Raw genomic sequence first — 243,793 nt, 5'->3', positions numbered from 1 at the left:
CATGACTGTCAGTGGTGGTATATGTTCTGCGATGTGTTTAATCAAGCGTGTTAAGAAAAAGATCGCCTCCTGTCATTCTTCCCCATGTCGCCTGCCATAATTGTTATGTTTAATGTGAAAGAGTCACTGAAGCTTAAGCCAACAAAAGACGCGGTCAAATGAACACCTAGGTCCACTCGCATTTCACTGCCTTTTATCTCTCACTGTGCAAAAATGGCGTCATTGTAATCTGTTTGAGGCAATGCATGAGTGGGTCATTCCGTGCATGCGTTAAGTGCGTCAAATATTTAACGTGATTAATTTAAAAAATTAATTACCGCCCGTTAACGCAATAAATTTGACAGCACTTAAAGAAATATATTCCAAGGTCATTGAAGATTTATCCTTCATGTACCAAAATACATATGTTAGGTTCATTGAAGATTCTCAATAGCCATCAGTATTTACTAAAACAATTCTATTTGGTCAATTGAAATCTCTCAGCTGTCTTCAGTTTGCAAATACCTTACATTTCGTTTGGGTTGTTTGAGGATGCTCACTTGTATGTTAGGTTCACTGGAGATTCCCTCTGAAGTTACAAAAACAACTATGTTAGGTTAGTCTCACAATTGTCTTCATTGTATAAAAATATGAACCATATGTATGTTAATGTCATTGAAGAGTCAAGTGCCATCGATGTGTTAGAAAGTATGAGATTAATTGAAGCCTCTTAACTGTCTTCTTTTACAAAAATACCACTTGACTCTTGAATGTGCTCAACAGCTGTCAGTATTCATTAAAAGAAGTACGTTAGGTTCAAAGAAGTCTCTCACTTATCTTTATTTTCCAAAAAACAAGGTTAATTGGATATACTCAAGTGTAATCAGTGTTTACGAAACAACTTGGTTATTTTCAGTGAAGTCTCAACAGTCTTCAATTTACCCCAAAAAAATGTTTAGTTGATTCGAGACTTTTAATTGTGTCCAATTTTCATAAACAATTATATTAGGATCATTCAAGGGCCTTGAATGGTTACACAAAACCAAGTCATGTTTTTTTTAGATAAGGCCCTCATTGTGACAACATATTGATATTTGCTACGACTTCCCTTTATGTGGCACACGTAGTAATGATGTGTTATCACACCCCTGGTGAGAAGTACTACTATTTGTCATTGGGTGAGTGGATTAGAAATCAACGCGTACTTTACGCCCTCATTTATGGCAACAAATCTGTTGTCCGTTGTGATGTAGTGGACAAGCCAGAAGGTCCAGGTTCAGATTGATGCTATGGGGTTATACTCCCCCCTGTAGGCAACAGTTAGCATATTCCTTGGTACTAATTCATTGCAAAACTGTTTCTGACTGCATGGAATTGGTGGCAGAGTGGTTAGTTCGTCCGCCTCATACTTCAGAGCCCTGGCCTTCCTGTGTGAAATTCTCATGTTTCTCCACGCCTGTGTGGGTTTTCTCCGAGTATTCCCACATCCTAAAAACATGCATGGCAGGCTGATTTGAACACTCCAAATTGTGCTCTGGTGTCAGTATGTGCGTGAAGAGTAGTTTGTGTCCATGTGCCCTCTGCAGGGCCGGCACTAGGTATTTTGGTGCCCTAGGCATAAATGCTTTGTGGTGCCTCCCCCCCCCCCCCCCCCCCCCCCCATCCACCAATACAAGACAAAACATTCAGGGATTATACGGTAAAATATTGTTTTGAACCATGGTACAAACATTTTCTAAATTAATTATAGTATGATGCAGGCCCATATTTAAAACACAGATACATGAAAACTTTAATATTATATCTTTATAGACATGGACTGATAGGGCACTATATAAACATTCTGGACATAATGTGGAAACAATGAATATGAAAGGGGAAATCTACATAGCTTTAAGATTGTTTTTTTCCTTCTATTTAGTTTCACCAGTAGATGTCGCTCTTGGCCTCTGAACCTCTCGAAAATGACTACGGCTTCTTACTAATGAAAAAATTTCGGTATCAACATAGTCGTTGCATAAAACCACTTCCGGTATGTCTCGTAACATTCCATTTAATTTTCATTGTGCAATGAATTTGCAAGTCACATCATTTCCACCAAAGCGTTTTGGAGTGTTTTTTTTTTTTTGGTTGTGCACACTAATAAAACGATCATAACCCGATTTCTGGAGTTACCAGATTATTCAAGTGGTCATGTAAAGAGCATGATCCGCTATCCTTTATCTGATAAACACCGCTATTTTACATCTCTGAGCATGTGTACAAATGGAAAAATGGATGTCGCTAGAGAGGCCTTAGGGACACCAAACTGATTCGCTTTCAGCCTATGCCTACTCTACAGTTAGCGAGCTTGTGTAACGCAATCGCCACACTCGCATTTGAAGAGGTTTAGTGGGACAACTTCAAGCAAGCATGGGTTTTTGGTAGACATGGAGGAAGGCCTATGCTGAGACCAAGAGTTTTACGTCATGTACTTGGAAAGAAATCGAACTATTGACTTAACGTGTGAACCAGGTTTTTCCTGATTATCACATCACTGAAGTGCACGTAAATGCGTCAAATCTCATTATTGTCATTACCTGGTTATTCCCAATTATCAGATTATTGTAGTCATGTAAACGTAGCTGATAATAAATAAACAATTGTTTAAAAAAAACAACAACATTCTTACCTGCAAATGACGCGCGGGCATCATCTCGCTGCTTTTTCCTCTTCCTTTTTTCCGCCCCCGACTCTTGTTGTCTTTTCGATGACATTTCCTTTCAAGAATAAACTTCTGCCAAATTTGCTACTGAAGCATAATGGAGCAAACCACTAGGGAATTGGGGGGGGGGGGGGGGGCACCAAAGGTAGACTGACGAGAGGGCCGCACAGGAGATTCTTTTTTTTGTGTGTAAATAATGAGCCTATGTTACTTATATTTGTATTAATTGCATTTATCAGGCTTTACAAAGTTTTATTTTAAATATTATATATTGTTGTTATTATTACAATTACTATTTTTTAGGATTTTTTACAAACTTGATTTTTTTTTTTGGTGCCCCCTTCAGGCAGAGTTGGTGCCCTACGCGCAGTGCGTGTTATGCGTATGGGGAGCGCCGTGTCTGGCCCTCTGATTGCCTGGAGGTCAATTCAGTGGTGTGGTCAGGGGTGGCCACGGCCACCCCTATAAATTTGTTGGCCACCCCGCTTGCCAGTATATCGTTAGATTGTTGTAGCATCAGTTATGCATTTCATCCCAAATGCAAATCTGCCAGCACCTGCTTTTCCCCAGTAATTATTTTGTTTTGTTAAATGTACACCTTATGCCTAATATATACATAACACAATAAAACAGAATTGTTGTGGAACTCAAACTGTTGACTGGACAGTTATGGACTATGCACATTAAATCATTAGCAACATCAAATGTTACACAATACACCAAAGTATATCAGTAGCCGTGTCCTTAAGTCTTTCTGATAGTTTTCCCCTCACCTTTTTACTGCAATAATATAATGAAAACCTGAAATTATGGCTTTTAGTTTTGGTATGCCACCCCAAGATTTTAAGTGGCCCCATCTGGCCACCCCTATGAAAAATTTCTGGAGGCGCCACTGGGTCAATTTGGAGAGTATCCTGCCTTCTTCCCATAGTTAGCTAGGATAGGCTCTTAGCGGCACACACTGCGGGTTGAGGAAAAAAGGCTGATTTTCTCTTTTTGCTGGTTCTTTTTATTCTCTTAAGTGAACAGGAGATTACGGCACACAATTGAGGAACCAAAAAAAAAAGTAATAATCATTTCCTTCCCACGCATACCCATTTTGTTATTTCGAAAAGAAAATAGGCATGCTGATACTAGCTGATATGTGGCTAACAAGAAAGTGTAAAGTTACTAGGCAGGTCCAGTATGTTGTTATCTGCTTACAATTACCTTGGAAAAAATCTTGCACTTCTTCCAGACACTTAGAGAATGACACAAACAATATGGAAATGAATAGACCAAATGAAATGAAATGTGGGAATAAATATATCTTCAATGGCATTGCAGAAACAACATTAATCTGGATAATCCTCACACTTATTTACACGCTCATGCAAAGACCAATGGAGGGGTAGGTGCTCATAGATCAAAAGGGGCATATGAACAAAAATTTAATACACTTTACAACAGTTCTAGTTCAGCCAGTTTTACAGTATAATTGGCTGTGACAGACTTAAATTGGGAGGGGGGGGTGAATAGAAATCAACACTGTCATCAACACTTTCTGGCTGTGACTTAGTCAGTCTTCGCCTCTTTTGTTCTTTCACTGTCATCAACACTTTCTGGCTGCAACTTAGTCTTCGCCTCTTTTCTTCCTTCAACCTCTATATCAAAACTATAATTAACTATAAATATGGTGTAGAGGCACAATACTGTATGTGACCGTCCCTAAATGGTCTTCAATGATTAGGTACATTTGATGTACATTTGCAGTCTTCAGTGGACCAACTGTCGTGCAAGACTTAAAAATAATACTTGATGCTGAAATCACTTAACAATTGAAGATGTCAATTTCGGAATCAATTTATCATAATCTATTCTCTACATGACTTATCCTCAAATAATAAGACTAATAATAAGTAAATTACACAGGTTTTATATGACCCTAACAGATGACCCTAACAGATATCAAAGACCACAAATTGTCTTTAAATGAAAACATTAAAATGCTTTAAATAAGGGGTCCCCAACATTTTTTGCTCCACGGACCGGTGTGATTTGGGTCTTTTTTTCACGGACCGGTGTGCTATCAAATTTTGCAGTTTTAAAATTTTGCTCCCAAAGCTTTTGTGGCGGTGAAAAAAGCCCTCTTTTATATACAGTTGGACTCTCAATGTTGTCCAACGGTCCAAACTATTGACAACATAAACGTACATGTTCAACACAAAAATGGTGTATATTAATGCTTAACGACACGGCGAAGTGGTTAAGTGAGAGAGCTGCGTGCAGTTGTTATGTGCAGCTAACATAGCAAACGTAAGTTAATATTCCTTTCTTTAAAGAAAGTTTGTAGCGTATAATTTGTAATCGCTGCATTCGTGGCCATTTTTAACGTTACGCGCATGACAAATTTGTCAGAACATCGGCAAAGTGCGGCAGAAAAATACAGCAAATATAAAATAACGTTTGTTTTTAGCCCTGTCGTGTTAAGTGCAGGGAAAATACAACTCACCCTCTGAATCAGTGGGAGGCCTGAGCTTGTTTCGTTGAGACGAGATGGTCCCGAGATGGGAGAGTGAGAGAAGCCTGCTTCACAAAGATACGATGTTGGAAATTGTAGCACAGTTTTCAGTGCTCTCCTAGCGATGTCACGATATTCCAAAATGACTTTAATACAGAACCTCGATAGAGTTGTTGTCTCAAATGTACGTTTAAGGTCGCCCTGATTTGCAATCTCTACAAGCTGATATTCCTGTTGCACAGACATGCTCGAATCACTCGGTTTATTCACATACGGGTGACGAATCCACTCCTTCGCAGTTCGTGGGTCTTTAGTGATTGGGAAGTAGCATAGATTTTTTTTTCTTCGAGGTTGTAGGCTCATCTTCTGGCTCATCAGGTGCCCTTTTCCCCGTAAAAAATCTGTCCAAAGACGTCTGTTTTTCAGTCATTCTAGCGTGGAGGATAATTATTTCCGGGAACAAATGCGATGTGCCCGCCCTACGTCATACATCATTATCGAGGACAAGTGCACATAGATATACGAAACAAGATGTACTGCTAGCAGTCCAATCAATGGATTTCTATGACGACATTCTGTCCTGTAGTATTATATCTAGAGTAGACAGGGATATTGATGTGTTAAGGGGCACACGCCAAAGTTAATTTGGCCAGAAAGCAGTCGTTAATAACTTGTTATTTCTGTGCGGCCCGGTAGCAAATGTGCCACGGACCGGCGGTTGGCGATCCCTGCTTTAAATGGTCTTCATTCTTACCAAATATGTATGTGGCTTTCTGATCAAAGACCCTAAATTGAATACTGCCCATCGCACTAAATCAACTGGGATTTGCTTTAGTTTAACTGTGATGCTAGTTAGATTTTAATAAGAAAATTAATGAATGGATAGATGCTGACTTTTTCAGAAGTGAAGACAACCCTCATGCTTGTCTCCTTGTCCTTGCTCCATCACCATATTATCATTATATATCTGTCCTGTTATTTGAGTTGAAGGTTGTGCGAGATTCTTGCTTGTGGTGAATCCAAAAATGCGGTGATGACAGATGGAGTGATTCATAAGCGCCAGGAACTTGTCAAGGCAAGGTGTGAAGAATAACTCAGCAGGGACACCGAGGAAATGTATTTAAAGCCAACCCGGTGCTGGTTTCGCCGGCTGCCGTGCTTTACTAAGTGGGACTCCAGATGTTGTTACAATTCTGTAGGTATGGCGGAAGGGGCATACAGTATGAGAGTTTAAACTATCAACCACTTTGAGCAGAATATTGGCAAAATAGAGCGTGTGACATGAAGACATCAGATTAGTCAGAGAACAGACAGACGGGCTTATGGTGAAAAACTGGAAATAACCATAAAGTGGGAAAAGCAAGGTGGCTGCGAGGGGGTTGGTGAGAACAGACGGCAAGCATCAGAAACTAAAAATGGGAATCAGAATATGGGCGTCTAGTTGTGCTGGTAGTAGGGTTGTCAGTCATTTTACGAAGTGCTTACCCTCACAAGGGTGCTTGAGCTTATTCCAGCTATCAACGAGCTGAAGGCGGGGTACACCCTGAACTGGTTGCCAGCCAGTCGCAGGGCACATAGAGACTAACAACCATTCACGTGCACATTCACACCTACGGACAATCTAGAGAACTCAATCAGCCTACCATGCATGATTTTTTTTCTGGGCTGGATGTGGGTGGAAACCGAAATACCTGGAGAAAACCCTTGCAGGCACAGGGACAACATGCAAACTCCAAACAGGGAGGCTGGAGCCTGGATTGAACCAAAAATCTCAGAATTCCAAGGCGGACGTGCTAACCACTCTGCCACCGTGCCACCAGTAGAGTTGTCAAAAGTATCGAAGTATCAAAACTGAAATATCCAGATAAGATACAGTATTTGATTGCAAACGACCCGATATTCAGCACATCTTAAAAGGAACTCTTGTGTTATTTTTTTGTAAATCCAGCTAATATTTCAGTTTGTTACACAGTATTAGCCCTACATCTTGTTGTAATTGGTGACATTTGCTTCATTCCTTTATTTGTTTTTGCACTAACACAGATCACCAGAAATTAGTAGTTGTCTGGGTAAATAGGATTTAGTACTACTCTTGATCGTAATAGTAATCGGGGATATTTCTGACATTTTAATTTTTCATAAAAACATCACATTTAATTGGTGTTTTTTATATATGCAGTAACAAAAATGATATTGAGTATTAAGTAGTTTTTGAGTATCGATATCGAGTTGAAGATTTTATTTTTGTTACAATACAAATTGGCAGCTGTATAGAACAGGCACAGACATTGAAGTACGTAGGTGCTTCAAACACGGTTGTTGTAGTTTCACACCGTTATATAAAATAAACACGAAAGAGAATTTCAAAAGTAGGCATACCAAAACATTCATATGTGACAACAATATGAATCTGATGGATGCCATTAATTCATTAGCTGTCATTGACCGTGGTCCAAACATTTGATCTAGGATGGCCTGACTGCAATTTATCATTTACCCACTTCAAATGGATTGGATGTCTATTGTTGTTGATTCTAGCGAATAGGTAAACTGGCTCATAATTTGGTTATTTAACACTACCTCATGGATGGCGGCCAATATGCCGTTCTTAATAATCAGTGGGGGATGTTTGAAGATTTTGTAAGTCTGATGGGCCCACGGGCTGCTAGTGAAAAAGCTTTGCTGTATATGCTATACGTAATTCACTGATGTAACCTTGCCACAAAGAGGCACTGCGATATTTGCTCCCCTTATCAGATGTCCCTGTGTCACTCCGCACAAGAAATATGTCATTGTTTTCCTCTCCTTTTGTTTATAACACAATCTAATCACAGCTCTTCCAGCTTCGCCTGCATTGTCCAGGTGGCCTCTCACTACTATGTAATGTCCTTAAGCGAGCTGATGTGATGTAGCCCAGATCTCACCGTGTGTGGCCTGTGCTCACGCACACACCTGCTTGCAGGCAAACCACATCCATTTTATTCTTTATAAAAAGGAAAACAAAATGATCAGTAATCCAAAGAGGTTTTGCTTCCTTGACAGGCTCTGTACTTTTAAGATTAGGGATCCAGTACAGCCTCCAAATTGGATCACAAACACAGACCATGGACTTTACTAACAAGCTTACATTTCTACAAAAACAAATCAGTCTCAGTTCAACTAGCTAATTGGTAAAATCATTATCCAAGAATGACATTAATTTGCAACCAACAAACCCTAAATCGGAGGGGAAAAAACACTGTAGTTTCTTCAGGGTTGTCAAACTGGTGTATTATTATTTTGTGGTCTCTCAGTTCCAGGTTGGCTGGTTGGTTAGTTACAGGAGGGAAATAAATAGATGACAGCATGTAGTGTGACAAATTATTGTCAGACATCTTGACAATTGCTTTCAACAAAACAGAGTGGGAGAAATGAGCATCAATCTTCACACTTCTTTCCCACAATTTACGTATTTTTATTACAAAGAAACGGTATCACTTCTGTTAAATGGTATCACTTCTGTTATGGTTCATTAACTACTTCCAAAGGCAGCCATGTTGTAAACATTTTTTTTTTTTACGTTTAAACGAACAAGTGAACTTTTACAGGCTATGTAAAGGCAGTTTACACAGTTTTAGGGGATTATCATTGTAATATTGAATGACCATGTCAGTGTAGTTTCAATGTGTCTTGTGAACAGCATCACATCAGTGAAATGTATTCTTTGAGCAGAAAACTGAGAAACTCCGGTTTTATAGATGGGGATGAAACACAGTCTGACAGGATTCATTTGAGATTACTCAGTGTAATCCCCTTATCTGCGTAACTACCTGTCCTAGAAAGTGATCCAAGCGTACCCCTACTAGCCTCATTGGCTAGCTGTTCTGACAGGAGCAAATCCTCCGTCTAATGTTGCAGCTTTAGACTGACACACCAATTCTTATCTGTTGAGCACCTGCTTCATCCCGCTAAAGCGCCGCAACAGGTGAAAAGGCCTGTAATATCAACACGCTAGCGTTACAGTTCGTGGCCTGACACCAACACAATATGTGCAAAGTGCATATGGTTGCAAAATGTGAGATCTTTTTAAAAATGAGCTAGCCACATACTGCCCAATTTGTCTTTGAATTTGTCCTCTAGAAGGATTCTACATGAATTTTTGGAAAATATTGTAGAAAATAGACATTTTAATTGACAGAATGCTCTAGGCTGTGAAGCGTTTGCTGGCTAAACAACAGTATATTTTACTTATCTATTTGTGAAAATTTGGTATTGATTTTAAATGAGGGGGAGGGGTCACATTTTCTCCCTTAACAAAAGGCTTTTCTGTTTTTAAATATACTAGTATATCTTAAATGTATATCCCAAAACCTAACCTACGTAGAAATGATAATTAAATTTTTAACTAATAATAATTTTAAAAAGACATTAAAATGTAAACGGATGTAGTTTTAAACACGTGACCTCAATTTCCGGGCTTACCTGTTACGCAACTAGCTTCAATTACAAGATGGGTTGGTTTTTCCTCTTCTTCAAAAACTACTATTTTAAATTAATAGTAAAGTACCGAATTATGCATATAAAATGTATAATCTTAAACTTGCATAATGGTATTTTTTTTACCGCATGGAATACTTCCAAGACGTTTTGGGACGATTTAACAAGAAGAGGCCCCCAACGGTAAGAAAAAAAAAAGTAGGATTTTCGGCACGTTAACATGCTAAACATATGCAGTTTGATAATTCGCCGAATTTTCTTGGTTGAAAGACTAGTATTTAAGAGAGTGTATTTTATATTTTGAGTTATTTGCTAGAAAAAAAGTTGCTTTATACAAAGTAACTCGAAAGTCATTTTCTGAGAGGGAAAAGGTTTGGACTTAGTACAGTCAACAGTGACCTCAAGTGTTAGCTCTTGAGCATAACGTCATGTGGTAAAAATATAATAGTCTAATAATAAATAAACGTAATTATTCTGTGTTTGAAGACATGTAGTCGCGAGTGCGCCGAAATTAATGCATTGTTACATGAAATCCATATTTTGCCCATTTTTAAAAATAATTATGTTGAAAGCACGATGACTTAAAGTGAACCAGTGTTACATATACAGCACTAGGAATTAACTGTGTTAAAGACGAAACTTTAAAACTGGAGTCGTAGGTAATCATTCAAATTGCATTTTGAAAGTCATAACAAAATGTTGATTTATTGTTTTAAACTCGCATATAAACGTCGACAGTCGTCGCCGTCCTCTTCTGAACACGGGATTTATGACGTAGACAATTCCTTGCGCATGCGCAAACTCTCCGGACACGGAAGTGAATGCACAATTTTTTTTTTTAACTCATAAGTAATGTAGACAGCAACGAGAGACTTAGGAATTTCAAGTGTAATCCATTTCCCTAAAAGTGAATTAAGTGTTGATATATGAAAATCTAGAGTAGACAGTAACAGAAATTTATTGGCGAGTGACGGCAAAGTTGATACAGGGAATGATAACTCCCAGAATGCATTGGGACGCATTTAGTTTTTAAAAACATTTTTTTAATAAGACGTAGAAACGTTTTAAATTATGTCTGTGCCAGTATCCTATGAGCTAAATAGCCGTGCTATCAATGATTCGTGTGAGTGTTCATCAATATTTGTTCAACAACCGCAACGATGGGACGTTGGACGGGTAATGACCCTACTGTCGTTCCCTTAATTTTATCAGCTTTGCGCAGTGGCAGTATCGTAGCCTATGAGGTTTATCCGAGGCGCGATTATTGCTAGTTGAAAACTTTACCCAATACCCCGCCTTGACGACTTGAAATATAGTCGGCTATGGCAATTTTTGACGGTCTCTACGGAGACTATTACGCTGTTAAAATAAATGTCAATAAATCCATTAATAGGAAATATGTGAGCGGTAACTATCAATCGTCGTAGCGTTATAACTGTGTTACTATAGTGTTATAGTTGTGCTATTACGAGAAAGTTTCGATGTACTTCTTTATCCACATGCTGTACTTAACGTAACCACATGCTTCAATTGTCTGAACAATCTGATAATCCCAGAATGCATTGCGGTGCGGGAAGTCTCAGAAATGCAATTCAGTCACGTGTTCCTAAATTTGCTGAACATGTATTATCAGACACTAATCAATCAAATTATGCCTAATGTAAATAACCCGAAAGCACCATTTGCCATGGAACACCGGCTCTACGTTTGGACTGTCTTCGTCATGACCGTCACTGTACCACGTATACTCAATGATTATAAGATTCTCCATAGCGTGGACTGAATCAGCTTTGCGCAGTGGCAGTATCGTAGCCCATGAGGTTTATCCGAGGCGCGATTATTGCTAGTTGAAAACTTTACCCAATACCCCGCCTTGACGACTTGAAATACAGTCGGCTATGGCAATTTTTGACGGTCTCTACGGAGACTATATGTTTGTTAAAGTAAAAAATAATATGATGTAAGGCTGAATGAAAATGGGATAGTTTGACACTGACTCATGGTGGGGGGATTGCAGTTATATAGCGACATACATTGAAATAGTAGTAGAATAATGTGAATTGACTCGTTTGGAACTTTGGTTGACTCACCATGATCACGTTGTATGTAGGGCTGTCCCAAACGACTAATTTTCTCCCGATTAGTCAGCCGACTATTTTTACGATTAGTCGACTAATCTAATAATTAATTAATTATTTTTTTATTTTATTTTTTTTAAAACTAATTTAGCAATGAAATTTTTGTTGACGCTTATCAATTAAAAAAAAAAAACAACATATTGGAACACTCAAATCATTTATTAAAGTAGAAATAAATACGTAAATAACAATAATAAATCACAAATAAACAATGAGTTCAAATGCTGATAGAATTAACTAGTGTAGCATCCCGATTGAAAAGATGGTCTCTTAAACTGATGGTTTACAACTTTAATTCCATCCTTGATGTAAACACACCGTAAGAGCTACGGCGCACACAAATAAAGCAACACAATTAGAAATTAACAAAAACTTTTCACCTTTTTCCTTTTAAACCTTATTTATATATCAATGAATTGCCTATATGAATTGCCTTTACCTTATTACCTTATCATTGACAATCTCCCCCTTGAGTGCAATCACTGTATATACTGTATATATTTATGACCTTTTAACCTTATATAATTTTCTATACCATAAAATAAACCATAACATGAAATAAACCTTTCAATTAGCATTAAGAACAATACTAATAGCACTTATAGGCCCATTGTCAATGAAACATTATTATTTAGTAAGGCGACAGCACCCTCTGGTGTACAAAAAATGAAAGGAGAAAAAAAAAAAAAAAAACCTTACAAACTGCGTGAAGGCGCTTGAGGGTTTTTTTCACGGCCGACGTGCAGCCAAGCTTGGCACTGAAGAGACAGGACAGAAGAGTGTACTCTCCTTTGTTTCTTTGAAATAAGTCAATGTTTTGGACACTCTGGTGCGCTTTTTTTGGCTTTGTGCCGCTTTCCCTGCTTGCAAACAGAGCATCCGACATTCTAACTTTCCACGCATATATTTTTTTAACCCTTCATTAACCGTCGACGGCATGTTGTGCTCGTCGACGGATTTACGTCATCGATGACGTCGACTACGTCGACTAGTTGGGACAGCTCTAGTTGTATGTATATAATACTGTTATTGCAACTAAGGGGGTTCATTTGTGAGTTATGAAGACTGCTGTATATTAAAGGCAGAGGTGGGTAGTAATGGGTTACATTTACTTGAGTAACGTTTTAAGAAAAATATAATTCTAAGAGTAGTGTTACTAAGCGATACTTTATTTACGTAGATTCGTGAAGAAACGCTACTCTTATTTCGCTGCTTTGGGCTGAACTAGAGTTGTTACATTTTTCCTCCTTGTTCTACATATTGATTTTATTTTTGCCAGAGATGCCAACAATAGGTTGTAACAGTCACCTCCTTAAATGGTGTTCCTCCCGACATCCACCACGAGGTGGCGCTGCTTTATTTATATTGAATATGTTCTCCATGTGTTGCGGCTTACTTTTATGTTGGAGTTCATCTGGGAACGCGTGTGCTAACCTCTGAGCTCCCGCGTGACGAGTGGATTTATTTATTTTTTTTAGTAAATGTGCATAAGTGGTAGCCTGTCCCCTTTTTGTTACTTTTATGCACACATCTCACCTACCATGCATTACAACTGGCGCCCGAACAGGGACGCCGGAGAGGTTTCCACTTATGCACAATAATAAATCCACCTTGACCTCTCGGTACTGTGGAGTTCATCTGCGAATGTGTGTGCGCGAACCGCTGATCTCCCGAGTGATGAGTGGTCAAGGTGGATTTATTATTATTATTTTTTTTAAATAAATGTGTCTAAGTGGAAACTTCTCCCCTTTTTGTTACTTTTATGCACACATCCCACCTACCACGCTTTACAAGCGCCACGAGTTTCACCAATGAGATATCGCAACAATAATCACATGACTCCATTATACCAATCACTCACGCGTGCCGTTCCTATGTCAAGCCAGCCTGTTCAACCACAGGTCGTCTTAAAGCACTCTTTAAAAAATAATAAATATTTGCTGTATGTGCTGAGAAAAAATATATACCATATTAAAAATAAAAAATCAAACATCAGAAGCAGTAGGGGTGTGACAAAATATCGAAATGGTGATAAATTGTGATACTTTGTATCCCAAAAGGTTATCGATATGCTCCTGCCAAGAATCGAGATACCGTTTAAAGGGCAACTGAAGAGCTTTTCAGATTTCGCTCTTAAGTGTTTACTCAGTTGAATTGTATTAAATGCGTCATTCGCTCTCTCAAAAAGTCACATAAAAAAAAATAATAATAATTGGCCGCGTAGTTTTTGAGTTATGGCCATAGCAACACCATAGCAACGAGGGACGCGCCGTCCTGCCGACCCCTACCTCATGACGTAACTTCCAGGAAGCTTCGCCACCACTCTGAACGCGGAAATATAGCACCACGCTATCCTCGCCATATATTGCAAACATTTTCTGGGTTTTATTCGCGGGATTCGTCATGCCATCTCGATGTGTAGCGATGAATTACTCACAGGAAGATTCGAGACTCTAGGAGTGGTCCCAAAACAACTTCTCCTGCAAAGGTTTGGACCGTTTTTGTTAGCATGGATACAGGTCCCCAATCGGCTCATTGTTTTCATCATTTCAGCCACGACAGCTTTGAAAACCTACAACAATGCAACCTTGGTTTTAAAAAGACGTAAGTAGAACATTAATGGCTTTTTTTGATGAACGAGGACGACTCCTACTGCCTGTTTGTTGAAGTGCGACATTTTTTTTTTTTTTGCTGTTGGCCTGTCATAAGTAGATAGGTTGGCTGACATGTCGTCTACTCATGTTATTTTATTACTATATCAATAGTTGTTATGTAAATTCAAATGTCCCCAGCACCAAATAGGTCCTTGGCTCGTTGTTTTTTATATCAAATAGATGCTGCTATGACTGGGGCATTATTATTTGACCACCAAGAAATTATTAAATTGAAATTAGGATTCATCCAATATTTTCATGCTGCTGTAATTTTTTTTTCTCCAGGAAGCAAAACATAAAAAATTAAGTGGCGGAAACCCTCAACACGATGAAAAAAGCGTTGCAAGTCAGTTGCCACCCAGTTTCCCAAAATCAAGAGAGAGTGGGTCGAGTCATATGATGACCCAAGTGATGCGGTGTCCAGCGATGACGACTGAAGAGATCCTATGAGGCCTGCCAGATGCTGAATTCTTCCGTCTGCGACATCAGATGACGATGATTTAGGAGAAATAAATGTAGCAAATTTTGATGACATGAAATCATAAACTAGTCATATGTACAGTACACATTTTTTAAAAGAAAAATCTAGTTACCTTCATATTTTAATAATGCATTATCTTTGTATAGAGAACACTTCATGCTACAGAAATATCATTTTTCAATGTTGCGCTAGTCCATTGCTATCCTAACTTTGTGTTGCTTACTAAAATTATGCTCTTTGATGTGTGCCATTGTGTGCTTGGTATAACATATGATGTGTCACAATCTGACAACGAAAGCTAATGCTGATTCAACATAAATCTGGTATCATTTCTTATTGTGGCCTATTGAATATTTTTTCAGAATGTAATATAATTACAATATATTATATACCAATAGAATACATTAAACAGTCAACAAAATGTGTCAATGTTGTTAACAATTTATGGTTTTATAATTCATGCCCCTGTCAGTGCTTCAGCCTCCTCAAGTTTGGGTCTCACGTCTGGGATCTCCTGATGACACAGGCATACTCTTGGAAGGGTAATTACTTGACGGTTTACAGCAACACCTGGAAAATAAAATGGTTGTCATTTATTTTGAAATATCAATAACATATCATTCATTTAGCCACATTTGGGCTAGCTTTATCATATTTAGATCGGTAGGAGCTGTCCCATTACCTAATATCCAGTTTTAGCTATGTGTAGAGCATTCATTTAGCCACATTTGGGCCAACTTTATCATATTTAGATCGGTAGGAGCTGTCCTATTACCTAATATCCAGTTTTAGCTATGTGTAGAGCATTCATTTAGCCACATTTGGGCTAGCTTTATCATATTTAGATCGGTAGGAGCTGTCCCATTACCTAATATTCAGTTTTAGCTATGTGTAGAGCATTCATTTAGCCACATTTGGGCTAGCTTTATCATATTTAGATCGGTAGGAGCTGTCCCATTACCTAATATCCAGTTTTAGCTATGTGTAGAGCATTCATTTAGCCACATTTGGGCTAGCTTTATCATATTTAGATCGGTAGGAGCTGTCCTATTACCTAATATCCAGTTTTAGCTATGTGTAGAGCATTCATTTAGCCACATTTGGGCTAGCTTTATCATATTTAGATCGGTAGGAGCTGTCCCATTACCTAATATTCAGTTTTAGCTATGTGTAGAGCATTCATTTAGCCACATTTGGGCTAGCTTTATCATATTTAGATCGGTAGGAGCTGTCCCATTACCTAATATCCAGTTTTAGCTATGTGTAGAGCATGGAAAAATATACAACCATGTAATCGCATTCTAATAAAAAAAATCACGATGCTGGACTTACCACTCACCCGTTCGTGAAGTGTCGAGCTGTCAATTGGCGTCATGACGCCATCTGCTGTGTCAAGTAAATCGCCGTCATCTGACGCCTCAGGTTCAAACATGTAGGGATTAATTGTAGTTCATCTTTCCTGGGAGCCTTTGCCATCGGTAGCATCACGAAAGAGCGATCCTGAATGGTTACCTTTGGTGGAAATATCACTGACATCGTTGTTGCTGCTATACTAGCTGTGGGTAGTCTTCTGTTGCCTACGTCACACTTCCGGGTTTGCGAAGGGACCATTAACGGTGTGCAAAAAAACTAAAAAAAAACGCAAATTATCCTTACAATTACGTGTTGATAATGTCATGGTTGTTTTGACGAACTCGTCCAAAGTTTATATTCATAAAATTACACCAAAATCCGGAAAGGTCTTCAGTTGCCCTTTAAGAAGGTGTCGATGTTTAAAAATAAATAAATAAATAAATAAATAAATAAATAAAAAGAAATAAAATAAATTAAAATAAAAAAATAAAAGGAACCAACAAGTTGCTATCAAAATCTTCCACCATAATAGTGTCTCAGGTAACTCTAAGGCTGCCATTGACGGTGCTCGACGCCCAATCCATTTTTAGACTTGAAGCGTTCGTTCATTCGAAATAGAGCTTTAGCTATCGATTATTTTAGTAATAGATTAATCGATGAACTATTTAGTTCGAATAATCTAGTAATCAGATAAGGAACATGAAAAATTAAAATACCTGAGCTGAGCCTCACACGGTATATAGAGAAAAAAAAGATGATCTATGTAAAACAAAAGAACAATTGTCTAACTTACATGGCAATAGTCCGCTAGCTTAAATGCTAAATAATGCTAGCGTTTTTTTTTTTTTTTTTTTACAATGCTCTTAACAAAGGGCTCAGACACATATTCCCACAAAAAACGGCTAAACATTCCTTTAAACTAAATCAGGAATGCATTAAAAAAAAAATCATTAGCTCAAACAAATGCTTATGTTGGTCTTAACGGGGAGCAGATGGATTCAGCCATGTGAAATGAGGTAGACTAAAGGCTGTGTATCCACCCATATCAATAAATGCAAACACTTTTGAAACCATTACAATGCCACTATGATTAAACAAATCCTCGAAGCAGCAATATTTAAGTTGAATCTTTTTTTCTAATCGAATACTTGAGTTAATCGATGAATCGTTGCAGCACTAATACGAAACCGGGGCATTCTCAGTCATTCTGTCCGATTTTCGGGGCATTTACAGGTCACTTGCTGTTCATTTACAGGTCATTTCCTGTTGAGTTTGAGTCGCTGCGTATTCATTTGGGTGATTCCCGGGTCACTTCCTGTTCTGTAACTCAAAATAAACAGTAAGTGACCCATAAAATACCCCAAAATCAACAGAAAGTAACTGAAAATCAACAGATAAATGGACTTAAATGGCCCAAAATTACCTCATTGCCTGGCATTGGCTGCCAATGACTGCCATAGACGTTCAATCTGTTTGAAGTGGGAGGGATGGCAGCGAATGAACCCTCCCAGTTCAAATAGATTGGATGTCTACTAGTGATAAACTCATTCTAATTCACAGCAGAAGCTTGCTTTTCTGTTTGTTAGTTGTTTGTGGAACATCCTAGAATGATTTCCTGACCAATGTATCGATATTCGTTGTATCGCCATATCGTCAGATCATCGTTATAGTGAGCTCTGTATCGCAAATCGTATCGTATTGTGAGGTAACACGAGGTTCCCACTCCTAAAAAGCAATAACTCACAATGTTACTAATTACTTGAGTATTCTTTTCACCAAATATATTTTTACTTGTACTTGAGCATCATTTTTGGATAACTACTTTTACTTCAGTAATATTATTTTATTTTTTAAATAACACTACTGTTAAGTACAATTTTTGGCTACTCTACCCACTTTTGATAAAAGGGATCCAGGAGCCAGTGTCTCTGCACACTTTTTTATGGAGAAAAAAAAAAAAATTAAGGTAGAAAAAAAAAAAAAATTACCACCTTTATTTTTATTTATCGTGCGATAAATGGAATTATTGCATATTGCGACAGGCTTAATTGTATCTATAAGTCTTTGCTTTGTAAAAACATGTTCTATTTACATCAGGGGTGCCCAGTCCCGGTCCTCGAGAACCCCTGTCCAGCTTGCTTTCGGTGTCTCCCTCCTTTAACACACCTGAATTAAATGATCAGCTCATCAGCAAGCTCTGCAGCAGCCTGATAACGATCCTGATTAGTTGATTCAGGTGTGTTAGCGGAGGGAGGCATGGAAAACAAGCTGGATAGGGGCTCTCAAGGACCGGGATTGGGCACCCCTGATTTACATGTTCTATCTATAGATAATTGTTGTGCAAAGTGTGTTTGTTATTGTGTTACTTACATTGAAAAGTCAGATGCTGCCACACCCTACAACTAAATCATTGAAGTAAGTAGCAAAAATGCTTCAAAGAAAAAAGGTAAGCTGAGCCTAGCAAAGGGTGTATAGTGCTAGTTTGACCGCTAGGGAGCTGTCTTGTTCAAGTTTTCCTAACAGCCAACTTCAATGATAGATTCCTTTGAAGTGCATCATGTACAGTCTCATATTGCTTTTAATTTAGTCAGTAAACAAGTGTTATCTACTTTCGTAAAATGTAATCATGCCATATTGACTTAGATTATAGTGCGGTTGTAAATTAAAACGTAGGATGTGGCTTTCTAGGCTTGCAGACAGTTTTGCCAAAAATGAGATTTTTCACTATAGCGCCGGATTTGTTCCTAGGTAACCATGTGTCCGTGCAGATGATCGCTATGGAAACCAGCACATCCACTCTCTTTCAGTCTCAGTCTCTTTCACTGTCTCCAAGTTCTTTGAGAAAAATGTGATACATCATTTCTTATGAATTGGTTTCGGTATCTAGGTCTGACAGGTCATTTTCAATCAATAACGAGGCAGAGAATGTTAAGGGTTGACGCTCATGGTGTATTTAAAATGTCTCGCCATGAAAAGGTGTTTTATTTAATGTCAAATACACACCCCCAGAAAAGCTAAGAATTTTGCAACCAAAGAGTTTGAATAAATAGCATCTCCCCTACTTTTGCACTTCCAATGTTGTGAGGATGGGTTGGAGTTTTGAGCGCTGCTTGCAAAGTAGATTTCACATGCAGCTAAGGGCCAATCATAAGCCATCATATGATGATGTAATTTACATAGAAAATACAGTAGCAGCCTCCAACGATGCGTGAACAAGCTTTGATGTGTAAAGTTAGTGGAGAACCCCACTCTGGTTGTTTTAATGACAAAGGTACTGTGTTTCATTTTCTACTGTTTGCTAGGATAGCAACAGGGCTCAGCTGTGAAAGTCTAATAACTTACTTTATTTTTAGGTGGGCCATGCCATCTCCACCCCAATGTTCTACATGACTCCATTGTGTCATGACCCCTAGATCTCATCTTTTTAATGTCACTTTTTATCAAGTTTGACTGATTTTAAACACTATATGTTCTGTGAGATACTACAACAAAAATACTGAACATTTTTAACCTAGTTGCCTGCTAAACCAGAGTTACAACAATGTGTAGTTTAAAAACAATGGAAAGCAAGGTTTTGAGTAAAGCCATCGCGTTATAGTATATACATACAGTATACTTGCGCATTATTCAGCATTAGGGCAACTAACAATTTATTTTTATAATTGATTAATTAAATGATTAATCGAATAATCGGCTAAATGCCACTTTTTTCAATTTTCATAATTTAACTTGAAGTTATTTTAAGCATGTTATAAGTCACAATGAAGACAAAATGGATGACTGTTTCATTAAAAAATAATATTTTATTACAGGTTCCTGACTTAACTGTAGTCTACGACTATTGTTGTAAGTACATAAAACGTTTTTAATAACTCTTTGGAGTATAAAACATTAAAAAGAATTTCTCAGTACACAAATCAAATAAAAGTCATTTCCATTCAAATAAAAAAATATATTGTGTGCAGAGGGCTGATGTAAATTGTGTCAATGACTCATTTATTTTCTTTACACAAACTAAACAACAAAATTGAAGAGGGAGTAAATAATCATTTTTCTTTATCAAACAGTTGTTCATACAAACAATCCTAATCAGATTTCAGACAACACTCTTGGATGAAAATTTACAGTTTGAGTTTGTGTTGAAAGGAGAATAAGCTGTTACATGAATCTGTTTGTGTGTGTGGTTTCTTCATAAAACAAAATGAGACAAACTTACTATCTAACAATAATCCAAGTGCTAATATGCTTCTCCAGAACACAAGACAAACAGACACTTAAGACACAAATGAGCATAATCACTAACTAGTTTAGCGCTCCGTGCTAAATTGTAACGTCTCATCAATAAAGAATACAAATAATACAATTGGCTTCATATACTCAACACCGGACGGCAGGACACTGGAACGAGCAAAACAAAAGACAATCTAACTTTTGACACTTAGTAATATTATTGTTTCAGCAACCCAACAGCAGCAGTTGCAGCAGTGAACTTTCTCTCTCTTGCACTAATCACTGGCACAGCCTCACATTACACACAAACAAAGACCCAAACAGTACTGCTCATAGCTGCCGGCAAAAATTAATTGTCAAATTAGTTGGCAACTAATCTATTAATAGATACTCATACTGTATGTAAATCACAAAATTCCAAACTCTGAAGAGGCCCTTTAAATTTCAATATTTTAACAAAAAAATACTTTGGCATTTATTAGGGCTGTCAAAATTATCACGTTAACGGGCGGTAATTAATTTTTTAAATTAATGACGTTAAAATATTTGACGCAATTAACGCACATGCCCCGCTCAAACAGATTAAAATGACAGCAGAGTGTAATGTCTGATTGTTACTTGTTTTTTGGTGTTTGGCGCCCTCTGCTGGTGCTTGGGTGCAACTGATTTTATGGCTTTCAGCACCATGAGTGAGCATGGTGTAATTATTGACATCAACAATGGCGAGCTATTAGTTTATTTTTTAATGGAAAATTTTACACATTTTAATAAAACGATAACATTAAGAGGGGTTTTAATAGAAAATTTCTATAACTTGTACTGACATTTATCTTTTGAGAACTACAATGGATCCATGGATCGCTTTAAGAGAATGTTAATAATGTTAATGCCATCTTGTTGATTTATTGTTATAATAAACTAATACAGTACTTATGTACTGTATGTTTTAATGTGTACATCAGTCTTGTATCTTATCTTTCTATTCCAACAATAATTTACAGAAAAATATGGCATATTTTATAAATGGTTTGAATTGCGATTAATTACGATTAATTAATTTTTAAGCTGTAATTAACTCGATTAAAAATTTTAATCGTTTGACAGCCCTAGTATTTATATGTAATAAGAAAACTGAACATTTAGGCACAAAAGGCACCACTTCCATTCGAATTAATGTTTGTCACTGAAAATGTCATAAAAAACTTTTATAGGGTATGCATCTCTCAAGGTACATGGCTGCTAATATGGCCGTTGGTGTACCATATCATATTGTCAGTGTGTTTTTTTGGCTGATAAATCACTTGCTGACCAAAACTGACCCACCAGCTTCTGTTGCGTTATCATAATTTTCTGTCTTATAAAGTGTCCAGACATCAGGAAGATAAATGTGATAATGATAACGCTGGTGGTGAAAGATGGTGGAAATGCCTACAGTAAAGGACTTTGTCCCTTGTGGTGGCTACCACTACCACCACAATTTAGTCTTTCAAGATTTAGTTAATTATTTATGTGATATTTTTTTGGACATGTATTTTCTAATGGGTGCACACTTTAGTTAATATTTGTCTGACTTCCTATTAGATTTTATTTGCCAATTTGAGTTAATGACCACAGCTGTGGAAGATCTGGCACCTACCATTCTGAAGGAGTTATTTAAGTTGATTTAATTATGATTGTTTGGAGTAAAGTTTTCACTGTTTGTTTAAATGCACATTAGTTAATTACTGTTTGAATATATGTATATTTTCCATCTGTTGTATGTTTGGTTAATTTGTCATACCTCCTTCAGGTGGTCGTTAGTAGAGTCCGCCCTGATTTAAACAGCCACAGAGATGTGTCTGGAGGTCAGGTCAGTTTGGTTGCAGCCTTTTGTTATGTTGGCCTCTTTTATGTTGGGCCCAAGGTTTGTGTTAAACTGTTTATTTTGTGACTTTATTAAATGGAATTTTTACCTACGTTGAAACACCAGTGTCCGCGTGTATGTCGGTCCACTACATCCCTTTACAAATGTTCCTTCCTGCATCGCAATAAACTAATTGAGCCTTCTAAAGGTCATGATACAATTTTCCCAACTGCTTTATTTCTCGGTGGAATTGGTGCTGGGTACTGAAAATTGCTCAAATCGTTTGCGTTTTTAAGTTGAATTATGAGGCAGGTCAATAACATTTTATTTACGTCTGCTACACAAAGGAAGTTGATCTTTGAAGTTGCTTAGAAATGTCAATGGAAGACTCAGTGGGTAACTACAAGCTTATCGAGTATCTGTCCCAAACGTCAAACTGTGGAGGTGATTTAATCTTTGATGTATGGTTGTAGTCACAAGTCAAGCAGTCAGTGTTGTTAAAGAGCAGGAGCTTGAAATGTAGTCGACTTGTTTTGGGCAGGTGGTTTGACTGTTTTATGATTATATTTTTGGGGTCGTATTTTCAGCACAGCTATGATTTTGACATTTTTGCTTTATCAAGACAACGGATTTGTGAACTTCTTTGTATGGCTCTATCAGTAGTGGTTTTGACAAAAAAATTATTCTCCGTAGGGACCAACAAAAACAGCCATAGCTGAATGTTTTTTCATGTTTTCAATTGGCAATAATCAGATCTCAGACATACCGCAGAGGCTATGAAGCTGTCACTACAGTGTATCACTTACCCCACGCATTTCTGCATATCTTTTCATGGGACAACACTGACAAAATGACACTTTCACACAATGAAAAGTAGTCTGTGTGCAGCTTATATAATAGAGTTAATTTGTTTTCCCCTCAGAGTAATTCAAAATATAGCCATAAATATCAAAGTCTTGGCAACAAAAGTTAGTACACCCCTTTGAAAAAACGTACATCCTTAAATGTCCAAATTGAGTACTGCTTGTCATTTTCCCTCCAAAATGTCATGTGACTCATCACAGGAGTGTTGTCAGCATTGCTGCAGAGATTGAAGTGGTGGGGCGTCAACCTGTTAGGGTTAGGGCACTCTATATCAAATCGGTGTGCAAGGCTGTCACCCCAGGAGGAAGCTCTTCAGAAGAGGGTACACATGGCTATATTTTGAGTTATTTAAAATAAAATAAAATAAATTAACTCTATTATATATGCTGCACACAGACGACTTCTCTTTGTGTCAGTGTCATTTTGTCAGTGTTGTCCCATGAAAATGTATACTTAAATATCTGCAGAAATGCGAGGGGTGTACTCACTTTTGTGATACACTGTACATAGTAATGGAGGAAGTTAAGGACTAACAATGTGATTACCACACAGCATACATTTCACAGTGACACCCTCCTACATCTAGCTAATAAGTATTAGCATGTTTCAAGTCGAATTCCACATTTTACAAATATCTTCACAAATGTAAAATTGTTCTTTATGGTAAATAAGCTTCAACACGTTTAACGCTTTGGTAAAATTAATTCCGGAAACAATTGCTATACATTATGTGGTAGTGAAACACATTAACTATTGTCGTTTTTTTTTTTTTTAATGCGAAAATCTTTAACTAATACCTCGCCGATTTCCAAACATTTGCTGATAACCAATGACAAATACAATTTTGCCAAGTGGTAAATGCAGATAAATTCAGGTTGGTCCGGCTGTGGCCCGTAGTACTCGTCCATCCTACCACGCCCTTTTTGGGTGCGCTGCGCTCAGCTTTGTTGCAGAACACCTGCGATGCCCAATGCCGACTGCATACGTCTCTCATGCAGTCCGTACATGCGCGGACTCTAGACGCGCATGCGCAAAACGGAGAAGACCACGTGATCAGATCAACACAAAAGTTTATTATTGTGACAGTATTTTCAGAAAAAAAACACTTATATGGGCCAAACATGCACAAAGGCCAATAGTACAGTTTGGCTGCAATTACATTCCGTTCAACATGCAGAAAAGCACACAAAAACTTACGGACGCAACCCCTCTACAAATCCACGCACGTGCGCAAATATTGGCAGCGGAAATTAGCTTCAGTAAATATGCATAGAAGTCTAACTCACTTTTTATTGCTCATTTTTCTCCACACTCATTCATGTTGTCAGTAACCCACTAACGGGAGCGTTGCGTTGCCGCATCAAACGCACCAATAGGAAGGTCGCACTGACGCATCATTGCAGCGCTGACAGTGACTAGTGACGCTACAATAGTTTTAAGGAGAATGTCATTTCCTTTAGTTATTTTAAAATAATATTTTATTGTTTGGTGATACAGAAGCACTGTACATCCCATGCAAATGACTTGTATACATTTTGTTTGTGAATAAAATAAAGTAAAAATTGGATGCATGATACAGTACTTTTATAAACATTATTGAATTTGAAAGACCGGATATTGCTGCTGTTCTATTTCCTGTTCGGTGTGTGCTAAACAGTAGGGCTTAATCCGGCCGAAGGGTGACGGACCAGAAAATAGACCTGGTCCGTAGTTTAGTTTTGACGGACGGAGAAGTCGGACAGAGCTGAGCGGATCATGAGGACCACCTTGTATTGATTACAATACATAAGTATTTGTTGCATCGTTTGGAACGCAATGCGTGAAAGAAAGTGGAATTCTGGGGTTAGGGTTTTTTGTTAGGGTCGTTGAAAGAAGGAGGCGCAGTTGGCGGATTACGAACGCTTGATCTGATTGGTCGTTTAAAGCAGGGGGTGTGGTTGACGGAAGATGACGCTTGATCTGATTACTCGTTGAAAGCAGGGGCAGGGTACGCAGTTGGTGAGTACTGCGGGCCACAGCTGGACCCTTCTCGATAAATGAGGCGTGTAAAGGGTTACAAAATCCTCTGTCCAGGTCTCTTGATTTTGTGCTCATAATTTTTGGTTTGGTAGGTGCTGACTTAAAAAAAAATCCCATTATGTCTTATGTAGTCAGGTTAAAAGCTGGTGTAAGAAGATCTTTATTAGCTCTAAAATGTCGTCAGTGACTTTCCTCATGCCATCGATCCCAAGATTGACAGTCTTTCAGAACACAAACATTGTTTTTGTTCAGTGGCTTGATCTCTGTGGTCACTGGTATAGCTCACAAGTATCTGGAAGCTCAGTTTGCTGATTCCCCTCCTGTTTGCTTTGGCGCTCATCCACAAAGCCATCTGAGCCACAGGCTCGTTGACTTAAGACATGGCTGACTGTCATTGCTTGTTGCCTTGGGCGTTTGGCTTCTTGTTTTGTCATGCAACGCTCTGGCCAACTCTAAAGGAGAGCTGAATAGTGTGCATTGAGGCTTTTTCTCATCCTTCATCAGTTCTTTTATTTCAATGATTTTATTTACTCAAAAGATGGACCTAAAATTTAATATAATGCTACACTATATCCTTTTGAATGAAGGACAATCTCTGCGTCAAGATTTTATAAATCACGCATCACGTGGATGGAAAAACTGCTGTTGTACTAACAGAAAATGTTGCGATAGCAGTTGCTAAGGAACTGCTGAGGTGCTGGTACTGGACAGTGATAATTATACTACTAGAAGGGGATTCCGTGTGAAGAATTTAACTAGCATGTGATGGAGGGACAAGAGTGTGCTGAATGTTCCAGAGTAAACCAAGTCATGCTTGAATAGGCCTACTGAACATTAACCTTGCCAGACAGTGTGATACAATCGCTGTGACTAGAGGAAATGACACTCTACATCAGACTTCATCAGGAGATGCAGTAGACAGATAAACAGGGAATCTCAGACTACTAAATGGCAGCACGAATCTTATAGTCTGAAATGGCAGTTACGTAGGGCTGCAAAATGAATTGAGTCTTTGAATGAAATTTCCTTTTAAAATCAAGCCTAAAGACATTTTCCCAAAATGCCTTTTAGGCATTCCAAGGGCTGCCATTGAGTCTAAAGTCCCATGAAGGTGAAACAACAGATTGCACACTTTGAGCCACTTCACCGCTCCAACACCTGTCATGCGGCCATCATTGGCTGTACGGTTGGGAGAAGCATGTGAAGGCCACCTTAAGGGAGCCATAGCATCTACGAGTGGGAAAACACAGCCACCTTTGGCCCAATCTTAAATCTCTAATCTATTAAAAAAAACAACGCAGTGCAAAAAGTACAACAGAGTTTGAGACAGAACGCGTGACTGATCAGGTTCATGGGATTCCTCATAGCAGCCAGCTTGGGCTCGAGGAGCTTTTCTGAAGTTATGTTGGAATTTACACCTCTGGAAAAAATTGACATCCCTAAAGCAAATGAAGGTGAAATCACTAGTATGTGTTTAATATTGTTTGGTAATTGCTTCTTTGCATGCAACATCTCCTTGAATGTCCTTATTCGGCACAGATGCTAATTCTTCAACACAACTGAACAGTGCTTGCGTCTAGATTCTTGTTCTAAGTTGATAAAACTGCCCTCCACATCTCTCCTCTCAGGTAACAAGAACTTGACATTTACATTTAAATTGATGGCTCACATTATCAGAGCGTTTCCTGACAAGGCCGTTTACTTACTCACTCAAAATCCTGTCAAAGATAGTCAACTCACTCACTTATAGGAGTCTGAGTGGATTTATTAGTTCGCCATTGAAGGTTGTCTGCTGCTTAGTTTTTGGACAACATTAATCTGGGCAAACACAAGGTCACAAATCAAGTGGCTGATTTATGGCACAATCTTAAGCTTGTGATCGTTTGATTTTCAGCAAAGTCAATTGAAAAGTAATTTCCCATTTTCAAAATAGCTTTATTTCAAGAACATCCACATGACATAATACAATAGCCAAATGTAAGGCTTATGATTGGTGATAGATATTGTAAGGAGCTAGAATAACGTTAACTTCCCTCCTCCTAAACACTGTTCTTTCTAGCACAATTAGTGGTCTCCCTTGGATACCATAACAAGCAAACATTTAGAATTTTTGACACATTATTGGAGATGGGAGAAAATGGATGGATGAATGGTTATACAATTAGCAAGTCCTCATTCACTTTAAACTTTAAATAGTCACGAAATATTTTTGTGAAACTGTCGCACTTCACACTTGTTTAAATTGTGAATGTCAACAAATGTGAGGAATTCATAGGGTAATTCAGAAAAACATATCTACGTCCCTGGGTGGGCTTGAACCACCAACCTTTCGGTTAACAGCCGAACGCGCTAACCGATTGCGCCACAGAGACATGACGACGTGTGTGATACAGTGCTCTGTCGTGGCGTGTAATTGTCCTGGTCATGAGCAGTATTGCGCAATGTTTCAAGTGTAAACTTAATGTTGAAGTCTAGGGAAAAAAAGACTCCGTCCCTGGGTGGGCTCGAACCACCAACCTTTCGGTTAACAGCCGAACGCGCTAACCGATTGCGCCACAGAGACGTGGGGGATGGTGGAGCGTGTCACTGCTCTTATACTGAACAGACAGACCAGCTCTTAAAGCACACTCAGCTTTTTTTCTAGTGTCGTTTAGCCTGCTGGTTTTACACATTTGGTCTCATTTATATGTGTTATGTGTATATATGTTTCATGTACTTATCACTCTACTGGCCTGTGCTGTTAAACATTGGAGCATTATCCCACATTACTGAGTGAGCTCTCACACAGAGAATATTTGTTGATGAGAAAAGAGTATGTGGACTATATTAAATATTTAACAACATTGTGATTTTGATTTTATTCATTTTGAATTACCGTACACTGAATTCTCTATACTACCAGTCTCTGAAGCTCTCAATTGCAAAGCGGCATGTGCAGTCTACAGTACAAATGGTCTTTGGTACATTGCTAGATGATATACACACCTGTGCCCATATCCCTAACTCTTGGGCTCAGGTTGAAAATGTGCACTATGCTGCACCATACTTGTCTCAAGGCAAGGCATCTGGGGCCACGTCCTGCCTTTACTTCTCCCCATTGGGTCCCCCCCATCCACTAGATTCAGAAAAACAGATCACAATATGGTAATGGTAAATGGTGTTATACTTATATAGCGCTTTTCCACCTTTCAAGGCACTCAAAGCGCTTTACACTATCCCGCCATCCACCTTAGTAGTTTTCTAACTTGATACTCCAATTGGAAAACCTTCACCTAACCTAACTAATAACCCAGACCTGAACCTTAATGCATTGACCAAATCCCAATCCTAGTTTTGTACTTGCTCACCCTGCTTGAGGCAAAAAGAACTTCCAGTGAAGGTTGAACAGTTTCCCTTGAGTCATCATCTCTTGAACCAATTAAGCATCAAAGCATAGTCATAGTATTTTATACATTATTGGAATAACAAATTTCACTTCACTGGTTTTCACAGGAGAGTAATTTAATAATTTTGATAAAAAGAAAAGTACTTGAATTTTACATAGATGAAGTTTGTCGTCACAGACGGTTGAGCCATGCCTCTTTCAAATGCGTAAAAATGAGCATATTAATGATGTGGGGGACATTTAAATATGCCTCGTGGATAACTTAATTCTCTCACCAGTTAAAGGTCAGCCACACAGCAACTTGTCTGCCAAAATGAGACAGAATACCAAATGGGGAGTGCAATATGAGCACTTAAAAACCCTATGAAGTATTTAAAGTAGGGATGTCCCGATGGCATATTTTTTGCACCCGACTCCGCGTCACCTGATTTTGAGTATCTGTAGATACCGAGTCCCAATCCAATACCGAAAAAAGTGTTGTTGAAAAAAAAAAGTTTCAAACATGTTACCCACTGTGCAGCACTCAAAATGTTAATTGTTTTTAAACAAGACTGATGTAGAAAAATGTTTGTCTTTATTACATGCTTCATTGAGTGAGTCCAGTTAAATCCACTAACGCTTTGATGCTCACGCTGCCGAGAACAGCCTCTCACTTACATAATGAGTTGCCACAGCACACTACCGCTAGTGTTTAACAAGCTAAACGTTGATTGACACATATGCACCTTTGATGGTAGAGCTACCAAGCTTCTCTGGCAAAATCAAAGTTACACTCTTGTCAATCATCGTTAACTTTAAATACCAAACTCCAGGGCACTGCCGACCAAGAAAAGCAACAGCAAGTAGAGTGAGAGGCTGTAAGAGCACGAAGCAGAAAAACAATTATATTTTTTTAAATTAAAAACCTGATCCTTTTTACCCGATTCCGATGCTTTGAAAAACGGCGTGTTCAGCGTGATCGAATCACGTGATCGGATCAAGACGTCCCTAATTTAAAGTCAAGATATTGATGATTTACCATAATAATTAAACCATACTGTTTAATAATGGCATTAGTTTCTATTACACAACCACATGATTGCATGCCTGAGCTGCATCGACTGGCATGAACGGTATTTCAACGTGTGCATCCAGAATATCCAAAGCATGGAATACGTTACTGAAGCTAATTCACAGTGGCTGATTAGGTGCTAAAAAGGGAGTAATTCAACAGATAATGATTACTGCTTGATAAAAATGTTCTGCAAATGTTACTGATGAGGTACGATCCTTCATTAACTGACACTTTTTTTCTTTGTCTTCATTCAAGTATTACCTGCTAATATTCAGTATGATGTATGTGCTCGATGCTAGGATGGGGTATGTTGACATCGTGGTCATTTTTCTGATTCATGCCACCCAATGTAAATCAAAAGTGGCCATGTACTCCAAGCTGGATATCTTTCCGATTTCAGGTCACAGCTGTGGTCTAAACGTAGATCACACAGCTCAAGAATTTACTCAGGAAAGAAATTGTCTTAAATTTCATGGGAACTTAAGTCTGAGGTCTGAAGTTTTAAACTGTCACGAAAAACATGCTTCCCCTTTGGTGAGCTAGAAACACCAAACTTCCAGTTAGCTGCTGAAAAAAGCAGCGGTGAAATAACAAATAGATTATGAATGTCAACACTTGAGGAAATGTGTCATATTTGTTAGCTAAGAGATGAGGAACACATCGTGCAATTCAGAAAAACATGCAGACGTCCCTGGGTGGGCTTGAACCACCAACCTTTCGGTTAACAGCCGAACGCGCTAACCGATTGCGCCACAGAGACATGTAAAGCCACAATGCTGTGTCTTTGAGGGTGATAGATCCAGTCAGGAGGGCAATTACACAATGTTTCTGAGTGTCAACTAACATAACATATCCTAACAATGCTAACTAGTTCCGGGGAGGCAAAAGAGCCAATCGGAGGAGCAACTGAGTCATACGCTGCCTTCATTCGCTCTGTGAGTTTTACGCCCTACTACAAGACGATGCATTAAAATTTAACCGCTAAATTTGACTAAAATTTATCGCAAACTTTTGGTTGGAAAATAAGAATTTTATGACGGTACCTGATGTTATCATGCGTCAAAAAAATGGGAAAATTGACGATAAATCATAAAAATCGTATGCAGTACTCACTTAGCATTCACAACTTGTCCGCTCTATTCCATTGTAAAATGTAAAACGTTACCTAATCTGGGGTATGAAAATATATAAATATAAACGGTAGTGGCATAATGTGTTTGATTAAAAAAAAAAAAAAAAAAAAAAAAAAAAAATTAAGGCACAAAAATAAATGTGATTGCAATTTGCAGGTCCCCACTGATCTTGCTCGCGCGATTCTAGTTAGTGTAGCAAAGCACCCTTGTCTACCTTTCATCTTTTCTGCTGTTTGCGTAGACATTCACATTCTTTTATGCCTTCTTCTTTCCCCTTTTTCCTTTCACTCCTTCCTCCACGTATAAGTAGACTGGTTGTTTTGCCTCTTTTATCAACTTGCAAAGTGGTAGGAATTGACGGCACAGGGTAATTCAGAAAAGAATGCCAACTTTCCTGGGTGTGCTTGAATCACCAACCTTTCAGTTAACAGCCAAGTGGGCTAATAAAAGACATGTAAGTTAATCATATTGCGATGTCAGGGAGTAAAATGTACACCTGATGAAGAGTGAAATTGTGTTTTTGTCTGTTAACAGCCGAATGCGCTAACCAATTGTGCCACTGAGATGTGCAAGACTTTTTACCTCATTGCTGTCGTAGAGCTGGCTGGCCTGGGAATGCCTTGGGATCCTCACGGAAGAGCTGTATTAAGTGGCTTGGGAGAAGGAAGTCTGGTCTTCCTGCTGAAGCTGCTGCCCGCACGACCAGACCTCGGATAAGTGTCTTGGTCTTGGTGGAGAACACGCCTGGTGAGAAGTGAAATTATGTAAAGATTCTGAATGTCAACAAATGAAGAACACATTTTAAATTTGAACCTATGACTAATTCAGAAAAACGTGCGAACCACCCTTTTGGTTAACAGCCGAACGCGCTAACCAATTGTGCGCGCCACAGAGACTACCACCTTACACTAAATGCTGTCCAGCAGTCAATCAGTCAATTTTTCCCTGAATAAATTTAAAAAAATGAAGTGCAGTAGAACAATGAAAGCAAGAAATAAGTGTGCCATTTTGAATGACTTCTCAGGGAATGCTTTAACCTGGCCCATCTGTCGGACACAGAAAACGTCTATATTTTATGGCGGACTTGAACCCTGGCGCTCAGAGACAGCAGTTAAAATGGATGTTTCTGGGAGGGCTTGAACCAACAATGTTTTTGTGTTCGCCAAATGCATTTACCATTTGTGCCACCAAATGTGCTTACCATTTCAGCCACAAAGTGCTGTCCTGAATTCAAAAGGCTTTAAACCACTCGCAAACATGAAAGTAAATCATAGTAGCTGTCATGGTGGCGCTCTGATGGGTGAAAGGTGGCGAGCAAATGGAGGGCAGAGAACACAATGGATGACAACGCCAATTGCCAGTTTTTCTTAAGAGTACATGCACACATTACAATCATTGCACCAAAACTACATGTCAACAAGTATCTGGGGGGTTAAATTCTTTAGTCTTCAGTGATGAGTTTGGCAGTCAGCACCCTTGAGTGGGTTCAAACCACCAGCCTTTCAGTTAAATGCACTAATTTATTGCGGCACAGAAACACATTCCCCTAGAAAATTAGATGTACTTCTACCCTTGATATGCCCACTTACCATAATTGGTACCCTCCATTAGGTTATTCTTGTGCCTGTCTTTAAGGGAAAACTTAAGTTTCATTTCAGTTATATGCATTCACAATAACTAAAAGTGAGGAAATAGCCAAATACAAATGTTTAAAGCAACTCAAAGTCACTCTCTCCAATTTTAAGGCCCACTGGAACTACCAAAGTAGAGGTTACACTGGCAAAATACACAAGCAAACTACAAAATGGATATATTTGAGGAACAAGTCATTTGACGTTTTCCAGCAGGCTTCAATCGCGGACATAGTGTATTCGTTTGACGTGATGATGAATGATTGTCATGTGTGATCATGTCAGACTAGAGAAGAGGAGAAAGGGAAAACCTTTTTCAAGTCAAGGGAACAACAAGGGAACTCCTTTCCATTCACTGGTTGTCATAGTAACCTGTTCGTCCACGGGAGGGTTAGCCTGCTTGGACGTCTTTTGTTTTTATATGTACATCATGCAACATATGGGGTAGGCTTGCATTTGACGCATAAGCAAATATACCAACCGTATTTAATACATTGAGAACTATATATAGTTAATGAAAAAAAAACTAAACAGCGTAAAATATTTACATGTGTTCGCAATGGTGTCGTACATACATTATATATTTTTTATAGACCATGTTGTAAATACAAGCTGTTTCTCCATTAGCAAAGATGTCATTGTGACTGGAGCACAGCAGGATAATATTGCACCAGCTGCCAAAAGGCGACATTGTGTTTATGTAGCAAGGCATGTATGGGCACCATAAAGATATGAGTGGTGAATGATATTGGTGAATGGGCCTCATTAATGAGAAACAATAATTTATTTGAATTTTATGTGTAAGCCTCATACAAACCAAAATAAACATGTCTTTTTAACATTTTAAAATCCCTGATTGTGGTTTTCCCCAACCTGGTAATGAATGACATTTGGCCGCTCGTTTCCGCCAGTGCAAACGTGTACTGAAGTCCTTCTCAACTCTGCACACCATGTTATCTCCGTTTGGACAGCTGGTTTAAGAGCTGTTTGGTCGCCATAGAAACGCGCTCGAATTCTGACAGCGAGAAGAAACTAGAAGCTGAGCCGTTGTTATCATCTGAATGCTCGCTGATTCCAAGAACACAATGGAAGGTATTTTCTTCTCTCTTCCTTGATTGCAATACTAACAACTGCCACTTGTGTTTTGAAGGTACAGAACTGCAGGCACATCTTTATGACCAGGACTGTCTCACAGCTGTAAACTGAGCATGACCCCTAAGAGGCAGATACTTTCAGCAGAGGTACAGTATAGTAAATTTCGAGGAGGCGCTGAAACCACTTAAAAAATTTTTTTTTATATTTAAATACCCAGTAGTAGGACATTACTTCTCGATTGTGATGAAAATGGATTCCCTTATCCCTTATTCCTAAATTTCTCTGGGGCGCTTAACACAATCAGGATTTTTTTTGTGTGTGTCACTGATCACAAGATGGAGCAATATCTTTTTAAATCACCTTTTATTTACTGTATATACTCCCGAAGCGGGAATATGTGACGGTTCAATGTGCTAATAGTAATATCCTCTGTGTAGAAAGACTAATATGAGTGCCATGCTAATACGATCAGGAAAGAGTTGAGACATTACTATGAATCCTTCCTCTAGTCAGGAAATTCCATGGTGCAGTATGATTGTCTGCTGTAAAGAGACAAGGACTCCCTAAAGTGAGATTCATAACATCCCCCCTGCCTTAAATGAACAGCATATCCGTAAGGGAATGATGACATTTCACTTATTGCGATTTATCCTGAAAGATTATTTGAGATTCGAGTGTTTTGACGTATTGAGCATGGTCGTGGAGCTAACTTGTACTTCAAGACACTGTGGAATTGTGTTTTTCTGGTGGAATCGGGAGGCTTTTATTTCCTTTTTTTTTTTCTACATCTTTTTTATCATATATTTTTTCATGAATCTTAACAACTCAACCGTTTTTATGTTGTAAATTTTAAAACCCAGTTTTACTGTAATTGATTAGAATATCCCGGTAACTACTTTATATATACACCATAGCCTTCATAATATATTATGAAGTCTATGTAAAAACCTTCTCCCTATTTGCAGTTTGAGTAAAATGTAGTTAGTGGGGAGAAAAACACGCCTACAGTAAAGTCAGTTATGTTTTTGAGTTACAAGTCTGTTCCTGCGATTTAAACAACATGTTCGTGACATTTATCTCACATCCTCAATTACCAGAAGACTGGCGCAGGTGTGTGGCTCTGCCCTGATTCATCCTGCTAACAATCCCCCCCCAAGTTAGAGATTTGCTATTTCTGGATGTCTCAAGTTGATGTCTGCAGAGCAAACTCATCCACTTCCAGGAATAGGTTGGACTTACACTTCTAGTCATCTCAGAGGCAATCCAGAGTGGCAGTTGTCCGCTACACTCTTCTGTCAAAGCATCATATATTTGAATAACTTGTCAGTCCTGTTGTCTGCACATGTGTGTGATAGAAGATAGTGTTTCAATGAGTAAAGGTGGACTAACGAATGACCCTATATGCCCATGGCTGCTTGCATCAGGAACAGCTGCGAGTGCTTCACCCCACTTTTTAAATTTCTAGATATTATTCCAGATTGAGCTGCCCCATTAATGGCCTTGTAGAGCTAAGTACTAAGCTAAGCTAACTATGGTTATATATAGGGTTGCAGCTATCGATTATTTTAGTAGTCGATTAATCGATGAACTAGTTAGTTCGAACGATCGCGTAATCAGATAAGGCACATAAAAAATTAAAATACACTGCAAATGGTTTAAAATAAATAAATCAATGAGGTTGTAAGTACAACAAAAGAACAATTGGCTAACTTCCATAGCAAAACTCCGCTAGCCTAAATGCTATAAAATGCTAATGTTTTTTTTTTTTATTATTATTATTTTTTAACAATGCTCTTAATAAATGGTTCAAACACATATTCCCACAAAAAAAATGTTGGTCTTAACAGGGAGCAGCTGGATTCAGCTGTGTGAAATGCTACCAGAGGGCAGTGTATCCACCCAAATCAATAAAACTAAATGCAAACACTTTCAAAACAAACCATTACAACGCCACTTTATTTAAACGAAACTCGAAGCAGCAAAATGTAATTCGAATCTTTTTTCCAATTGAATTAATCGAGTTAATCGTTGCAGCACTAGTTATATCTGTGTGCAGGGTCATGTCTTTGTGCCACAGCAAGCGTACTCCAATGCTTTGGTGGGTCAACAAATGTTCTTTCTATCAGGGGTGGCGTGACTCAGTGGTAGAGTAGTTTTCCCCCAACCCAGAGGTTGTGGGTTCGATTCTTCGCCCTGATGAACTCGTCTAAGTATCCTTGAGCAAGATACTGAACCCCACGTTGCTCCTGGTGCTGCGTCACCAGTAGGTGAATGGCGAGATAGTGTAAAGCGCCTTGAGCGCCTTGAAAGGTGGAAAAGTGCTATATAAGTATAACACCATTTATCATAACACCATATAAAAGTAACTCACCATAGTCCAGAAATATCCCTAAAACCATCATAATCACATGGTTCTTGTATAAATGCTGGATATACAGTACATGCATTGGCGAACTCAAAAGAATCTGACGGACAGCCAAAAATTAATTTAGCAGAACGTGTCCTTTTTACATGCTCTTCACATTTTACTTCCGCCTGGCTACTTGTGACCTGCAAGGCTTAAGGCAGATGCCAAACCATTCGACCTGCACGCCTCAAACACTCGTCTGTCATTACGAATTACCTGTCTTTCATATCTCCTGTCAAGTCACATAATCATCAAGTCATATTATACTTTCGTCATGCAGGTGCATACCAATATACAAGTGCAAAGACACACATTACTTCTATATGAGTATACCAATGATCCTGGTTGTTGACATTAAAACCCCAAGTAATATGTGAGCCACTGGATTGTTATTACAGGAGAATTTTGTTGGGTCACGTTGCCTGACATTGGTGAAAATAGTGGTCTGTACTGTAGTTTTTAATAAATTACTAACAAGAAGTTTAAAAAAAAAAGTTAAATGATTTATTGTAATAATACATTTGATTAAATGTTATGCCAATCTTCAAGCTTGGAAGTTTTTTTTTTGTTCAGCTTGAATGTGGCCTTTGCTCTGCATCCTTGAGCATGTCTGCAGGCTGTCACGTAACATTTGAGCGCTTTGATCACTAGCTAATCAAACAGCTGAACCTGAACATGCTGGCTAAGACCCAATATAGGCCTATAACGTGCTACAGGAACTGACAGATAATCAACTGCTCAACATTACTGATCAAATACCACAGATGAAAGACAAGTCAAGATAAAGTATATGTGATCAAACCAAAACCCCAAGATTTGAAGTTCCATTGAGCTAATTGTATTTTACCGGTCTACTTTGTTGGTTTTTCATTTGTAACTTGTTTTCTGGTTGATGCTTAGTTTTTTTGCTGGTCCTTTTGCTGGTCCTAAGTTCCCATTCTAATGGCTTTAGCCTTACTTCGTATGTCCTAACTTATGCCCAGTACCTGTTCCGTCCATACTCCTTTTCTTTGGGCTGCTGTCTGACCAATGATTTGCCACTTTCCAGTTGGCACTGTTTATAATATTTTTGGCACATTTCAGAGTTGAACTCTTAAGGCCAAATCTTGTTAGCCTCTGAAAGTGCTTCTAGCACTACACTATTTGTTCATGCTTGTGAGTCATGATTAGTTATTTGAAGGGAGCTACCACATTTTATATCGTACTTCATTGTTGTCAACTGGCTGGCTGGCTGGCATCATATTACTGAACAACATTGTTTTGCGGATGTAATTAAAATCCTCTTTGACGATCAGGTTCCTCATGTTTCTTTGAATGTCATTAATGAAAATACTATCACGGTGCCAGGAGGACAGATAGAATGACTGGGATCTCATTTTTTAAGATTACGCAGGCTTGTCCTGTGACATTTGTTGGGAACTTATGTGGCAATGATCCCTCACATAGATGGCTTCCTTTATTGGATTTTTGAAGGACACTGGATCCTTTCCCCTTATGTAGAATGATTTCCTAAAAAAGAATAAAGTGCTTCGTAGCTTTATGTGCACAGCAGCATTGTATTTATTGCCCTGCTAGATTTCTCAGTAACTCAGCGCTCTCCGTTCTTTTGCCTGAGCTATTAAAATTTATATTCTGGTACTTCAGCATGATCATGGAGGTGATGATTCAGTCTTGGATGATTTCACTTGTTTGTCTTGTGCAGCCAAACACAGGAAAGATCAGCTAAAGTTGATATAGTGAGAAGTCTCCTTCTTTTTACTACTGTGAATTGCTTGGAGACCAGCTAGAGGACATCATTTTAAGAGAAGGTGTTGTGTGAGCGTTATGGTTGGTGTTCATTTAGTTTTGATACGTTGCGTTTATTATTGTAAATTGCACTGCATCAAAAATAAACGATGAGAGTTAATTAATATTTTGATACTGTTAATAAAATCAACCTCTGATACATGCTCCCATTATTTTGCATTGTTGTATATAATGAGTTAAATTAAGTCTAATATTTGTTCTCATTTGTATTCAACATGAGAAACAATAGCAGTCACAACCTTTTATTGATTTATGATAATGTAATTTAGGTATAATTACAATCCACAAATGCTTAACTAAGCTGATCTTCACCCCATTATTATGGTGATTGGCTTGCTTTAAAAGCAGACGTGTAAGCAGAAAATAATTTTAAACCTTTCATGTCATTTTTGTCTTAATGTTGAAAATTACAGATGACTAAATTTTGGTTGGCAATGGAAATTTAATATTTTTGACTTCTTATCATATACTAAATTGAGAAATTTGCAAAAAAGTGAAGTTAAAAAAAGTGTTGGAACATATTATTCCCCACCACTCACATGATTAAGAAAACACACTTTTAATTCACCATGCTACATTAAAGCTACACGGCTGTAATGTTTTTAACACATACTAATCCGCTAAGAAAGACCACTTGGATTATAATTATATGGTCCTGTATTCCACTCATCCAAGGTCTGGTTACATGACCTCACCTGAGCCACTCTGCAAATTGTGTTTGACCCCAATCAGGCAGTTGATGACAGTCCTACCTGAGCTGACCTGACATTGACACACTCGCACTAGGAATATTAATACACTTGAGTCCCTCATCTCCTGCTCATATATCAGCAGCTATTAGACATATACTACTGTATCCACATGTTTATAGCTTCTAAACGCACATAACCTTGAAATGTGTCAGCAAGACAGACTACCTCAATCAATAGTTATGAATTATGGACGTTTTCCATCGCATTCTAAATGATTTTTCAACCTTTGCGTCATGTCCTGGATAGCACGTATATCTCATGTATTCATCTTACCTTAATAACTGATTTCATTTTATACTTTTGACATTGAACGATGATGATTGTAGGATTTTTTTTTTTCAAAGAACGGTCACATAAAGTTCATCCTTTAAATGTCTCATTGAAGAGTTGAATATAGTTAAGATCGTATGCAGGATGGGTACAGCGGAAAAGTGTTTTACAAGTTCCTGTGAAGAATAAATCTGCTGGTGCTGTGGTGGCAGAGTTGCAGTTACAGAAGACGTTTGAAAGATTTGGTCCCCACGGCAACGATGCATTGTGAGACTTTGCCCCTGAGCTATTACACGCGACGCCTTTGGATAAGCTTGCCCTTAAGAGCTTCTCACACATAATATAAATGTTTCTTTGCATGGGCCAGGACGTCGTGACAAGTCCTCCCTGCTAGAAAGCTTCCTGGATTGCTTCATAGAGGTTAATGTTTGTGTCATTAAACTGAATTCCATTGCTGCTGCTGCTCCATTTAACTTTAGCCGACTGGAGTGTTCACTTTGACATTCATTTTAATCAAAACAGCTGCCTCCTATGTTACATATAAATATTGTCTGTGACTTTCAGCTGTAAAGATATGGTCTCATTTTCAATGGAAGTCAAAGACAATCCATTCAAAGCTACAGTTTGACTTCGGAATTTAAATTTCATTCGTAATCATTAAGGGTGTAACTATTCACATGAAAGTATTGAATAGTTTCGGTTTAGCACGTTCTATTTGATTCGCTTGCATATTGTTTCGGTTATGTCTTATGCATGTTTTCGTCAGAAAGTGTATTACTAGTAGATAGAGCTGGGAATCTTTGGGCACCTAACGATTCGATTACGATTACGATTCAGAGGCTCCGATTCGATTATAAAACGATTATTGATGCACCCCCCTCCTTTTTTTTGTTTTGTTTTTGTTTTTAATGTTTTGTACATTAGTTCCAAAATTGTTCAAAAATACTTTCAGGCTAAACCAAACTACTATTTCAGTATCAAGTTAACATATAGCAGTAAACAAATATACAAAAATAACAGTAAATAAAAAAACTCCAGTCCCCATTCTGTATCAGCAGCTTTAAACTACATTCAATTAATTTAATGTTGTGAATCAACCGTTAAAGTTGTTAAAATTGCTCCCGTTATTTCATAATTTCCCTTTTGTCTACTTTCGACATGTGAAAGTTTTAAAACTATTTTAAAGATAGATTCAAGTCAATATTTTACCGATTTAGGAGTATTTTAGATAAAAAGTTAATTAGGTTTGCTTGGAAGGTTCGCTACAACAGCCTTGCAGGGACGTGTACTGCTTTAAGATGGCGGCCATTTACTAACGTCCACATCTAGCTTTTTGTAGGTGTGCTGCTAATGCTACCGAATCTATAATGCATCTAGTCTTATATAAATGATATCTACCATAACATTATGCTACTTTGTAGCAGCTTTTCGGCAGCAGTCAGGTATGTTGTTGTGTTTTTTTATCTCGTGGCATGAGTTGAGCTAGAACCGTGATTTGAGCATTGGCATTACCCGAGGGGCCGGGTAATGAGAAGCATGATGTTTAGCTACTCTCGCTCCGTTCCTCATTGACCGCGCGGCGCACTGAGTGTGTTGTACTTCCGCTTTACTTGGCATATTTCAATAATCGGAATTTGGATGTTTGTGAATCGTTCTCGAATCTTCCACGGCCGAATCGTGAATAATGTAAGAATCGGAAATTTTGCACACCTCTACTAGTAGAGGTGGGAATCTTGGGGCACCTAACGATTCGATTACGATCCAGAGGCTCCGATTAGATTATAAATTGATTATTGATGCCCCCCCTCCGCTTTAATATTTTTTACATTAGTTCCAAAATCGTTCAAAAATCCTTTCTGGCTAAACCAAGCTAATATTTCATTATCAAGTTAACAGTTAAAAACAGTAAATAAAATACTCAAGTCCCAGTTTCTGTATCGGCAGCTTTAAACTACATTTAATTAATTTAATGTTGTGAATCAACCGTTAAAATTGCTCCCCTTATTCCATGATTTCCCATCCGTCTACTTTTGACATGTCAGAGTCTTAAAACTGTTTCATTATTTAACCCTTTAACACCGAACGTGTCGGCAGCGACGCGTTTATGCATGTCGTCTTTGAAGCTTCGTCACGCTGTAATTACGTCACCCACGTGCCGCTGGTTGGTCTCATTTGAAAGTGCGGAAGTTGATGTCCACGATAGTTTTTATCTGAAGTCAATCAACCATGAAAAACGGGAGATAATGTCATTTGAGTTTTATAGTTTTATTGCACTCATAAATATGCATTAAAACGCTGCATGTACCATGTATCTATCTCCATATTTCCATCATTTCTTGTCCTTTTTCAAAACCGAACGCAGCACAAAAGACTACATATCCCAAGATCCGTTGTGATGTCAAGAAGGACGAACCGAATTTTTAATAAATTGCCGAGCTAGGCGCCAACTAAGGAAAAGGAGGCATGAACACCGGTTGGATTGCGCAAGCGACTTTGAAACGTGCGGAATGAATCGAAAACTAAATTTAGCACAAGCTAATGCATTTTTTCATCAACTCAAGGAATAGGATGAGCTGCATTTGTCGTTGTTTTCCTCGGATTAGTCGGCGTCTCGGCGAGTAGAAGTGACAGCAGCGCTCAAACGGCAGAAGAGTAGGCTGTGTGACGTTGTATGTGACGCAGCTCAGTGACCTGTTCAAAAACAAACTTTATTGAGTGCGCAAAAAAAACAAAAACTATCGGGTCGCATGCCTGAAAAAATTGAATTGAACTGAACTACTTGTCAATATTTTTGAAAATACTTTTTTTCAATGTTATATATATATTTTTCTTCACTATGAATCTTTTCAATTTTTGTATAGATGTGTGTTCGAGAAGCTTGATTGCATGTACGTATACTTTAGATAAGGTGATGGGTATATATCCTCCAAACCTTTTTTGTGTTAGATGGTATATATATAATTTTTTTTCTCACTATTTTGCACTGTATATAACCTGTTTTGACCATAGTATGTGTAAAGGCCAAAAACGCCTATGACCATACCTGCTGTTTGTGTTGAATAGTCAAATATAAAACTATTCAATCTTATTTTTTTCTATTGAATGTTCATCCTAACAAGTTGAATAAATATTATCAAGCTTCAAAACGGTTGGTCGAGCATGTTTGGTTGTCAATGGGACACCAACATTACAAATTTTGAAAAAATATTTTGGGATTTTTTTGTCTTTTTGGGTCCAAAATGTGGATTATAATTGATCAGTGAAGAAAACAACAGTTTGGACATGAAGTTCAAGGTGTCCTGAAAAAAGGGACCCAACTTGGCCATTGTGAACATTTTTTTCTTTGAAATATAAAGGCAACATCAAATGCATGCAAATTCGGCCAAAATAGGCTTAGGTGTTAAAGGGTTAAAGAAAATAGCAAAATTTTGCCAATTTAGGAGTCTTTTAGATAAAAAGTTAATTAGGTCTCTACAACAGTGCCTTCTAGAGAAGTCTACTGCTTTAAGATGGCAGCTGTTGTTGATGTACTAACGCCGGCAAGTCTGTCATTTCGCATGTAGTTCTCTATACATGTTCTAACACCTCCATCGTCTGTCATTTGGCATCTAGTTCTACATATATGTGATATCTACCGTAGCCGTATGTGTGTAGCAACTAGCAACTTGGCGTTGTTGTAGCAGCTGTCGGCCGCAGTCAGGTATGATTGTTTTTTTTTTGTTTAGTTTTTTTTTTTTTTTATCTAGCTGCATGAGTTGAACATGATATTTACTCTCGGTCCGTTCCTCATTGCGTCCCGAAAACCGCGCCGACTGTGTTTTAGTTCCGCTTTACCTGGTATAATTCAATAATCGGAATTTGGATGTTTGTGAATTGTTCTCGAATCTTCCACTGCCGAATCACGAATACTCTAAGAATCGAAAATTTCGCACGCTTCTAATTACTATTGTGATCTAAGCTTTCTGTACGGAGCCTAAGTTCTGGGGGAGTTTGCCCAAATATGCGTCTAAGTATACTGGACTGTCTCAGAAAATTAGAATACACAATATTCTAATTTTCTGAGACAGTCCTGTATATTGTTCTATGTAAAGGACGTCAGCCAAGGTCGGCCCCCCACATTTTTACCACGCCAAATCTGGTCCCCTTTGCAAAAAGTTCGGACACCCCTGCTTTAAATGGTGGATTAATGTACAGGACTGTCTCAGAAAATTAGAATATTGTGTATTCTAATTTTCTGAGACAGTCCAGTAGAACACTATTTGACCAAGAGGATGGCTCACAAGTATCTTTAGCAGTGGTGATTGTTCTAAACTGCAAGGGAAGCTCCACTTCCCCCAAATTGTCAAAAAATAAGTGATCAAATGAATACTGTTTTGTGTAATTAATCGAGTTTCATTTAGTCATGGACTAAATATGCGCTGCAACGCGCTCAACTTTTGTTCAAAATTAGCTTCTCATCATTGGTTAAAATGCGGCTTGCTTTTCATTGATTCGCGCAGCTTCACAGTTTTGTAAACTGTGTGGACAAAGTGAGTCTCCTGAATTGAGAGAGCATTGTTCAACTACAGCGAAACGAGACAAGTCATTGGCTAAAGGCTGAGTTTATCCCGCCCAGCGAACGCTGTAGCGTCACTAGGGGCCTATGTGTGACATATTTATGTGCACTTCTTGTTGGTGTGTTATTACAGTATGAAAGGAATCTCTGTGATGTGTCGGTGACACATATGGTGAGAAGCACACTGAATAAAGAAGTGTTGTTCCATTCAAGTCTCCGCCTTACATGTACTTAGATCAAGGAAGTACATAACACTATGGACAGTGGGCGGGGGGGCGGCTTCCCTGGATTTTCTGCGTGATAATTGGATTGATCTGTCTGTGGCTGAGTCCCTATTTGATTGATAGTGAAATGAGCCAATCGGTGATCTTGTATTCACATCCCTGAGAGGCACTTTTCAATTAGAATTCTGTTGTTTTGATTTGAACTGGAGACTTTCATGATCATCCTATCGACACTTGCTTTGTTAAAAAAACGACTAGCGGAAAATTGAGCTTCTATTTCTGGTGTTTTTTTTTTTCCTCAATTGTAGCTGCTTGTTTTGTTTGACTTCTGGCACTGTAGTTTCTTTCCCTGCCGAGCAGCGGGTGCCGCTAAACACCTCCAATGTCACAAAGCACTCACAGGTGGAAACACTTTGAGCTTCTCCTCCCTCATTGAAAGACCAGCATCCGCCACTGATCTGCAGGCATGACAAATGGCATCATGTCAAGACCCTTTGACCTCACTATGGTTTTCTGTTCAGGACCACACTGTATTCCCAGTAAGGTGGATAACTCCAAAGATGTGTATTGACATCTCTCTACGGAAATTGTGTATGATGTGAGAAATATGTTTAATATGTTAATGTACTTAAAACGGCACCATCTGACCATGGATGTTGCTGCTACATGAAAGAAAATTTGCTTAATCTTACTGCAACCTTATCTGTGCTTTCTGCAGAAAGTGTTAATAAATTCATCCTTATAGCCAAAACCTCTAAACTCAGATACCTCATATTTACATATGTCTTGTTCAGGCTGTTACTACCAAGGGTTCACAGTGTGCAGTTTAGATATAATGTTATCAAGATTTTGTAATTGTTATAATTTGATCATTTGTTTTGTTCATTTTTGTTGGATATTGCTTTCTTCAATCCAATCAGTGGCCGTGTATGTACCAATCGGATTAGCTAAATAGTGTCCTCTCTGCACATGCTCTGTCTTGAAGTAAATTTGTAATGTCTAATGTCATCTAGTACAGCACACCTTAAAATATGGTGGCCTACACCCTGAGCTAGTGTGCGACGGGAGGTCTTGGTTTTTTATCAAGTAGTTACTTTGAAAAAGTGCCAAATTAACCGCAACCACTGTCCTAAAATAGATTGCTTACATCCATCTTGGTAAATATGTAATGTTTACATCAGTATGCACTTGTCATACATCTGTAAAAGGGATGTTCTGATTATACATAGTAGCATATATACACCAATTTGGAATAAATAATGTCACGACCAGAGATCTTCAATTGGAATGATTTAAATCGGAATGACAGTCTGCATATAAACCCATCTACTGTGTCTTGACCCAAAGCTAATTAGTTTGCACTGCAGTGGGGAAACGGTAAACCGACCCTAAAAATATCTCTTCATTTGATTTGTTTTTCATCAGAATTTAACCGGATTCTTCTTTCCTTTTTTGGGAAATGTCTGTAGTGTGACAAGTCAGACTTTAAATTTGACTGAAACTGCTGTTGATGGCTGACGCTATAAAGGTGCATCAATGCTAAATCTTATTTACATGAATTGTACATGATTCCACCCATTTGTAACTGCCAGTTGAGTGTCAGCTAAAATCCATGTGAGTCTAAAAAAAATATTTGCATCAGTGTGAAACAAATTTACAGTCTTACATCAATCAAGGCCAAACATACCATGTCCTTTATAATCAGTACTTTTACTTCTTTAGCATGTTTTCACAAGGGAATGTGTTAATACCACATTTAGGAGCTCTTCAGATATTCATGGTAAAATCATCCTCTGCCCAAGACCTCATACAAAATTTACAAAGGCCTTCACCTTTTCAAATGTGCCTGACTGACAGACGGTGCCTCTATGCAGCCTTCAGAATGAAAAGAACCATGACAGGTGACTGTGTTGTTCAGCCTTTGTTGTTTACTTAGCAGCGACGATGAAAAGAGCGGAAATACTAATGACAACTTTTAAATATTTGATGTGGCCGTCCGGCATTATTTAGCATGTATCTACTTTTAGGCATAATAATATTGTAGATTTTAACAAACACTGTTCAACATGTACGCCTCAATGTTCTCAGACTCGGGTTTCGGTAATGATGGTCAATAGTTTCAATTACGCATAAACAACTAATCAAGCAATGCGTCACAATCTCAAATGATATTAATGCAGTACACAGTTCTTTTTCACATTGTTCAAGATGACCAATTTGGTAGCATGATAGGGTTTATCATAGGGTTTGGATGGACGAACACTGAGAGCGACAAGCAATTTTGGTGTTATGCCAGAACCAATTTGTCATTCACACACAGGAAGCAATAACACTGTCATTCAAACACAAGGCTTGCAGAATTACATTTGCTGAACAAAGATTTAATCTAACGGTACAACTTTCAGTCACATTCTACAACACTGAAGCTCAATTAGCTTGTCTGCCTCTCATTTTTATACCAATCCTGCCGCTTAGAAGCTTTTCCTTGTAGGGAATTTTGATAATCATCCAGCTATTTCTCAACTAGCTGAGCGCTTACTGATTGAGTCTTGTAATTGCTGATGGTAAGTGACACCCCACGTGCTTTTCAACAAGCAACATTAACTTTTGAGGCAATTACAATCTCACCGCCCAAGTGCCTGGGGAAAGCCACACATGAGACAGCTGACTAACCGAGAGCTGATGTCGTCTTTAAGGTGGGGGTGGTGGATGACTTCCGAATAAGCTTCAAAGGAGTTAAGGTCGAGCGCTGGAGAGCAAAAGATTAACATATTTTTGTTCAGCTCATGAAGGAAATAGTTATTTTGTGCAACTGTGCTAAACAAAAAAATACTGCCAAAACTAACGTCCTTGGAGGAGGCACACCTGAATATCCAAATGAAAAATGCCGCCCAGAAGGACCCTCATGCCCATTAGCAGCATCCTTCCACCCAAAAAAAAAAAGAGAAGGACATGCAATTACTCGGCAGGGATTTGCACGCTCCGCTGGGTCTCCTTTGACCTCCATCTTGAGCGCTTAAAGCTGGGGCCCGTGAGAAACGTTACGACGACAACAGTCGCTCGCTCGATTGTCAGCTGCGCTGTCATCGCATTAAAAGCATCACTTCACAGTCCTCACAAAAGACGTTAAAGAACGGATCCAGAGGCTTTTTATAGCATTGGATTCATTGGAGGAAACTAAATAATAACACATTTCCCAGAACTGTTTCCATTTAATACCAAACTAAGTCTAAAGTGCTTTTTTATTTTGAAGATTGAAAGTCACATCTGTATCAAATACCCTGCAGGTTCAATGTGCGCATAAGCCGATCCACGGTATTTATGGAGGCTCTCTCAAACGATAATGAAGAAATCTCCTGGAGCTTTGCAAAATTCAGCAAAAAAGCACAACAAACAGAATTTAAAAATAATGTTTGAATGTCTCAGAAGGGTTGATCTCTTTTAAATCTTCTTTACACGCACAGGTAGTGTACGTATATAATAAGAGTTGATGAACATCTCTATGCTCACAGCCCTTTGTATAATTAATGAGAGCAGCTGCATGGAAAACAATTCGAGCATAGACGTGGTCATGAATACGAGCCTTATTCTTATACAACCTCAAGCACTGACTCGCTGACAGTTGCCCCCAAAACACTGCACCATTTGCATTGTCACAGGCATATGTGTGTATTTGTGTTGTGTCTTAAATGAGCAATCCACACAGCTTCCCTGCGTGCAATCATCTATCATGACCTCATTTTCCAAGTACATTTCACATTCCACTCAATATTTCATAAGAAATGTAAGGAAGTGCCTGTCTTCGTTTTTACCATGTTACTGTGGTAGAAGGATTGACACAATTTTCTCTGGCGACCAATCCGATTGATCGTTATGTGTGATCACTTTTTTCAGATGGAGCACGCATACGACTTGATTTAAATAACAGATGTGTGCTCGCTAAGTGTCTGTCTTACACTGACTGTTGATTAGATACAGAGCAGCACAAAGGATGTCATGTGGAGGAATGCACTTGCTGGAAAATGTCTAATGTTCCAGAAAGAAATTGCTGGAAAAGTGCACTGACTGTAAAAGGAGAGACAGACAACACCAGCAGCTACTGTAAAAGACTTTATGGCTGCCTTTTGGCTTCATTTACAAATGCAGACAGCCCGATTAGGCAGCACGCTTTCTCAGAAACTGTCCAAGTGACATGTCACTTGTGTTCACACTTAACTCATTTGCTCCCAGAAACGTATAAATACGTTCTATTTTTAAATGCTTCACTGTTCCAAAAACGTATTTATACGTCTTTTGCGTTTTTATTTATTTATTTATTTTTATAAGAAGCATATATAGCTTCCACTCTATCTGAGAAACAAGGAACAATGCTCCAAACCCATTTTAAAGCAATAAAACTGGCCACTGGAGGGTAGTAGCGCATTTTGTAAGACAAGGCAACCCGATTCAACCAAGTGAATGGCCGGGCAGCATGGTCGGAGTGCTGGCGGCATGATGCCAGGCGGCGCTCCAACCGAACAAAACAACCGAGAGGACGCCGAGGAGGCCAGGCGCTGGACGATCGAGCAAAACGAGTGAGACCCCCAGTGCAGCGGCTCGCCGAGCAGACCCCGCAGAAACGCAAAAATAATCCATCTTTGTGAGACAGACAACGATGAGGGAAAAGTTTACACGGCTGACGTGGCGAAAATAGCGTCATCTCGGCGACAAACCGTCATCTCTCAGTAGTCATGTGTGAATAAATTGCTACTTTGCTATCAAAAGCTCTATTTGTCTGGTTGTTCATGGTATTTTGTAAAAGGAAAACATTATTTAGATGTTTGGGATGTAACTAATGCAAAAAATAGCTTGGTTAAAGTCAAAGATATGTTTGAAATATATGCAAACGCATATATTTGAAAGCTCATTTTCTCAGTTTTTTTTCATCAGAAATTGGAAAATTGCTCAAACTAAGCTATATTCTAATGCTGATTTCTAAAGAATGGAAAAAGATATGAACTTCCTTTTTATCTGCTGAAAGAACAGAGTCTAATCTTTCTTTTGGTGGGTTCCATGTTTATATAGCAATAGAACAGAATTTTCTGTGGGCCTTGCAAAATCAGTCAAAATACAGAAAAACAGCCGGGAGCGAAGGGCCTTGCTCTGGTGAAAATGGCTGGGAGTTAATGAGTTAAGTTTATACCTTTTACATTGACTGGCCTGGACAAGCGGTGGATAAGAGGCTATTGGCACCCGGAAACCACTAATTAGCTCTAGGAAGAAGACCATTTTGTTAGCAGTGTGAAAAGGGCTTTTTGATGACTTTTGGACTCATTGGGTTTTGGCGGCAGCCTGTTTAGGAGGCAAACTATTTTTGAAGCAGCATTAAGAAGTATCATGTGTCATACCTTTCACACAGAACAATGACAAAGGGAAAAATAGCCTGAAAGAGCCAGTTATATTGCAAACTGAATGAGAAACTAAGGCTACGTTCATACTACAGGTCTTAATGCACGAATCCGATTTTTTGTCATATCCGTTTTTTTGGCGTGCCCGTTCAGACTGCCTTTATCCATTGAGACCGTTCAAGTATTACGCATGCGCATTAATTCGCAGTCCGACACGCGCTAAGCAAGAAGACCCGCATGCGCAGAAGCATCAAAACAAATGACAGACGTCATCCGTCATTCCAGGGATATCATATTTTGCTTTTCAAAAGGTGGACACAAATAACAGACATAAATAATCCCCGTTTAGGCTTATATTCAAAGTTTATATGGATCGATAGCATGCACGCACTGTCCGTGCACGTCACACACACATACGGGCAGTTTGTCCCGACTCTCGGCCATGGAGGCAATGTTGAAATATTGCTCACTTGGAACAGAGAGAAAACTGAGCATTCTCAGGCTTATCCTCAACCCATTTTTATTTTTTATGACTGTTGTCAAGCTCAGCTCTTCCTCCAAAGCCGTGTTCACTGCAAGCTAGGCGCTAATAACGCACAGGTGCATCGCTACGGTAACGACTCTCTCGCTATTTGATGACTTAATTGCTGCATTAAATCCGATTTGCGGGACTGGACAGTACAGACCGCCGCGACAGTCTGGGAAAATGTGGCCCAGATCGGATTTAGACCACATACGAAAGTGACCCAGATCGGATTTGAAATGGTCCCGTTCTATGCGACTTGTCACGTTCAGACCGTCAAGTTAATGCCTCACTCGAGTCGGAAAAACACGAAAAAATCGGATTCGTGCATTAAGACCTGTAGTATGAACGTAGCCTAAGATTCTGCCAGAAAGTGGATGGTCTGCATTTTCAACAGGTTGTCAAACTCATCGTTTTTGCAGGCCACGTCGTAGTAATGCTTTCCTTCAGAGGGCCATTCTGTCTGTTGGCTCTCATTGACAGCACTAGACAACCGATGCGTTTTAACAGTTAAAATGGATCAGTCTTTTATCACCGTCAATGGCAGTGAGACTAAGCTTCCAGGATTAATTGAATAATTGATTACAAAAGGAATCGATAACCATTTTGATAGTAGATGAATTATTTACAGGCAATGACCAATCTGACACTCAGATTTCCATTCTCCGTGTCAAGCAGCTGAACAGGACAGGGTTAAAGTAAATAAATAAAATATTTAGTGGCAATGTTAACCTCCATATTTTACAATCCTCTAATAGCAAATATTTTCTAATTTCATTACATTTTTTAATTTTTATTTATTTTCATCTTTCAAGAACCAAAAGTAGAAAAAGGTAAATATTCTCCTGTTTTAGTAATTTTTAAAATTTTGGTTTTTCCAATTTAAAAAGGAAAACACTTTTTCTTTTCATAGATGTCTTCTTTTTCATCTTTATTTTATTTTATAGCTATTTACATGTTTGGAAGGAAAACAAGGGCATTAACAGTTAACATTCACTTTTTATACATTTAATTTTTTGTTTTGAATTTCTAAAACGAAATGTTCACATCTCTAAATGTATTTATTTTAAATTCATTTCAAATGTTAAAGGAAAATAACACAAAAAATTCTCAGATTTTATGATTTCATGTCAACTTTATTTAAGTGTAAGGGTGTAACAGTACATGTAATAGTATTGAACCGTTTCGGTACGTGGTAGTCGGTTAGGAACGGACGCGTACCGAACGAGTTTCTGACTTAATATAACCCTCACTTTTCGAGGCTGTGAGTCGATCAGGTTACAGTTTCTATGTGTAGATTATATTTACTCCGTCTTCTCTACTATAATGAGGACCAACACGGTAGGACAGTCCAGAAATGTCGACGGCGCGACAACGTGGCCGCTGCGAGAACGCAGTGAAACACGGGCGTTAGAATCAGCCAAAGCACACAAGTCACAGTGCGGTCGCGTGTTATATGCGTCCCGAAAACGGCTCAATGCGACACGTGAAAAGAACGGCAGAGTTTATTATTTGACGCGAGACGCGGCCCTCCTGCGTCAACACTCCTACTGGTAGCTAGGATCGGGCTGGAAGTCACTCGTGTAAAAATACAGTGGATCCGGTCGATTTTCAAACTAATATGCAATCGTAACCTACTTTTGGAGTCCATCAGATCTCTTGAGTGGTAGATCGGGGCACAGTTGACTTGTCTTTGTTGATTTACTGCTGTCTTCTCTGCTATAATAATAACCAACACGGCCCCGTGTTCAATACAAAACCTTCCTACCACAACAAAATAAGTAGGAACTAATATTCACATAGGAACTAAAGTTAAACAACATAAAATAAACATTCATTCATTCATTCATTCATTTTCCATGCTGCTTTTCCTCACGAGGGTCGCAATATAAATGAATACTACATCACATTTGTAAAATATAATCACATAATAAAATAAATATCCCATTTAAATAAAATAAATTGAAATGAGCTAAAACACCTGTAATTAAATAATAAGAATAATACACACATCCTGCTTACACAATTAAATGTATTAATTTCTGTGTGGTGCTTTAACATGAGAAAATCCACCAATAAAGCTTTTGAAAACCGTTCATAAGAAAAAAAAAAGATTCATTGAGGCATTTCATTTGTAAAATACATGTTAAAATCTTTGTCATTGGGATTGCTTTTCTCTTTAGCATAGGACTTCTTTTTTCTTTCTTGAAAGAAAGCTGACCAATACGCGTGGTCTGAAAGGCAAATTGTTGTTGGATTATCTTTAAATACCCGCTGCTTATTGAGCAGAATTCTAGCTTTATAAAGGCTAATGTTCCTATTGTTGAAAGCACAATAGTGTGTAATAAACAACTAGCACATTTATATTTTGCAAATTTTTTTTTTTTTACTGTACCGAAAATGAACCGAACCGTGGCCTTAAAACCAAGGTACGTACCGAACCAAGATGTTTGTATACCGTTACACCCCTGTTTAAGTGTAAAACATGAAGTCGATCAACATGATTCCGGGCTGTGAGTTTGACGCCTGTGGTCTGGAACAACACAGACAGAAAGAATGATCAGCAACGCATCAAACCCACATATTTAGCATGTACACAGTCATGAAATCATGTTACCTAAACGGCTAAATTAAGAAGTTAAATTATTCAACACAAACAAAGCGCCATTTCATGAGACTCATCAATTCCCAAGGCCTCCCTTTTTAATCTCAATCAAAGGTGGTGTGCCTCTGTGCCTTGCGATATGCCATATGTTGTTTTTCCTTATCACCTGCCTTTCTGGAGAGACTCTTATCCCTGTACATGCAATGTGCCTGAGAGCTCCTGTCACTTTGCTCTTGCTCGTGATAGTGTATCCACTTACATACAGAGAGCTGTCCTTATGACCTTTAGCTGATGTGCGGGATCTTGATTGATCCAGCACTTCTTGTGCATTTTGACCCGAGCTGGCTTAGTACTCTGGGGAGACACTTAAGGTTGGACGGATGCCTTGTCACGTCACGATTCGGCAGAGTAGAGAGGTGCGTTATCGCATTGACACTGTGACGCTTACATGCAAAACAGTGATGTGTCGGTGCACTGATTAAAAATTTCATTAAAAGCTCCCAGTTTACAAACTTCACACTTAATCAATGGGATGAAAGGTGCAAAAACATTCCATTGATAGAACCGAGCAGCAATAGTTCACTTGTAATTGATTATCTTTTTTTTTTTTTTTTTTTTTGTAATGAAACAAATAGACTATGGCTAATAGCCTGCCTATTTTTTCTATGCAAAAGATGAATTCATTTGAATGAAACATTATGAACTAGCACAAAACCTTTTTTTTTGTTTATTTTGACACTATAGTGTGATACTGTGGCACAAACACACCATACAAGTCCGTAAACAGTGAGGGGCAGAGGTATTTGCACCCCTTGTGATTTTGCAAGTTCACCAACTTAGAAAATAGATAGAGTTCTGAAATTTCAAACATGGATGCATTTCCACTCATAGAGACATAATCTGAAAAAAAGTTCCAGAAATCACATTGTATGATTTTTTTTTTTAAATAACGTATTTGAAATTTGTAGTTCATAAGTATTTGTACCCCTGAGAAGATCAGTGCTCATATTTAGTGCAGAAGACTTTGTTTGCAATTACAGAGGTCAGACGCTTTCTGTAGTTTTTCACCAGGTTTTCTCATATGGAAACAGGGATTTTGGCCCATTCCTCCACACAAATCTTCTCTAGGTCTGTGAGGTTTCGGGGCTGTTATTGAGAAACATGAAGTTTCAGCTCAATCCCAAAGATTTTCTTTTGGATTGAGGTCTGTGGACTGGCTAGGCCACTCCAGAACCTTGATATGCTTTTTACGCAGCCGCTCCTTGGTCAGATTGGCTGTGTACTTCGGATCATTGTCATGTTGGAAGATCCAGGCACGACTCATCTTCAAGTCTCTGACTGAGGGGAGGAGGTTGTGGCTCAAAATCTGACGATACATTTCACCATTCATCCTCTGCTTTATACAGTACAGTCGTCCTGTCTCCTTTGCCGAAAACCAGCCCCAAAGTATGAGGTTTTCACCCCCGTACTTCACAGATGGTGTTCTTAGGATTGTACTCATCCTTCTTTTTCCTCCACACACGACAAGTTAAGTATGCACCAAAAAGTTACTACTACTACTACTACTACTACTACTACTATTACTACTACTTTGGTCTTATCTGACCACATGACTAGCTCCCATGATCGTTCTGCATCATTGAGATGGTCCCTGGCAAACTTTAGACGGGCCTTCACATGTACTGGCTTCAACAGAGGAACCTTCTAAGCAATGCATGATTTTAAACCATTACATCGTAGTGCTCTACTGGCAGTAGCCTTTGAAACTGTGCATCCAGCTCTCTTCAGGTCATTGACCAGCTCCTGCAGTGCAGTTCTAGGCTGAGTCCTCACTTTGCTCAATATGAGTGATGCCCCAAGAGAAGAGATTTTAAACGGAGCCCCAGTCCGAGGTAGATTATCAGTTATGTTTAGCCTTTACCATTTTCTAACAATTGCTGCAACTGTTTATTTATTCTCACCAGGTTGCTTTCCAATTGTCACATAGCCTTATCCAGCTTTGTGGAGTTCAACAATTTTTTTCTCTGGTGTCTTTCGAAAGCTCTCTAGTCTTGCCCAATGAATTGAAATAAAAATAAAATGGACAGCAAGTGACTTGTAAATGCCTTGAAAGTCGGACAGAATGACTGTGAATGCTCTGGTTTCGAATGAACAAACGTTCCCAGTCTAAATGGATTGGGCGTCGAGCACTGTCAATGCAGCGTTTGAGTTAACTGGGACACCATTATGGTGGAAGATTTTGGTAGCAACTTCTTCGTTCATTTTTTTTTTTTTTTTTAAGACATTGACACCTTTTTAAAACGATATCTCGTTTCTTGGCAGGAGCATATCGATAACCTTTTGGGATACAAATTATCACGATATATTGCCATTTCGATATTTTGTCACACCCCTAATGATCTTTATTGCTTTTATGTCAGTCTGGAAGCTAGCCATCTGCTTGCTGGCACGATAATGTCTTCTATTTTCGACCGATTAGTCGATTAATGCGAAAAATAATTAGAAATTAATCGACTGCCAAAATAATAGTTTTTGGCAACCCCCAAGTTACTCATAACATTAATAATTTGATGTCATATCTAAACATGCATCATGGTACAATGTACTTTGGTTGGACAAGAGACTTAATACGATCATCCTACGTTTGAAACCTTTTTTTAAAACAGAAAGACAGTGTGTGAAATAAATTTCCCTCAGAATGTAAGTTAAGCATCGTTCTTACAGGAAGTCTGTGGCCCCAGGAGGGATGGCAATTGCTCGTGCGTCTTCTTAGAGGAAGGAGAGGAGACATACAGTGATATAAACAAGTGCTCACGCACTATGGAGGATCTCCCTACAGTGTGCGACTATACCAGCGCTCTCTCTCTTTCTTCTCCCCTCCCTCTCTTGCTCTCTCTCCTGTGCGTTGTTTCATCTCACTCTTCTTTTCGCTCGCTCTTAACTCGCCCGCCGCTGTGCACTGACAGATTAGGGAGACACCATCGAAGAGGAAACTCGGGGGCGTTAAGAGTGCGTTCTGTTCCTCATCTGGCCGCCTTTCGTCAAGTTGCCCGGAACACTGCTGAGGAGGAGGATGAGGAAGATCTGCGCGTGAGGGAAGAGGAGCAACAGGGTGGCAACAGGCTGGGAAGTGATCCCTGGTTCTTCATGCTGAAGCAAGGTCAGCTGTACATCTGTGAACACTTCATATTTATTATTATTTCCGGCTCAAAGTGATTGTTCACACACAGAATTGGTCAGTTTTAATTGAGAAGTGAAGTTCCCCTTTGGCTTTAGACTTTTTGCTGTTCAAAAGTACATGAAGGCACTCAGGTGGAGTCTTTTTGAGGCGGCATCACTTGGAGACTAATAAGCAGGATTGACAGGAACGCAGGCAGGCGACGCCGCCGGTGACTTAGAAACAGGCGTGTGGGAGACGCTTGGTTGGATTTAGGGAAGAGAAAACGGGGGGTGTAGGAGGAAGGAAGGAGATTCCCTTTGTTCAGCTGCACAAAAGAGAAGCCTTCTGCATAGTAAAATATTCTGCCCAGGGGCTGCCACTGTCAGATTTTATGATTTGGCGTGACTGGGAACATTGTTTAAGACTGCAATATTACTGGCATGTGCATGAGGCTGTAATGTGCATTCATCCAAACACATACAGTAGATAAGACACACTCCCTGGATGATGATGATCTCATAATATTCACCATTAAGCCAGAAATAAGATGATGTTGTCTGGCAGAATTGTTGCGGAATGTCTTCATATAAGGTGTCTGCTAAACTGCAGAGAGTACCAGGTGTTAGTTAGGGTTTTATTTTTACAATTTGCCGATGAAGTCGCTCGGAATTTTCGCATCCCCAAAAAAACTCACTTTCCAAACCAACATCATGTTTGTAGTGCATTTTACATTGCATCGTCAAAGAGTGCAAGACATTTTTAACTATTTTCATTGGTTAACAATTTGTAAACAACCAAAATAACCAAAAACACTGTGTAAATTTGTGCAAAAAATATGACATTAACAAAATTTGGAGTGGGATGTTTCTGCTCCAGAAAAATGAATTCAGTTTTAATTATATAAAATGATATTTTAAAGTATTTTTTTTTTAAAAACACATATCAATTATCATCATTTAACCCTTGTATTCAAATAAAATATGGACTCAATACGGAGTCAAAATCATGATTCTTCTGATTTACACAAATATCTTTTAAAAAAAAAATTAAATGTTTAGTAGCAAATTGATAACTATATGTTGTTTAAAGAAAAATCGGGAGATACAAGCGTTTATGAATTATTTAAAATAGTTTCTATTTCTCTCTCTTCATCATTTTTTTTGTTTGGGACCTGAATGTATTAAGTCCAGGACAGCACAGAAGCTGAGCGGTTAGCACATCTTCCTCAAACTTGAGTTTCAATTTCTCTCTCATTTGGAGGGCTCAGCATCTCTTATACGAAAGGCCATTATTTTTGCATTCATGGCATTCATGACATATTCTACACATGCAAACCATTTCCATATATTGTCACTTTTTGCAAGCATGAGGTTGTACTTTTAACAAACAAATAGTTTTGTGTTTTCACAAAATGAGATCAATTATCAGACACTGCCGGTGTTTGGAAACAAAAGAAGAGATATTGCATAAGCCATGTACAATATAGTTTATTACGAGTGAAGTGTAGGACTGCATTCAGCATGTTGTGTTTATAAAGGAACGTCTAAAGTGAAGGGCATGCTCTTAAAAACGACGTTCTCCCATCTGTAAACATGCTCGCATGTTATCAACTTCGCGTCACTGTCACCTCCGTAGGAGTGACGGAACACGCACAAGGTCACGTAGGTCGTGTTTGGCCATCAGTCATCAGCGAAGGCTTGTGTGTGTGTTTGTTATGTCACCTTGTCTTGCACATACATGAGTGCGTGTGACATGACAGCTAAGACCACTGAACCAATGCATTTGCAATCACTGACTGACTTATAACACACACACACACACGCACACACAGAACCTTCCAGAACATTCTTTACAATATAATGTGCATTATATTGCAGTACCGGTACATGGTTTTGTCAAACCCTTGGCCAGAGAGTGGGTTTGTCCATGGTTTTGTATGATGTGCTTGATGCCACTTTTACAAATTATCAAATGTATATTGTAGGTATATACTTTTTACAGAGGCTATACAAAGTTCTTTTATGTGGTTAAAATACAGTCATAAACATAGGAATTGGAGGAAGGAACAAACGGTGTTTCCAAATTTCAACTGAAAATGTCAACAAACTTAGTGTTTAAATAGGAGCGTTTTATGCCCTGTGGGGCCCCTTATAAAACTAGAAACTGCAATTTCGGGAGAAATTACACCTGGTCTTTCCTCTGTGGAGATACAAATCTTAGCCCCACGCAGGTCTATCACTAGAATGGACAAACATGCCTAACAATGGCATGAAACAAAGTAAACGCCATTAGAAATGAATGGGAAATTTGGACGTCCATGGCCGTCAATGGCAGCACCCTCCATAAGCGTCAATGCACATGGGGACATTTGGGGTACACGTCCTATTGATATCTGGTCATTTCCTGTTGATTTGGGCAATTTTTTTTTTTGCCATTGAAAATGAATGGGAAAATATTTGGACGTCCATGGACGTCAATGGTATCAACTTACATAAGCGTCAATGGAATACAAGTACATTGGCATCAATAGAATGAACAAACATGAAGAAATGCCATTGAAAATGAATGGGAATTTTCGACGTCCATGGACGTCAGTGGCATCACCCTCCATAAAAGGCAATGCAATCGGGGACATTTGGGGTACACGTCCTATTGATATCTAGTCATTTTCTGTTGATTTGGGGAAAAAAAAATTTCCCATTGAAAATGAATGGGAAAATTTTTGGACGTCCATGGACGTCAATGGTATCAATTTACATAAGCGTCAATGGAATACAAGTACATTGGCATCAATCGAATGAACAAACATGAAGAAAATCCATTGGAAATGAATGGGAAAAAATTTGGACGTCCATGGACGCCAATGGCATCACCCTCCATAAGCGGCAATGCAATCGGGGACATTTGGGGGACACGTCCTATTGATATCTAGTCATTTTCTGTTGATTTGGGGGGAAAAAAAAAATTCCCATTGAAAATGAATGGGAAAATTTTTGGACGTCCATGGACGTCAATGGTATCAATTTACATAAGCGTCAATGGAATCCAAGTACATTGGCATCAATAGAATGAACAAACATAAAGAAATGCCATTGGAAATTAATGGGAAGTTTGGACGTCCATGGACGTCAATGGCATCACCCTCCATAAGCGGCAATGCAATCGGGGACATTTGGGGGACACGTCCTATTGATATCTGGTCATTTTCTGTTGATTTGGGGAAATTTAGTTTTTTCCTCATTGAAAATGAATGGGAAACATTTTGGACGTCCATGGCCGTCAATGGCATCGACATCCATAAAGTCAGTTGAATCCAAGTACATTGGCATCAATAGATTCGACATGCATGGCCGTCAGTGGCATCAATGCAATGTAAAAAATTCAATTGGAAATCCCATTGTAAGTGAATGGGAAATGTTCTCATTAGAAATGAATGGGACAGTTTTTGGCAAATTTCCGGGGGACCGTAATTTTTTATCAAAATTCTGTATACAACTTTTATGCTCCTCACCGTCACGGAATTTTTGATGCCCAAATTATGTGATTTGGTCAAAAATTTAAGGACTAGATACATTTTGAAACTTTTCTTTGTTTCCCATTAAAAATGAATGGGCCAGTTTTTGGCAAATTGCCGGGAAACCTTACATTTTATCAAAAAATTTACCGCTGTCATTTTTATGCCCCTCGCCATCCCGGAATTTTTGACGCCCATCTTGTGTGTTTTCGTCAAAAATTGACGGACTAGTAACAGTTTGAAACTTGTTCAAAAAAAAAACCAGAATAACATATAGGGGGAGGCCGTAGAATCTCACTACCTGATCTTTCCAAAGGAAAGACCAGGTAATAACATAGCCATCAAGGTGGGGTCTCGGTGGCTGGTTCATGTGGAATGATGGTCCTCAGATCTTACATAGTGGGGGATGGACAATTCATGCCAGAAATTGTGAAATTTGCAGAACTTGAAAAGGTGAACATTTTTAACTCATTCACTCCCAGCCATTTTCACCGGAGCAAGGCCCTTCGCTCCGGTGAAACGAATATACAGAACGAATTAACTTCAGATGTAAAGGTACCACTATAGATTCTGTAGACCTTTATTTATTTTTGGAGCATTTTTTTTATTTTTACAGACGAATTTTTTTTTTTAGTAAACATCCATTGAAACTAGACGAAATTAAAGTTTTCGTCAACAAGAACTATAAGAAGACAAACACATTTTGAGATGACTAAAATATTACCAAGACTAATAAGTATTATCGTCCAAAAGACTAGGACGAATACTATTAGGGCTGCCAAAAACAAGACTGTCCCTTTACAAGGTCTTTAAAAATGACACCCAGCTTCAGATAGATGATCAGATAATAATCACAATATCAGAGATTTTACAGCCGTAGGTGGTTGGAAATCAGGCGGGGGCGGCCAACTGCCAAAATTTGGAAAGCAAGCAAATGTTTGTAGTGTAGCCAGTGAACAGTATTGTACTCATTCCAATATTTTTCTTTCAAAACTAGTTATTCATTCATAGATTTGCTGCTCAAAGGAATACTAATCAAATGCAGAGCTAAGACTATTCTCCAGTTCGTCATAATGTGATAAATACCGTTGAAGCCATCTTGTGTGGCAGCCATAATGCTAATATGTCCCCTGAATAAAAATGAGTTTGACAGCCTTGCAGTAGTCTGCACATGCACACAGACTTACACTTTCATAGGAAGGCAGAGCGAGGCGAGACGTCGTGACCAGTGTCTTAGCAGAAGCTATCAAGGTGAACAGAACATTTGGAGTGAAGAGCACTTCACATTCTGAAGAGATCACCATGGCGCTGATGAAAGACAATCATCTTGCAGAGAAAGACTTCATCATGCCTTAATGTCAAAACCGCCGCACGTGTGTTGAACGCCATCTCATGGATCATCACGCTCCAACAACTTCAATTTTGTGGATGGTAATCATGTTTCAATTACTATGAGACGAAAATGAACCCTTTGTTTTTTCACAATGAAATCATAATTCCAGGAAGGAATCCTACTTCCAAGTATTTTCTGAGCAATAAAACAGTAACTGCCTTGATTTCACACAAAAGGAAAAAAAGCAGAAGGCGTAACACAGAGGCTAAAGTGCCTGAAGCTATGATCTAAACCACTTCACAATGAGATGCATAAGCCAACTGTAAGAAATCAAAGTAACTCTGGCCTACTGATTCTTCTGGAAAAATGAGATGTCATCATCCGTCTTCCATCAATCCTGCAAATATGAAATATGCTCAGAACGTACCATAGTTGCTACAAAGCAGGCCGTCTACCAGCCTGGGGAACGTCACCCTACAATATATACACAGTAAAATACAACTGTATGATTTCATTATTTATACATTAGATGGCTGAACATTTTGTTCTGAATAATCTTACTTAATCTTTTCGTACCTCAGTAAAATAAACTAGCTGAATAAACGAAACACCGGCATCCTATTAAAACTGTCTTCGCTCTTCCGCCCTACTACTCATTATCGTCATCTCTTATATAAACATTTCCCTATTGCCTCCCACATAGCTAAATGTCAAACTGCTAGAAAAATGCACACAAAACGTCACTGTGCATGAGCGAAGAGTGCACCCAGGTCGGTGTAATTGCAGGGAAATATCAGATTGAATCCAAAGCCTGAGCTGAATATAGTACAATAAATGATACATCTGTAAGGTCATTGTTTCGGGACAATGATAGGTTATTGAACCAGAAAAGGCAGGAATAATTTGTGTGTTAGTTCATGAGTTCAAACACAAGACTAGACAAACTCAGGAATTTTGAATCGCTCACTTTTACAATTGGTTTAGCTTGTTTAAAGTATAATAAGGTACCAATTTGACTTTTTAGTACCTCATTACTTAATCTGGATAGTTTCCATTTAGCACGTTTCTGCATTTTCAGTCTAATGCATTCATACAAACGGTTGGGAGCAGTGTTGTTAATAACGGCGTTACAATATAACGGCGTTACTAACGGCGTTATTTTTTTCAGTAGTGGGTAATCTAATTAATTACTTTTCTCATCTTGGCAACGCCGTTACCGTTACTGAGGACAGAAATGCATGCGTTACTATATTGGTCGAAAACTCTGAAGGAGACTGACTCACCGAGACGACAGAGCAGAGCAGGAGCGGGGAGGAGGAAAGAAAGTTGTGACGCCAAGCAAACGCGATGCTAGGTAGCTCCAATAATACATGTTGTAGCCGATAGCCGACAAACTACGCCCGCTTGTTATGGTAGATATGGTAGACATGGTAGATATCACATGTACTGTATATAGATATAACTAGATGCAAAATGACAGACATGGCACTAAATGCGTTAGTAGACAGCCGCCATCTTAAAGCAGTAGGCTTTTTAGGACGACTCTGTTGTAGAGAACCTTCCTAGCGAACCTAAGTAACTTTTTATCTAAAATACTTCTAAATCGGCAAAATCTTGACTTGAATCTATCTTTAAATGATGAAACAGTTTTAAAACTTTCATATGTCGAAAGTAGAGAGAAGGGAACTAATGCAATAATGGGAGCAATTTTAACAACTTTTAACAGTTGATTCAGGGTAAAGGGTAAATTAGGGTAAAGAATTGGGCTCGGGCCAATTGTACCAAAAACCTCCACAAAAAACTTGTGTGGCCAATGTATTTTTTTTTTTTTTTTTTTTGAGGGAAAAAAAAAAAAAAGTAATTATCACCAGTTACTTTGCCAAGTAACTAATTACTCTTACATTCAGGTAATTGAGTTACTAACGCAATTACTTTTTGGGAGAAGTAATTTGTAACTATAATTAATTACTTTTTTTCAGTAAGATTAACAACACTGGTTGGGAGTAAGGGGCAAGACACATGGAAAGCGATGTCACTTACGTTCAATACATTTTCCATAGCATGAGCGTGACGAGGCTAAAATGCCAACCCTCTTGCAGTGCAGCGACACGTGACGTTCGTGCGCGTGAAATGTCGCGCTTGTGCACGTATGCGTGTACATGTGGACCAGCAATATAAGAAAATAGGAAATGATTCTATTTTTGTAGCTGTCTCCTGGCAATACAACCAATCAGCAACAGATTTATTGATTGACAAATCACCTTTGAGGACACTGGCCAACCCGGAAATTGACATCCGCATGCTACACTTTGTCAACATGGATATTTAAATTTTTTTATCGTATCTGCTGTCCTTTACAATATTCAATGATTGTATAACATTGCTTGTTATTAAAAACAAAAAAAAGAAATAAAACTTTGCCAACATGGAAGAGAGTATGATTTTAGCAGTGTGCAACCAGCACATACTTTATGATACCTCTTGCCATGATTTCCGGGAAATGATTAAGAAAGCAGCAGTTTAATTTTTTTTTTTTTTTTTAAATAAAGGAAGGTTAAAATCAATGTCTCAGGTAATACTAACAACTCTTCTACTGCCGTACGGTAAAAATTGGAAAAGACCAGAAATTTTAAAATTCCCTCCAAATTCATAGCCGATCAGAAATGAGCGATGACGACACGCAGAGGGCAGTGCGTGTCGCTTGCCGCTGCAGTCGCATCGCGCCCCGTGTGTTGGCTTTCAGCTCAACAGCGATGACTTTCGCATTTCGCCATAGCTCATTGCCTCCCGTGTCGAGCCCCTAATAAGAGAGCTGTTGTATTTTTGTAACTAACATTTTTTAGTTTAATTATATTTTTTTCGAAAGTTATTAATTGCTTAAAAGGTTTCAGTTAAACTGTGGTTCTACAGACCACATGCTGAAATAGAATAATTATTGGGCTAATAATTACCCAATAAAAGTGTATGATAAACCACCCTAGTAGGCCTTGTTAAAGAAAATGGGTGGATGGATGCCAGTTTGTTGGCTATTGTGACCTTTGTGTGCCCCCCAAAGAAATGATCATTTTAATATTTAGTGAAGTAAATACTCACATGTAAAAGCTTCTTACTGTTGCTATATACGGTACTTTAATTGATAACTACATACAGAGAGGAGCAGAAGTATTTGCACCCCTTGTGATTTTGCAAGTTTACCCATTTAGAAAATAGTTAGAGGTCTGAAATTTCACATATAGATGCATTTCCACCTATAGAGACGTAATCTAAAAAAATAAAAGAATAAATCCGTAACTCAATTTGTACCCCTGAGAAGATCCATATCAGATCAGTAATATTTAGTGCAGAAGCCTTTATTTGCAATTACAGAGGTCAGGTTTTCACATATGGAAACAGGGATTTTGGCCCATTCCTCCACACAAATCTTCTCTAGATCTGTCAGGTTTCAGGGGTGTCGTTGAGAAACAAGAGGTTTCTGCTCCATCCTAAAATTTTCTATTGGATTGAGGTCTGAAGACTGGCTAGACTGCTTTATACAGCACAGTCGTCCTGTCCCCTTTGCCGAAAACCAGCTCCAAAGCATGAGGTTTCCACACCCATACTTGAAAGAAGAGATGGTGTTCTTCTTGGTGTTCTTGTACTCATCCTTCTTTTTCCTCCACACATGACAAGTAAAGTTTGAACCAAAAAGTTCTACTTTGGACTTATCTGACCACATGACTTCCTCCCATGACCCCTCTGCATCATCTGGATAGTCCCCGGCAAACTTCAGACGGGCCTTCACATGTACTGGCTTCAACATGCGAACCTTCTGAGCAATGCATGATTTTAAACCATTACCGACAGTAGCCTTTGAAACTGTGCATTCAGCTAGCTTCAGTTCATTGACCAGCTCCTGCTGTGTAGTTCTAGGCTGAGCCCTCACTTTTCTCATCATGAGTGATGCCCCACGAGGAGAGATTTTACATGGAGCCCCAGTCCGAGGTAGATTATCAGTTATGTCTAGCCTTTTCCATTTTCTAACAATTGCTGCAACTGTTGATTTATTCTCACCAGGCTGCTTTCCAATTGTCCCATAGCCTTTTCCAGCTTTGTGGAGCTCAACAATTTTTTCTTTGGTGTCTTTCGAAAGCTCTCTGGTCTTGCCCATGGTAACAGTTGGATTATGACTGACTGTGGGGTGCCTAGGTGACAATAATAGGCTCAATTGGGTGGTGGGTGGGTGGTTACTTATGGGGCAAAGGTGGACTTTTTTTTTTAAAGGTTGACAGACTACTCTTTGAGTGTCATAATTATTGCTGATTCTCAGGGGTACAAATACTTATGAACCCCAGTGAATTACAAATAAATTATTTTTAAAAATCATACAATGTGATTTCTGGATTTTTTTTAAGATTATGTCTCTATGAGTGGAAATACAGCTATAATTAAAAATTCTCTAACCAAATTCTTAGTGGGTGAACTTGCAAAATCATAAGGGGTGTAAATACTTCTGCTCCTTACTGTAATTGCTCTAGTTAATAGGAGAACAACATCTACGAAATTACTTGACCTATTGTAAATGGTCAAACTAAAAACAAACAAACAAACAAAAATGGAATACGCTTTCAACAGAGTACACACCACATACATAGTAGGTAAGTATGAGTTTTATTGGAAGTCTTTGTGTTGATGTATTTTTTAGATATACTGTATTATGCCGCCTTAGCGTCTAATTGTCTGAACTCGCAGTACCAAAGTGGCCTCATCATGTGTCATGGTCGTTTTCGGGCTGATTGATGATACCAGCGGAAGCCAAACAATTATCTTCCACCAAGCAAAAATAAACAGCAGCTGTTGTCATCCACTATTCACACTCTTCACACTCTACAGTAGCGTCTGCTTTTCCATACAGCCGTGCAGAAAACAACACTCATTTCGTTTGTCTGCTCTGTCATCGTGACATTTCTTTGGGTTCATGCCAGAGTTCAACGGTGCATCCGTGTGTCTGTGTTGCGTGTGTGTGCTTGTGTTAATACGAATTGATGACCACTTGCCACTGCTGTATGAGAAAATGTGTGCTTGTTAGACAGCTCGAGAGGCTGACTGATGACACCTTTGATGCAACTTCTCTTCCACATCAAATGCCGCCCATTAAATATAATCTAGCTAAGGGAATCTCACACAGACTCACATACGCTAACTCACATGCACACGATATTATAAGTATTCTTGCACATAAAAAGCCAATTAGTCACGAGTAGCAAACTCGCGCAGTGACTCAGTTCTAGAGGTTTACACTCAATAAAATCAGTTTATTTCTGAAGGATATATTTTATTGTGCTGTAGTGCTAAATGTTCAATGGATTTATAATTTAATTTTATCATACGGTACTTTATGATTACATTGTTATATTTTTTGTTATGAGTTTCATCATGACTGGAATGTCTTAAACTCTTCTGTTAAGGTACTGTATACATTTTTTTTTTCAAAGACTGAGGCGTTCTTAGTTCATTGGCTCGCAACAGGTGATTTTGGCAGCCCTTTTAATTTTCGTCTCTGTCTTTTGGATTAAGTGGATTGGAATACTTATCAGTCTTAGTTAGAGATGTCCTGATCCGATATTTGGATCGGATCGGACGCCGGTTTATGGGCAAAAAAATGTGCATCGGTATCGGATCGGCCAACACGGAAAAATTCCGATCAAGACGTCCGATCCAGTTTTTTTGAAGTCCAGTCCGCACCGATTTTCCAGCGCACCGATTTACAAAATCCGTTCCAGTTTTTGCTTCGGTTTCCCTAAAATCCGGTCCGCATTTTATGGCACACCTTCAACACACTACATTTACATTACCGTCTCCCAATTTACCGAGAGACTATCGGTAAAAATGTCAGCTGGGTGGGATCATTTCACCTTAAAGGACAACAAAGATGAAGATGCAGAGTGCAACATATGCCACAATAAAGTCAAGCGTGGTGGTAAAGCTTTAAGAAGTTTTAATACAACCAACCTAATCAAGCATTTAGCGAAATACCACCACAAACAATATAAGAAGTATGTTAAGAAAACCAAAGACAAAAAGAAAGGTCATACGCAACTAACACCGGCAGAAACTTTTGCTATGTGTGACAAACTGGCACTCAACAGTCCCAAAGCCGAGGGAATAACAAGAGCCATTGCCGAAGAATTAATTCTGGATGATGAGCCATTATCTCTCGTGAGTAAATACGCACCATCCAACACTTAGAACCACGGTACAACATGCCCAGCCGTCATCATCCTTGAGCGATTCAGCCGTGGAAGATTCGAGAACGATTCACAAACATCCAAATTCCAACTATTGAAATATGTCAAGTAAAGCGGAACTAATACACCGCGCAGTCTTCGGGATGCAATGAGAAACGGATCGCATTGCGTCCCAAGAGTAAACATCATGCTTGTCATAGACCCGGGTAATGCCAATGCTCAACTCACAGCTTTAGCTCAACTCATGCCCCTGGATAAAAAACACAAGAATACCTGACTGCTGCTGACAGCGGCTACAAACTACGTCAACATTGTTTTACTGTAGATAATAGATATCATATGTATATAGAACTAGATGCAAAATGACAGACTAGTTGCATTGGTAAACAGCCGCCATCTTAAAGCAGGAGACTTCCCTAGTAGGCTGTTGTGAACCTTCCAAGCGAACCTAATTAACTTTTTATCTAAAATACTCCTAAATCGGCAAAATCATGACTTGAATCTATCTTCAAAACAGTTTTAAAACTTTCACATGTCAAAAGTAGACAGAAGGGACATTATGTAATAATGGGAGCAATTTTAACAACTTTAACAGTTGATTCGCAAAATTAAATGAATTGTAGTTTAAAGATGCTGATACAGAATGGGGACATGAGTATTTTATTTACTGTTTTAAAATGCTAACTTGATACTGAAATAGTCGTTTATTTAAACCTGAGAGGCTTTTTATACAATTTTTTAAACTAATGCACGAAACATTAAAAGCATCTAATAGCTTGGGGGGTTTGTGGGATTTTCCACTGAGGTTGTTTGTATGTTTTGCTTTTTTAAGACAGTTTACAATATTATTTGCACGTTTTACTGACTGACTATGCCATTTCTGTTTGTCATTTATAATGTTTTGTGTTTGTCACTGGATAAACAGGTCAGTTTCTTGTTACCAACCGTTGTGTGTTATTCAAACTCACCTAATTCAGCTGGCTAGTTGTTATCAAGAGTACTAAAACCTTTTTCAACATGTGTCTGACAACTTAGTAAGGAGGCTAAATAACTTTAAACTTTAACACATGCTCAGATAGGCCGGTATCGGTATCGGCCAGTATCGGTATTGGATCGGAAGTCCAAAACAATATTGGTATCGGATCGGAAGTGCAAAAACCTGGATTGGGACATCCCTAGTCTTAGTCCTATTTTAGTAATTTTATAATGTGTTCATCTTCGTCTAGTTTTGGTCGATGATTACTCACAATGTTTTTGTCTGTAAATTCAAAAGTTTTGGTCCAAAAATAAATAAAAGAATAAATAAAGGTTTCGAATGAATTTCGAATGAACATTGGCAGATGAGCACATATTGTAGCCAACGCCAACTTGGTGATGATAATACACACTCAGCAGGAAAACAGTACATTATGTACCTGGATTCCAAGAACTGTATGTAAATAAAAGTTGACGCTTGCCACGCTAAATGGTAATGCTAACGCGAATTCTATGCTACCGCTACAAGTTACATTTAGTGGGTGATGATCACTCAGCACAGATCTTATAAAAAAACAAATCTTACCGTGTGTTTCAAACAAGGAAGTCTGCAGCCTGGAGAAGACACCGGTGTGTGTTGGAGGGGCCAGCATGTCACATGGCTGACACAACCAAACACTGCTACGAGGCAAGCTAAATACGCATATAATAAGAAAATCTCACACATTGTGAATAAATGATGGAAACTATGGCGCATTTTCGTCATATTCTTGTCTCGTCAGGTGAAATTTGCCGTCTTGTTATGTTTTAGTCTCCAAAGACACTTTTTTAGCTCGTTACCGTCTATTCATCATCGTGAAAAAGTGTTTTTCGACGAAATATTTTTGTTATGGGCATCGTTAACGAAGCAACACTGGTCCTCAACTGTTTTCATCCTGGAACCTACATTTTCTTATTGTCACAAAGTTGTGAATCACTTATACAGTAGTGAAGACCAATGGTGAAGAAGAACAATAAAATGTTCTGAAATATAGCCTTTAAAATGAATAAATACATCATTTTATATAATATATGATTTATAAATTATATAATAATATATAATTTTATTTATTGATATATATTTATATATAATATATATATATATATATATTGAAAACCTAACTACATATGCATATACATACACCTTGTTAAGAAGCTGGGTAGGATCATGACAACTTCATGTATAAAAACAATTACGTTGATATTGATCTCTTCTTAGGAAAGCGGAACATCGAGTTGGCCTTTATTTTTTAAATAAATGAAAGTACCGTCCTAAACCGAGGACTCCGTGGATTTTATAGTTACCTGGTTACGAGCAAAACAAAATACGTGATCTACACTTGGGTCTCAATTAGGGATGTGCACGATTAGTCATTTAATTGTTTAACCGCCTACACATAATTAAACGTTTTGTATTTTACTAGTCGGTTAAATGCACTATCATGAGCCCCTTTCAGACATACGCTGAACAATTTCCTGGGTCGACTAACAGGGAGATGACACGGACATTAACTGGTTCGCGTCCAAGTATGATGTCTGGGACTTCACCGGGACGCGGCATACAAGAAAGCAGCCGATAAATTCCCCATTCACAGCGCGAAGGCTGATGACGTAAATATCATGGCGGGCCGATCGTTTCCTCTTTCTTCGCAGAAAGACAAAAAGCGGTAAACAAAAATGACAATTATCAACATGGCAAACTGAAAACATAGCAAAATTGAATTAGAAACATAACGAAATTAATATGCTACTGAAGAAAAGACAGCCTATCGTCCAGCTTTGGGAATATGTGGTTTATTTTGTTGCCGATGCCAACCGAAAATGACGTGATGTCCTGGTTATAAAATCCAAAGTACGTATTACGAATGTATTCAATTGTTTTTCTTTAGTCATTTTTTTTACATCAATAGGATTTAAATAAACAACTTGTCCTGAATGTTTGGGCTAAAATAGCTCGTAAATACACAAAATGTTCGTATTTTAAGCTTTTTATTTAACGTGTCTTAAATTGTGAGTTTTCTTGCTTATAGACAAGTCGAAATGTCGCAAATAAAATCTGAGACTAGTCGACAGGGAAATTAGTCGAAATTCCCATCCCTGGTCTCAACTCACCAATTGCGAATCACTGTCTTGGTACAAAGGGTTAAAGACGTAAGAGGTACCATTAAGTTTGTTACAAAATGAGCAATGACCATGACTTGTCTTCACACAACTACACCTCCTGACTTCTAAACAGTTTAGTGCTGTCATTTGAAAAATAATTAAACAAGTTAATTACAAAGGTGATTGAAAAGTCAACAAGTCAGCAATTGTTTCCTTTTTCAATGTGTGTTTTGTAGAAAGCTGCAAGCGTTGCTTGCGTGTTTTCAAAAGGAGATAAGACGCCACTTTGCCTGATATGCGCCCAGAATAATTAAAATAATCAACAAGCTGTTCGACCCGTCGGCGATGTTTGAATAGCAACGCCTTGTGCGTGTGAATGTGTTTGCCAAACAGGAAAATAATGACATTGATTCAGACTCTTTTGTCGTATTGACCCAGCACAAAGAGTGAAATCACGCATGAAGGAGCGTTCGAGGCTGGTGAAATGAATACTCAGGGAAATCAGAGGTTGAGCAAATATTTATAAGGAGGACTGTTTTTTTTTTTTTTTTTTTTTTTCCCCCAACCTCGTATCTACGCTTGATGTTCATTACATAAATTATAAGCTATTGCTGGGGAAGTGTGTCATTTTCCACCTAATTGAGAAACTGAGTGGTGTTTCCCCAAGGCCATTGTTCACACCACATCAATGTATCGGTGTGTAAATGTTGCGTGGCGCGGCCTTGTTCTTCTGTCAGCTGACCTGCGAGCACAACCTGTGTTTAACCTCCTATCGACTAACCCCACAGGGACCCCTCATATATCATTGTTACGTCTGAGAGCTGCAAAGAGACACCTTTACCTTTCACCTTTTTTCTCTTTTTCCGTCTTTCAATCAGGACTATCAATATCGTATTTACTTAAATGGGCCCTAGATATTCTGCAATTTCATTTGTGACGTGCCTATCTGGTCTGTAAATGGCATAAACTTTCTGTTGCTCCTCCATAAACGGTATTTTGGCTTATGGTATAACTTTCTGTGATGCTGCTCTTCAGTGGACAAAAAGGCCCTAAAGAGGGTGATAAACATCATATTAAAAATCATTGGCTGCCCCTTTCCATCTCTGGAGCAGATTGCCACCACACGCTACTTCATCAAGGCACTAGCATCATCAGAGACTGTACCCACTAGCCCACCCCCATGCCTTCTGGAAAACAGTGCCGATCTCACAAATCAAAGACCGATCCAAAGAACAGCTTCTTCCCCAAAGCAATACTTGCCCTAAATGGACAATAAAACACTCACCTTTTACAACCCTTCCTAACTCAAAGGCAATGTGCAAACTAGTTGAAGTCTTCTCCTAAATGTTTTTCATTTGAACTTGAGTGCTTTATTTGTTGATATGTTCTTAGGGACCTTGACATAAGAGCTACTAATCAATGTAGTTGTCTAAAATGAGATGGATTACACTTCAGCTGTGTTATACAACTTTATCATAAACGTTGATTTATTACTATTAGTGCCTCATTAAACTTATTACGCAGAATTATTATTTGGAGGATTCTGGTAATTAAGCTTGACTTTGATTACAAATGTCAAATTCAAGGCCCGAGGGGCAAGATCTGGCACAGCACATGATTTTGTGTGGCCCGCGCAAGTAAATCAATCATGTGAATAAACCATGTTTTTCTCTAAAATATATTTCATGTAGTCTTCAACGAAAGCTCAATAGCTCAAGAAATCTTCAATTGTTTTTGTTTTCTTTATTTTAATGTAAAATGTTATTTTCTTTTTTAAAATTTAAAATACATAAATGACTTAAAATACAATAAAAACGTAAAAAAAGATTTATAAAAATAATAAAAACAAAATATTTACCGTTTTCTCCAACAATGAAAAAATATAATATAATTAATATATTATTAAATATTTTTCAAAATATATACAATAGAGACGATTTACTGTTTTCATCCCTCTGTTCTTTTTATCATTTTTTTAAAATAAAAAATTAAAAAAAGAAACATAAAAAAAAATGAACAAGGGATTTTTTTACAGTTGATTTACCTTTTGATATTAAAACCAATTAAAAAAAAAAAAAAAAAAAGCTCTTAATTTTTGTTATACAGTGGTACCTCTACCTACGAAGTTATTTCGTTCCAGGCCCTTGTTTGTAAGTCGAAATGGTCGTATGTCGAGCAGGATTTTCCCATAAGAATACGTTATAATTCCATTAATTCGTTCCACAGCCCGAAAACCGATACTAAATCCTTAATAAAATACTGCTGCTACTATTGCAAATAGCAATTACACAGAGCAAAACAGATAAATTATGAATAAAAATCAGAATAATAATAATATAATAATAGTACTAATAATAATACGTGCAATAATGTAACGAATCGGGTTCTAGTGTGGCAGACTTTTTTTGCTGTTCCTGAGCGCACCGCGGGACTGACGTGATGGTGAGCAAGAGAGTGCGGTTCTATTTTACTTTCTGTTTTGATGCTGGCGTCAACACCAGAGGACACTAGGCATGTTGTGTTGCACAAGTTGATGGAATAAATTATTAGAAACCTGACAAAGCTGGCGATTTCTTTGGCGATGTTACCACAATAAGAATTGTCACCTTAACATATAAAGACTGGTGAATGGAGGAGGACCGCCAGGCATTCTAAGGCCCTATTGTCGACCCACTTCATAGATGCACACACCATGCTTATATTTTGCTATCATTAACATCTTCATTTCAAAGGTAAGCGTCAACTTTTGTTTTTTTTTCTCCACCTGCCATCTTCCGGCAAAACGAAACTGCGGCGCTGTCAAAAATCGTCGTATTTCGAGCATGTCGCCAGATGTAGAAACAAATGGCGAGTCAAATTTTATGTCGTATTTTGAAAAGATCGTGTGTCGAAGTGATTGTACTGTATGTCGCGGTACCACTTTATATATATCGTATTGGCCCGAATATAAGACGACCCTGATTATAAGACGACCCCCTCTTTTTCAAGACTCAAGTTTGTAAAAAGACTTTTTGAACACCAAATTAATTTTTATACAGAAAATAATTACAGTACATCTGAAAAATGATTATAACAATATATTTGAGAGAAAAAGCATGTTATTTTGTCTCATTCAAATCTTAATATCTGAACATTTAAATATGTAAACTAAAGTGCAATCACATTCGTAAATGAATGGCTTCAGGTTTTTGAAATGTAAATAAACCAATCTATTGTGATAAAACAACAAAATTGCAATAACTGCATTATGGTAAATGGTGTTTACTTGTATAGCGCTTTTCCACCTTTCAAGGCGCTCAAAGCGCTTAACACTACATCGCCATCTACCTACCGGTGACGCAGCACCAGGAGCAATGTGGGGTTCAGTATCTTGCTCAAGGATACTTAGGCGAGTTCATCAGGGCAGAGAATCAAACCCACAACCTCTGGGTTGGGGGACAACTACTCTACCACTGAGCCACGCCATCCCCATTAACCATCAGAGTAAAGTCTAACTGTAACTGTAGTCTTGAAAGAAATCTGAATAAGGAAAAACATTGCAATAAAATAATGCAAACTGGTTAAACTTGAGAGTAGTTGAAATCTGTCATGACTGAACATCGCTTCAATGATATCTGGCCCCATCTAGCGACGTGAATGGGTATAATGTCTAGACCGCAAATATAAGACGACCCCCACTTTTTCTTTGTCTTATTTAAATGCAAAAAACATCGATACGGGCCGATACGGTATATTGTTAATGTAAAATAAATAAATGAAAATGAAAAATAATTGAGAGAATATTTGCTATTAACTCTTCGGCTGACATTGACAGCGAATGAACATTTGTGCATAACACTTTGTGTAATGACAATAAAGGCGTTCTATTCTTCACTGCTAGCTCTCCCAGTTCAAATGGGTTGGACGTTTTCTAGTAAGAAAGAAGATGAGTTTGAAGAAAGGGAAACTATTCAAATGAGGTTGCTCGTTAGCATGCCTGTACTTCACAAGAGTGAATCAACAGTCACCTAACCTCGATTCAGCCAAGTAGTGCACTCCCTCTTACCTCAATTGTTTCAAGACCCGATTAATCATCATTTAATTCAGCTTAGTTAGTGATGTGAGATTTGAAGATTCCCTATACAGCATTGCAATTTACAACCACTACAACAAACATGGTTAATGAAAAACCTGCCTTTAATAAACATCATCTTTGTGAATGCAAATTTTCTTGCGCCTGTAGTCTGTTATTATTCACAGTTGCAATTCGATACAAGCGAGTGCAAAAATTGGGCTAAAACATCCTCTCTACTAGTATGCAAAGTCATTGATTTAAGGACCTTCCTGGCAGAGGTGCTGAGGAAAGCAGCACTGCCGGGGGGGTGCCATACGAAGGGTTAAGTGTCCGTGTCAGACACTGGCTGCTGATTAAAGAACCAGACGTGTCACTTTTGGTTCAGCCTTTAGTCACCTTAAGTTGCCTTCTTTTCGCAAAGAAGTAGATCATGTCAGGGTAAAATAGCTTTGTAGACTCAAGGAACAGCCTTGGCCTTCTGTTCAGAGTGCTCCAATTTTCCCCTTGCTGCTTTACAAGGCGATAGAATTCACAGTGGTGCTGCTTCCGATAAGAAGACACAGTCAAATAACAAACAGTTCTTGTTTGCGACAGATGGTGCTTTTGTCTTTTTGTCTCTCTAAAGTCTTCGCCCACTGTGCTGCTACATGCTGCGCTAAGTACAGCATGTATCAGGAATTCCCCTTTACGAAGGCTGTAAACTGGCCCGAGATGTGCAGCACATGAGGACAGTGTAGGGATTCCCAAATCGAAATTAAAACTGTTAAGCCATTCCGCCATGATATTTACACTAGGGCTGCAGCTATCGAATATTTAAGTAATCGACTTAAAATTCTATCGATTAATCAAGTAATAGACATATATATTTTAGGTGAAGAGCAATTATAAATATACATGAGAAAACAAGACATTTCATCTAATATCGAACCATTTTCAGTCAATCACTGTCTTTATTTTCCAAGTACAGTGGTACCTCTACATACGAAGTTAATCCGTTCCAGGAGCTTGTTTGTAAGTCGAAATGGTCGTATGTCGAGCAGGATTTTCCCATAGGAATACATTATAATTCCATTAATTCGTTCCACAGCCCAAAAACCTGCACTAAATCCTTAAAAAATACTCCTGGTACTATTACAAATGGCAATTACATATAGCAAAACAAATAAATAATAAATAAAAATCGGATTAATAATATAATAATAATAATAATTCCTGTAATAGTGTAACGAAACGGGTTCTAATAAGGCGGACGTTTTTTTCTGTACCTGAAGGCACCGCGGCGCTGACGTGACAAAGGGGGAGGGGAGCGGGTGAAAGTTTACTTTCGCTTTCAATGCTTTCTTGAGAACATCGTCAATTGCGGCAGACAGCAGGCGTTTTGTGTTGAATAAGTTGTGAAAGAAATGATGAAAACGTGGCGAAGCTGGCGATTTCTCTGGAGATGTTACCACAATAAGAATTGTCAGCTTAACTTATAAAGACTGGCGAACGATGGTCGTCGGAGGACCGTGGAGATGTATTGTTGAGCCATTTCACGGATGCCCACCCTACGCTCATATTTTTCTGTCATTTGCATCTTCATTTAGAAGGTAAGCGTCAACTTTTTCCTTGTTTCACCACCTGTACCAACCTTTTCTGAAACCTGTGTTGATTTGTCACACAAGAAAATCCGCCGTGCGTTCGTCTGCGGTGCTGCCATTGTCGTCGTATTTCGAGCATGTCGGATGTAGAAACAAATGGCGAGTCAAATTTTACGTCGGATGTCGAAAAGTTCGTGTGTCGAAGCGATCGTATGTAGAGGTACCACTGTATATTGTTGAAAACAGCCAACAATTGCATCCCAGATGTAACTAGAATTTAAAAAAAAAGACTAATTCACTGCTTTCACTCCAAAAACTTTTAGATCTTATTAAAAAAATATATATACTGTATTTTTCGGACTATTAGTCGCAGTTTTTTTTCATAGTTTGGCTGGGGGCGCGACTTTTACTCAGGAGCGACTTATGTGTGAAATTATTAACACATTATGATATAATTTCACATGTTATTTTGGTGTTTTGGAGTGACACTTGAGGGTTTGGTAAACTTGTTAGCATGTTCTTTATGCCATAGTTATCTGAATAACTCTTAATAGCTATGGCCACGTTCACGTTCTGCCTTTGGCAATGTGTGTTCAATTGTATTGTTGACTTTTTTATATTGAAATGGATGCTTTTAGTTTGTAGCGCTTTCACGCCCACGTGGGGGCGCACTCGCACTTTACGCAAAGAAGAGTGCTCACACGCCAGAAGAAGACGGACAGCTACGCAGCTCTGAGTGAGTGGGTGAGTTAGCAAGAGCGAAACACGGCTTCGAACCTATGTTCATTGTTTATGCTTGTAAAATACCTCTACAGAGGCAAAACGCCTGTGTTTATCGTATTTTCTGTTGTTGTTGTGTGTTTTCCACCCGCGATCGTACACTTATAGCCAGTTGCGTGGTTGTTTGAACAATGTGCTAATGCTAGCGAACGCATGCTAACCGTTTGTGTCATTGCTGTAAAAGCACCTAATTATCATTTATTTACGTTTATGCAAACCTGTTTGGTATCGAGGACGAAATAGATTCAGCAAATTATACGGACGTCCAGCATCATCATTTAGGAGTTTAGCTCGCTGTATAGCCAGGACCGAGCTGTAGCGTCCTGGTGAGGACATTATATTCGCATTTAGTTGTTCATGCACTGTACACTTATTCAGGATGTTGTTCTCTATTGTATTTTTATATTAAATTGCCTTTCAAGATGACATACTGTATCTGTTCTATGTGTTGGAGTTTATCAAGTAAATTTCCCCCCAAAAATGTGACTTATACGCCGGTGTGACTTATATATGTTTTTTTTTCTCTTCGTTGGGCATTTTATGGCTGGTGCGACTTTTAGTCAGGTGCGACTCGTAGTCCGAAAAATACAGTATATATTTGTTACCTAAAAATGCCATTACACTTGATAACACACATCACTTAGAAGTTAGGTGTTTTTCCAAGTGATTCAATTGAATTTCTATTTGTTTCAAGCTATTTTTTAAGTTCTAATTAAGTTTTAATTTAGTCTAAACTGTAAGTTCCGGTAGGATTTTGAGTTTTTGCAGTGTTCAAAATAAATGTATGATACCTGTTGTATTGGAGCACATTAGGGACCAGTGCGACTTGGTGTTTTATCCAGCAATGACCACTGAGCTAAAGCTGACATTTAGCATTATTAAGTTTTTATTTTACACCCTCATCACTCTACAGCACGATGTTTTCACAGATTAAATAAAGCCTGTATGTAACACATGTTAGCCACGCATCGACAGTGGTCATAATTAATAGAAACCTAGCCCTCCGCAGGGCTAACGCTACGTGAGCGAGCGACAGTAACGTTAATCTTATTTATCAGCGCTTAGAAGTCTACTGCTTTAAGATGGCGGCTGTTTACTAACGCCGCTGATTCTGTCATTTCGCATCTAGTTCAACATACATGTGATCTCTATGAGACGCATCAGACGCTACCTGCTACCACCGTAGCATCATTCGGGCTAGTTTTTAGCAACGTCGGCGTCGTTTGTAGCGGCTGCCGGCTGCAGTATGTGCTTTTTTAAAAAACAATTTATTGCTTCTTCCACTACGCACGTGACATCAGACACATTAAAAGTAGTCCGGGCTGTCAAAATTAAACGATTACTCGAGGTGTATAAAATTACTCGGATCAGTTTTTAAACTCGAGTTGCTCAAGTATTTGTTTCAGCTCTAATTTACACAATTACTGTGTCCTGTATAATAGGAAAAAGCTCTGCCATTTTGGTTTCATATCCCCAAAAACAGCCATTTTCAGGACATTTCTGGCCACATTCAAAGTCAAAATTTTCTTACAATTTTTTCTTAATATCTACCAAGTAGGGGTGTGACAAAATATCGAAATGGTGATATATCGTGATACTTTGTATCCCCAAAGGTTATCGATATGCTTCTGCCAAGAATCGAGATATCGTTTTAAAAAGGTGTCAATGTCTAATAAGGAACCAACAAGTTGCTACCAAAATCTTCCACCATAATACTGTTTCAGTTAACTCTAAGGCCGCATTGACGGTGCTCGACGCCCAATCCATTTAGACTAGAAACGATTGTTCATTCGAAACCAGAGCATTCACAGTCATTCTGTCCGATTTTCAGGGCATTTACAGGTCATTTCCTGTTGAGTTTGAGTCACTGCCTATTTATTTGGGTGATTCCCAGGTCACCTCCTGTTAGGTAACTCAAATTAAACAGGAAGTGACCCATAAAATACCCCAAATTCAACAGGAAGTAACTGAAAATCAACAGGTAAATGACCTTCAATGGCCCAAAATTACCTCGTTGCCTGGCATTGGCTGCCACTGACGGCAATAGACGTTCAATCCAATCTAAGTGGGAAGGATGGCAGAACGAATGTTCATTCGCTGCCACCCTCCCAGTTCAAATGGATTGGACGTCTACTAGTGATAACCTCTTTCCAATTCACAGCAGGAGCTTGTTTTTCTGTTTATTAGACATTTTTAAAATATCATAGAATGATTTCCTGACCAATGTATCGATAATCGTTGTATCGCCAAATCGTCAGAGCATCATTATTGTTATCGTAACCTTTGTATCGCAAATTGTATTGTATCGTGAGGTAGCAAGAGGTTCCCACTCCTACTACCAAGTATTTTTAACGCTTTAATTTATTTTTTGAAAGGCAGATGGGCTACAGTCAGATGAAAGTTGCCCACCCTTGCTCAACAGTATTGTCAGTCCTATAAATAATGTGCAGTATGTTCACAGAGATAATGCCATATATAAAAGACTCAGTCATTCTTGAGTCATTATGACCTGAAATGACGGTAATTTCCAATTCACCATGCCGGCGCCAACTATAATCCGTCACTGCCGTAATGACTAATAATAAACCTTTTTGCATATTATTAGTCAAACTGCAGGTTGCTGCTGTTGTTAATTGGCATTATAAAACTCAATTCACAGTCTGAGAAACAAGCTTGAAGGGTTTTCTTTTTATGAGAGTACTGGTAGAGGTATAGAAGCACAGGAAGTTATATTCATAACAGTACCAAAAGCCAGCCAGAGAGAGTTCACTCCGTGACGGGTCAAAACAAGGACAGCCTGGTTAATGATGAATGCAATGGCAGGTGGACCAACACTTCCCGAAATAATCGTCATAATACCACTAACTATTGGAAGCGCTTAAAAGTGCTCGCATGTATTTGCTCGTTAACAGGCCATATAAACAGGCAGCCAAAACGGCAATATGAATGTTATTAGTTCATCTGGTCGGAGAATAGCGGGGGGTCCTTACGTCAATCCAGTAAGGTTGCATGTCCTCGGAAATGATGTGAAGGAAAACCAAGTCATATTCCAAGTGTGTAGGTTTTTGGTTTTACTGGTCGTTGGATAGATTATGTAAAGGTAAAAGAAAATACTTAAAGGGATCAACGGCTAGAAAGGCTTCTTGTTCGTAAAACATAAACGTTATTACGAGTTAAAATAATTTGATATGAAAACCCCTCTTGATGTTTTCGTTTTTATACAATTTGTAAAATTAGTTTAACTAGTAGGTCGCCATTGCTGTTGACCTCGCAGTGCCTTGACGTCACATGGTTCCAGAGTGTCAGGGAAAACGCAGGCAGGTGGTGTGGACCCAATTGCAGGGAAACAAACGGCAGCCAGGGAGGTGGTGGTGAGCTCAAAAACATTTTAATAATAACTAACAAAACACAAAGTACAACCAAAAGTACCGGGGATCAAAAAGGCAAGGTTCAAACAAAACTTACTTTACCGGAGGGTTTAGAACACGAGGGCTTGGACAGGATCTTGACTTTGACACAGACATAGACATAGACAATGACGCAACAAGGAGTGAAAAGAAACTGGGAGCTTATATACACACACACAGACAAGGGGTAACGACAAAACGAGGAACAGGTGAGCATAGGAGGATACAGATTGGAGGATACACTAGGAGGCACAGCAGGTAAAATCAATGGGCAATCACAGGGACAAGTCACACTAGGAGAAAACCAACACAAAACCTAACACAGAGTAACACTCAAGCGACACAAACATGTCATCTGTTCAACCCTTTCAATTTGAACCCAAGAGTAGCATTAATGAGCAGGACAACATTGTAGATATTTAACAAAACGAGCAGCAAAAGCACAATCAACAGGAAAGACTGAATGAGACGAGACGAGAGTAGGAAAAAAGAAAAAACGGTGTTTTGCCAAAATGTGCCACATAGGCGAAACGTCGTACAAGAGGCGAATTTGACACCCAAAGTACTACTGTGCGCTTTCAGCTTGTTTTGTTTAGATGCATACAGACAGAACATACTAAAGATGCCTTTCGAAAAATAAACGTAGTAATATCAAATAAGGGTGTTTAAATATGCTACGTGACTAATGTAGTCAACAGATCAACAATCTGCTTTAAAGCTACCACAAGAAAACACAATGCTTAAAATTATGAGAGGGAAACACATGCAAGAAGTATTGTGAGGGAATGAAAAGGTAATAAAAGACTCAATAAAAACACAAATAGTAAGCACTCTCTCCACTTTTACCCGATGTGCGCATGTGTTGGACGTCTCGCCGCGTAGAAGGAATTTGAGCAACCCGGTAGTGTTCGTCTAGTGACAGTGACAATCTACATCATCACCCCGAGGCCCCACTGCGTGCATAAAACATAGCGCCCTCCATAGGTCATGTATAAATATAGATTTTCAGATCAATGGCAATATTTTATGTGTTTCTAATAACATATTTTAGTAAAAGAGAAAAATTGTGGCATATTAGAGCCTGTAAGTCTTTAAGTCCAAGATTCCCTTTAAAACTTTATGAATCCCCTGAATACGAAATTCAGTAGTCCGGCAGTCATACATTCGCGCAAATACACATTCAGTCAAAGTTATGAGAAATCTGTTAACAGAACTGTAGTAATATAAGATAATAAATATAAAATGCACATGTTCCGACTGAGCTGTTGTACTGTATTTTAAGAGCAGGAAAGAACGATTTCCGGAATCGTTCCATCCTGCACTGCCGTGAGAGAAACCTGTCACTGCAATTGACCTCTGAGCAAACGGTACAGAATACTTGAGTTGTTCAGGATGCCCTTCACTCAAGGTGTGTTCCCAGAGTCCACACTCCTCTCCATCACAGAAACACACGTCCTGATCAGTTTGTCTAGCCTTTTAAGCCCCTTTCACAAACATATCCCGGAAAATTCCCGCCCAAGGTGACGCGGGATTTACTCATGTCATTTCTTTCATGCATGTAGAGATATCCCGGGAATGACGTGGGTTAAACACTTTCACAAATTTGTCCCGTGTTGTCCACTGGCCCTCTCTATGCGGGGAGGGCAGTTGGAGCGATTTTATCACCCAAACATTATGGCATTTTTGATCGGCATCGGCTGTCACAATGTCACACGTCATCCCGACGTCGTCACTGCAACCAATTCAAGCTCATCAAGACTGTATTTAAGCCCAGGCGATCCAAGAGAAGGGTGCCAAGATATTAACTTGCTGGGCGCCACCTTGTACTCTTGAATTTCATGCATTTACTAGCTAATTCGTCTGCCACCCCTGTTTTGAAATCCCCTGTGTTGTGCTGGTATTTGATTTTGTTGTCTTATTACCTCTCTCCCTACCACTTAGGTTAGTATTATTGATCCCTGTCAACCTACTGTCACGGACACATCGTGTTATTCCCCATTTTCAGCGATCGCATGTACTGTATTTTTGTTTGTTTTTAATAAACCTTTGAACGCATCTCTCCGTTGTTTTCCGCTTTGAGGTACAACCTTTTTTCCGCAGTTGCGTACCCTAACATCGACAACAAAATAAAACACACATTTCCAAGGATGGACGAAGGGCTCTCTTCCGCGGCTCTACGATCCAGTAGCAATTTAATTTTGTTATGTTTTCAGTTTAATTTATTTCCAACTTGCTATGTCGATAATTGAGATGTTAGTTTACCGCTTTTTGTCTTACTGGGAAGAAAGAGGAAGTGACGATCAGCCCCTCATGATATTTATGTCATCAGCCATCGTGCTGTGACCCGTGAATTTAACACTTGCTTTAACGTACACCGCTTGCCGGCAAAGTCCCGGACATTATACTAAAATGCCACTCGTTAAATGTCAGCGTAATCTCCGTGTCAGTCGACCCGGGAAATTGCTTTCACATGCCTGTTTAAATCCTGGGTTTTAAACGGTGTTTAGGCATATGTGAAAGGGGCTTTCATGTCACTGTTGGCCATACTGCCCCCTCAAGAGACAGCCCCAAAAAGACAGCACAAGCTTCTACAGACTGAAGAAAGATGTACATGTCCTTTCTTACATCAAAAGCCCTGAGCCTCCTCAGGAGCCTGCTCTAACCATTCTTACACATGTATACGGTCTCAGTCTGTATAGACAAATCCAGCTTGTCGTTGAGATGGACCCCAAGGTACTTATGTGAGTGCCCTGTTTTTGACTGGTTTTACAGAAACATAAAAATCTTGTAATCCCAATAAAAGAGTGCAACAATGCCAACAAAAGGATAGAGATGTAAAAAGTATAATTATTAGTGTAAATGTTACTGTTAAGTTCAAAGTTAGAATACAGATATTTGTAAAACCTAACAGAAACTATCAACATTTAAATACAGTAAATCAAGTTAGAATATACCTAAAGATCATACCAAAGATTTATAAATACCGTATTTTTCGGACTATAAGTCGCACCTGAGTATAAGTCGCACCAGCCATAAAATGCCTGACAAAGCGGAAAAAAACATATATAAGTCGCACTGGACTATAAGTCGCATTTTTGGGGGAACTTTACTTGATAAAATCCAACACATAGAACAGATATGTCATCTTGAAAGGCAATTTAAAATAAAAATACTATAGAGAACAACATGCTGAATAAGTGTACAGTATGATAATGTTTCATGATGAATGAACAACGAACGTTTCCGGTATGTTAACGTAACATAGCTATTAAGAGTTAGTCAGATAACTATAGCATAAAGAATATGCTAACAAGTTTACCAAACCATCAGTGTCACTCCAAAACACCAAAATAACATGTGAAATGATATAATAATGTGTTAATAATTTCACACATAAGTTGCTCCAGAGTATAAGTCGCTCCTCCAGCCAAACTATGAAAAAAAAACCCTGCGACTTATAGTCCGAAAAATACGGTACATGCTAAGGGTGTAACGCTACATGTAATAGTATTGAACCGTTTCGGTACGTGGTAGTCGGTTCGGAACGGCCGCGTACCGAACGAGTTTCTGACGTAATATAACCCTTACTTTTAGAGGCTGTGAGTCGATTGGGTTACAGTTTCTTTGTGTAGATTATATTTACAGAGTTTATTATTTGACGCGAGACGTGGCCCTCCTGCGTCAGTACTACTAGCTAAGATCGGGCCGGTAGTCACTCGTGTAATAATACGGTGGATCCGGTCGGTTTTTCAAACTAATATGAAATCGTAACCTAATTTTTGAGTCCATCAGATCTCTTGAGTGGTAGATCGGGGCACAGTTGACTTGTTTTCGTTGATTTACTGCTGTCTTCTCTGCTATAATAATAACCAACACGGCCCCGTGTTCAATACAAAACCTTCCTACCACAGCAAAACAAGTAGGAACTAATATTCACATAGGTACTAAAGTTATACAACATAAAATATACAATATAAATGAATACTACATCACATTTGTAAAATATAAACACATAATGAAATAAAAAATAGCCCATTAAAATAAAATAATAATTATAATTAATAATTTCTGTTTTGCGCTTTAACTTGAGAAAATCCACCAATAAAGCTTTTGAAAACCGTTCATTAAAAAAAAAAAAAAAAAAAAGATTCATTGAGGCATTTCATTTGTAAAATACATGTTAAAATCTTTGTCATTGGGATTGCTTTTCTCTTTAGCACAGGACATCTTTTTTCTTCTTTCTTTCAGAAAGAAAGCTGACCAATATGCGTGGTCTGAAAGGTAAATTGTTGTTTAGGGTTGTTCCAATCATGTGTTTTTGCTCCTGATCCGATCCCGATCGTTTTAATTTGAGTATCTGCCGATCCCGATATTTCCCGATCCGATTGCTTTTTTTTTTTTTTTGCTCCCGATTCAATTCCAATCATTCCCGATAATTTTTCCCTATCATCAGGGGCGGACTGGGACTAAAAAGCAGCCCTGGACTTTGACTCAGCCCAGCCCACAAGAATCGCTTTACGAAGGGAAACAGACCCCCTAGGGGTGTCCGGGGGCATACCGCCCAACCCCCCAACCCCGGGGAGAATTTTTTTTTTTTTTTTTACATTTTATTGTAAAATGCATCAATTTCTTGCACTTTAAGAGAAAATGAAGAAAATATGTCTAGACTCTCACTGTCTGGGTGGCACGGTGGCTTAGTGGTTAGCACATCTGCCTCACAGTTCTGAGATCAAGGGTTCAATCCCGGGCTTCGGCCTTCCTGTGTGGAGTTTGCATGTTCTCCCCGTGCCTGCGTGGGTTTCCTCCGGGAACTCCGGTTTCCTCCCACATCCCAAAAACATGCATGGTAGGCTGATTGAACACTCTAAATTGTCCGTAGGTATGAGTGTGTGCGTGAATGGTTGTATGTCTCCTTGTGCCCTGTGATTGGCTGGCAACCAGTTCAGGGTGTCCCCTGCCTACTGCCCGAAGTTGGCTGGGATAGGCTCCAGCACCTCCGTGACCCTCGTGAGGAAAAGCGGCATGGAAAATGAATGTCACTGTCTGACTTGGGGCGCTCAAAGTACTGCAAGGCTGAACTGGAGTTGGGTTCATTTTCTGTACTAGCTCTATGATAGACCTAAATAAACAAATGAAAGAATGTATTTTTCAAAGCAAGTTTTAAGTATTCGGGCAAATTCCACATTCTGAAACTGTCAATGATTATGATGATGATGACAATGACAATAAATTCATTCATTCATGTATCCGATTGATTATAATATATCTCTATATATCTCTGTCTATAAAACAATTTCATTGTTTATGCCATAATTCAGTGGTCTCCAAACTATTCCACATAGGGCCGCAGCGGGCACAGGATTTCATTCCAACAAAACAAGACAACACCTATGCACCAATCTGGTGTCTTACAAGTGTAATCAGTTGATTGCAGTCAGGTGCTGCTTGTTTTAGCAGAAACTTCATTGGTTAAACTGTCGGTACTCGATCGGTTGAAAGAAAAACCAGGCCCCACAGTGGCCCTTGAGGACCGGTTTGGAGACCCCTGCCATAATTAATCTTGCCATACAAATAATAAATTTCAATGAAAATACAATAAACATTTCAAGACAAATCCTGTATACATAACCTTCATTGGAAAGTATTAACCAGAAAACAAAACGATATATAAATGATTAAAAATATATATCAATTTAACTACCTAAACTGTAAAGTAAAACCATTCATTTTATTAATATTTTGTTATATTTCTTCTGAATTAATATTGCTGCTGCGTGTGCATACGTTGTTTTACAGCTAAAATATTTTTTCTTAGGAGAGTGATAGTAGGACTAGCATATTGTAACTTGACACGATTGCCAACGGGTACATCGACTAGCTGGCACTAACCCTTTAATTGTCATTTATTTCATTTAAAATGTACCTACCTGGTGGATAACAATTGCCAGTATACCGAACAAGTGACCCTCTTCATCCATTTTTACTTGCTCTGCGCTTGTCTGGGGAACTTCCCTCTCGAACTTCCACCAGTTTATCATTACCCCCTCCCTCTTTTTTTCTCTCTCCCTGAACCGGCTGCGCGTCAGAGCGGCTGCCGCTCCCCCTCTCACGCCGGGAGTGGGCTGCTGTTACCCGACGTGGCCGCTGCAGCCAGACTGCTGCTTGCGAAAATATTTGTCAACTTATGACATTTTGATGCTTCGCTCTCCAGTTTCTTTAATTTTTTTCTTCCTAACCTTCTTCGCGCCACCCTTCTCTTTTCTTTTTTTGCCACCACCATCCATATTGTGCATTAACGCTCGTCGCCATTTTGCTTCCACAAGGAACCAATGAAGGCAACTTTGTGCTTCTTTCGTTCTTCTATCAGACTGGCGATGAACAGCCAGGCACATTGCTGCCACCTGTTGGATTGGATGCGAACTGTAGATAATCAGAGGCAAGGGGGGACAATAACAGTGATGTATAATGAATGGCGGCCGCCGGCCGTCCAGGGCACCGGCCGTTCTGTGATCCTCCAGAACCCACAGATTACCAGTCCGCCCCTGCCTATCATATACATTTTGGCAATGCATTAAGAAAAAAAATGAATAAAACTCAATTCAATTGCTCCAAGTATCTTTTTTTTTTATTGTCCAACATGACGTTGTTCCACTGCTTTGGATCAAAACAAAGCTTATCAGCACTGTGCCATAAAACATGTAAACAATAAACATGTTAAATAAACAGTTTTTTTTTTTTGGTGCCACACTTTGTGAGTGCAACAGTAAATGGCAGGGAAGGATGCTTGTTGTTATTATGAACCAATCTTTAAACCAAAACTAAAGACTCTGGATGAGTGGAAGACATTTTGTCTGTAACGTTAAATACAATTAGAAAACGATTTAATTAAAAAATATACTGTATATATATATATATATATATATATTAAAAAAAGACATCTGATATTTTTTTGCCGATTCCGATACTTTGAAAATGACGTGATCGGACCCGATCGATCAGGATGATCGATCGATCGATCGGGACATCTCTATTGCTGTTGGATTATCTTTAAATACCTGCTACTTTTTGAGCAGAATTCTAGCTTTGTATAGGCTAATGTTCCTATTGTTGAAAGCACAAAAGTGTGTAATAAACAACTAGCAAATTTATATTTTGCATTTTTTTTTTTTTTTTTTTTTTACTGTACCGAAAATGAACCGAACCGTGGCCTCAAAACCGAGGTACGTACCAAATCGAGATTTTTGTGTACTGTTACACCCCTAGTACATGCAAAATTACTTGTTTTAATCATCCATTTTTTGTTTATCTGTTTCGCTTTTCCTCACAAGGATCACAGGTGCTGGAGACTATTACTGACTATTATTAGGAGGCTGAGTACACTCTGAGCTGGTTGGCAACCAATTGCAGGCTACAAACAGTAAAACAAGCCTTCTCACTCACACCTACCCCAACTGAGCGTTTGGACAATTTTAAGTTAAACAATGTTTCTAAATGATTTAATTCATTATCAAAATAGTTTAATTTGACATTTGTTTAATTGCAGATTAAACGATTCATTGTTTCTCATCTAATTTTAATTAAACACCAGCAATCTCCAATGCAATTAATGTTGTAGGAGCATTTTGTAAAGCCTTCGAGAACAGGATTAGGAAAGATTGTTAAGGGGTGATAGATGTTCGTGTTCTTTGCTGTTAGTTGAAACAAATGTTTGATCACAAGAGCATTTATATTCTGAACATTAAGTGTTGCCTTTTCACTGCGGTGTGTGTGTTGTGTAACCACTTTACTGTGGTCGCTACAGGGGACAAAAACAAAGATGATCAAGCTGCTCTGTTGTTCTCGCCACAGCCTTGTATCTCTGTCCTCATGTCATAAGAATTTCTTCTTCATTTTTTAAAATTCCCACCAGGCTGTTCTTTCGTGCTATTTTAAATCCAGGGTCAGGCGGATGACAATCGGGAACATTTCCAAGAGATATACCAAGCGAGCCCCGACTGGGGTGTTAAAGTGAATCCGAGCAAACAATGGCAGCTTGTGTTTGTGAGATACTCTGCTGTCTGCATGCATCATAGATGACAATAGTCTGCAGGAGGATAAAATAAATCCAAGCCAGGGACAGCTGCTGGTGTAAATATAGTGTTACTTCAAAGTTCCACTGCAATTTATTCAATTTCCCTTTGAGATTTGGAACGTCTTCTATAACCCATTAAGAAAACTACTTTTTTAGGGTCATGAATGAGCTGGAGATGATTACAGTTGACACACTCAGTTGGTCACAGGGTAGGTACATACACAGTCCCTGAAAAAAGTCTAGTCGCGTAAGGACATAGTGACTTAAAATGGCACATAACTTTAGTTCTAGTCATTTCATTCTTACAATAATCGATCAATTTTGATGTCAAGGGCCTTCACGTTAATAAAATAAACGTGAAATGAAAAATGAAACTCAAAAAGTAGTTTGATGTTCAGAACTTGGGAATGCCCAAAACATGTTTTTGCAAGGACAAAAGTCTTATAATAAAAAAAATAAAGGACAGGGATACATCGACATATGATCACTTCGACGCGCGATTCTTTCGACATCTGACGTAAAATTTGACTTGCGACATGCTCAAAATACGATGACAAGACAGCGCCGCAGACAGACGCACGGCAGATTTTCGTGTGAGAGAAATCAACACAGGTTTCAACAAGGTTGGTACAGGTGGCGAAACAAGGAAAAAGGTGAGGCTTACCATTGAAATGAAGATGGAAATGATAGAAAAATATGAGCGTCTGGCTCGACAATACGGCCGTAGAAAGTCTCCGACCTCGACGGTCCTCCTCCGACCTCCGTTCGCTAGTCTAATAAGTTAGGGTGACAATTATTATTGTGGTAACATCGCCAAAAAAAAAGGCCAGCTTCGTCAAGTTTTTAATCATTTCTTTCTGAACTTATGCCACACAACATGCCTACTTTCTATTGCAGGTGAACAAAGTGAAACTAAAATGTCCTCTCTCACTTTGTCAGGTCAGCCACGCAAAACACATCCGCCACATAAGAACCCGATTCATTACATTATTACAGGTATTATTATTACTATTATTATACTGTATTATTATTCCGATGTTTATTAATAATTTATTTGTTTTGTTCTGCGTAATTGCTATTTCCAATAGTACCATTTAGTGGAGGGTTTTCGGGCTGTCGAACGAATTAATGGAATTATAATGTATTCTTATGGGAAAATCTTGCTCGACATACGACCATTTCGACTTACAAGGGCTGCAGCTTTTTTAGTAATCCAGTATTCAACTGAAAATTCCATCGAGTAATCGGATAAAACTTTTTTTTTTTTTTTTTTTTTTTTTTTAGGTAAAGCGCAATTATAAACATCAATGAGAAAACGAGACAAATATTAAACCATTTTTAGACAATCAATGTCTTTTTTTTTTTTTTTTTTTTTTTTTTTTTTTTTTTTTTAGATGAACATTGTACAAAAAAGCCAACAATCGCTCCAGATGTGAAGACGAAAAAAAAAAAAAACAAATTCACTGCTTTCACTCAAAAAGCCTAAGATCTTAAAAGAAAAAAAAATCTTCTTTCTTACCTAAAAGTGTCATTATGCTTGAAAATACACATCACTGAAAAGTTTGGTGTTTTTCCCATTTTTCAATTCAATTTCTATTTGTGTCGAGCTATTTTTAAGTTCTAGTTAAGTTATAAGTTCGTTTAAATTGTAAGTCCTGATAGGATTTTGAGTTTTTGCATTGTTCAAAATAAATGTCTGATACCTGCTTTAGTGGAGCACACTAGGCACCAGTGCTACTTGGTGTTTTATCCATCAATGACTACCGAGGTAAAATTGACAGTTAGCTTTACTATGGTTTTATTTTACACCCTCACCACTCTACAGTGCTAAATTTACAGATTAAATAAAGCCTGTATGAAAGACACGTTAGCTACGCATCGACAGTAGTCATAATTATGAGAAACCCAGCCCTCCGCAGGGCTAATGTTACGTTAGCAAGGTACAGTAACGTTAATCTTATTTATTAGCGCTAGCTTGACTTAATTTTACCTTTTCCCAGGTATCACTCCTCCGCTCTCGGAGTAAACTGGGTGCCTTCGGTGAAGCTGCTGCATTGAGTATAGCATAGCGCTGTCTTACAGTGAATACATGAAAAAGTGTTCACCTTGGTCTCTAGCTCGAAATACTTCCACACTTTTGACATTTTCTGCTTTTTCTTGGTGCTTTCTCTTGGCTTTCGTCGGCTTCTTCATCGTTACCTCTATATTCATGCATGGTTGAAATCAAATATATCCACCGCCTCTGTCTACTTCCTGTACATACGTGAACTCAGCGCGTTGTGCCGCATTAAAAATAGTCCGAGCAAAACGTTATGTTGAGAGCTGGCAAAATTAAACAATTTCTCGAGGCGGAGAAAATTCCTGGATCAATTTTTTAAATCAAGTTAATTGTTTCAGTTCTAATCGTGTGTGACTCCCATGAGCTTGGAGAACTGCATCCATGTGTCTTGGCAATGACTCAAATAACCTATTAATGAAGTCGTTTGGAAAGGCAAAGACAGCAGTCTTGGAGGACTCCCAGAGTTCATCAAGATTCTTTGGTTTCATCTTCAAAACCTCCTCCTTCATCTTACCCCAGACGTGCTCAATAATGTTCATGTCTGGTGACTTGGTTTTAGCCAGTCCTGGAGCACCGTAACGTTCTTCGCCTTCAGGAACTTTGATGTAGAGGCCTAAGTATGAGAGGAAGCGCCATCGTGCTGATGAATTTGTCCTCTCTTGTAGTTTGGAATGTCCCCCACCCTTTGCCAAGGCCCACCGCTTTCAGAAGTGATGGACAGTGGAAAAGTGGCAGAAGTTAATTTTTCTGATATATCAACCATTGAACTGCATCCCAACCACCGCAAATACTGCAGAAGACCTGCTGGAATCAGCATGGACCCAAGATTCACCCAGAAACAGTCAAGTTTCTTGGAGGAAAAAATCATGGTTGTGGTTACATCCAATATGGAGGTGTGCAAGAGATCTGCAGAGTTGATGATCCGAATCAAAGTGTTGATGTAAACATACCCATTGACGTCCAATCCATTTGAACTGTGAGGGGTTGGGAGTCCAAATGAATTGTAAGTCTATCAAAGGAAACCAATGAGTTAAAAATTGGCTTGGCAAATGCCTACGCTTTACAATCTGCCATTGAAAGAGCTGCTTTGCATGGGAGACATGTAGTACTACATAATGAATTCCACAACTCATCGAGTGAATTGTTTCAGTGTGAAATGTCAGCCTTGACCACTTTGATAGTTGGCTGCTGTTCACAAGCAGAATTATTGAGGCTTTCTCCTTTGTGTCCAAGAAATCATGCCTCTATTGCAATAAATCACTGTATGACCCCGAGTGGGTGGGAACCACATGTTGGATCTCTAGGCTATTTGTATCTATGACAGCTACAAAACTGCGTTTGCTCGTTTTGACAAGTGAAAATTTAAGGCTGTCTACTATTATGAAAAGCTAAATCCAGATACGTTGTGCATGTTTAAGCTTGATAAACGATTTAGACAAGGAGATGGAGAGCTACGCACACAACACATCCCCTGCATCAGCTGCTGTAATTACAGTTTCACTCTGTTTCATGGGATTGAATCGTCAGAAATGCATGATCTACCCCCGTTCCCCCCTCACCTGCCTTGCATTTTAAATGCTGATTTGAATTGAAATGAGGCACTGCAGGCAAAACCATTTCATTGCAGGTAGTTTCCGACATGAAATAGAAAAACAACTGTATTCGCTTATACTGGGCTAGATTGTCTAGAACAGCTGGATATCACGCTTCACTTTTTATTCAAGGTGCAGTTCCCAAGATTGGTTTTGAAATCCCAATGTTAGTGAAAATAATGGAAATAGGAGTTATCTCTTCTCTTCTTACATAGCATGTCATCCTCATTGACCTCCTCCCACATTCCAAAAAGGTCAGGTTAGTTGAAGATTCAAAATTGTCCATATGTGTGAATGGAAATCGATGTTTGTTCATATGTGTGAGGAAAAAACTAGAGTTGTTCCAGTCTGATCACATAATCAGAACGTTTGGCATAGCATGTAGCTTTAAAATGAGCCGTATTAAAAACAGATCTGACATTTTTATTTTCTGAAATAGTAAAATCACAGAGCAACAAAGATCATCATGCAATGAAAAGATATTTTCTAATGGAGCAATAATGACTTAACTTTTCATGATATGCCGTTATGATTTTGAAAAAAATTTGCTCTGAGCCTCCAAGCGGCCTTGGATATACCCGCCAGACAAAAAAACAAGGCGGCAAGGACGCCGAATGGCTTCTATCACGGTGACATCTCTCAGCAGGTAGGAACACAGTGAGCAGATGCGAGTTTTATTAGCATCCGTAAAGCTAACAAACCATTAGCAGTGTGAAAAAGAAACAGGCCACCCGTGCAGTTAGGTGTCTGTAGTGCACAATAACTGAGCCCATTTATACAGCCTTGTTGGCGCTATGGAAACCGCAGTTTGTTATCTCCCTTCTCTGTTTTTCCCCCTTTTACACCGCTCGTTTTACTACACTGCTAATTAATTGATGTTACACTCAGTCCTCGTATCTGGCGTGACGTAAATGTCTCCCAGGCAACATCAAGCCACCAGACCAAAACAATCCGCCGCCTCTGGTCTTTATTTAGAATATTTGATGTGGAAAATGTATTCAGCCGACTGATTATATAAATGTCAATGTTTGGCCCTGCTTGCATGTGCATGCATGGAGCTAATCATGAATGAAAAGTTAGCATGTGCATTCAGTAACTTGAGTTGCGTTGTTCGGCTGTATGTATCGTAGCCTGTATTGTTCAGTTTAAATAGGGTTGCCCAATTCCTGAAAAAACAAATAGGGACAGGTAGAGCCGGACGGCTCTATAACCGTTACCCTTTGATTGTATATTTTTTTTATTTGAAAAGTGTTTTTTTTTTTTAATTTTTTAAAAAAAATCAATAATTATAATATTATAGTCATTTTACTCGAACCTGAATTAATTAGGTACATATTTGAGTGATATAAGCTCATGAAAAAAAACGATAATTATCAGCAATGTATTTTAATACAAAAAATACAAGAATAAAATTAACCACTGTCCTGCCAAATTTAAAACGTATAATTTAACCTTTAAGGTCCTGAGCCTTCGTGTGAGTGTGTTTTTGAATACTTTTTTAAAAAGAGCAAACATAAACTCTGAGGTTTAGCTTTTTTTTAACAACCTTAGGTGCATTTAAAGTAGGCATGTGCAGGTATGATATTCTGATGGTATGATAACCTTAAGCCAAAACATCACGGTTTCACGTTATTGCAATTATAGCTCTAAGATGTGTTACTATGAGATATCTGGGTTTGGAAAAAAAAAAAATTCAATTGAACAGAATTTTCATTTTTCAAAACATTAGCAAATTGGAACATATGTATAATGTTAAGTTAAAATACATAAAAGAAAACCAAAATATTCTAAATAGAATTTAAAAAAAAAAAAAAAAAAGAGCCTAAACCCAAAGCCACAGCTCAACACTATAACCATCACAACAAAAATAATTGAATTATTTTTCATAAAAAGCACATGTGTATGACTCATATCATGTTTACCTTTCTCAACACAGACAGTTGCCAGAGAAAAAAAACCCATGTTTTACCACCACTAGACACACTAAACACGCTGGAGTTAAGTCTCGTGGGAAACGTTCATGACAGTGTTTACTAACTTTAATTTATTATAAATGTGAAATCATATTGGAGGTATTGCCTCCTCGGCAGCCACCCTACGCAAACATGTTTAGTATGTCGATTGGCCCTGCTCCTGTAAGTCTGTAACTTTTCTGTAGCTGAAGTATTCCGATACCAGTGATTTTGTTTTCTTCGACTGGCGAAATAGTTCAGGAGTTTCACATCGTCCAGCCTTCGTGTAGCCCAGCTGACTCACTGATACTGAGCAACAACCGGTTGGGGAGGGTTGAGCCTTTCAGCTGCAAGCGTGGGATTTCTCCATGCATTTTTGTGACATAAAAAAATAGTTAATACCGTAGGGACTGTATGACGGAAAAATTTTGCTGTTCTGAAACCTTGACGTTTTCATACCGCGGTATATCTTGAAACCGGTATTGGTACACGTCTAATTCAAAGTGCCCGTCAGCAATAACATTTTCGCAAATGATCACGCCAAAAACAATGTGGAAATACAAATTAAATTGACAGAACACAAAAATTTGTGAAAATAAAGTACATAGAGAAGAGCAAGAGGCAAATTATTATTTCAAACCTGCTTTTTACTCATGCTTAACTCAAACCTCTTATCTCCCACACTCTTATGTTGTCTTTCCTTATCATCTTGGCAAGCGACAGTACCTCAACCAATGAGATGAGTGGGATTTCCTAACATTGTTCCATCAGCTCATTGATCAAAAAGCAGGATAGGAGGGCGAATGTGTTTCCTTGCATATTCTCGTAAAGCACCATATCAATATTTTTTTGTTCTACAAATAAGACTATTTTCAAATTTTATTATAATACGGGACAAAGTGCGTCCCTTGAAAGCTCAATACGGGACACATACTTTTATTTCTGAATACAGGATGATTCCATTTTTCAATGGGCGGTTGGCAACCCTACTCATGATATTACTCGGGACAAAAATCTTCAAAATGAGGCTTCAAACTGTTTATTGCCACTCCCCAGGCCCGGAGTGACTAATCGGGAGCTTCTGGACGATTCCAGAAGGGCCGGCTGGCCAGATGGGCCGGTCCGGGTTTTATTAAAAAAAAAAAAAAAAATTACACTGTTATCATTTTTTGTTTGGTATTTATTTATGACAGTGCCACTGAGTATAACTTACATTCTGTTACCGCTGTCCCTGTGGGCCGTCTTAAAAAAAAAAAAAAAAACTATTATTTTTTTTCCCAGACTCATCCTCACGTGTGCAGACGAAAAATACAGCATGCAGCTCCGCCCCCTAATTGTAGTCTGTATTGAGCCAAATTAGCTGCTATCTCGGTGCTCGGATGGATAAAAAGAGCAAGGGTGGCGCTGAAAATTAAGAATTAAAAAGAGAAAATCACTCGTGAAAGAATCGGCAAAATGCGCGAAAATAGCTAATTTTTTTCATGCAACGACCTTGCGGCCTCAAACTACAGAGGATTACAACGAAAGTGGTAAGGCCGGATGGCGAATAAAATGCAACTTGCACGGTGCAAGTTGCACCGTGTGATACGACAATATGTAATTGTGGAAACTTTGGCTTCTTGTAGCACCTCACAAGGGATATGTAGCAGCAAGCATTAGCCATAATGAACACACCACAGGTGCAGAGCTGGAAGGTAGGATTGCCATGTCGTTCAGCGAGTGAACATTAGAATGAATATATTCAATTACGTGGCGTTTTTAAAGTGGAAATGGAAAATGGATAATAGTATCATTAGAAGTTGTTACAATGTGCAATACGTATTCTTTATTTTTCATATTGTTATGTTGCTATGTTTGTTTTATCTGTAAGCACTCATTTTGTTAATATTTGATGTTGCAGAAAAGGTCTTATTTATTCATTTATTTTAGGGCTGTCAAAATTAACGCGTTAACGGGCGGTAATTAATTTTTTAAATGAATCACGTTAAAATATTTGACGCAATTAACGCACATGCCCTGCTCAGACAGATTTAAATGACAGTACAATGACATGCCCACTTGTTAATTGTGTTTTATGGAGTTTTGCCGCCCTCCGCTGGCGCTTGGGTGCGACTGATTTTATAGGCTTCAGCACCCATGAGCATTGTGTAAGTAATTATTGACATCAACAATGGCGGGCTACTAGTTTATTTTTTGATTGAAAATTTTACAAATTTTATTAAAACGAAAACATTAAGAGGGGTTTTAATATAAAATTTCTATAACTTGTACTAACATTTATCTTTTAAGAACTACAAGTCTTTCTATCCATGGATTGCTTTAACAGAATGTTAATACTGTTAATGCCATCTTGTTGATTTATTGTTATAATAAACAAATACAGTCCTTATGTACCTTATGTTGAATGTATATATCCATCTTGTGTCTTATCTTTCCATACCAACAATAATTTACAGAAAACTATGGCATATTTTATAGATGGTTTGAATTGCGATTAATTACGATTAATTTTCAAGCTGTAATTAACTCGATCAAAAATTTTAATCGTTTGACAGGCCTAATTTATTTTCCAAATGTATCATTTAATATAGTTTTTTTTTAAATCCATTTTTAAATTTGTTCAAAATATGTTGTGTTGCACTTGTTAAAATAAAGCCACCTTGTTAAACAACCATTACCTGCACTGAATTGGAATACACAGAATTATAGTACACGGCTTTAGAGAACACTGAACTTAACACGTCTATGCATAATGACATAATTTTAAATGAGTGGGCCGGTCTGAGGCATGAAATTCCAGGGCCGAAAATGAGTCCCACTCCGGCCCTGCCACTCCCTGTTGATATTTATTGCCAAACTAAATAAACAACTAATAAAATACACACTGAGTAGTTAAAACAGGCCCCTAGCTTTGGCGAAGTGTGTCTAGCTTAGTGCTAACAAACAAGTCCTGGACGGTTTATAAATAGCATGCGCATTTTGGCCGAGCCGCTAACATATCCACAACCCTGAACAGAATAAGCAATATATAAAATTGATGGTGGCTATCAATAATTGCTTTGTCACTGTGTCATTGTTAAAATATCGTGACAACACAGTGAGTGCTTTCCACTCTACTGCACACTTTCTCCACTTAGATCCTTAGGATCATTACTATCATGAGATCATGCCTGCCAATGTCTCTTTGGTGAGCTCATACCCTGATGTAGCACTAGTAAGACATTTAAGTGACGCTGTAATGCCCTCCAAGTGAACGATACTCATTTTATTCTAATGACAGCTAAAGGGAGCCTCAATTAGTCACATTGCAGTCCCTCCAGTGGAATACTGATTAGAGTTTGGATGTGAACCTAATCCCTATGAAGATTTACATTTACAATTTGATTTACACACAAAAACATACATTTCAATTGTAACAAAAAAAATAAATTTTCAAAAACTAAAACTTTTACCAAAAAAATCATACTATAGACTCAATGTGAGCAGTATTTTTTATCACATCATCAGTCTTCTATAACAGTGGTCCTCAAAGGCCCGCTGTGGGTCATGGTTTTTGTTATATAGTTGAACCAATTAGTTTTCTGCTAAAGCAAGCAGGACCTGACTGCAATCAAATGATTGCACTAGTACAACACCAGATTGGTGAAAAAGTGTTGTCATCTGTCTGGTTGGAATGAAATCCTGCACCCACAGCGGGCCTCCGAGGACCGGGTTAGAGACCACTGTTCTATAATCAGGGGTGCACATAAGTGGTCCGCATGTGCGCATGCGTACTGGACGTAGACAGACGCGCTGGCCCTCAACGGCTTCCATACGCTTTTGCGTACCGATGGCTGACCACTGTATTTGCGGCGGACACGAGAAAATAACTTCTCAAAATGTCGAAGAGGCAGGCCACACTGAGTAATTATGTCACGTATGGCAGTTGAAGGCGGGCGGAGAACAGACTTTTAACTCTGTTTGCGGTCGTTGGTGCGTGCGTGTGTATGTGCGTGCGCGCGTGCTGTCATAGGGAGAGACGGACACAAATGAACTGAATAGGGTCAGCTATGGAGGGGCGTTTCCTTCCAGGTGTGGCAGCATGAGCAATCGGCAGCCATATAAAGGAGGAGAAGAACGGCGACTGGTTGGTCTTCCTGCTGCTGAGAAACACGAGCTGACGCGAAGGACTGGGCGCTTTGCTAAATGGACACGGCTCGAGTTGCTGCGCTCTCAATTCCCCCGCCACAAAGCCTCTGAGACGTCCGCCTTCCCCGCGACAGTCTGGATTGACAGAGCGCTGCCGACGCTTCCGCGTGCCACGCCCCCTTCACCGCGTCTCAACAGAAAAAGGAATCACGACAAGGGCTCTGGGCGGAGCCACCAGGACTAAAGGCCGCTCGTTCGTATTTGTTTTAGGGTTTTATATCTTTTTCCCCATTTTATACTTTTGAAATACTTTTTTAGAACAGCTGTCCATGCTAATTTAATTGTCTCACTGGGATGTTTATATGCAGTTAAATCCTTACGGGCAATACGTATAGTAGGGGTGTACTGATGCATGGATTGCAGTGTTTGCCTAGTGTGTTAGGTTTGCGGTGCGTTTGTCGACTTGCAGTGACCTGTATTGATGGGAGTGTAGTGCCGTTTGTATTTTTTTTTTGTATATCGTATGCCTCCGTGTTCCCAGGGCTTTTAATTGCTGTGTTGCCTGCCTCCTATCACAGTAAATATACTGTGGACTGACGCTGGCTGTGGTCTATTGGGGTTAAAAGTACCTGTCTGTGTGGTGACAATTACTTCCGTGTTTCCCCACCCCCATCAAAAGACAGACAGACGACAGAGACGTCACCAGAGCTACCGAAAAAAAGGACTTTTGCTGAAAAGTGGCTACAGGAGGTTCCGTGGCTAGAAGCAAATGATGCTCGCAAGGAAACGCGGTACAAAATGTGCCGTGAGAATCCCAATGTCGTTGATAAGAGCAGCGCATTTTATGTAGGGTCAAAGAATTTCAGCCATCCAAACTTTGAAAATCACGAAAAAAACAGAGCATGTGGCAATTAAGCAAACTATCGATGTCATACAGGACCCCACTCGCCCTATGGACAAGTGGCGGAATAAAGGTAATGAACAGCGACATGCACTGACAAACGTGTTTTTGCTCGCATTTGACAAAGCTAAACATGCACGTTCAATGAGGTCTTATGAGGAGGACATCCCACTTTAAAAAGGCTTGGAGTCAATGTGGGAGCCGCATAATGCCCTTTATTTTGAATTGGTGCTTTTTATTTATATTTCACTTCAAAGTAATGGCAATTTTGTTGTGCCAGTTTATGTTAATCAAGCATTAATTGTTAATATAATTAAGTAAAGTTAATTGGCTCTAACTAAAGCTTGTCATAAATTTATCGCATCAGGCGGGTCGGCTCTCAAGCTCAATGAGGACCAAGTCACATCTCCAGGTCCTCTGAGAACCTGGGCAAAAAAATTATGTGCACCCCTGTCTATAATACTTACTCACTGTACAGAATCCTACTGTATTGTCAGTTTATTTCTAGCTAGACATGTGCCGATTACCGGTTTCAAGGTATACCCTGGTATTAAAACGCCACGGTGTCAAAACAGCAAAAAATTTCTGTCACACCGTCCCTACGGTATTAGCTATTTTTTATGTCCCAAAAATGCAGGGAGAAATGCCTTGTTGTTGACAGTTATAAGATAGCATTGTGATCAGATTAACCCGAAGAAAACCGAAGAAAAGATAAGTGCTGACGGGAGAAGCCTGGGCTTATTAAATTCCGTCCCCATTAGACCAAGGACGCACATTATTACATGATAGAGTAGGCATTTCACATTGTGGTACATGTACAGTTTTTTTTTTTTTTTTTTTTTCACATGAATTTTCTTCCCAAAAGTCATTGATTCGATGTAAGACTTGGGTAAAGCTATCAGTCGTTTGTTTGCTCATTAGTTAGGGTGAGTTTGTCTGATTTGTTAATCCAGACGTGAAAGTGTTGGCCGGACATGGGCATTGGCTCGATGTAGGTCACATTGACGAGAAAATCCTGTCCAGTGTACTTAGTGACCAGTTTAGCAGCTCCATTGTACACAATTGTTGCTGATTTAATTAAAGCTCGCATTCGCATATGTCAGCAGTTGGAGTGTACTGTGTTTGCGAAAGAGCCGATTATTAGGGCATGTTAGGACTACCTTATCTTTAGCCTCTGAAATTCCTCCACTTTTTGTTATGGGAACACTATGTGGTGTCTGTGTGTCTGGCAGATCGCCTTTATTTGACTCTCGTGCGGTTGTTTTTTTCAATCCCGGAGGTCATTCACGGGATCAACTGAGAATACTGTCCTAATATTTTCTTTTAAACGCTGCTAGGGACTCCATGTTGGTCACTGCAGGATCCAGAGCATTCCAGAGGCAGGCGCCGATGTTGGTAATTGAAAATGATTTTAAGATAGTTCTAACATGACCATAGGTAAACACATTGTTCCCTCTCAAATCATAATTCGATTCCCTCGCTTGGAAGCAAATTTGTAAGTTGTATGGAAAACAATTTGAATGGTCCTTGTACACCATCTGTACAGTTGTGTATCAAATCATAAAATTTTAAAAACTTAGATTTGATGGAGAGCTCATTTGTGTGTGCTCTATTTGGCGCTTTGTGGATGATCGTAATCGCTTTCTTTTGAAGGATCAGTAGAGGATGAAGGTGGACTTTGTATGTGTGCCCCCAAATTTCTGCACTATAGTTGAGATACGGCAAAATCAATGCACTTGCTTGCAGCTGCAAGGCTCAACCCTTCCCCACCGGTTGTTGCTCAGTGTCAGTGAGTCAGCTGTGCTACACGATTGCTGAAGCAGGTGAAACTCCTGAACTTTTTCCCCCATGGAAGAAAACGAAATCACTAGTGTGGGAATACTTTGGCTACAGAAAAGTTACAGACAGCCAGGGCTTAAAGGAAGAGGGCCAACCGACATGTCAGACATGTTTTTAAAGGGTGGTTGCTGATGAGGCAATACCGCTAATATAATTGCGTATTTACTAGGGGTGCAACGGTTCAGTTAGCCCACGGTTCAGATTGAACCTCGGTTTTGAGATCACGGTTTCGGTTCGGTTTCGGTTTGCATTTTTTGTTTTGTTTTTGTTTTTAAACTGCCGTTATTTTTCTTATTAAAAAAAAAAAAATGAAATAAGCACTTAAAATGTAAACATTTTCGACTGTTAAAATGCCTCTTAGCTCTTTGGCTAGTGTAGTGACTGACTACTGAAATACACACACAGTAGTAAAAAAGTTACTTGGCAAAGTAACTGGTGATACCTTTCATGTTTTTTTTCCATTAAAACAAACAAACAAACAAACAAACAAACAAACAAACAAACAAACCCAAAAACATAGTAACCTTTGCTATGTTTGGAGGTCATTTGATGTGAATCAACCGTTAAAATTGATAAAATTGCTCCCGTTTTTGCATTAGTTCCCTTCTGTCTACTTGCGACATGTGAAAAATTTCAAACTGTTTCATCCTTTAAAGATAGACTCAAGTTAAGATTTTGCCGATTTAGGAGTATTTTAGATAAAAAAGTTGCTTAGGTTCGCTCGGAAGGTTTACTACAACAGAGCCTTTCTGAGAAGTTTACTGCTCTAAAATGGCGGCTGTTTACTAACGCTACCGAGTCTGTCATTTTGCATGTAGTTCTATATGCATGAGATATCTAGGCGTAGATTGTATGCTGTCGGTTACGGTTAGGAAATATTGGAGCCACCTAGCCTAGCATCGCGTTTGCTACAGCGTCTCAACAAACACTCTTCCCTCTCTGTGTCTGACTTTTCTCGCGTCACCAACGTATTAACGAACATTGTCTCGTTGCAGAAACGGTGACCAAATCCGAATGGGACAGGAATGTCTCCACAGTCGCGCTTCACGTCACACACAGTGGCGCTTCACGTCACACACAGGCACGCAGAGCTCGATCAATTCATTCCACAAGCGTTCGGAATACATTAATTGCAAAACCGAAAAGGCGCGGTTCATAAAGGCGTATTGAACGGTACAGGGCGAACCGTACGGTTCGGCTTTGAACCGCGAACAGTTGCACCGCTAGTATTTACACATAATTAGAGGTTAGTAAACACTGTCATTAACGTTTCCCACGAGAGTTAACTCCAGCGAGTTTAGTGTGTCTAGCGGTGGTAAAACATGTTTTTCTCCAGCAACTGTCTGTATTAAGAAAGAGAATGTGTTTATAATGTAAACATGATACGAGTCATACACACATGCTTTTTATGAAAAATAATTATTTTTGTTCTGATGGTAATAATGTTGAGCTGTGGTTTTAGGCTCAGCTAAAGGACTGTGTTTATTTTAATTTTATTTAGAATATTTAAGTTATTTTTATTTTAACTTTATAATTTTAATGTTTAACATGATCCCTTTCTTGCCAAATGTATCACATTTGATACACTTAGAATTTCATGATTTTGAGACTAATTCAGAATTTTGAATTTTTTTTTCCTCAAAAAAAAAAAAAAAAAATAATGGATGCAAGTCAACTCATGCATCTGCAGGTTTCATGAGAAAAAAAAAACAGGATTTAGCAAGGGTTATAGCTATTAGAGCGCTTATTACACATATTTTTTTTTCTTTTTTACAAATTTGAAAAAAATGTTTCATTAAGACCTTATTTTTCAAGTTTTGTGATTCTCTGACAATTGCTTCATATTGCAGGCATTAAAGGGTTAAACTTAAGTTTAACTTTTGCTTACTTATGTTTAGTGTATACATATACTTATACTTGTTCCTGTTCAATGGAAAGTTTCTTTATTTTTTATTTTAACCCAGATATTTCAAAGTAACCCATTTTAGAGCTGTAATTGCAATATCGTGATAGTGAAATGGTGATATTTTGGCTTAAGGTTATCATACTGTCAGAATCTCATACTGGCACATGCCTATTTCTAACCTACTCATCCATCAGTCCAAATGTTGATTACATGATTTATATAGTCAGGGCAGAGGTGTCCAAAATCCAGCCCAAGGCCATTTTGCAGCTTCCTGCATATATTATATCTCCCTGCACAGAATTTTAATAAGAAATTTAAAAAATTGAGTCTAGTTACTGTGAAAACTACTTCATGATATACCTTGTTTGAATATGAATAATGGTACTATTTGTACACCCACAGTCATAGGTTTTGATACATTTCACAATTCAGTTGAATGAAAAAGTGTCTCAAAACATTTGTTCCGTCTCCTATGCCTGTTCTTAATAAATTCAATTTCACACATTTTCAAAGTGCTTTTCCTGTCTCCTGTTGACTAAATGTTTACAAAAATATTCCCCATAACATACAGTTGTGTTCAAAAGTTTACATACACTCGTGAAGAACATAATGTCATGGCTCTCTTGAGTTTCCAGTTATTTCTACAACTCTGATTTTTCTCCGATAGAGTGATTGGAACAGATACTTCTTTGTCACAAAAACATTCATGAAGTTTGATTCTTTTATGACTTTATTATGGGTTAACAAAAAGTGATCAAATCTGCTAGGTCAAAAATATACATACATGGATCTGAAAAAGCGAATCATTGACTTGAACAAGTCAGGAAAGTCACTTGGAGCCATTTCAAAGCAGCTGCAGGTCCCAAGAGCAACAGTGCAAACAATTGTTTTTAAGTATAAAGTGCATGGCACTGTTTTGTCACTGCCACGATCAGGAAGAAGACGCAAGCTATCACCTGCTGCTGAGAGAAAATTGGTCAGGAGGGTGAAGATTCAACCGAGAATCACCAAAAAGCAGATCTGCCAAGAATTAGAAGCTGCTGGAACACAGGTGTCAATGTCCACAGTCAAGCGTGTTTTGCATCTCCATGGACTGAGAGGCTGCCGTGCAAGAAGGAAGCCCTTGCTCCAAAAGCGGCACCTTAAGGCTCGACTGAAGTTTGCTGCTGATCACATGGACAAAGATAAGACCTTCTGGAGGAAAGTTCTGTGGTCAGACGAAACAAAAATCGAGCTGTTCGGCCACAATGCCCAGCAATATGTTTGGCAATATGTAAAGGTGAGGCCTTTAACCCCAAGTACACCATGCCTACCGTCAAGCACGGTGGTGGTAGTATTATGCTGTGGGGCTGTTGTGCTGCCAATGGAACTGGTGCTTTACAGAGAGTAAATGGGATAATGAAGGAGGATTACCTTCAAATTCTTCAAGATAACCTAACGTCATCAGCCCGAAGATTGGGTCTTGGGCGCAGTTGGGTGTTCCAACAGGACAATGACTCCAAACACACATCAAAAGTGGTAATGGAATGGCTAAATCAGGCTAGAATTAAGGTTTTCGAATGGCCTTCCCAAAGTCCTGACTAAAACCCCATTGAGAACTTGTGGACAATGCTGAAGAAACAAGTCCATGTCAGAAAGCCATCAAATTTAACTGAACTGCATCAATTCTGTCAAGAGGAGTGGTCAAAGATTCAACCAGAAGCTTGCCAGAGGCTTGTGGATGGCTACCAAAAGCGCCTAATTGAAGTGAAAATGGCCAAGGGACATGTTACCAAATATTAGCACTGCTGTATGTATATTTTTGACCCAGCAGATTTGATCACTTTTTTCTGTTCACCCATAATAAAGTCATAAAAGAACCAAACTTCATGAATGTTTTTTGTGACAAAGAAGTATCTGTTCCAATCACTCTATCAGAGAAAAATCAGAGTTGGAGAAATAACTGGAAACTCGAGAGCCATGACATTATGTTCTTCACAAGTGTATGTAAACTTTTGACCACAACTGTATACTGTCCGTTGACTTCCAGTTAACTGGATCAGTTTGAGTATGTTTCACAAATATAAGAAGTGGCCCACCCTTTCCTTCCAGTCTCCTGTATGTGGCCCTCAACGGAAAAACTTTGGACATCCGTGATTTAGGGCATTCATAGCTTCGGTGTGGTCAGTGATGAAAACCATTACTACCGAGTCACATTATTGTCCCTTTGCTCCCTGTGCTCTACATGGTATAAATCGGTCAAGGTTCACCTCTTCTCCATCTGAGGCTTGTTTGCAAAGAAGAGAGTGCAGAGGGCTGTGTGTAATGATGGCTGTACATACACGGGTTGTGTTCTCAGCACGTGTTCTGAGAATAGCACGGTGAGAAGGCATCAAACACAGATGCCGCACTGTGCAGTTTGTGCCTGTGACGCTAGTGAACTATACATATAAGGTAGGAGCGCAAAACGTTTCTCAGTCTAAACAAACGGGGTGGATATTAACAAGCTCCCGGTGTGTAAAGCAAAAGCTCAGCCCATTTATTTGTCTGTATTACTTGCTTGTGCTGGCGCAGTGAAATATTAAGTGACCAATTACCGCAGGTGGCGTTGTGGCTCTTAAAAGCACGCGATTTGCGATACGGCAGGGGGGACCCCAATCTGCCAGAGGTTTGATTAAAGAAAGATTTGGAGATGACAAAAAGCCTTGTGTTGTACATTCTTGTGCAAGTTGTACGTGTTGAAATATTAAGGTCAAAGTCTGACATGAGAATACTTTGCTTTCTACAAATTATTATTAATTCATCGCAGAGGCCTTTTAGTTTTGTCACTCTGGGCTTTAAATATATTATTTATCAAATATGCAGAAGAAGAATGCATTTCATTTTGGCAAAAACTGAAATGTTATACATATCAAAATTTCGTTATGAAATTTTGCCACTGAGATTGAGATTCAAATGAAAAATACAAAAGACTTAAAGGCGTAAAGAAGTTAAGAATTTTTTAAATAATGGCTTCATTTCCGAGGTAGCGCATTTTCAATTACCGTAATTTTCAGACTATAAGCCGCACCGGACTATAAGCCGCAGCTGTCCTCACTGTATTATGGAATTTTTACACCAAAAGATATTAACCGGTAACACTTTATTAGACAGCAGCATTATAAGACAGTCATAAGATGAAATGAACCACCATGAAGCTTTGAACCAATTTGCTGCAAAGCTTCATTGCTTCAAGAAGCTTTATTTGGCTATCACTGCTCCCTTAGGGGAGACAGTCAACCTCTGGTGCCACCTGCTGTCAACACTGTTGTCATCCAACTAGTGCTGCAATGATTATTTGATTAATTCAAGTATTCGATTAGAAAAAAATATTCAAATTAAATTTTGTTGCTTCGAGTGTTCGTTTAATTAAACTGGCGTTGTAATGGTTTATTTTGAAAGTGTTTACATTTAGTTTATTGATTAGGGTCGATACATTGCCCTCTGGTCTGCCTCATTTCACATGGCTGAATCCAACTGCTCCCTGTTAAGACCAAAGTAAGCTAAGTTTTTGTTTGGGCTAATGTTTCTTAATGCATTCGTAATTTAATTTATATTTAGCCGTTTTTGTGGGAATATGAGTCTGAACCATTTGTTAAGAGCATTGGAGAAAAAAAAAGTTAGTATTTTATAGCATTTATGCTAGCGGACTTTTGCTATGCAAGTTAGCCAATTGTTCTTTTGTTGTACATAGATCCTAATTTATTTATTTTTTTATACCGTTTGAGCTTGGCTATTTTAATTTTTCATGTTCCTTATCCGATTACTCGATTTTTCGAACTAACTACTTCATCGATTAATCGACTACTAAAATAATTGATAGCTTCAGCCCTACATCCAACATGCCTCCGATCATGCATTGCACCGCTACAGATGTAAATAACCATCAAAATTCATGTTCTGTGCCAATTATTTCTTCAGTTACTGTTCCAGTTGTTTCATGAATTGCTAATTATGGGATTTGGTAACACTTTATTTGACAGTGGTGCCATAAGACTGTCATAAGACCATAATAATTACACTGCCATAAGCATTAGTGAATGTTTATGACAGATGTCATTTTGAGTCATCTGGCAAATTATCTCACTTTTGAGTAAATGTAAATATCTGCGCTGGACATAAATGGAGTAAGTGACATAATGTCATTAATGCCCATCCGCTGTCAAAGAAAGTGTTGCCTATTAAACCAAATAAAGCAACAAATAAGCCGCATTGGACTATAAGACGCAGGATTCAAAATGAGGGAAAAAAGTAGCGGCTTATAATCTCGAAATTACGGTAGTCGGGGGAGTAGGATTCAACAAATTCCGTGCAGTTTGTCAGTTGCGGGACTCGGGGGCTCTGGCTAAGCTAGCAAGAGACAATGGTGCTTACTAGCTTGCCAATAAAAAAAAAAAAATAAATAAATAAAAACGATATTAACAGATCTGACAGTGAAATAAATTTAAAATGCAGATCATTGTTCGAAATACTAATCCGGCCAAAACAATGTCACACCAAACTGCTGTAATCAGCGGTGAAAAACCGATGTGATATCATTCCGCCCTGCTTGACTAGACAGCCTTTACCTGCATAGCTGCTGGATTACAAATGTTGCTGTTCATACTAGAATTAATGACATGCAATGGTAACTTTAAATAAATTTATCCTGAAAACGTAGCCAACGCTAATGATTGCATGCGTGCATATGTTGTTTATTGGCATGCTAGGAACTACCACTGACTCGTGCTAGCTTAGCTACTCCTGAGCCTTGCAACTAACAAACAGCACGGAATTTGTTGAATCCAAGTCCACCGACTAATTAGACCCCCCCAACTCGAAAAGTAAGCCTATTGTAAAAAATTCTGAACTTACCCTTTAAAAGTTTTTAGATGAAAAATGGAAAGAGAACTTTTTGATTGCTTGTAGATTTCATTTTTTAAAATAATGTGAAGAAGGATATGTGTAAGGTGACCACATTTCTAAAAAAATATAAAAATAGAAAAGTTGTAGTTACTACTTCTGTGGGAGGAAAACATGAATTTCATTACCAGATTTAATAAGATTTCATCCAAATGGTTGACTTTTTTTTTTCTCAATTCATGAATTTAATGAATGTAATATGATTGAACTGATATAAAAACAGTGCGACAATGTTTTTGAATGAACATACGTTGCAGATGCTAAATTTGTGGAATTTATACAAAACAGCTATAAGTTGTGAAAAAAAAAAAAAGAAAATGTTCACTAAATGGTGGCGATTCCTCAATGTCATGCCACGTGAAAATACACTGGGGGGAGAAAAAAACAGAAAGAGTTACAAAAAAATATCCAAAATGCCACTGTAACAAGTCTCACGGGACGTCAGCTGCCTAGCTTTTAGAGAAGGGAACAGCTTGTCTAATCTGGCGTGCTTTTTAAATGTAAGAGAGACAGGCTGATGTGCACGAGGATTTTTATATGCGTGTGTAGGCTATCAACACATTTTTTTGTAAACGTATAAGGCAATATGTATGAGCCGAAAGAAGTCGAACTTTAATTTCCTTCAACATTGATCAATTAATAAGGTACATTTTTCATTTGGTTTCCCAGTCCTATTCATTTAGACGTACTCCACATCTAATGTGCTGCTGCTATAAGTCATTTTTTTAACACATGAAATTGATTTTTGTGATCAAACACAATGGAAAGGGTTTTCTTCTTCATAGTACATCTTGGAAATAAAAATGCAGTAGTGCCTTAAGATATGAGTCAAAACACATACCATTGGAACCAACAACCTTTAGAACTTTGACACAGACCACCTTGTTGCCAGTTTTTGTTTCAATATTTTTACTCATGCACAGAGGTGGATAGAGTACCCAAACAATTACTCAAGTACAAGTTCAATTCAATTTTTCAATTCCAGTTTTATTTGTATAGCCCTATATCACAACAAGGTTGTCTCAGAGGGCTTTACAGAGTCAATTTGATACACAGTCAGATACAGTGGATGAATGAGATGAGTTCATGTCCTGGGCATCCCCCATCCTGAGACCGTCCATGGCGGCAAGGAAAAACTCCAAAAACTCAGTGGGAAAAGAGAAACCTTGGGAAGAACCACAGTCAGGAAAGATCCACTCCCAGGACGGACAGGCTACAGAGACACCAGGACTGATGATGGATATTAGCAGAAGGAGTTCCAGTTTGTAGAGATATAATAGGGTGAGGGAACATCCAGGGGTCAGGATAGTCAGGTAGCTGCATCTGAAAAAGTAGCCCCTCCCCCAGAGGGGAGGGCGGAAAGGGGACACCGGGTGACTAGTGATGAAGAGACTAGTCAACTAGATATTAGAATTAGAAAAGAGAAATAAAGTAAAGACAAGTGGTAGGTAAAGTGCAAAACAGGAGATAGGACTCAGTGGCTGTACTTCCCCCAGCATTATAGCTCCAAGGGCAGCTTAGACTGAACTGTACAAGTAAAAGATACTCGGTGAAAACAATACACAAGTACTGAGTAACTGCTTATATCTGATTTTATTTTGTTCTTTGTGTAAATGTAGTCAAGCAGGCAAAAAAAGTGCAAATTCTGGAATTCTTAAAGTGATCCTCTACCTTAAATACATGTAGGCTCTAGTAAACCACAATTGTTCTCTTGGACTAAACTATTTTGTTAGAAACACATACAATGTTGAATCAATGGCAATATTTTATCATATTTAGTACATATTTTGACCGATAGTTGGCGCCATGTTTTGCGGGCTCGCAGTGATGACGTAAATGGGATGTTTCCAAATGTGTAGCGTGTACAACAATTGCGTATTGCTGCCTAAACTCGCTTAGTAAAATGCCACGATGTGCTGCTTTTGGATGCAATTTCCAGTCAAATGGTAACAAGTGGAGTGACATGAGTGGTCAAGGTGGAATTATTATTTTTTGTGAATACATGTGCATAAGTGTTTTGTTGTGGCAGGAGGGTTTTGTATTGAACACGGGGCCATGTTGGTTATTATTATAGCAGAGAAGACAGCAGTAAATCAACAAAGACAAGTCAACTGTGCCCTGATCTACCACTCAAGAGATTTGATGGACTCAAAAAGTGGGTTACGATTGCATATTAGTTTGAAAATTGACCGGATCCACCTTATTTTTACACGAGTGACTTCCGCTTCTGGGACGCACCTAACACGCGGCCGCACTGCGGCTGGTGTGCATTGGCTGATTGACTCTAACGCCGTGTTTCACTGCGTTCTCGTGGCGGCCACGTTGTCGCGCCGTTGACGTTTCTGCGTTATACTGTCCTACCGTGTTGGTCCTCATTGTAGTAGAGAAGACGGAGTAAATATAATCCACACAATTAAACTGTAACTTGATCGACTCACAGCCTCGAAAAGTAAGGGTTATATTACATCAGAAACTCGTTCGGTACGCGTCCGTTCCGAACTGAGCACCACGTACCGAAACGGTTCAATACTAATACATGTACCGTTACACCCTTAGTAAATATAGTACATCTGCCTAAACACAGCAAAAAAAAAAAAAACAAAAAAAAGAGTTTCGGTAAAACTTAGCGCGACATGTTTCCTCAGGTTCGACATTGAGTTTTCTAATGCTGAAATTTCAGTTTGTTTTGGCTGACACAGAAGACACCGCATTATGTAGCTGTTGTTTCTCAAGGTGTGTAAGCTTAACATCGTTTGAATATGAGGTCAAGGGTGGTCATGATCATCGGAGACAGATGCTGCCAGCGCTTCAGCCATTTTGCAAATGCTCTGTACCAGGGGCGTCACTAGGTTTTAGGAACAGGGGGGCTTAGCCTCCAGGAGTTACACAGGATATAAGTGAACTTAGCGTAATTAATGTATATCTAATCATAAAGCTAATGCCATGACTTTCTCTCACAACACAGTAATTGTTTGTTCCCAAATATTTGAAAGTCGCACAGATTACATTTTGGACACATATGTAACAAAAATGGCTGTAAATTCAAATCCTGTAAAATGCTACTAATTACTTGAATTTAAGTAACATCTGGGTCAGGATAATTTTCCTTACACACACACACACATGCACACAAACACACATCCAAACGTTATACATACATACATACTGTACAGGCCAAAAGTTTGGACACACCTCATTCAATGCAACACAAATGAAGGTCCCAACCCTATAGAAAAAACAATAAATTCCACAATTAAACCTGAAAAAGCATACATGTGAAGTCAAAAACCATTTTATGTGACTCGGCAAGGGTGTGCAAAAAAGTAATCAGAGCAAATGGTAGCTACTTTGAAGATACTAGAATATGATATGTTTTTAGTTATTTCACCGTGTTTTTTTTCCCGCTACGTACATAATTCCAAACATGTTCATTCATAGTTATATTACATTCAGTGAGAATTTACAATGTAAATAGTCATGAAAATTAAGAAAACGCACAGATGAGAAGGTGTATCTTTTGGCCTGTACTGTATATATAAGTGTGTGTGTGTATGTATGCTAAATATAATCATCTTCTTGGCTTTCTCCACTTTCTAATCATTACTCTCCTACTCACCTTTCCAGTCGAGGTCTCTACCCTGTCATCCTCTTTGCTCCTCTGCTTTGACTCCGAGAGGTCAATAAAGTTGGTGGAGTGATTATTATTAGCGTGTTATTATGACTATCCACTGATGATAACCCTCGTGAATGAGCTCAGCTGAAAAACACAGCTGATGCTCCAGAAGGAAGTCATCCCATAGATAGTGGTAAACAGAGTGCACACTTAACTCTACTAGGACCTTCACAATGCATTTCAGACTAACTAGCTAGCAGCAGCTAAGTAGCAGCGTTATTTTATAGCCGAAATTTAACTTTTGCCCGCAAAATAACAAAGCTAAAACGTGCGCCGAGATTATCTGTAGTGTGTAAACCCGGTTTGTCAAACACGGAGCATTTGGTTTATTAATTACATGAGATTTTCTGCTGTTAGCTGGGGGGTGGAGCTAACTAACCGTTACTACCAGCAGTGATAAATACTCACTTTTTTAAAAAACCATCTTACGTCCTTCTTTCATCCATCTATTCACGCTCTGCTCTGGTGTTTGTGCGGCAAATGTACACACAAACACACAATGCTGGTATAAACAGCGAACTGGTCAAAGGGAAAACGCGGACTGGAATTTCAGTGATTTGGGCGTTTTCTATATGAACAAGTGGAATGAATTGGATAATGACGCACTGATGGGGCTCGCTACCTTACTCTATGAAGTAAGGGGAAACTGACTGATTTCTGATCATATTTTGGTTAATAATGACAGGTTATATGATTATTGATTTAAACTAATATTCTGGTGACTTCATAGTAAATATGTCAGCAATTTTTTTTTATTTTATAAAACAACACCAAATTATTTAGGGGGGCTTAAAAATATTGACGCCACTGCTCGGTAATTTTCTCTGTTCCCGCGACTGCAATCTTAGTGTGGTCATGTGACTAGGCATGTGCCGGTATGAGATTTTGACGGTACTATAACCGTGAGCAAAAATACTGCGGTTCACGGTATCATGGTATTGCAATTATAGCTCCAAAATGTGTTATTTTGAAAGGTATGGGTTAAAAAAAAAAAAAAAAATCCGGGATTTTTTTTATATTTTAGAAAATATTTGCAAATTGGAATTTTAGTGGTTATGAAACCGTGACGTTTTCATACCACGGTAAACCTTGAAACCGGTAACCGGCACATGCCTACATGTGACTGCATTGTTACTTCTGACTGGTATGATGGAGTCACGTGATTTTTGTTACGACGTCTCATTGGTGAAACTGGCAGTGTGACTTTGCAGGCAAAAAAACTCCACTGGCAAAAAAAGTAAAGAGGAAAAAAGTAACGACTGTAGCGTAGACCAAAGTAGTGGAGTAAGAGCAGCGTTTCTTCTTCACAGATCTACTCGAGTAAAAGTAAAAAGTATGCTGTGGCAAAACTACTCTTCGGACTACATTTTACTCAAAAAGTATACTTTGTCATATACTTGAGTATATGGAACTGAGTAAATGTAATGCGTTACTACCCACCTCTGCCCATGCAGTCGTGAACATTATCTGGTCATTACTGTCAAGCCGCCAAGACAGTTAAACAAACCGAAAAAATAGAACATGACCCTGTTGACCTCCTATATTTCCTTAGAGAAGCCTTTTAACTTCCTGTCTTTACTGTAATATTCTTAACCTCACCCCCTCCTCCGTTTAATGGCGTGCTCCAAAACAAACGTCCACGGCGTGTTTTCCAGTCTGCCTCCACATTGAGCTTTTCTCAGGGCGTGCAAACACAGTGACGAAACGACAGCGAGAGCTGATGCAACGTCGAAGTTTCAGGACAAAAATAAAAGTGTTCCCTCTTTCATATGTGCTTTCAATAATTCATAACGTGAGTTTACAATAACTACGGTGAACATGAGTGGAGGAAGCACTTATCTCCGCATGACATTCCTTAGATGGTACAGTACATGTATTGAAGGATCACGTGGAAAGAAATAGTTGATATTCTGAAAAAAAAGCAATAATTTTTCAAATTTTAACTGTTATACGCGCATCCGATAGTATTAAACACAAGATTTTGGAATAAATCTGAGGTCTTTACTGCCGCACAGCACGCAGTTTTCTGGAGAAGGCCCAAATCAAATATCCTAATCTTGTTTTTGTGTGCATGTCTTTTTCCCATCAGGGTTCCTGACTTCCAGCAGTAGCATCATCGTCATCATCATCAACCATGTGAGAGGAGCTCTCAGCATGCGCAGGCTGACCACGTCCAGCTCAAGCTGAACCAGCCTCCTGCAGCCTCTCCCTCCTTTCCCACATGACCGCGAGAAGATGACTATCACCAGTCGGCAGTCCTTGAATGTCCTGACGGTCATTTTCCTCTTGCTGTCCACTGCAGGTCAACACTCTTTTTTTTTTTAATGAGGAATGAGCATGCATCTGAAGCAAAGGCTATGCATAAAATGAATGTTCTGAAGGAGTTCCCATTCTGAAAAATTCTTATATTGAAAAATATATCAACCATTCCTAGTTCATATAAACAAAGGTTATTATTGTTGTACAATATTAACATTGGGTATTGTACAATAGTGGCATGCATGTCTCAAAATAGGATATCCACATGGGTATTGTACAATTGTGGCATACATGTCTCAAAATAGGATATCCACATACGGTATGTGTAAACCAGTTCTCAATTATAATCTATATCTATACAGTGGTACCTCGACATTAGGGCTGTCCCAAACGACTAATTTTCTCCCGATTAGTCAGCCGACTCTTTTTACGATTAGTCGACTAATCTAATAATTTAAAAAAAAAAAAAAAAAAAAGTTTCAATAATTTAGCAATGAAATTTTTTTTGACGCTTATCAATTCACAAAAACATTTTGGAACACTTAAATTATTTATTATAGTACAAATAAACATAAATAACAATAATAAATCACAACTAAACAATGAGTTCGAAAGCTGATAGAATTAACTAGTGCAAAAGAATGGAATGTAAACAGATTCAGAACACTGACTTCGCCTTTCCAACATGATTCAAAACAATTCTTAAAAAAACAGCTAGCATTAATATTATAGTATAGTACTATATATAATAGTATTATATTAATTATAATAATTATTCATTGCCAATTAGATTTTTCATAAAGGGTGTCATTTAAAAGGTATTCTTAGTGTAGAATCTGAATTCTGAAGTACTGTATGTGGGATTAACTCCAGAAATCGTTATGTATATGACGAACATGACATGCTTTTGTTTTGAAATGTTCACCGGAAGTACGTTCGCTAAACAGCTAACGTCAGGTTTACACTCTGCAAAAAAGCACTTTTTGTCATTGCATATAGTGTCAGTGATAGATTTTTTCCCCCCATTTTTTTCGTTTGCAAATGCTGTTAACCAGCGATTTTTCATGTTTGAAGTGTCACCTTTTAACCGCAAGTTTCCTTTCACGGGACGACTGCCAATGTTTTATAGCAGGCGAAAGTAGGTTGCCTTTATCCCCTATTCACCTCAGTGTAGCAGTGCTAACGTTACAGTGTTTGATATAGATGTTTGCTTATTTTGTATGTCTGAACTTTAATTCTACAGCGTGTTGATAAAAGACAGGAACTGGAGTCTCATATGCCATCAGCACGCACGCACCAATATATGCACGTACGCATGCGCGCAGAGATACAACGCAGTGTGAAAATTACCGCCCTTATTTTTATTTGCCGTGCGATAAATGGACTCATTGCATATGGCTACAGGCTTAGCAACTTCAATAAAACATGTCGTTAGTTAGTTAGATGGACTTACAAACTGGGTGACGGCGCTTTAGGTGTTTATTCACGACCGACGTGCAGCCAAGCTTGGCATTGAAGAGACAGGACACAAGAATGTACCCTCCTTTGTTTCTTTGAAATAAGTCAATGTTTTGGACACTCTGGTGCACTTTTTTGGCTTTGTGCCGCTTTCCCCGCTTGCATACAGAGCGTCCGACATTCTGAACTTTGTACGCATATATTTTTTTAACCCTTCATTAACCGTCGACAGGATGTTGTGCTCGTCGACGGATTTACGTCATCGATGACGTCGACAATGTCGACTAGTCGGGACAGCTCTAGTCGACATACGATCCTTTCGACACTTTCCGACGCAAAATTTGAATGATTACGATTTAGGGTGCTACGATTCGATCATTGAACGATGATCACAGTATTGACGATGAAATTAATTGATAAAGTAGCCAAACATATTTATGTCCATTATTTATTTAAAATATCCTAATGATTCAACAGGAATGATGGAAACATGCACATACAACAAAAAGCTGCCCTTAAGCTGTTTTTTGTTTTTTTACAAGAATGCAAAATTTTCAAAGGCAGTACTTATTTCTCGACATGCCTATACAACACAAACCTGACCTTAAGCTGCTCTTTTCACAAGAAGGTGCAAAAACGAGTCATGTGACTCGTTACAGGAGTGCTGTCAGCATTGCTGCAGAGATTGAAGAGGTGGGGGGTCAGCCTGTTAGTGCTCAGACCATGCGCCGCACTCTACATCAAATTAGTGTGCATGGCTGTCACCCCAGGAGGAAGCCTCTTCTTTAGACAGTACAAAAGAAAGCCCACAAACAGTTTGCTGAAGACGTGTCAACAAAGCACATGGATTACTGGAATCATGTCCTATGGTCTGATGAGACGGGCGGGCTTTCTTGTGTACCGTCTTCAGAGAGGGTTCCTCCTGGGGTGACAGCCATGCACACCAATTTGATGTTGAGTGCGGCATATGGTCTGAGCACTAACAGGCTGACCCCCCCACCTCTTCAATCTCTGCAGCAATGCTGACAGCACTCCTGTAACGAGTCACATGACATTTTGTAGGGAAAATGGCAAGCAGTACTCAATTTGGGCATTTAGGGATGTACGTAGTTTCTATGGGGTGTACTCACTTTTGTTGCCAGGGGTTTAGATATTAATGGCTGTATTTTGAGTTATTTTGAGGGGAAAATAAATTAACTCTATTATATAAACTGCACACAGACTACTTTTCGTTGCGTCAAAGTGTCATTTTGTCAGTGTTGTCCCATGAAAAGATATACAGTGTACTTAAATATGTGCAGATATGCGAGGGGTGTACTCACTTTTGTGATACACTGTATCTACTAACTATCTACCTCATACATATAGTTGTGGTCAAAAGTTTACATACACTTGTGAAGAACATAATGTCATGGCTCTCTTGAGTTTCTAGTTATTTCTACAACTCTGATTTTTCTCCGATAGAGTGATTGGAACAGATACTTCTTTGTCACAAAAAACATTCATAAAGTTTGGTTGTTTTATGACTTTATTATGGGTTAACAGAAAAAGTGATCAAATCTGCTGGGTCAAAAATATACATACATGGATCTGAAAAAGCGAATCATTGACTTGAACAAGTCAGGAAAGTCACTTCGAGCCATTTCAAAGCAGCTGCAGGTCCCAAGAGCAAGAGTGCAAACAATTGTTTGTAAGTATAAAGTGCATAGCACTTTTTTATCACTGCCACAATCAGGAAGAAAACACAAGCTATCACCTGCTGCTGAGAGAAAATTGGTCAGGAGGGTGAAGATTCAACCGAGAATCACCAAAAAGCAGATCTGCCAAGAATTAGAAGCTGCTGGAACATAGGTGTCAGTGTCCACAGTCAAGCGTGTTTTGCATCTCCATGGACTGAGAGGCTGCCGTGCAAGAAGAAAGCCCTTGCTCCAAAAGCAGCACCTTAAGGCTCGACTGAAGTTTGCTGCTGATCACATGGACAAAGATAAGACCTTCTGGAGGAAAGTTCTGTGGTCAGACGAAACAAAATCGAGCTGTTTGGCCACAATGCCCAGCAATATGTTTGGAGGAGAAAAGGTGAGGCCTTTAACCCCAAGTACACCATGCCTACCGTCAAGCACGGTGGTGGTAGTATCATGCTGTGGGGCTGTTGTGCTGCCAATGGAACTGGTGCTTTACAGAGAGTAAATGGGATAATGAAGAAGAAGGATTACCTTCAAATTCATCAAGATAACCTAACGTCATCAGCCCGAAGATTGGACCTTGGGCGCAGTTGGGTGTTCCAACAGGACAATGACCCCAAACACACATCAAAAGTGGTAATGGAATGGCTAAATCAGGCTAGAATTAAGGTTTTTGAATGGCCTTCCCAAAGTCCTGACTTAAACCCCATTGAGAACTTGTGGACAATGCTGAAGAAACAAGTCCATGTCAGAAAGCCATCAAATTTAACTGAACTGCACCAATTCTGTCAAGAGGAGTGGTCAAAGATTCAACCAGAAGCTTGCCAGAAGCTTGTGGATGGCTACCAAAAGCGCCTAATTGAAGTGAAAATGGCCAAGGGACATGTTACCAAATATTAGCGCTGCTGTATGTATATTTTTGACCCAGCAGATTTGATCACTTTTTTCTGTTCACCCATAATAAAGTCATAAAAGAACCAAACTTCATGAATGTTTTTTGTGACAAACAAGTATCTGTTCCAATCACTCTATCAGAGAAAAATCAGAGTTGTAGAAATAACTGGAAACTCAAGAGAGCCATGACATTATGTTCTTCACAAGTGTATGTAAATTTTTGACCACAACTGTATTTTATATTTATTTAGACTTTATACTTTTATACCTGCAAGCCACTTTCGAGATTTTTTACTTGTCCTGCACTGTAAAGGGAGATAGATGCGCCACAATTTCATTGTACAACCGTATAATGACAATAAAGGGGGTTTCTATTCTATTCTATTCTATTCTATTCTATTCTATTCTATTCTATTCTATTCTATTCTATTCCAAAGCTATTCTATTCTATCTCGCTTCCCCTCTCGCTCTAAAATATAACTTATGCACGGAAGAGGACCCAAAGCGCGACCACCAGGTCCCTGCCTGTCTTATACACAAATTTATTTTGAGTCTTTTGAACAGGAGTAAATCTCTCGCTTAGTAATTTCCGCTGCAGCCATCCTAACCTTGTGCGTCCCTTAAGGTGTCTGGGCGGCGGACATGTCATGAATTTCGTTCCGCTAGCAGCGGCTGTCATTAAGTTAGGTAAATATCATCATTTTTGAACATTTATGAATCGTAATCGAATCGTCACGAGTCGAATCTTGATGAATCTAATAATGGATGTATTGGCACACCACTATTTATTCCATCAACTTGTGCAACACAACACGCCTACTGTCCGCCACAGTTGAACATGAAAAGTGAAAGTAAAAAGTCCTATCTCACTCTGTCAAGTCATCCACGCCATGCATTCAGGTACACCACGCAAAACACATTCGCCACATTAGAACCTGATTCGTTACATTATTATAGGTATTATTATTATTATTACTATCATTATATTATTATTCCTATTTTCATTCATAATTTATTATGAATTTATTATAAGGATTTAGTGTAGGTTTTCGGGATGTGGAACGAATTAATGGAATTATAATGTGTTCTTATGGGAAAATCCTGCTTGACATATGACAATTTCGACTTACAAACAAGGTCCTGGAATGAAATAACTTCGTATGTAGAGGTACCACCGTACTGCACTTATTTATTTATTTGTTATTTGGAAAAAAAATATCCGCGATGGACTGAAGCTCAAAGAAGCGAAGGATCACTGTATAATACGTTTTATTAATAGATCAAATTATAATCAATAGTAATTATAAAAACAAAATTGATATCAATACAAACAGAAATACACTATGGTTATGGCCCTCGATAACACTAAAGTTGATGAATAATAAATAAAAGAGTAAATACCAATACCATTTTAAAGTTCCCTTTTTGTTTTTAATTTAAAAAAAATGAATAAACATTCTGAATAAATAAAGATAATAGTTGTCGTTTTACCTCTTTTATTTAAGCATTTTGTTAAGAAATTATTTTTTATTCGAAAAAAATAAAACAAAGCTTTTTTAAAAAAAAAAAATTTTTTATTTTATTTTTTTTTAAATAAATAATTAAGAGAATGTTTACTACTATCTCATTGCAACTATTGAAATCCAAATCATTTAAACAGGGAGAACTGGTTGGGATTGCTCACTTTTCAATGCTGTTAACAGCACTTGATGTCCAATCCATTTTGACTAGGAGTGTGGCAGCGATCATTTGCTGCCAGCCTCTCCTTGTCAAAATGGATTAGACATCAAGCTCCTTCAGTGGCAGCCCACGAGTTCAATGAGTGCACTATAAAAAGCAAAAAACAAAATGTTTTATTAAGTTGGGTAAACGGACCAAAATTCTACCGTGTGGTTGTTATGAACGGCAAGCCGTTAATGTGGATCCAAAACACAGACCAGGAGATCAGTAGAGTAAATGTTTGTATTTAATAAGTACAACAAAGGGAGCACGCTAACAAACGCGAGTTTAACAAGAACAACTAAGAGAGCACGCTAACAAACGCGAGTTTAACAAGAACAACTAAGAGAGCACGCTAACAAACGCGAGTTTAACAAGAACAACTAAGAGAGCACGCTAACAAACGCGAGTTTAACAAGAACAACTAAGAGAGCACGCTAACAAACGCGAGTTTAACAAGTGCAACCAAGAGAGCACGCTAGAATGCATGAATATAACAGAGTACAAGAATCTAACTACAAAGCCCAAAAAGAGCACTAACGTAAAGATGACCAAACCAAAATACAACCGTAGAACGTCGGGAAACTCGAAGGCTGACGATGAACACACAGGCGGTAAGCAAGGCAAGTAGCAAGCAATAATCCGACACTTGCAGATGGTGACAGGCTTCCTTAAATATTGAGCCTTCCTAATGCAGCACAGGTGTGTCACGTTACCCCGCCCAGCTGGCTCAATCAGGTGCTGAATACAGGAAAATGAACTGAGAATACAAACAATCATGACAGTGGTAAAAGGAATTAAGCAGGTAGATTACAAGACAGCTTGCGTCCACTGAAGGTACCAATATGACAGCACTTTTAACAGCCCTCATCATTAATACACTTTATCGTCCACTTTTGCCAGCTCAGCCCTTTTTTATGTGCCAGAATTTATGAGTCGCAAAGCTGCAAATGAGTCCTGTTACACCATCCCCAACATGTGTAGTGAGCATAAAGGTCGAACAAAACCCCTTATGTTGCTGCACGTGTCTACCCTTTTGCCTTCAGTCAACCCACCCGCCCTGCTCTGTTCGTGTTTCTTTCATGGTGACATTGTCCTCGTCTGAGATGAAGGTGGTTGTTCTGCAGCAAGCGGAATATAACCTGAAAGAGATCGCCTCTTTTCAAATGCTGATTTAGTGAAAAATGTCTATCGTCTGCAGTATAAGTGGACCTTTATCTCATTCTTTGGCTGCTTTTTGAACCACAGTGATAAAAGCAAACAGACGCACATGAATTAAATTGAACTTAAGAGACATTAAATCTCTTTCTTGGACAATATAAAACATAATTTACAATTTAAATGGCAATTCTAGATTTTCTGCATATTGGCAATATATGAGGTATATACATGACATTCCATTTGTGTTTTCTTCTCGCCACTGCCACAGCACTCTCAGCTCACTACCGGGTGTGCGAGCCTTACTCCGACCACAAGGGGCGCTACCACTTTGGCTTCCACTGCCCACGGCTGTCGGACAACAAGACGTACATGTTCTGCTGCCACCACAATAACACGGCCTTCAAGTACTGCTGCAACGACACAGAGTTCCAGATCCTTATGCAGATTAACCTCACCACGACCGCTGATGGATATTCACACAAGTGAGTAATGCAGGTAGTCCCCGGGTTACGATCGAGTTCCGTTCCTACGCTGGCGACATAACCCAAATTTGCACATAAATCGGAACCCTTTAAGTTAAGTTCCCAAAATAACATCCAAAAATCCAAAAGTATTGTGTTTAATGATGGAGGATACACTGCCCTCTGGTGGCAGCACTGGGTCTGCTGGACTATCTCCTTGTATGACAGAAGCAGACTCAGACGTCTGACATGACAAAGCTGCGCTCTGGTTTGGCCTATATAAGGCTGTAAGTTGTTTCAGCTAATATATGTTTGTGTATGCAATTGTAATTACATTTACAGCTACAGTTCGTAAAGTTACGTGTAAGCGATTTGCAATGAGAATTGTAAATACATTAGAATTCGTAGCATTTAACTAGCGGACTTTTGTTAGGTAAATTAGGCTAATTTAATCTACTAAATTTACACATTGATCAGACTAGATGGAGGTTTGAACACCAACTGTTTTGTGTGATGGGTTTTATTGTTAAAATGTGTGTCGTTATAAACATAAGTGTACATATTTGTGTTCCAGCTTTACAAATTGACAAAATTGAAGAAGCTTTAAAGGTACAATTGCCTTGTTTGCTGTCTGTAAAGCTGAACAACTTCACTTTTAGTGAGGACAGAACACGTCATATTACTAAAGTAAAGTAAAAAAAAAAAAAAGTTTGAGTTAAATTAAGGTGTTGTTTATGCAATTAAAAAAAAAAAAAAAACACCAAAACACAAAAAAAACAACTGGAGACAAAATGGCGGACGAGACTCCGGCATCGTGAAGTCAAAATGTAATTCACCATTACATGTCTCCAAACTAAGGAGCAGTTTACATGGTGACGCTCTGAGAAAAGACACATTTCAAATTTGCATTTATATTGTTTCGTGTCCATTCGAACAATGTCGCAATTCCGCATTAGAAGGTTTGCGTTTTCACCTTCCGTTTTTCGCCGACACCAAATAAAAGGCGAGGCCATTCCGCAACACAGTCGTTGCGTCTTGCTGTCGCAGAGTCACCATGTAAACTGCCCTTAAGATGCTTGGGATTTGTTATGTGAGCAGACCATTCATGGTGCAAAAGTTAAATGAAAAATAAATAATTGAAAAATAATGTACCGTAATTTTCGGACTAAAAGCCACTACTTTTTCCCTTCATTTTGAATCCTGCGGCTTATAGTCCAGTGCGGTTTATTTGTTGATTTATTTGGGTTAATAGGTAACACTTTATTTGACAGTGGCATCATAAGACTGCCATGAAACCGTCATAATTATGACATTATCATGGGCATTAATGAATGCTTATGACAGATGTCATTAAGTGTCATCCGGCAAATGATGTCACTAACTCCATCTCCATGTCCAGCTAGAATCTTTTACATTCATTCAAAAGTGAGATAATTTGCCAGATGACACAAAATGATGCCTGTCATAAGCATTCATTAATGCTCATGGCAGTGTCATGTCATTATTATGATGGTCTTATGGCGCCACTGTCAAATAAAGTGTTACCAATTCCATTTCTAGCAGTTGATGAAACAACTAGAACAGTAACTGAAGAAATAATTAGCACAGAACATGAATTTTGATTGTGATTTACATCTGTAGCACTGCAATGCATGCTAGTAGGCATGTTGGACGACAACAGTGTTGACAGCAGAGGTTGATTGTCTCCCCCAAGAGAAGTGATTGCCAAATGAAGCTTCTTGCAGCAATAAAGCTTTGCAGCCAATTGATTCAAAGCTTCATGGTAGTTGATTTAGTCTTGTGACAGACACTTATAATACAGTGAGGATAGCTACGGCTTATAATCCAGAGCGGTTTATCTATGACCAAATGCAGTTTTCGTATCAAATTTGGTGGGTGGCGGCTTATAGTCAGGTGCGCCTTATAGTGCGAAAATTATGGTATATGCTAAATCCTCGACCGGTTATATATATATATATATATATATATATATATATATATATATATATATATATATATATATATATATATATATATATATATATATATATTGGTGGAAACGTGATGATGTTTGTATCGGGAAAATTTCTAAAGAAAATTTCTGAAAATGATCCCTTAATAGGGCAAGTGACTGTTTTTGGAAGAAAAAAAAAAACAAAAACTTGACCCCAAAAAAATACGTGCGTATCACATTTTGGGTCATGTGGTTACACTACTAATATTTGGTCTTGATCAAAACTATACATTTTTTTATGTTATTAATAATTATTTGTATTTTTATATATAGATGAATAAAATTATTAAATGAATAAAATGTTAATAAAAAAACAAAACAAAAGTAATAACATCAAAATGAATTAAATAGGGCTGCAGCTATTGAATATTTTAGTGGTCGATTAATCGATGGACTAGTTAGTTTGAATAATTGAGTAATCGGATAAGTAACATGAAAAATTAAAATACCCGAGCTGAGCCTGAAACGGTATTAAAAAAAATAAATTAATTAAATGAGGATCTATGTACACCAAAAGAACAATTGGCTATATTACACAGAAAAAGTTTGCTAGCTTAAATGCTTTAAAATGCAAAAGTTTTTTTTTATTTTTATTTTTTTTTTTTACAATCCTCTTAACAAATGGTTCAGACACATATTCCCACAAAAAACGGCTAAATATACCTATAAACTAAATCATGAATGCATTAAAAAAACATTAGCTCATACAAAAACTTAGCTTACGTTGGTCTTAACAGGGAGCAGTTTGATTCAGCCATGTGAAAAGAGGCAGGCCAGAGGACAGTGTATCTACCCTAATCAATAAAACTAAATGCAGACACTTTCAAAATAAACCATTACAACGCCACTTTAATTAAACGAATACTCAAAGCAAGAACATTTTATTCGAATATTTTTTTTCTAATCGAATACTCGATTTAGTCGATTAATCGTTGCAGCACTAGAATTAAAACAATTACTGTACATTCTGGCCCCTTAATAACACTTGAATATTTTGATGCAAATGATATAAATGGTGCCTTATTTGTGTGTTTTTCAATGTAAAAATCACATGAATCATCATGGAAACAAGATTTTATTTTAGTATCCCTTGCTATTTTTTTACAATAAAAATGTATTGTTGAGAACAGAGCTTTAGAGAAATAAACACCACTCAATCCCAAGGTTTGGACTTGGCTCTACACATGGGATACTACACTAAATTGATTTTCCTGTCTAAGGTGCTTCTGATTATTTCACCAAACTCATTTCATATTCAGTACACACTGTGTGTATGAATAGTCCTTGGAGGTTATGTTGTTTCCTGTCTTGTCTCGGAGCCAGCAGGATTCCCCTAAAACGTAAGGCCTGAATTTAAACCAGGACAAGAGCTGGAAACGTGATAGATCTGTTTAACACGCCAAGAATAAAAGCAATTTATTTTATCGCAATGGCCTCGGCGCATGTTTGCACTCCATCAGAAACACATTATTTTCACGAATATGACAACACTGCAGAGTGCACCTTTGTGGTTTTACATGCTGAGCAGGAATGCATTTCATTCTTTTTCAATTCATTCATTTAAAAAATATATTCCTAGTTAATTATTGTTATTTTTAACATAAGGCAGGCACATACTCCAATTCACCCTAATTATTGACATGTGTGTACGCCATTTAAAATCGCCGTGTCAAATGTTGATTAGTACATGATAAAGTTGCCAATAATATAAAGCACATGCAATTGATATGAATGCACGCATCCAAAATACACTGGCTTAACCAGATTCTAACTGAGGAAAAAGCAGTGTGTGTGCCTGTAGACATTCTCAGTGGGAGGATTAGGTGACAAAAACACAGCTTGCACCACCACTAATGCCCTCCCAGCATGCCACCGTGCCCTGCAGCATCGCATTCGATTACATTTCTTCTTCTCTCCTGCTGCTCTCGAGAAAAGCGAGCTTGATTTTTAACAAAAGTCGCAACAAATCTGAACTTATTCTCAAATATACTCGCTTGATAACGACATGGACGGTCTTGTGATGGGAGTCCAAACAATGGTTCGTGACATTTTCCCTTATTATGCAGTTGAATATGGACTAACATTTGCTTTGTTTCGCAAGGTCACGAATCACAATCGATCTGTTCAGTCGATGTGTTTGTGTTTTTCTTTGCTCGCCTTCACCTTGACTTAAACACAACCCTAGAGCACCTCACTTGGAATCTAAACACAGTAATAGACATTGTAGGAATGAAAGTGGCCCTTCAAGCTTTGAGTGTAGTCTTCCTTCCTCGCAACAAAAGGTTATTGTAAAGTCGTCAATTGCTTTATCCGACAAAATAAATTAGCTATAGGTAAATTCATACACGAATTGCTTTGGCCATAACCAGTGTTGTTAATCTGACTTTAAAAAGTAATTAGCTACAGTTACAAATTACTTCTACCAAAAAGTTATTGCGTAACTCAGTTACTTCATTGTAACTGAGTAATTAGTTACTGAGCAAAGTAACTGACGTTACATTTCATTTTCTACACGTTATTACATTCTACATTTTATAACATCTTTCACATCAAATATGCTTATATTAACGGATTGAATTGAACTGATTTAAAAAAACAAAACAAAAAAAAAACGTTGGTCACACTTTTTTGAGCCCGCCCGTCTCATCAGACAATAGGACATGGTTCCAGTAATCTATTTGCTTTGTTGACATGTCTTCAGCAAACTGTTTGCGGGCTTTTATGTGCACCGTCTTCATAAGAGGCTTCCTCCTGGGGTGACAGCCATGCACACCAATTTGATGTAGAGTGCGGCGTATGGTATTTCAACTTGTGTCAAGCTATAAGTTCTAGTTAAGTTTTAAGTTAGTCTAAACTGTAAATCCTGATAGGATTTTGAGTTTTTGCAGTGTTCAACATAAATGCTGTGCTGTATTGGAGCACAATAGGCACCAGTGCTACTTGGGGTTTTATCCAGCAATGACTACTGAGCTAAAATTGATAGTTAGCATTATTATGTTTTTATTTTACACCCTAATCACTCTACAGCGCTGTTTTCACAGATTAAATAAAGCCTGTATGTAAGAGTTAGCCACGCATCGACAGTGGTCATAATGAATAGAAACCTAGCCCTCCGCAGGGATAACGTTACGTGAGCGAGTGAAAGTAACGTTAATCTTATTTATGAGTGCCGAGAAGTGTACTGCTTTAAGATGGCGACTGTTTTATTAACGCCGCCGAGTGGGTCATTTCGGATCTAGTTCTACGTACATGTGATATCTATGACACGCATCAGACGCTACCTGCTAGGCTGCTACCACCGTAGCAACATGCGGGCGTAGTTTTTAGCAACGTCAGTGCAGTTTGTAACGGCTGTAGGCTGCAGAAAGGTATTTTTTTATTCCGTCTTCCTTTACGCACACGTCAGCGCGTTGTCCCGCGTTAAAAGTCCGGGCAAAACGTGATGCTTAGAGCTGGCAAAATTAAACGATTCCTCGAGGTGAATAAAATTACTCGGATCAGTTTTTAAACTCGAGTTACTCGAGTTGCTCGAGTATTCGTTTCAGCTCTAGTTTATATATTAATTGCTATATTTTGAGTTATTTTGAGGGGCAAATAAATTAACTCTATTATATAAGCTGCACACAGACTACTTTTCATTGTGTCAAAGTGTCATTTTGTCAGTGCTGTCCCTTGAAAAGATATACTTATATATCTGCAAAAATGCGAGGGGTGTACTCACTGTTGTGATACACTGTATGTATCGTTACACCCCTAATATATATGGCGGAAAACACAGACAAGACTGAAAAAGCAGTTTCTGCTCTTGCACCCTTCTTTAAAATAAACTGCTGTATTTTAAGCCAAAAGAACTATTGTGTTTGATAGAGCAATATGTCTATGTGCTGCCATAGCAGATTAATGGCACATGAATCCCCCGAACTATTTTTAATTTGTCCATATTACCCTGGAAACCCCCGTTTACAGACGTCGCGCAACCGCTTTTGTTTCAACCCAGCCATAAAACGAAGGTAATTATTTTTATTATTCAAAATGTCTGTTATTTTTAGCTTAAAATCATTAATTGATGTCTAATGTTTCATTTAAAAAAAAAAAACGACTTTAAAAAATTATTCAGTCGCATATTTTAAACTTTTAAACAAATTACGTCACAATGAAAAAAATGGCGTCTGTAAAAAAGTCACGGATATCTACCTCATAACTATCGCTTAATTGTATTTTTTTTGTGACTGTCGGATTTTCTCCGATATGTTAGATGATAAATAATCGATCCGAACAAAGTAAAACTGGGAGAGAAAAAAACCCCAAAACGTTTAAAAGGGTAAAAATATGAAAAAGAACTCTATGATGTCTGCGATTTCTGCATCACGACCCTTGTTATATTACCATATTTCACCCATAAAATCTCCCCAAAATTCGGCTGTGGCCATTCACATCTGTTTCTTGACACTCCATGATACATGCATCTCAATACTTTGTTATGTACCCTTTGTTGGCAATAACGGAGGCCAAACGTTTTCTGTAACTCTTCACAAGCTTTTCACACACTGTTGCTGGTATGTTGGCCCATTCCTCCATGCAGATCTCCTCTAGAGCAGTGATGTTTTGGGGCTGTCGTTGGGCAACACGGACTTTCAGCTCCCTCCTCACCCTGTGACGTCAACATGATAACAAGAACGGGGAGCAAAAATCCCAGAACCACATGGGGAGACCTAGTGAATGACCTACAGAGAGCCGGGACCACAGTAACAAAAGCTACTATCAGTAATACAATGCGCTGCCAGGGACTCAAATCCTGCACTGCCAGACGTGTCCCCCTGCTGAAGAAAGTACACGTCCAGGCCCGTCTGCGGTTCGCTAGAGAGCATTTGGATGATCCAGAAGAGGACTGGGAGAATGTGTTATGGTCAGATGAAACCAAATTAGATCTTTTTGGTAGAAACACAGGTTCTCTTGTTTGGAGGAAAAAGAATACTGAATTGCACCATACCCACTGTGAAGCATGGGGGTGGAAACATCATGCTTTGGGGCTGTTTTTCTGCAAAGGGACCAGGACGACTGATCTGTGTAAAGGAAAGAATGAATTGGGCCATGTATCGAGAGATTTTGAGTGAAAATCTCCTTCCATCAGCAAGGGCATTAAAGATGAGACGTGGCTGGGTCTTTCAGCATGACAATGATCCCAAACACACAGCCAGGGCAACAAGGGAGTGGCTTCATAAGAAGCATTTCAAGGTCCTGGAGTGGCCTAGCCAGTCTCCAGGTCTCAACCCCATAGAAAATTTGTGGAGGGAGTTGCTAGTCCGTGTTGCCCAACGACAGCCCCAAAACATCACTGCTCTAGAGGAGATCTGCATGGAGGAATGGGCCAAAATACCAGCAACAGTGTGTGAAAAGCTTGTGAAGAGTTACAGAAAACATTTGGCCTCCGTTATTGCCAATAAAGGGCACATAAACAAGTATTGAGATGAACTTTTGGTATTAACCAAATACTTATTTCCCACCAAGATTTGCAAATAAATTATTTAAAAATCAAACAATGTGATTTTCTGTTTTTTTTTTTCCACATTCTCTCTCTCATGGTTAAGTTTAACCATGTTGACAATTACAGGCCTCTCTAATATTTTCAAGTGGGAGAACTTGCACAATTAGTGGTTGACAAAATACTTATTTGCCTTACTGTAATTATTATTATTTTTTAATGATGTAATTAATCGATGAAATAATCAGCAGAACACTTGACCCAAAAATATTCGATAGTTGTATCAGTAATTTCCATGTATTTGCCCATTATTGTCTTGTGCAAATAAGACAGCCCTCAAACTGGTCCACAGCTGGGCTGGTCACAGTTCTGACCTTCGTTACCTTGACAACCAAGGGAACGGTCTCTAATCTTTGTAACTAAAGTGCCTTCAGGGCAGCCTCAAGCCAGAAGCTGAGCCCACAGTCTGTGTAAAACGTGAGCCCCCATGACGACAACGAAGCTTTTTAACTAATAGAGGCAGCGTTTCATGGACCGCATTGTGTATTTGGTTCCATACACGTCACGAAACAACTACACCTCCAACACCTTCACTGAGCAATCAAGTAAAGTGCTGAATTTCAGAATCTATTGCAAATCTGTGCTAATCTTTTGTCATTGACATGAGTGCAAGGGTGTCACGTATGGGTGTTTCTGCATGAAAATGTTGCAGCTAGTTTAGCTTGGCTGTCAGAGTCTGGCATTTGCTTAGAGGTGAATCCTGGATCAGCGTGCAGCCTTGCCTCTTTTGTTTTGGGTGAAATTAAAAAACAGCCAGAATTGCTGAACAGCTCACTTAAAACACGTTTACAGAAATAGAGGGATAAAATATTTCCTTTGTTATTTCATTTCACATTTAATGGCACTCCAGAAACCAAGCTATTTGTATACAAGCCATTAAATTGTCACTTTTCAATGATATGCCCCATTAAACACGCAGTACGTTATGTATCCATCTGTGTGCAGTAATTACACGGCGCTGGTGGGGGTGTGGATCTACGGCTTCTTTGTCATGGTGCTGCTGGCTCTGGACTTCCTCTACTACTCGGCCATCAATTATGAGCTGTGCCGGGTCTACCTGGAGAAATGGGGCCTGGGGGGCCGATGGCTGAAGAAGGCCCGCAGTCAGTGGCAGCGGTCCATGGAAGAAGAGAGCCAAGCCCAGGCTCAGCCCACAGTGCCCGGCCTCTACCAGCCCAGACACAGCCTCCGAGGGGAGAGCCACAGCCCCACGCTGCTGCCCTACAACACATCCAGTGCGTGGTGAGTCAACAGCCAGTGACGCAAATCCTATATTGTTCAACCCGTAGTATGTCATGAATTTCCTCGGTAACACACTGTGTCTTGAAGAAGATTCAGATTTAAGATTCAGTACCCTTCTGGCTAATAGTACTCAATACAATTTGTATGATAAAGAGTTTAGGAATAAAATGAGTTTATTTCTTTCCTTGTTTCTTTTGAAAACACCCTAAGTTATAGATAAGAGATTATACTAACAGCATCAAATATGTCTCCTTGTTTTTTTCTCACTTATATTCTAAAAGTACATAATGTTCAAATATTGCTGTTCTGCTCTTTGTTTATCTTTTACCTAAAAATAGCTTCCCAAAAGACCTATTCACTTAGCTAGCCTTTTCGGAAGCTGTTGTTATTAACTCCTTATAGACAGGGGTGAAAGTGGCTCGAATTTCTTGCCAGAACTCCCTGACATAAAGGTCAGCACGGATGCTGATTTTTTTTTTTATTATTTTTGAGGGGGGAGGGTGTCTAACCTCCTAAAACCACCGAAATGTAAAAACAGTTTTTGCCACAGCTATACCATAGGCGGAGTTTGACAACATGTTGATGACGCAGTGTCAGCAATAAAATTAACTTACAATATGAATATTTTAATAATAAGTTGAAGATGAGTGTTTTATGTTTCCCATCATTCTTGAGGGGAAATTCTAAATCAGGCTGCTTAAGACAGCTATACTTTTCGCCAAGATCGTCATCCATTGAATATGGTATGCCCGCCTGTGTCTTGCCAATTGAGTTACCCCCGTCACAAATTGTATCCTCTGGGTGGAGCCACTGCACTGCATGGTTTTTTTTTTTTAGTTTGTTTTTTATTGTTTTCCAGTCACTTTATGTTGAGCATCCATTTCTGAGCAATGGAATCAGACTTGCGAACTATGTGACAATGTATAAAGGGACAACACCCCCAAGACAGAAAAAAAAAAAAATGGAAAAAAAACCCATACACGCAAAACACAAAAAAAATCATGCTTATACCGTATTTTTCGGACTATAAGTCACAGTTTTTTCATAGTTTGGCTGGGGGTGCGACTTGTACTCTGGAGCGACTTATGTGTGAAATTATTAACACACTATGATATTTATTTCACATGTTATTTTGGTGTTTTGGAGTGACACTGATGGTTTGGTAAACTTGTTAGCAGGTTCTTTATGCTATAGTTTTCTGAATAACTCTTAATAGCTATAGCCACGTTCGCATTCTGCCTTTGGCAATGTGTGTTCAATTGTATTATTGACTTTTTTATATTGAAATGCATGCTTTTAGTTTGTGGCACTTTCACGCCCACGTGGGGGCGCACTCGCACTTGTTTATGCGAAGAAGAGCGCTCACATGCCAGAAGAAGACAGACAGCTACGCAGCGTCTCTGAGCGAGTGGGCGAGAGAGATAGATCGAGAGAGACACGGCTGCGAACCTACGTTCATTGTTTATGCTTGTAAAATATCTCTACAGAGGCCACGCCTGAGTGTATCATCTTTTCTGTTGCTGTTGTGTGTTTTCCACCCACGATCAGACACTTAGAGCCAGTTGCGTGGGTGTTTGAACGATGTGCTAATGCTAGCGAACGCATGCTAACTGTTTGTGTCATTGCTGTAAAAGCACCTATTTATCATTTATTTACGTTGATGCGAACCTGTTTGGTATCGAGGATGAAATTGATTCCGCAAATTATACGGACGTCAAGCATCATCATTTGGGAGTTTAGCTCGCTGTATAGCCAGGACCGAGGCATAGCGTCCTGGTGAGGACAGTGTATTCGCATTTCGTTGTTCATGCACTGTACACTTATTCAGCATGTTGTTCTTTATTGTATTTAATTGCCTTTCAAGATGACAGATCTGTTCTATGTGTTTTATCAAGTAAATGTCCCCCAAAATGCGACTTATACTCCGGTGCGACTTTTATATGTTTTTTTTCCCCCTTCGTTGGGCATTTTATGGCTGGTGCGACTTATACTCAGGTGCGACTTGTAGTCTGAAAAATACGGTACACACAAATTGTACCTCGTGGGTCCTAAAGATATACTGTATATTTGGATCCTGTCTCCGTAATTCAGCAGCAGCAAATAGCCTCACACAGTGCTCCCCAAAAATCAGCGTCCAGCGATGTATACATAGAAATTTATGAACCTTTGGGTCCAGCGGAAGGAGCGGCCTCATACCGTACGTCACTAACAGAAAGGGGAAAACATCAAAATAACGCACAAAACAACAAAAATAAACTAAACGTTAATCCGGAATCTGGGGGAAATTCAAGGCTCTAGTATACACCAGAAAAGGGGTCCACCTTGCGTAAAATTTGTTTTCTTAGCCGCCGAGTGTACACCGGATTTTCTCTCGATGGACACAATTCAAGATGAGCTGGGAGATTTCCATGCAAGTAGAATCAGTCGCCTTGCCAAAAGGGTGACAAAGGCATTTCTATTCTGGTCCATCTTGGATAATTCCAACACAGACAAGGATGTTCCAAACAGCGCTATGCTGGGGTCTGGACTTATTCATACGCCGCATATTCCTGAAATTGTGTTAAATACCTCCAGCCAAAGGTTATATAAAGATGGGCAAGACCAGAACATGTGGGAATGATTAGCTGGTGAACGGTTACATCGTGCACAGGTAGGGGCAACATCTTTATAACTCCTGGGCAACCTGTACTTAGTCCAGAGTGCTCTATGTATAATTTTGCACTGAATAAGACCATGCCGTGCACAAATTGATGAAGAATCATCACTATTAGTTCCTGTTCCCACAGTGCTTTAATTGGTGCCAATGAGACATTTTGTAAGCTACAAATTTGGCCGTAAATAGTCGATAGACTGCCTTTATGTGAAGGCAGAGGCATTAGAAATTATCTAAAGCATTCTAAACAGTCTAAACATTAAGTATACAAAAATTTATTGTAAACAATAAGAATTCAAGTATGAACATTCAAAACCGTTTTTATGGCTTGAACAATGTACATTGTCAAAATCAATATGCCTGTGCAAACATGTCATTGTAACACAAATTACTTACAGCTTGAACAGTACACTTCAAAAAGACAACTTATTGTTCATGGCTGCTGTGACATAATTACTCAACACAAGTGTTTACTGCAAGGTTTCAGTTTTTTTTTTCCCCAGTGTATTTTTTAATACATACACACACACATTAAAGCTGCATTGATCTAATGACACAGAATTAACCACATACAGAAAAATAGCTGGGGCCATTAAACAGTTATATTATAATTTTCACTGTTTGATTGTACTTTATGCTGAATGCTTTACCATCACAAAAGCTATCAGAGAAATCACACACAGACAAGAGATACACAATAACGTGATAAACTAATGCCAGTGACGTCAGATTGAAACAACTTGGAAGTCGGGGTAGTTATTTTTTCTCCGACTTCGCGACTTGGACCTCCCAGTTCGAGTGGCGTTCCAATGATATTTTCCTACTCGGAGGTCTGAAAAGTCCGACATCCCACTTTTCTGGAACGCAGCATAGTAGCTAGATGCAGTCCGAGACCAATCCGCTCATTAAGTTCAGCTGTTTCTACAAGTTTAGAGCCGCTATCCGACTCCCATCACGTTCATTTGTAGCGTTAGCCGCTAGCGTTAGCCTGTGGCTGCGCTACCAGTAGAAAGCATTGAAAGCATCCTCTTTGGAAATCGGGAGGACAGCGGGTGAATGCCCGTCTGGATGCCGCCAAGAGTCTATTTAATGTCGGGTGAAAGTTTGGCGAACCTCCCTTGAGCAACACTCCATCACGTTTGCTTGTAGCGCTAGCCGCTAGCGTTAGCCTACCGGGCTCGTTTGATTGGCTTCCTGATAACCACGTGACTCCATACGTAAGCACACTGTCTGCTTTCTTAAAGGGGAACGAACATAGCCGAACAACACAGAGTCAAAGCGGGATGAAAAGACTATATTTTCTTGTTTTATTAAATTACCGAATTTACCGTCATGGTCAAAATGACGTCGGTCATCGTAAAGAATTTCGGTACCGGAAAATTTTCGGCTTACCGCCCTGCTCTATAATTAACATACATTAACAAAAATACGTACATATGGTTTATATTATGGACAGTAAAATGGAATATATTTTGAAGATAAAGGAAACATTGGAATTTTTAAAAATAAGAAATAAATTAATAAAGTAGCCTCACATAAATAAACAAAAATTAGTCCAAAGTGCTTATTAACCTGGAAGATAATCTAAACCTCCCTGTAAGAGCAAATAAAATTAAACTCATCAACTCTTTCCTTTCTCTTAAAGATCTGGTCAATTTTCCGTTGCATTGCCACTCTTTTATTACATTAATTCAACAAGCTTGTTTTTTTCCTGTCTATTTGCTGTTCCAGAAAGCATGTGCATTCCAACCAATCAGAGCTAACTATCCAGGCTGATCACATGTCAGTATGTCAGCCAGTTGAACAGACAGCAGAGTCCATTTTTTATTTTTATTTATTTATTTATTTATTTATTTTTGCTATGTTTGCTGCATGCATGTGCACAGCAGGACGAGTCAGATTCTGAGACAGAGAGACGCTGGGAAGAACTACGTGGAATAAATAAATAAACAAATAATGAATATACATGAATATACATGAAATTTGGTGGAAACGGATTACACTTCACAAGCACTTTATTAGGCTTGTTGTGAACACTTGTGTATGTAAATCTGACGTTAGTAGAGTGTTCTTCTTGGAGATGTGTGTGTGGCAGCCTGGCAGTGTTTTTTTTTTTAACATTGGGTTTTGGTAGTTGGCGTCATAATTTCAGGATCAATGCACCGTTCTGCCCCGTTCCGGCCCCAATTTTTTTACGGGAATGGTGTTCCAGACAACTCCTGCACACTTTCACCCCTGCTTATAGACCAAGTGACATGTGCCATCAATGGCATCCAGTGAGTTAAAGTAAAGTGTTAATGAATAACTGGGTCCTATTTTGAAGTTGTTTTTTTTTTTGCCTGCTAGAAGCCTCATATGAGCTTTGTTAGCGCATACAAGATGATTTACAACATGTACTAGGAACCAATGGAGGGATTTTTTTTACCCTTTTGGGAGCCTTCCCCCTGGGAAGTGATGCAATCTTTCTAAGCAAAGCTGCGTTTGTGTCCTGTGCGCTCAATTTCTCATTGAATTTCCCACACCTCTGTCTGCTTCTGCCGTTCCTCTCGGGCCGTGATCATTTCATGTGGCCGCTTTTGACAAATGACTTCCACAACCGTAGATGGCGGAATGGCGGATGCTTCAGGAGGCATCCTGGGGACCCTGTGCCTGCTAGAGAGGTGCTTAACTAAGAGGGAACGTGTCTACAGGGCCTCCTCATTAGACATCAACTCAGCTCGGGGCGATAGCTCCCATCAATCCTTTTGACTGGAGAGTATGACCCGCCGAGGCAGCTTTAAGGCTATAAAAATGCTTGAAAGAAATGCTCATTGAAAAATTGGGCCAACGAAAGGGCAGCGGACGAAACTAAGATATAGTCATTCTTGCTACTGATCACTTCTCTTCGATTGATGTTAGCAGTGTATTGTAGTGGTGGGGCGATACAATTAAAATCACGATACGGTGCATCTTAAGTTGCAGCATCAACATGTGATACGTCACGATATATCGTCACAAAGCACAACTACTACGGTTTCCCAGCTGCTCAGGGGGCTTGGGAGGGTAAGGGAGACCTTGTGGTGCGTTGGCTTGATCTAGTCAATGCCTATGGCTCTATACACCACAAGCTCGCGGAGACTACCCTGGATCAACACCATGTCCACAAAACGATATAGTAACACATTCATATTTTCTTAGACAAATAACCATAGAATTCTCAACACTGTTGGCCTCTTGGGCTTCAAGACCACCTGATAGTGCCATAGAGCAAATGAACCAACATGAAGCTTTGAACTAATTGGCTGCAAAGCTTCATTGCGTCAAGAAGCTACATTTGGCCATCACTACTCAATGTAAACTCTCACTTCCCTATGGAGTGACAAACAACCTCTGCTGCCAACTGCTGTCAATATGCCCCGTGCCTCCCATCATGCAATGCAGCGCTACAAATGTAAATAACATCCAAACTTGTGTGTGAATAATTTCTTCAGTTACTGTTCCAGTTGTTTCTTTAATTGCTAGTTATGCTATTTAGTTTGTTGTTATGTGATTATTATTGATTCGTTTTGTAACCGTGAGTGAATGACCTTTGATTTAGACCTGCTGACTTGCTGTTGTTCACACATTGGGTAGTACCTAGTCATTCTTTCAGCAAGTTGTAAATGCTACTTAAGCCTACTTCCCTTATAATTACTGTATAAATGGCTATTGGTACACACAGGAAAATAGTTAAGTCATGGTATTGCTTTGTGAAGCTTGTTTATAGGTTATGTTATAAAAAAATTTTGGCAAAAGATTTATGGTGTACACTTTATAACGATCATGTTGCGAAACATTTTTATAGATATAGATATAGATATATTTTTTAATATGCAGGTAAGGCTCTGAATCTGTTCCCTCTTCTAACTGTGTTCTAGTTGTTTTGGTTTTAAAAAAATGTCACACAAGATTTATTGATGTGTCATTCATGAAAAGTTTAGGGCAAGTGATTATTTTTGGTAATAAAAAAACAAAACAAATTGTTATTATATTGTAGCATCTTCATGGACAACGCCCACTTGGTGATGATAATGCATACTGAACAGGAAAACAGTCCATTATTTTCAATCAATTGTACCCTCCTGAACGCCACGAACTGTAAAAAAAAAAAAAAAAGTTGCTCAAGGGTGTTGCTCAAGAGTTTAAGATGAAGCTCACTACGCTAAATGCTAATGCTAGCGAAACCGCAAATGCTATGCTAACGCTACGAGCCACCTAGCATCGTGTTTTTGCAACGGCGTCACAACCCCTTTCCCTCGTCCCCTTGTAGTAACGCACGGCTTCAAATCCTTAGTAACGGTAACGGCGTTGCAAAGATGGGAAAAGTACCGTATTGGCCCGAATATTTGACAGTGTTTTTTGCATTGAAATAAGACTGAAAAAGAGTCGTCGTGTATTTGCGGTCTAGACGTTATACCCATTCACGACGCTAGATGGCGCCAGATATCATTGAAGCGATGTTCTGTCATGACAGATCTCAGCTACTCTCAAGTTTAACCATTTTGCATTATTTTATTGCAATGTTTTCCCTTATTCAGATTTGTTTAAGACTACAGTTACAGTTAGACTTCACTTTAATGGTTAATGCAGTTATTGCAAATTTTGTTGTTTTATCACAATAGATTGGTTTATTTACATTTCAAAAACCAGAAGCCATTCATTTACGAATGTGATTGCACTTTAGTTTACATATTTAAATGTTCAGATATTAAGATTTTAATGAGGCAAAATAACATGCTTTTTCTCTCAAATATATTGTTATAATCATTTGTGTCGGATGTACTGTAATTATTTTCTGTATAAAAATTAATTTGTTCAAAAAGTCTTTTTTCAAACTTGAGTCTTGAAAAAGAGGGGGTCATCTTATCAGGGCCGTCTTATATTCGGGCAAATACGGTAATTAATTGCTGACAAAAATAACGCCATTATACTCTAACGCCCTTATGAACAACACTGCCAAGATTACAGTGGATCCCCAACTTCTGACACAAGCTTGTCTCTCAGGAGGGATACTATAGTATATATCAATTCAGCATACTGTAATTACTTTACACCAATGTACTACATTCCCCTTATTACTGGACTTCGACATTGTCTTGTGACATAGAACAAACCGATGACCCTTTCAAGGAATAACGAAAGGTGGAGGAAAAGGGAATATCCACATAAGTACTACAGTATGTGGTTAGTCATGTGATGAATAGGCTGGAGAGAAGAAAAGCTGAAAATGAGCTTGTTGCAGTCTAAGACTGTAGCGGTCTATCTAAGGGATGAATCAGGATTCCAGAGTCATGACAACCCTGAGTCATCTTTAACTGGCTTCATCGCTTTATCATAAAGGACAGTAGAAAGTTGTCTTCCTGTCTGGACTGTGTCAAAAATCCTTGCAAAAACGCCAACTGTACGTGACAATTTAGTCTAAGAAAGAAAGGCTAAGTGGTCAAAGTGGTTTACGTCTTGGCCCAGGACTGCTAATCTTAGGTGATTTTATGATTTTTGTTGTATTGACCTTCCCTGAGAAAACCAAATTTTCCTTCTGTCAGTTGTAGGACAAGCAGTGTAAAGAAAAACACCACTCTTACTTAAAGCATAGGCTAAGAAACCTGCTTATTGGTGTGAAAAAGTCGTCAGTGTTCATTCCTATAAAAGCTGTATCCTCTCCTCTTTTCAGAAGCGAACACTTGCACTAACCAACAAAATTACCAAAACTTGTTACAAAACTCTCATTTGGGCCTTGGTGTAATGACACCATAATATGGAAGTGATTTGCATCACAGGTAGTATTTATTGGGGATAACAAAACACTTCGTATTATAGCTTCTGATTCGGGAATATAAAATGCTGCATGATTACTGTCCAAATAAAAACAGTCTTCCCAAAAGTGCTAAGTAACCATGATTACTAACAATTCATGTGTGTCAAACTTAGCACAGCCTCAAATGCCCTTGATTCACAATGCTATCGTCAACCCCAGAGAGGTTGCAGGGTAATGGCTCAGAAAAGTGGCTCCACAGGGCTGAACATCTGTTGGCAAAATCCCCTCCAAAATGGCACAAATGATTGCTAGGGCATCCATGAAAAACCTTTTATACATGAAGGGTATGAACTGACATCTGCTATGTTGTTAACTTATCACAATACACTCTCATACAAGGCATATTTTGTTCTTGCAATCCAACTATGACCTTTTAACTACAGTGTATAATTTAGTAGCATTATAAAAATACTGTACTCTCCTGTTTTACAACAGTTCAAGCTTGTTTAAAAAGGAGAATAGTAACAACAAAAATACTGCAGATCCAGCTCAGTGGTAATTGGTGGTATTTTTCTTCAGCAGAAACACGAACCGTTTTAGATACATCTGACTGGTAAGGTTTTATTTTAGAGCAAGCCCCAAGCTACTGATGATGTCCTTTGGGACGAACTGTAGCTGGTGGGCACCATGTTCGTAGCCATTACTGTTAGGGGTGTCAATTAGTAAGGGTAATTTTGTGCTTGTGTTTGAGGTTGATGCCATCTTTGTGTATTGCCAGAATCGTACCCGCTGAGGTTTAACTGAGGCGCTATTGTTGCTAGTTGAAAACTTGCCTTTGCCCTCTAACTATTGTTGGTTATGGCAGTTTTTTGTGTTCCCTTGGGAGACCATGTTTTGTGTCAATAAGAAGTTGTTTCACCCTCTGCCAGGCTTAATGTAGTTGCTGTCTCATTTTTTTAGTGTTGCTTGTTATATGATGACATAAAATACAGCGAGGAAATTTATTGCTAGTGAGCTCGGCTCAAAAAGGAAGTTATTTTCTTTGGTTGTATTACAAGAGCAAAAATAGAAATGAAAAAATAAGGTGTTTTTTCTCATTGCCACGATTGACTCCTGGGGTTTATCCGTGTTGTGATCTTTGCTATTTTAATACTACCCTATACCATGCCAAATATGATATGAAATTTTGTAGACAATGCCATATTTGACAGTTTCTCTGTAGAAGGATTTGTTTTTGCACTAATACAGTTTGCTTTTAGCTTCAGTTTTCTAGTTAGCATTACAATACAAAATACACGTAATACATGTATCTTACAGAATGTCGAAAATACAAAATGAATGATTTCACAGTTTGAAAACAAATTTTTTTTAAATTATGTTATCCAAGAACTGGTAAGTAATTGCCTCAATTGTGTATGAAACTCGGTATTTGAATTTTGACTCTTACTGTGGACCTCTCACTGTAAGGGGTGTCAGGTGCAATAAGTAGCTTTGGTTTAAAGGATAAGCCAGGTTAATGTGCTGTGTCACAATTTTATTGATTTCTTACTTAAAGAGCATACGACATTAGAAAAAAAGTCTTAAATAGCATTATTATGTGGATTAGAATCATATTTTGAGATGATTCGACTATATACTGTACAACAATTTAGCAAAGCGCAGATGACGAGAAATTAGTCTGTTAATATGCCGGTTAGCCATGCCTACCATTATAGGGCTCTAGTGTCCCCAACAGGTGGATGACGTCAGCGGGAGACTGGGCTTATCAGTTTTACTATTCAGCCCACTGAGGCGGAATTAACAGAACGAGGAAAACGCGATGAAGAGAGCCACAAAATGTCATTGTTTCAGTCTCTCTACCCCAATATTTTTACAGGATATTCTTTTTATCCAAGTATTTTTTCCCCAATAGCTAAATAAATGGCTTGAGAAGGACCAGTCAGCCCGTGGAGGGGTACGTATTCACAACAAGGAAAACGCGACGAAGAGAGCAGCAAAATGTCATTGTTTCTGTCTCTTTACTTCAATATTTTTACAGGATATTCTTTTTATCCAAGTATTTTCCCCAATTGCTAAATAAATGGCATGGTCATGACAAATAACAGTCTTGTGCTAAATGGAATATGAAATAATAAAAATGCACTTATTCAAGACGACATGGCAAAATTACTCCATAATGGTCAAAACTGTCGACTTCACCTTTACAGTCGCACCGAACGATATTTTATGACACCTTAAATCGGACATATGTCATTTCCCTTCCCCGGCTTCGGAGATTGTAAACAAACCAAGAGGCGTGACAGCTAGCCGACATGTTAACCTGAACCGACTGATGTTTCAAAGTCTTCGAAGCGGAAAATCACACATAACTAGCCCGGATGTTTTGACATGACGACTGGGTTGTCGATTGTCTTCGCCGGAGAGCAATTTACAGCTCGTTCCCCGGAGGAGGGCGGCTGCAGTTGTTGTGCAGCTAATGTGCATGAGGAGAGCTTTTTACATGCCTATCAATGATCAAATGTAAGTAGTCCTTAATTTAAAGAAAGTTTGTAGTGTTTACTTTGTAATTGCTGTATTGGCGGCTATTTTTAACTCAAAGTTGCAATTTCTGATCGGTCGGAAAATTTGACAGAACACCGGGCACATGAGCACAATAAGCCAAATATAGTGCTCTCCCAGCGGGTGGATGTGCGACAAGCTGCCGGTGTTGTGCCGAAAAATAGCCGCCCCGCATGCATGTCAGCCACAAAATGCAAGCCACCTACATATTAAAATGATCCCAGTATTTGACATAATACAAAACACGATGTTTACTCATTTCCTCGTAAGTCCAATGGCCCCACAGTAGTAGGGCTTGTTTTGGCCAATGTCCACGGTGAATGGGAACATTTTGAAACTCCAAAAAGGCGCACACACCTCTCCCTCATACAGCAAGATTTTTCTGCAGCCGTTTGGCTGGCGTGATGTGAAAAATAAACGTATTAATCCGCAAAATCAGCTGAATCCTTAGTCCTCATGCACAACAGTATAGTGAAGAGGACGCCTTCATCCGTACACGTCACAGCGCCCGCCTCCTCAATGCAAGATCTAAGCCGGAAGTCACTCATTTTCATTACGCGGGATTAAAAAAACTAAATAAATATAGCGATCGCTTCCACACACATCCAAGCGGTCCATATCATTCAGGAGCATAAAATACCGCGTGTATTATGAAATAAACATGCTTTTTCTTGTCACATGCACTTTAATGGTTTATATTCTATGTCTATTTATCTATACTGTATATATAAAGGGAACCAAGGACAGAAAGGCTTGTGATTCATAAAAGATAAATGTTATTTTAATAGTTTTTTAAAAATTGATATTTAAACCCCTCTTGATATTTGGCTTTTTATACAATTTGTAAAATTAGTTAATTCATTAGTAGGCTACCATTGTTGTTGACGTTTCAGGACGTTGACGTCACTGGGTTAAGCTGCCGGGCTTTCAGAGTATGACTATAGCGACATAAACATGTCATTTGTTCAGCCTTGTCAAGTTGAACCTGAGAGGAACATTAGTGAGCATGACAGCACTTTCGATATTTCATAAAACGAGCAGCAAAAGCAAAATGACCTGGAAAGACAGGATGAGACGAGAGTAGGACAAAACACCGGCTAAATGTCCTACAACAGGCGAATTTGAAAAATATTTCAAATGGTATCTGACTGCCACTGTTAACTTTTCTGTTGTAAAAAACAACTTTAGTAAGGGGGAAGTGTAAATAAATCCTAAATTTAAGATTTGTTATTCATGAAAAAATTAAGTGTTTGTTGGCTGTCACTGAGTAGCATTTGCAATCGCTACCCAAAAATAGCAATGTAGATTACCCCCAAGAACGGTCAGAGACTTAAAACTACCAGAGGATATACTATATAAGAAAGACAGGGCATATGGTGGTAAAGGATAGCTTGTTGAAAAAGGAGAATGTCATTGTCAGTGGCGTAAGGGATTGCACACAAGAAAAAGGTGTCAATAAAAAACTTACCTCTGGATCAGGTCGGCTCTTTTTCCCGTCTTTTTCAGCCCTCAATACTCAAGCCATCTCTTTAACTTAACATGTTTATGTTCTTCTAAAGGCTGTCAAACGATTAAAATTTTTTAACTGAGTTAATCACAGCTTAAAAATTAATTAATCGTAATTAATCGCAATTCAAACCATCTCTAAAATATGCCATATTTTTCTGTAAATTATTGTTGTAATGGAAAGATAACAAGACGGACAAAAACATTCAAATACTGTACTGTATTTATTTATTACAACAATAAATCCACAAGATGGCATTAACATTATTAACATTTATGTGTATTTTGCATAGCTATTTGATTGGGAATGCCAGTTCTCTTTGCTTTGAGCACTTTTCTTTTTGTGAAAATTATTTTTTTGAGAGATAGGAATATTATTTTTGTTGTGCTTTCACTAAACGATACTGTAGCGACTTAACTGTTTGGCCCAAATGCATGATGGGGAGTTGGGCAACCATGACTGTCAGTGGTGGCTGCAAGTGGTATACGGTATGTTCTCAATTAGGTGTGTTAAGAAAAATATTTTCTCCTGCTTTGCCCAATTGCATGATGGGAAATTGGGCAACTGTGACTGTCAGTAGTGGCTGCAAATGGTATACAATTACTTTTGTGATGTGTTAAATTAAGCGTGTCAAGAAAAGTTCATCTCTTACTCTGCCCAATTGTATAGTAGGAGCTTGGGCAAACATGACTGTTAGTAGTGGCTGCTTAAGTCAATAAAAGGTGCGGTCCAATTAAGGCCTGTGTTCACTCGCATTTCTCTGCCTGTCCGGTGTCACTGTAAACCGTTTGAGGCAACGCATGAACGGGTCACTCTGTCCATGCATTATTTGCGTCAAATATTTTAATGTGATTAATTGAAAAAAAAAAATTCGAACACAATTGGTAGGTTTAGCTCAGTAAACATCTCGTTCATACACTATTTCTATGCATTTACTATTAGGGACAAACGGGAGTTTGACCCACCTAGCAACAATTGCAAACGTCATGAATATTAATTCGTGTTGTTTGCGGTACGCCATTGCAGTAACCCGGTAGTATTCATCGAGTGACAATGACAATCTGCGTCATCACCCCGAGCGTTCATTGTGCGCATAAAACATGGCACCCTCCAGAGGTCAAAACATGTACTAAATATTATAGATTTTAAAATCAATGGCAATATATTGTTTCTCATAACATATTTTATCAAAAGAGAACACTTGAGGCTTGTTAGACCCTAAAAGTCTTTATGTCTGAGGTTCCCTTTAAGAAAACAAATTAATTAATATGCTTTTTCCATATTAACAATTGAAAACTTTAGCACTCATATCTTATTGGGTTACAGCCAGTGGGGATGGCGGCAGTCACTTCAAAATGCCCGTTTGTGTCACCTAACAAATTGAAGCATGTTTAGCATCATTCAGCCTTGGTGAATGTTTGCTCTCTATAGGCTTACTAATTGGATGCTTGACATTTTAATTATGGTTTAGAACTTATACTTAATTCATATTCATCTCGATTGCCTCATTTTTCTTCCAAGTGTCCCTGCGTATTTCACTCAGCTTGGTTTTCTGTGATATAAATAATAGTAATAATAAGATGATGATGATGTAATCGTTGCTGGCACATGTGACTTCAGAGTGATGTGCCAAGACCTCGTCGAAGCACATCAACACTGGCCATGTGGTGCGAGTTAATTAACGCCACGATTCAGGCTGTGTAAAAGAATCAAGAAGTGTTTTTAGAAATAAACCCCCTCTTGTTTTACCGCAAGCATCCGTATATTTATTCTTATGATCTTTTATTAGATGTGTGCATACATTTATTTTCCATTTTGTGTGGTTTTTGTTATCTCCAGAGTGCTGCATTAGAATATCTTTCATGTCTTTGTTTACGGAAAATCACCACTAACTGCTTCATTTTTGTCTCATTTCTCTGACAAATCTAAGTTTGCAATATGTATTTCAATGAAACAAAAGCAACACATTGTAACTGTCGTCAAGAATATAATGACAACTTGCTACACCGAATTCAAGATAGGGGAGAAAATAACTGCCGCACTGCTAATCCAATTTCTTACTGTATAGCCTCACATAACAAACGACCAATGAGTAACCAGCATTTAGACAAAATAAAGGCTTTTGATTAGTATTAATGTCTAACATTTTATGCATATTTTTAGCAACATTAAACTTCAAATGCTTTAAAATCAACAAAAGATTTTGTTTTTTTTTCATTTTTAATCTAGCTGTTTTTATTTATTTAGTGGTTCATAAACTGTATTTGTCATCTTACTGTAAATAGTGTTATGCATTAAGGATACCTTGTTGTATGTTGATGGGGGAAGTTTTTTTTGTAATCTCAGTAAAGACTGCTTCTTTTGCTATAAAAATCTGTGAGTTTAATCAGATACAAATACATTACATGCAACTGGTCTTTATATATGAAAACAGGAGATAATGTTGAATTTTCCAAGAGTTGTTCTAAAGTCAAAACCATCATTGTAGAATATAGCCTAGGTAGTGACTCCTTTGTTAGGAACAGCCTTCAGGTATCATTGCGCAGTGGCATTATTCTTACCTATGAGGTGTAAGCAAGGCATGACTATTGCTAGTTGAAAACTTTACTCTATATACTGAACAACATTACTAAATATCGCATCCTGATGGCTTGAAATAAAGCGATATGTGGCAATTTTTGACAGTCTACTTTGAGACTATTATCTTTATCAATGATGCAGTTAAAAGCTGGTCCCCACAGTTATTTTCATCTCTGCAACTACATCCTCTAACATGCAATGTTAGGGGTTTAAGTAGAAATTTTTGTTGCACAATGTCAATTGAGTTGTGAATAAATATTCCCACCGTATTGTAAATAATGACTGATAAATATTTGACGTATTTATGCACCATCCTATACAAATCAGTTTATGGTGAATATTGTTAGGCAAGACCGTCACTCTAAAACAGATCCAGATCGTGACTTGCTCGTTCACACCCTGGTAATGGTATCTTTGCGCGGTGGCAGTATCATAGCCTATGAGGTTTAACCGAGGCATGATTATTGCTAGTTGAAAACTTTACCCAATTCCTTGTCCTGATGGCTTGAAATACAGCAACCTGTGGCAATTTTTGACATTCTCTATGGAGACTGCTTTGTTTGTCAGTGAAAGTAGAAAAAGTAGAAGCTGGTCCCTACAATTCTTTTCAGCATAATCTCTAACCTTTTTCATTTTAATGGTTCAAGTGGGAATTTTTGTTGCACAATGTCACTTGTCAATAAAATATTTCCACTTTATTGTAAATAATAACTGATAAATATTTGACTTATTTATGCACCCTCCCAAACATTTTAAGTGTAGAACAGACATTGGTCAGCAACAATTTTTTTAAAATTTACTGGTCGGTGTCGATTAAAAATAAACTTGCACGTTGAGCAGCAAAATGCCACTATTTTGGGTGAATGTGGATCTTTATAATCTCAATTGAGATTTATTCTCTTGTCACAAAATATAAGAGATGATTTAAATTGCATAAATTAGGGTTTTAAAGGGGGTTAACTAAGACTATGGTGAATATTGTGAGGTAAATGTGTTGATTAAAAATGGACTTGCACGTTTAGCAGCAAAATGCCACTATTTTCAGTCATTGTAGAGTTTTATAATCTCAATTGAGATTTATTCTCATGTCATAAAATAAGTGAGAGGATTTGGATAAATCACATAGATTAGGTCTTTATATGTGGTTAACCAAGACGATGGTTAATATTGTTAGGCAAGACCGTCACTCTAAAACATAGTCCAGATCGGGACTTGATCGTTCGCACCCTACTCTTGCTATCTTTGCGCAGTGGCAATATCATAGCCTATGAGGTTTAACCGAGGCGTGATTGTTGCTAGTTGAAAACTTTACCCAATACCTCGCCCTGATGGCTTGAAATACAGCTTTCTGTGGCAATTTTTGACAGTCTCTATGGAGACTACATTGTCTGTCAATGAAAATAGGAAAAAGTAGAAGTTGGTCCCTACAATTCTTTTCAGCATAATCTCTAACCTTTTTAATTTTAGTGGTTCAAGTGGGAATTATAGTTGCACAATGTCACTTGACTTGTCAATTAAATCTTTCCACTTTATTGTAAATAATAAATGATAAATATTTGACTCATTTATGCACCCTCCCAAACATTTTAAGTGTAGAACAGACATTGGTCACCGACGAAAATTTTTAATTTACTGGTCGGTATGGATTAAAAATAGACTTGCACGTTTAGCAGCAAAATGCCACTATTTTGGGTGAATGTGGATCTTTATAATCTCAATTGAGATTTATTCTCTTGTCACAAAATATAAGAGATGATTTAAATTGCATAGATTAGAGCTTTATAGGTAGTTAACTAAGACTATGGTGAATATTGTGAGGCAAATGTGTTGATTAAAAATGGACTTGCACGTTTAGCAGCAAAATGCCACTATTTTCAGTCATTGTAGAGCTTTTTAATCTCAATTAAGATTGATTCTCATGTCATAAAATAAGTGAGAGGATTTGGATAAATCACATAGATTAGGTCTTTATATGTGGTTAACTAAGACGATGGTGAATATTGTTAGGCAAGACCGTCACTCTAAAAAATAGTCCAGATCGGCACTTGATCGTTCGCACCCTACTCTTGCTATCTTTGCGCAGTGGCAATATCATAGCCTATGAGGTTTAACCGAGGCGTGATTATTGCTAGTTGAAAACTTTACCCAATACCTCACCCTGATGGCTTGAAATAGAGCTTTCTGTGGCAATTTTTGACAGTCTCTATGGAGACTACGTTGTCTGTCAATGAAACTAGGAAAAAGTAGAAGTTGGTCCCTACAATTCTTTTCAGCATAATCTCTAACCTTTTTAATTTTAGTGGTTCAAGTGGGAATTATAGTTGCACAATGTCACTTGACTTGTCAATTAAATATTTCCACTTTATTGTAAATAATAAATGATAAATATTTGACTCATTTATGCACCCTCCCAAACATTTTAAGTATAGAACAGACATTGGTCACCGACAAAATTTTTTAATTTACTGGTCGGTATCGATTAAAAATAGACTTGCACGTTTAGCAGCAAAATGCCACTATTTTGGGTGAATGTGGATCTTTATAATCTCAATTGAGATTTATTCTCTTGTCACAAAATATAAGAGATGATTTAAATTGCATAAATTAGGGTTTTAAAGGGGGTTAACTAAGACTATGGTGAATATTGTGAGGTAAATGTGTTGATTAAAAATGGACTTGCACGTTTAGCAGCAAAATGCCACTATTTTAAGTCATTGTAGAGTTTTATAATCTCAATTGAGATTTATTCTCATGTCATAAAATAAGTGAGAGGATTTGGATAAATCACATAGATTAGGTCTTTATATGTGGTTAACCAAGACGATGGTGAATATTGTTAGGCAAGACCGTCACTCTAAAAAATAGTCCAGATCGGCACTTGATCGTTCGCACCCTACTCTTGCTATCTTTGCGCAGTGGCAATATCATAGCCTATGAGGTTTAACCGAGGCGTGATTATTGCTAGTTGAAAACTTTACCCAATACCTCGCTCTGATGGCTTGAAATAGAGCTTTCTGTGGCAATTTTTGACAGTCTCTATGGAGACTACATTGTCTGTCAATGAAACTAGGAAAAAGTAGAAGTTGGTCCCTACAATTCTTTTCAGCATAATCTCTAACCTTTTTAATTTTAGTGGTTCAAGTGGGAATTATAGTTGCACAATGTCACTTGACTTGTCAATTAAATCTTTCCACTTTATTGTAAATAATAAATGATAAATATTTGACTCATTTATGCACCCTCCCAAACATTTTAAGTGTAGAACAGACATTGGTCACCGACAAAATTTTTTAATTTACTGGTCGGTATCGATTAAAAATAGACTTGCACGTTTAGCAGCAAAATGCCACTATTTTGGGTGAATGTGGATCTTTATAATCTCAATTGAGATTTATTCTCTTGTCACAAAATATAAGAGATGATTTAAATTGCATAAATTAGGGTTTTAAAGGGGGTTAACTAAGACTATGGTGAATATTGTGAGGTAAATGTGTTGATTAAAAATGGACTTGCACGTTTAGCAGCAAAATGCCACTATTTTAAGTCATTGTAGAGTTTTATAATCTCAATTGAGATTTATTCTCATGTCATAAAATAAGTGAGAGGATTTGGATAAATCACATAGATTAGGTATTTATATGTGGTTAACTAAGACGATGGTGAATATTGTTAGGCAAGACCATCACTCTAAAACATAGCCCAGATAATGACTTGATCGGTCGTACTCAGGTGATGTTATCTTTGCGCAGCGGCAATATCATAGCCTATGAGGTTTAGCCGAGGCGTGATTATTGCGAGTTGAAAACTTTACCCAATATCTCACCCTGATGGCTTGAATTTTTGACAGTCTCTTTGGAGTCTGCTTTGTTTGTCAATGAAAATAAGAAAAATTAGAAGCTGGTCCCCAGTTGTTTTCACCATAACCTGCAATGTGTAATTTTAGGGGTTCAAGTGGAAAATTTTAGTCGCACAATGTCAATTGACTTGTGGATTAAACATTTCCACCGTATTAGAAATAATGACTGATAAATATTTGACTTATTTATGCACCCTCCCAAACAAAATATTTTAAGTGTAGAGCAGACATTGGTCAGCAACAAAGAAAATAATTAACTTATTATTATTAACTTAAAAATTGACTTGCACGTTTAGCAGCAAAAGGCCACTATTTTGGGTCAGTGTTTAGCTCTACAATCTCAATTGAGACATTCTCTTGTCACAAAATATGTGAGATGATTTAGATAATTCGCATAGATTAGGGCTTTATTAGTCCAACTAAGACGATGGTGAATATAGACCCCAATCACCAACGTCACACAATCACGTGATCGCTGTATTGTGCTGCCATATTGTCCGTCATTGTGTGTCCGTATTGTCAATGATTGTAGTTTCTAGAGGTGGATTCACTTGCAAATTATGGAAGCCCCGGTGCTTTCAGAGGCTGTAAACTCATTGGATGAGTTTATAAAAGCCGTTATTTGGAAAAGCTTCGGTCGATCCAGTCGCCAGATCCATATTTGATGCCCAAACCGATGTTTCCTCCCGTCCGGTCCCGTCCTGTGCGTCAGAGCTCGTCCTGAGACCACAAAATTTCCAATCATACTCCAGTTTATGTCACGATGAGGAGTCGGGTACCCAAAATCGGCACCGGCCCGAGTATAAACCGACATTTGGTCTGCTGAGCGTCACCGTTGTCACGATTGTAAAATGAAACTTGATCGACAACGGGCCGGTCTGTGCCGAAAAATAGCTGCCCGGCGTGAAATGTCCCCCCTGACGGGAGCGCTTATTTATAACGCTTTATTGACGTGAAAACATCAAATTTTTCATGGACGCATTACAGTAATGGATTTACGACTGTAAGATCAGTTTTAAATAATTAAATTACACAAAATATTAGTACTGTATTTTCGTAACAAACCGTGGACTGGGGCACATAACCATCTTTGAACAGAAATGTATTAGTCTACAGGTTTTCACGACCATATCCCAATGACAATTACACAAGTATGACGTTTAGTAGTTCAAGCAGAGTAAAGTAATACATATTCACGGTACAAGAAAGTCGTTTCCGTGTGGGCGCTCCCGTCAGGAGGGACATTTCACGCAGGGCAGCTATTTTTCGGCACAAAACCTGTTGTCGTGCTCACCTTCTTGCCGCGCGACCGTGGCGACGAGCTTCGTAGTCTCCGTCTGATGATGTCTGCGATCGTGTTGGCATCATATTGATGTTTTCGCCGCTGTCTGACGGCTGTCGACACAAACGCATGACCTAGATAAACAAACTGTGCTGCTTTAGAGATTTGCCCTTTTAACAATGGGCACACAGCAACTACTAAAATGACCGTTTATCTTCTCTGTTACTGCAACCAATCGCCACACATGCCTTCACCATTTTGATTAATCAATGTTAACGATTGTCAGAAAGGTTTTTGGGTTTGTTTTAGGAGTGGGAACCTCTTGGTACCTCACGATACGATACGATTTGCGATACAAAGCTAACGATAACGATCTGACGATATGGCGATACAATAATTATCGATACATTGGTCAGGAAATCATTGTAAGATATTCTACCAACAACTAATGAACAGAAAAACAAGCTTCTGCTGTGAATTGGAATGAATTTATCACTTGTAGACGTTCAATCCGTTTGAAGTGGGAGGGTGGCAGCGAATGAACGAATGTTCATTCGCTGCCACCCTCCCAGTTCAAACGGATTGAACGTCTATGGCTGTCAGGTACAGCCAAGGAGGTAATTTTGGGCCATTTACGGTCATTTACCTGTTGATTTTCAGTCATTTCCTGTTGATTTGGGGGTATTTTATGGGTCACCTCCTGTTTATTTTGAGTTACAGAACAGGAAGTGACCTGAGAATCACCTGAATCAATAGGCAGTGACTCAAACTCAACATGAAATGACCTGTAAATGCCCCAAAACGAATAGCAAGTGACCTGTAAATGCCCTGAAAATCAGACGGAATAACTGTAAAGGTTCTGGTTTCGAATAAACAAACGTTCCCAGTCTAAATGATTGGGTGTCGAGCACCGTCAATGCAGCCTTATAGTTAACTGAGACACTATTATGGTGGGATATTTGGTAGCGACTAGTTGGTTCCTTTTTATTTATTTATTTATTTATTATTATTATTTTTTTTTTTTTAAACAGTGACACCTTTTTAAAATGACATCTCGATTCTTGGCAGGAGCATATCGATAACCTTTTTGGATACAAAGTACCACGATATATCACCATTTCGATATATTGTCACACCCGTAGTTCGTTTACTAGGCGCTGATTCCTTAGACAAGCAGAAAAAAACGCAGTAATAGGAGGAATGTACGTAGCGGTTATATGTAAACACGATGAGCTGATGGACAATATGGCGGCACCAGTCAGGGGGGCGGAGTTGTGATGTCACGTGATTGCGGTCTATAGTTAGGCAAGACCGTCACTGTTAAACATAGTCCAGATCGTGACTTGATCGTTCGCACCCTACTCATGCTATCTTTGTGCAGTGGCAATATCATAGCCTATGAGGTTTGACTGAGGCGTGATTATTGCTAGTTGAAAACTTTACCCAATACCTTGCCCTGATGGCTTGAAATACAGCAATCTGTGGCAATTTTTGATAGTCTCTATGGAGACTACTTTGTTTGTCAATGAAACTAGGAAAAATTAGAAGCTGGTCCCCACAGTTTGTTTTCACCATTTCGCATTTCACTATAGCCTCTAACCTCTAATTTTAGGTGTTCAAGGGGGAGATTTTAGTAGCACACAAAAATTTTAAGTGTAGAACAGACATTGGTCAGCAACAAAAAAATTTTTAATTTACTGGTCGGACATGGATGTGTCGGTTAAAAATGGACTTGCACGTTTAGCAGCAAAATGCCACTGTTTTGGGTCAATTTGGAACTTTAATTTCAATTGAGATTTATTCTCCTGTCACAAAATATATGAGCTGATTTAGATAAATCACATAGCTTAGGGCTTTATACTGTAGGTCACTGGTGTCAAACTGACTCCATAAAGGGCCAAGTGGGTGCAGGATTTCTTTCCAACCAATGAAGAGGACACCTTTTGACCAATCTGATCTCTTACATGGGTAATCAGTTAAACTTTGTCAGGTGCTGCTTGTCTCAACAGAAAATTCATTGGGTAAACTATTTGCGTGGTATCGGTTGGAACAAAATCCAGCACCCACTTGGCCCTTTGTGAATTGGTTTGACACCTATGCTGTAGGTGGTCAAGTAAGACGATGGTGAATATTGTTAGGCAAGACCGTCACTCTAAAACATAGTCCAGATCGTGACTTGATCGTTCGCACCCTACTCATGCTATCTTTGCGCAGTGGCAATATCATAGCCTATGAGGTTTAACTGAGGCGTGATTATTGCTAGTTGAAAACTTTACCCAATGCCTCGCCCTGATGGCTTGAAATACAGCTTTCTGTGGCAATTTTTGACAGTCTCTATGGAGACTACTGTGTTTGTCAATGAAACAAGGAAAAATTAGAAACTGGTCTGAACCATTTTTTCACCATAGTCTCTATCCTGTAATCTTAGTGGTTCAAGTGGGAAATTTTAGTCGCGCTATGTCAATTGACTTGTGAATTACAGATTTCCACCGTATTGTAAATAACGACTGATAAATATTTTACATACTAATGCACCCTCCCAAACAAAATATTTAAAGTGTAGAGCAGACATTGGTCAGCAACAAAATTTTAATTTACTGGTCGCACATGGGTGTGTAGATTAAAAACAGACTTGCACGTTTAGCAGCAAAATTCCACTATTTTGGGTCAATGTAGATCTTTATAATTTCGATTTAGGCAAGACCGTCACTCTAAAACATAGTCCAGATCATTACTTGATCGTTCGCACCCTAGTGATGCTGTCTTTGCGCAGTGGCATTATCATAGCTTATGAGGTTAAACCGAGGCATGATTATTGCTAGTTGAAAACTTGACCCAATATCCTGCCTTGATGACTTGAAATATAGCCATCTGTGGCAATTTTTGACAGTCTCTATGGAGGCTATTTTCTTTGTCAATGGAACTAGGAAAATTTAGAAGCTGGTCCCCACTGTCCTTTCACCATAGCCTCTAACCCAGGGTTCTCCAAACCGGTCCTTGAGGGCTGCAGTGGGTCCTGTTTATTGTCCATATCGATCAAGCACTGACCTTTTAACCAATGTTGTACCTACTAAAACAAGCACCACCTGACTGCAATCAACTGATTACACTTATAAAACACCAGATTGGTGAAAAGATGTGGTCTTGTTTTGTTGGAGTGAAATCCTGCACCCACTGAAGCCCTGTGTGGAATAGTTTGGAAACCACTGCTCTAACCTGTTATTTTAGGGGTTCAAGAGGGAAATTTTAGTCGCATAATGTCAATTGACTTGTGAATTAAACATTTCCACCGTATTGTAAATAATGGCTAATAAATATTTGACTTATTTATGCACCCTGCCAAACAAAATATTTTAAGTGTAGAGCGGACATTGGTCAGCAACAAAACTTAATTTACTGGTCACACATGGGTGTGTAGATTAAAAATGGGAGTGCACGTTTAGCAGCAAAATGCCACTGTTTTGGGTCAATGTGGAACTTTAATTTCAATTGAGATTTATTCTCTTGTCACAAAATATATGAGATGGTTTTGATAAATCACATAGGTTCGGTAGGTCACTGGTGTCAAACTGACTCCATAAAGGGCCAAGTGGGTGCAGGATTTCTTTCCAACCAATGAAGACGACACCTTTTGACCAATCTGATCTCTTACATAGGTAATCAGTTAAACTTTGTCAGGTGCTGCTTGTTTCAACAGAAAACTCATTGGTTAAACTGTTTGTGCGGTATCGGTTGGAACAAAATCCAGCACCCACTTGGCTCTTTGTGGAATTGGTTTGACACCTATGCTGTAGGTGGTCAAGTAAGACGATGGTGAATATTGTTAGGCAAGACCGTCACTCTAAAACATTGTCCAGATCGTGACATGATTGTTTGCACCCTACTCATTGTATCTTTGCGCAGTGGCAATATCATAGCCTATGAGGTTTAACTGAGGCGTGATTATTGCTAGTTGAAAACTTTACCCAATTCCTTGCCCTGAAGGCTTGAAATACAGCTTTCTGTGGCAATTTTTGACAGTCTCTCCGGAGACTACTATGTTTGTCAATGAAACTAGGAAAAATTAGAAACTCGTCTGAACCATTCTTTTCAACAGAGCCTCTAACCTGTAATCTTAGGGGTTCAATTGGAAATTTTAGTTGCACAATGCCAATTGACTTGTGAATTATCTGTTTCTACCGTATTGTAAACAATGACTAATGTTGTAATGTTTGACTTATTTATGCACCATCCCAAACAAATCAGTTTAAAGCGTAGAGCAGACGTTGGTCAGCAACAAAATTTTAATTTACTGGTCGCACATGGGTGTGTAGATTAAAAATGGACTTGCACGTTTAGCAGCAAAATGCCACTACTTTGGGTCAATGTAGATCTTTATGATTTCAATTGAGATTTATTCTCTTGTTACAAAATATATGGGATGATTTCGATAAATCACATAGATTAGGGCTTTATAGGTGGTCAAGTTAGACTGTGGTGAATATTGTTAGGCAAGACTGTCACTGTAAAACGTAGTCCAGATCGTGACTTGATCGTTCGCACCCTGGTGTTGCTTTCTTTGCGCAGGGGCAATATCATAGCCTATGAGGTTTAACTGAGGCGTGATTATTGCTAGTTGAAAACTTTTCCCAATACCCTGCCTTGATGACTTGAAATATAGTCATCTGTGGCAATTTTTGAAAGTCTCCTTAGAGATTGTTATCTTGGTCAATGGAATTAGAAACACAACACACTGGCCTTCAGCATCATTAACTGTTATAGTTATAGCTCCTGAACTGCAGTTTTGGTGGTACTCGTATAACTTTTAGATTCGACCAATGTGAACTGACGAATTAAAGATTGCCATTTATTTTCACTGTACTGTAAATAATGACTGATAAAAATAACAGCTCATTTAAGCACTCTCCCAAACAACACGATCAAAGTGAGGAGCAGACATTGGTCAGCAAAAAAACCTTTTAAAAAATTAGACTAATACTCTCCTAAAAAGGTAAAATATTCGTCGCATATAGGTTTTTGGATTAAAAATGGACTTTTTTGCAAGTGCAAAATGTCAGTATTTCAGGTCAGTGTAGAACTTTATTATCTCAATTGAGATTTGTTTCGTCACAAAATATGTGAGTTGATTTACATAAGTTACATAGATCAGGGCTTTATAGGTGGTCAATTAATTTGGTGAATATTGTTCAAGACCGTCAGTCTAAAACATAACCTCGATCGTGACTTCATCGTTCACACTGTGGAGTTGCTATCTTTGCGCAGTGGCATTATCGTAGCCTGTGAGGTTTAACCGAGGCGTGATTATTGCTAGTTGAAAACTTTACCCAATACCCTGCCTTGATGACTTCAATTATAGTCATCTGTGGCAATTTTTGAAAGTCTCCCTGGAGACTATTGTCTTTGTCAATGAGTTTAGAAACACAAGACGCTGGTCTCCAGCCTTCATTAGCTATTGCAATTATACCTCCTAAACTGTATATTTTATGGGTACTGGTAGAAATTTCAGATTTGTGCAATGTGACCTTACTGGTGAGTTAAATATTGCCGCTTAATTTCAATGTACTGTAATTAATGACTGATAAAACTAACAGTTTATTTTTGTACTCTCCCAAACAACATGGTTTAAGTGAGCAGACATTGGTCAGCAATAAAAAATCTTTTAGAATAATAGACTAATACTTACCCAAAAAGGTCATCTACTTATCGCATATAGGTTTTTAGATTAAAAATGGATTTTGTAAAATTTTAGTGGCAAAATGCCAGTATTTCAGGTCAGTGTGGAACTTTATAATCTCAATTAAGATTTATTTTGTCACAAAATATGTGAGTTGATTTACATATTTTGGTGAATATTATTCGAGACCGTCAGTCTAAAACATAACCTGGATCGTGACTTGATCGTTCGTACCTTAGTGACGTCATCTTTGCGCAGTGGCAATATCATAGCCTATGAGGTTTAATCGAGGCGTGATTATTGCTAGTTGAAAACTTTACCCAATACCCTGCCTTGATGACTTCAAATATAGTCATCTGTGGCAATTTTTGAAAGTCTCCCTGGAGACTATTGTCTTTGTCAATGAGTTTAGAAACACAAGACGCTGGTCTCCAGCCTTCATTAGCTATTGCAATTATACCTCCTAAACTGTATATTTTATGGGTACTGGTAGAAATTTCAGATTTGTGCAATGTGACCTTACTGGTGAGTTAAATATTGCCGCTTAATTTCACTGTACTGTAATTAATGACCGATAAAACTAACAGTTTATTTTTGTACTCTGCCAAACAACATGGTTTAAGTGAGCAGACATTGGTCAGCAATAAAAAATCTTTTAGAATAATAGACTAATACTTACCCAAAAAGGTCATCTACTTATCGCATATAGGTTTTTAGATTAAAAATGGATTTTGTAAAATTTTAGTGGCAAAATGCCAGTATTTCAGGTCAGTGTGGAACTTTATAATCTCAATTAAGATTTATTTTGTCACAAAATATGTGAGTTGATTTACATATTTTGGTGAATATTGTTCGAGACCGTCAGTCTAAAACATAACCTGGATCGTGACTTGATCGTTCGTACCTTAGTGACATCATCTTTGCGCAGTGGCAATATCATAGCCTATGAGGTTTAATCGAGGCGTGATTATTGCTAGTTGAAAACTTTACCCAATACCCTGCCTTGATGATTTGAAATATAGTCATCTGTGGCAATTTTTGAAAGTCTCCATGGAGACTATTATCTTGGTCAGTGAAATAAGAAACACAACACGTTAGCCTTGAGTATCATTAACTGTTTTAAGTACAGCTCCAATACTGAAAATTTGGTGGCACTGGTGGAAATTTATACTCCCCCAAGCTACATGGTGTAAATGAGGAGCGCACACTGGTCAGCAATAAAAAATGTTTTAGAAGAATAATTAATACTCCCCAAAAAATGCTGATTTACTGGTCCCACATGGATGAGTACATTACAAATTGACTTGAATTTCATAATCTCAATAGAGATTTATTCTTTGTCACGTCATTTGATTTAGCTACATTACATAGACCAGGGCTCATACGTGGTCAATTAAGAGTCTACATAGGAATTGAATTCATTCCAGGACCTGGTTTGTAATTCGAAATGGTTGTATGTCGAGCGGGATTTTCAAATAAGGATAGATTATAATTCCATCAATTCTTTCAAAAGCCCCAAAACCAACACTAAATCCTTCATTAATGCTTCTAGTACAATTACAAATAGGCAAATAAATTATCTATGGCGGAAAACACTCAGGTGACTTTGAGTTCCGCTCTGAGAGCCCCAAATTTACCCGAATTTCAAAATTGTCCGATATACATGTGTGATACATTATTGGAAAGCTTAAAATCTCAATTTTCTGGAGGAAGAAACATTTTTGAACAGCAGGGCGATTAAAAAAAATTGAACCTCTAAACCCTAATTCGAGGTAAGAGCCAAGAGAGCTTAGTTAAAGATGCCATGATTTTAACGAGATATTATTGCGTACTTACCTTGTTTCGATCCAAAAACTCATTGTAGCATGTATCACCGAGTGTCAAGACACAGCTGTGAATGGTCACAGCTGGACTTTTGGAGGATTTTGTGGGTGAAACACGGTAATATAACAAGGGTCGCAATGCAAAAATCATAGACATCAAGGAGTGGTCGAAAGGTCAAATATTTACCCTTTTTTTTTTTTTTCAATTTTTCTTTGTTTAGATCAATTATTTATCATCTAAAATATCGGGCAAAATTCAACAGTAACAAAAAAAAAAAAAAAAATACAATTAAGTAATAATTATGAGTTAAGATATCCATGACCTATTCACAGACACTATTTCTTTCATTGTGACATAATTTGTTTAAAAGTTTAAAATTTACAAACAACCAATAAACAGAAAAATAAGCTCTGCTGTGAATTGGAATTAGTTTATCTCTAGTAGACGTCCAATCCATTTGAACTGGGAGGATGGCAGAGAATGAACATTCGTTCATTTGCTGCCATCCCTCCCACTACACATGGATTGGATGTCTATGGCTTGTAGTGGCAGCCAATGCCAGGCAAGGAGGTAATTTTGGGCCATTTAAGGTCATTTAGCTGTTAATTTTCAGTTATTTCCTGTTGATTTGGGGGTATTTTATGGGTCACTTCCTGTTTATTTTGAGTTACAGAACAGGAAGTGACCTGGGAAATACCCAAATGAATAGGCAAACTCAACAGGAAATGAACTGTAAATGCCCTAAAATGAACAGCGAGTGAACTGTAAATGACCTAAAAATCGGACCGAATGACTGTGAATGCTCTGGTTTCAAATGAACGAACGTTCCCAGTCTAAATAGATTGGGCGTCGAGCACCGTCAATGCACTCTTAGAGTGACACTAAGTGTCCAAGACACTATTATGGTGGAAGATTTATGTAGCAACTTGTTGATTCATTATTATCATTTTTTCAGACATTGACACATTTTTAAAACAATATCTCGATTCTTGGCAGGAGCATATCGATAACCTTTTGGGATACAAAGTATCACGATATATCACCATTTCGATATTTTGTTGCACCCCTATTCATAATATTAATGTAACAAATCGGGTTCTTATGTGATGGTTGTGTTTTGGATGCTGTTCCTGAATGCACCGTTTGACTGACGAGAGTAAGGGAGAAGGAGAGCGAGAGAAGTATGGTAGAGTGGCAAGTTTTTACTTTTTTTCATGTTGTTCTTGGCGTCGGCTACGGTGGACAGTAGCCGTATTGTTTTACACATGTTACAATAATAATAATAATAATGAGAATCGTCATCGAGATCCTAGACATATTCCGGCTGTATGGTCAAGACAGTTCACTGATGCGCACCCTACGCTCATAGTTTTGTATCAATTCCTTCTTAATTTCAATGGTAAGTGTCACCTTTTTTCACCACCTGCACTAACCTTATTGGGACCCATGTTGATTTTTCTTACAAGAAAATCCACAGTGCGTCCGTCTTGCGGGAAAACAATGAAATTGCGTCGCTGTCATAAATCTTCGCATCATGAGCATGGCTCGACGTATGACGAATCATATTTTACGTCGGATGTCGAAAGGATCGTATGTCGAGGTACCGCTGTATTGTAAAACAGCCCAGACTTGATCGTTTGTAACCCAATGATGTTATCAGCATGTTACAAACTTCAGATGTCTGCTTTAAAAATAATCAAACTTGAAGTTTTGGTGGGATAAAAATTTAAAACCATAATGTTTTTTTTTCTTTTAATTCTTTGTGCAGAGGGATGTGTCTCTCAGAAGAGTAGCGCCACGTTTCGCATACATGGCCCCCAGGAGACGCCCCCTACAGACACTCTAAATCCATACTTACATAGGCGGCCATCCAGGAATTCTTTGGACGGGACACCCTCTTCCCCCCTTCTGATGAGCACAAGTCAGCCTCGGACTGAGAGCGACGCCATTTAACAAGAGGCTGAGCAACTCGGGACTGGTAGAATAGCCCTGCCACATCCGAGCCCAGCAGCGAACGAGTGAGTGACACTCTAATGGCTGTCGGGAAGCGGAGTGCAGTCGGGAACTGGATGGATGAAGTGGTCAGATGTGATGGGTTTTAATATGAAATGTTAATTAGGCTGCTGTGTCAGTTTGTGTTGCGTAGCAGTTAGACACAGTTCTCTATTTTATTTATGTGATAGTCACACAACAATGCGTGGTGAACCTTTGATTCGTTAGGTTGATGCTGAGCATCTCACGTAAACTCAATTTGTTTGCAACGGCGGCGGCGGTTTGTTGAACAGCAATGTGTTTTGACGAGTGCTTTATATTGTAACGTGTCTGATGGGGAATCGAGCCGTTTTTCTTGCTGTAGCGCTAAAAATATTAGATTTCTCATGCGTTATCAGTGTTTTTTATTGTTTTCAAGCAGGGGTGGGGAACCTACAGTAATAGCAATTGATCTAAAAACAAATAAAACCTCAAAGAACTCTTGTTTAAAAAAAAAAAAAAAGGCCCATTATGATAAAAAGTAAACATTAAGTCTGTCACATTCCTTCCCCACATTTCATGTAAAAGTTATTTAAATCAACTCATTAGTGAGGACCAGAGACCCCAAAACATCAGCGGAAACAACTCATATGAGCCTAGTTGCCGTGGTAACTGCCATCAACGTCAGCTCTTTTAGCAATACAATCCATACCATCCAATCAAGTTTAATATACCCCCGTTAGTCGGATTTACACATCAAATTTTAATTGTCAGCAATAATGTACAGCAAAGAGAAGGATGACGAGGTGTCACGGTGCACGGGTATTCAATGAAGTGCAACACGCATACACAACACAAAAGATTTTGCGAGATTTGTAGTCATTGTGCCTGTTCTCCAAATATCAATTTAGTGGGATTTTGTACAAAAGCTGCTGCATTTCTGATATATTTCAAGGTTATTTTAACATTTTCATTAATAAATGTTGTGATATTGATCAATACCAATAGTAAATGATTAGAATTATGTAAAAATGTAACATCTAGCCCGTTACATTGAGGTCAAGACCAACATGATTAAAAAAGAAAAACTGGTCATGTAACTTTTTGTACAATTTCACACTAAACGTAAGAGGATGAATGGCTGCCATGTCAATGTAAGTATTCATTATGCTTGTATATGATTTAATCTTTCCAATTATTATTCCATCCATCAAAATCTATGTGAAAATGTATGAGGCCTTGTCAAAAAGCATTCATCTTTGAAATTTTGCTATTTAACGTTTGCTCAAAATTTGATTGTTTTCCCTTTTTCAAATTTACAATTTTTATTATTTATAATTTTTTCTTTTTCAAATAGGAATAAAATTCTGAAATTTCAGATTTTTTTCCCCACCCAATGAAAGGTATCTCGCGAAATGAGATTTCTTTACTAATGGATTTTCTGTTTTATAAATATTATTTTTTAATCATGCATTTAGCATTACAAACAAGGTAAAATCAGCTTTTTAAAAGCATTGTTTATCATGTCAAACAAAAACAATATTCAAATTATTATTATAGTTATTATTGTTTTAAACGATTGAAAAAAAATGCCAACTAAGAGTTAAACAAGTTTTTTTTTTCCAACTATCATAAAATGTGATTATTTTCATGTTTTGGGGGATTTAAAAACTTTAAAAAAATTTTTTTGCTTAAACTCAAAATTGACCAGATTAAGGCTACGTTCACACCGCAAGGCGCGATGCCCAATTCGGATTTTTGTTAATGCCGATGTTTTTGTGTAGCCGTTAATATTGCACAGACCTGTGCGACTCACATTGTGAAGAGAATGTTTGACACAAAGTCACGTGTTGCAGTGTTTATCGAGGTAAATTAACCATCATGCTTTAGTTGCAGTGTTTGAGGATTTTACGCTATGGGAGCCAACATTTTTTTAGCTTGCTAACTCTGCACACCAAATGGATTGTTCCATATATCCGCTACGAATATACTATACATCAATGTGGGAAAGCTCTAATTGAGACCTTTTTCTTGGGAGGAACCTTAAAAAAATATACGGCTGCTAATTGGACGATGGCTCTTCTCGTCACACTCGCGTAAACATCGTTTCCATCAAAAAAGCTGCTCTTGACATTCTTTGCTCCTCTTTTAATGAGGAAATTAAGTTCCATAATTTTTGGACTACAGTGATCCCTCGTTTTTCGCCGTTAATTAATTAATAATAATTGAAAAAACGTTTATGTATATAAATATCAATAAACATAAATATATATAGTTTTTAAGCATTCAAATGTAATAATTATGATACATTTTAAACTGTCCTAACGAATTAATTTTAAACAAGAATAAAGTAGAAAAATGCTTGACTTTATTAAAATTCTTCATTGAGTGAGTCCAACCAAATCTGCTCAAGCTGCTCACTTACACACAATGAGTTGCCACAGCAACTGTTTAACGATGAATGACGCGTGCAATCCAACCCAAACATCTGTCAATTCATTGTTAACTTTAATAAGCAACTCCAGTTCACTGCCTGACCAACAAAGAGCAGGGAAAGGGACGGAGGGAGGGATTGGCTCGGGACAGCTCATCTGTATGTATTTATTTATCTTTTTAATAGCAAAAAAATCCGCGATGGACTGAGGGTGCAACGTTTGAAGCGCGAAGAAGTGAGGGATCACTGTATAAGACGTCACTTTTTTCCTTCATTTTGAATCTTGTGGCTTATAGTCCAGTGTAGCTTATTTTGTTGATTTATTTGGGTGCATAGGTAACCCTTTATTTGACATTGGTGTCATAAAACTGTCATGAGTCCATCATAATTATCAAATGACAATGTCATGTGCATTTATGAATGCTTATGACTGATGTAATTTAGTGTTATCCGGCAAATTTTGTCACTTACTCCATTTATGTCCAGCTCGGATATTTTGCATCCATTCTAAAGTGAGATAATTTTTCACTTCAAACGGATTGAATGTCTAATAGTGATAGACTCATTCCAATCCACAGCAAAAGGGTGGAAATAGCTTGTCTTACTGTTTATTGTAGAATATTGACGAATGATTTCGTCGAGTCGCACATGATAGGAGAAAAACACCAGCGGTCTATGGCAGCAGCTCTGTGTTTTGCTGTGAATAAAATTAGTCTCGCTGGGTAGGACGGAATTCCAAAACTCCGGGTTGGATTTCAAAACATCAAAATTCGACTGTTCTTTCTGCATTTGACCTGCGAAGTGAACGTAACCTTGCTTTATTTAATCATGAAATAAAAACACTAAAAATGTGTTTGTTTTTCTGGGCATTAATTGAAATGCTTTGAGTTTTGATTGTTTGAGAATAACAATGTTCTGATTGTTTTTTTGTGCAAATCTTTGAAACAGTGACAAGGAGTTTGTTTTTATTGGACCAGACATAGACTTCACTGACAGTTGACGGGAAAACGTCACCCGGGGCCGTTCTGTAGGGGGCCTATTTTAAAAAAATTTAAATTCAAATATTTTCAGAACTAAAACCAAAACAGGCATCTCCCTTAGGCATATATGAAGTCTCCATGAACAGCGGCATCAAAAATCATTCCCTAATAAAATCCCAAATAATTATTATTTATGACAAAACTTAAAATGGCTATAAAATTTTCAGATTTTACGCTACATGCACAAAAATCACCAAATGTAGAGATAATCACCTACTGTATATTTTCAGAATCAATAGCAATATTTAACTTATCATATAACTATTTGCCCGAAATAGCGACTTTAGCGAAATGTTTTTTTTATTCAGTGCAATTTTGACCTAATTTTTCAATAGCTAATAAATCACTCAATTTTCACATCAGAAACTTAATACAGTGGTACCTCTACATACATTAAAGTTAATTCGTTCCAGGACCTTTTTTGTAAGTCGAAATGGTTGTATGTCGAGCAGGATTTTCCCATAAGAATGCATTATAATCCCATTAATTCGTTCTACAGCCCAAAAACCTACACTAAATCCTTATTAAATACTGCTGGTACTATTACAAATGTCAATTACACATAGAAAAACAAATAAATTATAAATAAAAATCGGAATAATATAATAATAATAACGTATTGGTCCGAATATAAGACAGCCCTGATTATAAGACGACCCCCTCTTTTTCAAGACTCAAGTTTGAAAAAAGACTTTTTGAACACCAAATTGATTTTATACAGAAAATAATTACAGTACATCTGAAACAAATGATTATAACAATATATTTGAGAGAAAAAGCATGTTATTTTGCCTTATTCAAATCTCAATATCTGAACATTTAAATATGTAAACTGAAGTGAATGGCGTCTGGTTTTTTCGATGTAAATAAACCAATCTATTGTGATAAAACAACAAAGCTGCAATAACTGCATTAACCAAAGTAAAGTCTAACTGTAACGGTAGTCTTGAAACAAATCTGAATAAGGAAAAACATTGCGATAAATTAATGCAAACTGGTTAAACTTGAGAGTAGCTGAGATCTATCATGACAGAACATCGCTTCAATGATATCTGGCGCCATCTAGCGTCATGATCGGGGAGAGTAGCTGAGATCGGTCATGACAGAACATCGCATCAATGATATCTGGCGCCATCTAGCGTTGTGAATGTGTATAATGTCTAGACAGCGAATAGAAGACGACCCCCTCTTTTTGAATGAATGAATAAATGCTTTATTTGGACATGAGAAAAAAATAAACAAACAAAACAAACGAAAAACAAAATAAAAAAAATAAAAACAAAAAAATGAGACCGAACCAATGATATTCTCGAGATAACAAAAACAATAGTTAAGACAATAATAATAATGATCATAATAAACAAGATCAGAATTTATTCTGTGTCCAAAAAGGAGTAGGATGAAGCATTTGCTTATTAAAACCTACCCCCCATTTCTATTCCTTAATCATATCTGTCCGCCCTATATAATTAGTTCTCATATTAACAAAGAAATAAACTAAATAACCATATACATAAGATGCAAGATAAACAAAAATAAACAGGACTTAGCCAATAACAGATATGTGAAAACCCCCTATAAATGAACCCCTTCCTCTTCCCTATACCCAGTGAAAACCATGTGCTTGTACCACTTCCTAAACTGGGTCATGCGTGGACATTGCTTGAGCCCCTCATCTAGTTTATTCCACAGCTTCACTCCACAAACTGAAACACAAAAACTTTTTAATGTAGTTCGTACCCGCTGATGCTGTAAGTGAAGCTCCCCCCTCAAACTGTATTGTCTTTCTCTGTTAAAAAATATTTTCTGTATATTGCCAGGAAGTGACCTGTGTAAAGCCTTTTTCAGTCTTTATTTCAATGCAAAAAACTCCGTCTTATATTCGGGCCAATACGGTACTTTGTTTTCACAGATTTCTGTACTATTTCGCATGTTTGTAGCATAACCGCTGTACGTAATCATGGTTTTACACGTTCTGCATATGAAATACACGTTAGCAAATTAGCTAATTAGCTTAGCCCTCGGCGCTAACTATTAACACCTCAAAAACAACAACAAAGGCTAAACAGTACAAGAGGGTTCGTGTACTCACCTATTGTAGACGCAAACGGGTCTTAGCAACACACTCAGGATATTTTTCAATTGACATGACTTGAAACTAACGCTGGACATCTGAAAGACGAGGAAAAACGAACTATCTCACGTCCCTTCTCGCTCTAAAAAATAACGTTCGGACAGAAGCGCGCGCCTGCCTGTCTCATACACAAATTTGTTTTCAAGTCTTTTGAAAAAGAGTAAATATCTCACTCAGATACAAGCAGTATCCATTATAACATGCGTGCGTCCGTTAAAGGTGTCCGGGTGGCAGACTTGTCTTGAATTTCGTTCCGCTACGAGCGGCTGTCATAAAGTTATGAGGGAAAATCATCGTTTTTGAGCCTTTAAGAATCGTAATCGAATCGTCACGTGTCAAATCGCGATGCATGTAATAATCGATTTTTTGGAACTCCTCTAGTGCATACATGGTGCTGCTATTTCATATAATAATTACCTATATAATCATATAATAATTACCAAATCCCTCTCGAGACACTACTGCCTGCTTGTATGCACTAAAGCTTTCGTCCTGTTTCCGCCTGATTCAGCGTTAGAACGCAGCGTATGTTTATCGCAGTGAAAGCTGCCTTGACGCTCTGCCTGGCCCGGCCCCCTACGGGAAGCCAATGTCTGTAGGAGCTGTCTCGTCAACTGATAGTGAAGTCTATAGCCCAAAGCAACCGTGACAGTTGCAAGGCAGAACAGCAACAAAAAGGACATTTTGCAATTGTTTTGTGACAAAATAAAAAAAAAACAACCAAGTGTTCTGACTGGAGCACAACGATAATAATAATAATGCCACGATCTGTACTGTACTAAAGTAGGTCAAGCTGTGTCACCATGGCAACAACCGGGATGCCGTTGCCCTGATCACACTTAAGGAAGTCGTTTTTCCAACTTAAACGACCACACTTGCTTGCTTTAAGTTGCTGTCACAGCTTTCCCGGAGTTATCTGCAATAATATCAGCGTTTGCCGGGATGTTAGCACCAGGGTTCGTTCCCATCGGAGAGGCTAAAGCTTAATTGGCTGCCCGGCGCCGCCTGTTTTCCGGGCCGCACGAACGCATTTGAGCACACGGGAGAAATAATTGGCCAGCGGATCATCCGTGCTTTTAATTCACGCTCTCTCGCTCCTCTGCCTGCGCAGCTGCCGCGCCTGTGCCCGCGTCGTCCCCGCACACACCGGTCCAATAGGGGGAACTTTTATTTGGCGGGGATTTAATTAGTTGCCGGTGCTAGTGCTGGAGAAGATTTCGGAATTCTAGTGAAAGGATTTAGTTCTCCGGGGGATATGACCTGCAGTATATGGCCATTAAAGCATTCTCTTACCAATTTGTTGTTTTCGAGGCCCCGGACGTGATGCGACGCTGTCTGAGAAAGTAACAATGGTTGGAGAGGTTGCGCGTCTGCTTTGCGGGTTGTCATGGTAATCGTTGCCTTACAGTTGAATACCCACCTGTACACAAACGCGTTGTCGTGGTCGGATACCTCACTTTTCCAGGTGCAGTGCGCTGGTGATAATAAGTGTGCGTTGTGTTTCCGACTAGATAGAATGTCGTGTGCCGTCTTCACTTGATTGCACTTGTTGAATTTGTATTGTCAAGACAGGGACAAATAAAGTTTTATCTTTTACAACGGTGTTGAAGAGCCTTTTGTGTGGCCGTGACAATTACAGTACAGTCACTGAACTTGTCGGTTGCCATTGACGGCGCTAAACGTCTGATCCATTTTGACTGGGAGGGCTGGCACTTCACTGAAGCATGAGTAATGACAGCCTGTCCTCACAGTTTACATGAATTGGATTTCTATTGTTGTCATTGGCAGGCAATGAGTTAATAATAAAATATTCTGTAAGTTATTCATTTTTCAAATGTTTAACTTTAACAAGGAACACACCAGGCAGGTCCGAGATACTGTTGTGGAGAAGTTTAAAGCCGGATTTGGATACAAAAAGATTTCCCAAGCTTTAAACATCTCAAGGAGCACTGTGCAAGCCATCATATTGAAATGGAAGGAGCATCAGACCATTGCAAATCTACCAAGACCCGGCCGTCCTTCCAAACTTTCTTCTCAAACAAGGAGAAAACTGATCAGAGATGCAGCCAAGAGGCCCATGATCACTCTGGATGAACTGCAGAGATCTACAGCTGAGGTGGGAGAGTCTGTCCGTAGGACAACAATCAGTCGTACACTGCACAAATCTGGCCTTTATGGAAGAGTGGCAAGAAGAAAGCCATTTCTCAAAGATATCCATAAAAAGTCTCGTTTAAAGTTTGCCACAAGCCACCTGGGAGACACACCAAACATGTGGAAGAAGGTGCTCTGGTCAGATGAAACCAAAATTGAACTTTTTGGCCACAATGCAAAACGATATGCTTGGCGTAAAAGCAACACAGCTCATCACCCTGAACACACCATCCCCACTGTCAAACATGGTGGTGGCAGCATCATGGTTTGGGCCTGCTTTTCTTCAGCAGGGACAGGGAAGTTGGTTAAAATTGACAGGAAGATGGATGCAGCCAAATACAGGAACATTCTGGAAGAAAACCTGTTGGTATCTGCATAAGACCTGAGACTGGGACGGAGATTTATCTTCCAACAGGACAATGATCCAAAACATAAAGCCAAATCTACAATGGAATGGTTCAAAAATAAACGTATCCAGGTGTTAGAATGGCCAAGTCAAAGTCCAGACCTGAATCCAATCGAGAATCTGTGGAAAGAGCTGAAGACTGCTGTTCACAAACACTCTCCATCCAACCTCACTGAGCTCGAGCTGTTTTGCAAGGAAGAATGGGCAAGAATGTCAGTCTCTCGATGTGCAAAACTGATAGAAACATACCCCAAGCGACTTGCAGCTGTAATTGGAGCAAAAGGTGGCGCTACAAAGTATTAACGCAAGGGGGCCGAATAATATTGCACGCCCCACTTTTCAGTTTTGTATTTGTTAAAAAAGTTTAAATTATCCAATAAATTTTGTTCCACTTCACGATTGTGTCCCACTTGTTGTTGATTCTTGACAAAAAAATTAAAATTTTATATCTTTATGTTTGAAGCCTGAAATGTGGCGAAAGGTTGTAAGGTTCAAGTGGGCCGAATACTTTTGCAAGGCACTGTATCAATTATTTAGGTTCATATTCGTGAGAAATGGGGCTCTGACCCCCGTTCAGTAATCTGGTCTTATTTATGTCCCGTCTCCAGCAAAAAGTGTACATGCAGGTTATGCTGTTATATCGTCCCTACCAATGTTGAGAACAAACCTACGCCCGTGCTCTGGGGGTTTATTTATTCATTTATTTTTTTAATAAATAAATATAAAAATAACAACAACAAAAACAACATAATAGGGATGTCCTTGGTCCGATCAAGTGATCGGAAATCAGGCCGATTGGGCCGTTTTTCAGAAGATCGGAATAGGGTGAAAAGGATCGAGTTTTTAAATTAAAAAATATATATATTTCTTTCTTTTCTATTTTTTTAAGGGCTAAAAAGTAAGAAAATAATCCAGAAATGCCAAAAGAATCCGAAATACATATATATTTTTTAAAAACTTTGGAACACAACCCAGAAAAGCAGAAGAGGAAGTATTGTAAACTGCACCGTACTGTAACATGTTTGGCACTGTTGTTCAAAAAAGAAAAGAGCAAATGACAGCACATTTAGTGTTTTATTGGAGCTTGAAACGAATTAGGCGATTTACATGTAAAACACGATTCATTATACGAAGAAATCATGACATGAATTAATTTTGTATCTTATCCCACTGTATCTGGTTTAATTTTGCGGTAAATTGTATTATTATTATTATTGTTATTTTTTTTTTTTTGCAATATTTTTCTATTTTTGTCATCCTTTTTCCCCAATATATTTTTAGTACTTTTTGTTTTTTCTAATGTGTAGTTTCCCCCTAACATTTAGGGATGTCTTTCTTTTTAAAGACAATATTCTTATTTCTATCTGTATTATTATTTATTTTTTTTTTGTACAATATGAGTGTATTTTTTTGTTTGGAAACATTTTGTTCTGTTTTAGTTATATATCCCCCCTAATGTTTTACATTTTCTCTTCAAAATTTAGCTATTCAGTATTTTGTGTAAAATTATTTTCCTAATAACTGTACACATGTGATCCTTGTGAGGATAAAGAGTATATAAATTGGGTTAAATATAATTATTGTTTTTGCAAGTATCTTTTTTTTTTTTTTTTTTTTTTTTAACCTGTCCTGTTCAACTGCTTGACACAGAGAATGGAAATCTGAGTGTCCCATTGTTCTGAAAAGTTTTAATGCATCACATGGGAGTATGACATACTCCCATTGTTATCATTCAATGTGCCTTGTTTATTAGGAGAACGCAGCGAATAGGAAGGGGGAATGGGTGGAAAGATGAAAAAGAGAAGGAGACAGAGACAAAAGAAGCTTAAACAACAACAAAAAATGCATTGAACGCCAACACTAACTATGAATATGTTGGTGCTATCATTAGCTAGTTGCATTTCCGCTTGACATCATGTGGGAGGGGTGCCTGATGACCAAGGAGAAATGTGGGGTCAGAAAGATAAGTGATTGGGAGGGGTGAAGTGTACACAAATCCAGAGGTGAGTAGTAACGCGTTACATGTTCTCCGTTACATTTACTTGAGTAACTTTTTGAGAAAAATGTAAGTAGTTTTACTAAGCTATGCTTTTTACCTTTACTTGAGTAGATTTGTGAACAAAAAACACTCATCTTACTCCGCTACTTTGGGCTACACAAGAGTCGTTACATTTTTCTCTCTTTTTTTCTCTTCTACTTATTAGATTTATTATAATTTTTGGCCAGCGATGCCAAGAGTAGAGACGTCCCTGGTGTATTACCGGGATGGCTCTACCGATTTCACCAATGAGATGTAGCAAAAATAATCACAGCACAAGCTTGCCGTTCTATATTCAAGCCAGCCTGTTCAATCGTGTGGTTTCTTTAAAGCACCGTAAAAAATGAAGTATTTGATATAGAGCGCTGCTCTCAACATGACTCGAAAGCGCGGCGTTTAACCTCTCTCCCAGTTTTTATTTGGCACCGATGACCACAGAAAACCGGAGATATGATCCTTTTAATTTGAAAATAGTAATTATGAAGGAACTCTTCACTATTCAAACTCGGAACTATATTCTTCACCAGTCATGCTCTTTGGACGAAGAATGCTTCATTTATGTAATTTTTCTTTCTCCCGTCGGAATTCAATGATTTTTTGGGGGGGGGGATTTCTTTGGCTTAATGTGGTTATTTAATGGGTTATTGTACAGTATCTTTATAACAATAGTCAATATGGATAACTTTGTGCTCAGAAAAAAATACCATTGTTTAAAAAAAAAAATCCAACAAAAATATAAGCAGTTACTCACAATGTTACTCATTACTTGAGTACTCTTTTCACCAAACTTTTTTACATGGACTTGAGTACATTTTTTGGACAACTTTTACTTGAGTAATATTTTTTTTGAAGTAACGCTACTCTTGGTTGAGTAAAATTTTTGGCTACTCTACCCACCTCTGCACAAATCAGCCATGTGAGGTGTAGAACCCTGTATTTGAATGAAACCCTTGTGAGTGTGGATATGTTGGCATCCTATTCTATGCTGCCTGATCGCTAATCATGACACCGAGTTTCTCTTCTTGAGTGTGTCTAATTGCACTTTGTCATGCATGAATCCCATCGGACGTGTGATAGTCCTGCAGATGGGTGGAAATGCCGCTCGGAAGCCGCCCCAGGGCCACGGCAATCAATTTTGCAAATATCTATTTATTTTCCTAATAATGTTGTTTTGCTACAATATTTCTTAGTAATATTTTGGGTTTTGTCTAGTACATTTGTATGTATTTGTCTAATAGTTTTTTTCATTTAATACTCTTGGTATCCCTGTTTATCTATTTTCTGTTTTGGTCTAATAGATTTTGAGTCTCATTTGTTTTCTAGGCCTAAGTATTGTATTTTTTTGCACCAATTATTTTTGTATTCGTTTAATTTTTGGGTGTGTGTGGTTTTCATAATTTAGTTTTTTCTTGTAAATTTCAACATTTGTAGATTTTAACTTAGCTTTGTCGTCTGATAGTGTAGATGTACCTAATGTTTTGACTGATCCAATTTTCCATCTCCTGACATATTGACAAAGATTTTTTTAAGACAGCTGCCTCTGACCTCCTACTGTCTGTCACCTGCCGCTCCTCGCGTCACCACCGGGAAGTTTGTTAGCATGCCGCTAACAAGCGTCACCTTCATCCCTTTCCTGTCAATCATGCTGCCTGGTTCGCTCCTTCCTCTGTGCCGGTAAGTGCCTGTACGCATTCTGGATGATCACATCCATCCATCAGCGCCCAAACAAAGTTACCATTTCCTGCTATAGAGGAGATTTGGGCCACATCCTGCCTTGCTCAGCCTGTTAACAGTCCATTAGAGTTTATCCATGTGTCTCCTTCATTGCATGAAATCCGCATTAATGTTGTTAAAGTAATTATTGGTCGAATAGCCGATGCCGGCCAACGAAAAAGTATTGAATCGTGCACACTGCCTGGAAATGACGTGTTTTTTAGGGAGTATCATGTTTAGCACTGGATACTAGCTGCCCAAGGCCCTTTTTGTGGAAAGCAATTGTTACTGACATGGCCGTGCATCTTAAAAATGTCAATGCATACAATATTGTGCCTCAGCGAGTTTTGTCTGGATTGAAAAGATGAGTAAATGTCAGCCTGACTGACATTGGCAAGCCAAGGCACGCAGGTGTCCCGCCTTCAATCATTGGTAGACAAAAAAAAAAAAGGCGACTAGATCAATATGAAGAGCCTTGACTGGCCTCAATAGAATCACTCAGTTGGAGCTGAATTATAAACTAGGAGGATTTAAATAGTCACAAACATACTACTAGTAGTTGTACATTCATGTTTTGCTATTGTTTGTTTACATCAGTAGTTGGCAAGCTTTTATGAGTATTTCCACCCAGTTTCCACAGAAAAGATAACACTGGGAGCCGCATGCACATACAGTGGTACCCCGACATACTAATTTAATTCGTTCCAGGACCTGATTTGTATGTCAAAATGGTTGTATGTTGAGAGAGACTGCTCCATAAGAATACATTATTATTCGATTCATTCCACAGCCCAAACACCTTCACCAAATCCTTAAAGGGAACCTCGGACTTAAGCCACAATTGTTCTCTTTTACTAAAATACAATGGTATGAAAAAGTATCTGAACCTTTTGGAATTTCTCACATTTCTGCATAAAATCACCATCAAATGTGTTCTGATCTTTGTCAAAATCACACAGATGTAAAAACAGTGTCTAATTTAACTAAAACCACCCAAACATTTATAGGTTTTCATATTTTAATGAGGATAGCATGCAACCAATGACAGAAAGGGGAAAAATAAGTAAGTGAACCCTGTGACTAAGGAGACTTAAAGAGCAATTGAAACAATTTTTTACCCCAAACAATTCAAGTCAGGTGTGTGCCCAGTCACTGATGAATGGTTTACAGCTGCCCTACCCACTATAAAACACACACCTGAAATGTCTTGATGAGAAGATCTGTATAAAGCTGGGAAAGGATACAAAACCATCTCTAAAGTCTGGATGTTCATCAATCGACAGTCAGAGAAGTTGTCTACAAATGGAGAGTTTGGCACTGTTGCTTCTCTCCCAAGGAGTGGTCGTCAACCGAAGATGAAGCCAAGAGTTCAGTGCAGAATACTCAGAGAGGTAAAAAAAAGAACCCTGGAGTATCTGCTAAAGACTTACAGAAATCACTGGCACAGTCCAATATCTCTGTGCACATATCAACTACATGTAAAACTATGGCCAAGAATTGTGTTCATGGGAGGACTCCGTGCAGGAAGGCACTGCTGTCTAAAAAAACCCCATTTTTGCTCCTTCGATGATCGCAAAAAGGCACTTGGACACTCCACAGACATTTTGGCAAAATATTTTGTGTACTGATGAAACCAAAGTTGAATTGTTTGAGAGTAACGTCATGTGTGGAGGAAAAATGGAACAGCTCACACACATCAACACCACATCTCAGGTAGTATCTTGATTTGGGGCTGTTTTGCTACCTCAGGGCCTGGACAACTGGAAACATGCAAGAATGAATTCAAAAGTTTATCAGAATGTTTTGCAGGAAAACCTGAGGCCGTCTGTCAACAGTTGAAGCTAAAAAGAGGATGGATTCTCCAACAAGACAATGATCCAAAACACAGAATAAAGCAACTTGTTTTCAGAACAAAATACACCTTCTGGAGTGGCCAAGTCAAAGTCCAGAGTTGAACCCCATTGAGATGCTATGGCATGACCTAAAGAGAGCAATTCATGCCAGACATCCCAGGAATCTGACCGAACTACAGCAGTTTTGTAGAGAAGAATGGGCCAAGAATAGTCCTGATCGATGTGCCAGACTGATCTGCAGCTACAGGAAGTGTCTTGTTGAAGTTATTGCTGCCAAATGGGGGGCCACAAAATATTAAAAATGATGGTTCACTTACTTATTTTTCCCCCTTCTGTCATTGTTTTCATACTAGCCTCATTAAAATATGAAAATCTATAAATGTTTGGGTGGTTTTAGTTAAAGCAGACACTGTTTTTTCATCTGTGTGATTTTGACAAAGATCAGATCAAATTTGATGGTGATTTTATGCAGAAATGTTAGAAATTCCAAAAGGTTCAGATAGTTTTTCATACCACTGTAGATCCTCATTAATTTGTTTTTTTTTTTTTCAAATCATTTGAGGCTTATCTCAGGTATGGCTAATCTCAGGTATATTATTTTTTTATGTTTAAAAATGTTTATGTTTTTAAGGTTCAGACACTTTTTCATACCACTTTATGTTATTAGAAACATAAAATATTGCCATTGATTTAAAACTCTATAATGTTTAGTACATGTTTTGACCTACGGAGGGCGCCATGTTTTATGCGCGCAATGGAAGCTCAGGGTGATGACGAAGATTGTCACTCTTACTAGACGAAGACTACCGGGTTACTCCAATTCCTTCTACACGGCAAGACGTTTTTAGCTTATCTTCTTGTCATTGTCATGAAAAAAATGTTGATTGAGGAAATGTTTTCTTTATAATCATCGTTGATGAAAACCACTGATTTTGAGTAATACTTAAAAATTTACAAATTTAAATTTGATAGTATTTTGTGTTGTGCTTGTGTTTCCCCCGATGCATTTTTTTGTTTTTCGGATATTTTATTTTTTCATAATATTTATATCTGTGGTTCTTAACCTTGCTAAAGCCACTGAACCCCACAAGTTTCACATGTGGATTCAACGAACCCTTCGGAATTTGATTAAGCTATTGTCGTCACATTCAAAACCAATGACGGAAAACACTCAGGGGACTTGAAGTTCCGCTCGGAGACCCCCAATTTGGCCAAATTTCAAAATTGTGCTATATGCATGTGTGATACATCATTGCAAAGCTTGAAATCTCAATTTTCTGGGGGAAGAAAAATTTGAACAGGAGGGCATTTAAAAAAAAATAATAATAATTTTTTTTTAACAGCAAAACCCTAACTGGAGGTGAGAGCACGCGAGAGCATAATTAAAGATGCCGTGATTTTAATGAGATAATATCGCGTACTTACCTCTGTTCGATCCAAAAACTCCCTGTAGCGTGTATCACCGAGTGTCAAGACACAGCTGTGAATGGCCACAGCCCGATTTGGGGGGGATTTTATGGGTGAAACGTGGTAATATAACAAGTGTCGCAATGCAGAAATTAAGTATTGGTCGAGATTTTCATTTTCATATTTTCATTTACCCTCTTAAACGTTTTTTTTTTTTTTTTCTTTTTGTTTGGATCAATTACCGTAATTTCCACAATATAAGGCGCACCCGGGTATAACGCACACCCCAAATTTACTTGTAAAATCTAGGGGAAACCATTGTACCTGTATATAACGCACACCCTAATTTTAGCACCACTAAATAGAAGAATACAAGAAAACAGAGCTCGTGTACAGATACAGAAATGTCATTTTAATGACTGGTGAAACACAGCACAAACATAGCACATTGGTCGTTCAAAACATTACCGTAAACTGATCATATGTACGGTAATAATATGATCTGATAACTTCTTGAACTTACCAGAATCCAGGAGAAAACAAAACATGTGACTTTTCTTTTAAAGGCTGCTGTATAACTTGCTCGTTTCATCATGATGAATAAATGTTTCCTCCATCGATTGATACGGTAAAATGAAAGTGAGAACGTAAGTCGGAAATCCGAGAGAGCTCGTCGCTGTCGACACGACAGTAACAATAGGAACTATTGTTATCTGGGTTTGAGTTTCCCGAGGGACAGATATAGTTGACGGACACAGGAAGTCTGCGTTGTTATGTTTGTTATGGTCCGAGTTGCGGAGCTGCAATAAACGTTGACTCAAATGAGTTCAAGAAACTAAATTCTGTGCTTTATGAAGAGTGAAAAAAGCAGAATTTAACACAGACGAAATCATTCGGCCGATCAGAGTGAAGTATTACCGAAACAAAATGGTGACGTCACGTACCGTAATGGTCGACAACGGATCGCCGCATACATTTCTTCAACACAACATGGCCATGTCAATAAAAAAAAAAATCGGTTTTTATATATATATATATAATATATATATATTTCTGTCTCCATCCATGTACCCGTTTATAATGCGCACCATGATTTTACAAGTTGATTTTGGGGGGGAAATTACGCTATTTTTCATCTAAAATGTTGAGAAAATGCGACAGTAGCGGAAAAAAATACAATTCAGCGATAGTTAAGTAGATATCCATGACTTTTTTACAGACGCTAATTTTTTCGTTGTGACGTAATTTGTTTAAAAGTTTAAAATATGAGAGTGAATAATATTTTAAAGTCGTGTTTTTTTTTTTACTTAAAAATTAGACATCAATTAATTATTCAAAGCTAAAAACAACAGACATTTTGAATAATAAAAATGATTACTTAGCTTCTGTTTATGGCTGGGTTGAAACAAAAGCGCTTGCGCGGCGTCTGAAAACAGGAGTTTCCAGGCTAAAACGGACAAATTAAAAATAGTTCGAGGACTTAATGCGCCACGAATCTGCTATGGCAGCATATAGACATATTGTTCTATCAAACACAACAGTTATTTTGGCTTAAAGTACAGCAGTTTATTTTAAAGAGGGGTGCAAGAGCAGAAACTGCTTTTTCTGCCTTGTCTGTGTTTTCCGTCATAAATGTCTAAGCTAGCAAGCTAATGATTTAGCAAACTCCCGTTCAAAATTCTTTTCATTTTGACCGCATGTTTTAGAAACAAGTCAAAATTTGAGACCCTGCTGCCCATTGGTCTGTTGTATTTCTTCATACCAAGTGCTAGTCAACCGTCCACTGAGCAAACCAGTTCCTTCTCCCATTAGACCGAGGACTAGCAGTTAAAAGAAATGTATGAAGCCTGTAAATTGGGAGCAAACCAGTGCAAAACCTGGTCTAAAAAGCCACTTTGTCTATATTTGATCAGCGCACGAAAACCCGTTAGGCTTACTCACCGAACCCCTGGTGTTCGATCAAACCCAGGTTAAGAACCACTGATTTATATACATTGTAACTGCATTTTTTTTTTACCTTTTTTGTGGAATACAGTATTTATAATTGGCTAATTCTCTGTATCGAATTATTTTTGGTCATTTTTTTAAAATATATTTTTATTCAATAGTTTTGTATTTCTGTTCTCATAGCTGACTTATTTCCCTTGCTGTTGAGTTTTATAAAATTATTGTATTTATTGCATATAAATATGCCTATTGTGGCTGCATTGATTGTTTGGATTTGCTCAGATTTGGTCAGCCAGTCGAAAAACCTTAAAATACTAATTCATATCGCGGAAAACACTCAGGTGACTTGAAGTCCCGCTCTGAGACCCCTAATTTGGCCAAATTTCAAAATTGTCCTATATGCATGTGTGATACATCATTGGAAACCTTAAACTCTCAATTTTCTGGGGGAAGAACAATTTTGAGCAGGAGGGCATTTAAAAAAAAAAAATTTAAACAGCAAAACCCTATCTGGAGGTGAGAGCACGCGAGAACAGAATTACAGACGCCATGACTTTAACGAGATATTATCGCGTACTTACCTTGTTTCGATCCAAAAACTCCATGTAGCATTTATCACTGAGTGTCAAGATACAGCTGTGAATGGCCACAGCTGGATTTTTTGTGGATTTTATGGGTGAAACATGGTAATATAACAAGGGTCGCGATGCAGAAATCGCAGACATCAAGGAGTGGTCGAGATTTTCTTTTTCATATATTTACCTTTTAAACGTTTTTTTCAATTTTTCTTTGTTTGGATCGATTATTTATCATCTAACATATCGGAGAAAATGTGACTGTAACAAAAAAAAATACAATCAAGCGGTAGTTATGAGGTAGATATCCGTGACTTTTTTACAGATGCCATTTTTTTCATTGTGACATAATTTGTTTAAAAGTTTAAAATATGTGAATGAATCATTTATTAAAGTCGTTTCTTTTTCTTTAAATGAAATATGAGACATCAATTAATGATTGTAAGCTAAAAACGACAGACATTTTGAATAACAAATATCATTAATTACCTTCGTTTTATGACTGGGTTGAAACAAAAGCGGTTGCGCGACATCCGTAAACGGGCGTTTTCAGGGTAAAACGGACAAATTAAAAATAGTTTGGGGGCTTAATGCGCCATGAATCTGCTATGGCAGCATATGGACATATTGTTCTATCAAACACAACAGTTGTTGTGGCTTAAAATACAGCAGTTTCTTTTAAAGAGGAGCACAAGAGCAGAAACTGCTTTTTCAGTCTTGTCTGTGTTTTCCGCCAGATCTATTTTTTTCAAATTCAATGAATAAGACTTTTAAGGGACAAAAGCGGAAGCATCAAAGGCTTCTTGTGGTGATATCGACTCATGTACAGTAAATGGCCGTTCTTGTGTTACAGCCCTAATGCATTTTTGATGGACTTGGGCGTGCCAGTGAGTCGGAGAAAGTTCACTCAAATTTGCTTTTCAAGATAACAGATCATAAGGCTTTTCCCAATGGCTTTTATGTTACATGTTTTACTATTTCATGTGCTCAGTAAAGACTGTTTGATCAAAATATTTCATTTAATCGTATGCATACTGCATATATTTTGGGCGCATAGATTTATAATGTATAGATCAGTGATGCTTTTTGCAAGAAGTACCACAACTTAGTGGAGTAAGTAAAGGTTAAGAAAAATATTTCCTCCTATTCCTGTTGAACTTTGTTGGCAGTCACAGAATGTCAGTCTCTCCACCTCCACTGTCTTGTCAGCAGATCACTCTTGGAAGACATTTTTATTTATATACAGGTTTTTGTTCGAATGACATTTGAATTGACACAGTGCAAAGGAGGCGGTAGAAGAAGAAAATGTCTTTGTTCTTGCAGCAAGACTGTCAAGAAGAAGACGGAACAGCACACTGTGGCATATTCAAAGAATACAAACAAGAAGTTACATAAAATTTTTAACCTTTACCTTTTCATGCAGGAATTATGATTTTTTTTTTCAAAAATTTTTTTGTTTGTTTTTTTTTACAATAATATAGGTTAAGGATTTCAAATGTGTGGGCAAGGGGCCAATTGGGGACAATATTTTGCACCCTCATTTGACATTCAGTTGTCGTATTTGTGTTGCTTGCATGTATTTTGTGATGGACCCCCCAAAAAAGTCCTCTGACACTACTGGGTAACCGATAATATCGGCCGTTAAAAAGATTTAAAAATGACATCGGATAATTTTGAGATTGGTTTTTCATTATCAGCTTAGGACCAATATATATGTTGCCTTAAATGTGAATGTAGGAGTCTTCTTCCTTTGTACAAGTCTTGGTCACAGATTAATACAGCGTTTGTGTTTACTAACGCTTCGATATCTTTAAACCAAGATGCTTGGGATTTTTTTATATGAGCAGACCATTTGTGTTGCAAAAATTAAATGAACAATAAATGATTTAAAAATCATTAATTATAGTCTCATTACATATAACTTCTCCGTTACCAGAAATAAATAGTCACTAAGAAAACTAGAACAGTAATAAAATACAAAAATCTGCAAAAGCCCAGCAAAATGCAATTTGGGAATTGTAATTTCATCGGCATGTCCTATGATTGCCTTCCTGTATTTATAATGCTTTGGTCGACCATTAGTGACTCTTTGGGGGTACCAACTGTAAATTGATTTAATTATGAATGATTCCTTTTGTTTAATTATGGACATTTTGGCTCATTTCAATTTCTTTGATTCATATGGGATATTTATTTTCTATAACTTCAGTTGAAGTTGTTCTGTTTTTTCACAGAATGCTTATTTAATTTAGAAAAACTTGAAGTTGTTACATTCATCATTAGTAAAGCATCTAGTGGTTCCCCACACTAACATAATACATACTGCATAATACAATTAAAAATAACACGTTAACGGTACGACCGGTATTGGTATTGGTTTATTATCGGTATCGGATTTTTGGAGTTGGACAATATCGTGTTATCGGCTTAAAATTAATTATCGGATGTCTAGTAAATAATTTAAATAAATAGTATTAATTAATTGAAGGATCCAGTTTGTAAAATATATAAATTATTTAAATTGCAATATTTTTTTCACAGAAATCTTTGAGTAATAAAAATACAAACAATTCTAAATAAAATATAATTAGTTAAAAAAAATTTTTTAAATAAATTAAAACCTTGTAATAAATTGTAAAAAAAAAAAAAAAAAAAAAAAAAGACAAATTTAAATAAGTGTGGCCTGTGTGTAATTTGCCCCAGGAATTTTATTTATTTATTTTTATTTTTTGTTTGTTCTGTGACCTCAGTTGGCTTGAGATGCCGTTGTTAGAAAATATATGTCCAATCTATTTTAACTGGGAGGGCCTGGAAACGATCGTTGAAATAGATTGGACGTCCGTTACTGTCAATAGGTGTTTCCATTGTCAAGTTCCTTTTTGTACTACCTACCACTACGCACACATACTCATAACCTGAGCTGGCAGTGAATGAGTTGAACTAAAGATACATTTTTTTATGGAAATATATTTCCACCAAGAAGTTCATTATTTATGAATCATATGTTTGTAATATGAATTTGAAGAGGTGATTAAAATTTTGGGGTCAAGAGGTCAGAAAAGGAATGTCTAGCGGATGTCTGTACTCCTCTTTCCTGTCCACCTCTAGTATTTTATGTGATCATGTTCATGTTTTATGAGACATATTTCCTGAAAATTTTCACATTACATGATAAATTGATTAAAAGATAATTACATGATAACTGTAACTTCATATGTTTTGATTAAAATGAGAAATTCAGCGCAATATACTGAACATTTCTTTTCTGGTGTTACAGCAGAACTCATGAATGTAATAAAGATGCATGTATTTTTTTTTTCTTTCTACGTCTTACTAAATGAAGGCAGAAATAATGTCTTGTCTTCCATGTTTGCTATAAAGAGCGAAGAGGACCTTCAGCGTGGCTGCGACATCCTGAGCGACGACATCTAATGGGGGAAAAAAAAATCACCTCTCAGGTTACTTTGTCTTTACAATCAAGCATAGCAGGACAAAACACAGGAGATGAAGATTAAATCAATAAACTACTTGAACCATGCAGCAATACCGATAATTACAACTTCATGTTCCGTCCATTGTGCGTCTCTCCAAGGCTGACTAGTGTGACTGCATTTTAAAACCAGTTTGTTTTGACAGTGGCCTGATTACATGCGTAAGGTGTTTAGGATGTTGTTGTCACCTTGTGGTTGGACAGCGGACACCTGAAGGCCCAAATGAGTGAGGAAGCTCAAGGCCAAAGACACGTTGCGCATCTAAAGTCCAAGACACAACACAAAGCAACTATTAGACACAAAGTGAGTCATTTAAACTCCTAACATGAACCCTGTCTTGACAACGAATTTTGGAGATTCTACAGTTCTGTTCGAAATGATTCAACCCCCATGGTGGATAAGTGTTTTTGCAAGTTTGACAATCATTGACAAAGCTGAGGCTTGGGTGAGGTTGGACCTTTCAACATGACACTGATCCTAAGCATACCTCAATATCTACCACATCTTGGTTGCAAAAAAAGTGCTGGAAGATTCTGGAGTGGCCATCGCAATCACAGACTTAAAGTGCATGTGACACGAAAAAGCATGTTTATTTCATAATACACGCGGTATTTTATGCTCCTGAATGATATGGACCTCTTTGATGTGTGTGGAAGCGATCGCTATATTTATTTAGTTTTTTAAATCCCGCACCACAAAAATGAGTGACTTCCGGCTTCGGTCTTGCATTGAGGAGGAGGGCGCTGTGACGTGTACGGTTGAAGGCGTCCTCTTCACTACAGCCATACTGTTGTGTATGAGGACTAAGGATTCAGCTGATTTTGCGGATTAATACGTTTCTTTTTCGCATCACGCCAGCCAAACGGCTGCAGAAAAATCTTGCTTTATGAGGGAGAGGCGTATGCGCCTTTTTGGAGTTTCAAAAGGTTCCCATTCACCGTGGATATTGGCCAAAACAAGCCCCACTACTGTGGGACCATTGGACTTACGATGAAGTGAGTAAACATCTTGTTTTGTATTATGTCAAATACGAGTACAGCAATTACAAAGTAAACACTACAAACTTTCTTTAAATAAAGGACTATTTACGTTTGATCATTGATGGGCATGTAAAAAGCTCTCCTCATGCACATTAGCTGCACGTTAGCTGCACAACAACTGCAGCCGCCCTCCTCCGGGGAACGAGCTATAAATTGCTCTCCGCCGGGCGGTTTGCCGGTCCGCAAAGACAATCGACAATCCAGTCGTCATGTCAAATAATCCGGGCTAGTTATGTGTGATTTTCCGCTTCGAAGACTTTGAAACATCACTCGGTTTGGGTTAGCATGTCGGCTATCTGTCACGCCTCTTGGTTTGTTTACATTCTCCGAAGCCGGGGAAGGGAAATGACATATGTCTGATTTAGGTGTCATAAAATATCGTTCGGGAGGTGCGACAGTAAAGGTGACGTCGACAGTTTTGACCATTATGGAGTAATTTTGCCATGTCGTCCTGAATAAGTGCATTTTTATTATTTCATGTTCCTTTTAGCACAAGACTGTTATTTGTCATGACATGCCATTTATTTAGCAATTGGGGAAAATACTTGGATAAAAAGAATATCCTGTAAAAATATTGAAGTAAAGAGACAGAAACACTGACATTTTGCAGCTCTCTTCGTCGCGTTTTCCTCGTTGTGAATAGTTCCCCCTCGACGGGCTGCCTGGTCCTTCTCAAGCCATTTATTTAGCTATTGTGGAAAAATACTTGGATAAAAAGAATATCCTGTAAAAATATTGGAGTAGAGAGACTGAAAGAATGACATTTTGCGGCTCTCTTCGTCGCGTTTTCCTCGTTCTGAATAATTCCCCCTCAATGAGCTGAATAGTAAAACTGATGAGCCCAGTCTCCCGCTGATGTCATCCACCTGTTGGGGACGCTAGAGCCCTATAATGGTAGGCGTGGCTAACCGGCAGATTAAAAGACTAATTTCTCGTCATCTGCGCTTTGCTAAATTGTTGTATATAGTCGAATCGTCTCAAAATATGGTTCTAATTCACATAATAATGCTATTTAAAACTTTTTTTCTCCTGTCGTATGCTCTTTAAATCCCATTGAAAATCTTTGGTGGTACTTGAAGAAGGCAGTTGCAGCACGCAAGCCCAAAAATGTAAATGAACTGGAGCCCTTTACCAATGAGGAATGGGCAGAGATACATGTAGATTACTGCAAGAAACTTGTGTCAAGCTATGCTTAACGTCTAAAGGACGTTATTGTTGCAAAGGATGTTGTAGTAAGTACTAAAGTTATTCATACCTTAGGAGTTGAATAATTTTGTCAATAAAATAATCACAGAAAGGCCATAAATTGGAATACTCAAATCTTTTCGTTATTTAAGTTGTATTTGTCAATTTGACATGTCATTGTTTAATGTTAGTATAAACAAAAAGAGCAATACATGTGCAAAAACACTTATATACTGTGGGGCTTGAATAATTTTGAAAACAACTGTATTATAAAACCTTAATTCAGATTAGAAAACCAAATTTTAAAACCCTAAACCAGATTGAAATGATAACTGGTCGGCTGCCAATAATGACGATAGACGTCTAGTTCATTTGAACTGGGAGAGCTAGCAGCAAATAATCGCTGCGAGCCCTCCCAGTTCAAATGAATTGGACATCTATTGTTGTCAATGGCACATCATTATTTAGGTCTACCATCTCTGCGTGGTTGATGGGGGTCAAATTGAAGTCAGAAAGAGGAATGAAGAAGCCCTCTAGTTGTCCGATCAGCAGGAGCAACATGACACCATCAGAAAACTAAACACACAAAAAAAGCTAAATTAGGGAAAAATCAAAAATTGTGTGTAAATGAAGGTGGCGCAGATGATGTCTGTACCTGCTTGTCCAAATCGGACACATGCAAGCCCAGGCTTGCCATTCTCTCGTTTACAAAGTCAAGCAGAGCCTACATGACGGGAAGACATTTTGTTGAGCAATCTAACTTAATTTCCATTTGAAAAAGTTGGCTAAAGTTTGGCCACATCGCTTGGCCTTTTCAAACTTTATTCCAAATAAAAAGAACACAAACAACCCGAAAAGATTTCAAAATAAAAATTCAACAAGGGCCTGAAGGTTAAAGAGCAAAAGTCCAACGAGACTGCTGATTAATTGCCTTTCCATCACTTCAGTCCCTCTGGAGCTTTCTGCAAATTGGCACCTTGGCACCCTTCCTCCTCCTCTTTCTCGTCGTTATATACCTGCTTCACCACGGCGACCTTGTGAGCCTCCAGTTTCAACAGCTGCTCCACAGGATTAGCGTCTCCTGCACGGTGGAGCACAAAAGTCCATTACTAGTCTGTACATCACGCTAACACACAAGTACAGCTCTTTAGCTATATTTACAATACTTTCATAATAATGATAGTAATATATAATTATCATGTAAAAATGTCACATTATTATGACTTAATAATCTTCTAAAAACGTGATCACCATCCTGTAAAAATGTGAAAACTCATGTAAAAACATGATAATTATCATGTAAAAACGTGATAATTATGTAAAAACATGATAACAAGAATATAAAAATGTGATACTATCGTGTGAAAACGTGATATTATGTAAAAACATGATAATTATCATGTAAAAAAATATATAGTATAAAAATGTGATACTTTCGTGTGAAAACATGATAATTATTTAAAAACGTGATAATTAACATGTAAAAACGTAAAAACTCATATAAAAATGTGATACTATCGTGTGAAAACGTGATTATCATGTAAAAACGTGATAATTGTCATGTACAAACGTGATAACTATAATATAAAAATTTGATACTATCGTGTGAAAACGTGATGATTATCATGTAAAAACGTGATAATTGTCATGTAAAGATAATTATGCAAAAACGTGAACTTTATCATGTAAAAATGTGATCATTTTTGTGTAAAAACGTGATAACTATCGGGTGAAAACTTGAAAACTATCATGTAAAAACATGATAATTATCATGTAAAAACGTGATAACTTTAATGTAAAAATGTGATACTATCATGTGAAAACGTGATAATATGTAAAAACATGATAACTAGAATATAAAAATGTGATACTATCGTGTGGAAACATGATAAATATGTAAAAATGTGATAACAATCATATAAAAATGTGACACTATCGTATGAAAATGTGATAATTATCATGTAAAAACGTGATGATTATCATGTAAAAACGTAATAACTAATATAAAAATGTGATACTATCGTGTGAAAATGTGATTATCATGTAAAAACGTGATAATTGTCATGTAAAGACATGATAATTTTGAAAAACATGATACTTTATCATGTAAAAACGTGATATCATGTAAAAATGTGATCATTTTTGTGTAAAAACAATAACTATCGGATGAAAACTTGAAAACTCATGTAAAAACGATAATTATATAAAAACATGATAACTACAATATAAAAATGTGATACTATCGTGTGAAAACGTGATAAATATGTAAAAATGTGATAACTATAACATAAAAATGTGATACTATCGTGTGAAAACGTGATGATTATCATGTAAAAACGTGTAATTGTCATGTAAAGACATGATAATTATGCAAAAACTTTATCACGTAAAAACGTGATATCATGTAAAAATGTGATCATTTTTGTGTAAAAACGTGATAACTGTCGGGTGAAAACTTGAAAACTATCAAAACTAAACTAAAAATGTGATAATTGATCACTTTGAAACTTGAAAGACAAAACGCTGCAGAATATCTAATGATTTAAACATTTTGATCAAGTATTGTTTAATTCTTGGGTTAAGACATGGTGAGAACTTACAGTTATTAAGCACCGTGAATGGTGTTAGAATAAGTATGCATACACTCAGATGGAATTTAAAGTGTATGCATTTTATGTATTTTATATTTTTACATGACGCTTAATGACATCCATCAAAAGCATTCATTAATGCTCATGACGATATCATGTCATAATTATGATAGTCTTATGACAGTTGTGACACCACTGTCAAAAAAAAGTGTTACCCATTATATTTATCGTTTTTTTTTGTGACAAAATTTAGCGGACGACACTTAATGACATCTGTCATAAGCATTCATCAATGCTCATGATGGTGTCATGTCATAATTATGACAGTCTTATGACGGCACTGTCAAAAAAAGTGTTACCCATTATATTTATCATGTTTTTACAGGATAGTTATCACGTTTTTACATTATATGGTAACACTTTGACAGTGGCATCGTAGGACCGTCACAATTACCAAATGATACTGTCATGAGCATGAATGAATGCTCATGACAGATGTCATTAAGTGTCATCTGGCAAATTATGTGACTTTTGAATGGATGTAAAAGATCCAGACTGGACATAAATGGAGTGACAAAATTTAGCAGACGACACTTAATGACGTCTGTCATAAGCATTCATCAATGCTCATGATGGTGTCATGTCATAATTATGACAGTCTTATAACGGCACTGTCAAAAAAAAGTGTTACCCATTATATTTATCATGTTTTTATATGATAGTTATCACGTTTTTACATTGTATGGTAACACTTTATTTGACAGCGGCGTCATAGGACCGTCACAATTACCAAATGACACTTAATGCTCATGACAGATGTCATTAATTTTCATATGGTAAATTATGTGACTTTTGAATGGATCCAAAAGATGCAGACTGGACATAAATGAAGTTATTGACAAAATTTGCCGGATGACGCGTAATGACATCCAAAAGCAAAAGCATTCATTAATGCTCATGACGATATCATGTCATAATTATGATAGTCTTATGACAGTCTTATGACGCCACTGTCAAAAAAAGTGTTACCCATTATATTTATCGTTTTTTTTTAAAAAAATGATAGTTATCAGTTTTTAAATGACAATTATGTTTTTACATGATAATTTTCACATAATAGTTTTCATGTTTTGACATGATAACTCACATTTTTACATGATATTATCACTTAAAGATGTCATAACAATCAAGTAAAAATATGATACTGTAATTATTTTTATTTTATTTTTTTGTGGCAACAACAGGCTTCCGTACATTCATATACATAACCATATTTTACATATTCGAAATCCTCATCTTTTGGAGTCATTTGCAACTGCTTCTGCTCAGTTGGTAGTATTTATTTACATATTTATGTCACTTATTAGCTGTGTACATATACTATACATTTTCCTTTTTCTTTTTGTGTCATTTTCATATTGCTTGGCATATTCACTGAGTCGCTGCGGAGGGAATTTCCACTTGCATGAGTCTGGCAAGTGCCCTTGCGGCGTTAACTTGTAGGCCTATTTATTTATTAGGCCTATTTGCACACACATAATAAAAAGTGTATGATTGTCAAAGGTCTGGACCAAATCTTCTCAAAGGCATCATCTTGGACTTGGACTTGAACCGAGGATTGCCAGGACTTTTTACTCTTCAGCTGCCATTGACAGAGCGATAGACGTCCAATCAAGGTCTACTAGTGTTAAACTCATTTAAATTCACAGCACAAGAGTCAAAAGTGCCACATGATTGGACATCTATCATCGTCAATGTTACTGAAAGAGCTAATGTTAAAAAAATGCAAGTAATTGTATTGTGGAAAATTATACAGTACATAAGCAGCTGGACAAACAGCTGATCCTGCATTTTGGATTTGGCTGATTTTCTGATAGTTTACCAACTGGAGTTCATGTACTAACCATCTGTGCTGCAGAGGGTCTCTGAATTGTTCCTGAAAAATAAAAAACAAGAAACAATGAAAAACTCTTGTTGGAAGAAATGGTACAAAAAGTGGTTCTCACCTTTTTTCTGTTAAAACCTCTGTTTGAACTTCAGACCGGATTCCGCTCTTGCCCACCTGCGCGGATTCAAACGTGTCTTAGCACTCGACAACGAAAGCTTTTCCCGCCAGAGGATCCGACTTACTTCCACGACCACAACTTGAACCTTGACATCAGAGGGCAACTCCAGTTCGGGCTGGAAATGTTTTACCATGGCAACCAGCAGGTGAAGCGTGGCCAAGAGGTCTTTCTTGTGGATTACTGAAAAAAAACAGTTAGATAGGACCTTTTACGGAAATAAACTATTTAAGTTATTGCCTTCCGTTGACAACGATGGACATCCAGTTCATTTAAACAGGGAGGACTGGGCTACGAAGTTTCAGTGCCATTGACAATGCAAGACATCCAATCCATTTTGACAGTCAAAATGGATTAGACATCAATGGCAGTCACTTGCCACGTTTACATGGAGCCAAATATTCCAATTACAATCAGAATATTTGTTCAAACCGAATAAATGTGTTCCATATAAAAACCTCATTCGGAATGAACAGGCCCAAACCGAATGGAATTTCATTCCGATTCACAGGGGTGGAATATTCCTTTTCCCAAACCGATTAGAAGTAAAATTATATCATGTAAACAGGGAAGCGGAATGGTGTCTGGTTGCGTTCTTTCTGCGCATGCTCCGTACTGACGTGGTGACGTCACTTGGTGACGTAAGTAACGTCACTTGCAACATGGCTTCCAAGCACACGCACAGCGCACCCACACAACTTTTTAAATGAATAGCGTATCATTCTGAAGTTTTGTTTCCACTCGAAAAGTTAAAACAGCAGCTGATCTGACGATCGATCTCCATGTTTTGCAACGTGACGCTTTGTTTTGATTCATCTGCGCATGTCAGACGGCAGTTGTCAAACGTCCTTTCGGAATAAAGGCAGTCACATGTAAACGCTGGATCGGAATAGATGAAGTGACATGTAAACAGCTGATGTGAAATTTCCATTCGGAATGATTTGAATCGGTATGAATAAAAGTCAGCATGTAAACGTGGCTACTGAGGTTGATGCCGTAAAGTAATACTACTATATTGGAGTAAATAGTATTAAAGTATTTTTATGATGTCTGTTTGGCTACATGTTTGTGTTGAAGGTAACTCAAGAATAGGGTTGGGCATCGTTTGAATTTGAACTGTTCCGATTTCGATTCCACGTTTCGATTCCGGTTTCACATGATTCTCGTTTCTGATTATTTTAATTGGCATGGTAAAAAATGCATAGTTTATATTAATTTCTTCACTTCTCGATAATTTTTTCAAAATTATATGAACTTTCAATTAACTTCTCTCAAGGGTATTTTGAACTTGTATGTAAGTATCAGTCTTTGAACTTGAATATGAGGAAGTTTCTTTCCACAGGAGTGCACTTTCACAAAGATGTTTACATTTCAAAAGCTCACGGAGAAAACATTTACACATATTCTTTTGCCTATGTTTTAGAGTGTCATATGCTGCTGGCATTTTTACATGTTATTGAGCTCCCTATAATAGGCTAACCTAGTGCATAATGTCAAACATATAAAAAAAATAATTGTAAAACCCAGTCCAGATTAACAGCGGGTACAGTGTAAAATAAGAAACAGCTTTTGTTCAAGAAAATGATCATATCTGCCTTCTCAGGCAGTAAGCGTAAGCGTTCTGGACAGATAGTGTCTCCTGCAGTGGAGAACACACATTCACTGGGTCTAGATGAAGCTTAAACGCATAAATATGAGAAAGCGAGATCTGACAGCAAAGGATAAGTCTTTCTTTCTCAGACAAACCAGCTGATGGCTCGTGCTCCCAGCGTAGTAGATAAATAAATGTCACTTATCACTGTAGTGAAGTACGTGGAAAAAAAAGTTATTATATAGTTATATAATCATATTATTATTATATATAATTATATAGTATTAGGGCCAGATTAATAAATTTAAAAAAGAGACTACGAGATAAGTCGTGCTCTTGCTACGAGAAAGTCACAAATATTACGTAGGGATAAGGGAGCACTTTACATACATGCACCTTCGCTGGAAACTGCGATGAAGCATTGTTACAAATTCTTCTATTGATTATAATTTGACGTAGATGAGGCAAAAATAATAAGGATATACTTAGTTTGATGCTATCAAACTTGCAAGATACAGTCCATCACAAAAGTGAGTACAACCCTCGCATTTCTGCAGATATTTAAGTATATCTTTTCATGGCACAACACTGACAAAATGACACTTTGACACAATGAAAAGTAGTCTGTGTGCAGCTTATATAATAGAGTTAATTTATTTTCCCCTCAAAATAACTCAAAATATAGCCATTAATATCTAAACCCCTGGCAACAAAAGTGAGTGCACCGCATGGAACCTACGTACATTCCTAAATGTCCAAATTGAGTACTGCTTGTCATTTTCCCTCCAAAATGTCATGTGACTCGTTACAGGAGTGCTGTCAGCATTGCTGCAGAGATTGAAGAGGTGGGGGGTCAGCCTGTTAGTGCTCAGACCATACGCCGCACTCTACATAAAATTGGTGTGCATAGCTGTCACCCCAGGAGGAAGCCTCTTCTGAATATGGTACACAAAAATGCCTGCAGCATGATGAGACGGGCGAGCTTTCTTGTGTACTGTCTTCAGAAGAGGCTTCCTCCTGGGGTGAGAGCCATGCACACAGATTTGATATAGAGTGCGGCGTATGGTCTGAGCACTAACAGGCTGACCCCCCACCTCTTCAATCTCTGCAGCAATGCTGACAGCACTCCTGTAACGAGTCACATGACATTTTGGAGGGACAATGAGAAGCCGTACTCAATTTGGACATTTCGGAATGTACGTAGTTCCCATGCGGTGTACTCACTTTTGTTGTCAGGGGTTTAGATATTAATGGCTATATTTTGAGTTATTTTGAGGGGAAAATAAATTAACTCTATTATATAAGCTGCACACAGACTACTTTTCATTGTGTCAAAGTGTCATTTTGTCAGTGTTGTCCCATGAAAAGATATACTTTAGTATCTACAGAAATGCAAGGGGTGTAGTCACTTTTGTGATACACTGTATGTTTATAATATGAAATGTAAGAGGTGATTAAAATTAGGGTTAATGAGGTCAAAGGTCAGAAAAGGAATTTCACGATACTTTGACAATGGATCAGCCAATTTAACTCAAATTTGCAGGTTTTATGAGAAGAGAATGAGTGATGACATATTGGGACAAGTGGGCTAAGGTCCGCCAAATATGGCGATGCTTTGAATTTGGCTGCTTAGGTGGAAATCTACTCTCTCAGAGTTCTCTAGGTTTGGCTAGAAAATCTGAATATACCACTTCAAGTTGTACGTCATTTTCAAGCGCAGAATGGGGGCTTTCTAATTCGGTAATTATTTTGTCAATACGCTCTCATATGATGATGCTCAAGTAACTTTTTTCTAACTTGAAAATATTACTGCTATTCCCCTTGAGCAACTGAAGGGTCAAAGGTGACCTCACTGGTAAACTTCTACTGTGTTTGTGCGAAGTCTTTGTAAGCAGCCATGGATAATAACAACAATGATGAGAATGAGATTCAGATCCAAATGACTTGAGAGAAGACAGATAAGCGCAGGCAGGCCCCATTTGGCCGCATCACTCACGACTGACGCTCCACTTGGCGTCCGTCTGGCCCAGCCGCTTGTCGAACTCCTCCAGCACGGCTTCCAGCTTGCGGATCTGAGCCGAGCTGCGAAGCGCCATCTCATCCAAGGGCAAGCGCACGCCAGCCAACCTGGCTGCAGCGACCAAGCAAGACATCGTCATGGAAAGTTTTCATTATCCCTCACTTTTTGCATCTTTTGCTGTAACCTTTTAACAAATTTGTTTTTTGTGTGCAGATTTGTCACTGATTAAAAAACAAACAAACAATAAAATACTGCTTGAATTGATTATTTTGATTATTATGATGAGTCAAGGCAAAAATAAAACTACCGGTAAATCTTTTTTCCCACTACATGATATGATGACATTCGTTGTAATTAAAGTTTTATTCCTAATAAATAATTCTGCCGTTGAATCAAAGCACTACATGGCATGAATTAAAATTATTATGACTTCTTAAATATTGCACAACATAAATGTAATCTGACTATTGGAATGAGATTCTGCAGTGCAGTGGCAATAAATATTAATAAATAACCATTTCATGGCTGGTTACTTTTACTTATCAATCATGAATTAACAAAAACATGATAAATGATTAAATCTATATTTAATAGTTCAATGAAATCTCACGATAACTAACGATCATCTTTTATATTATCATGAATCCTACAAGGGAACTATGACTCCACAGTACATAAATGCAAAACTTGTAGGTGAATGACAACTGTTGTTTGTTTTAAATTGTTATACAACATATACAATGACCAAAAAATGTAATTAAATTCTAAATTAAATATTGAAATTTCGTTTTTAAGAATGCATATACTAGTACATATGCAGCGGTGTGAAAAATATATGAACCTTACTGAATTTCTCACATTTCTGCACAAAATCCCCAGCAAATGTGATCTGATCTTTGTCAAAATCACACAGATGAAAATACAGTGTCTGCTTGAACTAAAACCACCCAAACATTTATAGGTTTTCATATTTTAATGAGAATAGCATGCAAACAATGACAGAACCGGGAAAATAAGTAAGTCAACCCTCTGCCTAAGGAGACTTAAAGAGCAATTGAAACCAATTTTTACCAAACATTTTAAGTAAGGTGCGTGCCCAATCACTGATGAGTGGTTTAAAGCTGCCCTGCCCCTTATAAAACACACACTTGGTAACAAATATCCTGATGAGAAGCCTTGTCTGATGTGCATCATGGCTCGGTCAAAAGAGCTGACGGAAGACCTGCGATCAAGGATTGTTGATTTGTATAAAGCTGGGAAAGGATACAAAACCATCTCCAAAAGTCTGGATGGTCATCAATCGACAGTCAGAGAAGTTGTCTACAAATGGAGAGAGTTTGGCACTGTTGCTTCTCTCCCATGGAGTGGCCGTCTACCAAAGATGATGCCAAGAGTTCAGCACAGAATACTCAGAGAGGTAAAAAAAGAACCCTAGAGTGTCTGCTAAAGACTTACAGAATTCACTGGCACAGTCCAATATCTCTGTGCACTCATCAACAATATGTAAAACTATGGCCAAGAATGGTGTTCATGGGAGGACTCCACGGAGGATGCCACTGCTGTCTAAAAAAACAATGTTGCTTTTTTAATGTTAGCAAAAGGCACTTGGACACTCCACAGAAGTTTTGGCAAAATATTTTGTGTACTGATGAAACCAAAGTTGAATTGTTTGGGAGTAACACGCAACGTCATGTGTGGAGGAAAAATGGAACAGCTCACCAACATCAACAACTCATCCCCACCGTGAAGCATGTTGGAGGGAGCATCATGATTTGGGGCTGTATTTGCTGCTTCAGGGCCTGGACAACTTGCAATCATTTATGGAAGAATAAATTCAAAGGTTGATAAGGATGTTTTGCAGGAAAACCTGAGGCCGTCTGTCAGACAGTTAAAGCTAAAAAGAGGATGGATGCTGCAACAAGACAATGATCCAAAACACAGAAGTAAATCAACTTCAGAATGGTTTCAGAAGAACAAAATACATGTTCTGGAGTGGCCACGTCAAACTCCAGACTTGAATCCCATTGAAATGCTGTGGCATCACCTAAAGACAGCGATTCATCCCAGTTATCCCAGGAATGTGACTGAACTACAGCAGTTTTGTAGAGAAGAATGGGCCAGGATCTGCAGGTACAGGAAGTGTCTGGTTGAAGTTATTGCTGCCAAAGGGGGGGGCACAAAATATTAAATGTGATGGTTCACTTACTTATTTTTGCTCCTTATGTCATTGTTTGCATACTATCCTCATTAGAATATGAAAACCTATGAATGTTTGGGTGGTTTTAGTTAAAGCTGACACTGTTTTTTCATCTGTGTGATTTTGACAAAGATCAGATCACATGTGATGGTGATTTGATGCAGAAATGTGAGCAATTCCAAATGGTTCAGATACTTTTTCACACCACAGTATATGTGTGTATATATACAGTATAAAGAAACATAGTATATTAAAATATACTAATTTATTTCAGTGTTTTGTAAAAAACTTTAAAATATCAAGAATCAACACTTAGTTTAAATAAGTAGAAATGTGTTTTTATTTATCAAATTATATTATTTCTACAATAATAGTTGTAACAATATCATTTTAATGAAATCCATTAAGAGCATCAATTGTTAAAATACAATTGCAAATTAAATGTAGATTAAATATTCAAGTGAAATTGTAACGAAATAATGATGGCTGTTTATCTTGAATATTTTACCTATTTAAAAAAAAAAATATATAAAAAAAAAAAATAAATAAAAAAAAAAAAAATATATATATATATATATATATATATATATATATATATATATATATATATTGTTTTTTGTTTGTTTAATCAAGATAGCTATAAATAAAGGGGAAAACCATATAAATATTGGAATGAAGCTCCAGCGCAGAATTAAATATTTCAAAAGATAACAAGTGCCATCAGCTAACATGAATAAATTAAAATCAATTATTAAAAAATGAAATTCTTACTAAATATTTAAATAGAAAAAACTTAAAATATAAACAAACATATTTACGCCTTTAATACAAACATCATCAGTGACTGATCAATACACCTTCTAATAATATATATTTTTTAAATAAAAAAAAAAATCCCTTTGTGAGTGTGCTGAAGAAAAATAAACGTGAGCATAATCTGACCCAGGAGGTGATGAAGAACGAGGCCGTCGTAGAGATCGTCGACCAAACTCTGAACCACGATGTGCTCTGCTTTCAGAGTGCTATTGATCCAATCCAGCAGCGTCTGGCCAGTCACACACACACACACACCCGACACACACAAACCGCCGCTTTCATCTCTTTGAATTCAGCTCTAATGAATTTCCTGAGATAACAGCAAATCCTGAGCTGGATGTGAAAAAAGGAGCAAAAGAACTCTTCTATATTCAGTTTGACAACATACCAAGAATCTTATTTATTCATTGCCACTTGCAGCAGGAGAGCCATTCTTGGAGGGGGTGCTGTCATATAGAAGAGCCTGTCAAGCCCCCCCTCCCCTATCAACACCACCACTCCCTCCCCCACCTGTGATCTGCCTCCCATCACCTCCCATAATTACCTTCATTAAAATTTCACCCAACCTTCCACCTCGCTGCCTGCTCCAAGTATTATTCATGCACACATATAGTACATGCAGCCTGTCAAATGCAATTCTCGGATCCCTCCAACCATTTACTGCAGGCGGGTGGGCGGCCTGGCGGGGTCGTTTGGGACATCATTCAGGATTACCTCTCACACACACACTTCTCATACGCATGAGTCAATACATCATATGAGTGGATTTCAGTATGATGTGTGAAAAGATTTCAACTGTGAGGATGACATGTTACACAGTACAGCGTGATGATTTTTCACTCGAGTACTAAAGTGTTTCAGTAGTGTGTGAGAAAGTAAGCTTTCAAAAGTACTATGTGTGAGCAATAAAAAACTTGCTCTGTGGAAGAGCGTTTCAGGAAGACGGGTTGCCCAGTATGTCATTTCAGGCAAAAGCAATGGTTCTTAACTTCCTGTTGTGTGTGTCCTAGGACTCCTGGGCTTAAAGTGTTTTAGTCAAGTTGAGATTAGGGCTGTCAAACGATTAAAATTTTTAATCGAGTTGATCTCAAAAATTAATTAATCGTAATTAATCGCAATTCAAACCATCTATAAAATACGCCATATTTTTCTGTAAATTATTGTTGGAATGGAAAGATAAGACACAAAAACGGATATATACATTCAACATACTGTACATAAGTACTGTATTTTTTTATTATAACAATAAATCAACAAGATGCCATTAACATTAACATTCTGTTAAAGCGAACCATGGATAGAAAGACTTGTAGTTCATAAAATATCAATGTTAGCACAAGTTATAGAAATTTTATATTAAAACCCCTCTTATTGTTTTCGTTTTAATAAAATGTGTAAAATTTTCAATCAAAAAATAAACTAGTAGCTCGCCATTTTGATGTCAATAATTACACATTGCTCGTGGTGCTGAAACCCATAAAATCAGTCGCATCCAAGCGCCAGCAGAGGGCGACAAAACACCAAAAAACACAAGTAACAAGTGGACATGACACTGTGCTGTCATTTTAATCTGTTTGAGCGGGGCATGTGCGTTTATTGCGTCAAATATTTTAACGTGATTTATTTAAAAAATGAATTACCACCCGTTAAAGCGATAATTTTGACAGCCCTAGTAGAGATATTGGTGTGTGTGTTTTTTTTTTTTTAATTGTGTGTTTTCTCTCAGAATGACTGTAAATTAGAGGAATTGTTGATTGATTGATTGATTTCATCTATTGACATCGACAAAAAAATCACCACGTCCAAAAGTTTTGTATTACAAATCCATATATTGTAGTTAGAGGAACTAGTCTGTCTTTTACCTCCTGAAGCTTTTCCAGTTTGGGGTCTTTTAAGGACGTTGGCTGGATCATTTTGGTCCTTTCATCTGTCCATACAAACAGTGATATTGATACATCAGCCAATACAGTAAAGTTGTTGGCAACTTTTAACGCTAAAAGAAGCCGCACAGACTTTTTGTCGTCTGAAACGAAGGTGTCAGCATCTATACCAGGAGTCAGGAATCTTTTTGACTGACAAAACAAATCTTAGCTGCCTCTTACATTCCTAACCATAAAAAGGGACAAATTCTGCAGCAGGATGGTGCGCCATCACATACTTCAGTCTCAAAGTTCCTCAAGGCAAAGGGCAAAGAAGATCAAGATCCTCCAGGACTGGCCAGCCCAGTCACCAGACATGAACATCAATCATTGAGCATATCTGGAGTAGGATGAAAGAGGAAGCATGGAAGACGAAACCCAAGAATGTTGATGAACTCTGGGAGGCATGCAAGACTGATTTCTTTGATGTTCATGATGACTTCATCAATAAATTGTATGAATCCTTGCCAAACCGCATGGATGCAGTCCTTCAACCCCATGGAAGTCATACAAAATATTAAATTTGGATCTCACAGCACCACTTCTTAATTCGCTTATTTTATGTAACACATTTTTGTATTTGAAATACATTTTTTGTTAAATTTTCACACTACTTTCTGTAGGTGACAAAACTTTTGTCTTGCCAAAATTTGACCTTTATATCTTCATTAAATGATAAATCTTTTTTCAGTGAAACAAGCATATTGTACATTCAACATCATTTGGGAGGGTAGTAGCTCTCATATGAGCCATTTCTGAAACCAATTTAATTATTAAAAGTCAGGTTATTAGCAATTGTTTCTAAAATATGGATAAGCGACAAGACCTTTGTCACGGACTGTACATTTTAAAGTGTGAATTCACATTCATATTGTTGCACTAATGCAATACTTCTCAAATTGAGAGGCGGTTTCAAAACCGCTAAAATTTTCCGTCATACCGTAATACGGTATTAGCTATTTTTATGTCCCAAAAATGCTGCGAGAAATCCGTGGCTTTGTGCGGCAGCGCTCATCTCTCCCCCTCCGGTTGTATCTCTGTCCTGTGACTGTCTGTGACACTTCACCTCAGCTTTTTCCCCCGTCAAAAAAGACAAAGTCACTCGAATGGGAGTACTTCAGCTACGGAAAAGAAACAGAGGCTTAGAGGGCCGTGGCTTAGAGGAGGAAGGACAGAAACAACACCTCCAACATGATTTCACATTTAAGTGGCAATCATCTGTCACTTTACATAAAATGTAAGGTAAGTAAGCGGCGTCATGAACATTTCCCATCAGCTATGGGAGTTCACTCCAGCGTGTTTAGTGTGTCTAGCGATGGTAAAACAAATACTATAACGTAAGCTTGTTAATAAGGCAGATAATGTGGCTAGTTGGCATGCCAAAACAGCTAACTAGTTTCCTCTCTACCATTCACTACCATTAGCCTACTTTTGTAAAGTCTTCTGCCATTGTAAACATTTGTTCAAAACAATATTTTAATAATACAGCTTGTGGTGTTTGTTCTCTTTGGCGACTTTCTGTGTTGAAAGAGGGTGTGTGTTTGTATATAATGTGTAATTAATGATACGAGTCGTACACACTCGCTCTATCTCTTACTCTCGCTCTCTATTAATATTTACTTAATTAATATTATTAGTAGTAGTGGTATGTGTTTTACATAAAATCAATTTGATCGTATAATGTTTAAGTCCAGTTTGATATGACCAAAGGTTCTTGTTCTAATGTTGAGCAGCATGAGCGGTGGCTGTGGGTTTAGTCTATAAGTTCTATTTATACCAATTATATTTTAAAATTTTCAGTTATTATTTTTTGTTATTTGATTTATTTATTTTAACACTATGTTCATGTTGATGTTCCAATTTGCAAATATGTTGTTTAAAAAAATCCTGTTCAAAGGGGAAAAGTTTTTTTTTTTTTTTTTTTTTTTTAAATCCCATACATCTCAAAATAACACATTTTAGAACTATAATGGCAATACCGTGACACCGCGGTATTTTTGCCTAAGATTATTATACGGTCAAAATCTCATACCGGTAAGTCTGGAGTTCCAGGCTAGGGAAACACAATCTTTCTTAAGGCAAAACACTACCGCTTTTGTCCACCGGCGTCGCTAAAATTGACCAAAACTGAAAAGTTACCAAGTGTTGTTTTAAGGACCATATTGCACAATTTGTCTGTTGTTTGTTAAGATAGTATTTGTTTCAAAATGTCATTTTTTAAAATGTAATTTTGACACTTGGGGTTCCGTAAGTTGCAGCCCGCAGGACTCGCTTTCAGCACCCCCTGCTTTCAACAAGTAATCAGATCATACTTCGTTATCCACCTTCCACGCTGCCTGCTTTCAACAACCCTAAGCCCTTTTCTGAGTCATGAGACGCGGAAGGCAACAAAGAAACAAAAGGGGCGTAGAAGGCGAGTACTGCACACCCCAATTGGACCTACTTGCAATAATTGCGCCTCTGGTGACCCTACACTGTCTCCACTCCCTGTCTCCCAGCCACGAGTTGCTGACGCCTGGTATAGAGACAGAAATAAGGTACTCCAGCTCTTAACATATAAACATACCTTGGAAGCATTCAGCATCATCTTCCTTTTCTTGATTGTTGGGATTCTGAGAGACATCTTCCTCCATGACGTCCCCTCTGCCAATACTTGATACAAACAATTTGTTTACATGACAATTTAATATAGTGCACCGTACACCAAAAAAACAGCAGGGCCGAGAACGAAAAGTGGTTTTTGGTATGTGGCAAAATGGATTTTGGCATGTGGCATTTTTTTTTTTTTTATATGTGGCATTTTTTTTGGTATGTGGCAAAATGGATTTTGGCATGTGGCATTTTTTGGTATGTGGTCAAAAATCACAGCGACACATGTTTTTCTGCCATTTAAAATGAATGGAAAATTTGGACGCGCATAGCCGTCAATGGCATAGCCTTACTTGGGTGCCAGTTGAATGTCAATGCGCTGTAATGTAAAGTGTATGGTCAAAAATCACAACCACAAGTTTTTCTTCATTTAAAATGAATGGAAAATTTGGACGTGAAAAGCCGTCAGTGGCATAACCTTACTTGAGTGCCAGTTGAATGTCAATGTGCTGTAATGGTAAGTGTATGACCAGAAATCACAGCCACATGTTTTTTTTGTCATTTATAATGAAGGGAAAATTTGGACGTGCATAACCGTCAATGGCCTGCACAAATGCTATATACAAAAAAAATGCAACATACCAAAATCCATTTTGCCACATACCATAAAAAAATGCCACATGCAAAAAAAAACAAATGCTACATTCCAAAACCCAGTTTGCAACAGACCCAAAAAATGCCATACGCCCCAAAAAGTTCCACGAGCCAAAATCCATTTTGCCACATACCGAAAAAATGCCACATGCCATAATCCATTTAGCCCCTTACCAAAAAAATGCCACATGCCAAAAGCCATTTTGGCACATACCTTATACCACTTTCGTTCTAGCTGTCTCTCGGGTCTCAATGGCGGAAAACACGGACAAGACTGAAAAAGCAGTTTCTGCTCTTGCACCCCTCTTTAAAATAAACTTCTGTATTTTAAGCCAAAAGAACTGTTGTGTTCGATAGAACAATATGTGTATATATGCTGCCATAGCATATTCATGGCGCATTAAACCCCCAAACTATTTTTAATTTGTCCGTTTTACCCTGGAAACCCCCGTTTACAGACGTCGCGCAACCGCTTTTGTTTCAACCCAGTCATAAGAAGAAGGGAATTAATTATATTTCTTATTCAAAATGTCTGTCAGTTTCAGCTTAGAATTATTAATTGATGTCTGATATTTAGTTTAAAAAAAAAACGACTTTAATGAATTATCCATTATCCAAGGAAAAAAAAATGTTTAAAAGGGTAAATATATGAAAAAGAACATCTTGACCACTCCTTGATATCTGCATCGTGACCATTGTTATATTACCATGTTTCACCCATTAAATCCCCCCAAAATCCGGCTGTGGCCATTCACATCTGTGTCTTGACACTCGATGATACATGTTACATGGAGTTTTTGGATCGAAACAAGGTAAGTATGCGATAATATCTAGTTAAAATCATGGCGTCTTTAATTATGCTCTCTCATGCGCTCACCTCCAGTTAGGGTGTGGCTGTTTAATTTTTTTTTTTTTTTTAATGCTCTCCTGTTCAAAATTTTTCTTCTCCCAGAAAATTCAGATTTTAAGCTTTCCAATGATGTATCACACGAGCATATCAGATAATTTTAAAATTTGGCCATATTGGGGGTCTCAGAGCGGAACTTCAAGTCACCTGAGTGTTTTCCGCCATATATATGTATGTATGTATATGATTACCTCATTGGCTGCAATTGATGGCGATGACAGATGTCCAATTCATTTAAACTGGCAGGGCTGGTAGAGAATGACATAAGGAATGAACTACCTTCCAGTTCAAATGGATTGAATGCCTCCTAGTAATGGAAAATGAAAAGAGCCACACAATTTGATATCTATCATTGTTAATGGCGGTGAGAGAGTTAAACAAATTTTAGTTTTTTTAATCAATTTCTTTATTTGTAACAGAATTTGTCTTAAAAAAGCAGCACTTTTTCATCTGAGAGGATTTTGATGAATAACCCCTAAATCCAATAATAATAATTAAAAAAAAAAAAAAAAATTGTTAATGATAGAAAAATCCTCTCACAGTTATGGCATTTCAATACAATACAGTAGAAAAACAAACGCACAAAAACATCCCATGCCAAAACTGAACAAACCTGTAACATTTTAGGAGCACCTTTTAAAAACATTATTTCATTCAAATCGTGAAGAAAAAAATTCAATGACAATTTTTTTCTAAAACAGTCTTCAAGCAAAGCTTAATACTTTTTTTTTTTTTTCAAAGACTACTACAGTACTTTCCTATGAAAGATTCAAGCGAGCCAAACTGGCGCTTTATTCTTCTGTCATGACATTTTCAAAGACAAAGAACTCCCTTTGAGATATGATTGAAATGTTTTTGTTCCTTTGAGGTATGAAAACAAAAAACTTAAGGTCAAAACACTTAAAGATATTTTGTGTTGATTTTCACTCCTGTGACTTGTACGACACATCTTGCAGTCAGAGGCTCTCCGGGTACGTATTTGTATTCGGGTGTCTCGTGAGGGAAACATGAAAGTAACACATGGTGACAAGGCAGACCTCAGCAGCCTCTTTACAGTCTTTGTGTGGCCTCTGACTTTTTCCTTTTTCTCTCACAAACAAGATTATGAACACAAAAAAAAGCCTATTTTGGAAGCAGCTTACCTCCTCTGCTGATTTAAGAAAGCCTTAAATCCAGGAAAGGGATAAACGAAGACATTCAACTAAACTTCAATGTATCGTGGATTCCATTGAAAAGCGCTGTCAGCTATCAGGCGCTTTTAAGAAAATAAAATGTCACAAAGTCGGAAGTGGAGATGTGCACACTTGAGAGGATGTGGTAGAGGGAACGGGAGCACTTCCTCTATTTCGAGTGAGATATATTTTCTTCTACAGTGTACAAACACGTGACATGCTTTGAAATTGAAATAAGTGAATGATTGTTTTAACACCATTTATGACGACAGAAATCTATCACCGTTAATGGTAGCTAATCTGGGAAAGCTGGTAGTGAATTACAGTAGCTTGTTTCATGCAGAGGCTAGGCTAGCGAACAGACAAACCAGGCAGTTGCTTGGCGCCCCGGCCAATTATATTTTATTTTTTTGTCTTCACGTGAATTTTCTTCCCAAAAAGTTGTCGATCAGTTGTGACTTCATCGATTAGGGTCATTGTCAAATTTGTGTAATAGAGGAATAGCCGAGGGAGTCATGGAGGCCCACCTCCGCCGCAGACCGCTCAGGGTTAGGCGGGTGGGTTAGTCTTCATCCGCCCTGCCCTGGTTCCCGCGAGCGAGCCTCTCTTGGTCCTGGATCTCCGTAATAATTTTCGTCACCATTTGAGCGGCGGCCTTCACATAGGACAAATCATCACAGGCCTTGTTGAGGGTGACGCACGCCGCATTGACAGCGTCGCCGACGTTGCGAGCAATCTCCATTGCATCTCTGTGTTGCCGCATCACTCTCACCGAGAAACGGTGCATCCAAAGTGCGCCAATAAGCAGCAGGAGGGCGAAATGTGAGCCGAAAATGAAAAGATCTTCCACATCCTCGATCTGAAGAGCCGTCAAGCATATGGGCCTCCACTTCCCCCAGCCATCCTCCGTATATCCAGACGGGAAGGTGTTGGACGGACACGGGCGTTGGTTCGATGTACAGTAGTTCGCATTATTGAAAAAATTCTGTCCAGTGAACTCAGCGACCAGTTTAGCAACTCCATTCTATACTGATGTTACAGTTCTGATCAGTGGGCAGCGTGCACATATGAGAGCAGTTAATGTTCTGCATTTACAACGGGGCTTATTTTTAGGGCATGCAATGTTGTGACTTAATCTTTGTCCCTGATGTTCCTATCATTTATTTGTTGTGGGAACCCTATGTTGTGTCTGTGTGTGTGGCAGTAGTGTTATTGTATTGAGGTTATTCATGGTAGCGACTCGAAAATGCTGTCCTTGTATGCCCTTTGGAAGGCAGCCAGTGATTCTATGCTGGTCAGTGCAGGGTCAATGGCATTCCAGAGACGAGCGCCAATGTTAGTAACTGAAAATGATTTTAAGGTAGTTCTAACTTTGCGATAAGTAAACAATCTGCTCCCTCTCAAGTCATAATTGGATTCCCTCACTTGGTGTCGAATTTGTTGGTTAGGCGGGAGACAATTTGAGTGGTAACCTCTTGGTACCTCACGATACGATTTGCGATACAAAGCTCACGATAACGATGATCTGAGGATATAGTGATACAACGATTTTCGATACATTGGTCAGGAAAACCTTCGAGGATATTCTACAAAAAAACTATTAAACATGAGATTCTCACTAGTAGACGTCCAATCCATTTGAACTGGGAGGGATGGCAGCGAATGAACGAACATTCGTTCATTCGCTGCCATCCCTCCCACTTCAAATGGATTGAACGTCTATGGCCGTCAGTGGCAGCCAATGCCAGGCAATTAGTAATTTTGGGCCATTTAAGGTCATTTACCTGCTGATTTTCAGTTACTTCCTGTTGATTTGGGGGTATTTTATGGGTCACTTGCTGTTTATTTTGAGTTACAGAACAGGAAGTGACCTGGGAATCACCCAAATGAAAAGGCAGTGACTCAAACTCAACATTTACATCTGTAAATGCCCTAAAATGAAAAGCAAGTGACCTGTAAATGCCCCGAAAATCGGACCGAATGACTGTGAATGCTCTGGTTTTGAATGACTGAACGTTCCCAGTCTAAACGGATTGGGCGTCGAGAACTGTCAATAGCAGCTTTAAAAAAAAAAAAAAAAATTTAATTGACACCTTTTTAAAACGATATCTCGATTCTTGACAGGAGCATATCGATAATCTTTTGGGATACAAAGTATCACGATATATCACCATTTCGATATTTTGTCACACCCCGTAACTGTGAAACTTAACTTATGCACTTAAAACAAAATTAATAAACTAACTGCAATTTTGGATTCAGCTTGGCAATTCTACTTTTACTCAAAATCATAACATTGTTTTTAGGGCTGTCAAAATTATCGCGGTAAAGCACGGTAATTAATTTTTAAAATTAATCACGTTAAAATATTTGACGCAATTAACGCACATGTCCCGCTCAGACAGTATTCTGCCTTTTGGTAAGTTTTACAGCAAGGCTTTTTGTCGCTTTGCGACATGGTTTATTGTCTTATTGCCAGTTCAATATGGCTGCACGACGTCTCGGGCTGACGCCTACGTTGTAATGTTGTGCTTATATGATCCTTGGACAAGATTTGTCCGTAAGTATGGTTGTTGTAAATAATGTACATATTATGTTAGTAAGCGAAATGTTATATTTTTTGTATGAGACGCTTTTTGTTTATGTTTAGTGAACCTGTATAACGTGCTAAGCTAACGTTGTTGCTAATGCAATTCTTGTGTACTTTTTGTTGTAGTTTTACGACGGTCCAAAGAGGACAATGGTTTGAGGCCATTTTATTAATAAATCAGATGAAAAAGGAAGAAGTCTGATTATTATGGCGTCGTTCACTAGCTGTCTAGCTTTGGAAAAAGTAGACGCTTCGGAGTGAGGACAGCACAGACAGATTTAAATGACAGTAGAGTGAAATGCCCACTACAGTCCTTATGTACCGTATGTTGAATGTATATATCCATATTGTGTCTTATCTTTCCATTCCAACAATTTATTTTACAGAATATATATATAATTTACAGAAAAATATGGCATATTTTATAGATGGTTTGAATTGCGATTAATTGCGATTAATTACGATTAATTAATTTTTAAGCTGTAATTAACTCGATTAAAAATTTTAATCGTTTGACAGCCCTAATTGTTTTGTATCCTAGTGGAATTAATTCAAGACCCACTAAAACACACGGACGCAAAAAATATTTTTTCCAATGTTGTTTCCAAACTAACTGAAACGTGACACTGAGTGTGCTAGACCACTTAAGTCAAAATGGGTGTTTGACTGATCAGATCAATTGTAGTCCCAAGTGTCCAGCAGCATCCATTAGATCCACTAAAACAGTCAGGAAAGACAGAAAACAAGCTATCAAAAAAAAAAAAAAGAAAAAAAAAAAGAAAAAGGTGGAAAGAGGTGGAAATGGGAACCACCTGAAAACCAGATAAATGGGTAATTTAGAAAAGGGGGGATATGGGAAAGGTTACCATAGCAACAAAGGAGAGAGGTTTAAAATAAACCCATCATTCCTTTATCCAAATTGGTGGAATGTTTCTGAGGCAAAGCGAATCAAAGCACTAACAAATTGTCGCTCTAGTGATTCCAAAGGATCTTCTGTACAGCGCGTTGACTCATCTCCTCTTTCAATAATTCAACCGGGCGTCATAATGCACAGCTTGTCATGCACTCATCTTCCCAGCGGCACCAGCAGGCAAGGTCTGCGTGCCGTCGGAAGGGGCGGGAGTGGCTGTTTAGCCAGAGCTCTCCGGGCCTCCTCTCGGGAATCGTCTGAAAGGTCAGTCGATAGCAGCCTCTCTGACTGCAGCCCACCTGGGGCAGCGCTGCACTTGAAAGGCAGCGGGCACCACCCTTTTAGGCAATCGTGCATTTGTCACGAAAGGCGAGATTTATTATTACAGCCAAGCAAGGCCGTAGGTTTGGTCTCAATATTGATAGGGACGATATAACTGCATGAGCTTCATGTACACTTTTTGCCTGGGACAGGACATTAAATTCACGTCCAGCCATTTTCACCCGAGCAAGGCCCTTCGCTCCCCGCCGTTTTACTGGATTTTATGTTTGAATGTGTTTATTCAGATTTCAAAGAGTAATAGAGAGATCCATATAAGACACCCCCCCCCCCATCCCTCCCAACAGAAAACAAACAAAAATAAATTAAAAAAAAGAAAAAAAAACAAAAACTGTCACAGACATGCACAACAAGCATAACTGCATATCTGATTTTTTTCAAGTTTCAGATGGAATAATACATCTTTGATCCATTGTGATGTTGTCGGTGGGGCTGCATCCTTCCATTTTAAAAGGATCAGGCGGCGAGCAAGCAAAGTTGAAAACGCAATGATTTTACGCCCCCCGATAGGTAATACTAATCTCTCGTGCATGACCCCAAAGAGTAATATAAGTGGATTAAGTGGGAGTTTGACCTTCATCGTATTAGAAAGTACATTACAGATGCCTTCCCAGTATTGTTGTATCTTGGGACAAGACCAGAACATATGTGCTAAAGTGGCCTCTTCTGATTTACATCGGTCACATGCCGGATCAATTTGAGGGTAGATTTTTGCCAACCGGGATTTAGAAAGGTGAGACCTGTGTACAATCTTGAACTGGATTAAGCAGTGCTTTGCGCAAAATGAAGTTGAATGAATTCTCCTCAGGACCTCTGTCCACTCAGTTGTGCTTATAGCAGTGTCAAGGTCCTTCTCCCATGCTATTTTGATTTTGGACGTAGAGGTGGGGTTTAAATGGGAGAATGATGTCAGCATTATCGAGATTGCCTTTTTCTTGGTAGGATTAAAACACATCAAACTATCAATTGCATTATTCTGAGGTTTATCTGGGAACCCTGGGATGGAGCTTGAGATAAAATGTCTTGTCTGTAAATATCTAAAAAAATTAGAAACCGGAAGATGATATTTTTGGGACAATTGTTGGAAGGAGGCAAACTTGTTTTCAATATAAAGATCTCCGAAATTCATCAGCCCCTGACGTTGCCACACCTGGAAGGTGGAATCCTGCATTGCGGGAGGAAAAAAGTTGTTTGATGCTATTGGACTTAATAAACTCATGTTATGGAGACCGAAGTGTTTTCTAAACTGCATGTAGATTCTAACAGAGTAATATACTATGGGGTTGTGGCGTGGCATATTCTGTGATTGAGAAATGGAAGTACCGACCACAGATGGCAAGGACAAGGAATTATATGAAAGTTTCTCCATCTCCATCCATTTTGGTCCTCCATTGTTAACAGAGTAATATACCCAGAAGGACAAGCAATAAAGGTTTGCAGCCCAGTAATAATAGCGAAAGTTGGGGAGAGCAAAACCACCATTGCGTTTTGTTTTTTGGAGGTGTTCTTTCCGGAGACGGGGTTTCTTGCCATTCCAGATAAAAGATGATTTTATAGAATCAAGTTTCTTGAAGTAAGCGCTGGGGATGAGCACGGGAAGAGTCTGAAAAAGATATAAATACTTGGGTAGCACCGACATTTTTATAATGTTCACTCGTCCGACCAGTGAGAGTGGAAGAAATGACCATTTAGATAAGTCTTGCTGAGTTTTGAGTTGTAGTTCATAAAAGTTTTTCTTAAACAGTTCTTGATCATTCTTGGTCACCCGGACACCTAAATATGTAAAGCCTTGCTCAGATATCTTGAATGGTGCAGAGAGCTTTTGCAATGACGCCTTGGTAATATTTAATGGAAGGAGCTCTGTTTTATGTAAATTTAATTTGTAACCAGAGATCCCACCAAATTTGGAAAAAAGCTCCAGAGTTTTACTGTTTACGTTTTACTGGATTTTGACTGACTTTGCAAGGCCCACAGAAAATTCTGCTCTTTTGCTATATAAACATGGAACCCACCAAAAGAAAGATTAGCAGTGTTGGGAATAACGCCGTTATTAATAACGCTGTTACATAACAGCGTTATTTTTTCAGTAACGGGGTAATCTAACTAATTATTTCTAAAGCTTAATCATGGTCCCACACAAAAATACACACGGTCCCAGGCTTCAACTGGGACCGTGTGCTTTGGTCAGATAAAACCAAGATTGAGCTTTTTGGCAACAAACACTCTTAAGTGGGTCCGGCGTGCCACGAAAGATGCGCATGCTGAAAAGCATCTCATACCCACTGTGACGTATGGGGGTGGGTCAGTGATGCTGTGGGGCTGTTTCGCTTCCAAAGGCCCTGGGAACCTTGGTAGGGTGCATGGCATCATGAATGCTTTCAAATACCAGGACATTTTAAATCAAAATCTGTTGCCCTCTGCCCGAAAGCTGAAAATGGGTCGTCACTGGGTCTTTCAGCAAGACAATGACCCTAAACATATGGCCAAATCTACATAGAAATGGTTCACCAGACACAAAATCAAGCTTCTCCCATGGTCATCTCAGTCCCCAGACCTTGTTTTGTTGGCAAAAGGGGATTGTACAAAGTATTAACACCAGGGTTGCTAATAATTGTGACACACATTATTTGATGTCAAATATTTTTTCTTTATGTGGGATTTTTTCCCCACTGAATGAATGCACTTATATTGAAGGTTGGATTTTTCTCTTTTTTTTCCCATTAAGGTCCCATATTATTTGAATTAAAAAAACATATATTAAAAGCTAAAAAACACATCTTTTTCAGGGGTGCCAATAATTATGGGCGGCACTGTAACTTCAACGTTACCACAAACGTACGGCTCTCGGCAGACCATGTCTCTAACTCACTATTGCATCATGTGAGCAAAACAATATTGGTGCCGTGTGCACTTTAGGGTGCCTCGGATAATTCTGTAGCAGAATATTACAGCACGTACTTCTTATGACTCCAGGCTGTTTGTCCCTGCTCATTCAATTAGACAATGCTTTCCAAAGCTTGCCAAGTTTGTTTTTGCTACACCTGAATGCTAACCTCGTTCCCATCCCGAACTGTCAGCCAGCAAGAATGCTGCTTCCATCTTGAGGACGGCAGATGCTCTGAGGGTGATGGGAGGAGTAGGGGGACAAGGCTACCTGAATGCACCACCTGGATAGATGCGATGGAAGTGATTGTGATTGGCTGAGGGTTATAGTCATGTATCATGGTAAGCCAATCAGAGCCGGTGTTTTCACACACAAACCGGAACAGCACGTGGGGCAAGCACACACACGCAAAACAGATGCAGAGGGATATGATGGCAGAGCATTCAGAGGAAAATTTGTCCTTTACGAGTTGGTGATATAAACACTATTTCAAGTCAAAATACTTGAAGTACAGTAGGCTATGTCTACTTGACCAATTGTTTCAGGTTGTGAGAGTTAGATTTAATTGATTAAACTCACTTTATATTGTTTACTACTGATTGTTATTTTATTATATTGTTTACAGTTTATTTTTGCTGCACTTCAAGTGTAGGATAAATCTGTTGCTGGTGAGGTGCAATAAATACTACAAGGTTCTATAACACAACTACCTGTCTGTTCTTCTCTATTCAACTGACTCGAACACTGCTCAGAAAATGTCAAATTCTTTGACATACAACAACTTCTTTTTAAAGTAACGGAAATGATTACTTTCCCTGGTAACTAGTTACTTTTACTATAGAGTAATTCAGTTACTAACTTAGTTACTTTTTGGAAGTAGTGACTCTTCTTTCAGCAGAAAAAAAGTTACTTCATATCTTTTTCCATTCTTTAGAAATCAACATTAGATAATAGCTTAGTTTGAGCAATTTTCCAATTTCTGATGAAATAACAGAGAAATTGAGCTTTTTGTGAAAGCATACATTTCAAACATAACTTTGACTTATACACAGCTATTTTTGCTTTAGTTACATCCCAAACATCTGAACAATGTTTTTCTTTTACAAAATAAGATAAACAACAAGACAAATAGAGCTTTTGATAGCAAAGTAACAATTTATTTACACATAACTGAAAGATGACGCTGTTCTGGCTGCGACAGCCGGTTAAACTTTTCCGTCATTGCCGTCTGTCTCATAAAGATGAAGTTCTTTGAGTCTCTGCAGGCTCTGCTTGCGAGCAGCACGGACTCATAGGCATCGTCCACTGAACTAGTGGTCCCGGTCGTTCTGCTCGGTCGTCCAGCAGGAAAAAAAAATGTAAAGGACGTATAAATACGTCTTTGGGACATTGAAAAACATAAAAATAGAACATATTTATACTTTTATGGGAGCAAATGAGTTAATAAGACCAAACAGATTGAGTGAACAGTGTTTACGGCTACGTTTCTCACCAAAAAGAACCTAATTAATTGATGGGCTAAATGATTAATGCAAAATAAATCTGAATTGACTTGTACTAACTTTTACACTGCAAATTTTACAGTATAACGATTTTAATCTGATAATTTTTCTTAAATCTAGTCGAAATTTTTTTTTCATCTTTGAGTTTTAAAGGCTAGTTAACAGATAAATGCATCAGATTCTTCCACTTACTTTGAGTAAATGTTACCATTTTTTCTTATTAGGCCCATACATCTAAAACTTGGTCGTTTTTCACCAAAATCAGGAAAAAAATGCTTTCACATAATGTTTTGAAAAATATCTATTCTTGAATTAAGAACATTTCAGACAAACAAGTTTTTTTTTTCGGATTAAATATTTACTTTCATAATTATTACTATATTTACAGTGGGGCAAATAAGTATTTAGTCAACCATTAATTGTGCAAGTTCTCCCAATTGAAAATATTAGAGAGGCCTGTAATTGTCAACATGGGTAAACCTCAACCATGAGAGACAGAGTGTGGAAAAAACCCCAACAGAAAATCACATTGTTTGATTTTTAAATAATTTATTTGCAAATCATGGTGAAAAATAAGTATTTGGTCAATACCAAAAGTTCATCTCAATACTTTGTTATGCACCCTTTGTTGGCAATAACGGAGGCCAAACATTTTTTGTAATTCTTCACAAGCTTGTCACACACTGTTGCTGGTATTTTGGCCCATTCCTCTATGCAGATCTCCTCTAGAGCAGTGATGTTTTGGGGCTGTCGTTGGGCAACACGGACTTTCAACTCCCTCCACAGATTTTCTATGGGGTTGAGATCTGGAGACTGGCTAGGCCACTCCAGGACCTTGAAATGCTTCTTACGAAGCCACTCCTTTCTTGCCCTGGCTGTGTGTTTGGGATCATTGTCATGCTGAAAGACCAAGCCACGTCTCATCTTCAATGCCCTTGCTGATGGAAGGAGATTTTCACTCAAAATCTCTCGATACATGGCCCCATTCATTCTTTCCTTTACACAGATCAGTCTTCGTGGTCCCTTTGCAGAAAAACAGCCCCAAAGCATGATGTTTCCACCCCCATGCTTCACAGTCGGTATGGTGTTCTTCGGATGCAATTCAGTATTCTTTCTCCTCCAAACACGAGAACCTCTGTTTCTACAAAAAAGTTCTATTTTGGTTTCATCTGACCATAACACATTCTCCCAGTCCTCTTCTGGATCATCCAAATGCGCTCTAGCAAACCGCAGCCGGGCCTGGACGTGTACTTTCTTCAGCAGGGGGACACGTCTGTAGCAATAAAGTCCTCCTAGTGCCAGTAGAAAACAGCTAGTCAACGGTTGTATTGCGTTCTCTTGTCGTAGCAAATAGTGGCTGTCCATCCATTTAAAATGGTTCTTTTGTAGCAGCATATAGTATCAGATGGAGCCATATTCATCTCTAAAATCCTGAATTTTTGAGTAAGTCTGACGAGTTTCTAGCAAGCTTTATCTGTGCTAGTGTAGCAGTTGAGAGCTATGTCATGCCAAAATTTGGAAAGCCATTCTTTTAAAATGTCAAATTATCCAATTTTATTATTTTTAAGAAGAAAAGATGAAGTTAGTTTGTTTAAAAAAAAAAAAAAAAAAAATCCATAAATAACCCGCTTCCTTATAAAAGCCGTAGGGTAGAAACGGCGAGAAAAAAGTAGTGGCTTAGAGTCTGAAAAATACGATACTATTTATTTTCAGCTATGGATTCTTGAGCGCATTTGCGTGTCTACTCGAGAAAGGCATGCCTTCCACACATTATGATTAGGATTTTAGACGGACCAAAAAAGTAAGTTATTGTTTGAGTGTTGAACCATAGACTTCATAATGTATTGATGGGACATGGGGCGCGGGGCCGATAAAGAGGGGGTCTGCATTGTTGGCAAGGCCGTCACAGCTGGCCGAGAGAAATCACAAACAAAAAATGTTTTTGTTGAATTCTTGTGAATAAATGCCTAAATCCCTGAATTCTTTATAGATATGGACGTAAAACAGTCTTGATTCTTGGTTAAAAGCAACAACAAAAAAACGTGCAGTTAGCATTTATTTAATGCAAATATGTCGAAGTACAATACCAGTCTGTTTGTGAATATAGCTAGCGGCTGCCTTATGTAAACAGAGCTTTTCCGGTGAAAATTCTAGTGAATAATTGCTTAAATCCCCAATTCTTTATAGATTTAGACGTAACACAGTCTCGATTCTTGGTTAAAAGCAAAAAAAAAAAAAAAAACCAACAACAAAAAAAACAACCTGCATTTAGCATGTATTTTACGTAAATATGTCAAAGTACAAAGCTTGTCTGTTAGTGAATGTTGCTAACGGCCACCTTATGTTAACAGAGCTTTTTCGGTGAAAATTCTTGTGAATAAATTCTTAAATGCCCCAATTCTTTATGGATATGGAAGTTAACAGTCTCGATTCTTGGTTAAAAGCAAAAAAAAGTGCAGTTAGCATTTATTTTAGTAAATATTTCGAAGAACAATACTAGTCTGTTAGTCAATGTAGCTAGCGGCTGCCTTATGTCAACAGAACTTTTCCAGTGAATATTCTTGTGAATAAATGCTTAAATCCCCGAATTCTTTGGACGTAAAACAGTCTCGATTCCTGGTTAAAAGCAAAAAAACAAAAAAACAAAAAACAAAAAACGCGCAGTTAGCATTTATTTTACGTATAAATTGCGAACTATGATGCATTAGCGCATGGGTGTCCAAACCTGTCCTCAAGGGCCGCTGTGGGTCCTGGTTTTTGTTCCTACCAATCGAGCACAGACAGTTTAACCAATGAAGTTTGTGCTAAAACAAGCAGCACCTGACTGCAATCAACTGATTACACTTGTGAGACACCAGATTGGTGAAAGGGTGTCCTCATGATGGGTTTGAACAAAAACCCACACCCACTGCCTATGTGGAACAGTTTGGACATCACTGCATTAGCGGCTAATTTCTCCCATTGATTTTTTTTTTTCCCAAAACGTTTCAAAATGCATGCATGGTACGAAAAATATAATAACTAAATTGAATCCTCGAAAAAAAAAATCAAAAACGGTCAAAAAGCACTTTTGGGCCAAGGAGCGCCGGGAAACGTTCCAAAAACATGTCAGGACTCTCGGCATGGCCCAAATATGCCCAAAAAGTTGACTTTTGAGAAAAGTCAATTTTTGACTTTTTTGTAAGGGGGGGAGGGGTGACTACGCCTTTTTTCAAAATTTGTAAAACGGTCAAAAAACACTTTTGGGCCAAGGAGCGCCGGGAAACGTTCTAAAAACATGTCAGGACTCTCGGCAGAGCCCAAATATGCCCAAAAAGTTGACTTTGAGAAAAGTCAATTTTTGACTTTTTTTAAGGGGGGGTACTTACGCATTTTTCAAAATTTCAAAAACGGTCAAAAAACACTTTTTCGCCAAGGAGCGCGGAGAAACGTTCTAAAAACATATCAGGACTCTCGGCAGAGCCCAAATATGCCCAAAAAGTTGACTTTTGAGAAAAGTCAATTTTTGACTTTTTTGTAAGGGGGGGTACTTACGCATTTTTCAAAATTTCAAACACGGTCAAAAACCACTTTTGGGCCAAGGGACGCCGGGAGACGTTCTAAAAACATGTCAGGACTCTCGGCTCAGCCCAAATATGCCAAAACAGTTGACTTTTGAGAAAAGTCAATTTTTGACTTTTTTGTAAGGGGGGGAGGGGTGACTACGCCTTTTTTCAAAATTTGTAAAACGGTCAAAAAACACTTTTGGGCCAAGGAGCGCCGGGAAACGTTCTAAAAACATGTCAGGACTCTCGGCAGAGCCCAAATATGCCAAAACAGTTGACTTTTGAGAAAAGTCAATTTTTGACTTTTTTGTAAGGGGGAGTACTTACGCATCTTTCAAAATTTCAAAAACGGTCAAAAATCATTTTTTTGCCATTAGCGCGGGGAAACGTTCTAAAAACATGTCAGGCCTCTCGGCAGAGCCCAAATTTGCCCAAAAAGTTGACTTTTGAGAAAAGTCAATTTTTGACTTTTTTGTAAGGGGGGGTGCATACGCATTTTTCAAAATTTCAAAAACGGTCAAAAAACACTTTTTCGCCAAGGAGCGCGGAGAAACGTTCTAAAAACATATCAGGACTCTCGGCAGAGCCCAAATATGCCCAAAAAGTTGACTTTTGAGAAAAGTCAATTTTTTACTTTTTTGTATGGGGGGGGTACTTACGCATTTTTCAAAATTTCAAAAACGGTCAAAAAACACTTTTGGGCCAGGCAGCGCCAGGAAATGTTTCAAAAACCCGTCAGGACTCTCGGCAGAGCCCAAATATGCAAAATAAGTGGACTTTTGGGGAAAGTCAATTTTTGACATTTTCGTAAGGGGGGGTGGTTACACATTTCTTCAAAATTTCAAAAACGGTCAAAAAACACTTTTGGGCCAGGCAGCGCCGGGAAATGTTCCAAAAACCCGTCAGGACTCTCGGTAAAGCCCAAATATGCAAAAAAAGTGGACTTTTGGGGAAAGTCAATTTTTGACATTTTCGTAAGGGGGGTGGTTATGCATTTTTTCAAAATTTAGAAATCAGTCAAAAAACACTTTTGGGCCAGGGAGCGCCGGGAAACGTTCCAAAAACCCGTCAGGACTCTCGGCAGAGCCCAAATATGCAAAAAAAGTGGACTTTTGGGGAAAGTCCATTGTTGACTTTTTCGTAAGGGGGGATGGTTACGCATTTTTTCAAAATTTCAGAAACGGTCAATAAACACTTTTGAGCCAGGGAGCGCCAGGAAATATTCCAAAAACCCGTCAGGACTCTCGGCACAGCCCAAATATGCAAAAAAAGTGGACTTTTGGTGAAAGTCCATTTTTGACTTTTTTGTAAGGGGGGGTGGTTACGCATTTTTTCAAAAATTCAAAAACGGTCGAATAACACTTTTGGGCCAGGGAGCGCCGGGAAACGTTCCAAAAACCCGTCAGGACTCTCGGCACAGCCCAAATATGCAAAAAAATTGGACTTTTGGTGAAAGTCAGTTTTTGACTTTTTCGTAAGGGGGGGTGGTTACGCATTTTTTCAAAATTTCAAAAACGGTCGAATAACACTTTTGGGCCAGGGAGCGCCGGGAAACGTTCCAAAAACCCGTCAGGACTCTCGGCACAGCCCAAATATGCAAAAAAAATTGGACTTTTGGGGAAAGTCAATTTTTGACTTTTTCGTAAGGGGGGGTGGTTACGCATATTTTCAAAATTTCAAAAACGGTCAAAAAACACTTTTGGGCCAGGCAGCGCCGGAAAATGTTGCAAAAACTCGTAAGGACTCTCGGCACAGCCCAAATATGCAAAAAAAGTGGACTTTTGGGGAAAGTCAATTTATGACTTTTTCGTAAGGGGGGGTGGTTACGCATTTTTTCAAAATTTCAAAATTGGTCAAAAAACACTTTTGGGCCAGGGAGCGCCGGAAAATGTTCACAAAACCCGTCAGGACTCTCGGCACAACCCAAATATGCAAAAAAATTTGACTTTTGGGGAAAGTCAGTTTTTGAATTTTTTGTAAGGGGGGGTGGTTACGCATTTTTTCAAAATTTCAAAAACGGTCAAAAAACACTTTTGGGCCAGGCAGCGCCGGGAAATGTTCCAAAAACCCGTCAGGAATCTCGGCAGAGCCCAAATATGCAAAATAAGTGGACTTTTGGGGAAAGTCAATTTTTGACTTTTTTGTAAGGGGGGGTGCATACGCATTTTTTCAAAATTTCAAAAACGGTCAAAAAACACTTTTGGGCCAGGGAGCGCCGGGAAACTTTCCAAAAACCTGTCAGGACTCTCGGCAGAGCCCAAATATGCAAACTAAGTGGAATTTTGGGGAAAGTCAATTTTTGACTTTTTCGTAAGGGGGGGTGGTTACGCATTTTTTCAAAATTTCAAAATCGGTCCAAAAACACTTTTGGGCCAGGGAGCGCCGGGAAACGTTCCAAAAACCCGTCAAGACTCTCGGCAGAGCCCAAATATGCAAAAAAAGTGGACTTTTGGGGAAAGTCAATTTTTGACTTTTTCGTAAGGGGGGGTGGTTACGCATTTTTTCAAAATTTCAAAAACGGTCAAAAAACACTTTTGGGCCAGGCAGCGCCGGGAAATGTTTCAAAAACCCGTCAGGACTCTCGGCAGAGCCCAAATATGCAAAATAAGTGGACTTTTGGGAAAGTCAATTTTTGACTTTTTCGTAAGGGGGGGTGGTTACGCATTTTTTCAAAATTTCAAAATTGGTCAAAAAACACTTTTGGGCCAGGCAGCGCCGGGAAATGTTCCAAAAACCCGTCAGGACTCGGCAGAGCCCAAATATGCAAAATCAGTGGACTTTTGGGGAAAGTCAATTTTTGACTTTTTGGTAAGGGGGGGTGGTTACGCATTTTTTCAAAATTTCAAAATTGGTCAAAAAACACTTTTGGGCCAGGCAGCGCCGGGAAACGTTCCAAAAACCCGTCAGGACTCTCGGCAGAGCCCAAATATGCAAAATAAGTGGACTTTTGGGGAAAGTCAATTTTTGACTTTTTCGTAAGGGGGGGTGGTTACGCATTTCTTCAAAATTTCAAAAACGGTCAAAAAACACTTTTGGGCCAGGGAGCGCCGGGAAATGTTCCAAAAACTCGTCAGGACTCTCGGCACAGCCCAAATATGCAAAAAAATTGGACTTTTGGGGAAAGTCAATTTTTGACTTTTTCGTAAGGGGGGGTAGTTACGCATTTTTTCAAAATTTCAAAAACGGTCAAAAAACACTTTTGGGCCAGGGAGCGCCGGGAAACGTTCCAATAACCCGTCAGGACTCTCGGCAGAGCCCAAATATGCAAAAAAAGTGGACTTTTGGGAAAAGTAAATTTTTGACTTTTTCGTAAGGGGGGGTGGTTACGCATTTTTTCAAAATTTCATAAACGGTCAAAAAACACTTTTGGGCCAGGCAGCGCCGGGAAATGTTTCAAAAACCCGTCAGGACTCTCGGCAGAGCCCAAATATGCAAAATAAGTGGACTTTAGGGGAAAGTCAATTTTTGACTTTTTCGTAAGGGGGGGTGGTTACGCATTTTTTCAAAATTTCAAAAACGGTCAAAAAACACTTTTGCCAGGCAGCGCCGGGAAATGTTCCAAAAACCTGTCAGGACTCTCGGCAGAGCCCAAATATGCAAATTAAGTGGACTTTTGGGGAAAGACCATTTTTGACTTTTTCGTAAGGGGGGGTGGTTACGCATTTTTTCAAAATTTCAAAATCGGTCCAAAAACACTTTTGGGCCAGGGAGCGCCGGGAAACGTTCTAAAAACCCGTCAAGACTCTCGGCAGAGCCCAAATATGCAAAAAAAGTGGACTTTTGGGGAAAGTCAATTTTTGACTTTTTCGTAAGGGGGGGTGGTTACGCATTTCTTCAAAATTTCAAAAACGGTCAAAAAACACTTTTGGGCCAGGCAGCGCCGGGAAATGTTCCAAAAACCTGTCAGGACTCTCGGCAGAGCCCAAATATGCAAAATAAGTGGACTTTTGGGGAAAGTCAATTTTTGACTTTTTCGTAAGGGAGGGTGGTTACGCATTTTTTCAAAATTTCAAAATCGGTCCAAAAACACTTTTGGGCCAGGGAGCGCCGTGAAACGTTCCAAAAACCCGTCAAGACTCTCGGCAGAGCCCAAATATGCAAAAAAAGTGGACTTTTGGGGAAAGTCAATTTTTGACTTTTTCGTAAGGGGGGGTGGTTACGCATTTTTTCAAAATTTCAAAATTGGTCAAAAAACACTTTTGGGCCAGGCAGCGCCGGGAAACGTTCCAAAAACCCGTCAGGACTCTCGGCAGAGCCCAAATATGCAAAATAAGTGGACTTTTGGGGAAAGTCAATTTTTGACTTTTTCGTAAGGGGGGGTGGTTACGCATTTCTTCAAAATTTCAAAAACGGTCAAAAAACACTTTTGGGCCAGGGAGCGCCGGGAAATGTTCCAAAAACTCGTCAGGACTCTCGGCACAGCCCAAATATGCAAAAAAATTGGACTTTTGGGGAAAGTCAATTTTTGACTTTTTCGTAAGGGGGGGTAGTTACGCATTTTTTCAAAATTTCAAAAACGGTCAAAAAACACTTTTGGGCCAGGGAGCGCCGGGAAACGTTCCAATAACCCGTCAGGACTCTCGGCAGAGCCCAAATATGCAAAAAAAGTGGACTTTTGGGAAAAGTAAATTTTTGACTTTTTCGTAAGGGGGGGTGGTTACGCATTTTTTCAAAATTTCATAAACGGTCAAAAAACACTTTTGGGCCAGGCAGCGCCGGGAAATGTTTCAAAAACCCGTCAGGACTCTCGGCAGAGCCCAAATATGCAAAATAAGTGGACTTTAGGGGAAAGTCAATTTTTGACTTTTTCGTAAGGGGGGGTGGTTACGCATTTTTTCAAAATTTCAAAAACGGTCAAAAAACACTTTTGCCAGGCAGCGCCGGGAAATGTTCCAAAAACCTGTCAGGACTCTCGGCAGAGCCCAAATATGCAAATTAAGTGGACTTTTGGGGAAAGACCATTTTTGACTTTTTCGTAAGGGGGGGTGGTTACGCATTTTTTCAAAATTTCAAAATCGGTCCAAAAACACTTTTGGGCCAGGGAGCGCCGGGAAACGTTCTAAAAACCCGTCAAGACTCTCGGCAGAGCCCAAATATGCAAAAAAAGTGGACTTTTGGGGAAAGTCAATTTTTGACTTTTTCGTAAGGGGGGGTGGTTACGCATTTCTTCAAAATTTCAAAAACGGTCAAAAAACACTTTTGGGCCAGGCAGCGCCGGGAAATGTTCCAAAAACCTGTCAGGACTCTCGGCAGAGCCCAAATATGCAAAATAAGTGGACTTTTGGGGAAAGTCAATTTTTGACTTTTTCGTAAGGGAGGGTGGTTACGCATTTTTTCAAAATTTCAAAATCGGTCCAAAAACACTTTTGGGCCAGGGAGCGCCGTGAAACGTTCCAAAAACCCGTCAAGACTCTCGGCAGAGCCCAAATATGCAAAAAAAGTGGACTTTTGGGGAAAGTCAATTTTTGACTTTTTCGTAAGGGGGGGTAGTTACGCATTTTTTCAAAATTTCAAAAACGGTCAAAAAACACTTTTGGGCCAGGGAGCGCCGGGAAATGTTCCAAAAACTCGTCAGGACTCTCGGCACAGCCCAAATATGCAAACTAAGTGGACTTATGGGGAAAGTCAATTTTTGACTTTTTCGTAAGGGGGGGTGGTTACGCATTTCTTCAAAATTTCAAAAACGGTCCAAAAACACTTTTGGGCCAGGGAGCGCCGGGAAACGTTCCAAAAACCCGTCAAGACTCTCGGCAGAGCCCAAATATGCAAAAAAAGTGGACTTTTGGGGAAAGTCAATTTTTGACTTTTTCGTAAGGGGGGGTAGTTACGCATTTTTTCAAAATTTCAAAAACGGTCAAAAAACACTTTTGGGCCAGGGAGCGCCGGGAAATGTTCCAAAAACTCGTCAGGACTCTCGGCACAGCCCAAATATGCAAACTAAGTGGACTTATGGGGAAAGTCCATTTTTGACTTTTTCGTAAGGGGGGGTGGTTACGCATTTTTTCAAAATTTCAAAATCGGTCCAAAAACACTTTTGGGCCAGGGAGCGCCGGGAAACGTTCCAAAAACCCGTCAAGACTCTCGGCAGAGCCCAAATATGCAAAAAAATTGGACTTTTGGGGAAAGTCAATTTTTGACTTTTTCGTAAGGGGGGGTGGTTACGCATTTTTTCAAAATTTCAAAAACGGTCAAAAAACACTTTTGGGCCAGGGAGCGCCGGGAAATGTTCCAAAAACTCGTCAGGACTCTCGGCACAGCCCAAATATGCAAAAAAATTGGACTTTTGGGGAAAGTCAATTTTTGACTTTTTCGTAAGGGGGGGTGGTTACGCATTTTTTCAAAATTTCAAAAACGGTCAAAAAACACTTTTGGGCCAGGAAGCGCCGGGAAATGTTCCAAAAACCCGTCAGGACTCTCGGCAGAGCCCAAATATGAAAAAAAAGTGGACTTTTTGGGAAAGTCAATTTTTGACTTTTTCGTAAGGGGGGGTGGTTACGCATTTTTTCAAAATTTCAAAAACGGTCAAAAAACACTTTTGGGCCAGGCAGCGCCGGGAAATGTTTCAAAAACCCGTCAGGACTCTCGGCAGAGCCCAAATATGCAAAATAAGTGGACTTTTGGGGAAAGTCAATTTTTGACTTTTTCGTAAGGGGGGGTGGTTACGCATTTTTTCAAAATTTCAAAATCGGTCAAAAAACACTTTTGGGCCAGGCGGCGCCGGGAAACGTTCCAAAAACCCGTCAGGACTCTCGGCAGAGCCCAAATATGCAAAATAAGTGGACTTTTGGGGAAAGTCAATTTTTGACTTTTTCGTAAGGGGGGGTGGTTACGCATTTCTTCAAAATTTCAAAAACGGTCAAAAAACACTTTTGGGCCAGGGAGCGCCGGGAAACGTTCCAATAACCCGTCAGGACTCTCGGCAGAGCCCAAATATGCAAAAAAAGTGGACTTTTGGGAATAGTAAATGTTTGACTTTTTCGTAAGGGGGGGTGGTTACGCATTTTTTCAAAATTTCAAAATCGGTGAAAAAACACTTTTGGGCCAGGGAGCGCCGGGAAACCTTCCAAAAACCCGTCAGGACTCTCGGCAGAGCCCAAATATGAAAAAAAAGTGGACTTTTGGGGAAAGTCAATTTTTGACTTTTTCGTAAGGGGGGGTGGTTACGCATTTTTTCAAAATTTCAAAAACGGTCAAAAAACACTTTTGGGCCAGGCAGCGCCGGGAAATCTTTCAAAAACCCGTCAGGACTTTCGGCAGAGCCCAAATATGCAAAATAAGTGGACTTTTGGGGAAAGTCAATTTTTGACTTTTTCGTAAGGGGGGGTGGTTACGCATTTTTTCAAAATTTCAAAATTGGTCAAAAAACACTTTTGGGCCAGGCAGCGCCGGGAAACGTTCCAAAAACCCGTCAGGACTCTCGGCAGAGCCCAAATATGCAAAATAAGTGGACTTTTGGGGAAAGTCAATTTTTGACTTTTTCGTAAGGGGGGGTGGTTACGCATTTCTTCAAAATTTCAAAAACGGTCAAAAAACACTTTTGGGCCAGGCAGCGCCGGGAAATCTTTCAAAAACCCGTCAGGACTCTCGGCAGAGCCCAAATATGCAAAATAAGTGGACTTTTGGGGAAAGTCAATTTTTGACTTTTTCGTAAGGGGGGGTGGTTACGCATTTTTTCAAAATTTCAAAATTGGTCAAAAAACACTTTTGGGCCAGGCAGCGCCGGGAAACGTTCCAAAAACCCGTCAGGACTCTCGGCAGAGCCCAAATATGCAAAATAAGTGGACTTTTGGGGAAAGTCCATTTTTGACTTTTTCGTAAGGGGGGGTGGTTACGCATTTCTTCAAAATTTCAAAAACGGTCAAAAAACACTTTTGGGCCAGGCAGCGCCGGGAAATGTTCAAAAAACCTGTCAGGACTCTCGGCAGAGCCCAAATATGCAAACTAAGTGGACTTATGGGGAAAGTCCATTTTTGACTTTTTCGTAAGGGGGGGTGGTTACGCATTTTTTCAAAATTTCAAAATCGGTCCAAAAACACTTTTGGGCCAGGGAGCGCCGGGAAACGTTCCAAAAACCCGTCAAGACTCTCGGCAGAGCCCAAATATGCAAAAAAAGTGGACTTTTGGGGAAAGTCAATTTTTGACTTTTTCGTAAGGGGGGGTGGTTACGCATTTTTTCAAAATTTCAAAAACGGTCAAAAAACACTTTTGGGCCAGGGAGCGCCAGGAAATGTTCCAAGAACTCGTCAGGACTCTCGGCACAGCCCAAATATGCAAAAAAATTGGACTTTTGGGGAAAGTCAATTTTTGACTTTTTCGTAAGGGGGGGTGGTTACGCATTTTTTCAAAATTTCAAAAACGGTCAAAAAACACTTTTGGGCCAGGGAGCGCCGGGAAATGTTCCAAAAACTCGTCAGGACTCACGGCACAGCCCAAATATGCAAAAAAATTGGACTTTTGGGGAAAGTCAATTTTTGACTTTTTCGTAAGGGGGGGTGGTTACGCATTTTTTCAAAATTTCAAAAACGGTCAAAAAACACTTTTGGGCCAGGCAGCGCCGGGTAATGTTCCAAAAACTCGTCAGGACTCTCGGCAGAGCCCAAATATGCAAAAAAAGTGGACTTTTGGGGAAAGTCAATTTTTGACTTTTTCGTAAGGGGGGGTGGTTACGCATTTTTTCAAAATTTCAAAAACGGTCAAAAAACACTTTTGGGCCAGGCAGCGCCGGGAAATGTTCCAAAAACCCGTCAGGACTCTCGGCAGAGCCCAAATATGCAAACTAAGTGGACTTTTGGGGAAAGTCCATTTTTGACTTTTTAGTAAGGCGGGGTGGTTACGCATTTTTTCAAAATTTCAAAATCGGTCCAAAAACACTTTTGGGCCAGGGAGCGCCGGGAAACGTTCCAAAAACCCGTCAAGACTCTCGGCAGAGCCCAAATATGCAAAAAAAGTGGACTTTTGGGGAAAGTCAATTTTTGACTTTTTCGTAAGGGGGGGTGGTTACGCATTTTTTCAAAATTTCAAAAACCGTCAAAAAACACTTTTGGGCCAGGGAGCGCCGGGAAATGTTCCAAAAACTCGTCAGGACTCCCGGCACAGCCCAAATATGCAAAAAAATTGGACTTTTGGGTAAAGTCAATTTTTGACTTTTTCGTAATGGGGGGTGGTTACGCATTTTTTCAAAATTTCAAAAACGGTCAAAAAACACTTTTGGGCCAGGCAGCGCCGGGAAATGTTACAAAAACTCGTCAGGACTCTCGGCAGAGCCCAAATATGCAAAAAAAGTGGACTTTTGGGAAAAGTAAATTTTTGACTTTTTCGTAAGGGGGGGTGGTTACGCATTTTTTCAAAATTTCAAAATCAGTGAAAAAACACTTTTGGGTCAGGGAGCGCCGGGAAACCTTCCAAAAACCCGTCAGGACTCTCGGCAGAGCCCAAATATGAAAAAAAAGTAGACTTTTGGGGAAAGTCAATTTTTGACTTTTTCGTAAGGGGGGGTGGTTACGCATTTTTTCAAAATTTCAAAAACGGTCAAAAAACACTTTTGGGTCAGGCAGCGCCGGGAAATGTTTCAAGAACCCGTCAGGACTCTCGGCAGAGCCCAAATATGCAAAATAAGTGGACTTCTGGGGAAAGTCAATTTTTGACTTTTTCGTAAGGGGGGGTGGTTACGCATTTTTTCAAAATTTCAAAATCGGTCCAAAAACACTTTTGGGCCAGGGAGCGCCGGGAAACGTTCCAAAAACCTGTCAAGACTCTCGGCAGAGCCCAAATATGCAAAAAAAGTGGACTTTTGGGGAAAGTCAATTTTTGACTTTTTCGTAAGGGGGGGTGGTTACGCATTTTTTCAAAATTTCAAAAACGGTCAAAAAACACTTTTGGGCCAGGGAGCGCCGGGAAATGTTCCAAAAACCCGTCAGGACTCTCGGCACAGCCCAAATATGCAAAAAAAGTGGACTTTTGGGGAAAGTCAATTTTTGACTTTTTCGTAAGGGGGGGTGGTTACGCATTTTTTCAAAATTTCAAAAAGGGTCAAAAAACACTTTTGGGCCAGGGAGGGCCGGGAAAGGTTCCAAAAACCCGTCAGGACTCTCGGCAGAGCCCTAATATTCAAAAAAAGTGGACTTTTGGGGAAAGTCAATTTTTGACTTTTTCGTAAGGGGGGGTGGTTACGCATTTCTTCAAAATTTCAAAAACGGTCAAAAAACACTTTTGGGCCAGGCAGCGCCGGGAAATGTTCAAAAAACCTGTCAGGACTCTCGGCAGAGCCCAAATATGCAAACTAAGTGGACTTATGGGGAAAGTCCATTTTTGACTTTTTCGTAAGGGGGGGTGGTTACGCATTTTTTCAAAATTTCAAAATCGGTCCAAAAACACTTTTGGGCCAGGGAGCGCCGGGAAACCTTCCAAAAACCCGTCAGGACTCTCGGCAGAGCCCAAATATGAAAAAAAAGTAGACTTTTGGGGAAAGTCAATTTTTGACTTTTTCGTAAGGGGGGGTGGTTACGCATTTTTTCAAAATTTCAAAAACGGTCAAAAAACACTTTTGGGCCAGGAAGCGCCGGGAAATGTTCCAAAAACTCATCAGGACTCTCGGCACAGCCCAAATATGCAAAAAAAAAAATGGACTTTTGGGGAAAGTCAATTTTTGACTTTTTCGTAAGGGGGGGTGGTTACGCATTTTTTCAAAATTTCAAAAACGGTCAAAATACACTTTTGGGCCAGGCAGCGCCGGGAAATGTTCCAAAAACTCGTCAGGACTCTCGGCAGAGCCCAAATATGCAAAAAAAGTGGACTTTTGGGAAAAGTAAATTTTTGACTTTTTCGTAAGGGGGGGTGGTTACGCATTTTTTCAAAATTTCAAAAACGGTCAAAAAACACTTTTGGGCCAGGCAGCGCCGGGAAATGTTCCAAAAACCTGTCAGGACTCTCGGCAGAGCCCAAATATGCAAAATAAGTGGACTTTTGGGGAAAGTCAATTTTTGACTTTTTCGTAAGGGGGGGTGGTTACGCATTTTTTCAAAATTTCAAAATTGGTCAAAAAACACTTTTGGGCCAGGCAGCGCCGGGAAACGTTCCAAAAACCCGTCAGGACTCTCGGCAGAGCCCAAATATGCAAAATAAGTGGACTTTTGGGGAAAGTCATTTTTTGACTTTTTCGTAAGTGGGGGTGGTTACGCATTTCTTCAAAATTTCAAAAACGGTGAAAAAACACTTTTGGGCCAGGCAGCGCCGGGAAATGTTCCAAAAACCTGTCAGGACTTTCGGCAGAGCCCAAATATGCAAACTAAGTGGACTTATGGGGAAAGTCAATTTTTGACTTTTTCGTAAGGGGGGGTGGTTACGCATTTTTTCAAAATTTCAAAATCGGTCCAAAAACACTTTTGGGCCAGGGAGCGCCGGGAAACGTTCCAAAAACCCGTCAACACTCTCGGCAGAGCCCAAATATGCAAAAAAAGTGGACTTTTGGGGAAAGTCAATTTTTGACTTTTTCGTAAGGGGGGGTGGTTACGCATTTTTTCAAAATTTCAAAAACGGTCAAAAAACACTTTTGGGCCAGGGAGCGCCGGGAAATGTTCCAAAAACTCGTCAGGATTCTCGGCACAGCCCAAATATGCAAAAAAATTGGACTTTTGGGGAAAGTCAATTTTTGACTTTTTCGTAAGGGGGGGTGGTTACGCATTTTTTCAAAATTTCAAAATCGGTCCAAAAACACTTTTGGGCCAGGGAGCGCCGGGAAACGTTCCAAAAACCTGTCAAGACTCTCGGCAGAGCCCAAATATGCAAAAAAAGTGGACTTTTGGGGAAAGTCAATTTTTGACTTTTTCGTAAGGGGGGGTGGTTACGCATTTTTTCAAAATTTCAAAAACGGTCAAAAAACACTTTTGGGCCAGGGAGCGCCGGGAAATGTTCCAAAAACCCGTCAGGACTCTCGGCACAGCCCAAATATGCAAAAAAAGTGGACTTTTGGGGAAAGTCAATTTTTGACTTTTTCGTAAGGGGGGGTGGTTACGCATTTTTTCAAAATTTCAAAAAGGGTCAAAAAACACTTTTGGGCCAGGGAGGGCCGGGAAAGGTTCCAAAAACCCGTCAGGACTCTCGGCAGAGCCCTAATATTCAAAAAAAGTGGACTTTTGGGGAAAGTCAATTTTTGACTTTTTCGTAAGGGGGGGTGGTTACGCATTTCTTCAAAATTTCAAAAACGGTCAAAAAACACTTTTGGGCCAGGCAGCGCCGGGAAATGTTCAAAAAACCTGTCAGGACTCTCGGCAGAGCCCAAATATGCAAACTAAGTGGACTTATGGGGAAAGTCCATTTTTGACTTTTTTGTAAGGGGGGGTGGTTACGCATTTTTTCAAAATTTCAAAATCGGTCCAAAAACACTTTTGGGCCAGGGAGCGCCGGGAAACGTTCCAAAAACCCGTCAAGACTCTCGGCAGAGCCCAAATATGCAAAAAAAGTGGACTTTTGGGGAAAGTCAATTTTTGACTTTTTCGTAAGGGGGGGTGGTTACGCATTTTTTCAAAATTTCAAAAACGGTCAAAAAACACTTTTGGGCCAGGGAGCGCCGGGAAATGTTCCAAAAACTCGTCAGGACTCTCGGCACAGCCCAAATATGCAAAAAAATTGGACTTTTGGGGAAAGTCCATTTTTGACTTTTTCGTAAGGGGGGGTGGTTACGCATTTTTTCAAAATTTCAAAAACGGTCAAAAAACACTTTTGGGCCAGGGAGCGCCGGGAAATGTTCCAAAAACTCGTCAGGACTCACGGCACAGCCCAAATATGCAAAAAAATTGGACTTTTGGGGAAAGTCAATTTTTGACTTTTTCGTAAGGGGGGGTGGTTACGCATTTTTTCAAAATTTCAAAAACGGTCAAAAAACACTTTTGGGCCAGGCAGCGCCGGGTAATGTTCCAAAAACTCGTCAGGACTCTCGGCAGAGCCCAAATATGCAAAAAAAGTGGACTTTTGGGGAAAGTCAATTTTTGACTTTTTCGTAAGGGGGGGTGGTTACGCATTTTTTCAAAATTTCAAAAACGGTCAAAAAACACTTTTGGGCCAGGCAGCGCCGGGAAATGTTCCAAAAACCCGTCAGGACTCTCGGCAGAGCCCAAATATGCAAACTAAGTGGACTTTTGGGGAAAGTCCATTTTTGACTTTTTAGTAAGGCGGGGTGGTTACGCATTTTTTCAAAATTTCAAAATCGGTCCAAAAACACTTTTGGGCCAGGGAGCGCCGGGAAACGTTCCAAAAACCCGTCAAGACTCTCGGCAGAGCCCAAATATGCAAAAAAAGTGGACTTTTGGGGAAAGTCAATTTTTGACTTTTTCGTAAGGGGGGGTGGTTACGCATTTTTTCAAAATTTCAAAAACGGTCAAAAAACACTTTTGGGCCAGGGAGCGCCGGGAAATGTTCCAAAAACTCGTCAGGACTCCCGGCACAGCCCAAATATGCAAAAAAATTGGACTTTTGGGTAAAGTCAATTTTTGACTTTTTCGTAATGGGGGGTGGTTACGCATTTTTTCAAAATTTCAAAAACGGTCAAAAAACACTTTTGGGCCAGGCAGCGCCGGGAAATGTTACAAAAACTCGTCAGGACTCTCGGCAGAGCCCAAATATGCAAAAAAAGTGGACTTTTGGGAAAAGTAAATTTTTGACTTTTTCGTAAGGGGGGGTGGTTACGCATTTTTTCAAAATTTCAAAATCAGTGAAAAAACACTTTTGGGTCAGGGAGCGCCGGGAAACCTTCCAAAAACCCGTCAGGACTCTCGGCAGAGCCCAAATATGAAAAAAAAGTAGACTTTTGGGGAAAGTCAATTTTTGACTTTTTCGTAAGGGGGGGTGGTTACGCATTTTTTCAAAATTTCAAAAACGGTCAAAAAACACTTTTGGGCCAGGAAGCGCCGGGAAATGTTCCAAAAACTCATCAGGACTCTCGGCAGAGCCCAAATATGCAAAAAAAAAATGGACTTTTGGGAAAAGTAAATTTTTGACTTTTTCGTAAGGGGGGGTGGTTACGCATTTTTTCAAAATTTCAAAAACGGTCAATAAACACTTTTGGGCCAGGCAGCGCCGGGAAATGTTCCAAAAACCTGTCAGGACTCTCGGCAGAGCCCAAATATGCAAAATAAGTGGACTTTTGGGGAAAGTCAATTTTTGACTTTTTCGTAAGGGGGGGTGGTTACGCATTTTTTCAAAATTTCAAAATTGGTCAAAAAACACTTTTGGGCCAGGCAGCGCCGGGAAACGTTCCAAAAACCCGTCAGGACTCTCGGCAGAGCCCAAATATGCAAAATAAGTGGACTTTTGGGGAAAGTCAATTTTTGACTTTTTCGTAAGGGGGGGTGGTTACGCATTTTTTCAAAATTTCAAAATCGGTCCAAAAACACTTTTGGGCCAGGGAGCGCCGGGAAACGTTCCAAAAACCCGTCAACACTCTCGGCAGAGCCCAAATATGCAAAAAAAGTGGACTTTTGGGGAAAGTCCATTTTTGACTTTTTCGTAAGGGGGGGTGGTTACGCATTTTTTCAAAATTTCAAAAACGGTCAAAAAACACTTTTGGGCCAGGGAGCGCCGGGAAATGTTCCAAAAACTCGTCAGGATTCTCGGCACAGCCCAAATATGCAAAAAAATTGGACTTTTGGGGAAAGTCAATTTTTGACTTTTTCGTAAGGGGGGGTGGTTACGCATTTTTTCAAAATTTCAAAATCGGTCCAAAAACACTTTTGGGCCAGGGAGCGCCGGGAAACGTTCCAAAAACCTGTCAAGACTCTCGGCAGAGCCCAAATATGCAAAAAAAGTGGACTTTTGGGGAAAGTCAATTTTTGACTTTTTCGTAAGGGGGGGTGGTTACGCATTTTTTCAAAATTTCAAAAACGGTCAAAAAACACTTTTGGGCCAGGGAGCGCCGGGAAATGTTCCAAAAACCCGTCAGGACTCTCGGCACAGCCCAAATATGCAAAAAAAGTGGACTTTTGGGGAAAGTCAATTTTTGACTTTTTCGTAAGGGGGGGTGGTTACGCATTTTTTCAAAATTTCAAAAAGGGTCAAAAAACACTTTTGGGCCAGGGAGGGCCGGGAAAGGTTCCAAAAACCCGTCAGGACTCTCGGCAGAGCCCTAATATTAAAAAAAAGTTGACTTTTGGGGAAAGTCAATTTTTGACTTTTTCGTAAGGGGGGGGTGGTTACGCATTTCTTCAAAATTTCAAAATCGGTGAAAAAACACTTTTGGGCCAGGGAGCACCGGGAAACCTTCCAAAAACCCGTCAGGACTCTCGGCAGAGCCCAAATATGAAAAAAAAGTGGACTTTTTGGGAAAGTCAATTTTTGACTTTTTCGTTAGGGGGGGTGGTTACGCATTTTTTCAAAATTTCAAAAACGGGCAAAAAACACTTTTGGGCCAGGCAGCGCCGGGAAATGTTTCAAAAACCCGTCAGGACTCTCGGCAGAGCCCAAATATGCAAAATAAGTGGACTTTTGGGGAAAGTCAATTTTTGACTTTTTCGTAAGGGGGGGTGGTTACGCATTTTTTCAAAATTTCAAAATCGGTCAAAAAACACTTTTGGGCCAGGCAGCGCCGGGAAACGTTCCAAAAACCCGTCAGGACTCTCGGCAGAGCCCAAATATGCAAAATAAGTGGACTTTTGGGGAAAGTCAATTTTTGACTTTTTCGTAAGGGGGGGTGGTTACGCATTTCTTCAAAATTTCAAAAACGGTCAAAAAACACTTTTGGGCCAGGGAGGGCCGGGAAACGTTCCAAAAACCCGTCAGGACTCTCGGCAGAGCCCAAATATAAAAAAAAGTGGACTTTTGGGGAAAGTCAATTTTTGACTTTTTCGTAAGGGGGGGTGGTTACGCATTTTTTCAAAATTTCAAAAACGGTCAAAAAACACTTTTGGGCCAGGCAGCGCCGGGAAATGTTTCAAAAACCCGTCAGGACTCTCGGCAGAGCCCAAATATGCAAAATAAGTGGACTTTTGGGGAAAGTCAATTTTTGACTTTTTCGTAAGGGTGGGTGGTTACGCATTTTTTCAAAATTGGTCAAAAAACACTTTTGGGCCAGGCAGCGCCGGGAAACGTTCCAAAAACCCGTCAGGACTCTCGGCAGAGCCCAAATATGCAAAATAAGTGGACTTTTGGGGAAAGTCAATTTTTGACTTTTTCGTAAGGGGGGGTGGTTACGCATTTCTTCAAAATTTCAAAAACGGTCAAAAAACACTTTTGGGCCAGGCAGCGCCGGGAAATGTTCCAAAAACCTGTCAGGACTCTCGGCAGAGCCCAAATATGCAAACTAAGTGGACTTATGGGGAAAGTCCATTTTTGACTTTTTCGTAAGGGGGGGTGGTTACGCATTTTTTCAAAATTTCAAAATCGGTCCAAAAACACTTTTGGGCCAGGGAGCGCCGGGAAACGTTCCAAAAACCCGTCAAGACTCTCGGCAGAGCCCAAATATGCAAAAAAATTGGACTTTTGGGGAAAGTCAATTTTTGACTTTTTCGTAAGGGGGGGTGGTTACGCATTTTTTCAAAATTTCAAAAACGGTCAAAAAACACTTTTGGGCCAGGGAGCGCCGGGAAATGTTCGGAAAACTCGTCAGGACTCTCGGCAGAGCCCAAATATGCAAAATAAGTGGACTTTTTGGGAAAGTCAATTTTTGACTTTTTCGTAAGGGGGGGTAGTTACGCATTTTTTCAAAATTTCAAAAACGGTCAAAAAACACTTTTGGGCCAGGGAGCGCCGGGAAATATTCCAAAAACCCGTCAGGACTCTCGGCAGAGCCCAAATATGCAAAATAAGTGGACTTTTGGGGAAAGTCAATTTTTGACTTTTTCGTAAGGGGGGGTGGTTACGCATTTCTTCAAAATTTCAAAAACGGTCAAAAAACACTTTTGGGCCAGGGAGGGCCGGGAAACGTTCCAATAACCCGTCAGGACTCTCGGCAGAGCCCAAATATGCAAAAAAAGTGGACTTTTGGGAAAAGTAAATTTTTGACTTTTTCGTAAGGGGGGGGTGGTTACGCATTTTTTCAAAATTTCAAAATCGGTGAAAAAACACTTTTGGGCCAGGGAGCGCCGGGAAACCTTCCAAAAACCCCGTCAGGACTCTCGGCAGAGCCCAAATATGAAAAAAAAGTGGACTTTTGGGGAAAGTCAATTTTTGACTTTTTCGTAAGGGGGGGTGGTTACGCATTTTTTCAAAATTTCAAAAACGGTCAAAAAACACTTTTGGGCCAGGCAGCGCCGGGAAATGTTTCAAAAACCCGTCAGGACTCTCGGCAGAGCCCAAATATGCAAAATAAGTGGACTTTTGGGGAAAGTCAATTTTTGACTTTTTCGTAAGGGGGGGTGGTTACGCATTTTTTCAAAATTGGTCAAAAAACACTTTTGGGCCAGGCAGCGCCGGGAAACGTTCCAAAAACCCGTCAGGACTCTCGGCAGAGCCCAAATATGCAAAATAAGTGGACTTTTGGGGAAAGTCAATTTTTGACTTTTTCGTAAGGGGGGGTGGTTACGCATTTCTTCAAAATTTCAAAAACGGTCAAAAAACACTTTTGGGCCAGGCAGCGCCGGGAAATGTTCCAAAAACCTGTCAGGACTCTCGGCAGAGCCCAAATATGCAAACTAAGTGGACTTATGGGGAAAGTCCATTTTTGACTTTTTCGTAAGGGGGGGTGGTTACGCATTTTTTCAAAATTTCAAAATCGGTCCAAAAACACTTTTGGGCCAGGGAGCGCCGGGAAACGTTCCAAAAACCCGTCAAGACTCTCGGCAGAGCCCAAATATGCAAAAAAATTGGACTTTTGGGGAAAGTCAATTTTTGACTTTTTCGTAAGGGGGGGTGGTTACGCATTTTTTCAAAATTTCAAAAACGGTCAAAAAACACTTTTGGGCCAGGGAGCGCCGGGAAATGTTCGGAAAACTCGTCAGGACTCTCGGCAGAGCCCAAATATGCAAAATAAGTGGACTTTTGGGGAAAGTCAATTTTTGACTTTTTCGTAAGGGGGGGGTAGTTACGCATTTTTTCAAAATTTCAAAAACGGTCAAAAAACACTTTTGGGCCAGGGAGCGCCGGGAAATGTTCCAAAAACTCGTCAGGACTCTCGGCACAGCCCAAATATGCAAACTAAGTGGACTTATGGGGAAAGTCCATTTTTGACTTTTTCGTAAGGGGGGGTGGTTACGCATTTTTTCAAAATTTCAAAATCGGTCCAAAAACACTTTTGGGCCAGGGAGCGCCGGGAAACGTTCCAAAAACCCGTCAAGACTCTCGGCAGAGCCCAAATATGCAAAAAAATTGGACTTTTGGGGAAAGTCAATTTTTGACTTTTTCGTAAGGGGGGGTGGTTACGCATTTTTTCAAAATTTCAAAAACGGTCAAAAAACACTTTTGGGCCAGGCAGCGCCGGGAAATCTTTCAAAAACCCGTCAGGACTCTCGGCAGAGCCCAAATATGCAAAATAAGTGGACTTTTGGGGAAAGTCAATTTTTGACTTTTTCGTAAGGGGGGGTGGTTACGCATTTTTTCAAAATTTCAAAATTGTTCAAAAAACACTTTTGGGCCAGGCAGCGCCGGGAAACGTTCCAAAAACCCGTCAGGACTCTCGGCAGAGCCCAAATATGCAAAATAAGTGGACTTTTGGGGAAAGTCAATTTTTGACTTTTTCGTAAGGGGGGGTAGTTACGCATTTTTTCAAAATTTCAAAAACGGTCAAAAAACACTTTTGGGCCAGGGAGCGCCGGGAAATCTTCCAAAAACCCGTCAGGACTCTCGGCAGAGCCCAAATATGCAAAATAAGTGGACTTTTGGGGAAAGTCAATTTTTGACTTTTTCGTAAGGGGGGGTGGTTACGCATTTCTTCAAAATTTCAAAAACGGTCAAAAAACACTTTTGGGCCAGGGAGGGCCGGGAAACGTTCCAATAACCCGTCAGGACTCTCGGCAGAGCCCAAATATGCAAAAAAAGTGGACTTTTGGGAAAAGTACATTTTTGACTTTTTCGTAAGGGGGGGGTGGTTACGCATTTTTTCAAAATTTCAAAATCGGTGAAAAAACACTTTTGGGCCAGGGAGTGCCGGGAAACCTTCCAAAAACACGTCAGGACTCTCGGCAGAGCCCAAATATGAAAAAAAAGTGGACTTTTGGGGAAAGTCAATTTTTGACTTTTTCGTAAGGGGGGGTGGTTACGCATTTTTTCAAAATTTCAAAAACGGTCAAAAAACACTTTTGGGCCAGGCAGCGCCGGGAAATGTTTCAAAAACCCGTCAGGACTCTCGGCAGAGCCCAAATATGCAAAATAAGTGGACTTTTGGGGAAAGTCAATTTTTGACTTTTTCGTAAGGGGGGGTGGTTACGCATTTTTTCAAAATTGGTCAAAAAACACTTTTGGGCCAGGCAGCGCCGGGAAACGTTCCAAAAACCCGTCAGGACTCTCGACAGAGCCCAAATATGCAAAATAAGTGGACTTTTGGGGAAAGTCAATTTTTGACTTTTTCGTAAGGGGGGGTGGTTACGCATTTCTTCAAAATTTCAAAAACGGTCAAAAAACACTTTTGGGCCAGGCAGCGCCGGGAAATGTTCCAAAAACCTGTCAGGACTCTCGGCAGAGCCCAAATATGCAAACTAAGTGGACTTATGGGGAAAGTCCATTTTTGACTTTTTCGTAAGGGGGGGTGGTTACGCATTTTTTCAAAATTTCAAAATTGGTCCAAAAACACTTTTGGGCCAGGGAGCGCCGGGAAACGTTCCAAAAACCCGTCAAGACTCTCGGCAGAGCCCAAATATGCAAAAAAATTGGACTTTTGGGGAAAGTCAATTTTTGACTTTTTCGTAAGGGGGGGTGGTTACGCATTTTTTCAAAATTTCAAAAACGGTCAAAAAACACTTTTGGGCCAGGGAGCGCCGGGAAATGTTCGGAAAACTCGTCAGGACTCTCGGCAGAGCCCAAATATGCAAAATAAGTGGACTTTTGGGGAAAGTCAATTTTTCACTTTTTCGTAAGGGGGGGGGTAGTTACGCATTTTTTCAAAATTTCAAAAACGGTCAAAAAACACTTTTGGACCAGGGAGCGCCGGGAAATGTTCCAAAAACTCGTCAGGACTCTCGGCACAGCCCAAATATGCAAACTAAGTGGACTTATGGGGAAAGTCCATTTTTGACTTTTTCGTAAGGGGGGGTGGTTACGCATTTTTTCAAAATTTCAAAATCGGTCCAAAAACACTTTTGGGCCAGGGAGCGCCGGGAAACGTTCCAAAAACCCGTCAAGACTCTCGGCAGAGCCCAAATATGCAAAAAAATTGGACTTTTGGGGAAAGTCAATTTTTGACTTTTTCGTAAGGGGGGGTGGTTACGCATTTTTTCAAAATTTCAAAAACGGTCAAAAAACACTTTTGGGCCAGGCAGCGCCGGGAAATGTTTCAAAAACCCGTCAGGACTCTCGGCAGAGCCCAAATATGCAAAATAAGTGGACTTTTGGGGAAAGTCAATTTTTGACTTTTTCGTAAGGGGGGGTGGTTACGCATTTTTTCAAAATTTCAAAATCGGTCAAAAAACACTTTTGGGCCAGGCAGCGCCGGGAAACGTTCCAAAAACCCGTCAGGACTCTCGGCAGAGCCCAAATATGCAAAATAAGTGGACTTTTGGGGAAAGTCAATTTTTGACTTTTTCGTAAGGGGGGGTGGTTACGCATTTCTTCAAAATTTCAAAAACGGTCAAAAAACACTTTTGGGTCAGGGAGCGCCGGGAAACGTTCCAATAACCCGTCAGGACTCTCGGCAGAGCCCAAATATGCAAAAAAAGTGGACTTTTGGGAAAAGTAAATTTTTGACTTTTTCGTAAGGGGGGGTGGTTACGCATTTTTTCAAAATTTCAAAATCGGTGAAAAAACACTTTTGGGCCAGGGAGCGCCAGGAAACCTTCCAAAAACCCGTCAGGACTCTCGGCAGAGCCCAAATATGAAAAAAAAGTGGACTTTTGGGGAAAGTCAATTTTTGACTTTTTCGTAAGGGGGGGTGGTTACGCATTTTTTCAAAATTTCAAAAACGGTCAAAAAACACTTTTGGGCCAGGCAGCGCCGGGAAATCTTTCAAAAACCCGTCAGGACTCTCGGCAGAGCCCAAATATGCAAAATAAGTGGACTTTTGGGGAAAGTCAATTTTTGACTTTTTCGTAAGGGGGGGTGGTTAAGCATTTTTTCAAAATTTCAAAATTGTTCAAAAAACACTTTTGGGCCAGGCAGCGCCGGGAAACGTTCCAAAAACCCGTCAGGACTCTCGGCAGAGCCCAAATATGCAAAATAAGTGGACTTTTGGGGAAAGTCAATTTTTGACTTTTTCGTAAGGGGGGGTGGTTACGCATTTCTTCAAAATTTCAAAAACGGTCAAAAAACACTTTTGGGCCAGGCAGCGCCGGGAAATGTTCCAAAAACCTGTCAGGACTCTCGGCAGAGCCCAAATATGCAAACTAAGTGGACTTATGGGGAAAGTCCATTTTTGACTTTTTCGTAAGGGGGGGTGGTTACGCATTTTTTCAAAATTTCAAAAACGGTCAAAAAACACTTTTGGGCCAGGGAGCGCCGGGAAACGTTCCAATAACCCGTCAGGACTCTCGGCAGAGCCCAAATATGCAAAAAAAGTGGACTTTTGGGAAAAGTAAATTTTTGACTTTTTCGTAAGGGGGGGTGGTTACGCATTTTTTCAAAATTTCAAAATCGGTGAAAAAACACTTTTGGGCCAGGGAGCGCCGGGAAATGTTCCAAAAACCCGTCAAGACTCTCGGCAGAGCCCAAATATGCAAAAAAATTGGACTTTTGGGGAAAGTCAATTTTTGACTTTTTCGTAAGGGGGGGTGGTTACGCATTTTTTCAAAATTTCAAAAACGGTCAAAAAACACTTTTGGGCCAGGGAGCGCCGGGAAATGTTCGGAAAACTCGTCAGGACTCTCGGCAGAGCCCAAATATGCAAAATAAGTGGACTTTTGGGGAAAGTCAATTTTTGACTTTTTCGTAAGGGGGGGTGGTTACGCATTTTTTCAAAATTTCAAAAACGGTCAAAAAACACTTTTGGGCCAGGCAGCGCCGGGAAATGTTCCAAAAACTCGTCAGGACTCTCGGCACAGCCCAAATATGCAAAAAATTTGGACTTTTGGGGAGAGTCAATTTTTGACTTTTTCGTAATGGGGGGTGGTTACGCATTTTTTCAAAATTTCAAAAACGGTCAAAAAACACTTTTGGGCCAGGCAGCGCCGGGAAATGTTACAAAAACTCGTCAGGACTCTCGGCACAGCCCAAATATGCAAAAAAAGTGGACTTTTGGGGAAAGTCAATTTTTGACTTTTTCGTAAGGGGGGGTGGTTACGCATTTTTTCAAAATTTCAAAACCGGTCAAAAAACACTTTTGGGCCAGGGAGGGCCGGGAAAGGTTCCAAAAACCCGTCAGGACTCTCGGCAGAGCCCTAATATTAAAAAAAAGTGGACTTTTGGGGAAAGTCAATTTTTGACTTTTTCGTAAGGGGGGGTGGTTACGCATTTTTTCAAAATTTCAAAAACGGTCAAAAAACACTTTTGGGCCAGGCAGCGCCGGGAAATGTTCCAAAAACTCGTCAGGACTCTCGGCACAGCCCAAATATGCAAAAAAATTGGACTTTTGGGGAAAGTCAATTTTTGACTTTTTCGTAATGGGGGGTGGTTACGCATTTTTTCAAAATTTCAAAAACGGTCAAAAAACACTTTTGGGCCAGGCAGCGCCGGGAAATGTTACAAAAACTCGTCAGGACTCTCGGCAGAGCCCAAATATGCAAAAAAAGTGGACTTTTGGGAAAAGTAAATTTTTGACTTTTTCGTAAGGGGGGGTGGTTACGCATTTTTTCAAAATCGGTGAAAAAACACTTTTGGGTCAGGGAGCGCCGGGAAACCTTCCAAAAACCCGTCAGGACTCTCGGCAGAGCCCAAATATTAAAAAAAAGGAGACTTTTGGGGAAAGTCAATTTTTGACTTTTTCGTAAGGGGGGGTGGTTACGCATTTTTTCAAAATTTCAAAAACGGTCAAAAAACACTTTTGGGCCAGGAAGCGCCGGGAAATGTTCCAAAAACTCATCAGGACTCTCGGCACAGCCCAAATATGCAAAAAAAAATGGACTTTTGGGGAAAGTCAATTTTTGACTTTTTCGTAAGGGGGGGTGGTTACGCATTTTTTCAAAATTGGTCAAAAAACACTTTTGGGCCAGGCAGCGCCGGGAAACGTTCCAAAAACCCGTCAGGACTCTCGGCAGAGCCCAAATATGCAAAATAAGTGGACTTTTGGGGAAAGTCAATTTTTGACTTTTTCGTAAGGGGGGGTGGTTACGCATTTTTTCAAAATTTCAAAATCGGTCAAAAAACACTTTTGGGCCAGGGAGCGCCGGGAAACGTTCCAAAAACCCGTCAAGACTCTCGGCAGAGCCCAAATATGCAAAAAAAGTGGACTTTTGGGGAAAGTCAATTTTTGAATTTTTCGTAAGGGGGGGTAGTTACGCATTTTTTCAAAATTTCAAAAACGGTCAAAAAACACTTTTGGGCCAGGAAGCGCCGGGAAACGTTCCAAAAACTCATCAGGACTCTCGGCACAGCCCAAATATGCAAAAAAAAATGGACTTTTGGGGAAAGTTTATTTTTGACTTTTTCGTAAGGGGGGGTGGTTAAGCATTTTTTCAAAATTTCAAAAACGGTCAAAAAACATTTTTGGGCCAGGCAGCACCGGGAAATGTTTCAAAAACCCGTCAGGACTCTCGGCAGAACCCAAATATGCAAAATAAGTGGACTTTTGGGGAAAGTAAATTTTTGACTTTTTCGTAAGGGGGGGGTGGTTACGCATTTTTTCAAAATTTCAAAAACGGTCAAAAAACACTTTTGGGCCAGGCAGCGCCGGGAAACTTTCCAAAAACCTGTCAGGACTCTCGGCAGAGCCCAAATATGCAAAATTAGTGGACTTTTGGGGAAAGTCAATTTTTGACTTTTTCGTAAGGGGGGGTGGTTACGCATTTTTTCAAAATTTCAAAATTGGTCAAAAAACACTTTTGGGCCAGGCAGCGCCGGGAAACGTTCCAAAAACCCGTCAGGACTCTCGGCAGAGCCCAAATATGCAAAATAAGTGGACTTTTGGGGAAAGTCAATTTTTGACTTTTTCGTAAGGGGGGGTGGTTACGCATTTCTTCAAAATTTCAAAAACGGTCAGAAAACACTTTTGGGCCAGGCAGCGCCGGGAAATGTTCCAAAAACCTGTCAGGACTTTCGGCAGAGCCCAAATATGCAAACTAAGTGGACTTATGGGGAAAGTCAATTTTTGACTTTTTCGTAAGGGGGGGTGGTTATGCATTTTTTCAAAATTTCAAAATCGGTCCAAAAACACTTTTGGGCCAGGGAGCGCCGGGAAACGTTCCAAAAACCCGTCAACACTCTCGGCAGAGCCCAAATATGCAAAAAAAGTGGACTTTTGGGGAAAGTCAATTTTTGACTTTTTCGTAAGGGGGGGTGGTTACGCATTTTTTCAAAATTTCAAAAACGGTCAAAAAACACTTTTGGGCCAGGGAGCGCCGGGAAATGTTCCAAAAACTCGTCAGGACTCTCGGCACAGCCCAAATATGCAAAAAAATTGGACTTTTGGGGAAAGTCAATTTTTGACTTTTTCGTAAGGGGGGGTGGTTACGCATTTTTTCAAAATTTCAAAATCGGTCCAAAAACACTTTTGGGCCAGGGAGCGCCGGGAAACGTTCCAAAAACCTGTCAAGACTCTCGGCAGAGCCCAAATATGCAAAAAAAGTGGACTTTTGGGGAAAGTCAATTTTTGACTTTTTCGTAAGGGGGGGTGGTTACGCATTTTTTCAAAATTTCAAAAACGGTCAAAAAACACTTTTGGGCCAGGGAGCGCCGGGAAATGTTCCAAAAACCCGTCAGGACTCTCGGCACAGCCCAAATATGCAAAAAAAGTGGACTTTTGGGGAAAGTCAATTTTTGACTTTTTCGTAAGGGGGGGTGGTTACGCATTTTTTCAAAATTTCAAAATCGGTCAAAAAACACTTTTGGGCCAGGGAGGGCCGGGAAAGGTTCCAAAAACCCGTCAGGACTCTCGGCAGAGCCCTAATATTAAAAAAAAGTGGACTTTTGGGAAAAGTCAATTTTTGACTTTTTCGTAAGGGGGGGTGGTTACGCATTTCTTCAAAATTTCAAAATCGGTGAAAAAACACTTTTGGGCCAGGGAGCGCCGGGAAACCTTCCAAAAACCCGTCAGGACTCTCGGCAGAGCCCAAATATGAAAAAAAAGTGGACTTTTTGGGAAAGTCAATTTTTGACTTTTTCGTTAGGGGGGGTGGTTACGCATTTTTTCAAAATTTCAAAAACGGTCAAAAAACACTTTTGGGCCAGGCAGCGCCGGGAAATGTTTCAAAAACCCGTCAGGACTCTCGGCAGAGCCCAAATATGCAAAATAAGTGGACTTTTGGGGAAAGTCAATTTTTGACTTTTTCGTAAGGGGGGGTGGTTACGCATTTTTTCAAAATTTCAAAATCGGTCAAAAAACACTTTTGGGCCAGGCAGCGCCGGGAAACGTTCCAAAAACCCGTCAGGACTCTCGGCAGAGCCCAAATATGCAAAATAAGTGGACTTCTGGGGAAAGTCAATTTTTGACTTTTTCGTAAGGGGGGGTGGTTACGCATTTCTTCAAAATTTCAAAAACGGTCAAAAAACACTTTTGGGCCAGGGAGCGCCGGGAAACGTTCCAATAACCCGTCAGGACTCTCGGCAGAGCCCAAATATGAAAAAAAAGTGGACTTTTGGGGAAAGTCAATTTTTGACTTTTTCGTAAGGGGGGGTGGTTACGCATTTCTTCAAAATTTCAAAAACGGTCAAAAAACACTTTTGGGCCAGGCAGCGCCGGGAAATGTTCCAAAAACCTGTCAGGACTTTCGGCAGAGCCCAAATATGCAAACTAAGTGGACTTATGGGGAAAGTCCATTTTTGACTTTTTCGTAAGGGGGGGTGGTTACGCATTTTTTCAAAATTTCAAAATCGGTCCAAAAACACTTTTGGGCCAGGGAGCGCCGGGAAACGTTCCAAAAACCCGTCAAGACTCTCGGCAGAGCCCAAATATGCAAAAAAAGTGGACTTTTGGGGAAAGTAAATTTTTGACTTTTTCGTAAGGGGGGGTGGTTACGCATTTTTTCAAAATTTCAAAAACGGTCAAAAAACACTTTTGGGCCAGGCAGCGCCGGGAAATGTTCCAAAAACTCATCAGGACTCTCGGCACAGCCCAAATATGCAAAAAAAAATGGACTTTTGGGGAAAGTCAATTTTTGACTTTTTCGTAAGGGGGGGTGGTTAAGCATTTTTTCAAAATTTCAAAAACGGTCAAAAAACACTTTTGGGCCAGGCAGCACCGGGAAATGTTTCAAAAACCCGTCAGGACTCTCGGCAGAACCCAAATATGCAAAATAAGTGGACTTTTGGGGAAAGTAAATTTTTGCCTTTTTCGTAAGGGGGGGGTGGTTACGCATTTTTTCAAACTTTCAAAAACGGTCAAAAAACACTTTTGGGCCAGGCAGCGCCGGGAAACGTTCCAAAAACCTGTCAGGACTCTCGGCACAGCCCAAATATGCAAAATAAGTGGACTTTTGGGGAAAGTCAATTTTTGACTTTTTCGTAAGGGGGGGTGGTTACGCATTTTTTCAAAATTTCAAAATTGGTCAAAAAACACTTTTGGGCCAGGCAGCGCCGGGAAACGTTCCAAAAACCCGTCAGGACTCTCGGCAGAGCCCAAATATGCAAAATAAGTGGACTTTTGGGGAAAGTCAATTTTTGACTTTTTCGTAAGGGGGTGTGGTTACGCATTTCTTCAAAATTTCAAAAACGGTCAAAAAACACTTTTGGGCCAGGCAGCGCCGGGAAATGTTCCAAAAACCTGTCAGGACTTTCGGCAGAGCCCAAATATGCAAACTAAGTGGACTTATGGGGAAAGTCCATTTTTGACTTTTTCGTAAGGGGGGGTGGTTACGCATTTTTTCAAAATTTCAAAATCGGTCCAAAAACACTTTTGGGCCAGGGAGCGCCGGGAAACGTTCCAAAAACCCGTCAAGACTCTCGGCAGAGCCCAAATATGCAAAAAAAGTGGACTTTTGGGGAAAGTCAATTTTTGACTTTTTCGTAAGGGGGGGTGGTTACGCATTTTTTCAAAATTTCAAAAACGGTCAAAAAACACTTTTGGGCCAGGGAGCGCCGGGAAATGTTCCAAAAACTCGTCAGGACTCTCGGCACAGCCCAAATATGCAAAAAAATTGGACTTTTGGGGAAAGTCAATTTTTGACTTTTTCGTAAGGGGGGGTGGTTACGCATTTTTTCAAAATTTCAAAATCGATCAAAAAACACTTTTGGGCCAGGCAGCGCCGGGAAACGTTCCAAAAACCCGTCAGGACTCTCGGCAGAGCCCAAATATGCAAAAAAAGTGGACTTTTGGGGAAAGTCAATTTTTGACTTTTTTGTAAGGGGGGGTGGTTAAGCATTTTTTCAAAATTTCAAAAACGGTCAAAAAACATTTTTGGGCCAGGCAGCACCGGGAAATGTTTCAAAAACCCGTCAGGACTCTCGGCAGAACCCAAATATGCAAAATAAGTGGACTTTTGGGGAAAGTAAATTTTTGACTTTTTCGTAAGGGGGGGGTGGTTACGCATTTTTTCAAAATTTCAAAAACGGTCAAAAAACACTTTTGGGCCAGGCAGCGCCGGGAAACGTTCCAAAAACCTGTCAGGACTCTCGGCAGAGCCCAAATATGCAAAATAAGTGGACTTTTGGGGAAAGTCAATTTTTGACTTTTTCGTAAGGGGGGGTGGTTACGCATTTTTTCAAAATTTCAAAATTGGTCAAAAAACACTTTTGGGCCAGGCAGCGCCGGGAAACGTTCCAAAAACCCGTCAGGACTCTCGGCAGAGCCCAAATATGCAAAATAAGTGGACTTTTGGGGAAAGTCAATTTTTGACTTTTTCGTAAGGGGGGGTGGTTACGCATTTCTTCAAAATTTCAAAAACGGTCAGAAAACACTTTTGGGCCAGGCAGCGCCGGGAAATGTTCCAAAAACCTGTCAGGACTTTCGGCAGAGCCCAAATATGCAAACTAAGTGGACTTATGGGGAAAGTCAATTTTTGACTTTTTCGTAAGGGGGGGTGGTTATGCATTTTTTCAAAATTTCAAAATCGGTCCAAAAACACTTTTGGGCCAGGGAGCGCCGGGAAACGTTCCAAAAACCCGTCAACACTCTCGGCAGAGCCCAAATATGCAAAAAAAGTGGACTTTTGGGGAAAGTCAATTTTTGACTTTTTCGTAAGGGGGGGTGGTTACGCATTTTTTCAAAATTTAAAAATCGGTCAAAAAACACTTTTGGGCCAGGGAGGGCCGGGAAAGGTTCCAAAAACCCGTCAGGACTCTCGGCAGAGCCCTAATATTAAAAAAAAGTGGACTTTTGGGAAAAGTCAATTTTTGACTTTTTCGTAAGGGGGGGTGGTTACGCATTTCTTCAAAATTTCAAAATCGGTGAAAAAACACTTTTGGGCCAGGGAGCGCCGGGAAACCTTCCAAAAACCCGTCAGGACTCTCGGCAGAGCCCAAATATGAAAAAAAAGTGGACTTTTTGGGAAAGTCAATTTTTGACTTTTTCGTTAGGGGGGGTGGTTACGCATTTTTTCAAAATTTCAAAAACGGTCAAAAAACACTTTTGGGCCAGGCAGCGCCGGGAAATGTTTCAAAAACCCGTCAGGACTCTCGGCAGAGCCCAAATATGCAAAATAAGTGGACTTTTGGGGAAAGTCAATTTTTGACTTTTTCGTAAGGGGGGGTGGTTACGCATTTTTTCAAAATTTCAAAAACGGTCAAAAAACACTTTTGGGCCAGGGAGCGCCGGGAAATGTTCCAAAAACTCGTCAGGACTCTCGGCACAGCCCAAATATGCAAAAAAATTGGACTTTTGGGGAAAGTCAATTTTTGACTTTTTCGTAAGGGGGGGTGGTTACGCATTTTTTCAAAATTTCAAAATCGATCAAAAAACACTTTTGGGCCAGGCAGCGCCGGGAAACGTTCCAAAAACCCGTCAGGACTCTCGGCAGAGCCCAAATATGCAAAAAAAGTGGACTTTTGGGGAAAGTCAATTTTTGACTTTTTTGTAAGGGGGGGTGGTTAAGCATTTTTTCAAAATTTCAAAAACGGTCAAAAAACATTTTTGGGCCAGGCAGCACCGGGAAATGTTTCAAAAACCCGTCAGGACTCTCGGCAGAACCCAAATATGCAAAATAAGTGGACTTTTGGGGAAAGTAAATTTTTGACTTTTTCGTAAGGGGGGGGTGGTTACGCATTTTTTCAAAATTTCAAAAACGGTCAAAAAACACTTTTGGGCCAGGCAGCGCCGGGAAACGTTCCAAAAACCTGTCAGGACTCTCGGCAGAGCCCAAATATGCAAAATAAGTGGACTTTTGGGGAAAGTCAATTTTTGACTTTTTCGTAAGGGGGGGTGGTTACGCATTTTTTCAAAATTTCAAAATTGGTCAAAAAACACTTTTGGGCCAGGCAGCGCCGGGAAATGTTTCAAAAACCCGTCAGGACTCTCGGCAGAGCCCAAATATGCAAAATAAGTGGACTTTTGGGGAAAGTCAATTTTTGACTTTTTCGTAAGGGGGGGTGGTTACGCATTTCTTCAAAATTTCAAAAACGGTCAAAAAACACTTTTGGGCCAGGGAGCGCCGGGAAACGTTCCAATAACCCGTCAGGACTCTCGGCAGAGCCCAAATATGCAAAAAAAGTGGACTTTTGGGAAAAGTAAATTTTTGACTTTTTCGTAAGGGGGGGTGGTTACGCATTTTTTCAAAATTTCAAAATCGGTGAAAAAACACTTTTGGGCCAGGGAGCGCCGGGAAACCTTCCAAAAACCCGTCAGGACTCTCGGCAGAGCCCAAATATGCAAAATAAGTGGACTTTTGGGGAAAGTCAATTTTTGACTTTTTCGTAAGGGGGGGTGGTTACGCATTTTTTCAAAATTGGTCAAAAAACACTTTTGGGCCAGGCAGCGCCGGGAAACGTTACAAAAACCCGTCAGGACTCTCGGCAGAGCCCAAATATGCAAAATAAGTGGACTTTTGGGGAAAGTCAATTTTTGACTTTTTCGTAAGGGGGGGTGGTTACGCATTTCTTCAAAATTTCAAAAACGGTCAAAAAACACTTTTGGGCCAGGCAGCGCCGGGAAATGTTCCAAAAACCTGTCAGGACTTTCGGCAGAGCCCAAATATGCAAACTAAGTGGACTTATGGGGAAAGTCCATTTTTGACTTTTTCGTAAGGGGGGGTGGTTACGCATTTTTTCAAAATTTCAAAATCGGTCAAAAAACACTTTTGGGCCAGGCAGCGCCGGGAAATGTTTCAAAAACCCGTCAGGACTCTCGGCAGAGCCCAAATATGCAAAATAAGTGGACTTTTGGGGAAAGTCAATTTTTGACTTTTTCGTAAGGGGGGGTGGTTACGCATTTCTTCAAAATTTCAAAAACGGTCAAAAAACACTTTTGGGCCAGGGAGCGCCGGGAAACGTTCCAATAACCCGTCAGGACTCTCGGCAGAGCCCAAATATGCAAAAAAAGTGGACTTTTGGGAAAAGTAAATTTTTGACTTTTTCGTAAGGGGGGGTGGTTACGCATTTTTTCAAAATTTCAAAATCGGTGAAAAAACACTTTTGGGCCAGGGAGCGCCGGGAAACCTTCCAAAAACCCGTCAGGACTCTCGGCAGAGCCCAAATATGCAAAATAAGTGGACTTTTGGGGAAAGTCAATTTTTGACTTTTTCGTAAGGGGGGGTGGTTACGCATTTTTTCAAAATTGGTCAAAAAACACTTTTGGGCCAGGCAGCGCCGGGAAACGTTACAAAAACCCGTCAGGACTCTCGGCAGAGCCCAAATATGCAAAATAAGTGGACTTTTGGGGAAAGTCAATTTTTGACTTTTTCGTAAGGGGGGGTGGTTACGCATTTCTTCAAAATTTCAAAAACGGTCAAAAAACACTTTTGGGCCAGGCAGCGCCGGGAAATGTTCCAAAAACCTGTCAGGACTTTCGGCAGAGCCCAAATATGCAAACTAAGTGGACTTATGGGGAAAGTCCATTTTTGACTTTTTCGTAAGGGGGGGTCGTTACGCATTTTTTCAAAATTTCAAAATCGGTCCAAAAACACTTTTGGGCCAGGGAGCGCCGGGAAACGTTCCAAAAACCCGTCAAGACTCTCGGCAGAGCCCAAATATGCAAAAAAAGTGGACTTTTGGGGAAAGTAAATTTTTGACTTTTTCGTAAGGGGGGGTGGTTACGCATTTTTTCAAAATTTCAAAAACGGTCAAAAAACACTTTTGGGCCAGGCAGCGCCGGGAAATGTTCCAAAAACTCATCAGGACTCTCGGCACAGCCCAAATATGCAAAAAAAAATGGACTTTTGGGGAAAGTCAATTTTTGACTTTTTCGTAAGGGGGGGTGGTTAAGCATTTTTTCAAAATTTCAAAAACGGTCAAAAAACACTTTTGGGCCAGGCAGCACCGGGAAATGTTTCAAAAACCCGTCAGGACTCTCGGCAGAACCCAAATATGCAAAATAAGTGGACTTTTGGGGAAAGTAAATTTTTGCCTTTTTCGTAAGGGGGGGGTGGTTACGCATTTTTTCAAAATTTCAAAAAC

The 243,793-nt window shown here is 38.9% G+C and overlaps 2 protein-coding genes, 17 non-coding genes and 3 pseudogenes across 26 annotated transcripts; 18 read left to right on the top strand and 4 right to left on the bottom strand.

The window, feature by feature from the left end:
- The first annotated feature begins 9,702 nt into the window (after nucleotides 1-9,702).
- On the top strand, nucleotides 9,703-165,852 carry shisal1b (shisa like 1b). Of its 5 annotated transcripts, XM_057836628.1 has the most exons (9): nucleotides 9,704-9,842; nucleotides 31,412-31,560; nucleotides 33,595-33,685; nucleotides 54,793-54,906; nucleotides 55,035-55,228; nucleotides 112,368-112,580; nucleotides 119,720-119,933; nucleotides 128,414-128,710; nucleotides 158,187-165,852. In XM_057836628.1, coding segments are annotated over exons 6-9 (579 nt in total). In that variant the 5' UTR covers nucleotides 9,704-9,842; nucleotides 31,412-31,560; nucleotides 33,595-33,685; nucleotides 54,793-54,906; nucleotides 55,035-55,228; nucleotides 112,368-112,513; the 3' UTR covers nucleotides 158,188-165,852. The 5 variants fall into 5 exon arrangements, with proteins under 5 accessions (XP_057692607.1, XP_057692609.1, XP_057692611.1 ...); XM_057836624.1 differs by lacking the exon at nucleotides 158,187-165,852 and having other exon boundaries at nucleotides 9,703-9,842; nucleotides 128,414-128,714; XM_057836626.1 differs by lacking the exons at nucleotides 54,793-54,906; nucleotides 55,035-55,228; nucleotides 158,187-165,852 and having other exon boundaries at nucleotides 9,703-9,842; nucleotides 128,414-128,714.
- On the top strand, nucleotides 10,870-11,010 carry LOC130916911 (U4 spliceosomal RNA). The gene has a single exon (XR_009063388.1). It is a non-coding gene; the product is annotated as a U4 spliceosomal RNA (small nuclear RNA).
- On the top strand, nucleotides 11,446-11,586 carry LOC130916888 (U4 spliceosomal RNA). The gene has a single exon (XR_009063369.1). It is a non-coding gene; the product is annotated as a U4 spliceosomal RNA (small nuclear RNA).
- trnan-guu (transfer RNA asparagine (anticodon GUU)) lies at nucleotides 27,540-27,613 on the bottom strand. Its single transcript has one exon. It is a non-coding gene; the product is annotated as a tRNA-Asn (tRNA).
- trnan-guu (transfer RNA asparagine (anticodon GUU)) lies at nucleotides 27,731-27,804 on the bottom strand. The gene has a single exon. It is a non-coding gene; the product is annotated as a tRNA-Asn (tRNA).
- On the bottom strand, nucleotides 30,367-30,440 carry trnan-guu (transfer RNA asparagine (anticodon GUU)). Its single transcript has one exon. It is a non-coding gene; the product is annotated as a tRNA-Asn (tRNA).
- Nucleotides 137,897-138,021, top strand: LOC130916900 (uncharacterized; annotated as a pseudogene).
- LOC130916899 (uncharacterized) lies at nucleotides 143,737-143,899 on the top strand (annotated as a pseudogene).
- On the top strand, nucleotides 144,193-144,333 carry LOC130916895 (U4 spliceosomal RNA). The gene has a single exon (XR_009063376.1). It is a non-coding gene; the product is annotated as a U4 spliceosomal RNA (small nuclear RNA).
- LOC130916887 (U4 spliceosomal RNA) lies at nucleotides 145,021-145,161 on the top strand. The gene has a single exon (XR_009063368.1). It is a non-coding gene; the product is annotated as a U4 spliceosomal RNA (small nuclear RNA).
- Nucleotides 145,854-145,994, top strand: LOC130916889 (U4 spliceosomal RNA). The gene has a single exon (XR_009063370.1). It is a non-coding gene; the product is annotated as a U4 spliceosomal RNA (small nuclear RNA).
- LOC130916886 (U4 spliceosomal RNA) lies at nucleotides 146,687-146,827 on the top strand. The gene has a single exon (XR_009063367.1). It is a non-coding gene; the product is annotated as a U4 spliceosomal RNA (small nuclear RNA).
- LOC130916898 (uncharacterized) lies at nucleotides 147,520-147,641 on the top strand (annotated as a pseudogene).
- Nucleotides 150,290-150,430, top strand: LOC130916894 (U4 spliceosomal RNA). Its single transcript, XR_009063375.1, has one exon. It is a non-coding gene; the product is annotated as a U4 spliceosomal RNA (small nuclear RNA).
- LOC130916891 (U4 spliceosomal RNA) lies at nucleotides 151,123-151,263 on the top strand. The gene has a single exon (XR_009063372.1). It is a non-coding gene; the product is annotated as a U4 spliceosomal RNA (small nuclear RNA).
- On the top strand, nucleotides 151,682-151,822 carry LOC130916897 (U4 spliceosomal RNA). Its single transcript, XR_009063377.1, has one exon. It is a non-coding gene; the product is annotated as a U4 spliceosomal RNA (small nuclear RNA).
- On the top strand, nucleotides 152,812-152,952 carry LOC130916892 (U4 spliceosomal RNA). The gene has a single exon (XR_009063373.1). It is a non-coding gene; the product is annotated as a U4 spliceosomal RNA (small nuclear RNA).
- On the top strand, nucleotides 153,475-153,615 carry LOC130916912 (U4 spliceosomal RNA). The gene has a single exon (XR_009063389.1). It is a non-coding gene; the product is annotated as a U4 spliceosomal RNA (small nuclear RNA).
- Nucleotides 154,171-154,311, top strand: LOC130916907 (U4 spliceosomal RNA). Its single transcript, XR_009063384.1, has one exon. It is a non-coding gene; the product is annotated as a U4 spliceosomal RNA (small nuclear RNA).
- On the top strand, nucleotides 154,841-154,981 carry LOC130916890 (U4 spliceosomal RNA). The gene has a single exon (XR_009063371.1). It is a non-coding gene; the product is annotated as a U4 spliceosomal RNA (small nuclear RNA).
- LOC130916893 (U4 spliceosomal RNA) lies at nucleotides 155,511-155,651 on the top strand. The gene has a single exon (XR_009063374.1). It is a non-coding gene; the product is annotated as a U4 spliceosomal RNA (small nuclear RNA).
- An 11,352-nt stretch (nucleotides 165,853-177,204) lies between the features above and the next one.
- Nucleotides 177,205-200,409, bottom strand: parvg (parvin, gamma). 4 transcript variants are annotated; one of them, XM_057837731.1, is made up of 14 exons: nucleotides 200,293-200,400; nucleotides 199,342-199,457; nucleotides 197,567-197,652; nucleotides 194,944-195,008; nucleotides 193,208-193,310; nucleotides 190,045-190,179; nucleotides 186,525-186,640; nucleotides 186,401-186,456; nucleotides 186,299-186,330; nucleotides 182,820-182,884; nucleotides 182,459-182,527; nucleotides 182,278-182,379; nucleotides 179,767-179,839; nucleotides 177,205-179,515 (listed from the first exon to the last, which is right to left on the bottom strand). In XM_057837731.1, exons 2-14 carry the CDS (start codon nucleotides 199,413-199,415, stop codon nucleotides 179,421-179,423), a joined length of 1,071 nt encoding a protein of 356 aa, XP_057693714.1. In that variant the 5' UTR covers nucleotides 199,416-199,457; nucleotides 200,293-200,400; the 3' UTR covers nucleotides 177,205-179,420. The 4 variants fall into 4 exon arrangements, with proteins under 4 accessions (XP_057693714.1, XP_057693715.1, XP_057693716.1 ...); XM_057837732.1 differs by having other exon boundaries at nucleotides 199,342-199,398; nucleotides 200,293-200,399; XM_057837733.1 differs by lacking the exon at nucleotides 199,342-199,457 and having other exon boundaries at nucleotides 200,293-200,409.
- Between the last annotated feature and the right edge of the window lie 43,384 nt (nucleotides 200,410-243,793).

The sequence above is a fragment of the Corythoichthys intestinalis genome, chromosome 5, assembly GCF_030265065.1.
Source record: "Corythoichthys intestinalis isolate RoL2023-P3 chromosome 5, ASM3026506v1, whole genome shotgun sequence".
Taxonomy (NCBI): Eukaryota; Metazoa; Chordata; class Actinopteri; order Syngnathiformes; family Syngnathidae; genus Corythoichthys; species Corythoichthys intestinalis.
This window is presented reverse-complemented; position numbering and strand designations above follow the sequence as displayed.

Excerpts from the sequence above, each read along its gene's own strand:
- shisal1b (XM_057836626.1), top strand. The coding sequence starts at position 112,514 with ATGACTATCACCAGTCGGCAGTCCTTGAATGTCCTGACGGTCATTTTC. Across the intron at positions 112,581-119,719 it reads CCTCTTGCTGTCCACTGCAG|CACTCTCAGCTCACTACCGG; the intron begins GTCAACACTCTT and ends CCACTGCCACAG. Across the intron at positions 119,934-128,413 it reads GCTGATGGATATTCACACAA|TAATTACACGGCGCTGGTGG; the intron begins GTGAGTAATGCA and ends ATCTGTGTGCAG.
- parvg (XM_057837731.1), bottom strand. The coding sequence starts at position 199,415 with ATGTCATTCTCTACCAGCCCTGCCAGTTTAAATGAATTGGACATCTGT. Across the intron at positions 186,331-186,400 it reads GAGGTTTTAACAGAAAAAAG|GAACAATTCAGAGACCCTCT; the intron begins GTGAGAACCACT and ends TTTATTTTTCAG. Across the intron at positions 182,380-182,458 it reads TGTCCGATTTGGACAAGCAG|TTTTCTGATGGTGTCATGTT; the intron begins GTACAGACATCA and ends TTGTGTGTTTAG.